General features: G+C 45.0%; 2 protein-coding genes and 1 non-coding gene across 18 annotated transcripts in view; 1 reads left to right on the top strand and 2 right to left on the bottom strand.

Moving 5' to 3' along the window:
• Positions 1-51,417: 51,417 nt before the first annotated feature.
• LOC144502433 (SH2 domain-containing protein 3C-like) lies at positions 51,418-223,752 on the top strand. Of its 3 annotated transcripts, none has more exons than XM_078226334.1 (14): positions 51,418-51,715; positions 61,437-61,541; positions 71,706-71,786; positions 117,211-117,889; positions 152,072-152,111; positions 200,440-200,568; positions 205,642-206,090; positions 207,085-207,209; positions 207,686-208,347; positions 211,348-211,463; positions 214,156-214,327; positions 217,932-218,043; positions 219,276-219,482; positions 221,040-223,752. In XM_078226334.1, exons 2-14 carry the CDS (start codon positions 61,499-61,501, stop codon positions 221,213-221,215), a joined length of 2,991 nt encoding a protein of 996 aa, XP_078082460.1. In that variant the 5' UTR covers positions 51,418-51,715; positions 61,437-61,498; the 3' UTR covers positions 221,216-223,752. The 3 variants fall into 3 exon arrangements, with proteins under 3 accessions (XP_078082460.1, XP_078082461.1, XP_078082462.1); XM_078226335.1 differs by lacking the exon at positions 51,418-51,715 and adding an exon at positions 59,974-60,006; XM_078226336.1 differs by lacking the exons at positions 51,418-51,715; positions 61,437-61,541; positions 71,706-71,786; positions 117,211-117,889 and adding an exon at positions 131,565-131,748.
• Positions 70,715-70,788, bottom strand: trnan-guu (transfer RNA asparagine (anticodon GUU)). The gene has a single exon. It is a non-coding gene; the product is annotated as a tRNA-Asn (tRNA).
• Positions 223,753-253,655: 29,903 nt separating the features above from the next.
• fnbp1b (formin binding protein 1b) overlaps positions 253,656-286,781 on the bottom strand; it is a 253,838-nt gene continuing 220,712 nt past the window's right edge. For 4 of the 14 annotated variants that reach the window (XM_078226346.1, XM_078226350.1, XM_078226352.1 and 1 more), the window contains 3 exons: positions 278,785-278,924; positions 277,751-277,909; positions 261,069-264,425 (listed from right to left, as the gene is read on the bottom strand). In XM_078226346.1, coding sequence (XP_078082472.1) covers positions 264,418-264,425; positions 277,751-277,909; positions 278,785-278,924 — 307 coding nt within the window. In that variant the 3' untranslated portion in view covers positions 261,069-264,417. Of the gene's footprint in view, positions 254,250-261,068; positions 264,426-277,730; positions 277,910-278,784; positions 278,928-286,781 lie in introns of those variants that run through there. The other 10 variants (XM_078226351.1, XM_078226340.1, XM_078226343.1 and 7 more) reach the window with 4 other exon arrangements.

Below are 286,781 nucleotides of genomic sequence, written 5' to 3'. Positions count from 1 at the left end.
ATTAACCCTTAAATTACCCACATAAAACAAGAGGATACCCCAGATTCAAGTATACTACCCGTAAAGATGGCTTGGTTAAACTGCAGGCCCGATTCTCTGAGTCCCTCTGGTCTGTCGTCACGAAGGTGAGTCTCGATGGCCGCTTCTTCCTTCCTTCCTTCTCTGGTCAGTCTTCCGAATGGTCACGGCTGTCTCCCCTGTCGAGTCTTCGCTCCAGTGTGCCTCTAAGTGTGTCCCTTTATCCCCAGCCTGCTTGCCTTTCCAGAAACTTCTCTGGCTTCCGGCCAATGAGGTCCCAGGAGGGGGTTCCGATACCCAGTGGGTTTCTTGATGTCTGCCTGACAGGACACCAGGGTCCGCCCCCCAGGTGTCCATCTCCATGTTGTTGAACTTGTTATCAGGTAAGGTTTCTACAGGATCTCTTGGTGACAGAAAGTCTGGCCCGATCTGGGCTTCTAACAATAGACCGATGCATTTCAATGAGGTGCCATGATCTCCTGCTAAGTCTCAAGTAGAGTGTAACGACCTTTGATGGGTGGTTGATGGGTCAGGCCCAGACACATTTGTGTATTGTACAACTGGCCTGCCTGCGGTTTGACTGTGTTTGATTTCAATGTGCCCAATTCTTTAATTTAGGATATCCAATTTTATCAGCCTTAAAACTAGGCCCTGTTTATATCACCACAAGTTTTTATCTGTAGCTTTAACTCAGAAGCAGTGATAAACATTCTACAGCCTCAATAATTCACGGACGCTTGCTTCACCCGAGCCCCAGAGTCTGGCACTGCAATTTTCCCATCAATTTTCTTCTAACTTAAAACGAGAAGAAAATCGTCAGATAATGTCAGGTTACAAATGGGCGACACGCTGGCACGCTGCTGCCTCACAGCGCCGGGGTCCCGGGTTCGATTCCCGGCTCAGTCTGTGTGGAGTTTGCACGTCCTCCCCGTGCCTGCGTGGGTTTCCTTCCGGTGCTCCGGTTTCCTCCCACACTCCAAAGATGCGCGGGTTAGGTGAATTGGCCATGCTAAATTGCCCCTTAATGTCCAAAGATGTGTGGGTTAGGTGGATTAGCGGGGTAAATAACTGGGGTTAGGAGCTGGGTAAGGTGCATTATCGAAGAGCCGGCGCAAACCTGATGGGCTGAATGGCCTCTTGCTGCAGTGTAGCGATTCCATGGAGCTATGAAGTGTTTGAATGAACGCAGCTAAGGTGATGATACCACGTTGCTAAGGATCATATGAATAATAGTATCATAAAACACTATCTCAAGAAGAGGATTCTGATATTGAAAGCAGCTAACAGACAGAAAACATCACAATGGAAGCAGATAATACTCATGCACTGACCATAATGCTGCATATCCTCTCACTCTCACTCTCCGTAAAGAACATTATTATTCCAGTCATCATCAGTTACATGCTGGAACATCGATTATGGGAAAATTATTTTTTGAATAAATGTTACTTGCACATTTTTTAAAATTAATTCTATGGGATGTGGGTGTCGCTGGCTAGGCCAGCATTTATTGCCCATCCCTAATTGCTCTTGAGAAGGTGGTGGCGAGCTACCTTCTTACACTGCTAAAGTGTAGGTACGCCCACGCTGCTGTTAGGGAGGGAGTTCCAGGATTTTGACCCAGCGACAGTGAAGGAACAGCAGAGTATAGTATAAATAGCATTGTTTCAATTTGTTAAACAAACAATTCTACAATTTTCATTATCTTGCCTTAGTCAAGCATGAGTCAAGTATTGCATTTTTAAACTTCAGATATTTATACTAAGAACTGAGACCTCGTACAATCACTACAATGTAGAAGGTGGCCATTTGGCCCCATCGAGCCAGCACCAACAACAATCCCACCAGGCCCTATCCCCATAACCCCACGCATTTAACAGGCTAATCCCCCTGACACTAAGGGGCAATTTAGCATGGCCAACCAACCTAACCCGCACATGTGTGGACTGTGGGAAGAAACTGGAGCTTCCGGAGGAAACCCACGCAGACACGGGGAGAACGTGCAGACTCCGCGCAGGCAGTATGGAGTCCCGAGGCTGGGATTGAACTCAGGTCCCTGGCGCTGTGAGGCAGCAATGCGAACCACTGTGCCATTGTGCCGCCCTCATGAATGCAATGTTGTCTATTTCACAAATTTAAACCACTCAAGTTTCTGTCTGTTTAGCTTGTAAAGTTCTGAGCCACTTGATTAGATCCTTGTCATTCTACACATAACTCACATCGATCCTGCAAATAAATTGCTGCCTTAACATCAATTCTATTTGTTATTTAAATCAATCTATCTATCTATCTATCTATCTGTCTGTCTGTCTGTCTGTCTGTCTGTCTGTCTGTCTGTCTGTCTGTCTGTCTGTCTGTCTGTCTATCTATCTATCTATCTATCTATCTATCTATCTATCTATCTATCTATCTATCTATAACAAGTTATGGTCATTGTGTGTTCAAAGCTATTTAAACAAGTGGCCTTGGGAGATGGTGGCCTAGTGGTAATGTTGCTGGACTAGTCATTCAGAGGCTCAGCCTGTTGCTGTGAGGACATGGGTTCAAATCCCACTGCGCCAGCTGGTATAATATAAAGCTAGTTTCAGTGATGGTGTCCATGAAGCTATCATTGACTAATGTCCTTTAGGGAAGGAAATCTGCCGAATGTATTCACCAGGTGGCTAGATATAGCACTTAGGGCGAGCGGGATCAAAGGTTATGGGGAGAAAGCAGGATTAGGCTGTTGAGTTTGGACGATCAGCCATGATCGTGATGAATGGCGGAGCAGGCTCGAAGGGCCAACTGGCCTCCTACTGCTCCTATCTTCGATGTTTCTATGTCCTTACCCGGTCTGGCCTACATGTGACTCCAGAGCCACAGCAATGTGGCTGACTCTCAACTGCCCTCTGAAATGGCCGAGCAAGCCACTTAGTCCAAGGGCAATTAGGGATGGGCAACAAATGCCAGGCTTGCCAGCGATGCCCACATCCCATGAAAAAATGATCGAAGATTAGCAAATAATCCAGAATTCCCAGCTTCTAATCTGGAATGGGTGACGGCACAACAATGAAAACAAATGCAATTCAAGTTTAATTTAATCCTCCTTGGGCAACAGTGTTGTTTTACAGCAAACAGGGTGTGAATCCTGCACAATGAGATGATTTTTTAAAATTTGGTACAAATCTCATCCCACAAATAGGAAGTCAGACAGCTTATGCAGAAGATAGAATGTTCTCCTCATCTCCCACCATAACTGTAGCAGAAGAATAGCAGAAATGGCAACACACCGGAAACTCATAATGCTGCATTTGTGGAAGTGGTGAGGTTCGAAACGATTGACAGGGAAAGTGAGCGCTGAGGGCAGGAAGTGTATTTCCTACATTGACATCTGGGTTTGTGCCTCCTGATGTAAATCTTCAGTTTTGGACACTTGGGGGATGAAATTCCTCCTGGGTTGATGGTGCAAAATGGGCAGAATCGTTTGGGCCACCCATTATAAACCAGCCCGATATTGGGTTCCACTGGTAGACATTGCTGTGATGCCTGGTGTGCATTAATGCCGCAAATAAACCTCTAATATCCCTTTATTTGGTCAACTTGATGCTATTTTGGGAATTACTGTCATTCTCACCTTCAAGCAAAAATAATTCTCCACCACAGAAAGTAGTTGAGGCCAAAAAAGTGACTTCAAGAAGAAATTAGATATAGCTCTTGGGGCTAAAGGGATCAAGAGATATGGCGGGGGGGGGGGGGGGGGGGGGGAAGGGAAGAGATCAGGATATTGAATTTGATGATCAGTCATGATCAAAATGAATGGCAGAGCAGGTTTGAAGGGCTGAATGGCCTACTCCTGCTTCTAGTTTCTATGTTTCTATCTTTCTATTACTGCTTGCTACATTAAAAAAAATCATTCTCATTTCCCTTGATCAAAGTCTTAAGATCTGTTTTCTTAAGTCCTTGCGCATCAGCTAATGGGAACTTCGGATGATGGCATCATTTGGGAATTCTGTATCGTTGGAGAGACAATGGGAGGGCTGGGGGCAATGGGGGAAAGTAATTAAAACAAAGCTGTATTTTCCATCCCTGTTGTATTGATGTTGCAGTAAGAAGTCTCACAACACCAGGTTAAAGTCCAACAGGTTTATTTGGTAGCAAATACCATAAGCTTTCGGAGCGCTGCCCCTTCGTCAGATGGAGTGGATATCTGTTCTCCAACAGTGCACAGAGACACAGAAATCAAGTTACAGAATACTAATTAGAATGCTGCTACAGACGGAGAGAGGAATGAAGATTGGTCCCTGCTGTCGCTCGAAGAGCCGAATGGCCTACTGCTGCTTCTAGTTTCTATGTTTCTAAAAACACAGATAGTTACACGGCCTCCAATGCAACTTTACGGATCAAACTTAAGATAAGTGGGTTAAGTCCTGCTGTGAAGAGAAATATTGAGCGAGATGCTGAACTTGCAATTGTGCCACCAGCAGTAATGTCCTCAGCATTCTTTTCAATCTGTTCGGGTTCATTTTCATGCACTGTGGGTAAAAAGCATCGCACGCTACAATCATTGGCAGAAGTCTAAAGTTCACAAGAAGCGAGAACAAATACAGGGAGTTACATTCTGTACTGCGGAGGGGAGCCTGACTCTCGTGTGGAGCTTGAACTCCATCATAGCCTCATTGATGTGATCTTTCACATTTTCTCATGCTCCGACACAGATGGAGAGGATTCTTTCCCAGCTTCTGCAGAATAACAAAAGGACTTCTACAATGTGCGTGAAACAGACTGAAAGCAGCTATTAGAGTTACTGGCCATAATCAGCCTCTGTGCCACTCACTAAAACTGGCCAAGTTTTTTAAAAAATTCAATCTTGGGTCAGCGTAAGGTCAGCATTTATCTCCCATCCCTGTTTGAGAAGGTAGTGTTGAGCTACCTTCTTAAACCACTGCAGTGGTTGTGATTGCACGAGAGAGAGTGCAGAGGAGATTCACCCGGATGTTGACTGGGCTGGAGCATTTCAGGTATTATGCTGAAATGGGGCGGCGCGGTGACACAGTGGTTAGCACTGCTGCCTCACAGCGTCAGGTTCAATTCCCGGCTTGGTTCACTGTCTGTGTGGAGTTTGCACATTCTCCCCGTGCAAGAATGGGTTGCATTTTTGGGCGGGTTTCCTCCGGGTGCTCCGGTTTCCTCTCACAGTCCAAAGATGTGCGGGTTAGGTGGATTGGCCGTGCTAAATTGCCAGGGGGACTAGCTCGGGTAAATGCATGGGGTTATGGGGATAGGGCCTGGGTGGGATTGTGGTCGGTGCAGACTCGATGGGCCGAATGGCCTCCTTCTGCACTGTGGGGATTCTATGGTTTTATGAAGAGAGACTGGTTAGGCTGGGGTTGTTTCCCTGAGAACAGAGAAGGCTGAGGGGAGACCTGACTGAGATGTACAAAATTATGAAGGACATTGACAGAGTGGTTAGGAAGAAACTTTTCCCCTTAGTAGAGGGGTCAACAATCAGGGGTCATAGATTTAAGGTAAGGGGCAGGAGATTTAGAGGGGGTTTGGGGAAAACCTTTTCACCCAGATAGTGGTGGGAATCTGGAACTCACTGCCTGAAAGGGTGCTAGAGGCGGAACCCTCTCAACATTTAAGAAGCATTTAGATGAACACTAAAACACCATAGCATACAACAAGACTACAGACCAAGTGCTGGGAAATGAAATTAGAATAGATAGATGCTTGGTGGCCAGTACAGATATGATAGGCTGAAGGGCCTCTTTTTGTGCTGTTATGACTCCATGTGGTGTCGGTACACCCACAGTACTTTCATCAGTAGCAGTTTAATACAACTGAGTGGCTTGCTAAGCTATTTCAGAGGGCAATTAAGAGTCAACCACATTGCTGTGGGTCTGGAGAGTGGCCAGACCGGATAAGGACGGCAGATTTCCTACCCTGAAGAACGTTAGTGAACTCTGGTAGCTTCATGATCATTATCAATGAAGTAGCATTTTATTCCAAATTTATTAATTGAATTTAAATTCCCCCAGCTGCTGTGATGGGAATTGAACCCATGTCTTAGGATCACAGTGGTCGGCACTGCTGCCTCACAGCACCAGACACCCCGGTTCAATTCCGGCCTTGGGTGACTGTGTGGAGTTTGCACGTTCTCCCCATGTCCGCATGGGTTTCCTCACACAGTCCAAGGATTTGTAGGTTAGGTGGATTGGCCGTGGTAAGTGTGCAGGGTTGGGGGGATAGGGCAGGGGAGAGGGCCTGAGTAAGATACTCTTTCAGAAAGTTGGTGCAGACATGGTGGGCCGAATGGCCTCCTTCTGCACTGTAGGGATTCTGTGATTGTTAGTCCAGTGAGATAATTAGCCATATTCCATGAAGGACCATAGGTATATCTCTCTGTTAGAGAGAGAGAGAGGTTATACTGCATGAGGAGCCCCACTCTGCATCGAGTATGAGACAAGGTGAGGAGGGAGCCCTCCATGAGGACTGTACCACAACTGGTATGGGGACTGTTGACATCATTCGGTACCACATCTGGCTAACTGAGCTAACCGACCCCCATGTTAGTACAGTAGGAACATCACAATGCTGCTGACCCCTTAGTCTGCATCATTCAGCACAACCCATCAACAATCCATCCTTCAAATTCCCTGCCCAGTGAAGCAGTTGAGGCTATCTCGTTGAATGTTTTTAAGGCAAAGATAGATAAATTTTTGAACACTAAAGGAATGAAGGGTTATGGTGAGCGGGCGGGTAAGTGGAGCTGAGTCCACAGCCATGATCTTACTCAATGGTGGAGCAGGCTTGAGGGGCCAAATGGCCTACTCCTGCTCCTAGTTCTTATGTTCTTATGTTCTTATGAATCAGCACAAGAGGAGCCCTTCAGCCCTGTGCTATCTCTTTGATGGAGCTGTCCAGTATCGTCCCAACTTTCTCCCACAACCGCAAATTAGTTCTCTTTGAATCTAATTTCTGAAGTTCCTGTTTCCACAACATCCCCATTCTTTTGCCAATAATTTTAAATCTATGACCTGTGGTATTGACCCTCTTCCCAGTTTCTCCCGGCTTCTGCTATCAAAACCCCCTCAAAAACTGTACTTTCTAGTTTATTTCTCAATTCTGTAAAAGTGGTGGAAGAAATGTTCAAATAGAATCAGTTCGCACCCGGGGACATTCACTCTATCTGAATGAAAGTAGCTGTAACTAAGCCACTTGGCATCAGACAATCTCTTGGTGGAATAGAAAAAAAAAGAAAGGCTTGCATTTATATAGCGCCTTGTGCCACCATGGGGTTCCTCAAACTGATTTACCAGCAATGGATTATTTCCGAAATGTGGCAGCCAATTTGCGCACAGCAAGATCTCACAACCAACAATGTGATAATGACCAGATATTCTGATTTTTCTGATGTTGATTGAGGGATAAATATTCCCAGAACACTGGAGATAATTCCAGTGGGGGGGTGGCACGGTGGCACAGTGGTTAGCACTGCTGCCTCACTGCGCCAGGGACCTGGGTTCGATTCCTGGCTTGGGTCACTGTCTGAGTGGAGTTTGCACATTCTCCCCGTGTCTGTGTGGGTTTCCTCTGCGTGCTCCGGTTTCCTGTCACGTCCAAAGATGTGCAGGTTAGGTTGACTGGCCATGCTCAATTGTCCCTGAGTGTCAAGGAGATTAGCAGGGTAAATACATGGTGTTACGGGGATTGGGCTTGGGTGGGCTTGTTATCAGTGCAGGCTTGATGAGCCGAATGGCCTCCTTCTGCACTGTAGAGATGCAAAGATTCTACTATTTAAATAGGGAGAGACTGTGGAACTCTGGGGTACAGAGGGATCTGGGTGTCCTGGTACATGAATCACAAGAGGATGATATGCAGTCACAGCAAGTGATTAGGAAGGCATATGGATTGTTGGCTTTTATTGCAATGAAGATGGAGTACAAAAGACATGTTGCTGCAGGTGTACAGGGCCTTTGTGAGACCACGGCCAAAATCTTCCTGTCTCGTCCGCCATGGGAACTGTGGAAGGCGAGACTGAAAACTCAGTAGACCGTTGAAAGGTCTGTTGAGCTTGGGCAGGAGTTCCTGGTCTTGAGAAGCGCAAGGCCGGAGAATCCTGCTGCGCATCTAGGTTACTGCGTACAGTTTTTGTCTCCTTACATAAGAAAGGATCTAATTGCATTCGAAGTAACTCTGAGAAGCTTCACTCGACTGATTTCGGGGATGAAGTGGTTACCTTACGAGGACAGGCTGGGCCGGTACCCATTGGAGTTTAGAAGAATGAGAGGTGATCTTATTGAAAGATGGAGGATCTTGAGAGGACTATGACAGGATATTTCCCTTTACAGGGGAGTTTAGAATGAGGGAACCCAACTTAAAAATTAATCGCCACTTAAGACTGAGATGAAAAGAATATTTTCCCCTCAGGGCATGTGGAATTCACATTCATTTGTGGGACATGGGCGTCGCTGGCTGGACCAGCATTTATTGCCCATCCCTAATTGCCCTTGGAGGACAGTTGAGAGTCAACCGCATTTGCTATGACTCTGGAGTCACATGTAGGCCAGACCAGGTAAGGATGGCAGATTTCCTTCCCTGGAGGACATTAATGAACCAGATGGGTTTTTCCAACAATCGACAATGGCTTCATGGTCATCAGTAGATTCTTAATTCCAGATTTTTAAAATTGAATTCAAATTCCACCATCTGCCGTGGCGGGATTCGAACCTGGGTCCTCCAAAACATTAGCTGAGTTTCTGGATTAATAGCCTAGCGCTAGTAGCACTAGGCCATGGCCTCCCCAGAGAGCAGTGGAAGCTGGGTCACTTAATACATTCAAAGTTGAGTGAGACAGATTTTTGATCGACAGGGGAGTCAGGGGTTATTGGGGTCAGACAGGAAAGTGAAAATGAGGCCAGGATCAGAGCTCTCATGATCTTAAGGAATTGCACAGCAGGCTCGAGGGGCTGAAGGGCCTACTGGAGGGGCTGAATGGCCTACTGGAGGGGCTGAAGGGCCTACTGGAGGGGCTGAAGGGCCTACTGGAGGGGCTGAATGGCCTACTGGAGGGGCTGAAGGGCCTACTGGAGGGGCTGAATGGCCTACTGGAGGGGCTGAATGGCCTACTGGAGGGGCTGAATGGCCTACTGGAGGGGCTGAATGGCCTACTGGAGGGGCTGGAGGGGCTGAAGGGCCTACTGGAGGGGCTGAATGGCCTACTGGAGGGGCTGAAGGGCCTACTGGAGGGGCTGAATGGCCTACTGGAGGGGCTGAAGGGCCTACTGGAGGGGCTGAAGGGCCTACTGGAGGGGCTGAATGGCCTACTGGAGGGGCTGAATGGCCTACTGGAGGGGCTGAAGGGCCTACTGGAGGGGCTGAAGGGCCTACTGGAGGGGCTGAATGGCCTACTGGAGGGGCTGAAGGGCCTACTGGAGGGGCTGAATGGCCTACTGGAGGGGCTGAATGGCCTACTGGAGGGGCTGAAGGGCCTACTGGAGGGGCTGAATGGCCTACTGGAGGGGCTGAATGGCCTACTGGAGGGGCTGAAGGGCCTACTGGAGGGGCTGAATGGCCTACTGGAGGGGCTGAATGGCCTACTGGAGGGGCTGAAGGGCCTACTGGAGGGGCTGAAGGGCCTACTGGAGGGGCTGAAGGGCCTACTGGAGGGGCTGAATGGCCTACTGGAGGGGCTGAATGGCCTACTCCTGCTCCTGGATAACGAAGGAAATAAAGGAGAGTATTAAAATAAAAACAGCTGCGTACAGAGTGGCCAAAAATAGTGGAGAAACAAGTGATTGGGAAAAATTTAAGAAACAACAAAGAGAGACTAAGAAAGCGATAAAGAAAGGAAGGATAGACTATGAAGCTAGGCTAGCAATTAATATAAAAAATGATAGTAAAAGTTTTTATAAATATATAAAAAGGAATAGAGTGGCTAGAGTGAATGTTGGACCCTTGGAGGACGAGAGGGGGGAGTTAATAGTGGGAAATGAGGATATGGCTGAGTCTTTAAATAAGTTTTTTGTGTCGGTCTTCACGGTGGAGGACACAAATAGTTTGCCAAATATTAACGATAGAGGGTTGGCAGCAGGAGAAATACTTAATACAATTAATGTTACCAGAGAGGCAGTGCTGGGTAGACTAATGGGACTGAAGGTGGATAAGTCCCCGGGTCCGGATGGAATGCATCCCAGGGTATTGAAAGAAATGTCAGAGGTAATAGTGGATGCGTTAGTGATTATTTATCAAAACTCGTTGCATTCTGGGGTAGTGCCGGTTGATTGGAAAACGGCTAATGTTACGCCGCTGTTTAAAAAAGGAAGGAGACAAAAGGCGGGTAACTATAGGCCGGTCAGCTTAACGTCTGTAGTAGGGAAAATGCTGGAATCCATTATTAAAGAGGAGATAGCAGGGCATCTGGATAGAAATGGTTCGATCAATCAGACGCAGCATGGATTCATGAGGGGAAAGTCGTGCTTGACGAACATGTTGGATTTTTATGAAGATGTGACTAGGGCGGTTGATGGAGGAGAACCGGTGGATGCGGTGTTTTTGGATTTCCAAAAGGCGTTTGATAAGGTGCCCCATAAAAGGCTACTGAAGAAGATTAGGGCACACGGAGTTGGGGGTAGTGTGTTAAAGTGGATTGGGGACTGGCTATCCGACAGGAAGCAAAGAGTCGGAATAAATGGGTGTTTTTCCGGTTGGAGGAAGGTAACTAGTGGCGTGCCACAGGGATCGGTACTCGGGCCGCAACTATTTACCATTTATATAGATGATCTGGAGGAGGGGACGGAGTGTAGGGTAACGAAGTTTGCAGACGACACAAAGATAAGTGGAAAAGTGAATCGTGTGGAAGACGGAGAAGATCTGCAGAGAGATTTGGACAGGCTGAGTGAGTGGGCGAGGATATGGCAAATGGAGTGTAACGTTGAGAAATGCGAGGTTATACACTTTGGAGGAAATAATAACAAATGGGATTACTATCTCAATGGAAACAAATTAAAACATGCTACCGTGCAAAGGGACCTGGGGGTCCTTGTGCATGAGACGCAAAAGCCCAGTCTGCAGGTACAACAGGTGATCAAGAAGGCAAATGGGATGTTGGCCTATATTGCGAAGGGGATAGAATATAAAAGCAGGGATGTCTTGATGCACCTGTACAGGGCATTGGTGAGGCCGCAGCTGGAATACTGTGTGCAGTATTGGTCCCCTTATATGAGGAAGGATATATTGGCATTGGAGGGAGTGCAGAGAAGGTTCACCAGGTTGATACCGGAGATGAGGGGTTTGGATTATGAGGAGAGGCTGAGGAGATTGGGTTTGTACTCGTTGGAGTTTAGAAGGATGAGGGGGGATCTTATGGAGACTTATAAGATAATGCGGGGGCTGGATAGGGTGGAGGCGGAGAGATTCTTTCCACTTAGTAAGGAAGTTAAAACTAGAGGACACAGCCTCAAAATAAAGGGGGGTCGGTTTAAGACAGAGTTGAGGAGGAACTTCTTCTCCCAGAGGGTGGTGAATCTCTGGAATTCTCTGCCCACTGAGGTGGTGGAGGCTACCTCGCTGAATATGTTTAAAGCGCGGATGGACGGATTCCTGATCGGTAAGGGAATTAAGGGTTATGGGGATCAGGCGGGTAAGTGGTACTGATCCACGTCAGATCAGCCATGATCTTATTGAATGGCGGGGCAGGCTCGAGGGGCTAGATGGCCTACTCCTGCTCCTATTTCTTATGTTCTTATGTTCTTATGCTCCTAGTTCTAGTTACCTCAGTGACAGTGCAGCACTGCAGTGTCAGCTTTGACTTTTGCTCTCAAGCTCTTGTCCCCGAAACCTGTGATTCAGAGGTGAGAGTTCTGCCAACTGATCCGTGGTAGATGCTGGTTTTTAGCAGACGGCTGTCCCTAAACACTTTGAGGTCAAGTGTCACGTTTTTAAAAAAATCCCGTAACTCATCAAAACCATTAGTTCCTCTTAAAACATCCTTGCATCAAGCAGGAGCAGTGTCTAATCGATTGTTTCTAATAGCTTTCAGTACCGCTTCCCAACTGATCTGACTCGTTCAGATCAATAATCTGCAATCCCGGAGTGGTGGGGGGGCGGAGTTTCTCTTCTCGGCTGAAAGCTGAAATGTTTCTTGTCAGTTTAAAAGCAGAGAGGCGTCATTTCTGCCGGTGCATCACCCAAGTGGCCACCCTTAATGTTTGAGTGTTAAAGTGAACTGTCAGCAGCTTATTTCACCGGGCATCACAGCGGGCTCGATTCTGTTCATATCCCACACTCGCTTTCTAGAAGGCACCGATAATGGACAAACTAAAACCAGGGACCGTTTGTTACAGAAATTTCAAATACGAAGGCTGTTCACACCGGCAGGATTTTCCCATCCCGCTGCAGTGAGTGAACGGAGATTTGTCCGGCCGTCAAATTCTCTGACTTCGCTGCAGTGGGAGCGTGGCGTGAACGGATGGTAAGATCGCGCCTAAAGGTAGATACTGAGGTAAGAGTTGAATTGGAACATATCTATTAAATTATTAATAGATATTAAATTTGGCTCTTAAAATGTCCGGTCATTAAAGAGCTAACAACGATGCCAATCCAATTTATATTTACATAGCACAATCGGGGGCAGCACAGTGGCACCGTGGTTAGCACTGCTGCCTCACAGCACCAGGGGCCCGGGTTCAAATCTGGCCTTGGATGACTGTCCGTGTGGAGTCTGCACGTTCTCCCTGTGTCTCGTGTGGGTTTCCTCCAGATTCTCCAGTTTCCTCCCACACTCCAAAGATGTGTGGGTGAGGTGGATTGGCCGGGTTAAAATTGCCCCTTAGTGTCAAAAGTTGTGTAGGTTATGCTGATTGGCCATGCTCAATTTCCCCATAGTGTCCCGAGATGTTAGGTCAGGGAGAATTAGCCATGGTAAATATGCAGGGTTACAGGGATAGGGCCTAGATAAGATGCTCTGTCGAAGAGTTGGTGCAGATTCGATGGGCCGAATGACCTCCTTCTGCACTGTAGGGATTCTAAGATAAACCTGCATTTATATAGTGCCTTTCACATCCTCAGCATGTCCCAAAGCAGCCAATGATTAGTATCATTGACATGTAGTCGCTTCTTTATAAGTATGAGACACTAACGCTGAGACTCTATGGGCCCGATTTTACCATTTTGATTCTAAGTGCTAGGCGGACTTGAAATTGGCAGTGTTTCAGATCTGACTTTTAGACCCGTTCTCAGGCGCCCCCATACGCACTCTGCCTGAAAAAATATCAGCGATTTTGAATCGTGCTGCACAAGCCTGTGGGCGGGGTTTAACACACCCAAAATCCTGCAGCTCCAATCGGCACCTCCAACCGCGCAATCGGGAGAAAAACGCCCCCCTGCCACATGGCTCCTGGGCTGGTAATGCCTCCCCCTGGCCCCCACAGATATTGCCCACCCCCACAACATTACTGACCTCCTTATCCCCCCACCCCCCTGCTACCCAGACTGATCGCGGCCCCCTGCCCCCATTTCCCCCCCATCGATCACACACAGGGTGGCAGCAGACCCTCCGTTTCCCCCCCTTTGATCACACGCAGAGTGGCAGCGGACCGCCCCCTTCCCCTCCGTCCCTGCCCCCTCTGTCCACCCACTAGAGAGCCATCTGACCCGCCTCCCTCCCCCCCACCAGAGAGCCATCTGACCCGCCTCCCTCCCCCACCCCCCCCACCAGAGAGCCATCTGACCCGCCTCCCTCCCCCACCCCCCCCCACTAGAGAGCCATCAGACCCGCCTCCCTCCCCCACCCCCCTCCACCAGAGAACCATCTGACCACCCCCTCCCAACCGATGAGTCAGCGAGCCGCCGGAAACTCGGAACTTATCTTCTCAGAAGCTGGCGTGCCTGAATCGGACCTTTGCCGACCATGTCAGTTTCGTGCCAAAACTGGACGGGTGAACGTGGTGGTAAAGGGGGAAGTGCCGGTAAGTTTGGGCGTGCAGCCCATTAAGTCAATTTAAATGCATGCACGGTCCCAACGGCAGCCATTTTCAGTCCTTGGTAAATGGGGAATGGGCACGGAAGCAGCAGCGGATCGCGCGACTCACCTCACGCCCAACTTTACCAAGTTTTCGCACCCAAAAACGGGCGCAACTTGATGGTAAAATCGGGCCCTATGGGGCGATGCACAGACAGGATCTTGAGTACCCCAACTAGTTCTAATTACGAGCAGACATTCCAATGCGAGGGATGCAAAGATGATCAGTGAGACTGATTTAATACGTTAGAAGACTGAGCTAAGAGAAAGACCTCTCAGCAATTTGAAAAATATGCCTGCACATCATTGTGGTGAACCACTGTAGTTGTCTGTTTATGTGAGAGTTTATGTGATATGCCTGGACACGCCCCTGCTGCCTCAATCCGGGGCTCCGCCCTCCTCGGGGTATAAAGGTGGCTGCTCTCCGCCCCTTTTGCCTCAGTTCGGGTTAGCTATCGGTTTTGGAGTGCTCCAGTTCTTTGTTAATAAAAGCCTGTTGTTTTGCAACATCGAGTCTTTGCGTAATCAAAGATGCATCAATCATTAGATTTAAATGAGGCAGAGGAATCATGAGCAAAAGGATGTCAACTTTTACAGTTAGTCCTTGACTCACCAGCACTGGGGCAATGGGCCAAATGGACTCCATCAGAGTTGTAAACCTTCAAGATTTTTATTAATGTGGGAGTTTTGTATTCTTCAATTTGCCTACGTGAGGGTCCTCTTCCGATAACAAGAACAAGGGGGTTTGCAGAGTAACTTCATTGCAGCGTTAATGTGAACCTACTTTAAACTTTAAAACATGTGAAAACGGAACTGGAGTAGTTTGGCCCTTCGAATCTATTCTGCCCTTTTTAACAAGGACATGATTAATCTTTTACCTCGACCTCTCACTCACCCCATCCCTTCATTCCCGTGGTACTCAGAATTCCAGCGACCTTTGTCCTGGGTGCACTTGATGACTGAGTACCGAAAGGGCGAGAGAAATTCCAAATATTCACAATCCTTTGAGTGAAGAAATCTCTTTGCATCTCAGTCCTAAATGGCCAATCGCTTAATCTGAGAATGTATTCCAGAGGAAACATTTCCTTGGCCCGTTTCCCTGATATATTTTATATGTTTCCATTAGGTCATAGAATCTCTACAGTACAGAAGAGGCCATTTGGTCCATCGAGTCTGCACCAACAACAATCCCACCCTATCCCCGTAACCCCACGTATTTACCCTGTTAATCCCCCTGACACTAAGGGGCAATTTATCATTGCCAATCCACCTAACCCGTACATCTTTGGACTGTGGCAGGAAACTGGAGCACCCAGAAAAAACCCACGCAGACCCAGGGAAAACTTGCAAACTCCTCACAGTTACTCAAGACCGGAATTGAACCCAGGCCCTGTGAGGCAGCAGTGAGAACCACGGTGCCACCTTGCCGCCCCGAATCATTTCTCATTCTTCTTAAGTCCAGTGAATACAAGCATAGTCCACTCAATCTCTCCTCGTCCGACAATCCCCTCATCTCAGGAACCTGTCTAATGAACCTTCATTGAGCTCTCTCTAGGGCGAGACATAATGACGTCTCTCTTCTTGGTAAATCAACAATCACCCAAAATCCTTCAGCTAGAGAATGGACAACACATACCTCACTGGGGAAGAGCTGTAAGTTGGCATTATACGGTCACACAAATAGGAGGAAGTGGTTCCGCCCCGAACACATATCTACCGCTGCCACATTCCCACACATCACTGAGTCACAGGGGAAGAAGTCTCGAACAGATGTGGTCTGACTGTGTGTCTTGGTTTGGTATATACTCAGTCTATAAACGGTTGTGAAAAATCCTGAAGACCATCTGTAAAATAGTAATAAGCAACCAGGTTGTGAGCCACACTGAACCCCTGAACCATCCAAAGCAATAGCCCAGTCCAGAATCATGTCTACTTTGTGAAGGCTGCAGTACTTCAGGTGGCCACAAGGTGGTGGCCAATGACTGGAAACAGCGTCTCCAACCTCATGGTTAAAAAAAGCAACATCTTTGAGTCGTACAGTGCAGAAAAGGCCCTTTGGCCCATCGAGTCTGCACCGGCAGTTATTACCACCAAAGGCGCGCTAACCCTATTTTCCTGCACTTGTCCCATATCCTTGAATGTTATGATATTTCAAGTGGTTCATCCAAATATTTTTTAAAGGTAGTCAGGTTTCCGGCCTCCACCATCTTCCCAGGCCGCGCCTTCCAGATTCCCAACACCCTCTGAGTGAATTTTGTTTTCTCAAACCCCCTCTGAATCTCCTGCCCCTCACTCTAAAACTATGTCTCTCGCATCTGACTCCTCAACTAAGGGGAGGAACTGCCCCCTACTCACCCTGTCCATACCCCTCACAATCTTATACACCTCACGGCACGGTGGCACAGTGGTTAGCACTGTTAGGAATGGGTTAACAGACCTTCCAATTAAGTCCTAATTTGCTGTCAATTATTCAATAAAAGTCACTGATATATAAAGGGGCCACAGGTGGCACTGGGGTGGTTGGTGGAGAATTGTGTGCGGAGTTGGATCAAAGAAATAAAGATATTTTATGAAGAAGCAGAACTTGAGTCTCCTTTACTCTACACCAACTGTGAGGCTCAAAGAAGCACTGCTGCCTCACAGCGTCAGGGACCCAGGTTCAATTCTGGCCTCGGGTCAGTGTCTGTTCATGCTAATCTGACCCTAGTGTCAAGGGGACTAGCAGGGTAAATATGTGGGGTTATGGGAATCGGGCCTGGGTGGGATTGTGGTTGGTGCAAACTCGATGGGCTGAATGGCCTCCTTCTGCACTGTAGGGATTTGATGATTCTCTGATTCCGTGTTGAGGGATGTGGGGTGCTCATTTTCATTACTGAACCGTGAGGTTCTCTGGTTTGCTCTATCCTCTGCAAAGGGCCTGAATGTGAAACCTACCCCCTGCAAACCAGTGTAAAAAGGAAATGAGTTTTCTAACCAACTTGTGGAAGTGATCATTATAAAATACTGATGCTGCTGTGTTCCCTGGTAGTTTATTCAGGTAGGACGGGGTCTCTGTTTTAATTCTGGACACAAAACTGAGTGCTGGGGGAGGGGTAATGTTAACCTGAAATGGAATTTTCCCAGCCTTCAGGGAGGGCCTCGGAGGAGGGAATGCTAACAAATTGACTTGGGAAGGTGGTGGGTACAATGTTCACTGTCCTCCCACTATCATGGCACCTTGCAGCGATGGGCAAGGTGGCCCATGGCTCTCCCGGCTATTGGGCAGCTAAAAGTTCTTCCCACCTCCCTTGGGATACAATTCAGCCCACTGAGTCTGCACTGACTCGCTGACAGAGCATCTTACCCAGGCCCTATCCCCATAACCCCATACATTTACCATGGCGAATTCATCTAACCTACACATCCTTTAATGCTCAGGGAGAATTTAGCATAGCCAATCTACCTAACTTGTGGGTAGAAACCCACGTAGACACGGGGAGAACGCGCAAACTCCATACAGACAGTGACCCGAGGCTGGAATTAAGCCTGGGTCCCTGGCGCTGTGAGGCAGCGGTGCTAACCACTGTGGCGGCTCCACTGTGCAGAGAGACCTCCTGGCTGTTTAGGGGTGAGGTTTATGGCGGAGGTGAAGGTGGGGAGGCTCATATTGCCTGCCCCACCATTGCAAAAGTTGTTTGTGTCACACTGCAGTAATAACCATGCTGTATCAGCCTGAACAAACAGACAGAGGGACTTTTGCCCCTCAGTGGGTGGACGCCTGTCTGCAAGAGCTGCTAGCCAATCTGAATGAATCACAGCATTGTTACGGTATAGAAGACCATTCAGCCCATCGTGTCTGCACCTGCCCTCCAAATGATCATTATGACTTTAATTTTGGGGAAATTAGTAGAGTAAATGTGTGGGGTTAGGGCGATGGGAGGGAGGAGCCTGCGCTTTCAGAGAGTCAGTGGAGACTCAATGGGCCGAATGGCCTCCTTCTGCGCTGTAGGAATTCTGTGGATTCGATAGAAGAAGATTTAAGGTCAGGCGACTAAAAGCTTGGTCAAGAATTCCCAGCAGGTTTGAAGGCTTGGCTGTAAGGTGAGACACGAGACAGAGACACAGAGAGGGAGAGAATTCCAGAGCTTGGGCCTGAATGTCCGGGGAACTCGAGAGACCAAAATTAGAGGAACGGAGGGATCTCGGAGGGTTGTGGGGCTGGTGGAGATTACAGAGATGGGGAAGGGCAAGGCCACAAAGGGATTTGAAAACAGATGAAGATAATTTTAAAATCTAGACATTGCTTGGCTGTGAGCATATATAGGTCAGCAAGTACAGGGGTGATAAGGGAACAGGACTTTTTTTCAAGTTTATTTATTAGTTTCACAACTAGGCTTACATTGATATTACAATGAAGTTACTGTGAAAATCCCCCTAGTCGCCACACTCTAGCGCCTGTTCGGGTACACTGAGGGAGAATTTAGCACGGCCAATGCATCTAACCAGCACAGTCTTTCAGCATGACTGTGGGAGGAAACCTGAGCACCCGGAGGAAACCCATGCAGGCATGGGGAGAACGTGCAGACTCCGCACTGAGAGTGACCCAAGCCAGGAAACAAACCCAGGTCCCTGGCGCTGTGAGGCACTGCCACCATGCCACCTTGCAATAAGTTAAGGAACTAGTCAGGGAAAATGTTACAGCAGTGCTCAGGCAGGACAGAGGGCTTGTCTACCGAGGCCATATGGGTGGAGCTGAGAAACAGGAAAGGTATGACCACATTAATGGGGTTGTATTATAGGCCACCCAATCGTCAGCAAGAATTGGAGGAGCAAATCTGCAGAGAGATAGCAGACAACTGCAGGAAACATAAAGTTGTGATAGTAGGGGATTTTAATTTTCCACATATAGATTGGGACTCCCAAACTGTTAAAGATCTAGACGGGTTAGAGTTTGTAAAATGTGTTCAGGAAAATTTTCTAAATCAATATATAAAGGTACCAACTAGAGAGGATGCAATATTAGATCCCCTATTAGGAAACGAGTTAGGACAAGTGACGGAAGTATGTGTAGGGGAACACTTTGGTTCCAGTGATCATAACGCCATTAGTTTCAACTTGATCATTGATAAAGATAGATCTGGTCCTCGGGTTGAGGTTCTAAACTGGAAAAAGGCCAAATTTGAGGAAATGAGAAAGGATCTAAAAAGCGTGGATTGGGACGGCTGTTCTCTGGCAAGGATGTGATTGGTAAGTGGGAGGCCTTCAAAGGAGAAATTTTGAGAGTGCAGAGTTTGTATGTTCCTGTCAGGATTAAAGGCAAAGTGAGTAAGAATAAGGAACCTTGGTTCTCGGGGGATATTGGAACTCTGATAAAGAAGAAGAGAGAGATGTATGACATGTATAGGCAACAGGGAGCAAATAAGATGCTTGAGGAGTATAAAAAGTGCAAGAAACTACTTAAGAAAGAAATCAGGAGGGCTAAAAGAAGACATGAGGTTGCTTTGGCAGACAAGGTGAAGGATAATCCTAAGAGCTTCTACAGGTATATTAAGAGCAAAAGGATAGTAAGGGATAAAATTGGTCCTCTTGAAGATCAGAGTGGTCGGCTATGTATGGAACCAAAAGAAATGGGGGAGATATTAAATGGGTTTTTTGCATCCGTATTTACTAAGGAAACTGGCATGGAGTCTATGGAAATAAGGCAAACACGTAGGGAGGTCATGGAACCTTTACAGATTAAAGGGGAGGAGGTGCTTGCTGTCTTGAGGCAAATCAGAGTAGATAAATCCCCAGGATCGGACAGGGTATTCCCTTGGACCTTGAAGGAGACTAGTGTTGAAATTGCAGGGGCCCTGGCAGATATATTTAAAATGTTGGTATCCACGAGTGAGGTGCCGGATGATTGGAGGATAGCTCATGTTGTTCCATTGTTTAAAAAAGGCTCAAAAGGTAATGCGGGAAATTATAGGCCGGTAAGTTTGACTTCAGTAGTAGGTAAATTATTGGAAGGAGTACTAAGAGATAGGATCTACAAATATTTGGATAGACAGGGACTTATTAGGGAGAGTCAACATGGCTTTGTGCGCGGTGGGTCATGTTTAACCAATCTATTAGAGTTTTTCGAGGAGGTTACCAGGAAAGTGGATGAAGGGAAGGCAGTGGATGTTGTCTACATGGATTTCAGTAAGGCCTTTGACAAGGTCCCACATGGGAGGTTAGTTAGGAAGGTTCAGTCGCTAGGTATACATGGAGAGGTAGTAAATTGGATTAGACATTGGCTCAATGGAAGAACTGACCTGCGCTCGCCTGACCTGACCTGTGCAGAACTGACCACTCACCTGAAGAAGGGGCTTAGAGCTCCGAAAGCTTGTGTGGCTTTTGCTACCAAATAAACCTGTTGGACTTTAACCTGGTGTTGTTAAACTTCTTTCAATGGAAGAAGCCAGAGAGTGGTTGTGGAGGATTGCTTCTCTGAGTGGAGGCCTGTGACTAGTGGTGTGCCACAGGGATCAGTGCTGGGTCCATTGTTGTTTATCATCTATATCAATGATCTGGATGATAATGTGATAAATTGGATCAGCAAATTTGCTGATGATACAAAGATTGGAGGTGTAGTGGACAGTGAGGAAGGTTTTCAAAGCTTGCAGAGGGATTTGGACCAGCTAGAAAAATGGGCTGAAAAATGGCAGATGGAGTTTAATGCAGACAAGTGTGAGGTATTGCACTTTGGAAGGACAAACCAAGGTAGAACATACAAGGTAAATGGTAGGTCACTGAAGAGCGCAGTAGAACAGAGGGATCTGGGAATACAGATACATAATTCCCTAAAAGTGGCGTCACAGGTAGATAGGGTCGTAAAGAGTGCTTTTGGTACATTGGCCTTTATAAATCAAAGTATTGAGTATAAGAGTTGGAATGTTATGGTGAGGTTGTATAAGACATTGGTGAGGCTGAATTTAGAGTATTGTGTGCAGTTTTGGTCATCTAATTACAGGAAGGATATTAATAAGGTTGAAAGAGTGCAGAGAAGGTTTACAAGGATGTTGCCGGGACTTGAGAAACTGAGTTACAGAGAAAGGTTGAATAGGTTAGGACTTTATTCCCTGGAGCGCAGAAGAATGAGGGGAGATTTGATAGAGGTGTATAAAATTATGATGAGTATAGATAGAGTGAATGCAAGCAGGCTTTTTTCACTGAGGCTAGGGGAGAAAAAAAACTAGAGGACATGGGTTAAGGGTGAAGGGGGAAAAGTTTAAAGGGAATATTAGGGGGGGCTTCTTCACACAGAGAGTGGTGGGAGTTTGGAATGGCTGCCAGATGAAGTGGTGAATGCGGGCTCACTTTTAACATTTAAGAAAAACTTGGACAGGTACATGGATGAGAGGGGTGTAGAGGGATATGGTCCAGGTGCAGGTCAGTGGGACTAGGCAGAAAAATGGTTCGGCATAGCCAAGAAGGGCCAAAAGGCCTGTTTCTGTGCTGTAATGTTCTATGGTTCTATGGTTCTAGTAGTACTGTTATCTACATATATCTAAAACTGTGATGTGGAGTTGCCAGCGTTGGACTGGGCTAGGCACTGTAAGTAGTCTCACAACACCAGCTTAAAGTCCAACAGGTTTATTTGATAGCACGAGCTTTCGGAGCGTTGCCCCTTCATCAGGTGAGTGTGTGACGCTCACCTGATGAAAACTGTGTGACACTTATATACATACTAGACTTACTACAATCCCGTTATATAGTATATATAATGTAATTCCTTTCTTAGAAACGTATTGTAATATTACACAGTCATTGCTGACACACTTGGGGTGTAACATTAACATAAGCAGCCTGACAGGAAGTTGATAGGAAATTCCTAATCCACTCACTCTGACTCTCCATGAACACCAGTTATTAAAAACCTCTGACCAACTCAATGCTGCGAGTTTCCAGTCAGCGCTGCTTAATTTACAATTATTCTCTTTGTTTTATCTTTCCTATGATGACCCATCCCTGTCACCACCCATCCCTGTCACCACCCATCCCTGTCACCACCCATCCCTGTCACCACCCATCCCTGTCACCACCCAGCACACTGTGGCCACACTGCGTTCACTATCTACAGGGTGCACTGCAGCAATTCACCAGGCTGACTTTGACAGCGAATCCCGGACGGGATGCGTCCTGCCAGCAATGTGGCCAAGTGGCCCACGGCCTGAACAGCTAGGCCGGATACAGAACAGAACAGCAGCCTCCACAGCCAGGCCTGATGGGGATTCGGACAGGCCAAGTCTAAACACAGACACAGGTCAGAGGTGAACAAGGGCAAGCCTGGATTTGTCCCGGAAGCTGGGCTCGACCCTGGCCAAATAAGGACAGTGATTTGCACATTTGCCAGTATCGAGCAGTCAGCACCTCAGTCACCAAGTATGGAAAGAGCTACGTAGACCCCGGGTGGGCACCGAGGGTGCTCCTGGAGTCTTCCATATATGGAATCAGCAATCCCATTGGGTGCTGCGACCCCGCCCGGTAACCTCATTGGCTGGAAGCCAGAGAATCTTCCAGAAGGGCATAAAGAGACGAGGAGATAAGAAGAGACACCTGGAGGCCACCCCCAGCGAAGACCCGACCACCTAGCGATGACGGAAGAGGGTGTGCGAGACCCATCTTCGTGAAGAAGACCCTGAGTTCAGAGGCAAGTTCATCAGAGTCAGCAGAGCTCAGTGAAGACGGAGAGTGGTGCCCAGCAGAGCAGCCTGGCCAAGTTCACCAACACGGTTGTTGATAGAAAATTCCTAATCCACTCACTTTGACTGGAGTATTGGGAGTCTCAGACAGACAGTACTGTGTGCCCATAAGTTCTGTTAAGAGTTAAGAGTTTTTTGCTGAATGGAGTTTTGATAATAGGGTTCTTTAATAAAATTGGGCTGAACCATGAATCAACTCATCCTTTGGTTGTGTAATCATAGAATCCCTACAGTGCAGAAGGAGGCCATTCAGCCTATCAGGTCTGCACCACCAACAATCCCACCCAGGCCCTATCCCCGTAACCTCACAAATTTACCCCGCTAATCCCTCTAGCCTACCCATCCCGGGACACTAAGGGGCAATTTAGCATGGCCAATGCACCTAATCCGCACATCTTTGGAGTGTGGGAGGAAACCGGAGCATCCGGAGGGAACCCACGCAGACGCAAAGAGAACGTACAGACTCCGCATAGATGGTGACCCAAGCCGGGAATTGAACCCGGGTCCCTGGAGCTGTGAGGCAGCAGTGCTAACCACTGCGCCATCCATTTTAATGAGTAAGAGCACTGGGTAAACGGGTTTTAGTGTAAAAGGGTCAAAATGTCCAACGTCAGAGACAACAGCAAGAGCAGTGACATCATGGGAACGGCATCACCTCCAAATTCCCCTTCAAGACACACCATCCTGAACTGCCTGTCACTGGGATTTTCCAGTTCTGCCTGTCACTGGGGTTTTCCAGCTCCACCTGTCACTGGGATTTTCCAGCCCTGTCTGTCGCTGGGATATTATAGTCCCACCCTCCGCTGGGATCATCTGGTCCCACTGAAAGTCAATGGACCTTTGGCTGGGCCACTGAATTTCCCGTGGTGCGTCTCGCCACAGCTGATCCTAAAAACCCCGGCCATATAGTCATAAGGGCACTGAAGGAGGCCATTCAGCCCATTGAGTCTAAGGTGGACTCATGAGATTCAGTGCCAGCCATTAATTGATTACCTTTAGAGATACCTTGTGGAATTTTCCCGCCCCTCTTGCCACAGGAATCGTAGCAGGCTGGAGATCCATTGACCTCGGGCGGAATTGTCTGGCCTTCGGGCAAGTGCAGCCGGAAAATCCCACCCATCGTGTCGCCCGTTCCTCAGGCAAATCCCCCCTAACACTGATTGTGTAAACAATTCCAAACACCATGACGACAAACCGCAAACACTGATCACATTTATTGTCCATCTCTAACTGTCACAGGCCTTTCTATAGAGCAATTTATATTTGAAATGGGGCAGCGGGTTGGGCTGCTGCAGTTGGCATCAAGAATCAGCTTGGCACTGACGTCACATTGTAGGCCAGAGAGGGTAAGTGTTACTTTAAGAAGGGACAGTGTTGATCCAATTGGGTCTTGGTGCCATCTTGCTCCTGCCAGCTGTACACATTTATGGGATTTGTTGGATTTGAACCCACACCCTCTGTGTGACGAGGTCCATAACCGTCACGCTATCAATCTCTCAGTCGCTGACGGAGTATTGCACTGCTCCAGGGTGGCGAACATGCATTCCCGAGTTCAGAATGAAGGATTGAAGAAAGATTATATCTGCTCCAATCCTGTCTTCAGACAGGCCCTAGAACAGGCTCCCTCCCCCCTCCCTGGGTCTACACGCAATTTTAAACACACGCCATAAAGAGGAGAGAAACAAATGGTTTCTAAAACACGCACACACGCACACACACGCATGTGCACACACACCCAAACACACACACACATGTGCACACCCAAACACACACACACATGCGCACATACACATGCACACACACATCCCCTAACACACACGCACACACATGCACACACACAAGCACATGTGCACACACACCCAAACACGTATATGTACACACGCACATGTGCACACACACACAGCCAAACACACACATATGTACACGTGCACACACACACCCAAACACACATACACATGCAAACACACACACAAAAATACACATTCACAAATGCACACATGCAAAAACACATGTGCACACACACAAAAACATGCACACACACATGCAAACACACATGCACATGTGCACACACACACCCATGATGCAAAAACATACACACGCACACATGCAAATTCACATGCTTAAACATATACATACACACACTTGCACACACAAACACACACACATGCAGACACATACACACAAACACACGCACAAATATACACATGCAAACACAAACACACACATGCAAACACACACTCATATGCAAACACACATATACACACATGTACACACATGTACATGCATGCACACACACACACACACACACACACACAGTAGGAGCTGTTAACAGACTGAAGTTGTGTGGTGAGAAAGCCTGTGATTTTCGACCAGAGTTTGGGTGAAAGGTCAGTCTTAACAAGGTTTGTTATCAGTGGACTTGTCCAATTTCCAACCCCATCGGCATCATCTGAAGCTGCTGACAAGAGACAGGCACATTGCACCAACTGCTGTTTTGTGGTGGGTAAAATCGTGTTAACAACCTTCCCTCATTCACACTCAGGAATACTGAATACTCTCTTTTCACATCAATAGGACATGGAGTGAGAATTCCCACCAGCCTCTCCTGATTTTCCACTCTGACTTTGGTGGGAATTCTGAGTTAAAATTATACCGTTTTCCCAGGGTTTCTATCAATCTCTCAGAGGAGCTTTCACAGTCATTCCAGAAGATTGTATTTTTGTGCTCGAGCGTGTTCCTGGATGTGTCTTCATATGTGTAAATGTCAATCTACACATGTGCATGCATTTGTGTGCATGTGTGTATACACACAACCCTATTACTGTGTGCATTTTTGTGCTTTTGTCTGTGCATGTATGTATGCATGTGCATGCATTAGTGTGTGTTTATGTGCATGCATGTGTGTGTACATGTATGTGCATGTATGTGTGTATGTATGTGTGTGTATGTCTGTGTATGCCTGTGTGTGTGCATACATGTGTGTGCTCGTATGTGTGTATGTATGCATGTGCCTGTGCGTGTGTCTGTATGCATGTCTGTATGTATGTATGCATGTGTATGTGTGTGTCTACATGTGTGTATGTATGTGTATGTGCGTGCATGGACATGCAGCAGGCATGCCAACTTTGAATTGTTTTGTAGGTTAGCTGCACCTGACATTTACCAGAGTTTACCAGCTAATCACTGCCCCACTATCTACACCCAGCGCCTCGGCACAAACAGCTCCAGTTCCTTCACCAGTTTTCTCTTCAACTTCCAACTCCTACTCCTTTGTCCAGCCCTGTGCAAACCCCTGCGCTGGCAAAGTGGATCTGTTAAAGGGCCCTGTCCCCAGCAAGTCACACTCCTTCGCCCAAACCTAGATATGGCTCCCAACCTGCACCAGGTTCCCCTTAGTACAGGGATCAATGACCAGGGGGCATTGATTTAAGATCAGGGGCAGGAGGTTTAGAGGAGATTTGAGGAAAAACTTTTCCCCCAGAGGGTGGTGGGAATCTGGCACTCCCCACTGCCTGAAAAGGCGGTAGAGGGGGGAACGCTCATAACAGTTAGGAAGCATTTAGATGAGCTCTTGAAACACCAGAGCACACAGGGCCATGGGCCAAGTGCTGGAAACTGGCTTTAGGAGACATAGATACTTGGATGGATGGATGGACAGATGGATGGACAGACGGAAGAACGGATTGGATGAATGGATGGGAGAATGGATGGGTGGATGGATGGACGGACGGAGCGAGGGAGGGATGAATGGTGAGATGGATGGATGGAGGGGGGGATGGATTGTGGGACGCACAGAGGTATGGATGGATGGCCAACACAGAAATGATGGGCCTAAGAGCCTCTTTCTGTGCTGTAAAACCCTATGACTCTCTGAGAACTCGGGCCTCCTGGTGGCTTTGAGTAAAATAAAACCCGGGTGTTCGAGCCTCACCTCAGTGTTCACTCTACATGTGTAAACTTAACCCTAGGAAGCAATGGCTATTGGCAGACCATGCGGTACAGAGGAGCAGTGGGTGGGTCAGTGGGAGGGGGGGGTGGATCCCGTCCTGCTCTCAAGTGGGTGGGCTTACTGGATGGTGACTGAGGAGGGGCAGCTCGTACTGTCCATTTGCTTCCTGACCCCGGCTAAAAAATACCTTTTTAAAAATCGCTGCGACAGGTTGTCTAATTTGTTCCATTCGAGTGGTTTCAATAACCTCAAATTGGGATGTCAACCGTACACTGGACACATGCCCCCGACTGCTGCCAGGTCTGTTTATCAGGTAATACCGGCCAAAACAGATTGAGAGATGAGGAGTGCTTGAGAATCTGGAGGGGGAATAAATAAATATTATCCCTTTCAGGACAAGGGAAGGTAAAATAAAGCTTAAAGAAGCTGCCATACAGTTTGGTGAATATTTGCTCCAGTACCAAGTCCGATTCCTGATCCATGCTAGTTTAACTGATCTGATCACAAGTCCCCGTGGGGACACTGGGTGAAGCTCAGGCTTTGACGATTCCTCTGTAGTTGGACAGGTCACCATTCACCTGCTGTTCCAGGTGACATATGAGGAATGGTTGACTTATTGAAGCTACCAGAGGATAACACAATGCAAGAGAGTGATCCGGGTTAGAAGCAGTCCAGAGGGACAGAATACAAAAGATACAGCATCTTCTACAAGGCAGGACAGACAGACACACAGAAACATACACACAGAGACACACAGGCGCACACGCACGCACACACACATAGAGTACCATACACATATACGCACACACACACAAAGTACCATACACACACACACATATAGGCGCACATGCATGCACACACACCCACACACACACAGAGAACCATACACACACACAAATGACCATACACACACACATGCACACGCACGCATACACACAGAAGCATACACACACACAGAAACATATGCACGTGCAGACACATCTCACCATGGCACCTGAGGTCAGCCCATGGTGGATACTGGGTGAGTTTTGGCATGGACGGTGTAAGGATAAAGGGTGGTGCGTGGCACTAAGATGGCATGGGGATGTAAAGGGCTAGTGGGAAGAATAGGATCATGGTGGCATTGAGGGGATAAGGTTGTTTAGGGGTGGGTAGAGGGGCATTGGGTTGGGATTGAGAGAATGAGGGTCCATGGGGGGTGGGTAGAAGGGCATTGAATGTCATGGAAGGTATAGGGGGCCATGGGGATGGGCAGAGGGGCATAAGATGGCATGAGTTGACATGGATTGGGTATGGGGAGTGGGGGGGGGGGCTGTTTTTGGTTATGTTGTGTTTATTATAACTGGGACTAAGTCCCAGATCTCAGAGGGGGGCTCTTTAACCAGCTGGCTGACCTTGTGGCTGACTCCGAATTCTGTCCAGAGTTGGCAAGCCTGACTCCCGTCAGCACATGCTCCCCCAGAATGAAAATCCAAAGATTTGGGGCACTTTCTCCCTTGACCTCCTGGGGGACCTCAATGGCCTCTTTTCAGTCCAGCGAGATTGGCCGCCTGTTCCCCGTTAGTGGGGAGCTGTTATAAACCCTGCTGGAGCCCCACCCCCGGTGGGAGTGGGAAAGTGGGGGGCAGACGTTAGCGGACCCGGAGACTCCAGTCCCGGGCCCACTAATGATATTGAAATGCCAATTTGCATATTGAAATCAGCTCCGCGCCGGGAAGCGGCTGCTTACTCTAACAATTATCCCTGAGGTGAGCGGAGACCATGATGCCCAGTGGGAAGCCCGCGAAGCGGCCTCCGCTGATGTCTCCCGGCCCATTGCACTGCCAGAGCAGCACAGCAGGCTGGGAGAATCGCCCCCCAGATGTGTTGTTTGACCAGGTACCAGTGTAAGTCAGCGGTGATAGTTGAATGGGACTTGCTGTGAGTTAGATATAGAGTTTCAGATTACCTCAAGTTGATAGAGGGTAGACTGTGGGAGACACTCAGGTTTGCATTGGAACAGGTGAGTCTAGAGGCAACAGAGGCATGAATGAGGGTTTCAGTGGCTGATCAGCTGAGACCGGGGTGAACTTGGATAATGTTGCGAGGGTGGAAAGAGGCAGCCTGAGAGATGGCATGAATATGAGGTCGTCCCAGAGGAGTATAGGATGGATTTTACAAATATTGCTTTATGCATGGGGCCCAGTAACATCTGTTCACATCTGTGATTCCAGTGTTGTGCTCTGGAAGTAAAATCCATCTTTTCATTGTACCCGCCGCATCAACCGGTTCTCCAGTTTGCTCATTTATAATTGACGTAGAAACTCTTTCAATAGAGAGCACCGCCCACTCCCCCTCCCCCAACAGGAAGAGATCGGCTGAGTTCTGTGCAATTGGATTCCAAGAAACACTCTTGTATCTCACCCTGCCAGTAGATGCTTATCTGCATATTTCAATTCTTCACAAAGTGGCAAACCTCAAATGCAGATCTGGTGCTTTTTACTGCCACGTATAAAGGTTAAAGTTAACATTTCGAGACCACACGTTAACTACACAATTTAATCTTTGCAGTCACTCTTCGGCTCCTCCCATGGACCGTTCATCAATCGCTGATCGTTGTAAATACTTATAAATTCTTGTTTGTTCTAGGGTTGTGAATGTAGCCCAATCCATCACGCCAAGCAGCCTTCCATCCATTGGCTCTGTCTACACTTCCCGCTGCCTTGGTGAAGCGGCCAGCATAATTAGCCAGCACCCCGGACATTCTCTCTTCCACCTTCTTCCGTCGGGAAAAAGATACAAAAGTCTGAGGTCACGTACCAACCGACTCAAGAACAGCTTCTTCCCTGCTGCCATCAGACTTTTGAATGGATCTACCTTGCATTAAGTTGATCTTTCTCTACATCCTAGCTATGACTGTAACACTAGATGTGTTACAGTCATAGCTAGGATAGCTAGTCCAAAGATGTGCGGGTTAGGTTGATTGGCCAGGTTAAAAATTGCCCCTTAGAGTCCTGGGATGCGTAGATTAGTGGGATTAGCGGGTAAATATGTGGGGGTAGGGCCTGGGTGGGATTGTGGTCGGTGCAGACTCGATGGGCCGAATGGCCTCCTTCTGCACTGTAGGGTTTCTATGATTTCTATGACTACATTCTGCACCCTCTCCTTTCCTTCTCCCTTGTGTACACTATTAACGGTATGTTTTGTCTGTATAGCGCGCAAGAAACAATACTTTTCATTGTATCCCAATACTTGGGCAGCACGGTAGCACAGCGGTTAGCACTGCTGCCTCACAGCAGCAGGGACCTGGGTTAAATTCCCGCCTTGGGTCACTGTCTGTGTGGAGTTTGCACATTCTCCCCATGTCTGTGTGGGTTTCCTCCGGGTGCTCCGATTTCCTTCCACAGTCCAAAGATGTGCGGGTTAGGTGAATTGGCCAAGATAAATTGCCCCTTAATGTGAGAGGGATCAGGAGGGTAAATACATGAGGTTACGGGGATAGGACCTGGGTGGGATTGTGGTCAGTGCAGGCTCTATGGGCCAAAATGGCCTCCTTCTACACTGTAAGGATTCTATGATTCTATGTGACAATATCAAATCAAATATCCTTTCCTCCTGTATGATTGATTAATTTTTCCCCCCTGTTCTTGATTTTCCCTGACTGATGGAAGATTCTGGTTAGTTGGCTTCCCCTCTGTCCACCCTCTTTGCTTCTATTCTTGGCTCATTATATTAGAGCATCATATAGTCACAGGAAGAATGCTTTTGCCCTTTGGCAGCGACACAGTGAAGGTAAATTAACTACCCGGAACTTGAATTATGAAGAAAATGGGACTTTGAAAAAGAGTCGGATTAAAGGCAGCCTGAAATTTTCAAGACGGTAACCAGGATTAAGAAAGTTCAATTAAGTTGAAGGATTCAAATTGCGAGGGTCGAATTCAGATTCTTAGGAGAAGGAAGGCTCATAAAAGGAGTTGTCAGAGAAAACTAACAAAGAGCAAATTGCTTCAGGTGCTTCTGGTGAGATAAGGAATTGAAGATTCAAGGTTAGGCACTAGGTGGAGTTCAGCTATTAAATCATAGAATCACTACAGTGCAGAGGGGGGCCATTTGGCCCATTGGGCCTCGCCTATCCCTGTAGCCCCGCACATTTACTATGGTTAATCCACCTAACTGACACATCTTGGGGCAGTTTAACATGGCCCATCCACCCAACCTGCACATAGATAGAAGATAGAAGATAGAAGATTGATCCACTGGAGCAAGCTGAGAGGGGTGATTGAAAAGCAGCAGTGCTGGTAAGAGATTAATTGGATTAATTGAATTGTTTATTTATTTAATTAGTCAGCTAGTGTGTGTATTTTTTTGGCCTTTACTTTAACAGCAGTTTTTCAAGTTTAAAGTGAAAACTAGAAGTGGGCAGCAAAGGAGTCTGGGAAGGGTTTTTATTTTAACTTTAAAAGTCAGTTACCTGGGAGGTTCCCCCTCATTGATCCACTGGAGCAAGCTGAGAGGGGTGATTGAAAAGCAGCAGTGCTGGTAAGAGATTAATTGGATTAATTGAATTGTTTATTTATTTAATTAGTCAGCTAGTGTGTGTATTTTTTTGGCCTTTACTTTAACAGCAGTTTTTCAAGTTTAAAGTGAAAACTAGAAGTGGGCAGCAAAGGAGTCTGGGAAGGGTTTTTATTTTAACTTTAAAAGTCAGTTACCTGGGAGGTTCCCCCTCATTGATCCACTGGAGCAAGCTGAGAGGGGTGATTGAAAAGCAGCAGTGCTGGTAAGAGATTAATTGGATTAATTGAATTGTTTATTTATTTAATTAGTCAGCTAGTGTGTGTATTTTTTTGGCCTTTACTTTAACAGCAGTTTTTCAAGTTTAAAGTGAAAACTAGAAGTGGGCAGCAAAGGAGTCTGGGAAGGGTTTTTATTTTAACTTTAAAAGTCAGTTACCTGGGAGGTTCCCCCTCATTGATCCACTGGAGCAAGCTGAGAGGGGTGATTGAAAAGCAGCAGTGCTGGTAAGAGATTAATTGGATTAATTGAATTGTTTATTTATTTAATTAGTCAGCTAGTGTGTGTATTTTTTTGGCCTTTACTTTAACAGCAGTTTTTCAAGTTTAAAGTGAAAACTAGAAGTGGGCAGCAAAGGAGTCTGGGAAGGGTTTTTATTTTAACTTTAAAAGTCAGTTACCTGGGAGGTTCCCCCTCATTGATCCACTGGAGCAAGCTGAGAGGGGTGATTGAAAAGCAGCAGTGCTGGTAAGAGATTAATTGGATTAATTGAATTGTTTATTTATTTAATTAGTCAGCTAGTGTGTGTATTTTTTTGGCCTTTACTTTAACAGCAGTTTTTCAAGTTTAAAGTGAAAACTAGAAGTGGGCAGCAAAGGAGTCTGGGAAGGGTTTTTATTTTAACTTTAAAAGTCAGTTACCTGGGAGGTTCCCCCTCATTGATCCACTGGAGCAAGCTGAGAGGGGTGATTGAAAAGCAGCAGTGCTGGTAAGAGATTAATTGGATTAATTGAATTGTTTATTTATTTAATTAGTCAGCTAGTGTGTGTATTTTTTTGGCCTTTACTTTAACAGCAGTTTTTCAAGTTTAAAGTGAAAACTAGAAGTGGGCAGCAAAGGAGTCTGGGAAGGGTTTTTATTTTAACTTTAAAAGTCAGTTACCTGGGAGGTTCCCCCTCATTGATCCACTGGAGCAAGCTGAGAGGGGTGATTGAAAAGCAGCAGTGCTGGTAAGAGATTAATTGGATTAATTGAATTGTTTATTTATTTAATTAGTCAGCTAGTGTGTGTATTTTTTTGGCCTTTACTTTAACAGCAGTTTTTCAAGTTTAAAGTGAAAACTAGAAGTGGGCAGCAAAGGAGTCTGGGAAGGGTTTTTATTTTAACTTTAAAAGTCAGTTACCTGGGAGGTTCCCCCTCATTGATCCACTGGAGCAAGCTGAGAGGGGTGATTGAAAAGCAGCAGTGCTGGTAAGAGATTAATTGGATTAATTGAATTGTTTATTTATTTAATTAGTCAGCTAGTGTGTGTATTTTTTTGGCCTTTACTTTAACAGCAGTTTTTCAAGTTTAAAGTGAAAACTAGAAGTGGGCAGCAAAGGAGTCTGGGAAGGGTTTTTATTTTAACTTTAAAAGTCAGTTACCTGGGAGGTTCCCCCTCATTGATCCACTGGAGCAAGCTGAGAGGGGTGATTGAAAAGCAGCAGTGCTGGTAAGAGATTAATTGGATTAATTGAATTGTTTATTTATTTAATTAGTCAGCTAGTGTGTGTATTTTTTTGGCCTTTACTTTAACAGCAGTTTTTCAAGTTTAAAGTGAAAACTAGAAGTGGGCAGCAAAGGAGTCTGGGAAGGGTTTTTATTTTAACTTTAAAAGTCAGTTACCTGGGAGGTTCCCCCTCATTGATCCACTGGAGCAAGCTGAGAGGGGTGATTGAAAAGCAGCAGTGCTGGTAAGAGATTAATTGGATTAATTGAATTGTTTATTTATTTAATTAGTCAGCTAGTGTGTGTATTTTTTTGGCCTTTACTTTAACAGCAGTTTTTCAAGTTTAAAGTGAAAACTAGAAGTGGGCAGCAAAGGAGTCTGGGAAGGGTTTTTATTTTAACTTTAAAAGTCAGTTACCTGGGAGGTTCCCCCTCATTGATCCACTGGAGCAAGCTGAGAGGGGTGATTGAAAAGCAGCAGTGCTGGTAAGAGATTAATTGGATTAATTGAATTGTTTATTTATTTAATTAGTCAGCTAGTGTGTGTATTTTTTTGGCCTTTACTTTAACAGCAGTTTTTCAAGTTTAAAGTGAAAACTAGAAGTGGGCAGCAAAGGAGTCTGGGAAGGGTTTTTATTTTAACTTTAAAAGTCAGTTACCTGGGAGGTTCCCCCTCATTGATCCACTGGAGCAAGCTGAGAGGGGTGATTGAAAAGCAGCAGTGCTGGTAAGAGATTAATTGGATTAATTGAATTGTTTATTTATTTAATTAGTCAGCTAGTGTGTGTATTTTTTTGGCCTTTACTTTAACAGCAGTTTTTCAAGTTTAAAGTGAAAACTAGAAGTGGGCAGCAAAGGAGTCTGGGAAGGGTTTTTATTTTAACTTTAAAAGTCAGTTACCTGGGAGGTTCCCCCTCATTGATCCACTGGAGCAAGCTGAGAGGGGTGATTGAAAAGCAGCAGTGCTGGTAAGAGATTAATTGGATTAATTGAATTGTTTATTTATTTAATTAGTCAGCTAGTGTGTGTATTTTTTTGGCCTTTACTTTAACAGCAGTTTTTCAAGTTTAAAGTGAAAACTAGAAGTGGGCAGCAAAGGAGTCTGGGAAGGGTTTTTATTTTAACTTTAAAAGTCAGTTACCTGGGTGGTTCCCCCTCAGTAGTAGTTTTTTTTTTCTCTCGGGCCCCTAGCCCTATAAATTGGTGCAGAGGAGATACCCGATCCTCTACACTGGTAGAGGATCCCACCCTTCCATCCTCCTCTAACCTAATTATAAGTGTGGGGAAGTTTTTTGTTTTCTTTTTTTCTTGCTGGTAATGGCTTCAGGGATGGCAGTTCAGGCAGTATGCTGCATCTCCTGTGGGATGTATGTGGTGAGGAAATCCAGTAGTGTTTCAGGAGATTTTAGTTGTAAGAAGTGCATTAGATTGCAGCTTCTGGAGGAGCGTGTAAAGGAGCTGGAGGGGGAGGTAGAGGAACTCCGCATAATTCGGGAGGCGGAGGTGGAAGTTGATAGGAGTTATAGAGAAATAGTAACTCCTAGAAATGAGGCTTGGGTCAATGCCAGGAGGAGGGGTAAGAAGCAATCGGGAAGACAATCCCCTGGGGCGGTTCCCCTCCATAATAGGTTTTCGGTGCTGGAGGCTACAGTTGAGGAGGAATCAACTGAGCATAGAGAGCAGATCTCTGGGGGTGAGCCGAGTGAGAAAGCTCAGGTGGTTAGGGGCTGTAAAAGACTGGGCCTTGTGATTGGGGACTCCACAATTAAGGGGACAGATAGGAGGGTCGGAACTAAAGGTAGGGACTCAGGGTTGGTGTGTTGCCTACCAGGGGCTGGGGTCCGGGATGTGTCTGACAGGGTATTCAGGACTCTTAGGGGGGAGGGAGATAAACCACAAGTTATTGTACATGTGGGGACACACGACATAGGGAGGATAGGGGAAGGGGATATTAGGCAGGGATTTATGGAGTTGGGGTGGAAACTAAAGGCCAAGACTGACAGAGTGGTTATCTCTGGACTCTTGCCTGTACCACGGGATAGTTTAGAGAGGAATAGGGAGAGGGAAGGTTTGAATTCATGGCTGAGGGGATGGTGCAGGAGGGAGGGGTTCAGGTACTTAAGCAATTGGGGCTCGTACTGGGGAAGGTGTGACCTCTATGAGAAGGATGGTCTACACCTTAATCAGAAGGGGACCAATATCCTGGGGGGTAAATTTGCTAAGGCCATGCAGGGAGGTTTAAACTGATTCGGGGGGGGGGAGGGATCCTGAGTAGTGGGGCTGAAAGTGAGGGATGCATGGATGGGGACTGCAATGCACGGCATTGCAGAGGTGGGGTGGAGCAGGGTTTGAAATGTGTATACTTCAATGCCAGGAGTATTCGCAATAAAGTGGGTGAACTTGCAGCGTGGATCAGTACCTGGGACTTCGATGTTGTGGCTATTTCAGAGACATGGATAGAGCAGGGGCAGGAATGGATGCTGCAGGTCCCGGGGTTCAAATGTTTTAGTCGAAGTAGGGAAGGAGGTAGAAGAGGGGGAGGGGTAGCATTATTGGTCAGAGATTGTATCACAGTGTCAGAGAGGAGGTTTGATGAGGACTTATCTGTTGAGGTAGTATGGGCGGAGATTAGAAATAGGAGAGGAGAGGTCACCCTGTTGGGAGTCTTTTATAGACCTCCTAAAAGTTCTAGAGAGGTTGAGGAAAGGATTGCGGAGTCAATCCTGCTTAGGAGTGAAAGTAATAGGGCAATTGTTATGGGGGATTTTAACTTGACTAATATTGACTGGAATTGTTATAGCTCTAGCTCGTTAGAGGGGTCAGTTTTTGTTCAAAGCGTGCAGGAAGGTTTTTTGACTCAGTATGTAGACAGGCCAACTAGAGGTGAGGCTATATTGGATCTGGTGCTGGGAAATGAGCCAGACCAGGTGCTAGACTTGGAAGTTGGTGTGCATTTTGGTGATAGTGACCACAATTCGGTTACGTTCACCTTAGTGATGGAAAGGGATAGGCATGAACCTCGGGCCAGTGGTTTTAGCTGGGGGAAGGGTAATTATGAGGCTATTAGGAGAGAATTAGGAAACATAGGTTGGACTAGGAGATTACAGGGACTGGGAACGTCCGACATGTGGAGTTTTTTCAAGGAGCAGCTACTGCGAGTCTGTGATAGGTATGTCCCTGTCAGGCAAGGAGGAATTGGTAGGGCTAGGGAACCGTGGTGCACCAAAAAAGTTTCTTTGTTGGTTAAAAAGAAAAAGGAGGCTTATGTTCGGATGAGACGTGAGCACTCGGGTAGTGCACTAGAAAGCTTTAGATTGGCTAAGAGGGAGTTGAAGAGCGAGCTTAGAAGGGCTAAAAGGGGACATGAGAAGACTTTGGCGGATAGGGTTAAAGAGAATCCTAAGGCGTTCTATAGGTATGTCAAGAACAGAAGGTTGGTTAGGGCAAGTTTAGGGCCAGTTATAGATGGCAGAGGGAAGTTATGTGTGGAACCGGAGGAGATTGGTGAAGCATTGAACCAATATTTCTCTTCGGTGTTCACGCAAGGGGACATGAATATAGCTGAGGAGGACACTGGGTTGCAGGGGAGTAGAATAGACAGTATTACAGTTGATAAGGAGGATGTGCAGGATATTCTGGAGGGTCTGAAAATAGATAAATCCCCTGGTCCGGATGGGATTTATCCAAGGATTCTCTGGGAGGCAAGAGAAGTGATTGCAGAGCCTCTGGCTCTGATCTTCAGGTCGTCGTTGGCCTCTGGTATAGTACCAGAAGATTGGAGGTTAGCGAATGTTGTCCCATTGTTTAAGAAGGGGAACAGAGACTTCCCCGGGAATTATAGACCGGTGAGTCTCACTTCTGTTGTCGGCAAGATGTTGGAAAAAATTATAAGGGATAGGATTTATAGTTATTTGGAGAGTAATGAATTGATAGGTGATAGTCAGCATGGTTTTGTGGCAGGTAGGTCGTGCCTTACTAACCTTATTGAGTTTTTTGAGAAAGTGACCAAGGAGGTGGATGGGGGCAAGGCAGTGGACGTGGTATATATGGATTTTAGTAAGGCGTTTGATAAGGTTCACCATGGTAGGCTTCTGCAGAAAATGCAGATGTATGGGATTGGGGGTGATCTAGGAAATTGGATCAGGAATTGGCTAGCGGATAGGAAACAGAGGGTGGTGGTTGATAGTAAATATTCATCATGGAGTGCGGTTACAAGTGGTGTACCTCAGGGATCTGTTTTGGGGCCACTGCTGTTTGTAATATTTATTAATGATCTGGATGAGGGTATAGTTGGGTGGATTAGCAAATTTGCTGATGACACCAAAGTCGGTGGTGTGGTAGACAGTGAGGAAGGGTGTCGTAGTTTGCAGGAAGACTTAGACAGGTTGCAAAGTTGGGCCGAGAGGTGGCGGATGGAGTTTAATGCGGAGAAGTGTGAGGTAATTCACTTTGGTAGGAATAACAGATGTGTTGAGTATAGGGCTAACGGGAGGACTTTGAATAGTGTGGAGGAGCAGAGGGATCTAGGTGTATGTGTGCATAGATCCCTGAAAGTTGGGAATCAAGTAGATAAGGTTGTTAAGAAGGCATATGGTGTCTTGGCGTTTATTGGTAGGGGGATTGAATTTAGGAGTCGTAGCGTTATGTTGCAACTGTACACAACTCTGGTGCGGCCGCACTTGGAGTACTGTGTGCAGTTCTGGTCCCCACATTACAGGAAGGATGTGGAGGCTTTGGAGAGGGTGCAGAGGAGGTTTACCAGGATGTTGCCTGGTATGGAGGGGAGATCCTATGAGGAGAGGCTGAGGGATTTGGGATTGTTTTCGCTGGAAAGGCAGCGGCTAAGAGGGGATCTTATTGAAACATATAAGATGATTAGAGGTTTAGATAGGGTGGATAGTGATAGCCTTTTTCCTCTGATGGAGAAATCCAGCACGAGGGGGCATGGCTTTAAATTGAGGGGGGGTAGTTATAGAACCGATGTCAGGGGTAGGTTCTTTACCCAGAGGGTGGTGAGGGATTGGAATGCCCTGCCAGCATCAGTAGTAAATGCGCCTAGTTTGGGGGCGTTTAAGAGATCCGTAGATAGGTTCATGGACGAAAAGAAATTGGTTTAGGTTGGAGGGTCTCAGTTTTTTTTTAACTGGTCGGTGCAACATCGTGGGCCGAAGGGCCTGTTCTGCGCTGTAATGTTCTATGTTCTATGTTCTAGAAACCCTACAGTGCAGAAGGAGGCCATTCGGCCCATCGAGTCTGCACCGACCACAATCCCACCCAGGCCCTACCCCCACATATTTTATCTGCTAATCCCTCTTAACCTACGCATCTCAGGGGCAATTTTTTTTTTTAACCTGGCCAATCAACCTAAGCCGCACATCTTTGGACTGTGGGAGGAAACTGGAGCACCCGGAGGAAACCCACGCAGACACGAGGAGAATGTGCAAACTCCACACAGACAGTGACCCGAGCCGGGAATCGAACCCGGGACCCTGGAGCTGTGAAGCAGCAGTGCTAACCACTGTGCTACCATGCCGCCCTATCTTTGGATTGTGGGAGGAAACCGGAGCACCCGGAGGAAACCCGGGGAGAATGTGCAGACTCCGCACAGACAGGGACCCAAGGTGGGAATTGAACCCAGGTGCCTGGCACTGCAAGGCAGCAGTGCTAACTACTGTGCCACGGTGAGACCGGTGCAGGAGGGAAAGTGGGTCCAACGGCTCTCTGCTTGAGATCAGTGAGGGGGAAGGGGGGTCCGCTGCCACTCTGCCTGTGATCAGTGGGGGGAAGGGTGGGTCTGCTGCCACTCTGCCTGAGATCTGTGGGGGAAGGAGGGGAGGGGGCCACGGTCGGTCTGGTTGGCGGGAGTGTGGGGGGTAAGGGGTTCAGTAATGTTGTGGGGGTGGGACAATGTCTGTGGGGGAGGCATTATCTGGCCCGGAAGGGATGTGGCAGGGGAGCAGCATTCTATCTTTTTTTCTGCGCGTGCGCAATTGAAGGCTCCGATTGGAGCTGCAGGGTTTCAGGTGCGTTAAGCCCCGCCCACAGGCTTGTGCAGCGCGATCCGGACTCGCTGATATTTTTTCAGGCAGAGTGCGTATGGGGGCACCTGAGGACGGGTCGAAAAGTCGAATCTGAAACACTCCCAGTTTCAAGTCCGCCCAGCATTTTGAATCAAAATGGTAAAATAGGACCCACAGTCTCTGGGAATTGAAATAGGAGCTTAGATGTTGGAGATTGACTGTTGAAGTTGGTTTGCCGAAAACCCAAAATACTTTTAGTTTTCCTTAAAATATAAATAGAAGCAAAAAAAAACTCATGACCCATGATCTCCCAGTCCAGCTGGGAGCTCTGGTGCGTACCAGGGGCATTGTCCAATGCTGGGTGCTGGGGACAACCAAGTTACATCTTTGGCCATTTGGCTTCCGGCCAAGCAGTTCTTTTCCTTTCAACAACCTCTAACCCTCCACAAAATCCTTCCAAGAGTTTCATATACGTGTGCATGGAGGAGATCCAGATGTAACAACTTAAAGTTGCAGTTTCTCAATTTTAAGAACTGACAGTGCAGAGGAGATTTACCAGAATGGTTACAGGAATGAGGGACGTTAGGCAGAAGGTTAGGTTGGGAGAAGCTGGGGTTGTTCTCTTTGAGGCAAAGGAGATTGAAGGGACTTTTGATTGAGGTGTACAAGTCTTTAGATAGAGGGAAACAACAAAAAGCTCTTCCCAATTAGCTGATGATACAAGAACTAGAGGTCACAGATTTAAAGTTTTGAGCAAGAGAGAGACAGTGGGGAGATGTGAGCAAGAAATTATTATCCAATGGCTGGTGATGACCTGGAACTCACAGCCTACGAGGATTGTGGAAGTGGAGACAATCAATGATTTCAAAAAGAAATCGATTGCCACTTGAGGGAAATAAACTTGCAGAGCTAGTAGAACCAGCTGGGACTGCTTGGATTGCTCTTTAGAAAGCTGGCATGAATTCAATTGGCTGAATGGCCTCCCTCTGTGCCATAATGACTCTATGACTCTGGAATAAAATTCCCCCCACCCTCCCCAATTGCTTCTCCTTTCACCAACGTCCCCAACTAGGCCACCTGCTGGGGTACAATTCCAAAGACACAGGTACCATAGAACCATAGAAAATTACAGCTCACAAACAGGCCTTTTGGCCCTTCTTGTCTGTGCCTAACCATTTTTTGCCTAGTCCCACTGACCTGCACTTGGACCATATCCCTCCACACCCCTCTCATCCATGAACCCGTCCAAGTTTTTCTTAAATGTTAAAAGTGACCCCGCATTTGCCACTTTATCCGGCAGCTCATTCCACACTCCCACCACTCTCTGAGTGAAGAAGCCCCCCCCTAATATTCCCTTTAAACTTTTCTCCTTTCGCCCTTAACCCATGCCCTCTGGTTTTTTTCTCCCCTAGCCTCAGCGGAAAAAGCCTGCTTGCATTCACTCTATCTATACCCATCAAAATCTTATACACCTCTATCAAATCTCCCCTCATTCTTCTACGCTCCAGGGAATAAAGTCCCAACCTATTCAATCTCTCTCTGTAACTCAGCTTCTCAAGTCCCGGCAACATCCTTCTGAACCTTCTCTGCACTCTTTTAACCTTATTTACATCCTTCCTGTAACTAGGTGACCAAAACTGTACACAATACTCCAAATTCGGCCTCACCAATGCCTTATATAACCTTACCATAACACTCCAACTTTTATACTCAATACTCCGATTTATAAAGGCCAATGTACCAAAGGCACTCTTTACTACCCTATCCACCTGTGACGTCACTTTTAGGGAATTCTGTACCTGTATTCCCAGATCCCTCTGTTCAACTGCACTCTTCAGAGTCCTACCATTTACCCTGTACGTTCTTCTTTGGTTTGTCCTTCCAAAGTGCAATATCTCACACTTGTCTGCGTTAAATTCCATTTGCCATTTTTCAGCCCATTTTTCTAGTTGGTCCAAATCCCTCTGCAAGCTTTGAAAACCTTCCTCACTGTCCACTACACCTCCAGTCTTTGTATCATCAGCAAACTTGCTGATCCAATTTACCACATTATCATCCAGATCATTGATATAGATGACAAACAACAATGGACCCAACACCGATCCCTGCGGCACACCACTAGTCACAGGCCTCCACTCAGAGAAGCAATTCTCCACAACCACTCTCTGGCTTCTTCCATTGAGCCAGTGTCTAATCCAATTTACTACCTCCCCATGTATACCTAGCAACTGAACCTTCCTAACTAACCTCCCATGAGGGACCTTGTCAAAGGCCTTGCTGAAATCCAGGTAGACAACATCCACCACCTTCCCTTCATCCACTTTCCTGGTAACCTCCTCGAAAAACTCTAATAGATTGGTCAAACATGACCTACCACGCACAAAGCCATGTTGACTCTCCCTAATAAGTCCCTGTCTATCCAAATATTTGTAGATCCTATCACTTATCACACCTTCCAATAACTTGCCCACCACCGATGTCAAACTTACTGGCCTATAATTTCCCGGATTTCTTTTGGAACCTTTTTTAAACAACGGAACAACATGAGCCACCCTCCAATCATCCGGCACCTCCCCCGTGAATACTGACATTTTAAATATGTCTGCCAGGGCCCCTGCAAGTTCAACACTAGCTTCCCTCAAGGTCCGTGGGAATACCCTGTCCGGTCCTAGGGATTTATCCACTCTGATTTGCCTCAAGACAGCGAGCACCTCCTCCCCTTTAATCTGTAAAGGTTCCATGACCTCCCTACCAGTTTGCCCTATTTCCGTAGACTCCATGCCCGTTTCCTCAGTAAATACGGATGCAAAAAAACCATTTAGTATCTCCCCCATCTCTTTTGGTTCCATACACAGTCTACCACTCTGGTCTTCAAGAGGACCAATTTTATCCCTCACTATCCTTTTGCTCCTAACATACCTATAGAAGCTCTTTGGATTTTCCTTCACTCTGTCCGCCAAAGCAACCTCATGTCTTCTTTTAGCCCTCCTGATTTCCCTCTTAAGTAACTTCTTGCACTTTTTATACTCCTCGAGCATCTGATCTGTTCCTTGCTGCCTGTACATTTCATACAACTCTCTCTTCCTCTTAACCAGTGTTACAATCTCCCTCGAGAACCAAGGTTCCTTATTCCTATTTACTTTGCCTTTAATTCTGACAGGAACATACAAACTCTGCACTCTCAAAATTTCTCCTTTGAAGGCCTCCCACTTTCCATTTACATCCTTACCAGAGAACAGCCTGTGCCAATCCACACTTCCCAGATCCCTTCTCATTTCATCAAATTTGGCCTTTTTCCAGTTCAGAACTTCAACCCGAGGACCAGATCTATCCTTATCCACGATCAGGTTGAAACTAATGGCATTATGATCACTGGATCCAAAGTGTTCCCTCACACTCACATCCATCACCTGCCCTAACTCATTTCCCAATAGGAGATCCAATATCGCATCCTCTCTAGTTGGCACCTCTATATACTGATGTAGAAAATTCTCCTGAACGCATTTTACAAACTCTACCCCGTCTAAACCTTTAACAGTATGCGAGTCCCAATCTATATGTGGAAAATTAAAATCCCCTACTATCACAACTTTGTGTTTCTTGCAGTTGTCAGCTATCTCTCCGCTGATTTGCTCCTCCAATTCTCGCTGACTATTGGGTGGTCTATAATACAACCCCATTAATGTGGTCATACCTTTCCTGTTTCTCAGCTCCACCCATAGGGCCTCTGTAGACAAGCTCCCTAATCTATCCTGCCTGAGTACCGCTGTAACATTTTCCCTGACCAACAATGCCACCCCCCCACCTTTTATCCCTCTGCCTCTATCCCGCCTGAAACATTGGAACCCTGGAACATTGAGCTGCCAGTCCTGCCCCTCCTGTAGCCAAGTTTCACTAATGGCTATAATGTCATATTTCCATGTGTCTATCCACGCCATGTGTCTATCCACGCCATGTATAATCCCTGATTTACTTTGAGCTGTCTGGTCTCTGGTGGTTGAGGTGCCACAGATGAAAACATACCTTAGAATAATTAGTGCCATAAGGATAGGAGGGAGAAAGGGGAGATGTACAACAATTTAGGAAATGCTGACATTTGCCTCCTACAGCACCTTCCAAACCCACAGCCTCTACCACCTAGAAGGACAAGAGCAGCAGATACATGGGAATACCAGCATCTGCAAGTTCCCCTCCAAGTCACACAACATCCTGACTTGGAAATGTATCACTGTTCTTTCACTGTCACTGGGTCAAAATCCTGGAACTCCCTCCTAACAACACCATGGGTGTACTAAGTTTTAAAGTTTATTTATTAGTTTCACAAGTAGGCTTAAATGACACTGCAATGAAGTTACTGTGAAAATCCCCAAACTGCCACACTCCGGCGCCTGTTCGGGTACACTGAGGGAGAATTTCACATGGCCAGTGCACCTAACCAGTACATCTTTCGGACTGTGGGAGGAAACCAGAGCACCCGGAGGAAACCCACGAAGACTTGGGGAGAATGTGCAGACTCTGCCAAGACAGTGACCCAAGCCAGGAATCGAACCTGGGGCCCTGGCACTGTGAGGCAGCAGTGCTAACCATTGTGCCACCATGCCGCCCTACACCACATGGACTGCAGCGATTCAAGAAGGCGGCGGCTCACCATCTTCTCAAAGGCAATTACGGATGGGCAATAAATTTTGGCCTTGTCAGCGATAACCTCATCCCGATGAAGAAAAATGAACTTCCCATCAATTTCATTATTAAAGGTACGTTATTTAATGCTCGAAATGACAGAGTGGTGATTCAGTTGTGGCTGGAGGATGGGTGAAGGGCCCTTTAAATTGGCATTCGGAGTAGCTTCACATTATTTAGCTGTGGAATGTGCATGGGTAAATATTTAGATAGAAAGTAAGAATGCAGATACCTTATCAGTATGTATCAGATCTGGCAGAAATGCCAAGATTGCAGAGTCCTGTGTGATAGCTCAGGGAAGAGGAGACATGGCTGAGATTGAATTAAGTAGGTTCTGCAGCAGGTTCCTTCCCTTACAGCAACACAGTACGTGACTGAAGAATAAGTTTCACATTTTCAAGAAAGATTGAACAAACTGGGGCGCATCAAGATCAGAGAAATATTGAAACATAGAAGATAAGAGCAGGAGGAGGCCATTTGGCCCTTCGAGCCTGCTCCGCCATTCATCATGGTCGTGGCTGATCATCCAACTCAATAGCCCAATCCTGCTTTCTCCCCGTAACCTTTGATCCCACTGTCCCCAAGTGCTGGGACTGAGAGGTGAACTGCTGGAGATATTTAAGATTATGAACGGGATTTTACGGCCTTGCTCAGGCGAGACTGGAAATTCCCGCCCAAGGTCAATGGAGATTTCCATTGTCGGACCCTCACCTGCGTCGATTCCGTGGTGGGCGAGGTGGTAGAGTTCTGGCCTATGAAAGGGTTTGCCAGTGTAGATATGGAGCACTTCAAGAAGTTTCACCATCACCTTTTGGATAGCAATTAGAAATGTGTAATAAAACCCGGCTAAGTTAACAGCACCTGTGTACCATGAACCCATAAATATCTGAGACAAAATACTGGTGTATCAGGCGATTCAGTGGTTAGCACTGCTGGCACGGTGGCACAGTGATAAGCACCGCTGCCTCATAGTGCCAGGGACCTGGGTTCAATTCTGGCCTTGGGTCATTGCCTGTGTGGAGTTTGCACGTTCTCCCCGTGTCTGCGTGGGTTTCCTCCGGGTGTTCCGGTTTCCTCCCACAGTCCAAAGATGTACAGGTTAGGTGGATTGGCCATGCTAAATTGCCCCTTAGTGTTCAAAGATGTGTAGGTTTGGGGGATTAGCAGGGTAAGTAGGTGGGGTTATGGTGATAGGGCTCTGTGGGAGAGTCAGTGCACACTCAAAGAGCCAAATGGCCTCCTTCTGCACTGCAGAGATTCTTTGACAATGGCAACATGACAGGTAAGACTCTTCCTGTTCCAACAATGACTATAACTGGAGTGGCTGATACAGATGCAGTGAGTGAGAGGGAGAGGGAGCAGTCCAATAGGAAGGCAGGGGGGAAATGAAACCAGAAAGAGTCATCATAAGCTGTTCTCATGTTCTCCATGAGAGCCCCCCCCCCCGCAACCCCCCCACCCCAGCCAATCGAGGTCATTAACAGCAGCCAGCTCTCTGTCAGCCCAGTTCAATTTTCTTGCAACGTACAAAGTTCAGATTGCCCCCCTGGTACAACTCAGTGCCAGATTTGGGAGTTATCAATGTACAAAATAACTTACGGGGGAGGGATGTGGTGGGTTTGTCCCCTTTAAGGGGTGATCTGCTGAGAGGATCGCATGATCCTAGTGATCAATCAGGGACCAGGATCACCCTAACAAGCGCGGCCTTCTGTATCCGTTCAATCCTGGAAGCTGACTGGCAGCCATGAGGTTGCAAGCCTCTGCATTATAGTTATTATGTAAATAATGTTATTTACCTAACTGGTGAACAAGAGTTATTACAGATATAGTTGAGAAGAAACATTGTCTTAAAGCTGAAACAACGTGCATAATTAGCTAAAAGCCAACGGGCTAATTCTTATTTTATTTATAGAATAGGATCATAGAATCCGTACAGTACAGAAAGAGGCCATTTGGCCCATCTGCAGTGACTCTTTGACGGAGATCCTAGCTAGGCCCCATCCCCATAACCCCATGTATTTACCCCACTAATCCCCTAACCCACACATCTTTGCACACTAAGGGGCCATTTAGCATGGCCAATCAACCTGACCTGCACATCTTTGGACTGTGGGAGGAAACCAGAGCACCCACTTCATTATTGACAAGTTACGGACCAATTGGCTATTTTTCTAACAATTGGCTAAGGTGGGCTTTTAATATTTGAAGGTCCTGAGAAGCCATTTTGGGTAAAGACGGGTAGAGACAGAGAAAGGCAGAGAGAGATGTGAAGAGAGATGTAAAGAGAAAGATGTGGGTAGCGAGAGGGAGATAAGGATGTTTATGAGAGACAGAGGCATGGAAGAAGAGAGGTGGAGGGAGAGACATGTCGATGGAAAGGTGCTGAGAACTGTCTTTGAGGGTTTTCAATGTTGCCACTTCACATCCTGCCTGGAAGGATGGTGAGAAGTCTAAAGAAGGTAAGCTTTCTCCTCTTACTGTTAATTACTGCTAATTGCTATTCATTAATACTTTGCTTTTTATCTTTCTGACTTGTTGCCTTTTTAATGGTTAATAAACTTTCTGACCTCATCATTTAAAGTGTTCTTTCTTGCCATATGGTTAAGTCATGAGCACCTAATGCGATTTGCGACTGGGGGGGGGTTATTGCAAACAAGTGAACCCCATAAACCTTAGTAGGTAAATAAGGAAACACTTTGTTTTTATGCATTTGTGGGACATGGGCATCACTGGCTGGATGGCATTTATTGCCCATCCCTAGTTTTGCCCTTGGAGGGCAGTTGAGCATTTGCTATGGCTCTGGAGTCACATGTAGGCCAGACCAGGTAAGGATGGAAGATTTCCTTCCCTAAAGGGCATTAGTGAACCAGATGGGTTTTTCTGACAATGGTTTCATGGTCATCAGTAGATTCTAAATTCCAGATTTCTTTGTTGAATTTAAATTCCACCATCTGCCGTGACGGGATTTGAACCCGGGTCCCCAGAATGTTAGCTGAGTTTCTGGATTAATAGTCTAGCAATAATACCGTTAGGCCATTGCCTCCCCCATTATAATGCTCCTTAAAAGGCCAGCTCAATGGAATTCAGCACCCCCTTCACATTAAAGTCCCCACCAGTGATAAATGTGTTGAGATAGATTTATTTCACGATTAACAATGAGTTGTCGCTGCATTGTCTTCTCTGGGGATCATCTGTAAATACCAGCCAGGGTGGTGGCAGTGCAGGTTGCATTGAGGTTGATCAAGGGAGAGAGAGGAAGGTTTTGCAAGGGAGGGGGGACCCAGTAGATGGGCAGTGGAAGAGAGAGTGCAGTCAAGGTGCTCTTTAAATATGGCACCTGGACCTTTGACTCCCATGAGGTAACAGCGGGGGTGACAACTTCCTGGCACCCCAACCTGCTGCTGGATGCCCACCTCCAGGCAGTTGATCTGCCCCCCCCCCCCATCATACTCTTCAACTCCCACCCACACAATCACTCCCCGCACCGATACCCCCACTGTAGCCCCCCAACTCCCCACCGATAGCCCAAACATCCCCCCCCCGCCCCACCTCAGGAAACTGGAAGGTGACAGAAAAATTCGAATCAGTCTCCTTGACTTCCTTTTAAGAAGGTTCTTAATGAGTAGAGCTGACTGCCCACCTTGCTGGGGAGGGCAGCCCTTCTGGCCCCTGAACCAAAATTTGCTAAGGTGGCTGACAACAGAAACGGAGTCAGGAAAATGGCATTCCAGTCAGTTCCAGAAATTTCAGACCCTGTCCCACCACTGTTCCCAATGTTGGTGCAAATCCTGCCCCGGTTTTTGAACATTGAGTGAGGGTAGGATCAAAGATGGCAGAGAAGCCCACGGTTGAATATCTTGGCCACATTCATTTCTTCCATCAGCGATAAGCAAAGACCAGTTGGGGAAGGGATGCAAGAGGGAGATGCTTATCCTTACAATGGATAAGGGACAGAGGATATTAAGTTGGCCTTTTTCTACACCCTAGCTGTGACTGCAACACTATATTCTATAACCAAAAGAGAAAATGCTAGAAAATCTCAGACAATAAAGAAATAAAAGGTAGAGAACAGTAAAAAATGAAATAAAATGAAAACAAAGGGGTCGAGGTGGGGTAGAGCAAATCATCTGAATTTGTTGAATTCGATGTTGAGACTGGAAGGCTGTAAAGTGCCCAGCTGGAAGATGAGATGCTGTTCCTCCAGTTTGCATTGAGCTTCACTGGAACATTGCAGCAAGCCAAGGACAGACATGTGGGCATGGGAGCAGGATCGTGTGTTAAAATGGCAAGCAACCGGAAGGTCAGGGTCCTGATTGCGCACAGACCGAAGGTGCTCAGCAAAGCGATCACCCAGTCTATGCTTGGTCTCTCCGATATAGAGGAGACCACATTGGGAGCAGCGAATGCAGTAGATCAAATTGAAAGAGGTGCAAGTGAAACGCTGCTTAACTTGGAATGAGTGTTTTGGGCCTCATATATAGGATATACTATATTCTATGTATAAGGAGAGGCTGGATTGACTGGGACTTTTTTCCTTGGAGCGTAGGAGGCTTAGGGGTGATCTTATAGAGGTCTATAAAATAATGAGGGGCATAGATCAGCTAGATAGTCAATATCTTTTCCCAAAGATAGGGGAGTCTAAAACTAGAGGGCATAGGTTTAAGGTCAGAGGGGAGAGATTAAAAAAAGTGTCCAGAGGGGCAATGTTTTCACACAGAGGGTGGTGAGTGCCTGGAACAAGCTGCCAGAGGTAGTAGTAGAGGTGGGGACAATTTTGTCTTTTAAAAAGCGTTTAGACAGTTACATGAGTAGGATGGGTATAGAGGGATATGGGCCAAACGCGGGCATTTGGGATAGTTTAGTTGTTAAAAAAAAGGGCAGAAAGGACAAGTTGGGCCGAAGGGCCTGTTTCCATGCTGTAAACCTTTATGACTCTATGACACCCTCTCCTTTCCTTCTCCCCTTTGTACTCTATGAATGGTATGTTTTGTCTGTATAGTGCACAAGAAACAATACTTTTCACTGTATACATGTGACAATAATAAATCAAATCAAATCAAATCAATGGTACCCAGAGGGAAAAAGGGGGAATTCTGGATTAGGGAATGGAACCATAGCACAGAAGGAGGCCATTCAAACCATTGTGTTTGCAATGGGAAAAGAAAATAAAATCTGGAGCTTTTAGTTCCAACCTGTAAGCAACTGAGGTTGCTTGGGGCAATTAGTGGGCAGAAGCATGGATTAATTAGCGATGTGGAACCCCAGGTAAATCCTAATTACCATATTTTATTCAGCATGCAGTCATGTAAATTAGCATAAGCAGAGCATGGGGATTGAACTGTGCAGTTAGACATTTCCATCACAGATGTGCAATATTCAGGCGACAATTACCTGGAGCTAATAATCTCGAGAAAGAATATTAATGAATAAGTGGAAGATGTATAGCAATTTAAATTGTTAAACTCAACTCCTTAACTACTAGCTCAGGTACAGACTGATGATTTGCCTGATGGATCAGGGGTTTTTACTGAGTGAAGAATGGAGTTATAAATAGCAAAATGGCTCCAAGCTTGATCATCGGTTTGTGCTGAATTAGCTAATCAGTTGAGATATTACAAATAATCTCAGTGCCCCAGGGGCTCTAAGCAGGAAATCAGCCAGCCATTCCCATTTTGGATCACTACTCGGGATTTGACTTGATTTATTATTGTCACATGTATTAGTATACAGTGAAAAGTATTGTTTCTTGCGCGCTATACAAAGCATACTGTACATAGAGAAAGAAAGGAGAGGGTGCAGAATGTAGTGTTACAGTCATAGCTAGGGTGTAGAGAAAGATCAACTGAATGCAAGGTAGGTCCATTCAAAAGTCTGACAGCAGCAGGGAAGAAGCTGTCCTTGAGTCGGTTGGTACGTGTCCTCAGACTTTTGTATCTTTTTCTCGACAGAAGAAGGTGGAGGAGAGTATGTCCAGGGTGCCTAGGGTCCTTGATTACGCTGGCTGCTTTTCCAAGGCAGCAGGAAGTGTAGACAGTGTCAATGGACGGGAGGCTGGTTTGTGTGATGGACTGGGCTTCATTCACAACACTTTGTAGTTTTTTGCGGTCTTGGGCAGAGCAAGAGCCATACCAAGCAATTTATATCTGGTAAGGAGAAAAGTTAAAGGAAAATGACAAAAAAACCCAGTCTTTTTGATGGTTTTTCTGCAGGGTCGCACACAGCAGAGTGCTGGAGATTAATCTTCAATTGCTGGAAACTCCAGGCCAACCCTGGAGGGTTAGCAACCCTCGCTAAGATAGGGAACATCATCAAAATCTTTCTCCTGATTATTATCTGGTGATTGCTGCTACAAGGTCTATACAAGGACAGCAGCAGTCTGAGCTGTGGTGATCCTCATGGCCAAAAAACCCACTGTCCAAACTCAAACACAGAAAATAGCCACTTGCATGCTGTATTAAAGGGCATTCTGTGTCCATGCAATCATATTGTAGCTGGAAGCAGCATTCATTTGTCCACTTCCAAATCTCGTTTTCTATCTTCCACCCCTCCCTTCCCCACCGAACTAGGGCCATCTGCCACATGTCTCAGGTTGTCCTTTTACAATCTGTATCTTTGTTCTGCCAGTTACACATTCTGATCTATAATGGACGCTATTAGCACCATTCTCGGCCTTTAACACCACCATTTACATTCCCTTTGTCTTTTTCTCTATGACATCTTGGTCAATTATACAACCCCATTTCCCCCCCCAACCCCCTCCCCCCGCCCCCCCACCCCCACCCACCCTTACAGTATAAATCTCATCCTATTTTCTTTGTCTTCAGCTCTGACGAAGGGTAACCCTGACACGAAACGTTGGCTCTATTCTCTCTCCACAGATGCTGTCAGACCTGCTAAGATTTTCCAGCATTTTCTGTTTTTGTCAGGAGCACAGTTGGAGCCAAAAAGAAATTATAAGAGAAATCTCAAGCAGTCCAATTCTGAATGCATCAGGACAACATGTTGAGAAGGCATTAGGAATGTAGTATATTCCAAATTGTGGCTTTCCCCATTTCTGGTGTGGCTGACCTTGTTTGTGGAATCTTTCGGCCCTGTGTATTTAGGGCAGGTAGTCATGGTAACCCATGGGAGCTCAGGCCTACCAGGTCACTAGAAAGAACAGACATTAGAAACCTTTGTTAATCTTCAAATAAATCACAAATGTAGAAGAAACAGGCTTCCAAAAATGCTTGCTTATTTGAGACTTTGGCAGAGAATTGTTCCCTTCACCAGCCCTGCCTTTCCAGCATTTTTGTCCAATTTCTAGAGCTTGCAGTTGTCATTTTATTTGCGATTGAGAGCTGGAAACAAGAGTCAATCTTTATTGTCAGTTCCGATTGTTTCTACATCAGTACCTTGAGGGGCAGGCCTGTCTGCACGGACCCACAACTTAGGATCCTCAGACCAAGAGATAAAGTGAAAAACACATTCCAAAATAAAAACACTGGCTTAAAGGCAGGAAGCACTGGGAAAGCAGAGCAGGTAAATGAGCACTTTCATGAGAAAAAGACAGATTAACGTTTGAAGCCAGATCCCTCATCACACAGGCCTGAACTTTTAACTAGCTCCGATTTTATAATCTCCTAGCAAGTTCTTTTCTTGGAATAAAGAGGTCAATTCAGCAGAGAATTGAGCATCCAACAATTCCCTCCCCCTCCCTTCCTGACACAGACACACTACAGTACAGTACACAATTACGGTTCATATCTGATTGGCTGAATGGTCAGTTGCTTTAAAAATGTTGGTCCCTCCTTTATCCCCAACAAGTTTCTACTGTGTGAGCAGTGTTCGGCTCCAGCCCAGGCTTGTTTCCCCTCTGACTGCCCCATTCTATCTGCCTCCCCTCGGCATTCTTCTCATCACTTAACCTTTGCCTCTTGCGATGTCCAGAGTTCCTGCAGAGCAGCAACTGAGGCCCGGCTTGTCCAGGAGCGAGACAAAGCACCCACTGTCCAGATCTGCCTGAGATACTCCAGCCACTGACTATTAAACAGCACAGAGAGTTTCCAAGCAGGGAGAGAGGTCTGATTACAGCAGCAGCATCGGAGAGATCCGCTCCACACCTGGGACATCAACTTGCGACCAACAGGCATTTCAAAAGCAGGTGATCTTCAATTGTTACTTTTAAACAAGCAAAGGACTCCCTTGATTTTAATTGTTCTTCCTTAACACAAAGATATAAGTTTAAAGTTTGGTTTGCTTGTCCTGTTCTAAGCAAGTTTAACCCTTACTAGTTGGCAGGGACATGATTCATAATTGTGTAAGGAACAGATTTGGACACAATCTGTGTTGATAATAACGGCAGAGAGAATTTGCTTCAAAGTATCTGAAAAAGGCAATTTGAATTAATTATTTCTAATTAAGAGACCAAAAGCGTCTCCTAATTTAATTTATCCCAATCATTTTTAGCACTTCCAATTTTCTTCCCTCATTCTCGATGTGGTTGTCTCTACTTTACTTTCAACGGCATTGGCACCAAAGAATGGCCACTTGGGTGAGGTGCCAGGACGCGTCTGGTGCCACAGTGCTGTACCCCTGGCAGTAGTCAGTGCCCCCAGCAAAAGAGAGGGGATGGGAGCAGAAACAATGCATGGAGCAGAAAGGAAAATGTTGGACTGTTTTCACCGGTCACTGTGGCCTAATGGACACCCTGTGGCGACAGATGTCCCTGGGGTTTGTCACAGACTCATTCTTGTTTTGTTTTAACATAGACACAAATACTGGTTGGAGGAAGAGAATGCAGACTGGGGCTCACTGCTTTAAGAGTTGTGTTCGCGTGCAGCTTTATATTGGATTTATTATTTGGCGGATACTGGACTGCTATTTAGCTTAAGTGCCGCTCGTTGCTGGATGTTCGACTCAGTTGTAAGAATTCAGTGAGCTCATACATTTCACTGTTTAATGAAAAACTGCTGTTCCACAAACAATACCTCCCGTCCTTAAAGGAACACTCACACCGTTGAAAAACAAGACCGCTGGGGTGTATGTTACAAATATAATAGTTAGGAACAGGATTTAGCACTGAGGGTCCACTAGCCCTTTATTAAAGACCTCAACATCCGCTAATCTTCTTTCTTTGAGAAACACATTGGGCGCGATCTTACCAGATGTTCACCCCATTTTCCCGCCGGATAGAGTGGACGTGGGGAAGATGTTTCCCATTCGTAGGCGAGACTAGGATCCAAGGTAGCAGCCTCAGAATAGAGGGCCGACGCTTTAGAACCGAGATGAGGAGGAATTTCTTCAGCCAGAGGGTGGTGAATCTATGGAATTCATTGCCACAGAAGGCTGTGGAGGCCAAGTCATTGAGTGTATTTAAGACAAAGATAAATAGGTTCTTAATTGGTAAGGGGATCACAGGTTACGGGGAAAAGGCAGGAGAATGGGGTTGAGAAACTTATCAGCCATGATTGAATGGGCCGAATGGCCTAATTCTGCTCCTATATTGTACGGTCTTATGCAGTGAAGTTGGAGAATTTGGCGCCAAGCCAAAGCTCGGATCACTGAAGCAGGATGGGAAAATCCCACCAGCGTGAACAGGCAGAAATTTCCGGCCGTTCAGTTTACTTTAGACGTTATTTGCTAACCTATTCCACAAGTGCATTCCCCTTCTGAAGCCACAAAGTAATCTGGTTCCTCTTCTTCCTCCTAACTTTCCAAATTTTAACTCTGGTATTGAAACCTTCACAATCTTGAAAGTTTCAATTTGATCTCCTCAAAGTCTTCTCTCTCTTGCAATTTACATTTCGAATATGTATTCAATTTCTTTGCTCACCTCTGCAGTTTCCAAGGCAACGGTATTCCTGCGAATATAAAATTCCCAGATTTGCTTATAGTACTCAAGGCAGCTAATAAACAGAAACAGAGAACGCTGGAAAAAGACTCAGCAGGTCTGGCAGCGTCTGTGGAGAGAAAAGCAGAGTTAACGACATTGAGTTTGTATAATTCTTCTTCAGAGCTATAGAGAGGGAGAAATGTTTAAGAGGGGGTGGAGCAGGTGGAGTTCAATTTCCCTGACCTTCCATTTTGTTCCACATGAAGGGGCAATTCTCCACAATCTGACAGTTCCCAGGTTGCCTCTACTCTCCTTTTATTAGAACATTGGCCTGAATATCATGCTCCCACACCACTTTCTCCCTCAAGCCATTAACTCTTGTTTCTCTCACCATAGATGCAGCCAGACCTGCTGAGTTTCTCCAACATTTTCTGTTTTTATTTCAGATTTCCAGCATCTGCAGCATTTTGCTGTTATTGTAGGACTCAAGGCATATTGGGTGTCCACAGATTTCATCTCGTCAGTCTTGAAACTCTATATCATAGAATCCCTACAGTAAAAAAGGATGCCATTCGGCCCATCGAGCCTGCACCGACAACAATCCCACCCTGGCCCTATTCCCGTAACCCCACATATTTACCCTGCTAATCCCCCTGACACTAAGCGTCAATTTTATCATGGCCAATCAACCCATCCCGCACATCTCTGGAGTGTGGGAGGAAACCCACGCAAACACGGGGAGAATGTGCAAACTCCACACACACAGTGACCCAAGGCCGGAATTAAACCCGGGACCCTGGCGCTGTGAGGCAGCAGTGTTAACCATTGTGCCACCATGCTACCCATATACCCCTTATATAATTAGTGTAGTGGTAACACGGTTAATTTTCAGACAGGGTGTTGCAGTTATGAGGTTTTTCCCTTTATTACAAGTGATGAGACTTCTAAAGTACTTAATTGGTTGGGAAACATTTTATGTCCTAACATCCTGAAAAGCACTGTCTAAATGCAAGTCTCGGAACAGAGAAGCTTGAGAGGTTATCAAGATACTGAGAAGTTTTGATAATGTTAGTAAGAAAAATAAACTATTCGCTATGGTTTTAGAGGGTCAATAACTAAAGGTCATAAATTTAAAATCATTGGCAAAAAATCTAAAAGGCTGATGAGGAGAATCTTTTTTTTCACTCCGAGAGCAAGAGGAGGTAGTGGCATAGCGGTATTGTCACTGGGCTAGTAATCCAAACACCCAGGATAATGCTCTACAGAGCCGGGTTCGAATCCCACCAAGCAGAGGTATAATCTGAATTCAAATAAAAAAATTTGTAAGGGCAGTTAGGAATAGCCAACAAATACTGGCCCAGCCAACCACACCTACATCCAATGAATAAATAAATGTTATCAGGATCAGGAATGTTCTACCTGAAAATGTGGTGGAAGCTAATTCCATAAATCACTTGAAAAGGATATTGGCAAGTGAGAAACTTAAAGCAGAGAATGTTAAAGAAACAACGCAGGTATTCCAGTTTCTCTGGTTCAGTGAAAGCTTTGCCTTGTGAAGCCAGAAGGAAGACATTTTGGTGTGAGTGTGTAGGGGGTATGTGTTATTGAATTGATTTATTATTGTCACATGTATTGGGTCACAGTGAAAAGTATTTCTTGAGCTATACAGACAAGACATACCGTTCATAGAGTACCTAGCGGAGAAGGAAATGATAGGGTGTAGAATTGGCACTGCAAACAGGGAGGCAGTGGCGCATTGGTATTGTCTCTGGACTAGTAATCCAGAGACGCAAGGTAATGCACTGGGGACCGGGGTTTGAAAGCCACCATAGACAGATAGTGAAATTTGAATTCAATAAAAATATGGGATTAATAATCTAATGATGACCATGAAACCATTGTCGATTGTCATTTTAAAAAATCATCTGACTCACTGATGTCCCTTTAGGGAAGGAAATCTGCCGTCCTTACCTGTTCTGGCCTACATGTGACTCCAGATCTACAGCAATGTGGTTGGCACTCAAATGCCCTCAGGGATGGGCAATAAATGCCGGCCTAGCCACCGACACCCAAATCCCATGAACGAATAAAAAAAAATGGAGGCCTAGTGTCTTTCTGCAATTTGAATAGAAAACCTAGAGTAATGCGACCACTCTCACATTGGGTTCCAAGCAGCATTGGTGGAAGCCTTTGGAAAGGATGTCTCTCAACTGATAACTCAACCGCTGCCCACAAAAATCTAATTATGCTTCAAGCACTACAGTTAGCTCTTGTCACTTTCATTTTTCCTGGTTCATACATTTATGTAATTTATGTAATCGCGAGCTTTCGGAATGCTGCTCTTTCATCAGGTGAGTCAGATAAAGGAGCAGCGCTCCGAAAGCTCGCCATTCCAAGTAAACCTGTTAGACTTTAACCTGGTGTTGTGAGACTTCTCCACTTTTAAAACACTGACCTGAATTGCAGTTTCCCCCACCAGTGGGTTGTGACAGCTGTGGGGGGGGGGGTGTCCTCGCTGTGATCTGATACTGGGGTAGGCAAGGTTTCAGATGGGCCACTCGCCCATGCCCCAGTTGAGGCCATTAAGTGACTATTTCAGGGCTATTTCTCAGCCAGTCTCAATTTTTAGGCTGGCAGGAGGATTTACCTGATCTGGGGGCAGCCTAAAAATGAATGGGCTCAGGCCTCGGAAGGGAAGGGGGTGGGGTGTGGGGCACCTCCATCACAAGCCCACTTCTGACTTTGGGCTAGTCTTCCCTTCCCCCGCTTGGTCTCTCCCCTGACACGCCAATGGTCCACTTTTCGCTCCCCCGGGCTTCCTTAACTTCCCCGTCCTGGGATCTCGTAAACTTACCTTGCCGCCCAGTCCCGGGATTTAGGTTCAGGCATCTTCCTGAAGTTTCTGTTCTGTCCACTCCAGCTCATTGCTGCAGGGACTGGAGAATTGGCAGCCATTCAGATCGGTTCCTGGGTGAGGGGCAAAAGTCCCGGGTGAGGGGCAAAAGTCCCCCGCCTGCAGTCAACTGACGCTCACTCAAGTGTGCAACGTCAATGGAGGCCGTCAGACTCACCCACCTGAGTAAGGTCAAGGGTCTTATTGCTGCTTATTAAATAGTTAAGTAATGAGGTCTGAACATCTCATAGAGATGTGATGCTGCTTCTGATAAAAGGGGGGAAACCCCACCACCCAAAACCTTCAGGCCACTGGGTGGAATTTTATGAACGAGTGAGAAAACGGGAGAGTTTCAGACTCGCTTTTTGTGTGTGAGTTGGAAAATGCAATCTTATGGCACTTAGTGTAAAAAAAAAGTGCCAGGATGCGATTCTTGCCAGCAGGCAGGGGGCGTAGAGCCTTAGCTTGCCAGTGAAGCCGGCTGCTGAGCTCTAGGGACACGATTGCACAGGCGCCCCGATCTCCCAATGTACCAGGAGATCTCCTGCCGCACCCCCACGCCCCACGGGCATCGGGGACCCCCCATCGGGAACCCCCATGGATTTGTCCCCTCCCCACAGAGTTTCCTCCCTCCCTCCCTCGATTGCAAATCGCTCCCTCCATGCAGAATTCCCTCCTTTCCTTCCCGATTTCAGATTGTCTCTCCCCCCAGCAGAGTTCTCACTTGTTGAGCGGCCTCCCAGCAGAGTTCCCCTTCTCTCCCGCCCCGGCAGAGTTCCCCGCTTGTCTCCCCCCTCCCCCCATGTCATGGCTCCACCCTCTGGCTCCATCCCACTCTGGGTCCTACCCCACTGTAGCTCCACCCTCTTGGCACTGCCTGGCACAGTTGTGGTGCTCGGTGGGCAGTGCCAGGGTGCCAGGCTGGGTGACCCTGCCCCTGACCACCCAGGGGACTCCAATGGCCTCCGATCCCCCGGTGAAGCCATCACGCCTGGTCCCCATTGATGGGGACCATATGTGATTCTGGTCTGGGGGAACCTTGGCTGGCGAGGTGGTACAGATGAGTAAGCCCGGACAATAGTGTCTGGCCTCGTTAATGACATGCAAAGTTATTAATATTTAAATCAGCTTAGTGGTCTTCTGGGGAAGCTGATTTTGCCGGCAAAACCAGGCCGGTAAGATCAGAAAACAGGGCAACAACCTGATTTTTTGCCTCCCGACCAATCTTACCACTTCGCCTCGCCTCACAGAAAGTTGGGCGTGACGAGGTTGTAAGATCGCGGCCATTGCATTTCCAAATAACATTTCTACTCTATGAGCGCTTTGATTGTGCTGAACTATTGCAAATATAAAGGATCAGCTCACTATGGTGTTTGTGGGATCTTTCTTTGTGCAAATTGGCTGCCACCTTTCTTTCCCTTACAACAGTGACCTCACTTCAAAAACGTTTAATTGTCTCTAATACTGCTTTGAGGTATCCTGAATGTGGACGGTGCTATATAAATATACACAGACCTCTCCCCATGCTCTACTGTAGGATTTTGTTTTTAATGAATGCGCATTCCAGATATTTTCCTGCTTTGTGACAGAGCTCTGTAATATTTTAACTGAACTCTGTCATCACAGCTGGCTTTCTGGGTGGCTTCTTTTGTATATTTAAGTCAGGGGTTGTTGTTCCTGTGGCGAGAAAAGAAAGCAATGGGAACATGTCCCCTTAGGGACCAGAATTGAGTTCTCAGGCCTGTTCAATTTGCCCTCTGATTCCCTGAAGACCTTCAGTTAGCTCATGAGGGTTGTCATGCCAGTCCATTACTAATCTGAAGTGTCCATTTGTGGTCCTGCTAATTAATTCTGAGAATGTGGATTGTGATCATACTGTCTGCCAGAGGCCTGTCATCTTGTTCCCCTGTAGTGAACCCTTAGACAGGGAGAGGGGTGACTGTTCGATTCCCAGTTTAGGTGACTATGCGGAGTCTGCACCTTCTCCCCGTGTCTGCGTGGGTTTCCTCCGGGTGCTCTGGTTTCCTCCCACAGTCCGGAAGACGTGCTGATTAGGTGCGTTGGCCATGCTGAATTCTCCCTCAGTGTTACCCGAACAGGCGCCGGAGTGTGGCGACTAGGGGATTTTCATCGTAACTTCATTGCAGTGTTAATGTAAGCCTACTTGTGACTAATAACTAAACTTAAACTTAACTTCTTGGACTGTTGGACATGTGTGTTCAAGGTTGCCTTTAAAGCTCCCCTAAATAGCTCAGGTGGCCAGACATCAGGTTTTGTACCAGATAGTCTGGTTTTTAGCCAATCTGGCCATCGTCAGGTGTTGGAAGGCTTCACATTCAATATTTTGACCCTTAGTCCACTTAACGTAGTAAAGTAGCAGCACAGTGGTTAGCACTGCTGCCTCATAGCGCCAGGGACCCTGGTTCGATTCCGGCCTCAGGTGACTGTCTGTGTGGAGTCTGCACGTTCTTCTCGTGTCTGGGTGGGTTTCCTCCCAAGGATGGGCAGGTTAGGTGGATTGGCCATGCTAAATTGTCCATTAGTGTCCCAAGATGTCTTGGCTAGATGGATTAGCCATGGTGAATTTTTTTTATTCATTCGTGGGACATGGGCATCACTGGTTGGCTAGCATTTATTGCCCATCCCTAGTTGCCCTTGCGAAGGTGGTGGTGAGCTGCCTTCTTGAAACACTGCAGTCCATGTGCTGTGGGTTGATGTACAATGCTATTAAGGAGGGAATTCCAGGATTTTGACCCAGCGACTGCGAAGGAACGGCGATATATTTCCAAGTCAGGACGGTGAGTGGCTTGGAGAGGAACTTGCATGTTCCCAGGTATCTGCTGCCCTTGTCCTTCTAGATCATAGAATCTCTACAGTGCGGAAGGAGGCCATTTGGCCCATCGAGTCTGCATCGACCACAGATGGAAGTGGTCATGGCTTCTGAATCAGGCATGGTCTGTTTGTTGTGTTGCTGTGCTGTTTGTGATAAAATGAATATCAGGTGCTGTGTAGAACAGGCGGTTGATTCAATATTCCTGGTTTTGCTCTGATTTGAACTGTATTTGGGCCGCAGAGCAGTTGGGACAATATTGAAGGTTGCTGAGGCCATGTGGAGTAAATTACATTTCAGTTTGTGATCGGTCTGTTGCCTGCGCCCATGTCCTTCAGTGGGCAGGGTTAATGTGTGAATGTTATTTCATAGACTTATGCCGAGAATGAACATGGATCGATTTACATTCAGTTACTCTGAAAAGTGTATAAACTGTGTGGGTAGAAAGCTGACCTCAGTGTTGTGTAAATGGTGAGTCCTCACATTTCCCACATTCAGTGAACAATTTTAACTTTTTATTTATACTTTCATTCGCAGCAGCTGTCTGTTCAACTTTGTGTCACTGATGGCACCGAGCTCCATAACCTCAATTCAAAAAACATTCAGTAAAGCAGCTATTCCTAAAAGCAGGAGCTTGGAATTGGAATGAACTTGCTGCTTTTATTAACATGGGATTCTGAAAGCAAGCAGCGTGTAACTCCTCCTGCCCCCTCCCAGTGAGAAATACCATGATGACAACTCCACACTCCCACTCTTCAATCTCTTCCTATTCATGCTGGAGTTCTCAACTCCAGTTGAAGATATCCTGGAATTTTGATCACAATGGAATTCTGATCCCATGCCATCTGATTACACATCACTTCATCACAATTTACCTTTTTTATTTACCTTATTAAGGTATTTACCTTATCGCTGCATTTGAGTATCTCTGTAGTATTTTGCACCATCAACATTCTGGAAATTACCAAAAGAGAAAACGCTGGAAAATCTCAGCAGGTCTGGCAGCATCTGTAAGGAGAGAAAAGAGCTGACGTTTTGCTTCCAGATGACCCTTTGTCAAAGCTAAAAGTCATAGAAAGTGGGAGATATTTATACTGCAGGGTGAGGGAATGAAAGATGAGTCATAGCCACAGAAACCAGGGGAAAAGGTTGCTAATGGCTGTCCACAGAGAGAATAAAGGGTGTGAATGGCCAAACGGCAGAGAAGCTAAAATGAGAGGGTAAACTGTGACAGATGAAGATGTTGGGGGGGAGGGGGAATGGATGGGACTGAGGTAAAATTTAGAAAAGGGGAAGCAAAGAGGGAGAAAATGCTGCCAGACCTGCTGAGATTTTCCAGCATTTTCTCTTTTGGTTTCAGATTCCAGCATCCGCAGTAATTTGCTTTCATCCTGGAAGTTACCACTGACAAACCACTGACTCACCTGATGAAGGAGCAGCGCTCCGAAAGCTCATGATTCCAAATAAACCTGTTGGACTTTAACCTGGTGTTGTGAGAGTTCTTACTGTGTCCATCCCAGTCCAACGCCGGCATCTCCACCTCAAAAATTAACTGAACCATCCACATAATACAATGGCTACCAAAGCAGGTCAGAGGCTAGGAACCCTGCAGTGAGTAGTTCACCTCCTGACTCACCAAAGCCTGTCCACCATCTACAAGGTGCTAGTCAGGAGTGTGATGGAATGCTGCCCAAATCCCTGGATGAGTGCAGCTCCAACAAGATTCAAAAAAACTTGACACCATTCGTGCCTGCGTGGGTTTCCTCCGGGTGCTCAGGTTTCCTCCCACACTCCAAAGGTGTGCGGGTTAGGTGGATTAGCCATGCTAAATTGCCCCTTAGTGTCAGGGGGACTAGCTAGGGTAAATACGTGAGGTTACGGGGATAGGGCCTGGGTGGGATTGTTGTCAGTGCAGGCTTGATGGGCCGAATGGCCTCCTTCTGCACTGTAGGGTTCTATGATTCTGTGATTCTATGATTTCAGAACTAAACAGGGGAGTGAGTAGGGGGACTACTGTGGCGAGAAACTTAAAGGGTGAAGTTCTCCTGGGATATGGGAGACTCTCAGGAGGGTTGGCTATCTTAATTCACTTCATTGGACAGAATTCAGATGAAGCAAAACTCATGATATGGAGCTTGAGTGGATCAGAGTCAATGCATGGCATATTGTCATTCCATTGATGGAGTTCATGGCACCGTATTCTCGAGCTATATTGGCGCTATTTACTGTGAGAAAATTGTGCAGTTCGTGTGTTAATCATAATATTGAAAACTTTCCTTCTTTTGTGAGAAGCTAATGGAAACCTGTTCACTCTGTTCCCTTTGCAGGCTACTTTTATTGCCAAGTTATTGAGTTCTGATATCTAAGAAACGGACAACATCCCTCAGCCATGTCCAGCATCCACATTTACTCCAAATGTGAGAAATACCGAGGTAAGCAATCACCAACCAGCCCTTAACATGTTTCCCAACAAAATAGGATCCTGGTAATGGGGATCAGAAGTATTCACGGTCTAGGTTAATATATAATGTACCAAATCTGTTGCGGTATGAGATTTAAATCCCATTCCGAGCTCAGTAAATTGAAGCCACTGGTGGGATGTAAATCACAGATTTTCTTAATGTGTTCTCCATCTCTAGTGACATCAGACAGCAGCTATAATGAAATGAAATCTGAACAGCACCAGACATGACTAACAATACATTAGGTTCCCACACACACACTTCCAAAAAGAGAGTTCAGGGAGTCGTTTTTTTTTTCTAAATTTATCACTGTAAACATCTCTGAGCTTTGGATGGAGGAGTTAAGAATAATCTGGAGACTGGATCATTCAAGACTTTAAGTATCGTGTGTCATTTGCGTGAGCAGAATTTTATTAATTCATCCGTGGGACATGGGCGTCGCTGACTGGCCAGCATTTATTACCCATCCCTAGTTGTCCTTGTTCAGAGGGCAGTTGAGAATAAACCACATTGCTGTGGTCCTGGAGTCACATGTAGGCCAGGTAAGGACAGCAGATTTCCTTCCCCAAAGGATATTAGTGAACCAGATGGGATTTTCCGACAATCGACAATGGTTTCATGGTCATCATTAGATTCTTAATTCCAGATTTTTTTTATTGAATTCAAATTTCACTACCTGCCGTGGCGGGATTTGAACCCGGGTCCGCAGAACATTAGCTGAGTTTCTGGATTAATAGTCTAGCGATAATGCCACTAGGCCATCGCCTCCCCTAAACACACACTGGTACACATTCGGCATTGAAATAGAGGAAATGGACCACCTGGTATTGCAATCTTATACTAACCTAGGGAGCCCGAGAGTCAATCACATGAGGTGAAACTTAGTTATGGCTCCAGTCCAATCTTCACTTTTTTTAACCGACATATTTGGTGATGATTATTTGCTAGGCCACATCCTGTGCCAACCCCTGTTGGGGCAACTCAATGGCAGGGTGAGGACCCTAAAACAGTGTCACACCCCTCAAAAACATTAGCTTTTGTTTTAAGGCTTTAAAATTTATTTATCAATGTCACAAGTAGGCTTACAATAACATTGCAATGAAGGTACTGTGAAAATCCCCTAGTCGCCTCACTCCGGCACCTGTTCGGGTACACTGAGGGAGAATTTAGCATGGCCAATGCACCCTAACCAGCATGTCTTTCCAACTGTGGGAGGAAACCCGAGCACCCGGAGAAAACCCACACAGACACGGGGAGAAGGTGCAGACTCCGCACAGACTGTGACCCAAGCTGGGAATCGAACCCATATCTTTGGCGCTGTGAGGCAGCAGTGCTAACCACTGTGCTGGCCCAGGACATTCTAAGGTTGTCAACCAGGTGATATATTTATTTCAGGCTGTTCACTTTTGCTTGTTTGCTTAACTGGGCTGTTACAGAGTTCAGCCCCGCACAAAGGTGGTGGCGGATAGCAGTTCATCTGACCTACACCAAAGCACAGAGGAAACCCATAAAACTCATCAATGACAACATCTAGTGAGGAATTTGCTGGCTGTCATTGGCCAGGGAGCAGTGAGCGAGGATTCAAGACTCCGAGCCACCCGAATAAAGATTGTTTTTTTCCACATGGGACAAAAGCTCACTACTGCATCCCAGACTGAGAACAACGGGGGAGGAATTTCAAACTGGACAAGGGGGGAGGAATTTCACTAGACAAGGGGGGAGGAATTTCAAACTGGACAAGGTTCCCTGCTATTTCCTCCTCCTTCGTTCCTGGGTCGCTTCACAGAAGCACAAATTAACACAGCACGGAAGGAGGCCATTCGACCCATTGTGCCTCTGCTGGCTCTTTGGGACTGTTATCAAATTAATTCTCTCTGCCCTTTCTCCAAGGCTTTGTCATTTGTGTTCCTGCAACTATTTATCCAATTTGCCTTTGAATATCAAGACTCACTCTGCTTCCACTGCCCTTCAAGCAAGTGAGATCCAGATCACACAAACACCCTGCGTGAAAAGTCTTTCCTCATGTTGCCTCTGATTCCTACGCCAATTGCTTTAAATCTTTATCCTCTGGTTACTGCCCCATCTGCCACTGGAAGCTGCTTCTCTTTATTTACTCAGTTGCACACATGTTATTAATTAATTCCAGCTTCAGGGCTCTGTCCTTCCTCATGCTTGTCGGGTGCTGTAATGAAATACAAAAACTTTTAAAGGAGCATCAACATTTGCTCACAAAGAGCAGAGCATGAGATAGCGCTCTTTAAAAAGAGAAACTGAGAGAGTTCCACCCTCATGGGGTGGGAGTTTAGTACGCACCACTCGGGGTGGTACTGAGGCAGTCAGTTCAGGAGGGTCATGGCTTCATTCCCAATTGGTAATGCATGAGTCAGTCTCAGCTTCTGATGACAGTAATTGAAAAGATAGAGGTCGGGTAGTGTAGGCGGAGTGGAAATTAGCCATGGGTCTGACTCTTGATTATTATCCCGTAATCCCAGGAGAAACTGCGTGTGCTTAGGGCCCTCGCTGAATCGACAATACACTATATATTCGAATATCTTGTGGATATTCGTCACCTCGGGAAATACGACATGGATGATTGTTCGTTCAAACCGCGGCCTTTAGGATATGGTAAAACAATCACTTTCTCATGATTCCTCAATGCAAAACATCAACAATGTGTTTATCCAATATTGCTTGGGTAGCCTGATAGATATATATATTTGAGACTGACTGACAGAGAGATTGTACCAATACAGCCAACGAGACAAGGGCAGACACAATAGTACCATGTTCATAGAATCATAGCATCCCCACAGTTCAGAAGAGGCTATTTGGCCCATCGAGTATGCACCAACTATCTGATAGAGTACCTTACCCAGTCCTCTTCCCCGCCCTATCCCTGTAAGCCCACAAATTTACCATGGCTAATCCATCTATCCTACACTTCTTGGGACACTAAGGGGCAATTTAGCATGGTCAATCCACCTAACCTACACATCTTTGTACAGTGGGAGGAAACTGGAGCACCCAGAGGAAACCCACGCAGACATGGGGAGAATGTGCAAACTCCACACAGTCACCCAAGGCTGGAATCGAACTCGGGTCCCTGGAGCTGTGAGGCTGCAGTGCTAACCACTGTGCCACTGTACCCCACCCCCGTGGCCACAAAACCTAAGATCCATAACCCTGCATGGGTTATTATCAACAACAACAACTTGCATTATACGAAAGGTTTTCATTTATATAGTGCCTTCCATGACCTTAGGATGTCCCAAAGTGCTTTACAGCCACTGAAGTACTTTGGAAGTGTCGTTACTGGTGTTATGTTGTAAGCACTTTTCCCAAAGTAAAATGTCCCAATGTGCTTCATAGGAGTGATTATCAAACTAAATTTGACATACTTAGCCAGGAAAACAGGTGACCAAACCTAGCTCAACGAGTTTGGAGAGGGAAGCAGCGAGGTATAGGGAGAGAGTTCCAGATCTTAGGGCCTAGGCAGATGAAGGTAAGGTCACCAGTAATGAAAAACTGAAAATTAGGGATGAACAAAGCTGGAAGGTACATTGGGGGGGAAGGTGGGATCAGGATCTTGAATTTGATGATTACCCACGATCATGGTGAATGGCAGAACAGGCTCGAAGGGCCGAATGGCCTACTCCTGCTTCTATGTTTCTAGAATTGAAGGAGTGCAGAAATCTCAAAGGCTTGTAAGTTTGGAGGGGAGTCATTGTTGGCAACAGAAGCTCTTGGAGTGTCACTGGAGCAGGACCAATTCTTCAGGACAATGTGTGGGATTGATTCTGGAATCAATCTTTGAGGATCTGAAATGCAGACACGTTGAGCAATTATACAACCTCCCTTCCCGGTGATGTTTAAACATCACTCTCCCTGTCAGAGCCCAACTACTGATGGCTCAGGCCATGCAAATATCCTGGGTGTGGCAACACTGCTTCCTTCTGCTTTCACATAATGTGGGTAAAGGCTGGGTTCTCGGAGAGACAGTTGTTCACGGGAAAGGAAACACTTTCAACCCCATGCGATTAAGCTGACTGGACAGAAGTAGTGAGCGGTTTGGCCACAAAACTCCAAAGTTGCCCTCAGTGAGGGAGTATTTCCATGTTTCTCCAGGCTTGTAAGAGTGGGGTGGGCAGGAGGGCCAGTGGCAGGGGAGAGGGACAACACTCAACATCTCACAAGGCAAATGGCGGACTTGGGGCAGAGCTAGGGGTGGGGAATTCTTTGGATCAAGCTCAGGCCCCCAATGGAGACTTGATGGAAATTTGATATATCAGCGTCAGCTGAAACTCTGAGACACCCTGGCTCCTGTTTCATGTGTAACGATAGACATCTTCTTCAGTGTCTGTCAGTGAGAAGCTTTATTGAACTGACCTAAGATGGCAGCCTACAGTGAGCTTGTCTCATGGCAGAAAGAAATGACTATGGCAAGCCAGATCTGACATTTAATACAGTTGCAAAACCTGAACATCCCCCTTTGTCTATTAAACAAAATATAGTAAGAAGTCTCACAACACCAGGTTAAAGCCCAACAGGTTTATTTTGTATCACAAGCTTTCGGAGGGTTGCTTCTTCATCAGGTGAGTAACCACTCACCTGGTGAAGGAGCAGCGCTCTGAAAGCTTGTGATACAAAATAAACCTGTTGGACTTTAACCTGATGTTGTGAGACTTCTTACTGTGTCCACCCCAGTTCAACGCCGGCATCTCCACATCAAACAAAAGATATGAACAGCCCCTTTTTTCTAGCGGCCAAAAGACACATTTGCATGCACAATCCTGTGTGACTGTGAGTTACCCAGGTTACCCACTATACACCACCGTTCCCATGCAACAACTACTGTTTATAGTAGTCAGTCCCTGCACATGTATTGCACACATCTTTAAATCATGCAGATATCTCCGCGGTACAAGTGTGGATTGACATTGACAGTTCATCTGAATGATATTTCTTGTCCGGAGAGTGTTTCTGTCTCTCTGGAGTCTTTTGTTTCCTGCTGTCTGTTTTTTTTCTGTTGCTCTCTCTCTGTGATTGTTTGTTGTTCTTTCTCTGTTGGCATATTTACCAGTAGACTTTCTCCAGCTGAGATGAGTGGCTATTGCGTCCCATCTATGATTTGGAACTCTAGATTATCTTTCTTACCATTGCATTGAGCTTTCAAACTAATTTCGCCTCTGGATATGAGTATTGTGCCACAATAGAGCCTCAACCTCAGTTTTGAGGGTTTCATTTTCGAATCGCCATATTGATCCACTTTGCAAAGGTCTATGAAAGTCATGATGTTGGATGACACACCAGTGTCTATCTGACATTTCCTGTTTGCTTGACACTCTCCCTCTGCAGTCCTCATTGTAACAGTCACAAAGCATTCATCACCTATAGATTTGATGAAACCATTCTGTAGTCTCGTGTGTAGTTCAGCATCAGACTCCTGTGCTGATACCTCTCCAGTGGCCACCTGTAGAGGCGTATTTTGATTTTGTGCACTTGTGTGCAAAATGATTCTGCTTCTTGCAGTTAAAACACTTTTTTTTTGCTGGGAAATCATTCTTTTCCTTTGCGTGCTATGCTACTCAGTACCTGCATCCCACCCTTTGTCTGAGAATACTTCTAGACTGTCTCTGGTTCGATTCCCAGCCTCGGGTCACTGTCTATGTGGAGTTTGTACATTCTCCCCGTGTCTGCGTGGGTTTCCTCCGGGTGCTCCGGTTTCCTCCCACAGTCCAAAGATATGCAGGTTTGGTGAATTGGTCATGATAAATTCTCCCTCAGTGTATCCGAACAGGCGCCAGACTGTGGCAACTAGGGGATTTTCACAGTAACCTCATTGCAGTGTTAATGTAAGCCTACTTGTGACTAATAAATAAAACTAATGTATCTTTTGTTCTGCTCTGCCACATGTGTGCTCTATCCGACACTTCATAACGTCTGCATTTTGACACATATCTATCGCTTTCTTTAGCATCAGTTTATCATCTTTCAATAGTCTTGTTTTTAATTGAAGTGTCTCTCACACTGAAGACCAATTTATCCCCGGAAAGTAAAAAATAGTAAAACAGGTAAATAAGAATACTGATCTTATATACTTTAAAATGGAACACCAGTGAAATGGATAAATAAGAATACTGGTCCAAATTATTTTTTGTTCTGGGTCTTTAATCAGGTAATCTTTTAGCTGTCCTAATTCACATGATTCTGCAAGCTGCATTACTGCCACGTATTATTCAATGGTCTTGTTTTCACCATGAACTCTAATGTTGAAAACATAGCATTCATATGTAATGTTCACTCAGGTTCCAAAACATTCATTTAAAGCTTTCAAGCCCTCTGCCATCTGCTTTCTTTGTTCATTGGTTAGATTTAGGGCGATATACAATTTTCAGAGCATGTTTAACATAGGAGGACAGCAGTTTTCGTCAGTGTCTGTCTCAATGAGAGGTTATGTTAAATAGATCTAAGGTGGCAGCCTGCAGTGAGCTTGCCTCATGACAGAGTCACATGGACGGCAGTCAGATCAGACATGTAGTACTGTTGCATTTCAAAATACAAACAGCCTCAAGAAAGGCACATTTGGACATCAGCAAAAAGATGCAAAACTGCCAGGGCCCTTTGGAACTCTGAAGAGAATCGCATTTGAAAACAATAATTTCTGGATCCATTGTTTCCTGGCAGTTAATGTGAGTGGCGAGAGTCAGGGCTTGAATAACTTCTCTCCTCCAAGTTCCTTCTCCCCCATTTTTTTCCACCTATCGTAAGGATCTCACTTCTCATTTACAGGCTGTTTCCTCATGTCTTTTCTTTAGCTGATTATTCTATGTAGCTGGTGCTCTACTGTGTAGCAAACACAATGTCCTACTGTATGAGAACTGCTATCGAATCATGCTGGAATCTATATGGAACACTATAGTGCATGACACTGGGGCACTAACATACAAAGCTGTGGCCGTCTAGATCAGTCCCCCAGCTTGACAAGTATCCCAAGGTGCTTCATTACAAAACAAAGCGTGACACCAAGCCACATAAGAAGTTATTAGATCAGATTACCAAAAACTCAGTCAAAGAGGTCAGTTTTAAGGTGTCATAAAGGAGAAATGTGATGCAGAAAGGAGAAGAGGTGTAGGGAGTGTGGTGAGCCATTGTTGGTTACCACCAGGAGTGCTGAGCCATGGTTTGGCCAGCACTATGAGTCTGTAGATATGTTACTGTTGGGGTTAGGGTTGGGCTGTTCTACCTGTTAATATAGTCCTATGGTACACCCCAGTTGGCTCCGCCTTCCGGGAGAGGTATAAAGGTCTCTGCTCTGCCTGGTGACCCTTTAGTCTGGGATTGTATATTGTATATAGTAGCTCCGTTATTGTTGACAATAAAAGCCTTTATTTCCCGGGTACATCCAGCCTCCCGTGTGATTTATCACGCATCAGGGAGGGAATTCCAGAACTTGGGGCCTTGGCAACTGAAGGTACGGCCACCAATAGTGGAAGTGTTAAAATTGGGGATGTGTGAGTGGCGGGAAATAAAGGAGTGCAGAGATATTTTGAGGGTTGTGGGACTGGAGGAGATCTTGGAGCTAGGGAGGAGCAAAGCCATGCTGGGATTTGAAAACAACAATGAAAATGGCAAAGATAAGGGGCGAGATTCTCCGGCCTCCCAGCCACGTTTTTCCCGTCGGCAGGAGGTGGTGCAGTATTTGCTCGCGGCAGGATTCTCTGGGAATTCCCATTGGCGTCACCCCACGTTGGTGGGGAAACCTGCAGGCGGGGCTGGGTTGCCGGCAGGACTAGAGAATCCCACTGGCATGAACGGCCGGAGAATTCCGGCCAAGATGTTGTTTGACTAGGAAGGTCAGCATACACAGAGGTGAATGGGACTTGGGACAGTAAGGAGGGTAACAATTTCTAGAGAATATTCCTCCACCGCACCCTCACCCCTTCATTAGAGCAACAGTGACAGGGACAAGGGCTGCCCTTGTCCCTGTCACTGTTGCTCTAATGAAGGGGTGAGGGTGCGGTGGAGGAATATTCTCTAGAAATTGTTACCCTCCTTACTGTCCCAAGTCCCATTCACCTCTGTGTATGCTGCCTTGAATTTGAATTCAATAAAAATCTAGCATTAAAAGTCTGATGGTGACCATGAAACCATTGTCGTCAAAACCCATTCACGAATGTCCTTTAGGGAAGGAAATCTGCCATCCTTACCCAGTGTGGCCTACAGGTGACTCCAAAGCCACAGCAATGTGGTTGACTCTCAGAGGCCCTCTGAAATGGAGGACAGTTAGGGATGGGCAATAAATGCTGGCCCAGCCAGCGATGCTCACATCCCGTAAATGAATAAATTAAAAACAAACTCCCACCAAGCTTTGTCCCAACCCCAAAACACCATGCTGTTCACTATTTTTTCATTTCCAATTGGATCGGGATGCGCCTGCAAGGCTGATTGTGCAAGGCAACCATTGGCTGGAGCACTGGGGACGGGGAGGGTGGAGGTGGGAGGCCACATGGAGAAAACCTCCAGCAATATATCCGAGCAAAGTTAGCAACGTCACCCTAACCAGTTCCAGTAAGAACTGAATCAGGTGTTTCCACGGTTGTCTCACTTTGTGCGAGTGATCGAACATTTTCTGGCCTTTCTTCTCTCTTTCACATTTAACCACAGTCTTGGTGTTAACAGACAAACCGGTATCAATGAACAACACAGGTGATTTGGTCATTATCACATTGCTGTCAGTGGGATCCTGCTGTGTGCAAATTGGATGCGGCATTGCCTATATTACAGCAGTGGCTACAGGAGTGCAAGAATTTAACATTCTCCAGATAAAATTTATTTATTGGTGTCACAAGTCGGTTTACATTAACACTGCAATGAACTTACTGTGACGATCCCCTAGTCACCACACTCCGGCGCCTGTCCGAGTACACTGAGGGAGAATTTAGCATAGCCAATGCACCTCACCCGCATATCTTTGGACTGTGGGAAGAAACTGGAACACCCAGAGGAACCCCACACAGACATGGAGAGAACATGCAAACTCCACACAGACAGTGACCCAAGCCAGGAATCGAACCCAGGTCCCTGGCGCTGTGAAGCAGCAGTGCTAACCACTGTGCCACCATCTGCCCTGAAGTGAAAAGCTCTGTCCCTGGGCGGTCTCGAACCACCAACCTTTCTGTTAACAGCCAAACGTGCTGACCAATTGCACCACAGAGACTGGGGTATGAGATGGAGTATGAAATAAAGAGAAATTTATATGAAATATGAAGTATCAAATTCACTGTGTTAAGATGCCAGTAACCAAACACAAATTGCTACTCCAATGGAACAACCTTGATGCCAAATTGGCACAAGTGGCCACGATTGGGAAATACAATAGGGCTTGCCCGCCTGAGGAATAGAGATGGAGCAGGGATGGTTTTATTTTGTAACATGTCCATACTTTACCTGGTTTAAAGGCAACATTGCCTGCTGTCTTTGTGTGTTAACAACATTATAAACATTGCAAATTCCCCTCTTACATTCACTACTTCTAAGAAAACTGTAAAAGTGATTTAAAATAATGTTTCTTTAACAATATTGTGAGAAATAAAAAGTGGAAGAAATATTCCCTCCACATTTATAATATCATTAACATACACTGATCAGAGCAACTCTTCCCTCGAGAGTATCTGACGCTGATATAGAAGGTAAAACGTAGAATATTTACCCTTTACCGCAACAAGCGCTAACATTTATAAAACGCAGGGTACCGTCTCCAATGGGTTAAAGGGAAATTCCTCAGAGAAATGAAATGAATACAGATGTCTTGGCTAACTGTCAGAGAGAAACTATTAGCTCCCTTACTGCATCTTACTAGTAAAAGAAAAACAGAAGATAGAATCTAGGTAACAGATGAAACCGAGGGTTCAGAAAAGAGTCAGTAAACATGACATTTAAGATGCTCCTAGATGTAAAAAGCGACCTTGTCACTTGCGAAGGCTGCCCGAGCGTTTGACAGCTCTCAGGAAGTGACTGTGCGATGATTCTATGCAATAGGCAGAAGGGGAGCTGCTGCTAATGCAATGGAGATGTTGTAAAAGTATGGAGGCTTCTGGCTGACATAGAAAGTCTTTATTTTTCTCTTCCTAACAGTGCACCTACCGTCTTTCACTGCCTTTCCAAATGAGAGGGAACCTCTAACAACAGGAGCCACCATGAGTTTGAAAAAACTAAGTAAGTGTCAATCATTGATTTCACTGTGGGCTGAGAGAAGTAAATTTGTCCTGTACAGATAAATATCTTTGTGCTCTGACACATTGCACTGTCAGATGGTTTAAAGGGCAAGATTTAAAATGGAAATATGCCTATGGAGTGTAACTATTGCTAATTCTTCCAATCTTCAAGCTGATTTTTGATCCTTTGAGACCTGTGCCTAGCATTGCGAGAGTAATGTTTATGTGTGTACGTTAGAGTGCAGTATATGTGTGAGTGTGTGCGTGTGTTAGAGTGGGGTCCATGTGTGTGTTACAATGGGGTCCATGTGTGTGTGTGTGTGTGTGTGTGTTGGAGTGGGGCCTGTGTGTGTGTGTAAGACTGGGGTCCGCGTGTGTTAAAGTAAGGTCCATGTGGGTGTGTTAAAGTGGGGTCCACATGTGTATATGTGTTAAAGTGGGGTCCATGTGTGCGTCTGTGTGTGTGTGTGTTAGAGTGGGGTCTGAGTGTGTGTGTGTTAGAGTGGGGTCTGAGTATGTGTGTATGTGTTTGTGTGTGTGTGTGTGTGTTAGAGTGGGGTCTGAGTGTGTGTGTGTTAGAGTGGGGTCTGAGTGTGTGTGTGTTAGAGTGGGGTCTGAGTATGTGTGTATGTGTTTGTGTGTGTGTGTGTTAGAGAGGGATTTGTGTGTGTTAGAGTGGGGTCCATGTGTGTGTGTTAGACTGGAGTCTCTGTGTGTGTTTATGTTTTTGTTAGAGTGGCGTCTGTGGGTGCGTGTGGGTGTGCATTAGAGTAAGATTGGTGTGTGTTTGTGTATATGTTAGAGTGGGGGGGTTGTTGTGAATGTAGGATATGGGTGTATTTGGGGGATAGCACTATTTTAGGGGTGGTGTGTGTGCATGTGTGGGGATACAGGAGGGTGTTGTGAGTTTGGAATATGGGTGTATTTGCGGAGGTTACAGTATTTTATGAGTGTTGTGTGTGTGGGTATGGGAGGGTGTTGTGAGTGTGGGATATGGGTGTATTTGGGGAAATTGCAGTATTTTGGGAATGGTGTGTGCGTGGGTACAGGAGGGTGTGGTGAGTTTGGAATATGGGTGTATTAGGGGAGGTTACAGTATTCTGGGAGTGGTGTGTGTGGGGATACGGGAGGGTCTTGTGAGTTTGGAATATGGGTGTATTGCAGAGGTTACAGTATTTATGAGCGTTGTGTGTGTGGGTACGGGAGGGTGTTGTGAGTGTGAGATATGGGTGTATTTGCGGAGGTTACAGTATTTTATGAGTGTTGTGTGTGTGGGTACGGGAGGGTGTTGTGAGTGTGAGATATGGGTGTATTTGCGGAGGTTACAGTATTCTAGGAGTGGTGTGTTTTTGAAAAAATGTGCTGCTTGAAAAACAATCTCTGACATCACTGAAATATTTGGCAACACCCCCCTACAGTGTAAACCGAGATCCCAACTCCTCAGAATTATAGTCAGATAAATCAGCTTGAACACTATGAAGGAAGAAAGTAAAATTCTAAATATCGCCTTAAATTTGGGGTACTATTTCATGGGTTTAACAAACCTGAGCGCTGCACAACACTGTTTCCCCGTTATTGGCAGAGGGCATGGTTTAAACTCTTGCTGGTACTCCTGACACAAGCTGAGTGAAAAAGGGAGGATATAGGAATTGAAATAAGTTTTATAACACATGGATAATCAACTGAGGCTGTTTCTTAATATTTTCCAGTAAATGCCTGGCAGCGTTTAATCAATCTGCCTTCATCATCAGGGAGTGTTGCAATGCGAGAAGTGAATATAGAGACATTGAAAACTGAGAGAATGATTAGACACAGTTTGGAGAGGTGGGATTCTTAATTAGAGTTAATCACATCCTCCTCCCCTGGCTGGTACTGTTATGTAGTCAAGGCCGTTAAATTCTCCACAATAATAAGTCCAAAGATGTGCGGGTTAGGTTGATTGGCCAGATTAAAAATTGCCCCTTAGAGTCCTGAGATGCGTAGGTTAGTGGGATTAGCGGGTAAATATGTGGGGGTAGGGCCTGGGTGGGATTGTGGTCGGTGCAGACTCGATGGGCCGAATGGCCTCCTTCTGCACTGTAGGGTTTCTATGATTTCTATGAATCCTAACTGCACTTCAGTCAACAGAAAGCACCTGGCAAAGAAAGGGTTAAACTACGTGCTTCTCATTTGTTCCAGTTAAGGATTCCACTGGGATTCTCAATAGGTCAAAATAACAACAACAACCTACATTCATATGTCACCATTAATGCAGCAAAAGGTCCCCACAGATCTCGGTTGAGAGACAGGCACCTATTTGAAAGAGAGTTTGCTGATCTCGTTTGGACAGAGGTGATTATGGGGTGATTTATGGAGGTGCTTCAAACAGTGAAGCCATGCGACGGAGATACACACAGATTATTACCGGTGGTTGAGGCATCTGGGCCGAGGGGCCATAGATCTAACATTAAGTGTGAGAGGTTTAGGACTGAGAGGAGGACTGACCTTTTTACACAGAAGCTGTGGAATGCACAGCCAGAATCAGTGAGTGAAGCAGGGATCGTTTCAATATTTAAGATTAGGAATTGCTGCATAGTCAGTCAAGTGAATAAAAGGACATGGGGACAGGATAACAACCACCGCCTGTGCGGAGGATAAATCCCAGCACAGATTGTTGGGCTGAGTGGCCTGTTTCTGGCGTCATTTCAATGTAATTCAATGTAACGTTAACTTTCATGGTTCCATGCAGTCACTTAAATAACAGATGAACGGTTGACATTCTTATTCAGTGCATTAGAATCATAGAATCCCTAAAGTGCAGTAGGAGGCCATTCGGCCCATTGAGTCTGCACCAACCACAATCCCACCCAGGTCCTATTCCCATAACTCAATGCATTTACCCTAGCTAGTTCCTCTGACACTAAGGGGCAATTTAACATGGCCAATCCACCTAATCCGCGCATCTTTGGACTGTGGGAGGAAACCGGAGTATCCAGAGGAAACCCACGAAGACAAGTGGAGAATGCAAACTTCACAGAGACAGTGATCCAAGCCGGGAATCGAAGCCGGGTCCCCGGCGCTGTGAGGCAGCAACGCTAACCACTGTGCCGCCCCAAAGGATTGAGAGTATCCAACGTGAACAGTGCACTAATATGTGAAAGAACTAATGCAGAATCATCTAGACTGCACTGGAAGGTTCATTAAGCTCTGGATCGTAAATGTATACTGCATGCTCCAGATGCCGAGGGAGAGATTTATACCCATTGGACAAGCAGCATGTTAACAAGAGCCACGGCTTAAAATCAGTCTGGCCCAATTCCCACAGCAGCTGGGAAGTTTCCATCACATCTCACTCCAAACTCCACCTGGAGTCAAAATCGGGGCTTGAGAGGGGCAACAAAGGGTAAATGTTGACTCTGTGTAAGTGGGTGGGTTTTGAATGAGTTCGATTCTCGCCCAGTGTTGTTGTATCAGCTTCACCAATCTCTGGTGACTGCTTGAAACCAATATCGAACCCCAAGAGATTGAAATTGGGAATCTGAAGGATGCTTGGATGTAACTGGTCTCCACAGAAATCCGAGTTGTGAAATTGTTGATGTACTGTGAACATTATCTTTTATATCCTTTGTAAAGAAATAATGGGGCGTGCGGGGAGGATGTGCAGGAGGGGACAGGAGGGTGCCGGAGTGGGGGGGAACTCGTACTGCACCATGTTAACTGTACAGCAGTACTTTCCCTCAGAGCAGTGCCAGTTTGGTGGGATATTGAGCAGAAACCCATGTGATACATTCTCAAGACTGTTGCTCTGCACAGCTCACTACAGAATGTTGCGTGCATTCTCTTCAATGATCTATTCCTCCCCACTGCCACCTGGGCCAGCCTGGAAAGAGACCAGAAGCCAAGGAAAAAATAATAATGACCTTATACAAAAAATGGCCTGCAGCATCAGGGCAGAATGTCGATACTTCACTGATCCATTCTGAATTTTATTGGCAGCCAATGCATCTTGGGTAGCATTGTCTTTCTGTGGCATCTGATTGATTGGCCAACTGCTCATTGTCTATTTGGACAATTGTTCAGATGTAAAGTTGATTGGGCGTAAATTGTTCCATTCAGTTCTTTTCATTCTCATTGCAAAACTCATCATTGCCTCTTTCCAGTGATAACCCGTCGCACATCGAGGAAACAAACATTTCTACTATTGCCCCTTCGCGTCAGGGGGATTAGCAGGGTAAATACGTGGGGTTACAGGGATAGGGCCTGGATGGGGTTGTTGTCGATGCAGTCTCGATAGGTCGAATGGCCTCCTTCTGCGCTGTAGGGTTCTATGATTCTATGACTATTGGAATGTAGCAGCATTAGCTACAGGAGTAGGCCATTCAACCCCTCTATCCTGCTTCACCTTACAATTGGATTAGGACTGATTGGCTCCTCAACTCAATTTACCACATCCCGTGAAAACTTTACCTCATGTAAATCTTTGAATCTCAGCCTTGAAGCTTCAGTTGAACCAGTATCCACTCCCTTCTGGAGCAAGAGTTCTAGCTTTCTTTCATAGAGCACTTTCATAGAATCCCTAGAGTGCAGAAGGAGGCCATTTGGCCCATCAATCCCGCACCGACAACAATCCCACCCAAGCCCAATCCCACATATTTACCCCACGAATCTCCCTGATGCTAAGTGACAAGTGAGCATGGCCAATCAACCTAACCCATACACCTTTGGACTGTGGGAGGAAACTGCAGCACCCGGAGGAAACCCACGCAGACATGGGATGAACGTGCAGACTCCACACAGGACAGTGATCCGAGGCTGGAATTGAACCCGGTCCCTGGCGCTGTGAGGCAGCAGTGCTAACCACTGTGCCACCGTGCCACTCTACTTTGTTTGGAAAACATGCTTCCCGAATTTGCTCGTGAGTGGCCTCGTTCCAATATTCTGCCCCCTTGTTTTGGATTCCACCACCAGAGGAAATAGTTTCTCTGTATCTACCCTGAACGTCTCGATCTGAACACCCCTAAACTGTAAACGCACTCAAAAAGGCAGCAAGGGGCACAAAATGCCACCAAAACTTCACAAGCGTATTGCTGGAACATCCTTTTGAAAAGAGTTGTAAAACACTTTTTGGCTGGGATCAACTCTTATGGGAGGACAGAGACAATGTTTTACGTGAATTATGGTGGTTCCTGAGCTCTTGGAACCATTCTATCAAAGGAGAAAACTCAATTAATGCTGATAAGCCTTGGGGGTGGAATCTTGTAGAGACTGTGGGGGTTCGGCGTCAACAACAACTGAAAAGTCAACACCAGCCCCTCGTCACCTCTTTTAAGAAAAGACCCATGCATCTTCTTCCATTCAGGCACTTGATAGGTCAGCAGTGGGCATTTCCCAGGTACAAGGACCCTGGGGGGCGGGGGGTGGGGGGGGAGGGAGTCTCACCTACCAAGAGGTGCTGGCCAATCAGAGACTGGCAGATCTGTGACTGGCAATGCCATGGGGGAAGGAAGACATTTGGCCATCAGGTTGATGCTGATTCGCTGTGGAACCAAGTTGCCAGTCTCATTCTCTGCTCCATCTCCATTGCCCTCCAAGTTAATTTCCTTCAAGCGCCTATCCAATTTCCTTTTCAAATATATACTGCATCGTCTCTGCTTCTATTAATCCCCTTGGCAGCGAGTTCCACGCTGTGTGATTTCAAGAAGAAATTTGAAATAGCTCTTGGGGCTAAAGGGATCAAGGGATATGGGGGTGAAGGGAGGAATCAGGATATTGAGTTTGATGATCAGCTTCGATCAAAATGAATGGTGGAGCAGACCTGAAGGGCTGAGTGGCCGACTCTGCTTCTATGTTCTATGTTTCTTGAACTGTTTGCTACATAAAAAAATTCTTTCTCATATCCCTTGACCAAAATCTGTTTTCTTAAGTCCTTATGCATCAACTAATGGGAACTTCGGGTGATGGCGTTATTTGGGAATTCTGTGTCGTTGGAGAGAGGGCTGGGGGAACTGGGGAAAAGTAATTAAAACAAAGCTGTATTTTGCATCCCTGTTGTATCGAGATTGCTACAGATGGGGAGAGAAATGAACATTGGTCCCTGCTGTCAAAATTCCGGATGTGAAGTCATCTGGTCTGGGACAGTGGCCAGACTGGCTAAAAGCTGACAGTCTGGGACAAAACGGGCCGCACTCCTGTTCATGGGCCAAGGGACAGCGTGGGGTTTGAATTTCCGAAAATTCCATTGAGGTTTGCCCAGAACCCTTTGTAAATATCTTCCACACATGCCCAATCAGGTGATTCCTGCACTGGCTCCTGATCAGGAAAAATATTGTCCGCTTTAAAACTCTGTCCAGCTTCCCAGGGAAGCTGAGTAAGTGCTTCTTAGTCCCAGCAACGTGGCTAGATTTTCCATCAAAACCACCTAAGGAAAGAATTACTTTCATCTGCAGAAATTCAAGAAGGCAGCTTCACCACCACTTTCTCAGCGGCATTTCGGGTGGGCAGTAAATGCTGGCCTTGCCAGCAATGCCCATATTCCATGAATGAATAACAAAAAAGGTGTAGGTGGAACTCGCTGCCTGTGAGGGAGACAGAAGCAGATGCAATGAATAATTTCAAAAGGAAATTGGATGGGCACTGGAGGGAATTGAACTTGCAGATATGGGGACAGGGCCGGGGTTTGGGACTGATTGAATTGTTCGACAGACAGGGGAGTTGATGGGCAGAAAGGCCTCTTTCTCCGAGGCCAATGGAGAATTCCGTTCTGCGAGCCTCGCCCACCCCGATTCCAGGGCGGGCGAGGTGGTAAGATTCTGGTGTGTGACTCGCTGCGTCATCAAAGGGGAGGTGAAATTGGGCTTGGGAGGGTGAGCTGGGGAGATCAGAAGTGGCATTTTGCATTTGCTTTGCATTCTGACTGACATCCAACTTCATCCAGTAATCCTCTCATCACCGAGTGGATGCCGGCCAGTTCTCTATCCTTTATCTTTGATATTTTTTAGTGGGTTAATATGACTTTGAAAGTGTAAATGAAAAACTAATTTAATTGCAAAGGGGAAAAGAATACACATGATACATCCTCCACTCAATTGTGAATTTTACAGTTTAATTGCTGCAGAGCTCTGAAGGGATAGTACCTGGGGAAGATCTCTTGCTGATCTCACTATAGAGATAATTAAGTATATAGAGGCAACTGGTTTGAGGCTGGAACTTTGTTCCTGGTAGCCGCTGAGATTGTCAGATATCTGTCAAGGAAGATTGTCAGATATCTGTCAAGAGCAAGGAACCCTGCAGTCAATAGATGTTACACCTTATCTTCTGAATAGGAACATTCTAGTATTGTAACAAGAAATGTGAAGAGATCCACTTTAATTACCTTTACCTATTATACCCAGAGTGACTTCACCTGCATCACATTGTCCCAGGCCCTAATCCTTGGCTGAATTTTCTGGCCCTTCCTATCGGTGGGGTCTTCTGGTCCCATTAATGGCGACCCATTCTCCCCCCACCCCCTTCACCCCCATTGTGGGTTCCCTGGTGGCGTGACTGGCAAACAACGCAAAGCAAAGTTGACATTGGCGGGAGAGGAAGGGTAGCATGGTGGCACAGTGGTTAGCACTGCTGCCTCACAGCTCCAGGAACCTGGGTTCGATTCCCAGCTTGGGTCACTGTCTGTGTGGAATTTGCACATTCTCCCCGTGTTTGTGTGGGTTTCCTCCGGGTGCTCCGGTTTCCTCCCACAGTCCAAAGATATGCGGGTTAGGTTGATTGGACATGCTAAATTAACCCTTAGTGTCTCGGGATGTGATAGGTTAGAGGGATTAGTAGGGTAACTAAGTGGGGATAGGGCCTGGGTAGGATTGTTGTTGGTGCAGACTCGATGGGCTGAATGGTCTCCTTCTGCACTGTAGGGATTCTAGGTTTCTGTGGTTTCTATCTTGCCATTGGCCAATGGCGAATTGCCTCTATCACTGGAACACACTCCGTGAGATTGGTGCGGAGTTGTCTATAGTGGAAAGGCAGATCTGGAATACAGATTTATCCACTCAGTTTTGGTATCTCAAAGAAGATAATATGACTCTTTAGGTAAGGGAACTGTCTACAAGGTGCAGGCCAATAGACCAGAACCAGCATCATTCCACACTAACAGTGTTTGATAAGATTGTATAACTTGTTGCCATTTTAATGGATGGAAAATCATGGGCAGTGTGCCTCATGGTGAGCGAGGCTTCAAACTGGCAATGCTAGCTCAGCAAAACAACCCGGCTGGGTACATCTGCAGTTTAACTTCCAACAGGGTCACATTGCACTGCATCTTCAGGTCACCTTGACTTTAGACAACCGCTTAAAATGATGCTCGACTGCTTGTTAGACTCATCTCCTGATGTCTGTTTCCATGGAAACAAAAATAGGGAGCAGTGTTTAACGAGTTGTCTAATCGATAGCGGCCACTTTCCTCTATTGCCTCAGGTCAAAATCACCCCTCACTGTGTTCACATCTTCTCATGTGTCAGGCGGTTTCGGGTTGGTTTTTCCGACAATTCTAGGCCACGTTGTGAAAAGTGATCTCTAAAAACATAGGAAAGATTTTGCAATCCAGTGTAATAAAAATGGAACTTAACTCCCAATCATTCACACAGGCCATAGAACAATTTCAGAGTTGTTTTTGAGCAGTTGGCTGCTTACTGAGTCACCGTTTTGTTTTTAAGCAGACCAGGATTATGTAGAAACATAGAAACTAGAAGCAGGAGTAGGCCATTCAGCCCTTCGGGCCTGCTCCACCATTCATTTTGATCATGGCTGATCATTGAATTCAATATTCTGATTCCCCCTTCCTGCCAGATCCCTTGATCCCTTTAGTCCCAAGAGCTATTTCTAATTTCTTCTTGAAATCAGATAAAATTTTGGCCTCAACTACTTTCTGTGGTAGTGAATTCTACACATTCGTCACCCTCGAGGTGAAGGAATTTCTCCTCACCTCAGTTCTAAAAGGTTTACCCTTATCCTCAAACTATGACCCCTAGTTCTGGACTCCCCCACCATTGGGAACATTCTTTCTGAATCTACCCTGTCTAATCCTGTTAGAATTTTATAAGTTTCTATGAGATCCCCTCTCACTCTTCTAAACATCAGTGAATATAATCCACTGAATAAAATTGTTGGTGCGTTTTCTAGGTTGGCACCACAGGAACATCCCTATCACTGTCCCAGCCAAGGCCAACTCATGGAGCACGTGGCAACAATGAACCATTCCCATCCGGATGGCTCCATTACATCATTCACATGTGAATCAAAGCAGTGTCAACAAATCCGGTGACCGGGGACTGTGGGCAGGATTTTCCCATGGGATTTGGGACCCTGACATTAGATGGAGGTTCTGAGCCTGCACCTGCCACGGGAGCCAGAACAGTGGAGCTCTTTTTCCAAAGGCAGTCTCCTGATTGGCTGTCTTCACGCTCCCCGTCCAATTAAGGACAGTGGATTATTTTCTTCAAAGATTTATTTTGATTTGGTTTATTTATTATTGTCACATGTATTGGTAAACAGTGAAAAGTATCGTTTCTTGTGCGCTATACAGGCAAAGTATACCATTCATAGAGTACATAGGGGAGAAGGAAAGGAGAGGATGCAGAATATAGTGTTACAGTCATAGCTAGGATGTAGAGAAAGATCAACTTAATATATGGTAGGTCCATTCAAAAGTCTGATGGCATCAGGGAAGAAACTGTTCATGAGTTGGTTGGTACGTGATCTTAGATTTTGGGCCCGATTTTACCATCACGTTGCGCCCATTTTCAGGCACGAAAACTTAGTAAAGTCGGGCGTGAGGCAAGTAGCGTGATCCGCGCCCGTCTCCGCGCCGGTTCCCCCTTTACCAAGGCCTGAAAATGGCCGCAATCGGGACTGCACCCATAATGTGCGCGACAGCCATTTAAATGCATTTGCATGCATTTAAATTGACTTAATGGGCTGCACGCCCAACCTTACCGGCACTTCCCCCTTTACCACCGCTTTCGCCCATCCAGAATCAGCACGAAACAGACATGCTCCATAGAAGTCCGATTCGAGCGCTCCAGTTAGTGAGGAGGTAGGTGCCCAGCATCCGACGGCTCTCCGCTTGAGATTGGTGGAGGGGAAAGTGGGTCCGCTGCCACTCTGCCTGAAATCAGTGGGGGGGGGAAAAAGGGGGTCTGCTGCCACTCTTCCTGAGATCGGTGGAGGCGGAAGGGGGGGGGGGGTCCACTGCCACTCTGCCTGAGATCGGTGGGGGGGGAAGAGGGGTCCACTGCCACTCTGCCTGAGATCAGTGGGGGGGGAAGGGGGGAGGAGGCTGCGATCGGTCTGGGTGGCGGGGTGAGGGGGGATAAGGGGGTCAGTAATGTTGTGGGGGTGGAGCAATGTCTGTGGGGACCAGGGGGAGGCAGTATCCAGCCCAGGAGGGATGTGACAGGGGAACAGCATTCTCTCATTTTTTTTCTGCGCATGCGCAGTTGGAGGCTCCGATTGGAGCTGCAGGATTTCGGGTGTGTTAAGCCCCGCCCACAGGCTTCTGTAGCGTGATTCAGAATCGCTGATATTTCTGCAGGCAGAGTACGTATGGGGGCGCCCGAGAACGGGTCTAAAAGTCGGATCTGAAACACTCCCAGTTTCAAGCCCGCCCATCACTTAGAATCAAAATGGTAAAATAGGGCCCTTTGTATCTTTTTCCCGACGGGCTGCGTGGGGTCCTTGATTATGCTGGCTGCTTTTCTAAGACAGTGGGAAGTGTCGACGGAGTCAATGGACGGGAAGCTGGTTCGTGTGATGGACTGAGCTACGTTCACAACCCTTTGTAGTTTTTTGCAGTCGTGGTCAGAGCAGGCGCCGTACCTGTGATACGTTCGGAAAGATTGTTTTAGTTAACAAAGGGGAGCTTCATTTTGTTTTGACGACGCTCTTGTGAAATGCCTTGGGTCATTTTACAATGTTAAATGTGCTATATAAATGCAATTTGTAGTTGTTGTTTACGTACAGTGCTAACGTGCAGACATCAGGGGAAGGTTTGCAAAGACACTTCCACAGCAACAAGCAATCTTTCAGTAAATGAGAAGCATTCATTTTGAGACTTGTTTTCTTTCCCTTCTGTATGTGATATGAGAAAGATGGATTGCATCGGATATGTGATACCAGAGAAGGGTTTTGTGTTCGGTGGCTTTAGTGTCTCTTTAAATAGCTCCCATCCATATTCCGCCAGTAGTCCACAGCCTTTCATTCATATCAGGAAAGGAAAGTTCCACAGCCCACACAACTGATGCAGGGTTGGAGAGGAAATTCACAGATATTTCTATCAATGGAATTTTCATTTCCTCCCCAGGACCAGGTCCTACACATTCCATTCCATTAAAGGCAGTCTCGCCATCAGGGTCCTCACATAAAGGGTTTTTTTTTTACTTAATTTGCCCCAGGTTTGCTTTTTATTATTAAACTCTTGAACATGTTAAAACCTTCTATAAAGTGATCCACTGCACAGTTGGTTAGTGCTGGAGCTTGTTTCTTCTAATTTCATGGGATGTGGGCATCACCGGCAAGGCCAGCATTTGTTGCCCATTCCTAATTGCCCTTAGGGCTTGTTAGGCCATCTCAGAGGGCAGCGAAGAGTCAACCACATTGCTGTGGATCTGAAATCACATGGAGATGACAGAAGGTTTTCCAGACTGATACCTAGAATGGGAGCGTTTTCTTACAAAGAAAGTTGGACAGGTTAGGCCTGTATCCGCGGGAGTTTAGAAGGGTAAGAGGTGATTTGATTGAAATATATAATATCCTGAAGGTGTTTGACAGGGTAGCTGTGGAAAGGATGTTTCCTCTCGTGGAAGAATCTAGAACTAGGAGTCACAGTTTAAAAATAAGGGGTCATCTATTTAAAATGGAGATGAGGTGAAATTCTTTCTGTCAGAGGGTTGTGAGTCTCTGGAACTCTCTTCCTGAAAAGGCGCTGGAAGCAGAGTGCTTCAATATTATTAAGGCAGTGATGGAAGAGTCTTGGTAAGCAAAGGGGGCAATAGGTTATCGGGGTTGAGGGGAATGTAGATTTGAGGTTACTATCAGATCAGCCATAATCTTATTAAATGGTGGACCAGGTTTGAGGGGCTGAATGGCCTACTCCTGCTCCTTATTCGTATGCTTATAGGCCAGACTGGGTAAGAACAGCAGATTTCCTTCCCTAAAGAACATCAGTGAACTAGATGGAGTTTTACAACAATCAATGATAGTTGCCATGGTCACCATTTCTCAGACTAGCTTTACCTTCCAGATTTATTAATTTAAATCTAAATTTCACCAGTGGTTGTGAGCACTGTCACTTTGTGGATGATGACTCATTATTGTTGTGTATCCAATTTGCAATATAAAAGAGTATGGGTGGAATTTTCCCGTCCCGCCTGCCACGGGAATCGGAACGGGCGGGAAAGAATCATGCAAAGGTCCGTTGACCTCGGGCGGGATTATCCGGCATTGAAGCGAGCGGAGCCGGAAAATTCCACACTATGTATGGCTGAGGTAATAACAACTTGCATTTGTATAGCACCCTTTAACATAACGAAACGCCCCTTGTGCTTCATAGGAGCATTACAAAACAGCAAGACACATGTGGCAATATTAGTTCTGACGATGAAAGGTTTGGTCAAAGCAGTAGGTTTTAAGGAATGTCCTAAAGGAGGAGAGGAGGGGAGAGGCGTAGGGAAGGAATTCCATAGCTTGGGGCCGAGTTAAGTCAAGGCACGGTAAGGAGCGGTAAGCCAAGAGGTGATAGGGCGGGAAGAACTTAAAATAATTACAATCACTACTGAAAGGGGAACTGAGAAATCTATTCGAACTAAAGATGGACAAGTTCTCTGGACCTAACGGCTTGCACCCTAAGGTCTTAAAATAAGTGGCTGCTGAGACAGCAAATGCATTGGTTGTGATCTTTTAAAATTCCTTAGCTTCTGGAATGGTCCCATCAGAATGGAAAATGGTAAATATAACTCCGCGATTCAAGAAAGCTGGGAGACAGAAAGCAGGAAACTACAGGCCAGTTCGTGTAACACCAGCCATAGGAAAAACGTTAGAAACTGTTATTAAAGAGATTGTAGCTGGTTACCTCAAAACTCTTCATGCAGTTGGGTAGAGTCAACATGGATCACAAAACGTTAGCCTCCAGGTGCAGCGAGTAGGAAGGCAAATGGAAAATAGGGAACATTTGTAGAATCCAATAGAATCCCGATAGTGCAAAAGGAGGCCATTCGGCCCATTAAGTCAGCACCAACTCTCTGACAGAGCATCTTACTTGGGCCCTATCCCCGTAACCCCACATATATACCCCACTAATCCCTCTAACCAACACATCTTGAGACACGAAGGGGCAATTTAGCATGGCCAATCCACCTACCCTGCACATCTTTGGACTGTGGGAGGAAACCGGAGCACATGGAGGAAACCCACGCAGACACGGGGAGAATGTGCAAACTCCACACAGACAGTGACCCAAGGCTGGAATTAAACTCGGGTCCCTGGTGCTGTGGGGCAGCAGTGCCACCGTTCTGCCCTGCATTTTCTACAACTGTACAGGGTGTTGGTGAGACTGCATATGGAGTGCTGTGTACAGTTTAGGTCTCCTTACTTAAGAAGGGTATAATTACATTGGAAACTGTTCACTCGACTGATTTCTGGGATGAAGGGTTGATCTTATGAGGAAAGGTTGGGCTTGTATCCATTGGAGTTTGGTACTCTTTTAAAACATAGGAGATCCTGAGGGAACTTGAGAGGGTGAATGCCGAGAGGGTGTTTCCCCCTTTGGGAGAGACTAGAACTAGGGGACATTGTTTTAAAATAAGAAGTTTCCCATTTCAGACAGAGATGAGTGGAATTTGTTTCTCACAGAGGGTTGCTAGTCACGCCCAGACAGCAGTGGAGGCAGAATCATTGAATGTTTTTAAGGCTGATTTAGAAAGATCCTTGAGCGAAAGGAATAGAGCGGTACCAGCAAGGTGGAGTTGAGGTCACAATCAGATCAGCCATGATCTTAACAAATCTTTATCAATCTGCCAGCTGCAGATGCATCTGTCCATGACAGTATTGGTAAGAGTGACCACCGCACATTCCTTGTGGAGACGAAGTCCCGCCTTCACATTGAGGATAACCTCCATCATGTTGTGTGGCACTATCATCGTGCTAAATGGGACAGACTTCAAACCGATCTAGCAACTCAAGACTGGGCATCCATGAGGTGCTGTGGGCCATCAACTGCAGCGGAACTGTACTCCAGCACAATCTGTAACTTCATGGCCAGGCATATCCCCCACTCAACCATTACCATCAAGCCAGGGGATCAACCCTGGTTCAATGGAGAGTGCAGGAGGGCATGCCAGGGGCAGCACCAGGCACACCTAAAAATGAGGTGTCACCCTGGTGAAGCTACCAAACAGGACTACTTGCATGCCAAATGGCAAAAATAGCAAGTGATAGACAGAGCTAAGCGATCCCACAACCAACGGATCAGATCTAAGCTCTGCAGTCCTGCTACATCCAGTCGAGAATGGTGGTGGGCAATTAAACAACTCACTGGAGGAAGAAGCTCCACAAATATCCCCATCCTCAATGATGGAGGAGCCCAGCACATCGGTGCAAAAGATAAGGCTGAAGTATTCGCAACAATCTTCAGCCAGAAGTGCCGAGTGGATGATCCATCTCAACCTCCTCCAGTGGTCCCCAGCATCTCAGGTGCCAGTCTCCAGCCAATTTGATTCACTCCACGTGATATCAAGAAATGGTTGGAGGCACTGGATACTGCAAAGGCAATGGGCCCTGATAACATTCCGGCAATAGTACTGAAGACTTGTGCTCCAAAACTTGCCGCTCCCCTAGCCAAGCTCTTCCAGTACAGTTACAACACTGGCATCTACCCAACAACGTGGAAAATTGCCCAGGTATGTCCTGTGCACAAAAAAAGCAGGACAAACTCCAACCCGGCCAATTACCACCCAATCAGTCTACTCTTGATCATCAGTAAAGTGATGGAAGGGGTCATCAACAGCACTATCAAGCAGCACCTGCTCAGCAATAACCCACTCAGTGACGCCCAGTTTGGGTTTCGTCATGGTCACTCAGCTCCTGACCTCATTACAGTCTTGGTTCAAACATGGACAAAAGAGCTGAATTCCAGAGTTGAGGTGAGAATGACAGCCCTTGACATCAAGGCTGCTTTCAACCGAGTGTGGCATCAAGGAGCCCAAACAAAACTGGAATCAATGGGTATCAGGGGGCAAACTCTCCGCTGGTTGGAGTCATACCTGGTACATAGGAAATGATGGTGGTTGTGGATTGTCAGTCATCTCAGCTCCACGACATCTCTGCAGGAGTCGCTCAGGGTAGTGTCCCAGACCCAACAATCTTCAGCTGCTTCATCAATAACCTTCCCTCCATCATAAGGTCAGAAGTGGGGATGTTCGCTGATGATTGCACAATGTTCAGCATCATTCGTAACTCCTCAGATATTGAAGCAGTCCATGTTCAAATGCAACAAGATCTGAACAATATCCAGGCTTGGGCTGGCAAGTGGCAAATAACATTCGTGCCACACAAATGCCAGGCAATGACCATCACCAATAAAAGACACTCTAACCACCACCCCTAACATTCAATGGTGTAACCATCACTGAATCCCCCACTGTCAATATCCTTGGGGTTACCATTGACCATGTTGGAGGGAAGGTCATTGCTGAAGCAGCTGAAGATTGTTGGGCCCAGAAACTCAACTGGACTCACCACATAAACACAGTGGCTACAAGAGTAGGTCAAAGGCTCGGAATACTGTGGCAAGTAACTCACCTCCTCACTCCCCAGAGCTTATCCACCATCTACAAGGCACAAGTCAGGAGTGTGATGGAATACTTCCCGCTTGCCTGGATGGGTGCAGCTCCAACAACACTCAAGACGCTTGACACCATCCAGGACAAAGCAGCCCGCTTGATTGGCACCACATCTACAAACATTCAATCCCTCCACCACCGACGCTCAGTAGCAGCAGTGTGTACTATCTACAAGATGCACTGCAGCAATTCACCAAAGGTCCTTAGACAGCACCTTCCAAACCTACAACCACTTCCATCTAGAAGGACAAGGGCAGCAGATAAATGGGAACGCCACCACCTGCAAGTTCCCCTCTAAGTCACTCACCATCCTGACTTGGAAATATTTTGCCATTCCTTCACAGTCGCTGGGTCAGAATCCTGAAATTCCCTCCCTAACGGCATTGTGGGTCAACCCACAGAACATGGACTGCAGCGATTCAAGAAGGCAGCTCACCACCACTTTCTCAAGGGCAACTAGAGATGAGCAATAAATGCTGGCCAGCCAATGATGCCCATGTCCCACGAATGGATTTTTAAAAAGGCGGAGCAGGCCCCTGGGGCCGAATGGCCTACTCTCACCTCTAATTTGTATGTTCATTTGTATGTTCATTTGACTAAAATTGAGGATGCTCAAGAAGCCAAAATTAGACAATTGCAAAGATCTGCGGGCGTCACATTAGCACAGTGGTTAGCGCTGCTGCCTCTAAGGACAGCGCCAAGGACCCAGATTCGATTCCGGCCTTGGGTCTGTATGTGTGGAGTTTGCACATTTTCCCTGTGTCTGCGTGGGTTTCCTCAGCTTTCCTCCGCTTTCCTCCCATCGTCCAAAGATGTGCAGGTTAGGTGGCTTCATAGAATCCCTACAGTGCAGAAGGAGGCCATTCGGCCCATCGAGTCTGCACCGACCACAATCCCACCCAGGCCCTACCCCCACATATTTACCCGCTAATCCCTCTAACCTACGCATCTCAGGACTCTAAGGGGCAATTTTTAACCTGGCCAATCAACCTAACCCACACATCTTTGGACTGTGGGAGGAAACCGGAGCACCCGGAGGAAACCCATGCAGACACAAGGAGAATGTGCAAACTCCACACAGACAGTGACCCGAGCCGGGAATCGAACCTGGGACCCTGGAGCTGTGAAGCAGCAGTGCTAACCACTGTGCTACCGTGCCGCCCGATAATTGGCCATGCTAAATTGCCCCTTTGTGTCCCAAGATGTGTAAGTTAGAGGGATTCATGGGGTAAATACTTGGGGTTATGGGGATAGGGCCTGGGTGGGATTGTTGTCGATGCAGATTCGATGGGCTGAATCGATGGGCGGCACGGTAGCACAGTGGTTAGCAGATTCGATGGGCGGCACGGTAGCACAGTGGTTAGCACTGCTGCTTCAATGGGCGGTTAGCAGTGGTTAGCAGATTCGATGGGCGGCACGGTAGCACAGTGGTTAGCACTGCTGCTTCACAGCTCCAGGGTCCCGTGTTCGATTCCCGGCTCAGGTCACTGTCTGTGTGGAGTTTGCACATTCTCCTCGTGTCTGCGTGGGTTTCCTCTGGGTGCTCCGGTTTCCTCCCACAGTCCAAAGATGTGCGGGTTAGGTTGATTGGCCAGGTTAAAAATTGCCCCTTAGAGTCCTGGGATATGTAGGTTAGAGGGATTAGCGGGTAAAATATGTGGGGGTAGGGCCTGGGTGGGATTGTGGTCGGTGCAGACTCGATGGGCCGAATGGCCTCCTTCTGCACTGTAGGGTTTCTATGATATTCTATGGTATGCTCGGGGATCGAGACTAACTGTGAGTTAAGACATGGGCAGCTGATTTTTGAATCACCTCAATTTTACGGAGGACAGATTGTGGGAGACCAGTCTGGAGTGTGGTAGAATGATTAAATCTGAAGGTAGCGAAGGCATGAACCACAGTGAGACAAAATCAGCAGAGGGAATATGAACAAACTGAAGTGAATGAAACATACACAATGCTGCTTCAGGTTTGCATCTGTGTGCAGGGTTACCAACTCTCCAGGATTGCCCAGGAGTTTCCAGGGCTTAAAGAAAAATGTAGGCATCGTACGGGAATTTAAAAAAAGGTTCTCTTTGGACACTTCAGTTTATGAGTTATAAACAATATTGTAGATGGGGCAAACAACAAATAGTTTGACTGACAATCCGGGATCGGCCAATCAAATGGTGTTTGTGTTCTAGTTGAGTTGGGAAGGTGGTGTTCTCTGACGACATGTCGGGTGGAGAGTTTGAGTTGGAAATGAGGTGCTGAAACCTCCAGCAATAAATCCAACCAGAGTTGGCAACTTCACCTGGGTGAAAGCCAGTTGCAGAGAAGCATTGGCAGAAGCCATGAGCACAGGCCAACTACTCAACTCCCTCTACATGCCTTTAAAAGGAGCCTCACCCTTCGCAAAAATAAAATTAAGCACCAGAAATATTTTATAAATTGGTAACATTCTGCACACCCAAATAATCACTGCAGATGATGTGATGTAGGGAGGTACTGGAGAGGAAGCTAAAATGTCGCTGTTTGCTATGTGGAAGGCGTTGGCTTTCTACTTGTATCTAAATATAGCACGGAAAATGTGAATGCAAAAGGCCATTGTACACAAGACATGGCCATCCCTCAGGCCATTGTATACAGGATATGACCAGCCCTCAGGCCATTGTACACAAGACATGACCAGCCCTCTGGCCATTGTACACAGGACATTTCCAGCCCTCTGGCCATTGTACACAAGACATGGCCATCCCTCACGCCATTGTATACAGGATATGACCAGCCCTCAGGCCATTGTACACAGGACATGTCCAGCCCTCAGGCCATTGTACACAAGACATGACCAGCCCTCTGGCCATTGTACACAGGACATGTCCAGCCCTCAGGCCATTGCACACAGGACATGATCAGTCCTCTAGCCATTGTACACAAGACATGACCAGCCCTCTGGCCATTGTACACAAGACATGACCAGCCCTCTGGCCATTGTACACAGGACATGTCCAGCCCTCTGGCCATTGTACACAGCACATGTCCAGCCCTCAGGCCATTGTACACAGGACATGATCAGTCCTCTGGACATTGTACACAAGACATGACCAGCCCTCTGGCCATTGTACACAGGACATGTCCAGCCTCAGGCCATTGTACACAGGACATGTCCAGCCCTCTGGCCATTGTACACAGGACATGTCCAGCCCTCAGGCCATTGTACACAGGACATGATCAGTCCTCTGGCCATTGTACACAAGACATGACCAGCCCTCTGGCCATTGTACACAGGACATGTCCAGCCTCAGGCCATTGTACACAGGACATGTCCAGCCCTCTAGCCATTGTACACAGGACATGTCCAGCCTCAGGCCATTGTACACAAGACATGACCAGCTCTCTGGCCATTGTACACAGGACATGTCCAGCTTCAGGCCATTGTACACAGGACATGTCCAGCCCTCTGGCCATTGTACACAGGATGTGTCCAGTCCTCAGTGCAGCTCATCACTTCTCCAGCGTTGATTAAAACACAGAAAGTCCATCATTTTCTTGGTTTTTAGGATGATATATGACACAAGAAAATGAGACGACCTGGGTTTGTGTACACGGTTTATCCTGCACCACACACTCCCAAAATCAGGGAAAGTGCTGAGCGAGCACGGAAACATCACCTCAGCAAGAGGAGAGTAACAGGGTCGCCCTGGGGACTCCAGCACAGAGCTGAGTTGTAGAGCTGGGACCAGAGCAAAATAATTGCAGATGTTTATCAGGATGGTTTGGGGAAAAGGGGATAAATGGACAATAATTCAGGTAACAGATTGAGAATTCATTTTGTTCAAGGTTAAGTGGTATTAATTGTAAGGGAAACCTATATATTGAGATTAAATAATACAGCCAAGAATTGAAATCTTGGCTTCAGTTTCACCCACTGTGTATCTCCCAATGTGCCTCAGTGGGTCATAGACCTGACTCTGAGTTAATGTTTATGGGCTCAGGGTCCCACATGGGACTTGACCACATAAACTTTGGAACCAAGTCAGTGCTGCACAGTCAGATGTGCCACCTTTCGGGTGAGACACTGAACTGAGGCTTCATCTGCCTTCTTTGGTGGATGTCAAAGAGGGATGGGGGTCGTGAGGTGAATTGAGGTGATGGCATTGTGGTAATATCACTGGGCTGGTAATCCAGCGGCCCTGGGGACATGGGTTCAAATCCCACCAAGGTAGCTGGTAGACTTTAAGTTTAATTAATAAATCTGGAATTTAAAGACTAGGCTGAAATTTTACTGCCCCACCTGCCATGGGAATCGGAGCGGGCGAGGGGAGGACAATGGGAAGATCCGTTGACCTCGTTGACCAGGGCAGGATTTCACAGTTTCGGGACGAGTGAGGGCGTAAAATCAATCCCCTTGTCTCAGTAATGGTGACCATCAAATCATTGTCGACTGTTGTTTTTTAAAATTCATTTGTGGGACATGGGCGTCGCTGGCTGGCCAGCATTTATTGTCCATCCCTAGTTGCCCTTGAGAAGGTGGTGGTGAGCTGCCTTCTTGAATGTAAGTAAAACCCATCGGGTCTCTAATGTTCTTTACAGAAGGAAATCTGCCGTCCTTACCTGGTCTGGCCTACACATGACTCCAGATCCCACAACAATGTGGCTGATTCTCAACTGCCTCTGAAATGGCCTAGCAAACTACTCAGTTATTTCAAAATGTTACAAAGTCTAAAGGGATGATACTGGACAGATCAACTGGCATTGACCTCGGCACCAGAAACAACAATAGCAAACCCAGCCCTGTCAACCTTATAGAGTCTTCCTTACTGACACCTGGGGACCTATGTCAAAATTAGGAGAGCAACATTCTGTCATACTCACAGAATCATACCTTACAATGTCCCAGACATCACCGTCACTATTCCTGGCAATGTCCTATCATCCTGGAAGGACAGACCCAGCAGAGGTGGCGGACGGCACGGTGGTATACAGTCGGGAGTGAGCTGCCCTGGGAGTCCTCAACATTGACTCTGGGCCCCATGATGTCTGTGGCATCAGGTTAAACCTGGGCAAGGAAACCTCCTGTTGATTACAACATATCTCCCATCCCCATCCCAACAGAGCTGATGAAGAAGTCGCCCTCCTTGTTGAACACCATGTTGTGTGTCACTAACACCGCACTAAATGAGATAGATTTTGAATAGATCTAGCTGCTCAAGACTGGGCATCCATGAGGCGCTGTGGGCCATCAGCAGCAGAATTATATTCGACCACAATCTGTAACCAGCTATTTCCCCACTCTACCATTACTATCAAACCTGGTTCAATGGAGGGCATTACATCAGACATCAGGCTTACCGAAAAATGAGATATCAACCTGGTGAAGCTACAACACAGGACTATTTGAGAATTAGAAGCAGAAGGGGATAGACCGAGGTAATTGATCCCACAACCAACAGATCCGATCGAAGTTCTGCAGTCCTGCTACATCTAGTCATGAATGGTGATGGACAATTAAACAACTCACTGGAGGAAGAGGTTCCACAAACATCCCCATCCTCAATGGTGGGAGATCCGAGCGCATCAGTGCAAAAGAGAAGACTGAAGCATTTGCAATCACCTTCAATCAGTGGAAGATCAGAGTGGATGATCCATCTCGGCCTCCTCCTGAGGTCCCCAGCATAAGACCACAAGACATAGGAGCAGAATTAGGCCACTTGGCCCATCATAAATGTCAGTCTTCAGCCAATTCGATTCATTCCATGTAATATCAAGAAATGGCTGAATGCACAGGATGCTGCAAAGGCAATGGGCCCTGATAATATTCTAGCAATAAGCCATATGCTCCAGAACTAGCCACATCTCTAGCCAAGCTGTTCCAGTACAACTACAACACTAGCATCTATCTGGCAATGTGGAAAATTGCCCAGATTGTCCCTTACACAAAAAGCAGGACAAATCACAAAAGCAGGACAGAGATAGATAGGTTCTTGATTAATAAGGGGATCAGGGGTTATGGGGAAAAGGCAGGAGAATGGGGATGAGAAAAATATCAGCCATGATTGAATGGTGGAGCAGACTCGATGGGCCGAGTGGCCTAATTCTGCTCCTATGTCTTATGGTCTTAATCCAACCCAGCTAATTATCCCTCATCAGTTATCCCTCGATCAACAGCAAAGTGATGGAAATGGGTGTTGACAGCACTATCAAGGGGCACTTACACAACAATAACTTGCTCATGCATGCTTAGTTTGGGTTCCACCAGGATTGTTCAGCTCCTGATCTCATAATAGCATGGTCTAAACACGGGCAAAAGAGCTAAAGTCAAGAGAGTTGCCCTTGACATCAAGGCAATGTTTGACCGAGTGTGACATCAAGGAGCCTTAGCACAACAGGACTCAATGGGAATTGAGGGAAAGCTCTCCATTGGCTGGAGTCATATTTACCACAAAGGAAGATGGTTGTGATTGTTGAAGATCAGTCATCTCAGTCTGAGAGCATCACTACAGTTCCTCAGGGTAATGTCTTAGGCTAATTTTCAGCTGCTTCATCAATTACCTTTCCTCCATCATAAGGTTGCATAATATTCAGTACCATTTGCAATTCCTCACTTACTGAAGCACTCGGTGTCCACATGCAGCAAGATCTGGACAACGTTCAGCCTTGCACTGATAAATAGCAAGTTACCTTTGTGCCATTAAATGCCAGGCAGCAAGCATCTCCAACAAGAGAGAATCTAACCATCTCCTCTAGACATTCAATGACATTAACATCTATGAATTCTCCACTAGTAAGATCCTGAGGGTTACTATTGACCAGAAACTGAACTGGACCATATAAATACTGTGGCTACAAGAGCAGGTCAAAGGCTGGGAAATTTGTTAGTAACTCACCTCCTGACTCCCCAAAAGCCTGTTCATCATCTACAAGGCACAAGTCAAGAATGTAATGGAATATTCTCTACTTGCCTGGATGAATACAGCTCCAGCAACACTCAAGAAGCTCGACACCATCCAGGACAAAATAGCTTGCTTGATTGGCACCCCATCCACGACTTAAACATTCAGTCCCTCCACCACAGATGCCAAGTGGCAGCAGTGTGGACCATCTACAAGATGCACTGCAGCAACTTGCTTAGGCTCCTTTGACAACACCTTCCAAACCTGCAACCTTTGCTACCTAGAAGGATAAGGGCAGCAGATACCTGGAAACACCACCACCTGCAAGTTCCCCTCCAAGTCGCACACCCCATGCTGACCCTAGAAATATATCACCATCCCTTCACCGTCACTAGGTTAAAGTCCTGGAATTCCCTCTCTAACAGCACAGTGGATGTACCTACACCACATGGACTGCAGCGGTTCAAGAAGGCGGCTCACCACTACCTTCTCAAGGGCAATTAGGGATGGGCAATAAATGCTGGCCAAGTCAGCGACACCCACATCCCATGGACAAATACAAAACCATGAGAGGTCCTAGGGCACTATTATTAAGACGAACGGGGTGGGGAGAGGAGTTATCTGCGGTGTGCTAATCAATACCTATCTCTCAGTCAACACCACAAAGCAGAATTTCATTGTTGTTTTTGGGAACTTGCCACACTTCCTACAACAGTGACTACATTTCAAAAACACTGCATTGGCTGTTCTGTGCTTTGGGATATCTGGGCCTGAATTCATGGTGTTTGGTGTGATAGATGCTAAATAAATGCCAGTTATTTTTTAATGTTCTGATCTCAGTTGGGATAGGAGTAATGGTTGGTTGGTTGGTTGTTGAGTAAGCCTCGATGCCGCTGGCCTAGAGAGGGAAGAAGAATTGAGCCCTGGTTCCTGTTCTTGATCATTACCCAACAACTACTGTGGAAGGTGCCGGAATGTGAGCTTCAGCTGAGGATTGTGCTTAGCTGCAAAGACCTTCCCACCAACATGTAGGGCAAGATTCTCCGGCCTCTCAGCCGCGTGTTTCCCGCCGTCGGGAGGTGGCGCCTGTTTGCTAGTTACATCTCTGGTCCCGCTGCTGTCAATGGGAATTCCCATTGACTTCACCCCACGCTCGCGGGAAACCCACAGGCAGGGGTGCGCTGCCGGCGGGACCGGAGAATCCCGCCAGTGTGAACTGCCGAAGAATTCCGGCCGTAATGTCCAGGGTCACACAGAATGGCCACTGGGGAGGAAGGCTGTCTCAGTGAGAAACACTCCAAGCTCTTCAACCTGAAGGCTGTGGGACCAAACCCACAGAACCTTAGCTGACATGTCAGTGCAGTACTGAGGGAGGGCTAAACTGTTGTAGGTGCTAAATTTTGAATGAGATGTTAAACTAAGGCCTCATCTACTCTTCCAATTGGACAGCACCATTTTGAAGAAGGGCAAGGGTGTTCACCCTGGTGTCCGTGCCAATATTTATCCCTCAGCCAACAGCTACAAACTACTTGTTCATTAACACATTATTGTTTCTGGGTTATACTGTGTGGCCACTTCCAATTGACCCTTGGCTGCTTTCCCTGCTCCCCATGGCAACTGCCCATCGCACCCCTTGGCTGCTTCCCCTCCCGCCCCACAGCCGCTGCCTCTACTGCCCGATTACTGCTGCCTATCTTGCTCTGTCGTCCACTCTCTTCCTCACTTTTACCCTGGCCTGGATCTTTGAGGACTTACATTCCTGTTGTTTCCAGCTTGACCAATCAGAGGCCGGCTTCTCACTGTTTGATAGCTCATAGGCTCACTAGTGAGCCAATGAGCAGCTAATGCAGGAAGGTACTAGCCATTGATTGGACAAGCAGCTCTATACATTTTATCTCAGCCTGGCCTGCCATCTGGATTTTTCCAATGGAACGCCAGTTCTGTGGAGCCCGGTTTGGGAAACCCTGCCTGCTATGCCCTTACAGAAGCCTTGTTTCTCTCAGCTGCCTCCCCCATACTGGAATCCAAAAGCACAAAACGGAATTGGGCAGGTTTACTACTGACCAATATTGTTACAAGCTTTCAGCAATCTCCGGAAACCACACAAACATCTGGCAACGCTGTGTGTGAAAGTTAGTTCTGTCACCACGTCTTGGCAGCTATTCTGTTGCGACATCCATCGTCATGAGTTTTGGGTAGGGCAGGGTTAAGTTCAGGACAGGGAAAGACGAAGGCAGAGGGTGAGTGCTGGTGGCAAAAGAAAAAATAATTCCAATATCATTTTGAATCAGTTTCGATTCCCTCACTTATGAGATCTGAATGAGCCAAGTACTTGGATACGCCCGCCAATGGATATTCATAGAAACCCTACAGTGCAGAAGGAAGCCATTCGGCCCATCGAGTCTGCACCAACAATACCTAGGCTCTATCCTGTAACCCCACATATTACATCACTAATCCCTCTAACCTACGCATCCCGGGATGTGCAGGTTACGTGGATTGGCCATGCTAAATTGCCCCTTAGAATCCCAAGAAATGTAGGTTAGGGGGATTAGTGGGGTAAATACATGTGGTTACGGGGATAGGGCAGGGGAGAGAGCCTGGGTAAAATGCTCTGTCAGAAAAGTCGATGCAGACTCAATGGGCCGAATGACTTCCTTCTGCACTGTAAGGATTCTATGACTCTATGATATAATATCAGGTTGCTGTTTCTGGCACCTCACTGTGAGCAAAGTGGCTCTCACTATTCCAAAATTACAACAGTGACCATCCTTCAAAAGTACTCCCATGGCTGTAGTGTACTTCACGATGTCCTGAGCACTCTTTTGATCAGTTGCCCTTTACGGAGAGTCAGCAGCTTTGGTGGGGAGAGGGTGAAGTTAACAGTTTCAGTGCTAAATTTACATTTATGTGTTCAAAAAGCATTTGCATGCGACGGAAGTCTGAAAAACAGACATTCCCTTTGAGCACAGAATCTGTTTTGTGCTGATGGGTGAAGCAGCTTCCTGTCAGTGATACAAATAGCCTCCCCTTAAAAAGGGCTGATTTATAAGCTGCAAAACACAGGCTAATTTCTGAGCTTGACAAAAGAGAGAGCATTGGAAACAGACTGGTGTTGTTCGAAGACGGGAGGCTCAGATGCAAGCTCTTGCGCGGGAAGAGAATTGATAGCATCTCCCTCAGTGCTCTGTCTGTGCACGCTTACATCGAAACAATGCACAGCATCCAGCTGCTGCGAGGCCTCTCGGAGATAGCGTTCTAACCCGTATTGCTTAAATCTGGTGCAGAGCATTCATGGCCTTTGCAACATTTAATCGTGCACACCCCCCACACCCCAGCTCCCTTCTCTGCCCCAACCCGTTTCACCAAATCTTCAGTGCAAATCGAATTTCTCGTCAGATAAATGCACAGGAATCGCTTTAAAGCCACCACATCCCATTTTCTGTAGCCAACCGGAGCTGTTATGAGTGTACAATATGGGCCCACAGCCAGGATGCGGTAGTGCCTTGTCAGGTCGAGGCTCGTGTGGTTAGAAGGTGGAGGTAGCACTTCAACATGTTTTTCTTTTATTGAACAAAATTGGCTCATTTAATTAAATTCTGACATGAGCTCAGGATGTCCAAAAGTGCTTTACAGCCAATGAAGTACGTTTGAAGGGCGGCACGGTAGCACAGTGGTTAGCACTGCTGCTTCACAGCTCCAGGGACCTGGGTTCGATTCCCGGCTTGGGTCACTGTCTGTGTGGAGTTTGCACATTCTCCTCGTGTCTGCGTGGGTTTCCCCCGGGTGCTCCGGTTTCCTCCCACAGTCCAAAGATGTGTGGGTTAGGTTGATTGGCCATGCTAAAAATTGCCCCTTAGTGTCCTGAGATGTGTAGGTGAGAGGGATTAGTGGGTAAATATGTAGGGATATGGGGGGTAGGGCCTGGGTGGGATTGTGGTCGGTGCAGACTCGATGGGCCGAATGGCCTCCTTCTGCACTGTAGGGTTTCTATGATTTCTATGAAGTGTAGTCATTGTTGTGATGTTGGAAAAGTGGCAGTCAATTTGTACACAGCAAGCTCCCACAAACAGCAATGCCATGACCAGATCATCTGGCTCTGTGATGTTGATTGATGGATAAATATTGGTCAGGACAGCAGCGGTAACTTTCCTGCTCTACTATGAAATAGATGGTGTTAATATCTTGTCAAGATGCTTTGTCAAGGTTTGTTAATCACCTTGGGCTGGATTTTATGGCCTTGCCACGTAGTGGGTGGGGCTGGAAAATGCAGCAAACCATTCAATAAACCAATGATTTTGTTGGCGGCACAGTGGCACAGTGGTTAGCACAACTGTCTCACAGGCCAGGGACCCGGGTTCAATTCCAGCCTCGGGTGATTGCCTGTGTGGACTTTGCACATTCTCCCCGTGTCTGTGTGAGTTTCCTTCGGGTGCTCTGGTTTCCTCCCACAGTCCAAAGATGTGAGGGTTTGGTAGATTGGCCATGTTAATTGCCCCTTAGGATGTGTAGGTTAGGTTGATTAGCCACTGAAAATGTGCAGGGTTACGGGGATAGGGCTATTTCGGAGAGTTGGTGCAGACTCGATGGGCTGAATGGCCTTTTTCTGCACTGTAGAGATTCTATTCAAGGATTTCAGCAGGAGTGGAAAATTTCACTCACTGTTACAGTTAAGACAAACAGGTGGTGGGTGTTAATTGTCTTTGAGCACATATAAATTGGGGATAGCTGGGACATTGAGTTGTGTGGGAGGAGAGATGTGACACTGAATGTGTCAATAACCACTTTCAATAAAGAAACATTCTGCATCTTGGTTTCTGCCTCACCAACTGGCGTGGATTCTTCTAACAATGGTCTTACCTGAAAGACCAACACCTTCTCAGGACAACAGATGCCCATGTCCTGAGAAAATAAGTGGAAAGCAGATGCTGGGAGTAGGTTGCGATGGGCAGTCATGCATTTTACCAGATGCCTACCTCTCGCTTGCACTCTTGGCCTGGGAACGTGTGGAATGCCTGGCGCAGAATCCATGTACCTTCACGGGATTAATGCTGTTAAAAAATACATTTCTCTTAACTGAGGGAGGATGTCGAGGATATTGGGAGGGAGGAAATCAACGGGGAAATCAGTAAGAACAACATTCAAAAGAGAAGCAGGGCGGCCCGGTGGCACAGTGGTTAGCACAGCTGCCTCACAGGGACTGGGGTTCAATTCCTGGTTTGGGTCACTGTCTGTGCGGAGTCTGCATGTTCTCCCCGTGTCTGCGTGGGTTTCCTCCGGGTGCTCCAGTTTCCTCCCACAGTCCAAAGATGTGCTGGTTAGGGTGCATTGGCCATGGTAAATTCTCCCTCAGTGTACCCGAACAGGCGCCGGAGTGTGGCAACTAGGGGATTTTCATAGTAACTTCATTGCAGTGTTAATATAAGCCGACTTGTGACACCAGTAAATAAACTCAAATGAGGTCAACTGTTTATTTTTAAGGCACAGCAGGCATTTTGTAGGAAAAGAAAAAAACAAGAGATACTAAAAAAGGAACCTAAAAACAGCCACACTATTTCTGATACAGCAGAACTAGATAGAGTCTTGTATGCAAATAAATTTGTGATTGAATTCAAATCTGGTAAGATATATGGACAGATGTGGTGGAATGTGTATTTCAGCTGCCTAAATTGCAAATGTACATTCAGATCCCAATTAAACATTAAAAAAAACAAAACTACAGAGATTGAGAAAGAAAATCAGAAATAGGCAGACCAAGGAAAAGATAGAAAGAGACAGGCAGATGAAATGAGGCAGATACAACGACCGAGGTATCAGAGAGAGAAATAGACAGAAAAATAGACAGAAAGTGAACAAAAACAAAGGAGAGGGAGAGATAAGCGTAGAAACAGACAGAGAATAACCAAGAGATAAAAAATCAGAAAAAGGACGAGATCGAGGTTAATAGCAAAGGATTGATGCATGATTGAGATTCATTGAATCATAAAATCCCTACAGTGCAGAAGGAGCCATTTGGTCCATCGAGCCTGTATTGACAACAATCCCACCCAGACCCTATCCCCATAACCCCATGTATTTACCCCGCTATGTCCCCTGACATTTAGCATGGTCACTCAACCTAATCCACACATCTTTGGACGGTGGAAGGAAACCGGAGCGCCCAGAGGAAACCCACGCAGACACGGGGAGAATGTGCAAACTCCACCTGAGGCCGGAATTGAACCCAGGTCCCTGGCGCTGTGAGGCAGCAGTGCTAACCACTGTGCCACCGTGCCACCCACAGATTAAAATCTGTTTACTCCACTCTGGTAAGAAGTCTCACAACACCAGGTTAAAGTCCATTCTGCACAGTGATATGTTATTCCAGCTTTCTGCTGGTCTCTGAACTCAATCTTTATTATCTTTAATTTATAATGAGTATCAAAAGAAGACGTGGACCTGCTGTTACTGTCCAGTCAGACCCCTATGTGATTGTCACTCCTGCATGAACCTGGTCATCAAGACTCAGTGGGAGACCAGCTCCACCCAGTGGTTCAGTGGGTAAATACGCTACTCAGTGTGGTACGATGTTGGGTCGGGCTGGGTAGAGCAGAGAGTGAATCGGAAACTTGTTTTTTTCACTCCACCTTGATTTATTTTCCATTTGACTTCAATTCACTGTCACCTACAATTTAATGCCTCAGTAGGTTAACAGTTGGGGTGGCAGCAGGACTGAGAAAAATGATCTATCTTTCCATACAATCCCAACAGTGCAGAGGAGGCCATTTGACCCATCGAGTCTGCAGCAACTCTCTGAAAGAGAACTCTACCTGGGCCCACTCCCTGACCCTATCCCCGTAATCCTGCACATTGATCATGGCAAATCCATCTAACCTGCATATCTTTGGACGCTAAGGGGCAACTTAACATGGCCAATCCACCTAACCTGCGCATCTTTGGAGTGTGGGAGGAAACCCATGCAGACACGGGGAGAACATGCAAACTCCACACAGACAGTCACCCAAGGGTGGAATTGAACACGCGTCTCTGACACTGCGAGGCAGCAGCACTAACCACTGTGCCACCGTGCCACTACTTTTACCCAGTGATATCCGTTGAGGCCAGTCCTTACCAGGTGAGATCAGTTCAGTGAACACAGACTGGGGATCACACTTATTTCTTCCTCCAGCCTAGTTAGAGAAAAAGATCTTAATTTAAATGTGGGATGCTGATTTAAAAACGCAAAAGAACTTGCGAATATATCATGACCACATGTGCCGAAAATCTCCGTCCTCGATCCCGGCTGGGATTCTCCGGTGCTGCTGAAAGTGAATGGAGTTTTGACTGGAACACCAAATTCTCCGGCCTCACTTGCAGTGGGACGGCCACGGGTGAGAATGGAGAACCCCACCCATGATGTTCCAAAGTGCTTTACAGCCAATCATGTGTCATTTTGAAGTGTAGCTGTAGGAAACGGAGCAACAAGTTGCACACAGCAAGATCCCACCAAGAGCAATGTGATAATGAGCAGATCATTGACTTTAGTGATGTTGTTTGAGGGATAAGTATTGGCCAGGAAACCAGGGAAGATCCTCATGCTCTTCCTGGAAATGCAGCCAGGAGATCTTTTACATTCACCTGAGAGGCAGGTGGGTGGCCTTGCTTCAATGTCTCATCTCAAAGATGGCACCTCTGACAGTGACATCTCTGACAGTACAGCATCCCTCAGTGGCAGCATACATAGAAACATAGAAAATAAAAGGAGTAGGCCATTCGGCCCTTCAAGCCTGCTCCACCATTCATTTTAATCATGGCTGCCCATCAAATTTAATATCCAGATCATCTCTTCCCCACATATCCTTTAATCCCTTTAGCTCCAAGAGCTGCATCCAATTTGTTCTTGAAATCACACAACATTTTGGCCTCAACTACTTTCTGTGGTAGTGAATTCCACAGATTCACCACTCTGAAGAAATTTCTCCTCACCTCAGTCCTGAAAGGTTAATCCCTTATCTTCAAACTATGATCCCTAGTTCTGGACTCCCCCGCTATCGAGAACATTTTTTCTGAATGTACCCTGTCTAATCCTGTTCAAATTCTGTAAGTTTTTACGAGATCCCCTCTCACTCTTCTAAACTCCAGTGAATATATTCCTGATTTAGACCCGCCATCCCAGGAATCAGCCTGGTAAACCTTCTCTGAACTCCCTCTTTAGGAAGAACATCCGTCCTCAGATAAGGAGACCAAAATTGTGCACAATACTCTGGGTGTAGCCTCACCAACATGATAACATCATTAGAGTCAAACTTGAATTGGGTTCCAGGGTTTGATACTGTGAGAGAACTGAATTAGTGAGCACAGCAGAAGTCAAAACTTCGCCCAGTCACTTAGTAACCACACCCAGCTAGTTTCCCTGAAATATAAACTGCATGCCAAACATTTGACCAAAAATAGTCAAAGGGAAACCAGTGAGAAGAAAATGTTAACTATGATGTTTGTCATTTTTTTGATATATATACATAGATGTGCGTTGGCGGCAGGGGAGAAAGTAACATTTGAACCTTTGACATGCCATTGGTTGGGTTTCATAATTCCTGGGCGATGGTTCAGTGTGAGGTAGCATGCTGTTTGTAAACGTGGTGAAGTATGTCGCTGGAATGTATTTGCAGCTGTTTTGCAAGCCAGGAAATGTATTTCTGGTGATTATCTTGCTGAGGACAGCTGGTGCCCAGGGCATGAAGAAACAGAGAGAGAGATCAGCTAGATGGTGTTTGCCCCTTGGGTTTTCGCAGCTCTCTGAGCCCCGCACTCAATATTTGCAATCAAATTCCACCTCGCTTACATTCTGATGTGATTCAGACAGCGAGGAACGTTCTCCAGCTGCAGTAGGCCACGCTTCATATTGAGATTTACAATATAAAATTCATTTCAAATCTTTCCTTTGTAGGTCACGGACTCATTTTTAACATGGTCATGTGTATACATGCAGTTACATATACTGTGTGATATAAGATTCTCGGGCCTCCCAGACACATGTTTTCGGGCGGTGGTATGTGGCGTACTGTTCGCTCGCTTCTCTGGTCTTGCTGCTGTCAATGGGATTTCCCACAGAGATCACCCCACCCTGTCGTGAAACCTACGGGTGAGGGTGCGCTGCTGGCAAGACCAGAGAATTCCCCTGGCATGAACGGCTGGAGAACTCTGGCCAAGGCCCTACCTTCCCAACCTTGCCCCTTGCCTGATGTGTGGTGATCCTCGGGTTAAATCACCGCCACTCAGCTCTCCCCATTGAAGGGAGAGCGCCCTATGGTCATCCGGGATTATGGCAACTTTACCTCTACTGCTACACAAGATAATGGAATGTTGTACCCAGTAACACGTGTGTGTTGTTATTATAATAACCTATGGGACTCTTATATGTCCAGTAACATACAATGTAATATCCATTATATACAGGAGTTTTATATAACTTTCAGTAGCATGAGCGCTAATGCTGAGGAACACAATCGCTGGAATGTTACGGTTGTTCACGCCAGCGGGATTTTCCCATCCCGCTGCAGTAAACGGAGATTTGGCTGGGCGCCAAATACTCCAACCCTGATGTAGTGGGGGTGTGGCGTGAACAGCTGGTAAGAACGCACCCAATTTGTCTCATATATTAAGAGTAAACTCCTTTTAGTTCAGTATTTTAAATTTAAATTTGTTAAATTCACTGTTTAGCCGTAAACACCCTTTTTATATTGCTAGCCATATTGTGTCATTCAAACTGGTGAATAAAAAGAATAAAAGGAAATCTTGCATTTCTGTTACACCATTCACAACCAAAGGATGACCTCGGTTTAATGTTTCATTCAAAAGTTGGCACCTCCATCAGAGAAGCACTCCCTCTGTACTGCACTGGAGTGGCAAGCTAGATTTTGATGCAGGAGTTGAACCCACACTTTCTGACTTAGAGACAAGTGTGTTACCAACTGAGCCACAGTCGACACAACAATGCACTTACTTATAATTCAATTTATTCAGTGCAGGGTATGACTTTACGTTATCAGGCCATACTATAGTGGAGTGCTAAAGTCAGCAACACACCTACCACCCATCCAATTTACTTGGTATAAAAAGAAGTGCAATATACATATTCATCCCAAAATGTGTGGTTGTAATTTCTACAAAAAATGTTGTAAGTCAAACTCCAAAGATCATAGAATCATAGAATCCCTACAGTGCAAAAGGAGGCCATTCAGCCCATCGAGCCTGCACCGACAACAATCCCGCCCAGGCCCTATCCCCATAACCCCATTTATTTATCCTGCTAATCCCCCTGACACCAAGGGGCAATTTAGCATGACCAATCAACCTAATGTGGCAAAGCGGCACAGTAGATGGTTAGCACTGCTGCCTCACAGCGCCAGGGACCTGGGCTCAATTCCTGGCTTGGGTCACTGTCTGTGTGGAGTTTGTACATTCTCCCTGGGTCTGCGTGGCTTTTCTTTGGGTGCTCTGGTTTCCTCCCACAGTCCAAAGGTCTGTAGGTTAGGTGGATTGGCCGTGCTAAATTGCATCTTAGTGTCAGGGGGATGAGCTAGGGTAAATGCATGGGTTATGGGGATAGGGCCTGGGTGGGATTGTAGTCAGTGCAAACTCGATGGGCCGAATGGCCTCCGGCTGCACTGTAGGATTCTAACCAGCACATCTCTGGACTGTGGGAGGAAACCGGAGCACCTGAAGGAAACCCATGTAGACACGAGGAGAATGTGCAAACTCCTCACAGACTGTCACCCGAAACTGGAGTTGAACCCGGATCCCTGGCACTGTGAGGCAGCAGTGCTAACCACTGTGCCACCATGCTGTGCAGGTTAGGTGGACTCGCCATGCTAAATTGACCATTAGTGTCAATTTGCATTAGCAGGGTAAATGGGGAGGCAGTGGCGTAGTGCTATTGTCACTGGGCCAGTAATCCAGAGAACCAGAATCTATCAACCTCTGCCGTGAACATAGAACAGTACAGCACAGAACAGGCCCTTCGGCCCACGATGTTGTGCCGAGCTTTATCTGAAACCAAGATCAAGCTATCCCACTCCCTATCATCCTGGTGTGCTCCATGTGTCTATCCAATAACCGCTTAAATGTTCCTAAAGTGTCTGACTCCACTATCACTGCAGGCAGTCCATTCCACACCCCAACCACTCTCTGCGTAAAGAACCTACCTCTGATATCCTTCCTATATCTCCCACCACGAACCCTATAGTTATGCCCCCTTGTAATAGCTCCATCCACCCGAGGAAATAGTCTTTGAACATATTCAGTAACTGTGCCTCCACTGCCCTTGGGGTAGAGAATACCAAAGATTTGCCATCCTCTGACTGAAGAAATTCCTCCTCATCTCGGTTCTAAATGACCTAGCCTCTTATTCTGTGACCCCTGGTTCGAGACCCTCCCCAGCCAGGAGAAACATCTTTACTGCATCTACCGTGTTGAGTCCTGTAGGAATTGTGTATGCTTCAATGAGATCACCTCTCATTCTTCTAAACTCTAACGAATACAGGCCTAGTCTCCTCAATCATTCCTCACAGGACAATCCAGTCATCCCCTGGATTAGGCTGCTCTTACAAATGATTGGTGAAAGAAGCAATGTTGACATGAAGAAAAACTTATTTTTATGCAGGGAGTGAATCAGATCTGAATGCACTGCTTGAGAGTGTGGTAGAGGCAACTTCAATCATAACTCTCACTGGAGAACCGGATAACTCAGGGAAAGAAATTTGTAGGGGAAAAGGTGATGGAGCGGACTGGCTGAGTGTTTCTTTCAGAGAGCCAGCATGGGACATGACAGGCTGAATGGCCTCCATCTGGGCTGAAACCATTTCTACACAGTTGGTGACTACACTTTCAAAAGTACTTAATTGGCTGTAAAGGGCTTTAAGACATCACAAGAGCATCAAAGGTGCTATCGAAATGTAGGTCTTTCTGTTTTTTATCATTTTAACCTATCACGAGAAAATATGCGACAATATCCAGGAGTAATTTGCCATCAATTCTTCCTTCCCCTGGTGGGTAAAAGTATTCTCATCCTCCTGTGTCCACAGATGTTTGACTGCTGCTCACAGGGGACCCTGCCAGGGTTAATGAGAACAGGCTGGGAAAGCTCCAACCTTGTCACTGAATCCTGCACAAAAAAATGTAGATTTCCATGCAGCCTTACAACTTTAACCTCAAAGCCACTGAGGAGCCCGTGATTAGAAGCAAACACAACATCGTTCCCAAACTACATCATTTCTATTAAACAGGGGTCCCAGAGACTGATTGTTATTTTAAGATGTCATTAAGTCATTGCATAGACCACTAAACTGTACCAGGCATCTCATAATCAACCACATGCTTGTTCGGAATGTGATCCAGAAATAGCTGAGAGCGTTTGAATACTCCAGGCTCCCAAACAACTGAACTCTCAGACCCTGGGAACTTCTCAACTTTCTCTTCTCCCCCTCAACTATAGACGGTTCTCACTGGCTAATTAATACATCCCCTGACCTCCCTCTAGCCCCGAGTGGCGTGTCAGAATCTCAAATACACAGAGGACATCACAGCTGCCAATAAAACCTCACCATTGCTTTTTTGGAAATTTAATGAGGGATGGAAATTTCAGAAGTGATTTGGGGGTTGGGGCGGATGGGGGGTGGCCGGGGGGGTGTGGGGGGGGGGGGGGGGGGGGGATACGGGGGTTTGGCGCTGTCGTTTGCCTTTGTGGTTCCCGGGCTAAGGAGGGGCGAAAGGTCAACTTCGGGCTCCCTACTCTTGAGGGTGAGCCAGTGACCCTCTGCAGGGCAAGATGGCCGGGCACCTTCCACATTTAAACAGCTGGCCCGGCCTTGCTTGAATAAAAGCAAAATAATGCAGATGCTGGAAACCTGAAATAAAAAAAGAAACAGGAAATGCTGGATAAACTCAGCAGGTCTGGCAGCCTCTGTGGAGAAAGAAACAGAGTTGACGTTTCAAGTCCATATGTGTGGGGCGGCAAGGTGGCACAGTGGTTGGCACTGCTGCCTCGCAGCTCCAGGGACCTGGGTTTGATTCTCTGCTTGGGTCACTGTCTGTGTGGAGTCTGTACGTTCTCCTGGTATCTGCGTGGGTTTCCTCCGGGCGCTCCGGTTTCCTCTCACAGTCCAAAGATGTGCGGATTGGGTTGATTGGCCACACTAAATTTCCTCTTAGTGTCCAAGGATGTGTATGTTAGAGGGATTAGCAGGGTAAATACGTGGGGTTTAAGGAAAAAGGACTGAGTGGGGTTGTTGTCAGTGCAGACTCGATGGGCCAAATGGCCACCTTCTGCACTGTAGGGTTTCTATGATTCTATTACTCTTCTTCAGCAGAAGGGTCAATGGACTCGGGACATGGATGGGATTCTCCAGCCTCCCAGCCGTGTGTTTCTCAGCGATGGGAGGCGGCGTGCCGTTCACTGACGGCAGAATTTTCCAGTCCCGCTGCTCACAATGGAATTTCCCACTGATCCCACCCCACCGGAAAACCCGCAGCAGGGATGTGCTGCCAACAGGGCCAGAGAAACAGCTGGGGAAGACAGGCCGTTACCTCAGTTTCTCTCTCTACAGAAGCTGCCAGGCTGGGCTGAGTTTTTCCAGCATTTTCTGTTTTTAATTAAGGCTGGTTTTGCTGTTCAGGCAAAGAATGATCACTTGAGGGGAAGATGTTGGAAACCAGTGAAAGCCCGCAGAACTCTTACCCCACTGCGTGCTGTCGGCTATTAAATTGCGCTTGCAAACAGTAGGTTAGCAACCGGTGCTGGGGATTCTGCCTCGCAATGTGAACAGACTGAATTCTATGTTGGAATGTAACCAATGATAACATTAGATCTGTTTTAGTGTGGCCAATGGTAACAAGCGGTAAGGGTCAGCTGACCCAGCAAACTATGTAACCAATGACAAAATGATGTGGTAATCAGCTGACTCAGTATAAATAAGAATCTGTTGGGAATTGAGGGAGCTTGGAATGGCCCAGGGTGATGCCTCAAGTGTTGGAGTAATGAAGTATTGTTATTAAACCTTTTTCTTTGATTTATAAGTTGGAGTAAGTTTTGTTTTGTTTTATTGCCTACACCTAAAGAGTTCCTTCTGGAGGATCAACATTCTATAGCACTGGCACCCCCAGCACACTGCAGAACTACCCCCATTTAAAGAGTAAGAAGTCTTACAACACCAAGTTAAAGTCCAACAAGTTTATTTGGAATCATGAGCTTTCGGAGCGCTGCTCCTTCATCAGGGGAGTCACTCTCACCTGCTGTGGGTCTGGAGTCACACTTTAATACTTTAACCTGGTGTTGTGAGACTTCTTACTGTGCTTACCCCAGTCCAACGCCGGCAACTCCACTCCTTTTAAAGAGGCTGCAGAAAATGGAAAGGCCATTGATAACAGGGTCACTTCGCTTTGGACTTTTGCTTTTTATAACATTAAAATTAGGTTGGAAATGTACAAAATTACACGATATACCTTCCACTCTCCCTCAACAGATTGTTCCAGGTCATAGTTTCTGGACTTGAGATCTGCTGTTACTGGGCAAAACGGTGACAGCTTGAGATTGATATTATTTTAAAATTCAATTTATTTATTATTCTGAGGGGTCCAGACTCACTGGGGATGGACTGCTACAGATCCTGTAAGGGATAAAACCACAGGCAGATCTGGAGAGACTGTTCAACAAGCAACTTAAGGGGCCCCAGTGTTAAAGGGACAGCTCTGTCTGAAATGAGTTTCATTAACAAGGAAGGAACTCATTCGTTCAAAACACTCCTCAATTTTTATTTTGGAATCAACTTTCTTTAAAAAAACAAGTTCCGTCATTTTTAAAAGTTTATTCTTTCACACGATGTGGGCATCGCTGGCTGGGCTGGCATTTGTTGCCCATTCCTAATTGCCCATTGAACTGAGTGGCTTGCTCGGTCATTTCAGAGGGCAGTTAAGAGTCAACCACATTGCTGTGGGTCTGGAGTCACATGTAGGCCAGACCAAGTATGGATGGCAAATTTACTAAAGGGCATTAGCGAACCAGATTGGTTTTTAGGATAATTGATGATGGTTTCATCGTTACTGAGACTAGTTTTCAATTCCAGATTTTATTAATTGGGTTTAAATTTCACCAGCTGCGGTGGTGGGATTTGAACCCGTGTCCCCCAGAGAATTAGCCTGGGCCTCTGCATTGCTAGTCCAGTGACATTAAATCATCTTCCCCCATTTACTTAAGGATTGTCCTGGGTTTTGCTTGGGGCAGAGGGGGAGGGGGCCAGTTGATGGTGAACCCTCAGTGGTTGCTGTCATTCTCCCTCTGATACTAATACTAACATCAGAAGGCCAGGCCAGGTACGTGCAGGTTAGTGTGGAAATCATGGGGTTGCAGTCTGTCACTCAGGGTGAGGGTGTAACTCTGACACAGACGGTGCGATGGTCTTCCCATCCCCCCCACATCACCGTCTGAAACCCCTTCAAAAGTTACACCTTGTTCAATCATGTGCAACTGGGATTTTATGGGAGATGTAATTAATAAAATTTGACGAACAACAAAATTGGCTCTAAGAAAGATATATTTACAATCATGGAGGACTTTTAAATAATTAATTAGCAGATGTTTTAAATGCCCTTTATATAGTAATTTTAAAAATGTTTTTCTCATTTTAGCTTCCACCTTTATCCCATGTGCAAATCTCAATTGTTAATTTGCTCTATATAAAAATTTCGGAAAATGATTGTATTTTCATGCTTTTAGTTTCCTGTTTGGGGGGGAAGGTGGTAGGGGAGGGCTCTTTTAAATTTAATTAATGTGATTGGCTGCTCGGACAGCCTGATGCCAGCCCCACGCTAGGAATTCTCCATAAAGCGCACCGCAGTCAGCAAGATCGCTCGTGAGTATCATCGGGAAAATGCAAGAAGGTCCTGTTTACATTATTCTTTTTCACGGGGTGTGGGCGTCGCTGGCTGGGCGGCACTTGTTGCCATCCCTAATTGCCCTTGAACTGAGTGGCTTGCGAGGCTTCAGAGGAGCGGTTAAGAGTCAACCACATTGCTGTGGGTCTGGAGTCAACACGTTGGCCAGACTGGGCAAGAATGGCAGATTTCCTTCCCTAAAGCAACCAGATGGGTTTTTCCAACAACAGATGACAGTTGTCATGGTCACCTTTACTATATCCCAGATTTTATGAATTGAATTTGAATTCCACCAGCTGCCATCGTTGGATTTGAACCCATGTCAGTAACTCGCCTGGACCTCTGGATTATTAGTCCAGTGAAAAAACTGCTTGCTCCCCCACCATTTGGATTGACTACATGCTAATGTATGGGGACCTGCTGAAGGAGGTGACTGAAGGAAGATTAGAGAGGGGGAAATAAGAGAATGATGATGTTAGACAATTTTAAATTGAAAATGGGAGGCTGTTAGGAGCAGCCGAAGCTGAAAGTGCAAGGTGAAGTGTGGAAAAATGAAAGATCTGCCCTTTGATCACTACTGCAATCTGTTACAATATCACTGCACTGTGATAGAGGTGAAATTTTCATCAAGGAAGGAGGGATCAAGGGATGTGGGGAGGAGGGGGGATCAGGAGATCAGCCATGATCAAAATGAATGGCGGAGCTGGCTCGAAGGGCTGAATGGCCTACTCCTGCTTCTAGTTTCTATGACTGACCGCAAACTCTGGGCCATTATCACTTTGAGCGATAATGTAATGGGGTGTTATGGAATGATCTGACGATCGTACACCTATCTCAGTTTTCAGTTCATAGAATCCTACAGTGCAGACAGAGGCCATTCAGCCCATCGGGGGGGACGTGCAGACTCCGCACAGACAGTGACCCAAGCTGGGAATTGAACCCTGGTCCCTGTCGCTGTGAGGCAGCAGTGCCAACCACCGTGCCATCCCTGACTTCAATGGGAATGTAAATCGGAAGGGTGCGTATTGAGCAGATAGTCTGATATGATGCCCAGTGTTGAAATAAAACATCGCCCATGTCCTTCCAGTAAAGAGAGCAGAGAGCAATAAATAGCGAGAAGCTGCATGGGTTTTTCTGCCTCTGTAGTACTGAGGTGCTAAGGAGAAATTGTAGCACCCTCATCGCCACTCGGGCTGAGGTTAGCAAAGTTCAGATACTGCCATCGGCTAGGTGTGGTTCCTCGCCCTGTTTTGCAGTTGAGCTGCTCAAAGCCACTGAAAAGAAGATAACTTTCGGTATGGCCAAAAAGATCCCCTGTGGATCCAATTTCTCTTACAATTATTTCCAAACTACAAATTTATTTATTTTACTGTAGCGCTGCTTCATTTACTGGGTACTGCTCCTTGAAGCATGCATGAGTTGATATGTCTGCTCCAGATGATGAGCTCACTTATACATTCTCAAGATGCAGGTGTCACGCTGACACAGTGGTCAGCATTGCTGCCTCACAGCGCCAGGGACCCGGGTTCAATTCCAGCCTTGGGTGACAGTGTGGAGTTTGCACATTCTCCCCGTGTTTGCGTGGGTTTCCTCTGGTTTCCTCCCACACTCCAAAGATGTGCAGGTTAAGTGGATTGGCCATGATAAATTGTCCCAAGATGTATAGGTTAGGGGGATTAGCGGGGTAAATTTGATTTGATTTATCATTGTCACATGTATTAACATACAGTGAAAAGTATTGTTTCTTGCGCACTATACAGACAAAACATACCGTTCATAGAGAAGGAAACGAGAGAGTGCAGAATGTAGTGTTACAGTCATAGCTAGGGTGTAGAGAAAGATCAACTTAATGTAAGGTAAGTCCATTCAAAAGTCTGACAGCAGCAAGGAAGAAGCTGTTCTTGAGTCGGTTGGTACGTGACCTCAGACTTTTGTATCTTTTTCCCGAAGGAAGAAGGCGGAAGAGAGAATGTCCGGGGTGTGTGGGGTCCTTAATTATGCTGGCTGCTCTGGCAAGGCAGCGGGAAGTGTAGACAGAGTCAATGGAGGCTGCTTTAAGTGATGGATTGGGCTACATTCACGACCTTTTGTAGTTCCTTGCGGTCTTGGGCAGAGCAGGAGCCATACCAAGCTGTGATACAACCAGAAAGAATGCTTCCTATGGTGCATCTGTAAAAGTTGGTGAGCGTCGAAGCTGACATGCCAAATTTCCTTAGTCTTCTGAGAAATATGTGGGGGCACAGGGACAGGGCCTGGGTAAGATACTCTGTCGGAGAGTGGGGGCAGACTCGATGGGATGAATGGCTTCCTTCTGCACTATAGAGATTCTATGAGGTAATTTGAACTGTTCCAGGCGTGATAGGATCGGCAGGCAAGCAATGCAATTGCCATTCTCTGACCAGCCACAAGGAGGGTCAAGTGAGTCAAAGAAACATATTTCAATAAAACATTAAAAAAATATGCAGCAGATGTTTCAGCATCTGAAAAGAGATTAAAGAGGCCATTCATCTGTAACTTAAATGTGAAACACATTTCCCCCTTTTGTCTGTTAACAGGCCCTTATTGAACTTTTCAATTTTTATTAGCAGTAAGATACCGTTAGAAGATTAGCACGAGATTTCTTGTTACGAGTTTTGTTCCTGTGTTGAGTTTTATGGACTGAGTGTTCTGCTGCTGTGGAACGCTTGCCTGCTGACACAGGTTTAGATTGTGGCTTCTCCCGCTTCCCTCCCCCCTCCAATGGCAACTCTTCATGGATGGATCTAGTGACGTGGGAGGGAGCTGAGCCTCAGCAACTCATTATACTGAACCGAACCATTTCCCCCTCCATGAACAGCTCAGCGGCACGGTGGCACAGTGGTTAGCACTGCTGCCTCACAGCGCCAGGGATGTGGGTTCAATTCCAGCCTTGAGTCACTGTCTATGTGGAGTTTGTATGTTTTACCCGTGTCTGCGTGGGTTTCCTTCGGGTGCTCCGGTTTCCTCCTACAGTCCAAAGATGTGCGGGCTAGGTGGACTGGCCATGCTAAATTGTCCCTTAGTGTCCCAAGATGTCCCAATAAATTAGATGGATTAGCCATGGGAAATGTGTGGGGTTACAGGGATAGTTCAGGGGAAGAGGGCTTGTGTCAGATACTCTGTCAGAGATTCAGTGCAGACTTGATGGGCTAAATGGCCTCTTCTGCACTGTCGGAACTCTATGAGCATATCAGAGTTCAAACACTTGCGGAACTAATGGACAAGTTCCCTCCAAGGTTCTATATTCTTTTACTATACATGTATCTTTTAAATCTTTTGGGGATGTGGGCTGCACTGGCAAGGCAGCTTTTATTACCCATCCTGAGGTGTTCTGAGAATGCATGATTCAACCGCACTGTGTCAGACTGGAGTCCTGGGTAGGACAGACCAGTTAGCAACTCATGTTCTGAAGAACATTAGTTATGCAAGTTGGATTTGGTTACAACATCCAGAAGCTTTCGTTTTCTGATGCTTGTCCACATCTTGTCGGATTTTTATTGAACTCAATTTAAGAAAAGGCCATTCATCTTTTAGTTCAGGTTAAATTAAGATTGAGGACAAAGACCTTTGGGTTTCAAGGCAATGGGATGAACATGGGAACACCTTGACATGGTGAACTACTGCTTGCTTGTTCAGTGCCATTAACGTTAGGCTACAATACTCCAAATCTGTACTGGGTTCCTTGTGGTGCGTTTGCTTCCCATACCAGTTAGGCTGCTAACGTTCTGGGATATCTTATGATCCTTCAGATAGACGTTTTCTAGACAAAGGAGTCAAAGGTTATGGGGGGTAGATGGGAATGGAGTTGAGATCATAACCAGAGCAGCCGTGATTATCAAATGCAGAGCATTCTCAAAAGGCTGAAATGATTTACTCCTGATTCCTACATTCCTAAATCAGAGCTCATAACTGAAAATTCCTAACTAAACATTTAGGAATATATTCCATTGTTTACCTTTTAGCCCACAAGTTTCCCCACTTTTTCCTCTGATATAACAATAACTACACTTTAAAAGTACTTGACTCGCTGTAAAGCACTTTGAGACCATCTCGAGAAGCTATATAAATGCAAATCTTTCTGTCGTTTTGCCTAAGAGACTGAAGTCTCACACAGTAGTAGCCAAAGACATTTGCCACATTGCTACAGGAAATCCTGGAGATAAGTCACCAGTGAATATCTTGACCTGTGTTAAGCAGGAATTGAGGACGAACATTCAAACACTGGGGTGTAGCTCGTGCTTCAGAGGAGCAGTGCCTACCCGGGGAGCTTTGGAGAAAGATGTTCTTGTTTGCAGAGGAGAGATATGACTTGTCAGTGGCATCCCAGTAAAATCCCACCCTCAGACATGACCTGCAGATGAGGACACCAACCTTCCAGCTTCATATTCTTGGGATGACAGGTCTGTCATAGGAGGAGAGACGAGGTCGGTTAGGATTATATTCACTGGAGTTTAGAAGAGTGAGAGGGGATCTCATAGAAACTTGGAAAATTCTAACAGGGTTAGAGAGGGTAGATTCTGAAAGAATGTTCCCAATGGTGGGGGAGTCCTGAACTAGGGTCAGAGTTTGAGGATTAGGGGTAAACCTTTTAGGACTGAGGTGAGGAGAAATTTCTTCACCCAAAGGGTGGTGAATGTGTGGAATTTGCTACCACAGAATGTAGTTGAGGCCGAAACATTGTCTGATTTCAAGAAGAAATTAGATATAGCTCTTGGGGTTAAAAGGATATGGGGGGGAAGGGGGGAATCAGGATATTGAATTTGATGATCAGCCATGATCAAAATGAATGGCGAAGCAGGCTCGAAGGGCCGAATGGCCTACTCCTGCTTCTAGTTTCTATGTTTCTATAGACTACCGCCAAAATTCTATCGCCTCGCCCGCCATGGAATCAGAGCGGGTGAGGGGTGGACAACAGAAATGCCCGTTGACCTCAGTCGGGAATTTTCGGTCTTGTTCGAGCAAGGCCGTAAAATCCCACCCCAAATGTTTCCTCTTATTGGGCAATCTCGAACAAGAGGTCACAGGTGTAGGTCGAGAGGCGGTAGATTAAAAACTGAGATGAGGAGGAACTACGTCTCGCAGAGGGTGGTGAATTTGTGGAACTCGCTGCCCCATAGCGCGGTGGAGTCTGAATCATTGCATGGTTTCAAGAAGGACATAGATATGAAAAAAGGGATGTGGGGAACAGGTGGGGAGGTGGATTTGAGACCAGGGAGAGATCAGCCATGATCTGATGGAATGGCGGAGCAGGCTCGAAGGGCTGAATTTGCCTCCTTCTGCTCCTAATTCCTATGTTCCTAATTCCTATGTTTCTATGTTCATCCCATTGCCTTGATACCCAAAGCTCTTTGTCCTCAATCTTACTTTAGCCTGAACTAAAAGGTGAAATGTTAAAGCGATACCAGCTTCAAATGAGATCAGAGACTGGAAGAAATGCACATTCCCTCTCTCAATCCCACACCCCTCAAGCTGAGGAGTGAGCACAGAATAGACTTTGAACAAAAATATTTCTTTTGATGAATATGTGGTTGGGAAAGACATGAACAGACTCAGCTGATCAAACTCTTTATGGGTCATGATAGTTCCTCTAGCTGCTGAAGTGGGGCCTGGAGAATGTTAGTGGTAGACAAGATTTAATAATGTAAGCCCGGAATGGATGAGTATTACAGAGTAATCCAAAGACAAAACACTGAAAACCTGAAATCAGAACAGAAAATGTTGGACGTACCCTCAACAGGTCTGGAAAATCTGTGGAGTGAGAAACACAGGCTGAGATTTTCCAGATTCGCCAGGGTGGGACCCTGGCAGCGGATGCGGCAAGCCATTCAAATGTCCGTTGATTTCAATGGGACTGGAAGATTCCATTCAGAGTAAATGTTAATCATAGAAACCCTACAGTGCAGAAGGAGGCCATTCGGCCCATTGAGTCTGCACCAACCACAATCCCACCCAGGCCCTACCCCTACATATTTACCCGCTAATCCCTCTAACCTACGCATTTTAGGATTCTAAGGGGAAATTTTTACCCTGGCCAATCAACCTAACCCACACATCTTTGGATTGTGGGAGGAAACCGGAGCACCCGGAGGAAACCCACGCAGACACGAGGAGAACGTGCAAACTCCACACAGACAGTGACCCGAGCCGGGAATCGAACCCGGGACCCTGGAGCTGTGAAGCAGCAGTGCTAACCACTGTGCTACCGTGCCGCCACGGTAGGCTAAATGGTTAATGTCCTTATGTCAGGAGCCTGAAATGTTTGTCCCTCCACAGATGCTGCCAGACCTGCAGAGTATTTCCAGCATTTTCTGTTTGGTTTTTGAATATTATAGGGGGTTCAGTTGGCTGTCTTTGGGAGGAGGGATCAGGAAGTATTTATATCAGATAGAATTAGATAAGATATCCAACATGGAAACTTGCCAGTTGGCCCAAGTGATCTGTGCCACTGTTCATGTTTCACATAATCCTCCTCCAAAAACACTTCACCTCAACATATCCTGTCATTCTTTTCCCTCTTGTATATTTATCTAGCAGTGAAGTACTTTCAAAGTCTAGTTACTGCAGTAATGTAGGAAACCCAGCAGCCAACAACAAACTCCCAAAAACAGCAAAAACGAAATGGCCAGATTATCTGTTTTTAGGTGTTGGTTAAATATTGGCCACCTATACACTGGCTGAGGAAGGAGCAGGATTGATAGGCTAAATGGTTGTCTCTATATTTTCTTTGTTTTTTTTAATTAAGTGTCTTTTATTCTTTTTGTTTCAGAGTTCTTTAAGTTTAAGGGTTTTGGCAGTTTGACCAGCATTCCACGCAGTCTGTCATTGCGACGTGCTTCAGGTAGTTCAATTGATGAGAAGAAGAAACAGTTGAAAGAAAAGAACCTGGGCCTCCAGATTCACCAGGAGGTGAGTCTGGAAACAGTAGATGATTTGGAAACAATACCACGCAGCCCCAGCTATGCCCATTCAAGCGAAATGTACACCTACCTCGGTACAATGCCACGTCGCAACTCTAACAGGGCGCAGAAACCAGTCAAAACTCTCAGTACGTCAGATGGAAAGGCTATGGGGAGGGATAGACTGGGGCCTCTGCCACCAGTGCCAAACAGTGACCAGAATGAGCCATCAGAAATGCCTGCACCGACTGAGTCAGACAAGGAAGCCAAACCGGCTCAGGGAGGTCCGAGTCCCGGTTGTTCAAAGCCAATGTTCTCTGATTCTAAGCCAGAAACGTCAGCCTCCACGAACTCCTCAACGGCACTTCAAAATAAGAGTGACGAGTCCAAACCAATGGAACCGCAACTCACGGATATCCCAAGAAAATTAAATGAGCCAGAATATGAAGATGGTCAGATCAAAGCTCTTTCTGCTAAAGATGAGGCCGAACAGCTTCATCCAACAACATCTGAAACTGTCAATGGCCAAAGTGAGCTGATCGATGACAGGTATGATCTTCCAGTTAATGTCTACTCCTTCTTCTACACTCCATTTTGCACAATTAGTCTCAGAAATAACAAGAACATTGCTCTTTAACCATTTCAAATCTCTCTGATAAAACCCAACAGTTGCTTTGTTCCCTTTTTGTTGTGCATCACATCATCATTATGAGAAAGAGTTAAACTGAATCAGGACTTAATAAAAAGAGAGGCCTAGCGATAACTGCTGAGGCCTGTTGTTCTGGAGTAGCTATGTTTGATTTCTGTCCTTAGTTTGACAAATTAGTCATCAAAGAGTGCTACCCACTGAGCCACAGATAACACACTGCACCCAATCAGGTTAGGAACTGTATGCTTTGTGGAGTATGTCATCACCTCAATCTGTAGCTGTAACACCCGATCTCCTTCTCACCAGATAATTATAATTTACAGAATACTGAGAGGCCCAGATAGAGTGGACGTGGAGAGGATGTTTCCACTAGTGGGAGAGACTAGAACTCTAGGACACAATCTCAGAGTGAAGGGATGCTCCTTTAAAACTGAGATGAGGAGGAATTTCTTCAGCCAGAGGGTGGTGAATCTGTGGAACTCATTGCCACAGAGGGCTGTGGAGGCCAGGTCATTGAGTGTCTTTAAGACAGAGATAGATAGGCTCTTGATCAATAAGGGGATCAAGGGTTACGGGGAGAATGGGGATGAGAATCATATCAGCCATGATTGAATGGCGGAGCAGGCTTGATGGGCCGAATGGCCTAATTCTGCCGCGCTATCTTCTGGTCTTATAATCAGCTCCTTTTTGAATAAGTTCAGTAACACAGCTATCCTCATTGGTCATTCTCATTCACATATCCTTCACTCTGTGGAACGGACAATCCAGGATGGTTTTAATCGGATCCAATAATTGAGACTAGATTTGTTTAATGGAGCCCCTCCTAGTTTCTCCTCACGAGAGAGGCACTGAATCTCACCTTTGATTGATCGGTATATCCTTACCTTTTTGATCCAATCAGGAGTTAAAGGCTCTCCAGCTTTTGGAATCTATCTCACTTCCAGTTTGATGAAACCGTGCTTTTCCTGGTGACATGGGAATCTGTCTCCAAAGTGCAGCTCTTTGTTACAATGCATGTATTAAATTACATTCAGCGAAGGGAAAGGAGCAGAATCTCCAGCCAGGGTTCAAAAGGAGCACTGGGCTGGCATGACTTCTTTTCTTTATTCTTTCATGGAATGTGGGTGTCGTTGGCAAGGCCAGCATTTGTTGCCCATCCCTAATCGCTCTTGAACTGAGATGCTTGCTCGGCCATTTGAGAGAGCAGCTGAGAGTCAATCAATCACATTGCTATTGGTCTGGAGAGACATCTAGGCCAGACCGGAGAAGGATGGCAGATTTCCTTCCCTAAAGGAAGTGAACTGGTGGGTTTTTATGACAAACAATGGTAGTCATATGGCCATCATCACTGAGACTAACTTTCAATTCCACATTTTTGAATTGAATTGGAGGGGGTGATTTAACCTGAGGATCACCACACCTCTTGTGAGGGGCAAGGCTGAATAACCTCAGCCGGTACGTGAATTGAACCTGTGCTGTTGGCGTGCTCTACATCACAAACCAGTCATCCAGAAAAATAGTTGTGTCGAGCCTCAATGAGACCTCACCTGGACCTTTGTGCACAGTTTTGGTCACTTTATATACTTGCCATAGAAGGAGTTTAACAGAGTGATCCCTGGGATTGAAACATCGAAAATAGCAGCAAGAGTAGGCCATTCGGCTCTTTGAGCCTGTCCCACCATTCAATACGTTCATGACTGATCCTCTATCTCAACCCCATAGGCCCGCTCTCCCCATACCCCTTGACACCTTTAGAGTCTAGAAATCTATTTCCTTCTTAAATATATTCAGTGACTTGTCCTCCACAGCCTTCTGTGGTAGAGCATTCCATAGGTTCACCACGCTCCGAGTGAAAAAGATTCTCCTCATCTCAGTCCGAAATCATAGAATCCTTTAGTACAGAAGGAGGCCGTTCAGCCCATCGAGTCTGCACTGACCTCAATCCCACCCAGGCCCTATCCCCATAACCCCATGCATTTACCGTAGCTCGTCCCCCTGACACTAAGGGGCAATTCAGAACATAGAACATAGAAAAAAATACAGCACAAACAGGCCCTTTGGCCCACAAGTTGCGCCGGTCATGTCCCTACCTATCTAGGCTTATATATAGGCTTACCGATAACCCTCAATCCTATTAAGTCCCATGTACTCATCCAGAAGTCTCTTAAAAGACCCTATCGCGTTTGCCTCCACCACCACTGATGGCAGCCGATTCCACTCACCCACCACCCTGAGTGAAAAACTTACCCCTGACATCTCCTCTGTACCTACTCCCCAGCACCTTAAACCTGTGTCCGCTCGTAGCAGTCATTTCAGCCCTGGGAAAAAGCCTCCAGGAATCCACCCGATCTATACCTCTCAACATCTTGTACACCTCTATCAGGTCACTTCTCATCCTTCGTCTCTCCAAGGAGATCTCCCTCAGCCTATCCTCATAAGGCATGCCAACCAATCCAGGCAACATCCTTGTAAATCTTCTCTGCACCCTTTCAATCATTTCCTCATCCCTCCTGTAATGAGGCGACCAGAACTGAGCACAGTACTCCAAGTGGGGTCTGACGAGGGTCTTTTAAAGCTGCATCATTATCTCCTGACTCCTAAACTCAATCCCTTGATTAATGAAGGACAGCGCACCATACACCTTCTTAACCACCTCCTCTACCTGCGAGGCCGATTTAAGAGTCCTATTGACCCGGACCCCAAGGTCCTTCTGATCCTCTACACTGCTAAGAGTCTTACCCTTGATATTATACTCCTACATCCCATTTGACCTGCCAAAATGGACCACTACACATTTATCCGGGTTGAAGTCCATCTGCCACTTCCCTGCCCAGTCTTGCATCCTATCCATGTCACGCTGCAGCTTCTGACATCCCTCCAACCTATCCACAACATCACCAACCTTCGTGTCGTCGGCAAACTTACCAACCCATCCCTCCACTTCCTCATCCAGGTCATTTATGAAAATGACAAACATCAAGGGTCCCAGAACAGATCCCTGGGGCACTCCACTGGTGACTGACCTCCATTCAGAAAAAGACCGTCTACAACCACTCTCTGCCTTCTATAGCAAGCCAGTTCTGAATCCACAAGGCAACAGCCCTTGGATCCCATGCCCTCTCACTTTCTCGAGAAGTCATGCATGGGTGCCCTTATCGAATGCCTTGCTGAAGTCCATGTAAACCACATCTACCGCTTTTCCTTCGTCAATTTGTTTAGTCACATTTTCAAAGAACTCCACCAGGCTCGTAAGGCCTTTGACAAAGCAGTGCTGACTACTTTTGAGCATACTAAACTTCTCTAAATGTTCATAAATCCTGTCCCTCAGGATCTTCTCCATCAACTTACCAACCACTGAAGTTAGACTCACCGGTCGGTAATTTCCTGGGCTATCCCTATTCCCTTTCTTGAATATAGAAACCACATCCGCAATCCTCCAATCCTCCGGAACCTCTCCCGTCTCCATCGACGACGCAAAGATCATCGCCAGAGGCTCTGCAATCTCTTCCCTCGCCTCCCACAGTAACCTGGGGTACATCCCATCCGGTCCCGGCAACTTATCTATCTTGATGCTATTCAAAATTTCCAATACATCCTCTTTCTTAATGTCCACATACTCAATCTTTTCAGTCCACCTCAATCCTGTAGTACAACCACCCAGGTCTTTTTCCACTGTGAATACTGAGGTAAAATATTCATTAAACACCTCTGCTATTTCTTCCGGTTCTGTACAGACTTTCTCACCTTCACCTTTTATAGGTCCTATTCCTTCACATCTCATCCTTTTACTCTTCACATATTTATAGAACGCCTTAGGGTTCTCCTTAGTCTTACCTGCCAAGGCCTTCTCATGACCCCTTCTGGCTCTCCTAATTTCTTTCTTAAGTCCCTTCCTACAAGCCATATACTCATCTAGATCCCTATCATCGCCTAGCTCTCTGAACTTTTTGTACGCTTTCCTTTTCTTTCTCACTAGGTTCAGCGCAGCTTTCGTGCACCACGGTTCCTGTAACCTACCAACACCTCCCTGTCTCATCGGAATGTTGTCATGCAGAACTCCAGACAAACATTCCTTGAAAATCTGCAACCTTACTTCAGTACTTTTCCTCGAGAAAGCCTCCTTCCAATTTACGCCTCTAATCTCCTGCCTGATGGCTTCATATTTCCCCTTTCTCCAGATAAACACTTTCCTAACTTGCCTGATCCTATCTCTCTCCAATGCATGGCCAGTCCACCTAACCCGCACATCTTTGGACTGTGGGAGAAAACCGGAGCACCTGGAGGAAACCCACGCAGACACGGGGAGAATGTACAAACTCCACACACACAGTGACCCAAGCCAGGAATTGCGCTGGGAGGCAGCAGTGCTAACCACTGTGCGACTGTGCCACCCCAGCTAACCACTGTGCCACTGTGCCGCCCAGTGGCCTACTCCGTATCCTGAGACTGGCCCCTTGTTCTAGACCCTCTAGCCAGAGGAAACAACATCCCTGTATCCAGTCTTTCCAGCCCTGTCAGAATTTTATATGCTTCAATGAGATCCCCTCTCATTCTTCTACATTCCAGTGGATACTGGCCCAATTGACAAATCTCTCCTTGTACGACAGTCTTGCCATCCCTGGGTTGGCGGGATTGTCTGATGAGGAGAGATTGAGGAGAGTGAGTCTGTGTTCCCTAGAGTGCCAAAGAATGAGGGGTGACCTCATTGAAACTTACAAAATTCTTACAGGACGTGACAGGGTGGATGTGGATAATACAGTGAGTCTAAAACCAGGGGATATTGGGCAGGATTTTACGGCCTTGCTCGTCCCAAAACCATAAAATCCCACCCGAGGTCAACGGGCCTTTCCATGGTCTGCCCGTCGCCTGCTCCGATTCCCATGGCGGGCAGGATGGTAAAATTCTTACCATTATCTCAGGATTAGGGGTGGACCATTTAAGAGTGTGATGAGGAGGAATTTCTTCACTCAAGGGTGGTGAATCTTTGGAATTCTCTACCCCAGAGGGTTGTGGAAGCTCAATCATTGAGCATGTTCATGACAGGAATCGATAGATCTCTGGAGACTGATGACATCAAGGAGGTAGTGGGGAAAGTGGCATTGATGAACCATAATCTAATTGAATGGTGGAGCAGGCTTAATGGGCTGAATGGCCTCCTCCTGTTCCTATGATAGGAAGGTCCCAACTTCAATTTGTACAATGTTCACTGATGGTAACTGGGGTAGTGACTGGGATTCTCCAATTGACAGCTGAGTTCTGGGTGGCCTGGCAGCACAGTAGTTAGCACTACTGCCTCACAGCGCCAGGGACCGGGTTCGATTCCAGCCTTGGGTCACTGTCTGTGTGGAGTCTGCACATTCTCCCCGGTGCTCCGGGTGCTCCGGTTTCCTCCCACACTCCAAAGATGTGCGGGTTAGGTGGATTGGCCATGAACAATGTGCAGGATGATGGGGATAGGGCAGGGATTTGGGCCTAGGTAGGGTGCTCTTTTTGGAGGGTCGGTGCAGACTCGATGGGCCGAATGGCCTCTTCTGCACTGTTGGAATTCTATGATTCATATCGAATGGTGGAGTAAGCGATGGTCTATGTCGGACCACCCAGATGCAGTAAAGTAATTCAAAGGGTGCTTCAATAACAAACATTTTTAAAAATGTATTAAAAATGTAGCCAGGTGGGGAGATGGGGGGGCGGGGGGGGGGGGGGGGGGGGGGGGGGGGGGGGGGCGGGGGTGGGTGGGTGGGTGGTGGTGGTGGTGGTGGTGGGTTGGGAGGGGGGCACAATCTTTCTGTAGGAAGAAATTAGCTGTACCACAATCCAGGCACACAGGGAAAACATGTAGACTTGCCCAAAGTGCTGGCACCCTCGCCCACCGCTCGGTGCCTGGCACCAGGCTGCTGATCTGCCCCCTTGTCACATCGAGAAGGGAGGCTGAGTGGAAGATCCTTCACCAAGGCTCTCAGTGAGCCTTATTGCTTGCTAACACCCGGAGTGGGTGACCTTCCTAGGCTGAACCTGTCTCCTCCAAAATGTCCAGTGTGCCTTATAACTGACCCACCACACTGCGTGGACCCCATGCTCACCTCCATTCCTGCTTTCAGGGGTTCCAGGGTGGGGAGGGCTGCAAACATTTATTCCTCTGTTTCTGCGTCCTATCCGGGGACCCTTAGAACATAGAACATAGAACATTACAGCGCAGTACAGGCCCTTCGGCCCTCGATGTTGCCCCGACCAGTGAAACCAATCTAAAGCCCCTCTAATCTACACTATTCCAATGTCATCCATATGTTTATCCAATAACCATTTGAATGCTCTTAATGTTGATGAGTCCACCACTGCTGCAGGCAGGGCATTCCACGCCCTTACTACTCTCTGAGTAAAGAACCTACCTCTAACATCTGTCCTATATCTCTCACCCCTCAATTTAAAGCTATGTCCCCTCGTGCTAGCCATCACCATCCGAGGAAAAAGGCTCTCTCTATCCACCCTATCTAATCCTCTGATCATCTTGTATGCCTCTATTAAGTCACCTCTTAACCTTCTTCTCTCTAACGAAAACAACCTCAAGTTTCTCAGCCTTTCCTCATACGATCTTCCCACCATACCAGGCAACATCCTGGTAAATCTCCTCTGCACCCTTTCCAATGCTTCCACATCTTTCCTATAATGCGGCGACCAAAACTGTACGCAATACTCCAAGTGCGGCCGCACCAGAGTTTTGTACAGTCGCAGCATGACCTCCTAGCTCCGAAACTCAATCCCTCTATCAATCAAAGCTAACACACTAGACGTCTTCTTACCAACCCTATCAACCTGGGTGCCAACTTTCAGGGATCAATGCACATGGACACCCAGATCCCTCTGTTCATCCACATTACCAAGTATCTTACCATTAGCCCAGTACTCCTTCCAAAGTGAATCACCTCACACTTTTCTGCATTAAACTCCATTTGCCACCTCTCAGCCCAGCTCTGCAGCTTATCTATGTCCCTCTGTAACCTGCCACTTCCCTCCGCACTGTCTACGACTCCAGCGACTTTAGTGTCATCCGCAAATTTACTAATCCATCCTTCTACGCCCTCATCCAGGTCATTAATAAAAGTGACAAACAGCAGTGGCCCCAAAACAGATCCTTGCCGCACACCACTAGTAACTGAACTCCAGGATGAATATTTCCCATCAACCACCACTCTCTGTTTTCTTACAGCTAGCCAATTCCTGATCCAAACCACTAAATCACCCTCAATCCCATGTGTCCGTATTTTCTGCAAAAGCTTACCATGGGGAACCTTATCAAACGCTTTGCTGAAATCCATATACACCACATCAACCGCTTTACCCTCATCCACCTCTTTGGTCACCTTCTCAAAGAACTCAATAAGGTTTGTGAGGCACGACCTACCCTTCACAAAACCGTGCTGACTATCCCTAATCAAATTATTCCTTTCTAGGTGATTATAAATCCTATCTCTTATAATCCTTTCCAAAACTTTGCCCACAGCAGAAGTAAGGCTCACCGGTCTATAATTACCAGGGTTGTCCCTACTCCCCTTCTTGAACAAGGGGACAACATTTGCTATCCTCCAGTCTTCTGGCACTGTTCCTGTAGTCAATGACCAACACAAAGATCAAAGCCAAAGGCTCTGCAATCTCCTCTCTAGCCTCCCAGAGAATCCTAGGATAAATCCCATCCGGCCCAGGGGACTTATCTATTTTTACTCTTTCCAGAATTGCTAACACCTCCTCCTTATGGACCTCAATCCCGTCCAGTCCAACAGCCTGCACCTCAGTACTTCCCTCGACAACACTGTCCCTCTCCTGTATGAATACCGACGAAAAATATTCATTTAGTGCCTCTCCTATCTCTTCAGACTCCACGCATAACTTCCCACTACTGTCCTTTCTGGCCCTAATCTTACCCTAGTCATTCTTTTACTCCTGACATACCTATAGAAAGCTTTAGGGTTTTCCTTGATCCTACCTGCCAAAGACTTCTCATGTCCCCTCCTGGCTCTTCTTAACTCTTTCTTTAGGTCCTTCCTGGCTAACTTGTAACTCTCAAGTGCCCTAACTGAGCCTTCACGTCTCATCTTAACATAAGTCTCCTTCTTCCTCTTCACAAGAGATTCAACCTCCTTAGTAAACCTTGTCGTGAGTATGAACATTGAGTGAGCACAAGGCTGGGCTGGACCAAGACCTCACTCCCAAAAATTGCCACTGCCCCCTCCCCATGAAATTCTCCCACTCTGAGACTCAGTGCGGTGGTGGGCAGCTCCAGCACCACCTGGCCGGCCGACCGGAATGGCGGGATCCCTCATCGGATTCTGCACTTGGAACCTCATTAATTATGCACAAGTGAGTTCCCCTCCCACTCTCCTGAGCTGGAAGTTGGATTTGGTTTGCCAGCTCCCAGCTGATGGGTTCGAGGGTCCCGTTGACATATTTAAACCCCAGCACACTCATATCCCTCTCTCCAGCCCACTGTCCTCACCAGACCCTGCAGGGTATCAGCAGCCACGAGGGAAAAGGATAGCAGCCTCAATAGGAAGCCTGTTCCTCCATTCCCCCTTTGATTCCATCACTGTGAGGCACCCAGGCCCCACTTGGACCCCTACCCACCACATCTGGAGCCTCTGTGTATCCTCTTCCAGTAAACGATGTGGTAGAAATCATAGAAACCCTACAGTGCAGAAGGAGGCCATTTGGCCCATCGAGTCTGCACCGACCACAATCCCACCCAGGCCCTACCCCACATATTTACCCACTAATCCCTCTAACCTACGCATCTCAGGACTCTAAGGGGCAATTTTTAACCTGGCCAATCAACCTAACCCACACATCTTTGGACTGTGGGAGGCAACCGGAGCACCCGGAGGAAACCCACGCAGACACGAGGAGAACGTGCAAACTCCACACAGACAGTGACCCAAGCTGGGAATCGAACCCAGGACCCTGGAGCTGTGAAGCAGCAGTGCTAACCACTGTGCTACTGTGCCGCCCGAGACCATTCCGGTAGCCCTTTGGCCCCCTGGTTTGTGAGTTTTTCATGCAGCCTTGTCCGCATCCAGCTTCCCTCTCCTCGGTCTTCCCTCTGCCCTCCATCCACTTCCTTGCCCCTTGGCCTGCCAGCTTGAGCCCTCTCTCTTCCCCCCCATCACCCCCCCACCACCCCCCCCCCCCCCCCCAACCGGCCTCTCACACAGCCCTCATCCACATTGCCCCCCTTTTCTTCATCAGGCCACCCCCGCCCTCACCTCACACTCCATCCCGGGTCGAACTTCATAGCTTTGTTGCAGTAGCTGTGTGAATCCCGCAGCACAATGTTGTACAGATAGACCCTGGTGTGTGGCACGATGGGTAAGGAGACCCTTGTACTCCCTAACTTCAGATGCAGTACTGATCTGACTCAGTGACACAGGAGGGTCCAGCAACTCGGTGCTGTCCAGGTAGACACTGGTGTGTGGCTGAGAGGAAAGGAGAGACTCCTGTACTCCCTAACCCCAGGCACAGTACTGATCCGACTCGGTGGCACAGGAGAGTCCATGGGTCCAGCAGCACGGTGCTGTCCATGACGACCAGCTCGGCATGGAGATGGAGGCAGGAACCAGTCTGCCCCGGCAGAGTGGTGAACAGCTCATCAGGAGCAGCATGGCGCTATGGCAGAAAGTTGCTGCACTTCCCCCAAAGTCTCTGGCGAACTGAGGACTGCCTTGTGCGCGTCGCTCATTAGCAATCGGGTTTGATGCTGATGTAAATTCCCACTGGCGTGACGCAAGAATGGAAGACCTGACGGGATACCAGCGGGGCAGCTGTTTTAATGAGGATTTAAATTAATGTAAATTAGTACAAATGGAGTTTGTGCCACTTGCCAGTGGGAAGAGAGACCCACCATTAACCCGCCATTAGGAAAATTGCAACATGATTCTATACCAGCAGATTTCTGACTTCTTGCTTCCCGTCAGTCACTGCGCCTGCCTGCCACCTAATTCCCCACCCCCCCCCCCCTCCCCCCCTCCCCGTATCCTGGCTGGGAAAATTCCACCCCAGACTGATTATCTGCTGATATTCAATAAGCATGCAACACCAGAATGAGAGTGGGCCATTTAACCCCTCCAGTCCGATCTGTCATTTACTTAAGCCATGGAAGGCCTTAACTCCATCCGGACATCTTGGTTCAGTCACCTTTGCCGAAATGAAATCTATCGATCTCGGTTCCGAAATATTTTGTCGATCCCCAGTTTCAACAGATTTTAGGGGAGGGCGTTGCAGATTTCCACTGCCTCACTGGGGGACACAGCAGAAAGGGTGAGGGACTCAGACCTTCAGGAATGGAAAGGTGGGGTGGGATGGGAAGAGCACAAATGGACTGAGAAAACAGTAAGAAGGAAAACAAGGCATTGGGAATGGGAGCAAGTAGCTTACTGCCTCTGGGCCATGTGTGTGTGTGTGCCTGTGTGTGTGTGCAGTGTGCACATTTGGTGCTTGAGTCAGCATTAACCTTAAAGCATTCTAAAAAAGCAGAATTACTCATTTTTCCTTAACTGAAGTGAAACTGCTGACCACGTGGAATTCTTTTGTGTAAAATAAATGTTTGCCAAAGTCTTCTTGGAGCGTATCCTTTGTGGTTGGTTGCCTGCATCCAGACTGCGTCCCATGCTGAACTTCTCAATCTTAACTGTTGCAAAAAATGATAAAGAGCTCAGAGCAAATTCAAAACTGGTCAGATCAGAAAATGTAAAGAGGGGCAGCACGGTGGCACAGTGGTTAGCACTGCTGCCTCACAGCGCCAGGGACCTGGGTTCAATTCCTGGCTTGGGTCACTGTCTGCGCAGAGTCTGCACGTTCTCCCCGTATCTGCGTGGGTTTCCTCCGGGTGCTCTGGTTTCCTCCCACAGTCCAAAAGACGTGCTAGTTAGGTGCATTGGCCATGCTAAATTCTCCCTCAGTGTACCCGAACAGGCGCCGGAGTGTGGCGATTGGGGGATTTTCACAGTAACTTCATTGCAGTATTAATGTAAGTCTACAGTGACACTAATAAATAAACTTCAAAACAGGAAATATAATGACTTTAATGAGGTCCACGATGTGGCCCTCTTAGAATACGAGCTCCCAGATTGGAGAGGCGATGGCCTGGTGGTATCGCTAGACAACCCATTCACCAGAAACTCAGCCAGTGTTCTTGGGTTTGAATCCCACCATGGCAGATGGCAGAATTCGAATTCAGGAAAAACAAATCTGGAATTAAAAATCTACTGATGATCATGAAACCATTGTTGATTGTCGGAAAAAACCATCTGGTTCACGAATGTCCTTTAGGGAAGGAAATCTGCCGTCCTTACCTGTTCTGGCCTACATGTGACTCCAGAGCCGTAGCAATGTGGTTGACTCTCAACTGCCCTCTAATGGCAACTAGGAATGGGCAATAAATTCTGGCCAGCCAGTGACGCCTATGTCCCACGAATGAATAAATAAAAGATTAAGGCAGTAATGGGTTGTTAATCAGGGAGGCCTGCATGTGTACATAGTGTGAAGTGTCAAGGTTACTGGCACTCTGGGTTTATACTCTGTACGAGGAAGTGCCTGTCTGAGTGTTGCTTACTATGTAAATAAATCTAAATTTGGTGAAGGAACACTGGCCTCAGAGGAGTTATTTCAGAAATGATTTATGAGGATTACTTCCAGGGATGAGGGATATGGATGGATTGGAGAAGCAGGTCTCCTTGGAGAGAAGAAGGCTGAGAGGAGGGTTGATCGAGGTGTTCAAATTCACCAGGGACAGAGTAGATAGGGAAGAAACTGGTCCCATTGGCCACTAGGTTGAAAAACGAGACAACTGAAGATGTCTTGAGGAAAAACTATTTTAGGCAGCGAGTGGTTTTGATCTGGAATGCACTGCCTGAGAACGTGGTGGAGACAGATACAAATGTGGTTTTTAAAAGGGAATTGGACAATTATTTAAAGAGAGGTTTTATTAAGACGGAATCAGTGTCTGTGTGAGACTCTTGCTGTCCAGAGCTGAGTGCCTTAATAGTTGCTGAGTAGAGGAACTGTGGAAATAAAAATTTCTGCTGTCATTGCTGATATTGTAGCAAAGACAAATTTATTGCAATGAATCCAAACGTTGATGTGGTTTTCTTTAGATTTGTTTTCCTAATTACCTCTCCTGAAGGTGCTGTCTGCTCTAGGGATGAGTAAGTTGAGTAAACTAAGCCTAAATTCCCTAGAATTTAAAAGAATAAGAGTTGTATATAATTTTTAAGAGGTTTGGCAGGCTAGATGCTGAGGGGATGTTTCCCTGATTGGGGGCTCTAGAACTAGGAGTGACAGCCTCAGAACAAAGGGGCAGCTTGGGACTAAGATGTGGAGAAATGTCTTCACTCCAAGGGTTGTGAACCTTTGGAATTCGCTACCCCAGGGAGCTCTGTCACTGAATGTAGTGAAGACAGAGATCAACAGACTTTTGATCACTAAAGGAGTCCAGGAATATAAGAACATAAGAACTAGGAGAAGGAGTAGGCCTTCTGGCTCCTCGAGCCTGTACCGCTATTCAATAAGATCATGGCTGATCTTTTCGTGGACTCAGCTCCACTTACCCGCCCGCTCACCATAACTCTTAATTCCTTTACTGATCAAAAATATATCTATCCCTGCTTAAAAACATTCAATGAGGTAGCCTCAACTGCTTCACTGGGCAGGGAATTCCACAGATTCACAACCCTTTGTGTGAAGAAGTTCCTCCTCAATTCAGTCCTAAATCTGCTCCCCCTTATTTTGATGGGTAGGTGGAGCTGGGGTAGATGATCAACCATGTCCTATTGAACAGCACAGTGGGGGCTTGAAGGGCTGAATGGTCTAGCCCTGCTCCTAATTCATGTTCTAATGGTTCACACAGGCAATGATAGGCTGTCTGTAACACCACCACCACCACCCCCAACCCCACAGTCAAGCCCAATGCAGCCCTCCCCTGAGAACGGTCTAGCTTTTGTGTAGCTGTCAGGAATCAAGGAAAGATCCAAATTAGAAACTTCCCCATTGAAGTGAACTTTCAATCAAATCGAGGAAAATGTGTTCTTGAAACTTGAGGACAACGAGGGAGCAATTCAAAAATCCAATTAACATTAATCATACTTTAAAAAAAACATTAATTGTAAGTTAACAAAAGTGAATGTTGTGTTCCACAGACATTAAACAGGCAAAAAAAAACCAAGTAGATTTAACACACAGTCTGAGCTTACAACCCTTTTCACCAGCACGGCAGAAAAACAGGGATAATGTGTGAGAAAGTGACTGCAGGAAAGGGATTTCTACCAACAAGACAGAGTATTCATTCACTGTGTGCAGAGACTCGAGGTTTTAGCACAATCCTGTAATCCCATTCACAAGTTCAAACTCCTGAATATTGTGCCTCTTTCAGTAATCTTATCAAATCCACTTACGAAAACTCTCGCTACCCAGGCAAAAATGGGATTAAGTCCCTGCCCTCTCAGTTGGCTGGGATTGGTACATTCCATTAGTAGTTCTTTCCTCTCTCTCTCTCGCTCTCTAAACCATTCCCCCTCCCCAACCCGAGAGTGTTTTGTTGAGATTGGATCAGCCTCTGTGTGAGACTGTCAGTCAGTCTCTTACTGTTGAGAGCCGAGTGCTATAATAGTTCCTCAGCACAAACCAGAGCTACTCATCCCCCTCTCCGTGGCATAGTGGGGGGAAGCGAGTGAGGACAGATGACCGAATTAGCCAGTGGGGGCTGGACCATGGGTCTGAGGTAGGTCTGCTGTGTTTTTGGTTTCTTTACCCCCCCTCCTCTCGGCCATTCTCCCAGGTTCAGTGAAGTTAACCTAATCCAGCTGTTGCTTTGAAAGAATTCTGTAGTTTCGGAGGGGAGTGGAATGTGGGGCTCACCGTGGAGACAGGCTTTCATTTTAGGGACCCTTTCTGCTGCTTTCTCTCTTGCTGCTGAAACGATTCGAAACATTGCTGCAAATGGACCACTACTGTGGCTCTAAGCACTGAAACTGCCAAATCTGCTTAAGCTGCTGAAAGTCTTGAGCTTCCTGAGTGTTGCGGAGATAGATAAAAGAACAGGTCCCGGTGAGCACTGAACTTTCAGCAGACGAGGGAAAGTCAAAGACAGGATGTCAAAAAGTTAGATAGATTGTCAGAGAGAGGTGAGAAAGTCAAAGGCTACCAACAAGTGAGGCAGTGTGCACAAAATACAGAGCAAAATAAAGCAGATACTCAAAGGAGTTATAAAGATTTGATTTATTATTGTCACATGTATTAACACACATTGAAAAGTATTGTTTCTTGCACGCTATACAGACAAAGCATACCGTACATAGAGAAGGAAACGAGAGCGTACAGAATGTAGTGTTACAGTCATAGCTAGGGTGCAGAGAAAGATCCATTTAATTCAAGGTAGGTCCATTCAAAAGTCTGACGGCAGCAGGGAAGAAAGTGTTCTTGAGTCGGTTGGTACGTGACCTCAGACTTTTGCATCTTTTTCCTGGCAGAAGAAGGTGGAAGAGAGAATGTCCGGGGCGCGTGGAGGTCCTTGATTATATTGGCTGCTTTGCCGAGGCAATGGGAAGTGTAGACAGAAGCACTGGATAGGAGGCTGGTTTGGGATTGAGACTGAAAGAGGGTGCAGGCAGAGAGAGAGGGAGAATACAAGAGGCAGAATCATGGAAGAGAGAAAGCCAAAGAGGGAAAATTGAAGAGAGAAATTTGAAAAAGTTTAAAAGAAAGATATATAGAGGCAGAGAGAGAATGAAGAGACCATTCACTCCTTTAGACTGCTTTTGGTTGAATTTAATTAGCAACAATTTGGATTCAGTACTTTTGTAACTATCAATTGCTCTAGATCATTCTCGTCTCCTCCCACTATTAACAGTTCATGAGACAGTTCCCATTATTCGGCTGCCTGATAGTCCCCATTAACAGGCTACCTGACAATTTTCTCTTGTTCTCGCTCTCTCTCACGTTCAAGAAGAGAATGCACCATGTGGCACTCAGACAGCGCCAGCTTTGATCCCAGTCTCTGCTCAGGTTGCCCAGTTTTAGTTGGAGACACCAGGATTGGTCCCTGGGTTGAGGATGGGTCATATCGGTCAAGGTTCCAGTTCCTGATCGATGTTTTGTGACTCCTGTTGAACATCAGATGAGGATGAGAAGAGCTTAAGTGAGAGGCTTCCCCCCTCCCCCTCACCCTATCGGCTGAAGCATTTTGTCATAATGACTGCCTTGAGTCAGCTGAGTAAGGTTTCAAAGGACATTGGTTAGCACTGCTGCCTCAGGTTCGATTCCAGCCTCGGGTGACCGTCTGAGTGGAGTTTGCACATTTTCCCCATGTCTGCGTGGGTTTCCTCCGGGTGCTCCGGTTTCCTCCCACAGTCCAAACATGTGTAGGTTAGGCGGATTGGCTATGCTAAATTGCCCCTTACTGTGTAAAGATGTGTAGGTTAGGGCGGAATTAGTGAGGTAAATATGTAGTAGGGCCTGGTTAAGATGTTTTGTTGAAGAATCGGTGTAGACTCAATGGCCTCCTTCTGCACAATAGGGATTCTATGCCATCTGGTACCTATGGAATTGTATAACTCGGGGGTGGGGGGGGGGGTGGAATTGACACATTCCTTTAAAATTACAACTCGGTAACATTATTTGAAAAAGAAAACAAAGGTGGTTCTACAAAAGAATTGTGGTAGAAATCGTGTCTGCAACAACAACTTGCCTGTAACATTGTACAGCTGCACCAAGGTGCTTCATAGGAGTGTTTATCAGAAAAATGTGAACCACAATAAAGCAATATTCGAACTCGATCAAAGGGCTACGCAGGTTTCAAAGAGCAACTCAGGAAGAGGAGAGAGTGCTTTAGGGAGGGGATTCCACAGTTTGGGGTTCAGGCCCGCTGAAGGCACAGCCCCCAAAGGTGAAGCGATTTGAACTCGAGATTGTCAAGAGGCCAGAATTAGAGGAGTGCAGGTGATGTCGGGTGGGTTTGTAGGGCTGGAGGAAATAGGGAGGAGCAACAGCATTGCCAGTTTATTGTCACACCAGTGGTCAGTCTGGCAACACTGGGCGTTTTATGGGCAGCACAGTGGCACAGTGGTTAGCACGGCTGCCTCACAGCACCAAGGACCCGGGTTCAATTCCCAGCTTGGGTCACTGTCCGCACGTTCTCTCCATGTCTGCGTGGGTTTCCTCCGGATGCTCTGATTTCCTCCCACAGTCTGAAAGACATGCTGGTTAGATGCATTGACCCGAACAAGCGCCGGAGTGTGGCGACTAGGGGATTTTCACAGTAACATCATCGCAGTGTTAATGTAAACCTACTTGTGACACTAATAAATAAACTTTAACTTTGGAGTCTGGTTCTGGGGACAGCCTGAAAACCCCTTCAAATAATAAATGTCCATTGCTTCGGTACAAAGGACACTTCACGGTGCACTCTATACAAGTCAACAATTTATAAAGGAAGTCAGTCAGATACTTGGAACTTGTCACGAGAGGATTTCCCTTTTACTGTTTGACTTTGGAATGATTTGTGCACCATTTCCCTCAACATTTCACTCATCTGCTTTCCTTTGTCACTTCTTGGAATTTTTTTAATTCTTTCATAAGATGTGGACGTCACTGGCTGGGCTGGCATTTATTGCCCATCCCTAATTGCCCTTGAACCGAGTGGTTTGCTCGGCCATTTCAGAGAGTCAGTAAAGAGTCAACCACATTGCTGTGGGTCTGGATTCACATGTAGGCCAGACCGGGTAAGGATGGCAGATTCCCTTCCCGAAAGGACATGAGTGAACTGGATGGGTTTCTACGACAATCTACAATGGTTTCAAGGTCACCATTACTGCTACTAGCCTTATATTCCATGATGCTGTGGTGGGATTTGAACCCATGTCCCCAGAGATTTTGCCTGGGCTTCTGATTACTAGTCCCGTGACATTACTGTTATGCCACCGTCTCCCCCTAAATTGTATCTGTAATTTAAAATTTCTGATATGAAACAGATCCTTGCGGGAGGTAAGTGAGCAGAGTTGAGACATCAGGTCGGTGTGGGAGATCAAATATCTCTCAAGTAGGCTCGAGAAGACAATAAGTAAAAAATCAGACAGAGCACATTCGTGCATTTCCTTCCTCGTTTTCTCTCAAGAGTGGCTCGTTTGAGGATTCTAGGAAACTGTGTCACAGATAGACTGTAAGGAAGAGGGGGAAATGCACAAAGAATGCTGGAGATACCCAGCAAATCAGGCAGTGTCTGTCAGCGATAGAAATGAATGTAAGAATGTGGGGAAAGGAACATTCAGTTTCCCTGGCGCCTCAGTTTCAAACAATACTAGTCAGAAAGTTCTCTATTCCACATTCAGTGAGCAGTAAGGAAGCCAATCTCAGCCAGGATAATGGGTATAAGCGGTACAATTGGCCTAATATATATCAGCCTTTCCCACACATATCAGGAGTCTATCTGCTGTAAGGTCAGCAGAGCCAAGCTTCACCCTGTCCTGTTTGACTATGCATAAAGTGGTGGAAGCTGCCAGTCCCATGGAGTGAGTGTTTCCAGGTACTTTGACATGGAAGCTGGCCCTCTGGAAGGTCTCCCAGGAGGCGGGCAGCCAATTCGCATAAACAACTGGCCACTTGTGATCTGACTGGCAATGCCTCAACGTTCCTCCTGGTGGTGGACAGGTCTCCCCCATTGAGGGCTTGGCCTGGCTGGCGGTTGGTGGCAGTTCGCCAGAAATTGGACTGAGGGACCTGCGAGGGCTCCAACACTCATCACTCTCATCAGAGCTACTGCCATCAGTGGGCACAGCTGAAGACACCAGTCATTGTGTCGAGGGATTTGCCCTCCACGTAGGTGGTGTGACAGCTGTGGCAGAGAGTTTTAAAATTGATGTCCATCCTCTTTAGAGATTGAAATGACTTCGTGTTCCCCCTTGGACAGTGACAGTACCCGTCTTTACAATCCCTAATTGGATGGTGGACCCAGGAGCATCCTCTCAATTGGCTGCCTCTGGGAAGATTTCCGAGTGGGGTCAGAACCCGGGAATAGTCCCAACTCTCATTCATAACCTAAGGCAGAAAATTTCTAAGAGCAGTAGATAGCAACTGGGACTCTTCCCTCCGGAGTCTATTCAGTTATCAAAGTCTTCACAGTAAAGTGTGATTATTGATTCTTGGGATGTGGTATCATTGGCAAGGTTGGCATTTACTGCCCGTCCCTAACGACTGTGTGTGCCCTGCTGGACCACATCAGAGGGCAGTTTGGAGTCAACCACATTAGTGTGGGACTGGAGTCACACAGAGGCCAAAACTGGATAATCATAGAATTCCTACAGTGCAGAAGGAAGCTATTTGGCCCATCAAGCCTGCATCAACAATGGGGATAGGGCCCACCCAGGCCCTATCCCCATAACCCCATGTATTTACCCTAGCTAGTCCCCCTGACAGTAATGGACAATTTATCATGGCCAATCCACCTAACCTGCACATCTTTGGACTGTGGGAGGAAACTGGAGCACCCGGAGGAAACCCACGCAGACACGGGGAGAATGTGCAAACTCCGCACAGACAGTGACCCAGGCTGGGAATCGAACCTGGGTCCCTGGCGCTGTGAGGCAGCAGTGCTGCCAAAGATGGCAGATTTCCTTCCCTAAAGAGCATTAGTGAACCTGCAGTGTTTTGTACAATAGTCTGACAGCTATGTGGTCACATTCACTGATTAGATAGAATCCATTAAGAACTAAAAAACTAACATACATCATGTCGATAAATGCCCTCTTTACAGTGGGATTCACTGAATAGGAATCGGGGACAAGAATCTTTGTCTGGTTACTCTCCTCTCTAAAGGTCGAATGCAGGTCTGTTCAGATTTTTATGGCCATTATCCTGACAGAGGTAATTTCACTCAACTCAACCCAGGTATTAACATTGAGGCTGCCTGGTCAATACAGGCCGAATTCTGAGACACTGGCAAAGCACATTTCATATTGAGTGTGGTCCTGATAACTGCAGCACACTGACCTCATCACAAACATATTCATTTCTAAATCTGGTGAAACAAATTGTCTCTCACTCAGTGGACTGTTAAACTGGCCTCCCACCCCCCATTACTCTGCCTGAAACCAGATGTTCCAAACAACAATGAAAGGGTTGATGTTGTCTGGAGAGCAGAGAGAGTGACACTGCCTCACGGGTTGTCTCTGTAATATTGGGGAAGTTCGCCTTGTGATGTTTCGAGAGAAGCCGCAGGAATTAAAGTGGGAAAATGTGTTCATCCTCAGCATGTCTGTCACTGCGCAGAGTGAAGTTTCACTCTGAGTGAAGGAGTTCATTTGTTAGAAACAAACTGCGGCTGACTTCAATCCTGGTTCGTCAACTAGAACAGATTTGGAAAGCAGTAAGCGCAGTTTTCATAATGTACATTTATCTGAAAGAATCACTGTGAACTTGGTCTGATTCCACTCCCCGGTCCCACCTGCAATCCGGCTAAGATCAGTTAACGCTGAGCCAAGACTGAACCCGTCAGCTTTCAGCATTCCAAAGGGACCATTCCCTCCCGGCCCACCCCTCAAACACCCCATCCCCTTCTCACAGCAGCTTTCCATGCAAATACAGGTGGCACAGTGGTTAGCACTGCTGCCTCACAGCGCCAGGGACCCGGGTTCAATTCCTGGCTTGGGTCACTGTCTGTGTGGAGTCTGCGCGTTCTCCCCGTGTCTGTGTGGGTTTCCTCCGGGTGCTCCGGTTTCCTCCCACAGTGCGAAAGATGTGCTGGTTAGGCGCATTGGCCATGCTAAATTCTCTCTCAGTGTACCCAAACAGGCACCGGAGTGTGGCAACTAGCGGGTTTTCACAATTACTTCATTTTTCGACTAGGTACTTTACAGACTTCCAGAATCAACATTGAATTCAACAATTTCAAACTATAAACTCTGTTCCTATTTTGTTTCCTTTTCTTTGCATATTTCAGTTTTCTCTTATCTTCACTTTCAGACTGTAGACGCCTGCTTTTGCCACACCTTTAGTTTCCTTATTTCTTTTCTTGCCCCATCACCGTTCTCTTTGGCCCTGGAAGACATTCTGTCATTCAATCTCTCCTGCCTTCCACCCTGTCACTTGACCCAGCCACCCCTTGCTCAAGACCTATGACAGTTCTCATGAAAAGTCCACGCCTGAAATGTGAACTCTGTTTCTCTCTCCACAGATGCTGCTGGACCTGCTGAGTATTTCCAACCTTTTTCTGTTTTGATTTTATATTAGTGAAAATGACCTCTTTCCTGTGTACGGTTATCGTAATCTTGTTTCACACCCGTTGGTTTGAACTCTCCCCCAACCGGCAGGCACGGACATTGGGACCATTTCTGGATTCCAGCCTTGCTGCTGTTTGGGGTCCCATCCAAGTTAATGATAAATGATCAATTAATATTCCACCAGCGCCATCATAGAATCTCTACAGTATAGAAGGAGGCCATTCAGCCCATCAAGTCTGCACTGACTCTCTGACAGAGCATCTTTTCCAGGCCCACCACCCACCCTATCCCCATAAACCCGCATATTTATGCCACTAATCCCTCTAACCTACACATCTTTGGACACTAAGGGGCAATTTAGCATGGCCAATCCACCTAACCTGCACACCTTTGGACACTAAGAGGAAATTTAGCATGGCTAATCCACTTAACCGGCATATCTTTGGATTGTGGGACGAAACCAGAGGAAATCTATGCAGACACAGGGAGAACACGCAAACTCCACACTGTCAGTCATGGTTGGAATTGAACCCGGTCCCTGGTGCTGTGAGGCAGCAGTGATAACCACTGTGCTGCCCCATCATGTCCAACTAGTATGGGTGGGTGGGTTCTGGGGGAGGGGGGCGGGAATGCCCTTGTGCAATGGCATTGGGCAACCCTCACTGTGAGACCAGGGGGAGCATTGCTGAGAGACTGGCAGGTAGACATTGCAGCCAATCTCATTATCAGTGAAGGGGATGGAGTGTAAAATGCACCTGGCCATCGGATGTACACCCATTCCCAGGTTTCATCATTCTGGGATGAGGCTGTGATGTGGGCAGCAGACTTGCCAATTGCTGCCACCGAGCTCGCCAACATTCGCAAAAATAACAATGCTCCAACTTCCCTCTGTGAAGCCGGCTCCTCTCACCTGCCGAGGGAGCGGACACGGCTGGAGGGAGAGTGAGTGGAGGGTCCTCTCACCTGCCGAGGGAGCGGACACCGCTGGAGGGAGAGTGAGTGGAGGGTCCTCTCACCTGCCGAGGGAGCGGACACCGCTGGAGGGAGAGTGAGTGGAGGGGGCCGTCTTTTGTTTGCAAAGTTTCATGTGTGTCCCTAGATAGGGGTGTGTAGCCCTTTTGCCTGAATTGGATACTCACCGCTGTGTGTTGACAGCCTCTGCCACTGGGAGCTTGTCTTCAGGAAACACACTCAGAGGTGGGAAGATGTTGTTGATCCTGTGCATGCTGTTCCAAATCTTCCACACTCCTCCACAACACCCACCACCTCCAAAGCTGCCCCTGTGTCTGGGGAATTTCAGCCCTTTGTTTTGTTTCGGTTTACTTTTTCGAGTTGAGGGGCATGAATGCTGGAGAACAGAACATTTTGAGTTTCAGGCACTCTGCATCAGTAATAATCTCTCACAATTAGATGAAAACTATAACTCCTTCTACCCTATCCTTCAGAGAATCTGCCCCTGCGCTAACAGTGTGACAGATTCCATTTCCCACACCAGCTGTATTGGTCTGTCTGGTAGGAAATGGATTTTCTCCTCACACTTCAATCTGTGGACAATGTACCTGGCGAGTTAAGATCAGATTCTAAACTTATTCTACATGGGACAAAAACGGAAAATGCTGTAAAGTCTCAGCAGTCTGACAGCATCTGTGGAGAGAGAATAAAGCCAACGTTTCAAGTGTGGATGATCCTTTGGCAGTGTGGAGCGGAGCTCTGACAAAGGGTCATCCAGACCTTTTATTAAATTCATTCGTGGGACATGGGCATCGCTGACTGGTCAGCATTTAATGCCCGTCCCTGGTTGCCCTTGAGAAGATGGTGATGAGCTGCCTCCTTGAATCGCTGCAGTCCATGTTCTGTGGGTTGACCCACAATGCCGTTAGGGAAGGAATTCCAGGATTTTGACCCAAACATTGGTTCTATTCTCTCTCCACAAATACTGTCAGATCTGCTGAGATTTTCCAGCATTTCCTGTTTTTGTTTCAGATTCCAGCATCCACAGTATGTTGCTTTTATTCTACATGGGATCCTGGCTGAGCGAACCTTCACTTAGGACTGGACATGAACCCAGGTGGAAGAGGGCATAGGTCACTGACTAGCCCACTGGGCCACGAGGCTCCCCTCTCTCACACTGTCCTTGTCTTCCACACTGGTGGCAACTTATTCACTTCATACCCGAGGAGTCACATTCGCATGTTTATCATGATCTGGAAAGTTGTTGAGAGGCCCGTATAGTGTAGATGTCAGAAACCATTTCAACACTTGAGTGATTGGTTGCGTAAGACAGGGAGATGAAAACCTTACATAAAGAGTGAAAGAAAGAGCTTGCATTTAACTAGCACCTTCACAGCCTCAGAACAACTCACTGCATTTCATAGTCAAATTATGTCGTTTTAAAATGCAGTGTTGTGATGCAGGAAATGCGGCAGTCAGTTTGTGCACAGCAAGCTCCCACAAATAGCCAATGTGATGATGACCAGGTAAACTGTTGAAATGACAGTTGAGAGATAAATGTTGACAGAACACGCACTCTTCCTCAAATAGTGTCACGGGGCTGTTTTACATCCATCTGAACAAGCAGACAATGCAGCACTCCCTCAGTACTGGACTGTAGCATTATGCGTTTAAATCTCTCGGGAGCAGGGCATGAACTGATGCTCTTTTAGCTTGGAGGCGATGGTCTCCCAGCTACCTTAACCTTAAAGTAGTTGGGCAGCATGGTGGCACAGTGGTTAGCACTGCCACCTCACCTGCGCCAGGGAACCAGTTCGATTCCAGCCTTGGGTGACTGCCTGTGTGGAGTTTGAAAATTCTCCCTGCGTCTGCGTGGGTTTGCTCCGGGTGCTCAAGTTTCCTCCCACAGTCCACACTTGTGCAGGCTAAGTGGATTGGCCATGCTAAGTTTCCCCTTATTGTCCAAAGGGATTAGTGGAGTAAATATGAGGTGTTATGGGAATACAGCCTAAGTAAAATGCCCTGTTGGGGAGTTGGTGCGGACTCGATGGGCTGAATGGCCTCCTCCTGTACTGTAGGGATTCTATGATTCTAGTTAGTTGCACTGAGGGTATTAAACGGTGGGTTAAGATGAAATGGATCTCTCATCTATGTTTATTTGTGAGGTTGTTCACCATTTGATGATGAAATATGCCTGCTGTGATGGTACCTTTTACAAATTTGAGAATATTGTGTGTTAAGAGGCTTCCTGAGGTACAGCAACATCCCAGGGGATGCTCCACTATGCAGTGAGACAGGGTGGGAGGGATATAGTTTAAGCACTGTGATGAATTTACTGTCGTGCTCTCCTAACAACATACTAAGTAGCATCCCCCCACCTCCCCCCGCCCACGCCTGCCCACAGCCCCTCAATATGAAGCAGGGCAGAGGAAGCTAGCGGCCTTGCTGACCCTGTCACACAGCGATGCCCCTAGGGTCTGGTTTAGTGCAGGAACCGTCTATCTCCTTTGTGGAGAAAGGGAGGGGAGTTGGGGGAAAATAACAAAGGAATGAACAAAATAAGTAAACGGGTGGTTATTTAGGTTTGATTGTAGTAATCTGTTGTCATGGAGACCATTCCAGAGGAAACATATCTCACTGGGTGATTGATGGTGGAACTAATCCAGAGTCAACAAGGGGACTGTTGGAGAGAGAGTGAGTGCTGCATCAGCTTGAAGCAGACTGGTTCGTACATCTGATAACCTCCCTGAAGAAATATCCCAAATTAACGCCAAGGGATCCTGCACCATAATCTTTCACATTTAGCTTGCAATATTTTGCAATAGTTGAGTAGTTTAAATGCACCCATCATGCGCTTGTAGTACTGAGCCGTATATCACGGTAAGGCCTTGGCATTCTGTGCCCCTCCTGGCCAGAATTATCCGCTTTGAGGCATGGTGGCAGCTGGAGGAAAATGCCTCTGGATTGCTTATTAAAAGAATCAGGCCTGATTCCTGTTCCTGCTCTTGCTGGAAGTTTTATGTAAAATTGTCTGTGTATTTCACTGAGGAGAATGGTAACTCTTTGTATAGCCAACTGACATCCATTGTACAAAGTACTATATGGCTTCCACTGACTCAGTAAGATTCAACATCTTCAGAAACGAGAAGGTCTGCAATTTCAGTATCCTGACTTGTACTAATAGGGAGGCGATGGTCTAGAGGTTTTATCATGAGACTATTAATCCAGAAACTCAGCTAATGTTCTGGGAAACCGGGTTCGAATCCCGTCACAGCAGTGGCGGAATTTGAACTCAACAAAAAAAATCTGGAATTAAGAATCCACTGATGACCGTGAAATCATTGTCAATTGTCGGATAAAACCATTTGGTTTAATCATGTCCTTTAGGGAAGGAAATCTGCTGTAATTTCCTGGTCTGGCCTACATGTGACTCCAGAGCCACAGCAATGTGGTTGACTCTCAACTGCTCTTTGAAATGGCTTAGCAAGCCACTAAGTTCAAGGGCAACTAGGGATGGGTAATAAATACTGGCCAGCCAGTGATTCCCATGTCCCATGAATGAATTTTTAAAAATGTTTCTTTTAGAAGCTCTGTTATGTTATTCACCCTATTGGCTCAGTTGGTAGTCCCTCTGAGTCATAAGGTTAAGGGTTCAAATCCAACACAAGATTTTTGAGCACAGATTCTAGGCTGACATTTCAGTGCAATGCTGAGGGAGCTCTTCACTGCACTACTGGGAGTTCTGAGTTTCGAATGAGGTGTTAAACTGAGGCCCCATCAGCCCTCTTGGGTGGGTGTAAAAGATCCCATGGCGCTATGTCAAAGAAGAGCAGAGGAATCATCCCTGGTGTTCTGGCCAATATTTTAACCTCCAATCAACATCATTAAAAAAAACCTGGTCGTGATCACATTTTGTGTGGGAGCTTGCTGTGTGCAAATTGGCTGCCACGCCTCTCCTACACCATAACAGCGACGACACCTCAGAGGTACCTCATTGGCTGCAAAGTGTTTCAAGACATTCTGCATTTGTTTTTTCTTATTCATTCATGGGATGTGGGTGTTGCTGGCTAGGCCAGCATTTATTGCCATCCCTAATTGGCCTTGAGAAGGTGGTGTTGCCTTCTTGAAACATTGCAGTCCATGTGGTGTAGATACATCCACAATGCTGTTAAGGAGGGAATGCCAGGATTTTGACCCAGTGACAGTGAAGGAACGGTGATATGTTTCCAAGTCAGGATGGTGTGTGGCTTGGAGAGGAACGTCCAGGTGGAGGTGTACCCCAGATATCTGCTGCCCTTGTCCTTCGAGATGGTAGAGGTTGCAGGTTTGGAAGATACTGTCTAAGGAGCCTTAATGAATTCTTGCAGTGCATCTTGTAGATGGTCCACCCTGCTGCCACTGTGTGTTGGTGGTGTTGAGTTTCTTGAGTGTTGTTAGAGCTGCACTCATTCAGGCAAGTGGAGAGTTTCCCATCACACTCCTGACTTGTGCCTTGTAGATGGTGGACAGGTTTTGGGGACTCAGGAGGTGAGTTACTCGCCGCAGTATTCCAAGCCTTTGACCTGCTTTTGGGCAGCCAGAATATTTATATGGCTGGTCCAGTTCAGTTTCTGGCAAACCACCAGGATGTTGGTAGTGAAGGGTGCTACATAAATGCAAATCTATTTTAATGCAGTATCTATTCAAGGAGGTGGCGGTTTTAAAAGGTGCAGTGTGCAGAACGTGTGCTCCTTGTGAAGTACTGGCCCAGCTCACTGGCTTCTCAGATGCTCCTGTGAACAGCTGCTTACGGATCTGTAACCTGAGATACCCTGTACAACAACAGATTGATCAACTGCCTGCATTCCTGACACTCAGCAGCCCTATACCCTCAACACTTCTCGAAATATCTTTCAGCAAATTGCCACCCCTGGAGGGCTAATCACTCACTCTTCACATTCTGGCAATCAACAGATTCTCCTTTCAAAGTTCCCGTGTTTAATTTAGCGTTAATATTCTGTTACTGTAAGATTCATTCGCTTCTCTCTTTGTGCATTACTGCAGTCTCATAGATAATATGATAAAATAAAGAATGTGACAATCATTATCAACAGAATAGTCCATTTCAAGAGGAGGAGATTATGAAACTGTGTGGGTTGGACTCTTGCAGTGGTTTACTGGATACACTGGGCGATAAAGTCATATAAATCACAATGGTCACAAGTTCAGCTCTGAGGAAGAGTCATGTCGGACTTGAAACGTTGGCTCTATTGTCTCTCCACAGAGATAAAGGCAAAATACTGTGGATGCTGGAATCTGAAACAAAAACAGAAAATGCTGGAAAATCTCAGCAGGTCTGACAGCATCTGTGGAGAGATAATAGAGCCAACGTTTTGAGTCTGGGTGACCCTTGAGGGTCAAGACATCCAATGTCTTTTTAAGAGCCCTTCAGGGTCATGGTGGCACAGTGGTTAGGACTGCTGCCTCACAACACCGGGGACCTGGGTTCGATTCCCAGCTTGGGTCACTCTCTGTCCGGAGTTTGCACATTCTCCCCGTGTCTGCGTGGGTTTCCTCCAGGTGCTCCGGTTTCCTCCCACAGTCCAAAGACATGCTGGTTAGGTGCATTGGTTATGTTAAATTCTCCCTCAGTGTACCCGAACAGCTGCCGGAGTGTGGCGACTAGGGGATCTTCACAGTAACTTTATTACAGTGTGAATGTAAACCTACTTGTGACTAATAAACTTTAATAAATAAGGGTCACCCAGACTTGAGACATTGGCTCTATTCTCACTCCACAGATGCCATCAGACCTGCAGAGATTTTCCAGCACTTTCTGTTTTCATTTCAGTTCCTCTGTTTAATTGATCTCAGATTGGAAGGCCCTGGGGGGCACCAAAAATAGCCTGAGAGCCCTGGGGTTTAACAAGGGAAAAATTATCCAGTATTCCTGATCCTGACTGTTGATCCCAGTTCAAAGGCTTGTTCACGTGTGTGCATGTGTGGGTGTCCATGCGAGTGTACACATTGAAAAGGAATGGCTTTTGGTTTATGTTTCATCCGAGTGTGCACACTCATTGCCCACACACACTGAGAAGGTTCACTCGTGGGCCACACTTTGGCAAGGTAGCAAACAGCAGTCTTTGAAGCCGTGATGTGAGTTAGTGCCTTCAGGCAAACAGGGAGATAAAGCTCCATGTTCCGTATTAAATAAAAGATGACTGAAAGTAAGATGAGCTAACCGCAGTTAATTAATAGCATCATTACACAACCATTCATTGTTGCACAGCTACTATGTTTTATATCATGTTAATGTCTTGTTAATAGCCACTTTATCTCTTGGTAATTGCTTTTAATTGCTTCTTCATATTCCCCCCCACCCCACTTTAAATCAAAACATTACCCACAATGGGAAAGGAAGCAGACTGTGAAACATTAACTCTTTTCCTGACGCAGTTTACCGCACCAAAGCACTCACTATTGGAAAACGGTCTTTGTGTTGTTTGTTTGTCTCAGTGTATTCGCCTCCTCTCCTGAAAAGGCAATATGTTGGGACATGGTTCATTTACATGCTGCCCATCCTCTTGGACATGGGAATGTGAGCCTACAGAATGAATCTTGTCGAGCTTTTCATTCTTGAGAGGCATCGCAACCAAATTTGTCCTGTCTTCACTGGGCTGCGTAGGGAAGACACTATTCACAGGAATCCCTGGGCAATGGACTAAGAATGGGGAAACTCTGAGTCATTTGCCCAATGTAACTATTGGATTGAACCATCCAGTTCACTAGAATGTCCTTTAGGGAAGGAAATCATAGAATCCTTACAGTGCAGAAGGAAGCCATTAAGTACATCGAGCCTGCACCGATAACAATCCCACCCAGGCCCTATTCCCATAAGCCCACATATTTACCCTGCTAATCCCCCTAACACTAAGGGCAATTTAATACGGCCAGTCAACCTAACCCGCACATCTTCGGAGAGTGGGAGGAATCTGGAGCCTCTTTACAGGTTTTCAGACTCTGTCATCTGTACCCTACATGTGACTCCGGACCCCACAGCAATGTGGCTGACTCTTAACTGCCCTCTGAAATGGCCTGGAATGCCACTCACATGTCAAAAAAGCAACCACCAACTTCTCGGGGACAACTTGGAATGGGGACTAAATACTAGCTTTGGCTGTAATGTACCCAGGTGACTGTTGCACAGTGTTCAGAGAGGATCTGACTACAAAGCGTGTGACTGAGAGAAAATTGGATAATGAGTACAGTAGAATGCATAATATAAGTTTAAGTTTATTCATTAGTGTCACAAGTAGGCTTACATTAACACTGCAATGAAGTTACTGTGAGAAATCCCCATGTCGCCACACTCTGGCACCCTGTTCAGGTACACTGAGGGAGAATTTAGCACGGCCAATGCATCTAACCAGCATGTCTTTCGGACTGTGGGAGGAAACCGGAGCATCCGGAAGAAACCCATGCAGACACGGGGAAAACATGCAGACTCTGCAGAGACAGTGATCCAAGCAGGGAATCGAAGCTGGGTCCCTGGCAATGTGAGGCAGCAGTGCTAACCATTGTGCCACCGTGCCGCCCCTAAAGAGGCAAAGGAGGATGGGTAAGAAGAATGGCAAAGGAGGATGGGTAGCCCTGGTCGTAAAGAATGACAGAAGAACATTAGTGAAAAAGGATTTGGGCTCAAAAGATTCTAAATTGGTTAGCAACATCGACTGGTTGGGCCTTTTTTGTGACTTACGTAATTTTTTAATGCATCCACCGTATCTGAGAGCAGCTAACTCAGTCCAGACCTGGGACTGAACCTGCCACATAGGTCCCAGGTGTAGTCCATCCTGTATGACTCCATTCTAAAGTGGGATGTACATTTAGCAACGTGGCTACTGCAACAGCTTTTTCACACTGCAACAGTGTGTTTTCACTTTAATTTATGCCAATGATTATGTTTTCCTGCCGAATTCCTCCTGGTTAATTTGTATTTAGTTGCTGAAAACATGCTGCACGGGTGAATTTTATAAACTGACCCCAATAATAAACAAAGGGTTTGCAACACTGGGTAATATTAATACACAAAGTCTGAAAGCTAAAGCTGACTCGTGGCAGGTGCTGAATGGGTTAAAATGGTGAGCATTCCCAGACCCGTGTCCGATGCAGGCTGAAAGGAGACACATGTCCAGATCGCTGGTTCCTGACTTTAAGAGGCTCTGTCATTTTGAGTGTAGCAGACGCAGATGTTGTTCCACTAAAATGATCTTGTACATCCTCTTGAGGGAAGCTTTTGCTGCTCGCTGCGCACTAACTGGACAACATGGCTGAGGTATTTGGGGAGTAAACGAAGAATGTCTATAATTGAAAGCTTTTGTGTAATAGTGCACATCACAGCAAAATCGCTACATCAAACTCAGAAGGTCATGTATGCAACATTAAAACCATCCATCATATTTTGCCACGTGTCTTAAATAGACCACAGTCTGTCTGCTGACCCAGTGCTGACGTGTTCAAGGGCAGAATAAGATTACCGTCCACCGATCACTTTGCCAATCAGGAACCAGCTGTATAGAAACATTGGGCAGGATTTTGCAGCCTCATTCATCCCAAAACCGTAAAATCCTGCCCGAGGTCAACGGACCTTCCTGTGTTCCATCCCTCACCCGCTCCAATTCCCGTGGCGGGCAGGACGGTAAAATTCTGACCACTGAACCAATCAAATTAGTCACACAGCCTTTACAAACACTTCCCCTGTCCAGCTAAAAGTAACATTTATTTAACAACAAAACCTAAAAATTATACTAACCAATAACATCATTGAAGTTACTCATTGAATTAGTCACTCAATGTGACTAACATTAGTGAGAAAGGATCTGTGCTCAGAAGATCCTAAATTGGTGAAAACAGAAGGGGCTATTGCAGTGGCCATGCTGCTAAATGTACATCCCAGAATCACCTGCATAAAGTTTCCCGGGCACCACAATTTGCCACATGTGATAGCCATTTCTAGATGATAGCTAAGGAATAAGTGCTATCAAAAATTTAGTTTTGATTTATTATTGTTACATGTATTAGTAATCAGTGAAAAGTATTGTTTCTTGTGCACCGTACAATAAAGCACACTGTTCGTAGAGAAGGAAAGGAGAGGGTACGGAATGTAGTACTACAGTCATAACTAGGGTGCAGAGAAAGATCAACTTAATATAAGGTAGGTCCATTCAAAAGTCAGATGGCAACAGGAAGAAGCTGTTCTTGAGTCAGCTGGTATGTGTCCTCAGACTTTTGTATCTTTTTCCTGACGAAAGAAGGCGGAAGAGTTGAGGAGGAACTTCTTCTCCCAGAGGGTGGTGAATCTCTGGAATTCTCTGCCCACTGAGGTGGTGGAGGCTACCTCGCTGAATATGTTTAAAGCGCGGATGGATGGATTCCTGATCGGTAAGGGAATTAAGGGTTATGGGGATCAGGCGGGTAAGTGGTACTGATCCACGTCAGATCAGCCATGATCTTATTGAATGGCGGGGCAGGCTCGAGGGGCTAGATGGCCTACTCCTGCTCCTATTTCTTATGTTCTTATGTTCTTATGTTCTAAGAGAGAATGTCTGGGATGTGTGGGGTTCTTGATTATGCTGGCTGCTTTTCAGAGGCAGCGGGAAGTGTCCTCTTTTTAGGCGAAGTGTAGACAGGGTCAATGGATGGGGGGCTGGTTTGCGTGATGGACTGGGCTTCGTTCATGACCCTTTGTAGTTTCTTGCAGTCTTGATCAGAGCAGGAGCCATACCAAGCTGTGATACATCTAGAATTCCTAGGAAATTACTAATTCCTAGGAAATTTCAACCTGTCAAAAAAACATTTCCCACTTATTTCTGCCGATGTGTCAGTGCCTTTCGAAGGGACAAACAGAAAGGTCCCGGGAGTTGCAATGGGTTTTTCCTCCCCCAAACTTTTTTATTTCCTCTGATAAAGGTCTTGCTGTGTTAGGGCTTCATGAGCACTGACCATTCCCCAGGCATCTCACCTGGTGGGCTACACTTCACCTTCCTGCCCTTGCACAATTGCAGGCAGTTTCCAATGGGAGGCACTGGCTATGATGGGGGAAGTGGAGTGGCGGGGAGCCCGTCTACCTACTGGCCTCTGGAGAACTGAGGCCAACTGTAGCTTGCTAACTCTGCAAGGAGCAGGGATGAATTCTGGGAGCTTCTTTGTCCATAGTGCTCAGCTACTCGGTAGGTGGGGAGATGGCACTGGGCTCAGAAGAAGCTGTGTCAGGCCGACGTGTGTTTTAGGTCAGCTAAAACTGGATAATATTTCTTCCCCCAGTGAGCGACTTTGTCCAGTGAAGAGACAGGCACACACACACACACACACACACACACACACACTGTCACAAGTGAGCTGTTTGTTCTGATATTACAAGGCCTCTGATATTACCGTAAAGAGGCAGTTGTGAAAATTCCATTCGGTATCCACTACGTAAGCAATTGGAGGTAGTTTGCACTGAGATAGTTCTCGGTGATTCAAGCCTTGGATTTCTGGGCCAATGTTTTGATCCATATACATCTCTGAAGCAGATGTGGTGTTGTTGCTGATCCCATCATTATTCATACCTCAGGGCTGACACCTTATAGGCATCGCCAAGTTCTGCACACATGAGGACGGCCTCAACCGGGATCTTGGGTTCATGTCACACTATCTGTAACCCCCATGACTTGCCTGGGCTTGCAAAATCTCACTAACTGTCCTGGCTGGAGACAATTCACACCTCTTTAACCTGTGCTTAACTCTCTCTCCACTCACATTGTCTGTACTTGTAAAGACTTGATTACCTGTAAAGACTCGCATTCCAACCATTATCTTGTAAATTGAGTTTGTGTCTATATACGCCCTATTTGTGAACCCAACTCTCCACTCACCTGATGAAGGAGCAGTGCTCCGAAAGCTCGTGTTACCAAATAAACCTGTTGGACTTTAACCTGGTATTGTGAGACTTCTTACTGTGCTTACCCCAGTCCAACGCCAGCATCTCCACACTGTATAGAATAACATTGAATCCACCTTACAGAAGCAGGCCATTCGGTCCAACTGATCTATGCTGTTGTTTATGTTCTACACGAGCCTCCTTCGACCCCCTCTTCATCTTACCCTCTCAACATATCCTTTTACTCCTTTCTCCCTCGTGTACATACCTAGCTTCCCTTTAAATGCATCCATGCTAACCACTTAGTCCTTGTGGTACCAGATCCCACATTTTAATCATTCATTTTGGGTATTGAGGTTTATCCCAAATTCCCTTTCGGATTTATTAATGCCTGTCTTATATTTATGACCTGTGCTTTTGGTCCCCCCCACAAGAAGAAGTCGTCTACCGGTTCAAACCCCTGCATCATTTTGAAAACTTCTGTTAGGATACTGTTAGCATCCTGTGGGACTGCCTGCAAGAAAGCAATACTCCTTTAAAGGCTGGAATCCCCTTCACTGGAAGATGAAATGACTAATCAAGCCAGGAAGTTTGGGAGGAAACCGTTCTGTCCAAACGTCAAACCCAGATTCCGTTCCCAGATCAATGTGCAACACAAGAGTTTGAATAGCCGGAAGTTTGATTGTAACCCCCTGGTGAATTACTAATCACAAGGCCTCCCCTGCCTGTGGATTTACAAAAAGAAAATAAGTGTTAAGTCGTTGAGTTTGTATCTTGATTCATTGTGGAGTTAGTGTCCCAGTTGTTTCCAAGAACAATGTGTATCATCTCATTCAGGAGAACAGCCAAGTCTGGAACAATTCCCAGTCCCTGCCCAAGTTCAGGATTTTAGCTCAACGAATATTTTTAAAACCAAGAAAGCAAGATGAAAGGCAAAGAAATATCATATTGAATACAAAATAAATCAAAAACCTAATGTCCTTTAGGGAAGGAAATCTGCCGTCCTTACCTGGTCTTTACCTGGTTACCTAAATGTGACTGCAGAGTCACAGCAATGTAGTTGACTCTCAACTGTCCTCCAAGGGCAACTAGGGATGGGCAATAAATGCTGGCCCAGCCAGCGACGCCCATGTCCCATGAATGAATTAAAAAGAATAACATTGAGAAAGAGGCCAGTTGAGAATTGTCATGTTTGGGTTCTAAAGTCTGTAGATGTAGGGTGGAGGGATGGCTGAGCAATGTGAAGAGTTCCAGGGTTGTTGAGGTTGGTGAATACATGAGTTGTGGTAGGTGACTCTGCACTAAATTTTAAATTCAACATCGTGAAGAATTATTTAATGGAACGAGACAGCAAAATGGAAGTGCAATGAATTAAACTTTGGGTGCTTATATGATTTAAGGGAGTGCTGTGTGACAGAGATAGATCGTTTCTTGATTAATAAGGGGATCAGGGGTTATGGGGAAAAGGCAGGAGAATGGGGGTGAGAAAAATATCAGCCATGATTGAATGGCAGAGCAGACTCAATGGGCTGAGTGGCCTAATTCTGCTCCTATGTCTTATGGTCTTATGAGTGAGCTGATCAAATCCAAGATTATGGGAACATTGGATTCTCTGAGAGGGTCAGAACAGAATAAATGTTGATAGTATTTATCCTTTAGTTTTCTCCTTTTCCACAATGATCCCTCTCCTATGGATTTCCCAAGCCCAGGGGGCAGGTGGATGACCTATTCACAAGGCCTCTGCCTCCTGCTTTCAATGGAAAACTGGGGCGAGCACACGAGAAGAGGGAATAGGAAGAAATACTGAAAGGCTGAGATGACGTAGATGGAATGGGTGGAGATTAGTGTGAAGCATAAACACCAACACAGAATAGTTGGTTCTCCAATTTACTGAGTCATCTTCCTCTGCCTGTGGCATCATAGCCATCTGCCTTATTCCCCACTGTGCTTAAATAATTTATCTTCCCTTCTCTTTCTCTCTACAGTAACCTGCAGAACATGGATTCCAAGTCAGAATATGTGAAGGTAAGAGCAGCTTGTCTTTCCTAAAGGACCTCCATCTTCCACAGAATTAACATTTACATTACAGACAAATAGAGGCTGGCCATTGATTGTTTTGTAACTTTTAGTGACCAATCCCCCTGACCCTATTGAGCGAACATTCCCATCTGGGGAGCTTTCCCCTGTATCTGCTTCAACCCATTAATGACTCAAACAAGAAATCTAGACGTTAGCCCAGTGGTGGAACCTTCCCCTGTCCGGGACTGAGCCGTCAGAGCAGAAGGCCCTAGATTCTCTTACTCAGCAATGTCTGTTGAGATCATTTATCTCAGCTGTGCTGTGTTACTCGGGGCAGCTGCAGGAGCACTAGAATTGGCCTCAGTGCCATGGGCTGGGGAGGGATGAAGATCAGCCAAAGCCCGTGATCCAGACCATCATCCGATGACTTCAGTGGCCCTTCCTGGAAGGTACACAGCACTCCAGCACAAGTCAGTGCTTTCCGGAGAAAAGATTGGCAGAAAGACTTAAAACAAAACACTTGCAAAGCAGTTTTCTGTAAATGTGGAAGAGGGTTAGTTAGCGAGCTGGCTAGAGAGTGGTGCAGAATAACACCAACAGCGCAGGTTCAGTTCACTACATGAAGTGAGAGAGTTGGCAAGTGGTTATTATTTAGTGTTGTCAAGCACTGAAAGTCTATATGAGCTTTTATTGTGTGTTCTATAATCACCAGTCTGCTCTAGTTCTGCTGTTCCCAAGTAGTGCATTCTCCCCGTGTCTGCGTGAGTTTCCTCCGGGTGCTCCGGTTTTCCTCCCACAGTCCAAAGATGTGCGGGTTAGGTTGATTGGCCATGCTAAATTGATCCTAGTGTCAGGGGGATTAGCAGGGTAAATATTTGGGATTACAGGAATAGGGCCCGAGTGGGATTGTGGTCAGTGCAGACTCGTTGGGCCAAATGGCCTCCTTGTGCACTGTAGGGATTCTATGATTCTATGTCTGTCAGCAATGGCTCCTACAGTAAGATGAATGTAGGCAATGGTCATATTCACACGATGTAATTAGCTCCAATATCCAGGCTGCATCACTAGTTCTTTGTTTGTTAATTTAGTTACAGTTAATGGAAGGCGTAACATTCTATTTAGTGTGGGGTTTATTGTGTACGGACCTCTGTCTTATTATCCCACTCCGAAGGACAGCATGATGAACCATGAACAGGAGATTGACAAAGATAGACTAAATAAGCGAGAGACAAAGAAAGAGAAAAACAGATGGAGAAAGTGAGAGAGACAGGGAGGTGTGTGCTACCGACCCACCTACAAACACACACCCACACAGCATTCTGGCCAAGGGAAAGCAAGGAAGATAAAGAGGTGGATCTGTGATCATTGAGGATAATTACAGCAGGAGCCATTATTAATACCTCCCCAGCACAGACTACAATCTGTTCACACTGACGGCTCAATGCTCACTATTATTTAAAAGAGGAAGTCGATCCTGTTTATAGAAGAGTAAACATTAGTAAGCTGCAACAGAATCCTCTACCCCTTGACCCGAGCCAGGTTTAACCACTCTCTGGATTAATCTGGTGTGTAACATTGCCAGCTGTCTCATCACAAGAATGTCACCGTGGCACATCCTTTCGCCTGCTGACATCATGATGGGGACTGGTTACCAGTAAACAGATCTCAGCAAAAAACTCTCTTAATCAAACAGTCTGCCCAATGCAGACCTATGCAGAGTCTCAATCTTCATCAATTAGAGCTAGTCCTCAAACAACCAACTGAATTATAATGTCACCGAGAGTGTAAGATATTTAACAAACTGGATGAATGGGTGAGAAATATTAATTCTGTAGCTTCCCCTATCATAGAATTATCGAATGATACAGCACAGAAGGAGTCCATTTGGCCCATCAGGCTTGTGCCGGCTCTTTAGTAGAGCTATCCAATTAATTCCACTTCTCCGACCCCCACCCGGCCCATAGCCCTGTTGTTTTGCCGATCACCAGGTAGCTGTTTCTCTTTATTTACTTTATTAAAACCATTCATGATTTTGAACACCTCAGTTAAATCTCCCCCTAATCTCTCCTCCAACCAGGAGAGCAACCCCAGCCTATCTAGTCTCCCCCAATGTAACTGAAGTCCCTCATCCCAGGTACCATTCTGCACATTGGTTAGTGCTGCTGCCTCACTGTGCCAGGGTCCCGGGTTCGATTCCCGGCTTGGGTCACAGTCTGTGCGGAGTCTGCACACTCTCCCCGTGTCTGCATGGGTTTGTGCTCCGGTTTCCTACCACAGTCTGAAAGACGTGCTGGTTAGGTGCATTGGCCATGCTAAATTCTCCCTCAGTGTACCCGAAGAGGTGCCGGAGTGTGGTGACTAGGGGATTTTCACAGCAACTTCATTGCAGTGTTAATGTAAGCCTACTTGTGACACTAATAAATAAACTTTAAACTTTAAATCTCTTCTGCACCCTCTCCAAAGCTATAAAATCCTTCCTAAAGTACAGTGCCCAGAATTGAATTCACTACTGAGGCAAAACCATTATTTTTATAAAGATTTAACAACTCATGATGTGACATTGTTTCTTCAAGAAGCTTGTTAGCTCAAATATGAATTTCCAAGTAGAACTTGAGACATTAAATCAAGTTTTGAACAAATTCTATTTCCAATATGCTTTCGATATTTTTACCAGATATAAGACTGAGCTCACCTAAACCATGACTATTGCACCAATTTGTTCTTATTGAGCGATCCGGGGGAAGGAGCAAAGCCCCACTGTGCAGGATATCACCAAGGTTGCTAAGAGTAGGAGAGAGGATGAGATAGATCAAGAAGGAGTGATTAAGGTGACTCCAATGTTGGGCTTAAAGCCTGTAAGGTTCTAGGTGGACCAGTGCAGGGAAGTGAGGTGTTCCACTGTTTTCCATTAGGGGCAGTCCATCTTGCATTTAATAATGATGAGTTTGCAGGGTGCAGGGGGAAGAACATTCGGATGCTGCACTTGCTGCTGAGGAGGAACAAGAGAGGAAAGTTAGAGAAGTACTGATAACTCTGGATATAAGTAGATCAGAGAGAGAGACAGGAAGGAGGATTAATGGGACCCACTGATTTGGGAATTCAATGGCTAGAAGTGGCTGAAGAGGGTTCTGAATCATGGGAGCAAAAATACTAGACCGAAATCTTGGTTCTGCATCACGCCAAGCTCTGAACAAGAGAGAGCTTTGTGTTAAACATTGTGAAACCATTGGGATTTGCTTCGCTCTTTCTTATTTCCCTCCTTAACCCTAAGAATGAAGCCATCCTTTGCCATTCTTTCTGTTGTGAGATAAAGGGAAAAAGAAGAGAGGCTTTTGTACGGGTTTCCCAGCAAGGGAAACATGAAGGGTTTGAATGAACTCAGCACACAGTTGGTGATTGTTAGCACTCTGTCGCTTTCTGGCTGTCAACACTGAGGGAATGTAATGATCTGAAAGACATTTGCTTAAAAGGGCAGTATTGTGGTTAGTCCACAAGAAATCCTGGCCAAGCAAAGTTTACACTCAGTTCCCAAATGTAAACAAGTTTGACACAAAGCACAAAGGGTCTCTGCCCCGGGTTCACTGAACAGTTTATTTCTACCAAAGAATTTGAATTGGAATTTTCCTGATGAGGAGATCGGGCTATTTGAAATCTAGACTAAGCCAATCTAGAGGATATCCGATACAGCAGAAATCATTCCAATTTGTGTAAAGATCATGGCCATAAGCAGAACAATGGACCGATAATGGGTAAATAAAGGCAACAATTAAAACCAACCAGGGCACCAATTCCTCACCACCAGTCAGTGGTCTCACTCAGAAAGTAAGTGGGTGGAGGACAGGTTTGGTTTAGACACAGGGTTGATGACCCCCCAGGCAAGTGGTCTATGTACAACAACAGCACACATCTCCTTGTGTCTTTAACACAGTGAAACAACCCAAGGTTCTTCACATGAGCATTATCAGAAGAAAAGCTGACACTGAATGCCATAAGGGAATAAGAGGACACTGGGCTAAAAGCTTTGTCAAAGAAGTAGGTTTTGACAAGCGTTAGAAGAGGAGTGAGGGTTCAGGAGTGAAATCCAGAGCTTAGAGCCTGGGTGGCTGAAGACATGGACACCCATGGTGGAGTGAAATAAGCGGGGAATGAACAGGTGCTGCATGTAACAAAAAGGTTCACTTGGCTGAAATATTGGAGGGCAGTCAGTTCCTGTGTGAATCTATGCCAGAAAGAGTTGCCGTTTTCAGCAATGGGGGAAGGAACAAATAGGGAATCAAAACAAAAGAAAATGTTAACGATAAATGGGGTCTCACTTGTAATCTCAATGTTGGTCTGCTGTGTTAGATGGAGGCGGGGAGGCAATCAGTACTCGTGTAAATGTTTGCTCTGGGCTCCTGTTGTTTCAATGGCACTGGGTCTATTTTGTGTTTCCTTATCTCAGCCTAATAAACTTTATGAGCTGTATAGTGTGGGACTAATGAAGTGTGGAGCATTTGACAGGACCATTGTCCCCCCCACCTCTCCCACAGTCGCTTACAGGTTGTTGTTGAATTTTACACCTTACAAGTGAACTTCTGGCCTTGGACAATAAACACACGGGTAATGACCAGGACTGAGGCTGGGAGGTGGCAAGGGGGAGGGATGTCATTGGCGACTGTGGTTGATTCATAAGAGGATCCAAAAGGCTTAGAATGTGGGCATCTCCTGCTTTTACAATTTTCAGATAGGGTAAAAGGATTTTGACCATATCCAATTTGTGCGGCTTGGGAAAGATTTGCTCTGGGTATTATGTGGAACAAAATTGTAAAATGTACGCCTACACAAACATGATGTACAAAAGTGTTCCTGATGTTTGTGAAGCATGAGAATCAGAATTAAAAGACAAGGGGGCCTGTCTAGTAGAACACTAGGTGCAAAGCTGCAGGATTTAGTGGCTTCTGTGTCTGATGTATTCAACAGGATTACTGAGTATGTTTTGTGTAATCATTGGGCTGCTAAGAGTTGAGGTAGTGGGAGATGGGATGCTTCCCCTTACATTCTTCACCTTGGCTAGAGGGGACAGTTGTGAATTTGAAAGTCCTTTTCATTAATTGCGTAGAGCCATAAAGCAAAATAAAAGATCCGACATCTCAGGAAGTGAGCAGAAGGTACCTGCAGGAACCTTGGTAAAATTAAAAGTTTTAGTGAACTGATGTTATCTGGGCAATTTAACTTTTAAAAATTATTTCCAGCAGTGTATATTTAACAAAGTCAATTTAATTAATTTGATCTCAAACTAACACATCAGCATTCCATCATATATTGGCAGGGTGGCACAATGGTTAGTACTGCTGCCTCACAGCGCCAGGAACCTGGATTCGATTCCTGGCTTGGGTCACTGTCTGTGTGGAGTTTGCATGTTCTCCCTGTGTCTGCGTGGGTTTCCTCCGGGTGCTCCGGTTTCCTCCCATGGTCCAAAGATGCACAGGTTAGGTTGATTGGCCATGCTAGACTGTCTCAGTGTCAGGGGGACTAGCAAGATAAATATGTGGGGTGATGGGAATAGGGCCTGGGTGGGATTGTGGTTGGTGCAGGCTCGATGGGCCGAATGGCTTTCTGCACTGTAGGGGTTCTATGATATCAAGTGTTGTGCCATCGCAACCTATTACTGCAAAATGTCTGCGGTGAACTGTTCTGCAATATCATAAAATCCCTACAGGGCAGAAGAGGCCATTCGGCCCATCAAGTCTGCACTACTCTCCGACAGAGTGTCTTACCCAGGCCCTCTCCTCTGCCCTATCCCCATAACCCAATACATTCACCATGGCTAATCCATCTAACCTACACATCTTTGTGGACACTAAGGGGCAATTTAGCATGGCCAATCCACCTCACCTGCACATCTTTAGAGAGTGGGAGGAAACCAGAACACCCGGAGGAAACCCACGCAGACACAGGGAAAATGTGTAGACTCCGCACCCAAGGCAATCACCCAAGGCTGGAATCAAACCCGGGTCTCTGGCACTGTGAGGCAGCATTGCTAACTACTGTGCCACTCCTATATTTTTAATGCAACATCTTTAATGAAGATGGGTTAGGACCATGATTGAGGTGTTCAAGATTATGAGGGGCATGGACAGGGTGGATAGAGAACAGCTGTTCGCCTTAGTTGAAGGGTCAGTTATGAGGGGACACAAGTTAAAAGTGAGGGGTGGGAGGTTTAGGGGAGATTTGAAGAAAACCATTTTTACTCAGAGGGTGGTGACGGTCTGGAATGCGCTGCCTGGGAGGGTGGTGGAGGCGGGATGCCTCACATCCTTTAAAATTACCTGGATGAGTACTTGGCACATCATAACATTCAAGGCTATGGGCCAAGTGCTGGCAAGTGGGATTGGGTGGACAGGTCAGGGCCGTTCGTGCGTCGGTGCAAACTTGATGGGCTGAAGGGCCTCTTCTGCACTGTAGGATTCTGTGATTCTGACCAAATTAAAGAATATAGCTCCCTTAAAAAGGAACAATATCCCATCAAATTGTACTGCAAATGATCCCAACAATTCTAAAGGGAGAACACAGTATACTCATTCTACCTCGCAGTTGCCCTTTGTTGGTGGGCATTCTGGGGACCTGCAATATTTTGTATAATAGACCAACCCCAAACTTTACTCTGCAATCTCCAGTAACATCATTAATAAGGGGTGTTCATGGACATGAAGTGACAATGTTTCACAATCTGATAACCTCTTCTAGGCTGCATCTATTATCAATCTGCAGAAAGCACTGGAGTTGCTAAATGACACTTCTTATATTTTGAGTGTCTGATTGGGTTGTGGATACTATGTACAGAAAGAACGTGCATTTATATAGCATCTTTCATGACCTCTGGATGTCCCAAAGTGCTTTCCAGCCAATGAATGTGTCCCTGTTCTAATGCACATGTTCAGCAACCTGAGTTCTGATTGGGAGGAAGGTCCTTTCGCGCTTGGAGTGGGATATTTCTTTGGCATCTGGGATATAAGTGTCATTGAGAGCTTGGGCTGTAACACCAACAGCCATCTGACTTTCAATGCTTTAACTGTAAAATGAAACTGGGCAGTGAAAAATATTTACACCTTCAGATCCTCTCCCTCTGCTACTGGTGACGGATGGTGGAAATCCTGCTTCGGTCTGAACATTTTTTAATGATCTTGGACCTGTTTCGGGGGTGATATCATTGTTTCCTGTTGGGAGATTGGTTGCTCTCAGTCTATTTCCCTGCTGGGAGTGCTACAACTCGTGGTGCTCATGTCCGATTGAGGTGGGGACGAAGGGGAAATGAACACGATGAGTAGGAACACTGTGTGCAGAGGAGGGATGCACATGACATTTCAGAGGAAGCCTGCGTAGCGACATTCACTGTATCTCGGTGACCCAGCAGCTTCTCAAGCTTGTTACGTTAGCCTGATTGGATTGTCAGCTTTTTCCCATATCCCATCACCATCATAATGAAGGCGGACAGTTTGCAATCTCTTTCACTGATGTGTTCCTCCCCCTCCCTTTTATCCAGCCAGCTGCAAGCTCAGATTGCTATCAATTTGTTGCTCTATTAAAGGGGAGGGTAGTTCTTGGTCAGAGCAGCCATTTGGCTTTTAAATCAATTTCTCCCTTGGTGGCATTGAACCTACCCTACTGCCAGGGGATATCACGGCGTGTTATGCCTACCCATTAATACCCATATCTGTAACAGAAATGACCAGCTATGGTTCTGGCCAATGAGAAATCTCCTCTTTTGGAACAAAAACAGGCTGGCAGATGCAATGACATCATTAATACAGAGCAGTGCCTTCATCAACCAGAATGTTGATGAATTTTTTGGATATATCACAAGCACAGTGCCTCGTACTTGCAATGACACTGAAACAAAAGGAGGCAGAGACCAGGTGAGGCAGACTGAGGCAGAGGCAGGGTGAGGCAGAGACTGGGTGAGGCAGAGACTGGGTGAGGCAGAGACTGGGTGAGCCAGAGTGAGGGGGAGGCAGGGTGAGGGGGAGGCAGATGAGGGGGAGGCAGGGTGAGGGGGAGGCAGGGTGAGGTGGAGGCAAAGTGAGGGGGAGGCAGGGTGAGGTGGAGGCAGGGTGAGGGGGAAGCAGGGTGAGGCGGAGGCAGAGTGAGGGGGAGGCAGGGTGAGGGGGAGGCAGAGTAAGGGGGAGGCAGGGTGTGACGGAGGAAGAGTGAGGGGGAGGCAGGGTGAGGCGGAGGCAGAGTGAGGGGGAGGCAGGGTGTGACGGAGGAAGAGTGAGGGGGAGGCAGGGTGAGGGGGAGGCAGGGTGAGAGGGAGGCAGGGTGAGGGGGAGGCAGAGTGAGGCGGAGGCAGAGTGAGGGGGAGGCAGGGTGAGGGGGAGGCAGGGTGAGGGGGAGGCAGGGTGAGGGGGAGGCAAAGTGAGGGGGAGGCAGAGTGAGGGGGAGGTAGGGTGAGGGGGAGGCAAAGTGAGGGGGAGGCAAAGTGAGGGGGAGGCAGGGTGAGGGGGAGGCAGAGTAAGGGGGAGGCAGGGTGTGACGGAGGAAGAGTGAGGGGGAGGCAGGGTGAGGCAGAGGCAGAGTGAGGGGGAGGCAGGGTGTGACGGAGGAAGAGTGAGGGGGAGGCAGGGTGAGGGGGAGGCAGGGTGAGAGGGAGGCAGGGTGAGGGGGAGGCAGAGTGAGGCGGAGGCAGAGTGAGGCGGAGGCAGAGTGAGGGGGAGGCAGGGTGAGGGGGAGGCAGGGTGAGGGGGAGGCAGGGTGAGGGGGAGGCAGAGTGAGGGGGAGGCAGAGTGAGGGGGAGGTAGGGTGAGGGGGAGGCAAAGTGAGGGGGAGGCAGGGTGAGGGGGAGGCAGAGTGAGGGGGAGGCAGGGACAGAGTGAGGGGGAGGCAGGGTGAGGCGGAGGCAGGGTGAGGGGGAAGCAGAATGAGGGGGAGGCAAAGTGAGGCGGAGGCAGGGTGAGGCGGAGGCAGAGTGAGGCGGAGGCAGAGTGAGGGGGAGGCAGAGTGAGGGGGAGGCAGGGACAGAGTGAGGGGGAGGCAGAGTGAGGGGGGGACAGGGTGAGGGGGAGGCAGGGACAGAGTGAGGGGGAGGCAGAGTGAGGGGGAGGCAGGGACAGAGTGAGGGGGAGGCAGGGACAGAGTGAGGGGGAGGCAGAGTGAGGCGGAGGCAGAGTGAGGCGGAGGCAGAGTGAGGGGGAGGCAGGGTGAGGGGGAGGCAGAGTGAGGGGGAGGCAAAGTGAGGGGGAGGCAGCACTGGGTGAGGCAGAGGCTGGTTGAGGGTCGGCAGACACATGGCAACATCTCCACCTGCAGGTTCCCTTCCAAATCACACACCGTCCTGACTTGGAAATGTCCCTTCATTGTCATTGGGTCAAAATCCTGAAAGCCCCTTCCCTACAGCTCTAACTACAGCACATGGACTGCAGCAGGTAAAGGAAGCAGCTCGCTTCTCCAGGAAGATTAGGGATTGGTGTCAAATGCTAGCCTGGTGAATGATGCTTAGATCCCATGAAATCATTTTTTAAAACGCAATTAGCAAACAAAACCTCCTGTTCTGTTTCCTCAGTCATGCTACCTCAAGTTTAACTAGACAAAATGGTTATGATTGAGACATTCCAAGCTTAGGAGAGTTGCCACTTTCCCACGATGGTGATCTTAATATATTAGAGCTGAAACAACTTGGAGTAAGAGAGGCAGAAAGGACCAAAAGCAGAAAGAACCCTCTCCCTTTCTTTCAATTTTAATTACATGCTGTTTCCTGCTCTCGCCACTAGTGGTCCCTCTAGGCCAATCCAAAGCTGCACCTGAATTTATGCCAATTGGGTTCAAGCTACATGTTTCTACCTGGATCTGTGTAAAACCTATTGATCATCATTCATGCCTAAACCATTGCAATCAAGGAAATTTTAGTCTATTGTCTCCCCATTTGGCTCCTCCCAGTAACGTACTTGGGACCCGGGCTCAATTCCTGGCTTGGGTCACTGTCTGTGTGGAGTTTGCACGTTCTCCCCGTGTCTGCGTGGGTTTCCTCCAGGTGCTGTGGTGCCCTCCCACAAGGTTGTGCAGGTTAGGTGGATTGGCTATGCTAAATTGCCCCTTAGTGTCCCAAGATGTGTAGGTTAGGGGAATTAGCCGGGTAAATATGTGGGGGGATGGGGCCGGGGTTGGATGATCTGTTGGAGATTTGATTTGATTCGATTTATTATTGTCACATGTATTAGTATACAGTGAAAAGTATTGTTTCCTGCACGTTATACAGACAAGCCATAGAGAAGGAAAGGAGAGAGTGCAGAATGTAGTGTTACAGCCATAGTTAGGATGTAGAGAAAAATCAAGGTAGGTCCATTCAAATGTCTGGTGGCAGCAGGGAAGAAGCTGTTCTTGAGTCGGTTGGTACATGACCTCAGACTCTGGTATCTTTTTCCTGACGGAAGAAGGTGGAAGAGAATGTGCCCAGGGTCTGGTACTCCGGTTTCCTCCCACAGTCCAAAGACGTGTGGGTTAGGTGGATTGGCCATGCTAAATTGCCCCTTAGTGTCAGGAGAGTTATCGTGGTAAAATACGTGTTCGGGGGAATGGGCCTGGGTGGGACTGTTGTCGGTGCAGGCTCGATGGCTCGAATTGCCTCTTTCTGCATTGTAGGGATTTGATGATTCTATGAAAATGACGGGGAAAAGTGGCACAGTGGTCAAAAAGAGCACTCCCGCTCCAGCCCCCCAAAAATAATTGCAAAATAATAAGAGTGAGGACCATTATCAGCTCTGAGTGGTAAAGATGTACAATTAAGTATGGTTCCCAGGTGGCAGCTGGCATAATGAGCACTGAAATTTGTCACTGAAAGAGTCACATATAAATGTAACTCCCAGGCTCTGCGTGGGTGACAGGATACCCCTTTGAATTCAAAAACACCTGAATTTTGCCGATTAAGGAGCAAGTTCCTCCAGGCACAGGCTGCATTATCAATAAACCCTGCAAACGGAATCACAATTCCACGCCAGAGCACATAGTAATGAAAAAAAAATCCCTTACGAAGCAATAGTGTCAACATCTCTCAGGTCGGCTGGGTCGATAGTGAGAAACGAGTTACTCCGGCTGGTTAATTAATATTACAAACACAATCAGAATGCAGCAGGAACGCAGATTATCTCAGTAAATGAGTCTCGCATAACACAGATGTGCTGACTCCATCTCCACATCCCTGTCCAAGTGGCAATACTTGCTGGTGCAGTGGGTTAGACGCGGGCCAGTTACCTCTGGGACCTCAGCATGAATCCAGCTCAATGGAAAGGATACGAGACTTTCCTAATTGCTGGCTGCAGTGTGCTTGGGTTGATCCCAACCCAATGTTTGGCCATGGCCACACAGAGGAAAGCTGGCAGTAAGTGGCAGTCTGGCCCAACCCCCCGGGGACGTCTGTTGTAGGAAATTGAGCGTGCCGCATTAATGCTTTATGAGGTGCTGGCCTGATGTTGGGAACACTGTTGGAGCAGCATAGTGGGAACCTGAATCTGACCTGAGTTAGAACTGACTTGGGCAGTGCTTGATGCAGTTCTGCATAAAATAAATACAATATGTACCAATTAGTTGTTAACCATGTGTTTAATGCCATTCTGGGCACTTCAGATGCCCATTTTTCAGCTTCCACTGCTGGTTTATCTGAAGTGTTTTTAATGAGCAAACTGACTGTCACCCTTTTCACCATCACCGTGCTTGATAGCACTTCACAGTTGCAATTCCTTAATAAATCACAGAATCCTTACAGTGCAGAAGGAAGCCATTCGGCCCATTGAGTCGGCACCAACTCTCCGACAGAGAGCCCAGATTCCCTGCCCTATCCTTGTAACCCTTCACATTTACCCCACTAATCCCCCTAACCTACACACCTTTGGACACTAAGGGGCAATTTAGCATGGCCAATCCACCTAACCCGCACACCTTTGGACTGTGAGAGGAAACCGGAGCACCTGGAGGAAACCCACGTCGACACGGGGAGAATGTGTAGACTCCACACAGTCACCCAAGGCTGGAATCGAACACGGATCTCTGGTGCTGTGAGGCAGCATTGCTAACCACTGTGCCAATGTGCCACCATGCCGTCCATAAAATAAATTCATCGTTTGAAGCATACTTTCCTCCTGCTATTTTCCACTTCAAAATACAAGTAGACATCAATAAACTTGCAAATGGGTGTTTAATTGGCAAATGAATGCCAAGATAGATATGTGTGAGGTTATTTGATCGAAATCATAAATGGACCGCTCGCTCCTTGGATAATAAATCTAAATGGGGTAGACATTCACAGATCAGTAAAAGAAGTGATGGGTAAGAAGACAATTTAAAACCAAGAACTGGGGTTCATTTCCTCAGGGATGGAATTGAAAAGGAGTGACGTTAAACTCGTATGGAACCTTGGTTACGCTGCACTTGGGGTTTTATGAACAATTCTGATCTCCGTATTGTAATAATGGATATGGAGGGACTGGAGGGGTGCAAAAAAGATCAATGCGTGAATTGAGAGGTTACGACTATCAGGAGATTGAATGGGTTTGGATGGGTGCATAAATAGGGAGGGAATAGAGGATATGGACCGAGTAAGGGCAGGAGGTTCTTTTTAGCATAGATAGGGCATCATGATTAGCACGGGCTTGGAGGGCCGAAGAGCCTGTTCCTGTGCTGTACTTTTCTTTGTTCTTTGTGGGCTTGGGTTCTTCCTCTTAGGGAACGGGGATGACCTGTTAGGCGTGTTTCAGATAATGAAAGTGTTTAATAGAGTAGATTAGAGAAGATGTGAGGGAGTCCAAATATACAGATTATGAATTTGCTCATGTTCATTGAATCCCTACAGTGCAGAAGGAGGCCATTCGGCCCATCGAGTCATTAAAAAAAAGAATTAGCAAAACATCCTACAATCAGAGATGCCACATTATGATTGTTCCCCCAAATAATCTGTTATAAAGATATAGGGAGGAAGCAGAATCCTCTAAAAAAAAACAATTCTGAGAGGAGGGGGAGTAACAATCAAAAATAATTAGTAAAGGGAGGGAGGAGTCTCCCTGCAGTGGTGTAATATCTCCATCAGTCCAGGAATAATAGACCTCATTGTAACCTTATTATTTCTATTGTACCTGAGGCCTAAGGCTGTAGCAGTTTAGCTCCAGTACTCCTAAATTGAACATGGCGTCTTGAATAGGGCTCCAATTGGCATTCAATGTGACTTTAATTGCAGAGATTAGGGACTCGACACAACAATGATTTAGGACTCTAGGGAGAGCGAACACATGGGGGCGGGGGCACATGACTCGCTCCTTTATCCTACTCTGCACATAGCTTGTACTTGAATTCAATTATTTAAATCCCTTTCAACTCTGAACAGTCTGCTCATCTATTTTCTAATGCACTGCTATCAAACGAGGACCTCTCTCACCCAATTGAACACAAGGATTTTTTTTTGCCTCAGCTACATCAGGCTTTTTGTGGTTCTGCGGACAGAGAACTTGCTGAACAAACTGAACAGAAGAAAAAAAGAGAATTTTTTTTTTGCTAACCATGACACATTTGCTGGTGCATCAGTCAGATATGGCAGTGTCGCTGGGAACCATTAACCCTTTCAGCTGCTTCAATTTGCATTTACATCAGCCTTGTGTAAACCTTGACTTGGTGGGTAGCACTTGCACTGCGGGTTCAGTCCAGAGACTGATTTCATTTGTTATTGTCACATGTATTGGGATACAGTGAAAAGTATTGTTTCTTGCACGCTATACAAACAGAACATACCGTTCATAGAGTACATAGGGGAGAAGGAAAGGAGAGGGTGCAGAATAGAATCATAGAATCTATATGGTGAAGGATGAGGCCATTCGGCCCATCAAGCCTGCACCAACAACAATCCTACCCAGGCACTATCCCCGTAACCCCACATATTTACCCTGATTGTCCCCCTGACACTAAGGCAATTTAGCATGGCCAATCAACTTAACTCGCACATCTTTGGACTGTGGGAGGAAACCGGAGCACCCGGAGGAAACCCACGCAGACACGGGGAGAAAGTACAAACTCCACATGGGCAGTGACCCGAAACCAGAGTTGAACCTGGGTCCCTGGTGCTGTGAAGCAGCAGTGCTAACCACTGTGCTACTGTACCACCGTGTTGCCCAAATATAGTGTTACAGTCATAGCTTAGGTGTAGAGAAAGATCAGCTCAATATATGGTAGGCCCATTCTAAGTCTGATGGCAGCAGGGAAGAAGCTGTTCTTGAGACTTGAGCACAAAATCCAGGCTAATGCTCTCGGTGCAGTGCTGAGGGGGTGTTGCACTGTCAGAGGGCGGCTTTTGGATCAGACATTATCTGCTCTCTCTGATGGACATGAGGAATCCCATGACTCTATTCAAAGAATAAACAGAGAGTCAAAGAAAACAATATTTATCCCTCAAGCAACCTCACTAAAAAAGATTTAGGATATTTGGTCATTATCTCAATAATGTTTGTGGGAGCTTGCAGTGTACAAATTGGTTGCCATATTACCTATACAATATTACTACAGTGACTAAATTTTAAAAGTTCTTTGCTGTCTGGGCTGCAGTGTTCTTTGCTGCAGTGCTGGGCTGAGAGGTGGCAAATGGAGTTCAATGCGGAAAAGTGTGAGGTGATTCACTTTGGAAGGAGTAACAGGATTACAGAGTACTGGGCTAATGGTAAGATACTTGGTAGTGTGGATGAACAGAGAGATCTCGGTGTCCATGTGCATAGATCCCTGAAAGTTGGCACCCAGGTTGATAGGGTTGTTAAGAAGGCATACGGAGTGTTAGCTTTTATTGGTAGAGGGATTGAGTTTCGGAGCCAGGAGGTCATGTTGCAGCTGTACAAAACTCTGGTGCGGCCGCACTTGGAGTACTGCGTACAGTTCTGGTCACCGCATTATAGGAAGGATGTGGATGCATTGGAAAAGGTGCAGAGGAGATTTACTAGGATGTTGCCTGGTATGATGGGAAGGTCTTATGAGGAAAGGCTGAGGGACTTGAGGTTGTTTTCGTTAGAGAGAAGAAGGTTAAGAGGTGACTTAATAGAGGCATACAGGATGATCAGAGGATTAGATAGGGTGGATAGTGAGAGCCTTTTTCCTCGGATGGTGATAGCTAGCACAAGGGGACATAGCTTTAAATTGAGGGGTGAGAGATATAGGACAGATGTCAGAGGTGGGGTCTTCACTCAGAGAGTGGTAAGGGCGTGGAATGCCCTGCCTGCAGCGGTAGTGGACTCGCCAACATTAAGGGCATTTAAATGGTCATTGGATAAACATATGGATGATATTGGAATAGTGTAGGTTAGATGGGCTTTAGATTGGTTTCACTGGTCGGCGCAACATCGAGGGCCGAAGGGCCTGTACTGCACTGTAATGTTCTATGTTCTATGTCTGGAAAATGCTTTAGGATGTCCTTGTTATACTCTGGAAAGTCAGGTAGTGAGGGATAGAACTGAAGCCAATCTTTACATACTTTCATAAGCATTTATTTACAGAGTTACACATTACAAGCATGCAGCTCCTCACCCAGCTAATTAGTTTCCATCTGTTCCTTTTTTATAGGAGTGAATCCCTAGCACCTGCATACAATTTAATATAAATAACATTCAATTAACAGTCCTGAGGTTGGAAAAGGCACCATATATACTTACGTCGAAACAATATTTTTCTTCCGTCGTCTTGAAGCCACTGATTTGTTCTGCGGTTCACTTTCGTGACATTGGCAGCTCATTGGTACCTCACCACCCAACTATCCTTCATGGATAAATCTAAACTGTGGGAGTTTCACAACTAGTTCCCACCCAGTAAAAAAAAACACAGACTTGCATTTATATAGCACCTTCTGCGACCTCAGGACCTTCTGCAGCACTTTACATCCAATGAAGAATTTTAAAAGTGTGGTCAATGTAGGAAACACAGCAGCCACTTTACATGCAGTAAGCTCCCACAGCAATGTGATAATGGCCAGATGATGTGTTGTTAGTAATGTTGGTTGAGGGATAAATTTTGGTCAGAAATCTGGGCAGAATCTCCCTCCTCTTCATTGAAATAATAACTGGGAACAGTTTCCACCCATCAGACAGCACCCTAATAGTTCATCCAAAAGACAATACTTACGACAATGTGCCATCCTGTTGTAATCTAGGCTGATACTTCAGCACAATTCTGTGTTCAATTCACATGTCAATGACAGGGATCACTGGATAGTGATCAAGAAACCCTTGCTGATTATCCCATCTCTAAGCCAGAGAAACTCAGGCTTGCTGTAGCATTGCTACTGTAGTTCTGGCCAGGATCGTTATTGATGGGCAGCACGGTGGCACAGTGGTTAGCACCGCTGCCTCACAGCGCCAGGGACCTGGGTTCGATTCCTGGCTTGGGTCACTGTCTGTGCGGAGTCTGCACGTTCTCCCCGTGTCTGTGGGGGTTTCCTCCGGGTGCTCCGGTTTCCTCCTTCAAAAACATGCTGGTCAGGTGCATTTGCCATGCTAAATTCTCCCTCAGTGTACCCGAACAGGCGCCGGAGTGTGGCGACTAGGGGATTTTCACAGTAACTTCATTGCAGTGTTAATGTAAGCCTACTTGTGACAATAATAAATAAACTTAAACTAAATTCCTTTTTACTGTTATACCAAATACCTCTGTCCCAGCAGACCGCAGCAGGCAATGCTAAGCTTCATGTTTTTAATCTTTTGTTTAGCGCAGTGAATTGTGGTTCTGGGGAATACTGTCCTAAGGGAGACACCGAGCCAAGATTAGCTGCTCCAACACAGAACGTAGGGGGAAAAATATCAGTGATACACCAAGGGCCCTTGCGCACTTCTAGTGAAAAGTGACTGAGATTTCATTGCTTATTCTCAGGCTGACACAAAATATTGTTTAGAAAAATTATATATACATCAAAATCATTTGTCCACACTTACTATAATTATATTATTTATCTAACTATTTAAATCCCCCCCATGCGCATTCTCTCCCTCCATCACTGCTGATGGTTGAGAGGCTGAGACAGATTTATTCCCCCTCCCTATCTGTTCTCAGTGATCAAATCGCCCTGTGAATGTTAGAGAACGATTATGATCTAGTTTAAAAGAATGGGATAATGGAACAATCATTGAATTGCATTCTGCAACACAGTCCTGCAGAGCAACGAATTAAACCACATAAAGGCCAGATAGGACTCCTTATGGACGCTGATGTATAGATCCATCCCGCTAAGGAGCTGGTCAGTATTAAACTGTGGTATGGTTAATATCTTTCAAATCAATTCAACATGGTCAACAATTAACTCCCCCCCACCCCCCACCCCCTCAGTCTAACAGGCTGTCTTTATAATGCTGCCAAGTAATGGATTGTATACACAAACAGAAAATGCTGGTAAAACTCAGCAGGTCTGACAGCATCTGTGGAGAGGGAATACAGCCAACGTTTTGAGTCTTGATGACGCTTCGTCAGCTCTGACAAAGGGTCATCCAGACTCGAAACTTTAACTTTATTCTCTCTCCATGGATGCTGTCAGACCTGCTGAGTTTTACCAGCATTTTCTGTTTTTGTTTCAGATTCCAGCATCCGCAGTATTTTGCCTTTATCTTAATGGATCTTATAGCTGACAGTGGTTAGCACTGCTGCCCCATAGCGCCAGGGACCCGGGTTCGATTCCCGGCTTGGATTACTGTCTGTCTGAAGTCTGCACGTTCTCCCCGTGTCTGCGTGGGTTTCCTCCAGGTGCACAGGTTTCCTCCCACAGTCCAATAGACGTGCTGGTTAGGTTCACTGGCCATGCTAAATTCTCCCTCAGTGTACCCAAACAGGTGCCGGAGTGTGGCGACTAGGGGATTTTCACAGTAACTTCATTGCAGTGTTAATGTAAGCTTACTTGTCACACTAATAAATAAACTTAACTTAGCTTTCTGAAAAACAGACTGTATGCTAAACCACACCCCTCCTCTCCAGCTAGAGGCTTAGCAGATTGAAGAGTGACTATCAGACCCAGACAGACCAGAAGACTCCCAAGTCTAACCCTCCAAAGCTGTACGTTCATCTGGCTGATCGGAGACAGCAGTACAGAAAGGGTTGCCAATTCTTCAGGATTGCCCTGGACTCCCCGGGAATTAAAGATTAATCACTGCTGTGAGCAACCCAGGAGGAAAATCATTGAGGGAATTTTTGAATTTATCTTTTTAAAACATTGTGTGTGTTTTTGTTCTTTTTATTAATCACTTTCCTTTGCTGGCGGCAAAAACATTGGCAGCAGCATAAACGGTGGTTTTTAACGGGGTGGTTGGGGGGCGGGGGGGTCATGTGATCAAACCTATAGGGATACATCTGACCAGAGTTGGCAACTCCAGGTAAGGGCGTTACAATGGGTGTATGGAAATATCAGGGTTCCTCTCTTGAGACTCCTGTCTAGGAAATAGCAAGGAAAGGATCATGCGCAAATGCAAGCCCTGGTTCACACAAAGCAGTGAGGCACCTGTAAACAAATGAATTCAAATCTTCCTCCTTACTCCACCCTTAATTTTGAGAGCCTGTAATGTAAGCATTGGTCTCATTGCTATCGATGGCTCAGGGACTGTTTACTCCCTCCATATCCTTTCATATCGGATTTCAGCCCATAAAGGAAGTAAACCTTTTGACCTTACCCAGGCTGGCCTATACGTGACTCCAGGCCCACACCAACATGGTTGATTCTTAAATGCCATTTGAAGTGGCCTAGCAAGCCACTTATATCAAACCATTCCAACAACATCTCAGAGCAACCAGGGGTGGATGATAAATGCCAGCCTTACTAGCTACAACCCAAGAATATATAACAAGATTCTCTGGAGTGTGTCGGTGCTGTTGACTCAGATAAGCTCTGTCCTTAATACTGCCTGCAGGCGAATGCTGCTAAGGCCAGTTGCTCACAACATACCTACAAATTGTACAGTATTCAAAATTACCAGGGTGAATTCAATCCTTCTTCCTCTATCAGCAACGCCATGGGTGGGTTGGGTATATGCTTTGTTACAATACTGCTGCTAGAGTCTCTTTTTCTTCCACTTGCTTTCTGCTTCACTACCTTTGTGATCTAAAGGACTGGTCGAGATTAATTCCTGACTGGTAGAAAAATCCACTGACCATGAAGCAGCTTTTTTATACTAAAACCCACTAGGCTACCAGCCTCTATAACAGATATAGAACCTATTGTATATATAGATCCAATTAATGGCCTGAAGAAGAAGAAGGTACGGTGGCACAGTGGTTAGCATTGCTGCCCCACAGCGCCAGGGACCCGGGTTCGATTCCTGGCTTGGGTCACTGTCTGTGCGGAGTCTGCATGTTCTCCCCTTGTCTGCGTGGGTTTCCTCCAGGTGCTCCCGCAGCCTGAAATACATGCTAGTTGGGTGCATTGACCATGCTAAATTCTCCCTCAGTGTACCCGAACAGGCGCCGGAGTGTGGCGACTAGGAGATTTTCACAGTAACTTCATTGCAGTGTTAATGTCAGCCTACTTGTGACAATAATAAATAAACTTTAAAAAAGACAAAGCTTGTAGCAGGAAAAGGGAGAGAAGAGCGTAGAAAAATATATATGCAGCTGAAAATATTGCCTTTCTATCCAAAGACAACATGAGTGATGACCGAATGTATCGGTACGTTCCTTGGGATTGATGTGATTGTTGAGAAAATGACACTCATTTCTCATCCCTCAGAAACAGAAAAAAGTTTGCCAAAAGTCCTGCCCGAGGTAAATGCCTAATTTAAATGTCTCATTGTTAAACGCGTATCTATTATCCTCAATGGACGGTTTCGCGAATGATCTCATGGTCTGAAACAGCCCACCTGCCTCCACTGTCTTCATCTGACATCATCCAAGAGAAACAATTCACATGGAATCAAAAGGAGAAACACTATCATTGGCAATACGAACAAAGAGGCATCATCAACGTACTGAACCGACTGTTTTACATGCAAGGGACCCCAATAGGTGTCAACATTTGGAATGTACTGCTGTTAAGTTGCTTACTTTTCTTTTGACAAAAGCTGTAAGGAACAACTAACTCGTGGTTGTAATACCACGACTTAATTGAAGGTTTCAGATCACAGCAAAAACTGACATGTTAGTATTGGCATCATATGACACAGGTTCAAACTCACCTAAAGCAATCTATTATTACCAATAATATAAATAGTTATATGCATAGGAATTGCCATTGGGGACAGCTGTGATTGACAGGGTCTTGCCACTGAATTATTTGATCTTAATAGAAGTGTTATTGGATGTGACTTTATGATATGCTGCATGGAAACTCTGTATATATTATGAGGACAATAGCAAACAGTGTAAAGAATATGGAAAAACACACTCGCACCCAGTCTGGCTTCCACATGGCTGTTGGGACTTGTGGAAACTAAGCAAGCTGGCCAGTAGTGGAAACTCTCACTTCTCTGATTCCATGTGCATTGTTGCTATTGGATGATGTCAAATGAAGACAGTGGAAGCAGCTGGGGTTTCTTTTATTATTCACATGTCGGCTTACATTAACACTGCAATGAATTTACTGTGAAAATCCCCTTGTCATCACACTCCAGCGCCTGTTCGGGTACACTGAGGGACAATTTAGCACGGCCAATTCACCTAACGTGCACGTCTTTGGACTGTGGGAGGAAACCGGAGCACCCAGAGGAAACCCACGCAGACACGGGGAGAATGTGCAAACTCCACACAGACAGTGACCCAAGTCGGGAATCGAACCTGGGTCCCTGGCGCTGTGAGGCAGCCGTGCTAACCACTGTGCCACATGTTTCAGACCATGAGATCATTCGCGAAACCGTCCATTGAGGATAATAGATACGCGTTTAACAATGAGACATTTAAATTAGGCATTTACCTCGGGCAGGACTTTTGGCAAACTTTTTTCTGTTTCTGAGGGATGAGAAATGAGTGTCATTTTCTCAACAATCATATCAATCCCAAGGAACGTACCGATACATTCGGTCATTACTCATGTTATTACAATTTGTCTTTAGACAGAAAGGCAATATTTTCAGCTGGATATATATTTCTCTGCGCACTGTCCTCTCTTTTCCTGCTGAAAATGTTGATTTCTTCTCCAGGCCATAAGGTCTATGTATATAATAGGTTCTATATCTGTTATAGAGGCTGGTAGCCTAGTGGGTTTTAGTATAAAAACGCTGCTTCATGGGCAGTGGATTTTTCTACCAGTCAGGAATCAATCTTGGCCAGTCCTTCAGACCTTCACAAAGGCAGTGAAGCAGAAAGCAAGTGGAAGGAGCAAAGACTCTGGCAGAAGTACTGTAATACCCTGCCCACACCTTTCATTGCTGATAGAGGAAGCAGGATTGAATCCACCTTCTAAGGGTACGGAAGGAAATGCAATTAATGCAGCTCACACGCACAAACAAAATAATCAAAACATATCTATCTCAAAGAAGAATAACAGCACTCTGAATCTATTAAAGAGGGACCTACATTTGTATAGCACTTTTCACATCCCCAGGACATCCTAAAACATGTCACAGCTCATGAATTGATTTTCATTACGTAGGTCAACACGACAGCCAGATTTTACATAAAAGATCTCACAAACAGCGGTGAGATAACCTGTCTTTATGGTGTTGATTGAGGGAGAAACGCCTCTTCTTCTTCTTTCAAACTGTCATGGGATCTTTTCCATCCACCTGAACAGGCAGACAGAGTCTCAGTTTAATGTCTCATGCACAAATCAGCCCTTCCAACAATGTTGCACTCCTTCAGGACTACACTGAAATGTCAAGCTAGTTTATATGTTCAAGTCCTGAGGTGACGTTTGAACCTGGAACCTTCTGGCTTTGAAATGAGAGTGCAGCTACAGAGACAGGATAACATTTAACCTTCTTTTTTTCTGTGGAGCAATAGTGTGATCCTGTGTGTATTACAGAGGAAGAGATTATCTCTATACATTATAAGTAAGTATTGTACTCTGTGTATTATAAAGGAATAGGGCCACCAGCCTGTAACTATAATAGGTGAATAGCACTATCTTGCATACCTATTAATCAGCAATATAGCATCCTGTTTATATATAATGCCACGAGAGGAATTTAGCCTGTACATATTAGAGGCATCGCGCAACCTCTGTATATGCATTATAGAAAAATAGCACAAGCTTGAATTTTTGTATTCATTCACAGGCGATGGGTATCACTAGCAAGGCTAGCATTTATCGTCCATCCCTAATTGCCCTTGACAAGATGAACTGCTGCAGACCATGTAGTGTAGATGTGCTGTTAGGGATGGAGTTCCAGGAATTTGAACAAACGACTGTGAAAGAACGGCAATATATTTCCAAATCAGGGTGGTGTGTGACTGAAAGGGGGAACTTGCAGGTGCCGCTGCTACCTTTGTCCTTCTAAATAGTAGCGGTTGCAGGCTTGGGAGTTGTTGTCAAAGGTACCTTGGTGAATTGCCATGATGTATCTCGTAGATGGTACACATTGCTTTTCCACTTTGTCAAATAAAAGGGGATTAGTAATTGAAGGAACCAGAATAAATGTGATGTTTCCTCCACACACGGTAGCACAATGGTTAGCACTGCTGTCTCACGGTGCCAGGGACCCGGCTTTGATTCCCGGCTTGGGTCACTGTCTGTGCGGAGTCTGCATGTTCTCCGCGTGTCTGCATGGGTTTCCTTCGGGTGTTCCGGTTTCCTTCCACAGTTTGAAAGATGTGCTGGTTAGATGCATTGGCCATGCTAAATTCTACCTCAATGTACCCGAACAGGTGCCAAAGTGTGGCGACTAGGGGATTTTCACAGTAACTTCATTGCAGTGTTAATGTAAGCCTACTTGTGACACTAATAAATAAACTAAACTGTCTGAATATATAATAAAGGAATAGTCCACTGTGCGTATATTGTATAGAGAATAGTACATTCCATTTATATTAGAGAATTGCACACCCTGGACATATTATAGAGAATATCACACCCTGGATATATTATAGAGAATATCACACCCTGGATATATTATAGAGAATATCACACCCTGGATATATTAAAGAGAATATCACACCCTGGATATATTATGGTGTGGAGATGCCGGCGTTGGACTGGGGTGGGCGCATTAAGAAGTCTCACAACACGAGGTTAAAGTCCAACAGCTTTATTTGGAATCACGCGCTTTCGGGACGCTGCTATGAAGGGGCAGCACTCCAAAAGCTCGTGATTCCAAATAAACCTGTTGGACTTTAACCTGGTGTTGTGAGACTTCTTACTGAATATATTATAGAGAATATCACACTCTGGATATATTATTGAGAAGACCACACCTTGGATATATTATAGAGAATATCACACCTTGGATAGATTATAGAGAATATCACACCTTGGATAGATTATAGAGAATATCACACCGCGGATATATTACAGGGAATATCACACTCTGGATATATTATAGAGATCACACCATGGATATATTATTTGCTGGTATAAGAAGCTGTGTTTAGAGATAGTTGAGTTGCTTTAATTTGCCTCAGTGGTCCACAGTTAGATATTGGGAAACATCAGCAAGTATCCCTCCCTCTGGAGCTCTATCCAGTAATTCCCGATGTGTGCTGATGAGCTTGGCAGAATGGAAAGGCGATTTCAGTTTCGGGCCAGGTGTGTGTAGAGGGGAGGGGGCGGGAGGGAGTAGTGTCTTCAGGTGGTGAGGTTTGGACGGAGGTTACAACCAGGGTTCCTTAGTACATAAGAACATAAGAAATAGGAGCAGGAGTAGGCCATCTAGCCCCTTGAGCCTGCCCCGCCATTCAATAAGATCATGGCTGATCTGAAGTGGATCAGTTCCACTTACCTGCCTGATCCCCATAACCCCTAATTCCCTTACCGATCAGGAATCCATCTATCCGTGATTTAAACATATTCAACGAGGTAGCCTCCACCACTTCAGTGGGCAGAGAATTCCAGAGATTCACCACCCTCTGAGAGAAGAAGTTCCTCCTCAACTCTGTCCTAAACTGACCCCCCTTTATTTTGAGGCTGTGCCCTCTAGTTCTAGCTTCCTTTCTAAGTGAAAAGAATCTCTCCACCTCTACCCTATCCAGCCCCTTCATTATCTTATAGGTCTCTATAAGATCCCCCCTCAGCCTTCTAAATTCCAATGAGTACAAACCCAATCTGCTCAGTCTCTCCTCATAATCAACATCCCTCATCTCTGGTATCAACCTGGTGAACCTTCTCTGCACTCCCTCTAAGGCCAATATATCCTTCCGCAAATAAGGGGACCAATACTGCACACAGTATTCCAGCTGCGGCCTCACCAATGCCCTGTACAGATGCAGCAAGACATCTCTGCTTTTATATTCTATCCCCTTTGCGATATAGGCCAACATCCCATTTGCCTTCTTGATCACCTGTTGCACCTGCAGACTGGGTTTTTGCGTCTCATGCACAAGGACCCCCAGGTCCCTTTGCACAGTAGCATGTTGTAATTTTTTTCCATTTAGATAATAATACAATTTGCTATTATTTCCTTCAAAGTGAATAACCTCGCATTTGTTAACGTTATACTCCATCTGCCAGATCCTTGCCCACTCACTCAGCCTGTCCAAATCTCTCTGCAGACCTTCTACGCCCTCCACACGATTCACTTTTCCACTTATCTTTGTGTCGTCTGCAAACTTTGTTACCCTACACTCAGTCCCCTCCTCCAGATCGTCTATATAAATGGTAAATAGTTGAGGCCCCAGTACCGATCCCTGTGGCACGCCACTAGTTACCATCTGCCAACCAGAAAAGCACCCATTTATTCCGACTCTCTGCTTCCTGTCGGATAGCCAATCCCCAATCCACGCTAACACCCTACCCCCAATTCCATGTGACCCAAGCTTCTTCAGCAACCTTTTGTGAGGCACCTTATCAAACGCCTTTTGGAAATCCAAAAACACCGCATCCACCGGTTCCCCTCCGTCAACCGCACTAGTCACATCTTCATAAAAATCCAACAAGTTCGTCAAGCACGTCTTTCCCCTCATGAAGCCATGCTGCATCTGCCTAATCAAACCATTCCTATCCAGATGGCCTGCTATTTCTTCTTTAATGATGGATTCCAGCATTTTCCCAACTACAGACGTTAAGCTAACCGGCCTGTAGTTACCCGCCTTTTATCTATATCCTTTTTTAAACAGCGGCGTAACATTAGCCATTTTCCAATCCACCGGCACTACCCCAGAATCCAACGAATTTTGATAAATAACCACTAACGCATCCGCTATTACCTCGGACATTTCTTTCAGTACCCTGGGATGCATTCCATCCGGGCCCGAGGACTTGTCTACCTTCAGTCCCGTTAGTCTACCAAGCACTGCCTCCCTGGTAACATTAATTGTATTGAGTACCTCTCCTTCTACCAACCCTCTATCGTTAATATTCGGTAAACTATTTGTGTCTTCCACCGTGACACAAAAAACTTATTTAAAGTTTCAGCCATTTCCTCATTTCCCACTATTAAATCCTCCCTCTCGTCCTCCAAGGGTCCAACATTCACTCTTGCCACTCTATTCCCTTTTATATATTTGTAAAAGCTTTTACTATCATTTTTTATATTTAGAGCTCGCCTAGCTTCATAACCTATCTTTCCTTTCTTTATCGCTTTCTTAGTCGTTCTTTGTTGTTTCTTAAAGTTTTCCCATTCTTCCGATTCTCCACTATTTTTGGCCACTCTGTACGCATCGGTCTTTAATTTAATACTCTCCTTAATTTCCTTCGTTATCCACGGCTGGTTATCCCTTTTCTTACAGTCCTTCTTTATCACCGGAATATATTGTTGCTGAGTACTGAAAAGGATCTCCTTAAAAATCCTCCACTGTTCCTCAGCTGTCCTACCTACCAGTCCACCTTAGCCAATTCAGCCCTCATCCTATCGTACTTCCCTCTGTTCAAACAGTAAGAACGCCAAGAGGAAAGTAGCAGTGCTGGGGAGGAGGGATGGAGACTGCTGTGTTAGCACAGAGTCAGGCTGCCTTTAATCTTTGCAGTAATTAAAAGCCTGTCTGAGCGACTCGCTACTCAATCACTGAAGCTGCAACCAGCTTCATTCAGCGTGTGGAGCCCTGGACTGGGGCTGGCTGTCCGGCCAAGAAGCGGTGGTTCCAGATTCTGTCCTTTACCCTTTTTTTTTGCTGCTCCTCTTTCCACACATGTGAGAACCGGTTGCTTCAATAAGGAGTGTCCAGAAGAGAGAGAGAGGACTCCGGGCTTCAAGCTATTGATTAAGTGTCGGATGGAGGTGACCAGGGGCTTTTGATTTGCATTTCTTTGGAAGTGGTGTTGGGGGGGTGGAGGTTTGAGGTGGTCTCACTCCATTCCCCCCTCCCACCCCAGCAGCATTGCTAGTTCTCCCATCAATTCCCGCCGACTCTGATTGAATTTTCATGAGCTGGGAGGCAGTGCTGGCAGCTCCCGACACTCATTGGTGAATCAGTGAGTGAGACACAAGCTGGCAGCAGGAGAGAGGCGAGCACAGGGAGGGAGTTCTCGCTGCTCCTGTGCCCAGCGCCGGCACTCTTCCCAGACCCTTCAATCCCACCCATGTGTACCTCAACCCCGCAGCGTCAGGCGGTAATTCAAGGTGAGGGTGTGGGAGGAACCCGCACCAGCTCAGAGTAAGACACTGGATTACAGTCATTTATAAAGACATCTTTTGGAAGAAGAGAGGATGACTGACAAGTGCAGCTTGTGGAGCGCGATCTCAGCGGCGGCTTGCTGCTTTTACCGAGGCTCCTTCATGCAAGTTCAGGTAAGGATGGCATCTTGGATTAAAGAAGGAAACCCCTGTTTGCCTCTAGTTGCTATCCCTGCACCGAGGCGATGCTGAACCTCAGCATACACACACACACTGCGCCGTCACCCTGCAGCTTGCTACTTTAGTTTATGAATGGGATTTTTCTGGTAGTAAACACCGTTTGCCTTTCCTACCGGGGAAGGAAGGGGGGAATGCTGAGATTCCTGGAGTAATCCTACTGGATTGCCAACATGTCTTTGGACAGGTTTACTGTTCAAACCCGTTCAGACATATTCCCGAATGAAAGGCAGGAACAAGGATTTGTCCTGGAAGATTATAGTTGATGGAGCTAGAGTGAGGGTCCCAGTTGATGGTGTGTGGTGCCAATAGATCCAAACATCTACACATGGTCAGATACAGATTTAGGGAAAGAGATGACATAGTCAGAAAGAAAGGGGGAGAGGTCCACACACAAAGGTGATACATCTATAACATAAATATCAGACACAAGGCACACACACACTAATCGGAGAGTTGACGATTGGGTAAAAGATAGAGGAATGAAAGATGCAGAGACAGATCCAGAGAGAAATCCAGACAGAATCAGACAGAGAGGGAGGGAGGGGTGAGGGAGCACACTGATGCACAAATAGAGGATGGAAGGAGGGGTGTCAGTTACACAAACACAGAGACCCCCGGAGAAACACCTATAGACACAGTCAGACATATAGATATAAGGACTCAGGGACAGGTGTGCTGACTCAATGTTAACATGAACGCACAGAATGAGTGTTCTGAGTGTGAATTCTTTGTGCTGACGATCTTCATAACCATTTCATGAACTAGGTGATGTAATGCAGTTACTCTCCCTCCCTTCGTGTCCGTATTGGGTCGTGCTGGAATTTGAAATATCAGCCCCGGATATGCACACAGTTTGTTAACACTCCGAGATGTTTGCAGGTTCCGTTCAGTTCTTTGCCATAGGCAGCCGCCAGGTCGGTATGTGTGCAATAATTGATCTGCACTCAATGATTAAACACTTCTCACACGGGGCTGAGCTGCTGGTATGATGCACGGCGCTTTCAATATTGTCGCAAGCGAGTGGGCGGCGGGCAAGGTTTGCACCGAATAGTTAAATATGTTAAGATGGAGGGACAATGAATTTGTAAGTACCCCCCTCTCTCTGGGTCTGTCTCTGCATCTTTCATTCCCCCATTCTGAAGATTGGTCCTGTCGATATGGAAGGGGAAAGGGGACAGACGCCATCCCTCACTGCAGGGCATCATCCCATAGGCACTCTGATGTACTGAAGTCACCCTGCAGTTCGTCTAGGGAGAGGGAATAGCGTTGTGGTAATGTAATCTAAAGGCCCAAGGCTAATGCTCTGGGGGTCAAATCCCACGACAGCTGATGGAATTTCAATTCAAAATTAATAAATATAAATGGTGGCCGTGGCAACGACCATCTGGTTCACTAATGTACTTTAGGGAAGGAAATCTGCCGTCTTTATCCGGTCTGTCCTATATGTGACTCCAGAGCCACAGCAATGTAGATCTTAACTGCCCTCTGAAATGGCGAGACACTCAGTTCAAGGGCAACTGGGAATGGGCAGCAAATGCTGAACTTGCCGGTGACATTCACATGCCATGAAAGAACTAAAAAGTATTTGCCAGTTGCAGGCAAACTCATAGATATACACACACACAGAAAGATACCCATACAAATAGACGCACACAGACATATTCACAGACACCCACACATATACACTGATACACACGTAGATACAGACACAGACACATAGACACACACACATAGACAGACACAGCTGGGGAAGTGCAATGAAAAGGGCAACAGCCTTTAAAGAGGGGAAAATGGGACACTGAAATCTCTAGATGGTGAAATAACTTCTGCTGTGTAACGGAACCATCCAGATTTAACTCCCGTGTTGAGTTAACTCTTCTCCGCCCAGTCCTTCTGGACCAAAGGAGAAAGTCCACCCAGAGTTCGTGCTTCCGATTGCGCCGGAGAATGATATTGATGAGGCCGGAGTCGAGTTTGTCAGTGACGCCTTCCCCTGTCAAATACTCAGCCAGCTCTCACCTTAGGCTCAGAAACCGAGAGTGACCAATAAGAAGTCTAACAACACCAGGTTATAGTCCAACCATAGTGACCAATAAAGCAGAGGGATCCCGGAACCATCAAGTCACCATCGCACTCAGCAGGGGAAAGGAGTCTGAAGCAATGTCCAATGCAGACCTTGTGGTGTCTGGAGTGGATGTTATGTGAAGAGGAAGCTGTAAGGAGAATGTTACGTGGACAAAAACAGAAAATGTTGGAAAATCTCAGCAGCTGTGAAGGGAGAATACAGCTAATGTTTCGAGTCTGGATGACCCTTTGTCAGAGTGTTATGTAGAGTTAGACTATTTGCCGGGGTGTTACAGAGTGATTGAAGCGTGTTCCTTCTCCAAGAATAAGATAAAATAACCTGTTTAATATGGAACAGTTATTCAGCCAGTCGGTGTGAGGGAGGTAGATTAAGGGGCACTATTGTACACATATAGAGTGCTGACCTGTGTCCTATCAGCCACGCCACCACCCCCCCCCCCCCCCCCCCCAACACACACACAAAGGACTGAGAGTGGGGTTTGGGCTCAAAGCTTCAGAACAATGCTGTGTTCCATTCTTGGGATTATTTTGCCAATCTCCCCACATCGCGCCCCTCTCCCTCTGCCCGTATCCCAGACAGCTCTGAGGAAGGGTAATCCAGACTCTATTCTCTCTCCACAGATGCTGTCAGACTTGCTGAGATTTTCCAGCATTTTCTGTTTTTGTTTCAGATTCCAGCTTCCGCGATACTTTGCTTGTGTCCCAGAAAGTAATCTGGGTGGCTGTGGTATGTTTCCATGGAATCCCTACAGTGCAGAAAGAGGCCTTTTGGCCCATCGAGTCTGCACTGACTCTCTGACAGAGCATCCCACTCAGGCCCTCCCCTCCACCCTATCTCCCTAACCCTATGCATTTACTATGGCTAATCCACCTAACCTATACATAGCTGGACTCTAAGGGGGCAATTTACCCTAACCTGCACCCCCGTGGCTTTCCCGGGATGTCCCTCTTTAGGGGCACAGTGGTTAGCACTGCTGCCTCACAGCTCCAGGGACCTGGGTTCGATTCCCGGCTTGGGTCACTTCTGTGTGGAGTTTGCACGTTCTCCCCGTGTCAGCGTGGGTTTCCTCCCACCGTCCAAAGATGTGCGGGTTAGGTGCATTGGCCATGCTAAATTGTCCCTTAGTGTCCCGGGGTGCATAGGTTAGAAGGATTAGCGGGGTAAATATGTGGGTTTACGGGGATAGGGCCTGGGTGGGATTGTGGTCGGTGCAGACTTGATGGGCCGAATGGTCTCCTTCTGTACAGTAGGGATTCTATGATTATTGATGTCAGTACTGATTGTGTCAGCCAGCTGGTTTAGTTGATGGTAGCTCATCCAACTTGCACTTGATACACTTTCTAGCAGGGGTCAGCAGAGGGAGATCGCAAATGGGATCCGGAGTGGCTCCCCACACCCCCTTCTCTCTAACCCATGAGCAGTAATACCCTGTTATCCATTACCACCGCCCCCCCCCCCCCCCCCGATATATGATCAAGGCGCTCGAGATAGATCAGGAATTGAAGATGGCATTTCCGTGCAGTGGAAATGATTCGGTTTCACACCGGCTGACTCACGGGGGAAGGGGTCGGTGAAGATAAGCATAAACATATTTTCAATCACCTTTCTAAATGTCTTTATACATTTGCAACACAAAGCGCTTCTCCCCGTGTTAACATTCTCTGATTTATTGCTCAGACCTTGAAACTCAGGTGCAGGAGCCCCATGGCTCACTTTGCCAAGGTTGGAACAGGCAGAGTCTGCACAGACACACAAATAAACACTGCCCCTCACCGCCTCTGTCAGCCAACCTTGTCTTACACCACCTCGGGTCGACCTTTGCCCACTCACCTTGACTCACAACACAAGCCGCGGAGTGCACGTTTCCAAGAGCTGCGCGAGTGAAGATAGACCAAACACTGCTGGGTGAACTCAAATTTTATCGACAGAGTGAAGAAACAAAAGGCATCTGCAGTCTATTGAAAATTGGTGTCCACAGAAACATTAACCAAATCTAACATTTCAAATCCATCCACAATTCATTTGAAATATTAGTGGCGGGGGTAGGGGCAGAATTTAATTTAGTTTTGTCCCAGACATTCAGCCATTGACGGTCCCGGTGCAGGAAAGCTTCCAACCAGCTGCCGGAACATGATTATGTTCTTGGTTTGTTGGCTGTTTGAAACGTGCTTGGGGGGGATTGGGAACAGCAGGCCAGTGACTTCATGCCATTTCTATCCCATCCCCATGCCGCACTGTCAGGCTGGGGGAAAATGATTTTCAAAAAGTAACAGTAAAGGAACTGTCTCTTTTCAAACAGTTATATAGTCAAGAAATTGCGGTTTGCAATTTCAGTTTAGTACATTCATGGAAAATCCCTTTGTCTCTTTTCACAGGCGCACAAAACCGTTTATAGGTTAGAATCTTTGCTGAAGTGGCAAATGGAGGAATGGCAAATAACACGCTCAGCCTTTGCCCCTTCATCAGTGACAGTAATTTCTAATCTAATATCGCTGGAAAACCTTCAACCATTCGGCTGCAGAACAGTGAAAAAAATGTCTGAAGTCATAAAAAGCAATAACATGAGGAATTCTGCCATTTGCACCAAAGAGGTCGGATTGGTGAATTTCTCGACACTCAGTTTAATTATTTCCCTTCTACAATCACTGAAGGAAAGGCTAAAAGATTAGCTTGCTCAGATCGAGGATTTTTTTTATTATTAAAGCCCGGCCAGTAATGATGAACTGGAATGTGCTGCCTGAAAGGGTGTCAGAAGCAGATTTAACAGTAACTTTCAAAAGGAAATTGGATAAATACTTAATGGGGAGAAAATTGCAGGGCTATTGGGAAGAGCAGGGGAGGAGGACTAATTGGGTAGCTCTTCAAAGAGCTGGCAAGGGCTGGGCGGGCCGAATGGCCCCTTTTTTGTACTGAGAGCTTTTAGGGTGGTATGACCTCCCTCCCATTTTTTTCCACCCCCTCTTGTGGTGAAGTCCCTCTGTCCCAGTGATTCCCCACTTTCGTTAATCCCTACATTAGTATGTGTCACACCGCAACCTCTGAAGGTTGGTGCCTTTTTAATGCACCTTTGACATGAAACTGGGCCCATGCACCAATTCAAACATAGGGGTTTAAATGTTGGATATAATCAGTCCCCCGGGCCGCCTGCCTTTGTCTTGTTGTTGTTGCAGACATTCTTTATGTGTATAAGCTAGCCGGGGGGAATCAGAGGCAGGGAGAGCACGCTTGCTGCTGGAATGACATTTCAGCTCAGAACAAGCAGCTGTGCTGGGCTCTCTCTCTTGGCCAATGAGAGCCTTTCCTTTGTGGGAAACGGTGACATCATTTCTGGCCAATCACAGCGCTCTTTGATGACATCCAGAGAAGAAAGGAGCCGCTGACAGAGAGAGAATCCTTAACCCTTTCAGAACCAGGCTTTCATCCACCATGTCCAGCCCCGCAACATGCTTTTTTTTTCTAGATTCCATATATTCTTTCTCTACACCCTAGCTGTGACTGCAAAACTATAGAATCATAAAATCCCTACAGTGCAGGAGGTAACCGAGCCTGCACCGATAACAATCTCACCCAGGCCCTACATATACAAACCCATGTATTTACCCTAGCTAGTCCCCTAACACTAAGGGGCAATTTAGCATGGCCAGTCCGCCTAACCTGCACATCGTTGGACTGTGGGAGGAAACCAGAGCACCCGGAGGAAACCCATGCAGACATGGATAGAACATGTAAACTCCACACAGACAGTGACCCAAGGTCGGAATCGAACCCAGATCCCTGGAGCTGTGAGGCAGCAGTGCTAACCACTGTGCCACCCAATATATTCTGCACCCTCTCTTTTCCTTCTCCCCATGTACTCTATGAACTGTATGCTTTGTCTGTATAGCGCACAAGAAATAATATTGTACACTGTAACACACTGTGTCCCAATACATGTGACAATAATAAATCAAATCAAATACTTCAGTTCAGCAAATACCCTTCCAGTGTCTAGTTCAAGTTGTTCCCCCCACACCCCTCCTCCTACTTTTGACATGTGAAATCAATAGTGAGTATTGGCAAGCTAACTGACTGCCTGGGGCATCACATTTAAAGCCTGTTTTATAGGCAGGACCGCATGTATAGCGTAGTCAGTAAACCTGAAGTGAGTACAGACTGGAAACTAATCAAATATTTCAGATAGATTCTACAGAATATTGGATTACAGCTATTTGAACCCCACTCCCTTGAAGTCATTCCAGGATTATTTTTAAACAGTTACAGTTACTAAATTCTGAGGGGATATGATATAAACATCCTCGGGGTTAACGTTGACCAGAAACTGAACTGGACTAGCCATATAAAGATTCCGGCTACTAGGCAAAAGCAAAATACTGTGGATGCTGCAATCTAAAATAGAAACTGAAAATGCTGGAAAGTCTCAGCAGGTCTGACAGCATCTATGGAGAGAAAATAGAGCCAACGTGACGAACATGTTGGATTTTTATGAAGATGTGACTAGGGCGGTTGATGGAGGAGAACCGGTGGATGCGGTGTTTTTGGATTTCCAAAAGGCGTTTGATAAGGTGCCCCATAAAAGGCTGCTGAAGAAGATTAGGGCACACGGAGTTGGGGGTAGTGTGTTAAAGTGGATTGGGGACTGGCTATCCGACAGGAAGCAAAGAGTCGGAATAAATGGGTGTTTTTCCGGTTGGAGGAAGGTAACTAGTGGCGTGTCGCAGGGATCGGTACTCGGGCCGCAACTATTTACCATTTATATAGATGATCTGGAGGAGGGGACGGAGTGTAGGGTAACGAAGTTTGCAGACGACACAAAGATAAGTGGAAAAGTGAATCGTATGGAGGACGGAGAAGATCTGCAGAGAGATTTGGACAGGCTGAGTGAGTGGGCGAGGATATGGCAAATGGAGTATAACGTTGATAAATGCGAGGTTATACACTTTGGAGGAAATAATAACAAATGGGATTACTATCTCAATGGAAACAAATTAAAACATGCTACCGTGCAAAGGGACCTGGGGGTCCTTGTGCATGAGACGCAAAAGCCCAGTCTGCAGGTACAACAGGTGATCAAGAAGGCAAATGGGATGTTGGCCTATATCGCGAGGGGGATAGAATATAAAAGCAGGGATGTCTTGATGCACCTGTACAGGGCATTGGTGAGGCCGCAGCTGGAATACTGTGTGCAGTATTGGTCCCCTTATATGAGGAAGGATATATTGGCATTGGAGGGAGTGCAGAGAAGGTTCACCAGGTTGATACCGGAGATGAGGGGTTTGGATTATGAGGAGAGGCTGAGGAGATTGGGTTTGTACTCGTTGGAGTTTAGAAGGATGAGGGGGGATCTTATGGAGACTTATAAGATAATGCGGGGGCTGGATAGGGTGGAGGCGGAGAGATTCTTTCCACTTAGTAAGGAAGTTAAAACTAGAGGACACAGCCTCAAAATAAAGGGGGGTCGGTTTAAGACAGAGTTGAGGAGGAACTTCTTCTCCCAGAGGGTGGTGAATCTCTGGAATTCTCTGCCCACTGAGGTGGTGGAGGCTACCTCGCTGAATATGTTTAAAGCGCGGATGGACGGATTCCTGATCGGTAAGGGAATTAAGGGTTATGGGGATCAGGCGGGTAAGTGGTACTGATCCACGTCAGATCAGCCATGATCTTATTGAATGGCGGGGCAGGCTCGAGGGGCTAGATGGCCTACTCCTGCTCCTATTTCTTATGTTCTTATGTTTCAAGTCAGACTCTCTGCACAGATGCTGTCAGACCTGCTGAGATTTTCCAGCATTATGTGTATTTGACTCTGGCTACAAGAGCAGGTCAGAGGCTCAAACCCTGCAGTGATTAACTCACCTCCTGACTCCTCAACGCCTGTCAATCAAAGCACAACTCAGGAGTGTGATGCAATCCTCTCCACTTGTCTAACATTCACTTCATCCACCACTAATGCACAGTGTGTACCATCTATCTACACGATGCACTGCAGGAACTCAAGTTGAGACGAAGGCCTGTTTCCATGCTGTAAACCTCCATGACTCTGTAACTCATCAAGGCTCCTTCGACTGCACCTTCAAAACCCATGACTGCTAATTCCAGAAGGACAAGGGTAGCAGACACATGGGAACACCACCACCTGGAAGTTGCCTTCCAACCCACTCACCATCCTGACTTGGAAATACATTACTACTCCTTCACTGTCACTGGGTCAAAATCCTGGCCCTTCCTCCCTAACTTACACCACATGGACTGCAGCGGTTCAAGAAGGAAGCTCGCTGCCACATTCTGAAGGGCAATTAGAGATGGGCAATAAATGGTGGCCTAGCCAGAGATGCCCACATCTGAAGAATGAATTAAAAATATTTGCTTTAGGGACTGTTATTTTAAGCCGGACAGAGACTGCTAGTGCAATGCTGCCAGTCTACGCATACCCGCTCAATGCTGAATTTGAGTTTGGACTGGATGATTAATTGCTGTTCCATCAGGGCTGCAGGTTTATGAAGAAATTATGCACAGTTCATTACGGAGAAATTCAGTATCCCAGACATGTTGCATTTGGTTAATCGTCCTTGCCAATTTTTATGGCAGTTTTCAGCTGGCAACTCAAGCGGTGAAGAGATTGTAGTTGCAAGCTCACTGGATCTCGGGCATTACTGTAACATAAATGAATGGAAATCATGCCCTCTGTTGGGAACAGTTCATTCAGAGCTCTCCACTGGTGAATGGAACTGGCTGGCAGGGGGTGCCAGTTACCTATTATACAGCCGTGTGGCCATCCATAGTTGCAATGTGGTTTCCACCTCATTGGCTGTGGAGACCATTCCCCCAATCTACCCTCGCCACTTTTTCGGGCAGTGCATTTCAGATATACCAACACAATCTCCAATGACACTCACTTTAGGTCCTATGCACTGAAAAGTGTTGGCTTTGGCACAGTTGTAGCCTTCTCACCTCTTAGGATCTGGGAACCCGAATCCCACCACCGTAGATGGCGAAGTTTGAATTCAATTCAATAAAAATCTGAAATTAAAGGTCTAATGGTGGCCATGAAACCATTGTCGAATGTTGTAAAAACCCATACTGTTCACTAATGTCCCTTATCTGGTCTGGCCTACATGTGACACCAGATCCACAGCAACATGGTTGACTTTCAAATGCCTTCTGAACTGGGAAGGCAATTAGGGACGGGCAATATATGTGACACTCATATCTTGTAAATGAATTAAAAGACAACAGTGACCATATTTCAAAAGTATGCCATTGGTTGTAAAGCAGATGTGCAAAAGGTACTATGTAAATGCAAACTTTTCCTGTTCTGAGGGTGGGCTAAGGAGATGGATGGCTAAAGCTTTTCTGAAACCAGCTATAGAGAGGCAGAAAACTTATTGCTGTGCGTGATTTAGTTCTGCAGTTTTTCCCTCTAATTGAAATGGGAAAAAGCCTGTTTTCAGCTCAGCAAATCTCTCCATCCTCCTTCTATAAAACAAATGCAATTAGAATTAATTTAGGGTGGGGGGGCGCAGGGGTGGGATTCTGTCATAAAATGTAATTGGATCCGGTCTCTGATCCTATTAGCTGCTCCATCTCAGGGTGGTCAGGGTCGGGGGCAGCATCAGAATGTCACAGCCAGGGAAAACTAGGATTGTCAGCTGTTTCCCTGTTGCTGCCTGTGTCAATAATAATCTGCCTAGGTTGCAACAGAGCAAGATTCACTCTGGGAGATGTGTAAAAGCTGTTTGCATTGGTTAGAACTGGTCAAAACCTTCATTTCAGGCAGCGAAGTGACTGAGGGAAGTCAAACAGAAGCCATCCTTTTATAAGTGAAATTTCCTTTTGAGTAGATTATTTTCATTTTTGTGAATTTGAAGGGCTGAACTGAGCTTGTAGATCTGAGATTTCACATTGCCCAGTTCCTATAAGTGACAGGGTTCCAAGTCTGGAAATTTCTTCTTTGCGTCATTCTGTGATGTAAACAAAATGCAATAATCGCTTTAGAGCCTTATTACAAGTTGAATGAATTCAGCTCTGTTGGTACCTTATGATCAGAGTAGGGTTTATTGGGCATGTTATAACTGAGAGACCTGCAGCAATGGTGAGAATCTTGCTCTGTTGCATTGTTCAAACTATTCACTCAGGGAGCTCACAGTCATGTGTTTCACAACCTGAACTATAGGAGGTAAAAATGCCTGAGAGTCTAGTTCCACTGGCTGCGTGAATGAATGCCTTTTCTGAGGAAAGATGCTTTGCTGCAGCACAATTTTTCGGACATTGGTAGCTCTCAGGTCCTTCTTCCATGTGGGAGATTTTAATGTTGGATAGGCCAAGTATATTAACATGCTGTCCAGTGGAGCATTAGCTAATCCCAACCTTGTCTTCACCTAAAGTCCAGGAACATAGGAACAGAAGGAGGAGTCAGTCCCCTGAGCTTGTTCCACCATCCAATGACATCATGGCTGACCTGAGATCTTAATCCACTTACCAACTTCAGCCATATTCCATAATATATTTGGTAAACAAAACAAACTCTTACCAATAACATATTTAAAATGAACAAGTAACTGACCCAGTATCAATTACCATTTGTGTAAGATTTCCAAATTCTACCACCAATTGTGTGTGGAAATGTTGCCTAACTTACTCCTAAAAGGTCTGGTTCTACCTTTTAGGCAAAGTCCTCTATTTTATTTTTATTTATTCGTTCATGGGATGTGGGTGTCACTGGCTGGCACAGCATTTATTGTCTATCCCTGCGGGCATTCAGGAGTCAGTCACATTGCTGTGCGTCTGGAGTCACAAATAAAGATGGCAGATTTCTTTCCCTAAATGACATTAGTGAACCAGATGGGCTTTTACGACAATCGACAATGGATACATGGTCATCAGTAGACTTCTTAAATTCTGGATTTTTATTGAATTCAAATTTCACCATCTGCCGTGGTGGGATTCAAACCCAGGTCCCTGGGTCTTTGGATTACTAGTCCAACATTAATACCACTATGCCACTACCTCCTGGAGATCCCACAACAAGTTTCCACCAATAAGTCACTGGATAGCAATCTGAAGCAGAAATGCACTCTTCCTTATTACAGCACCGCCTCCCCCACACCTTTCTTAAACCAGGAAGTTGTGGCTAACAAACACTTTCACTGCCTCTCTGGCTAAAACCAGCACAGACTGGAGATCAAATAAGCATCTTCCTGCACATTGGTCAGTGTATTTTCTCGCTATTATAGCAGCGGTATAGTCTTTGGCTTTTGTATATTTCTGTGTTCCTGCCTCTGCAATTTTCAGGGATTGTCATTTACTCAGGTTATTTGCCTGTAGTTTGGAAGTTGCTGATTGTTGGGTAAGGTAGATTCATGATTTAATTAAGAGTTATCAGGTCAATTGTTCATTAAATAGAAACACATACGGTGGCAAAAGTGATACATCGAAACGCAATGTGTAAATCACACTCCCAAACTACTTCTGCATATTTCATAGACTGCAGTTGATTGTGAGGTTACTATGGTAACTGCATCCTTCATCACCCTTGGCTCAAAACCTGGTAATTTTAGATGCAGGGATGTACGCTTTTGTCTCAAATCATTGAGTCAAATGTGATTTTATTGCTGAATATCATTAATATTCTAAAGGCAGGAGAGTGTAATCACTCTGGGGAGAGGGGGCTTTATGTGGGTAGATGGTCAGTAGACAGACTGAAGGCTGGTTTTGAATGAAGAGGCCAAATTATTAACCTGCAAGATTTAAATTAAAACATGATTTTGAGCCAAATGGGCACATCATGGATTATTTAAAAGGCAGAAAGTACCAGAGTGAAGTGGAGAGGTGGTCATAAATAAAAGAATAGGGCTGCTTACTACTCAGTGGGTGAGTCAGGAATGACGCAACAAAAACAGTTCCTGTAAACTCCCTCCACAAGCAGCAATGCCAAGATACATACTTTGTTAACAATTTATTGGTTTTGCACTATTGATTGAAATGTGAATTACTGGAATGGAAGGACAAGATGAGGATTTTTTTTTAATTCATTGTAATACAAATTGCAAGTGTTGGAAATGTATTCTCGCTGCCTGCGCTGTGTTAGACATTAAAGGGGTCAAGGGTATGGGGAGAGAACAAGAATATGATGTTGAGATTGAGGGTCAGCCATGATCACATTGAATGGCGGAGCAGGTTCGATGGGCCTAATGACCTACTATTTTCTATCTTTCTATGTGTTCTATCTGACCATTTCTCATGTTACTGGCACCCAATGTTCTTGCTTTCCATCCTCCAGGGTTACTGCGCCCACCTCTCGGTGTTGCTCCCCCCGCCCCCCCCCCCCCCCCCCGCCCCCCAACCCCCCCACTGCAACCTAGATTAATTATAAATTACAAACCTGTGGCAGGTTTTACAAGAAAATGTCAAATAGTGGCGAGGGAGATGATAATGTTTTGCCCTATACAATGATTAGAAGGAAGTTACAGTGCAGGTGAAGGGCGGCTAGAGTTAATGAGTGGAAAGTGGTGGTTGGGAGCTCTCGATAGTAGTGACATAATCTTGCATTGTCAAATATCCCCACTATGTGAGGCTCACACATGAATAATAGTTGATTGGCTGACGAATCAGAAGATTACTAATACTAAAAAAAAAGCCTATCCTTTGACCTTATCCCGGCTTGCTACTTGCTCTGGGGCATGGATCATACTACCTACATAAGATCGTAAGAAATAAGAGCCATTTAGCCCATCGAGCCTGCTCCATCATTTAATAAGATCATCACTAATCTGAATGTGACCTGTCCACCATAACACATGGCTCCTTTGTTGATCAAAAATCTGTCTAACTTTGCCTTGAATATATTCAATGCTCCAGCCTCCACTGCTCTCTGTGAAACAGAATTCCAAAGACTAACAACTCTTTGGGAGCAAAAATTTCTCTTCATTTCCATCTTATTTAGGAGACCCCTTTTTTAATTCCCCTATTTATAGGTTCCCCCCACGAGAAGAAACATCCTCCAAGGATCTACCCCTCAGAATCCAAAATGTTTCAATAACATCTTCTTATTTTTCTAAACTCCAATGAATATATCGGCCCAACCTGGTCAACATTACCTCATAAGACAACCAATTCATCCCGAGAATCAGCCTAGTGAATCTTCTCTGAATTTCTTCCAATCCAAGTTCCTTATGTAAGGAGACCAGAACTGTACATTGTATTCCAGGCGCAGTTTCACCAATGCCCTGTACAGTTGTAACAAGACCTTATTACTTTTACACTCCATCCTCCTTGCAATAAAGGCCAACATTTCATTTGCCTTCCTAATTATTTGCTCGTTACATCTTCAAAGAACTCTAATAAATTTGTCAAATACAATTTCTCTTTCACAAATCATGTTGGCTCTGCCTGATTTAAGATGATTTTCTAAATGTCCTGCCATCACCTCCTCAATTATGGATTCTAGCATCTTCCTAATGACAGATTTTAGATTAACTGGCCTATAGTTTCTGGTTTTTTGTCTCCTTTGTTTCTTGAATAGTAGTGTCACATTTGCAGCATTCCAATTCAATGGGACCTTTCCAGAATCTGTGGAATTTTGTAAGATTACAAACATTAGCACTGCTGCCTCACAGTGCCAGGGGTCCAGGTTCAATTCCGGCTTTGAGTGACCATGTGGAGTTTGCATGTTGTCCCCATGTCTGCGTGGGTTTCCTCCCACAGTCCAAAGATGTGCAGTTTAGGTGGATTGGCTATGCTAAATTGTCCCTTAGTGTCAAGGGACTAGCAGGATAAATACGTGGGATTGCTGTCAGTGCAGGCTCGATGGGCCGAATAGCCTCCTGTGCTGGGTGGCACAGTGGTTAGCACTGCTGCCTCACAGTAGTAGGGACCCGGGTTCAATTCCCGGCTTGGGTGTGTGAAGTTTGCACGTTCTCCCCTTGTCTGTGTGGGTTTCTTCCAGGTGCTCCAGTTTCCTCCCACCGTCCAAAGATGTGCTGACTAAGTGCATTGGCCATACTAAATTCTCCCTCAGTGTATCCGAACAGGCACAGGCACCGGAGTGTGGCCACTAGGGGATTTCACAGTAACTACATTGCAGTGTAAATGTGAGCCTACTTGTGACCCAAATAAGGAAACTAAACTTTAAACTGCAGGGATTCTATGATTCTATTACTGTGGCCACTTCCTTTAAGATGCTAGGTGGCAGGCCATCAGATCCAGGATGCTCATTGTCAGCTTTAGTTCTATTTAGTCTTTCTAGTACTGTTTCTCTAGTGATTGTGATTATTTTAAGTTCCTCTCTCTCTCGTATGCCCCTGCTTTCCTGCTGTTCTGGGGATGCTTTTTGTGTCTTCTACTGTGAAGAGAGATAGAAAATACCTGTTCTGAGTTTCTGCCATTTTCTTGTTTCCCATCTTTACCCAATCTCAGCCTCTCTCTAAGGGACCAATGCTCACGTTTGCTACTCTTTTCCTTTTTTCCAATACTTGTAAATGCTTTTACTTTTTGTTTTCCTATTTCTTGCTAGTTTTCTCTTGTATTACCAATTTCTCGCTGTTATTTTTTAAAGTAATCCTTTACCAGTTTCTAATGTTTTCCCAATCTTCCAGCACGTTTTCCACCAAGATACCAGACACAATGTTATTTTTAACACTGCAATTTTTTAAAAGTGAGAATGTAATAGAACTAGATTTCTTCCTGTGAAACTGAAGGTTATCTTCAGCTTTCCAGAGATGTTGAGTCCCACGCCTGCCCTTTTATAAAAGATGCTGATGATGTAGAATTGGCCCTCTCTGCTCTGTGTGTGTGCAGGGCCAGCAGGTGCAATGTAAATGCTGGAAATCTCCAGGGACAGATTGCGTTACAGCAACTTCCTGCCACTGTCGATATTTCTCACTCTATGTGTGCATATCTCTCTCTCTCACACACACGTAACCGGGTCTATTTCCACCACCTGCAGCAAGTCCATCAGTTTCTATAATTTAGTGAATTTTTTGCAAAGCAGAAGTCACAACTTGCTCCTACCTCGTCCGACTCCTGCCCCTCTCTAATTTATTGAAGCAGCCGAGGCTTTAGAGCCTTTGCTTTTTGCCTGGCATCTGTGGGTCGCTGCATTGTATTGGGGATGGTGGAGGTGAGGTGTGTGCAAAGGGAGGGATGTTGCCTGCTGAAGGCTTGCGGTAAAACGCATTGTGAAGAGGCGCAAGTGAGCCAGACATTACCTCATCCTCCTGCAACCTCCCAGGCACAGAGAGGGGGAGGGGAAAGAGCCGCATGAATCCAGCCTGCGTCAGGTGCCTGAGTGTTAATAAAAGCTCATCTTATTCATTCAACTTGATTAATATTCAGTGCAGCAACAAACACAAAGAATATGCTTTTTAAAGCATTTGTAGCAGCTCTTGGCTCCTTTTTCCCTCCTCTTAATTTATACTGTATCTCTCTTAAAATATTCCTTAGATATTGCTGCTGTCAAGATGAAAAAGGAGCAAAGTAAATATAGCCACATACTGATGGATTGCGCTTGTTGTATTTAAAATATGCCTTACTTGCTAAATGGCACAATTTTTAAGGTGACTAATGGCCCCGATTGCTATCTTACGAGGGGGGGGGGGGGGGGACGTTGGATGCAGGGCGGATGGTTTTAAATTTCACATGAACTCATTGCCACTGCACCATGGGCATTATTTACCACTCTTGCCCACCACTACTCGGTCTGATCTCCTAATTCTTCCTCCCAGAAATGGACTAACCTTCCTGATAGAGAGAGCTCGATTTTTAGGGATCCCGTTTGATGAAACGTCGGGTGCTGACAATACAGCGCGGCAGAATCTTTCATGGGAGGGGACAGGATGGTGGGGGGTCTTTGAAAATCTCCCAGCTCCGTGACTAGTCCATCCCGTTCCTCCCCCTCTTCAAACTCTGCTCAGACCCAGTAAGAAGTTTAACAACACCAGGTTAAAGTCCAACAGGTTTATTTGGTAGCAAAAGCCACACAAGCTTTCGAGGCTCTGAGCCCCTTCTTCAGGTGAGTATTTGTCACTAATGACAAATCAGCTGCCTTAGATCGAACCCCGCATAACAAATGATACATTCAACAGACCCAGTAAGACATTGCTGAGTTCTCTGTCCCTCCCCATTGGATCCTTCTGTCTTCTTTGACGCTGTTCTACACTCCCAGCAAACCTCCCCACCCCCAAGCTGTCTATTTGTCATTCTCTCTCTCTGGTCTTCTTCCACTTGGCCAACATTCACCCCTCCAGCAACATAACTATCCGGGGATTATCTCATTATTGTTTGCGGGGACCCTGCTGTGTGCAAATTGGCTGCTGCATTTCCCTAAAACTGTGACCACACTTCAATAGTGCCTAATTGGCTGTAAAATATTATGGGACATCCTGATGTGGAAATGCCGGTGTTGGACTGGGGTGGGCACAGTATGAAGCCTCACAACATCAGGTTAAAGTCCAACAGGTTTATTTGGTATCACGAGCTTTCGAAGTGCCGCTCCTTCATCAGACTCACCTGATGAAGGAGCAGCACTCCGAAAGCTTGTGATACCAAATAAACCTGTTGGACTTTAACCTGGTGCTGTGAGACTTCTTACTGGGACATCCTGAGATTTTCAAAAGGTGCGATATAAATGCAAGTTCCTTCGCTATGTACCATCTCCGTCATGCTGCGCAAGGATGTTTGCTTGCTGTCAAAGGAACGTTTGTGGAATATGTGGGGCGCGAGTGAGAGGACAACATTCCTCCGTACCCTTAGCTGAGGCAGGCACTGTTCCCACTTCCCATATGTTACCAGCAGCTCTGAATTAGGACTGTATTTTATATGGTAATGAATGGCTGAATTGAAAGGACTCATCATTATCTGGGACATGCAATTATCAGGCATTGACTGCTGTTTTGTCTTCTCCCTGATCTTGAAGAGGAAAGGAAGGAGCTAACTGATAAACAATTAATTAGAGTTTACAATTAAAACTCCAGGAACATTAAAAAAAACTGCTTAAATGTGTTACTGAGGTCAAGGGGATGGGTTTTATTAGCCAGAAAACATTAGATGCTGATCAGTTCAAACTGCACCATTCAGAATGGGTCATCATTTAATTTGTTGGTTGGGGATCAAGGGTCACAGTTCAGCCCTGTTGTACAGACTCTCTGTATTTGTCACTAATGACAAATCAGCTGCCTTAGATCGAACCCCGCATAACAAATGATACATTCAACAGGCCAAATACAGGTCTGGTTTCCAGCTGCTCAACATTGTAAAGTGTGATACAAATGCCCCAGTAAAACGAAGACAATACCCCCTTTTTCCCACAGAGGTGCTTTGCCCAAGTCAAGGAACTGCTTCTGTTTGCCCAGTTTATGCTGATACCAGTTTTACATTAATCTTGCACAGTGCTTAGCTGTGGTAAGACAGCCTGTACAGGATGAAATATCGATTCTTCATGTCCACCCTTCCAGAGTAGGAGAGTTGAGCCTCAGGTTCCACAAGTGTGTAGCTGTCTGTTATTGTAGTACTTTAAAGAAATGTTCTTAGACGGGAAGTAAATGCAGCATTTTCTTGCCCTCTGCTAATTGCCCCTGAACTTTGTGGCTTGCTAAGTCATTTCGAGACACAGGCTTGTGCCGCCAGGTTACCCCAAGCTCACCTTGCACATGGAGCCAAATGAGATATTAGGACAGCTGACCATAAGTTTGGTCAAAGAGGTCACTTTTAAGCAGCATCTGAAAAGAGGAAATGGAGGTTTTGGAAATGAATTCCAGGGCTTTGGGCCTTGATGGCTAAAGGCACAACCACCAATAGTGGGATGAAGGAAGTGGAGGATGCACAAGAGGTCAGAGTTGGAGGAATGTAGAATTCTTGAAGAGTTGTGGAGCTGGAAGGGATGAGGATAGAGAGGATTGAACACGAGAATGAGAATTTTAAAATTGCATTGGCTGCTTTGACGTTAATTCAGGATGTCCTATATTTCACAATGTATATAGTCTAATTTCAGAGTGTATTTTTAAAATTCTGGATCTGATTCTGGCGTAAAAGCAGTTGTCTGCACAGTCATTGTGTGATGACATTTATACTGGAGGATTAGACTTACCAGGCCAATGTATCTTAAATCAGATTTCCCACCTTGCCCCACATTTTGCCCATTTTGCCTTCTCCTCTCTTTGTATCTGAAACGGAAGAAGGTGCAGGGTGGGGAATGCCACTAAGTGAATATCTCATTCAGAGAGCTGGCGCAGACACAGTGGGCTGAATGGCCTCCTTCTGTGCTGTAACAATTATGTGATTGTGTGAAGTGTCATTCATGCTGGTTGAACAGCTGTAGTAAATCTGGAAGCAGTACCTGATGGGGCTCTGGAGTGGAGTGGCATTGCCTCCTCTAGGGATATGGCTTTGCCTCATCGCTGACTACACTACAAATTGATGTGAAGTGAAAAGCATTGAGTTGCTGCAATCGTCGTAGCTTCAGTACCTCTACCTGTCTCTGCCCCACTTTGCTCCTTGCTTTTTTACTTCTCTTTACGTATCACTGTTTCTCTCCTCACTTCAATGGTTTCTCTTGTTCTCCGTCATTCATTCATTCAGCATTTCCTTCATTTGTGTATCCTTCTTCCCTCATTTCACCCTATTCTCTCTCTCTCTTTCCCAGTAAACCCCAGGTCTGAACGCTAACTGGATCGTGATGATTAAATCTCACCCATCTCACGGGAATCACAACCAGCAAAAGAGTAGGGTAAAAATAAAACATTACATCACCAGCTGACCTGAATCTGCACCACAGGCAGTGTATTTGCAGTCACAGCAGTGGAATACATCATACTCATTCAACAGAATCAAAAGCAACCAAACTCTCCTGAGCCAGCTAGTAAATCAGAAGCCAGCAGGAGAATGAGATCAGAAAACAGCTAATGCCATCGCCATCAGCACTGATGAGTTAAATGCAAGGAAATTTTGACTCATTACATTTATATGAGCTTCCTGATACACCATACCCCTGCTTGTATAACACAATCCTCAGTGTAACACCGTCTGATATACCACTCTCCCTCTGATAGAACACAGCCTGCTTCACAACACTGAATCACCACACTCCCTTTATAGAACAGATCCAGCCCCTTCTATAGCACCGATACAACACACTCCCTCTATTTTTTTTAAAAGTTTATTTATTCGTGTCACAACTTGGCTTAAAATCACAACTTGCAATGAAGTTACTGTGAAAATACCCTAGTCGCCACACTCCGGCACCTGTTCGGGTACACTGAGGGAGAATTTAGCATGGCCAAAGCACCTAACCAGCACATCTTTGGATTATAGGAGAAAACCGGAGCACCCGGAGGAAACCCGTGCAGAAACAGGGAGAATGTGCAGACTTGCACAGACAGTGACCCAAGCCGAGAATTGAACCCGGATCCTTGGCGCTGTGAGGCAGCAGTGCTAACCACTGTGCCACCCAACCCTCTCCACAACACTAATATACCATACTCTCCTCATTAACAAACCAAGCCCTAAACTCCAAACACCACGAACAATTAGAGCCTTTCAGCACACTTCCCCCATCCTCACATCTTTATAGCTAATTAAAGCGACTCAAAGTAAATTTTAAATAATGTTTCAGATTTGCTCACAGCAGGATCCTGAAGATTAGGCTTCAATTCCTGGAGATTCCAGGAAAATCTGGAGCATTGGCAACAGCAGTGCTGTGACCGTCAGGCACCATGGTAGTGTGTGTTGGCGGGGGGGGCGGCAGTAGGTTGGTATGATTTTGCAATAAGGCATTTATTTTTCACTCCATGTGGCAGAATTGTCATGGCTTTCCTTGTCCACATTTGTCTTCCAATTTCACTTTGTTTTAAAAAGAATTAGCCTTTGATCTGCCTCTTGGTCAGGGAGTAAATACAGCATGCGGTCCATGCAGAGCAGCAAACCTGCTTGCATCCTCTCTGTGCTAAATGATCTGAGCTCAGTGTAGCTGGTGGTCCTGCAGGCTGCAGTTGGTTGAAATCCTTCCTATTCCCGACCATGGTCCAGCAGCCCCTGGTTGGAAATTGGGTATGTGGATGTTTAGGAAAATAACGATGCCCAGTGGAGATACCTCCTGGTTGAATAGGTTCTATGAGGACTGGGACCCCAAACAATGAAAATGTACTTTAGCACAAGGGGAAATGGTATTCCACTGATTTTATTGGCCAGAATTTTGTGTTCCTGCCCCGGATGCGTTCTGAGGGGGGCAGTGGGGGGAGCACGAAATTGAATGGATAGTATTCCCTCCAGGTTCTCACCCAGCCCAATCTCGCAGCGATTTTACGCTGTGGCGGGCAGAGCCTGGGAACGGAAAGTTCACTCTTGCCCCAACTGAAGCTCTAAAGTGGCCAATTAATGACTACTTAAGGACTGTCTCCCACCCAGCCTCATTATTTAGGCCTGCGGGTGGATGACATCTTGGGAGGGAATCCTGGTAACGGTCAAGCTTGGACAGGAAAGGGGCTTTCTCGGTTCCATCAGAAGCCCCCCCCCCCCCCCCCCCCCCCAAGGTCTGGTGACCTCCAAACTTCCTTCCACCCCCGATTGCCCTTCATGCACCTCCCCCCATCCCCCACACTGCACCCAAGGCCTGTGTACATTGGCACCAAGGCTTTTGAAGTCAGAGGGGATATGTTCCGAGCCCCTGCCATTCTAAAAATTCAGGCCATTCTCTCTCTTCAGATTCGTAAGAATCCAATGCCATTCTACGAAAAGCAAGGGAGTTCTCTCTGGTGTTCTAACCAACGGTTATCACTCAACCAACATCATTAAAACAAATAGTTTGGTCATTATCTCATTGCTGTTTGTGCAACCTTGTTGTGTGCAAATTGGCTGCCATTACATCAATGACTGCACTTCAAAAGTACTTTGTTGACTGTGAATCACTCTGAGGGAGGGTGTGTTCTGAGAGATGGACTGGATCTATTAGACTGTACTTTGTGAAGAACAGTAAAACTAGAGAGATCTGTAGACAGTTCTTTGCTTGAAACCAACACAATTCGCCAAAGCGACTTCCATTTGCAGTACCATTAGTAACTACAAAAGTAGAAAAATAAGGTTGTTAGACTGGCTACTCAGTGTGTAACTAAACAATTCCTCAACTGGTTTCAAGACATCAACCTACTTGGGAATCCCTCAACATCTGGGGTACATGGGAGCCAAAATGGCCAATGAGTGACATCCATCCAGTTTAGGAGACTGTGTCAAAGCAGGTGCCCACAAACTTTGAAAGATTCAGAAATTTTTAAGACTGGTTGGTAGAATCTGGTGAACCGGACAGGTACTATGGATCAGAAATGGGTGATAGGCATTAAAAGCAAATTACAGACAATAAACAAACAGAACTTAATTCAAAGGCTGCCAATTATTGATTCCACTAATGTTCAGTTTCTCTTGTTTCCTGCAGTTTTCAAAAGACAAATACATCTTGGATTCCAGCCCTGAGAAACTGCACAAAGAGTTGGAGGAAGAACTGAAACTGAGTAGCACAGACCTACGGAGTCACGCCTGGTACCATGGGCGCATCCCACGGGAGGTAAAGCATTTTTGGAGAAATGGCATTTAAAATTATTTCTCTATTAATGAAACAACGGAATTGTAAGCCTTGTATTTTAAGTTAGATCACAGGCTATGTTGGAGACTATTATATCAGAGAGTATATGTGTTGGAGATTATTATATCAAGGGGTGTTAAGATGCCAAAGATGACAGCCAAAAATAGCAGAACTCTTAGTTTTGGTGAATGTCAGAAGGTTAGATTACAACAGTAATTGGCTTTTTAATTTTAACAATTAGACGTCAAATTCTTTTGGGTAGCTCTGAAATTCATGGGTGGTTAAGTGTTGTTTGCTTGTGTTCATTGGGAATTTGCTTTACATTGTGGCACTCACCCACACTGCTGCAATAAAAACATTTGAAAACCCCCCTTTTGTCCTGGATATTTACATGGCAAGTGCTGATCAAGTGGAAACGGCCTTTTTCAGACTAAACCGCTTTTCTAATTCTGTCAAAGAATCTTGATTCTTAAATTCAGGATTGTTCCACATGAGAGTTTGATTTGAAGTCCATATTTTACTTTCCCCTCCTATTTGTTCACACGTTCTTCAGGATGTGTGTCTGGATTTTGTGCTCAGGCCAGGCTGAGTAACATTGATTGTCCAATTTCCACATTATTACATTGGGTGAGGTACCAGAGCAAAGCTTCAGCACGAGCCTTCAACAGAAGATGCATGGAAATTGGGAAAGGGCAGTGCCATTAAAAAAAAAAGAATCTGCTTCTCTTTCTCACTGGCTTCACAAAATAAATTTTATACATGGAAATGTCTGAGTGCGATCTGACAACATTTAAATAGCAAAAAGTAATATCAGCAAGTGTAAAATACTGGATTGTTCACTTATAAAGTCGAAACCAACATTGTAAATTCAAAACGGTGTCAATTTATAAATGTTGTAAGTGCTGTTCGTTGTAACTCGAATGTCGTAAAGTTAAAAGTTTATTCATTAGTCACAAGTAAGGTTTACATTAACACTGCAATGAAGTTACTGTGAAATTCCCCTAGTCACCACACTCCGGCGCCTGTTTGGGTCAATGCACCGAACCAGCACGTATTTCAGACTGTGGGAGGGAACTGGAGCAGCCAGAGGAAACCCACGCAGACACAGGGAAAACGTGCAAACTCCACACACAGTGACCCAAGCCGGGAATCGAACCTGGGTCCCTGGCGCTGTGAGGTAGCAGTGCTAACCACTGTGCCACCGCGTAACAAGTTCAAACATTCATACGTGCGCACTGATGTTCTGCGCCGCCTGTCTCCTTGACTCAAGATGATCAGTTGTTGTTCCGATGTATTTTTACCTGACGAAGTTTTGTGTTCCAAACTTTTTCTTAAAGTTTATATTTTATAATATTAATTGATTGCTATATTACTTTTTTATAATTGATTGAGTACAAAATTCTGGGTTATTTTGGTGAAAATAGGGCATCAGGAACCAATCCCCAATTTATAACATTGTTCTTAGGGGCAAATCAGTTTCGACCCATGACATTTTGACTTGAGACATGGTTTTCAGGAAACAATTGTGTTGTAAGTCTGAGGATTGTCCGTATTATACATAGGGAGGTATGAAAGGAAAGAATCAAAGGAATGGAAGGACTGAAAGAAGGCTTGCATTTATGTGGCACTTTTCGTGACCACTATATATCTCAAAGTGCTTTATGGCTAATGAAGTACTTTTTTAAGTGCAGTAACTGTGGTAATATAGGGTTGTGTAGCTAAAGTGATGTTGAAATAACTGTAGCTGAAAGAGACTTTGGAATCTTGGTATATTTGGCACTCAACATGACTAACCAATGCAAACCAGCAATCAACAAAGTCAATAGAACAATGAATTATATCACCAACACAGAGGTGGATATATAAATATACCAGTTAGGAGCAGGGGTAAGCCATTTGGCCCCTTGAGCCTGCTCAGCCATACAATAAGATCATGGTTGATCTGATTGTGGCCTCAGTGCCATTATCCTGCCCACCCACTATATATCCTTTGATCACCTTATTAGCCAAGAATCCATCTACCTCAGTCTTGAAAATATTCATTGTAAGTTTTGCCCAGACTCTATAGTGCTCTGGTCAAATTTCAATTTGACCAATTTTACTGAGTTCTAATCACTGAGACACAAGGAAAAACCATCAAGTGTTGGAGGAGTGGTGAAGGAAGGTTACACGGCTGATCCTGAATGTCAGGGGTCTTAAATCAAGTGGAAAGACTGGCGGTTCTTTGGCCTTTCAACCTCAAAAGGTAGCATTTGAGTGGTGACCTCAGAGATAATTATAAGATTATTCAGGGAATGATAATGGTAAAGTTGTAAAATTAAGTTAAGTTTGACAATATGATAATGGGATACAGTTTAAAGGAGTAAAAGCAAAAATGATATCAAGAACAATAAAGATGGTTTCGTTCAGACACAAGGACTTTCATTACGTAGAATGAAGTTTCAGCTAGAACAGTACAGGTGAAAATTTAGAATTATTGAAGGAGCAATTGGGATATTGCAATAAAGGAATGTTAGGGTCTTTACAGGTGGTTTAAGGTGGACAAAATGTCATCACCATCTGTAATTATTTTGTGATATGTAAGAATGCTGCACAGGTTTATAACTTCTGACCACAATTTTATAATACCAGTAAATAGATTACGACCTCTTGAGGAAGGGGATAGAAAAACATTTCAGAATTCTGACATTTATACACACTAACTCCTCTATTTAGTTCTTGTTCACTAAAGCCCCATGATTCAGTCAGTGTTTTCAAGGTGTTCAGTAGAGCATTTGACAAGAAAAAAGAAAATCCAGCTACCGGAAATGAATCTGGTTCAAAAACAAATTGACATGTCAAGGTGATAGCTCCCCTGAGTATTACCATGAATATGAATTGAGTGATCGAGGGAGATAGTCACCTAAAAGACAGGTAAACAAGTGCAATACATCTTCTGCTTTCCCTCTGTAGGAAAATGGTTTGACATTTTTACTGCTGTATGCATTACGGACATAAATATACGGCACAGAGTGGCGAGGGTGAGGCGCAGCTGACAGCCAAACACAGTCGACAGCTTCTCAGTATCTTCAACCCTAATGTTCCATCTCTGCCTCTTATAGTTTTCTTTTTCGTGAATTTTGTGTCCAGCCAGAGTAAGGTGCAAAAATAGATGCGGCACAATTTCTTTTCAGGTAGCCTGGGTTAGTGACGAGCCTGGCAGATCGGCTTTGCAAAGCACCTTCTACTCTGCTCCAATAACATGTCACAGTCTCAACCACCTACCGCACCATTCTGGCATTGTCCCATTTCCCGTCCAGAAAGACTACAAATCCACTTTCTGGTGAGAGGTTGCTGGACAGTTATCAGGATCAGAAACACTGGCTGCTTTCCCCTACCCCCTCACCCATGGATGTTAATTATGGCCAATGGTAGCACAGCACAAACTGCAAATGAAATCTGGAATCTCCTTGGTTTGTCTGGCCATATGGAGGGATCCACCAGTCCACCAATGGAGTCCATGTTGAGATATTGGCTGTTAGAACTTATAAAGTAATGAGTGAAGTTAGAAACTGGAAACTCTAAATTCTCTACCCCACCCCCAACAAGAAGCTGTTGAAGCTAATTGAAAATTTCAAAACTGAGATTTTTGACTAGGAAAGGATATTGAAGGATAGTTTTAAAGTTTGTTTACTAGTGTCACAAGTAGGCTTACATTCACAATGCAATGTAGTCACTGTGAAAATCCCCTAGTCTCCACACTCCGGCACCTGTTCAGGTACACTGAGGGAGAGTTTAGCATGGCCAATGCACCTAACGAGCATGTCTTACGGACTGTGAGAGGAAACTGGAGCACCCGGAGGAAACCTACGCAGACACTGGAGAATGTGCAGACTCCGCACAGACAGTGATCCAAGCTGGGAATTGAATCTGGATCCCTGGCGCTGGGGACAGCAGTGCTAACCACTGTACCACTGTGCTGCCTCGATATAAGAACATAAGAACATAAGAAATAGGAGCAGGAGTAGGCCATCTAGCCCCTCGAGCCTGCCCCGCCATTCAATAAGATCATGGCTGATCTGACGTGGATCAGTACCACTTACCCGCCTGATCCCCATAACCCTTAATTCCCTTACCGCTCAGGAATCCATCCATCCGCGCTTTAAACATATTCAGCGAGGTAGCCTCCACCACCTCAGTGGGCAGAGAATTCCAGAGATTCACCACCCTCTGGGAGAAGAAGTTCCTCCTCAACTCTGTCTTAAACCGACCCCCCTTTATTTTGAGGCTGTGTCCTCTAGTTTTAACTTCCTTACTAAGTGGAAAGAATCTCTCCGCCTCCACCCTATCCAGCCCCCGCATTATCTTATAAGTCTCCATAAGATCCCCCCTCATCCTTCTAAACTCCAACGAGTACAAACCCAATCTCCTCAGCCTCTCCTCATAATCCAAACCCCTCATCTCCGGTATCAACCTGGTGAACCTTCTCTGCACTCCCTCCAATGCCAATATATCCTTCCTCATATAAGGGGACCAATACTGCACACAGTATTCCAGCTGCGGCCTCACCAATGCCCTGTACAGGTGCATCAAGACATCCCTGCTTTTATATTCTATCCCCCTCGCAATATAGGCCAACATCCCATTTGCCTTCTTGATCACCTGTTGTACCTGCAGACTGGGCTTTTGCGTCTCATGCACAAGGACCCCCAGGTCCCTTTGCACGGTAGCATGTTTTGATTTGTTTCCATTGAGATAGTAATCCCATTTGTTATTATTTCCTCCAAAGTGTATAACCTCGCATTTATCAACGTTATACTCCATTTGCCATATCCTCGCCCACTCACTCAGCCTGTCCAAATCTCTCTGCAGATCTTCTCCGTCCTCCACACGATTCACTTTTCCACTTATCTTTGTGTCGTGGAACCATGGAAATATGGAACCATGGCAGGTAGATAGGCAAGATGATAACAATTCAACAATGATCCAATCAAATTATGTAACAGGGTGTTGGGAGTTAATCCTGTTCTTATATTCCTGGACTCTTTTTGATAAACATCAGCTTTTGTTTTTCAGGTTTCTGAGAACCTGGTGCAGAAGAACGGGGAATTCCTCATTCGCGACTCACTCACGTGTGTCGGTGATTATGTGCTGACCTGCCGATGGCGAAATGAGCCTCTTCATTTCAAAATCAACAAGGTGATGATCAAACCCAATGAGACTTACACCCGCATCCAATATCTGTTTGAGCGTGAGAGCTTCGACAACATCCCTGCCCTGGTCAGGTTTTACATCGGGAACCGCAAGCCCGTCTCTGAGCAGAGTGGCGCAGTCATCTACACTCCAATCAACCGCACCCTTCCACTCCGCTACCTGGAGGCCAGCTATGGACTGTCCAATGGGAAGCACAGCATGACCCATCCTCCAACCAACCAGAAAGGTGGATACATCAAGAGGCGGAGTGTGACTATGACGGATGGTCTGACATCTGACAAGATTATCCGAAGTGACAGCTGTGGCAACAGGTAAACATTTGGAATTTTGGAATCCAGAAAAGTAGCCTGTTTCCCCTCCTGAGAAAACAAGGATCAGATCATTAGACATAGTTCCTGTCACAGGGATTCTCTGCGTGTATGCCTGTATGTTAGCCAAGGGCAGGAATAGGTTCAGTTGTAATTCCTCCAACTTCCTCCATGATCAACTTGCCTTATTGCCCAATAGACACTTGGTTGAGGTTCTGAACCATGACAAACACTAATGGAAATGTATCCCACCATAAAACTGTGCTTTCAGAAGACAAAGTGAGACATAATGTGGGCAACTTTTATTAAAATGAACCATATTTTAAGGTATCCCACTTGATGGAATTGGGACCTGAAAATGATGGCAAGACAATTACTCAGCACGCCCCTGCCCATCACCATGACAGCAAACGTTTCCCCAGGCCTACATCTGGGCTGTTTGAGCCATTCTTTATAGTCAGGCTGTGAGCGCACTTTAAAATGCAAATTGAGGGCCTCTGCTATATATAGGGCCTCAATTATCATACATGGAATGAGTTAGATGGAGGGCATCCCACTCTGACCGAGGAGGACCTTTGTTTGTGGGTCAGAGAGGGGCAGGAGTGTCCTCAGTGCTGTCTGAAAACCAGCCAGGCCTGCTGCCTACCATCCTGGATACCCCACCCTTAGAGAGCAGGATTCCCACCCTATTCTTGCGATGCACACGCTGAAGGGGCTGCCTGTTATTGTGCTGGTTTGAAGCTATTTGGCTGCCTCATTAGATCTTTATCCTCAGCCCGCTGTCCTGGTGCTAATGAGACTCGCTTAAATGGACCAGGCCTCAGGCCAGAATTACAGGCTGGCAAATTACTGTTGCTCGTAGTCCAGATCCACTGGGGGTGGAACATTCACCCTCGTGTTATGACGCATCAGAGTACGTTGTAGCCTCTCATCAGTTAAAAAGTTAGTGAGTAAACAAAAGAGCTTTTATTCACCAGTTCTCATTGTCTTTTGTCAGCATTCCGTCACCACACCAGAAGGAAACAATCCGGAATTTTGCTCTCAGTATGGATCAAATCAAGGATATTCACCACGGAATGTCTCCAGTGAATGAGATTCCCTTGTCTCCAGAATATAGCACAAGTAAGTGGAATGTCGACAATATTGTGCAGGGTCTCTTGGATCAAATTCTGAACCTACGTTAATCATCATTTAAAAATCAGTAATATTCTGCAGGATAGAATGTAGAATCTTTGAGAGTTTATTTTTAATTGCTGGAAAGTGCATGTGTTTGTGGATTTGAGATGATCTCAGGCCCAGGCTTGAGCTCATACTCTAGCTCAATTTCAGTTTCAAGCCCAGGCTCTGGCTCAACCTCAGGCCGAGTTCCAAGTTCAGGCCCGGCCCTGGTCAGGGCTGTAATCACCTCCATAGTCAAAAAACTTCACTGTCTGTGCATGAGGAATCGACACTGGCAATGGGAATCGACCAAGGTCTCATGGAACTGCAGCCCAGCACTAATGGGCCAAGGCCATCAAAAGGAGACAGTGGGAGAGGAACAGTGAGGTTTGGGAATTAGAATACTTGCATTAACGTTTTTTGTAACGTCTTCTCTGCAGGCTTGAAGCACAAAAGCCAATTAGGTCGAGTGGCCAGGATGACACCATCATCACCAGTGCTGCAGCGGTCCAGTGAGCCACAGCTTAGCCCATCGATCAGCAATAGACTGTGTCAGGACTCTAACAGGGAAGGCCCCCCACAGGCCTCGAGTGGGCCTCACAGTACCAGCACACATTCTACTCCGTTGCATGGCTCTTTACAGTTGGCCCAGAGAAAGGCATCGGAGAACTTGAGAGAGTCAGAACACACCCATTACTGTGAGTTGCGACCCTCATCACCTATTGACTGGGAGAGGCAGCAGCTGGAACTAGCCCTCAAACAAAGCCAAATGATAGCAAAGAGCTATGTGGAGCGGTTGAAAGTTGAGGAAAATCCCAACATCTCCAGTTGGCAATCTGAGACGAACTTCGGGATCCTGGAGACAGAAACGTACCTCAGTCAAATACCAACTTGTGCGAAAGAGGAGGGGCTGAAGCGCCACTCATTCACAGCCCCAGTCATTGAACTGGTGTCTTCCTTCAAGCTGCATGGATACCAGTCAGCACTTATTCCCCTGGAGAACAAGCCTCTCGAGATGACTGTGCTAAAGAAAGTCAAGGAGCTGTTGGCTGAGGAGGATCCCAAAACAACAGCCAAGCACATCACAAAAGTAGATTGCACGGTGAGAAACTCGGAGTGCTGGTTGATTCTCCCCAGTTGTATCTTCAATTTTGTGTTGTGGAATTAACATTCTTTTCTTTTCAGCAACATCTCACCCAGAGTAACACAGCTGGGTGCCACAAGATCTTCATTCACATAATACCTTTCATGTCCTAAGGTTGTTCCAAAGATGTCTCAAGGCCAATGAATAACTTTGGAAGTGTATGGTCACTATTGTTCTGTATATGGCAGCTGATTTAGGCACAGTAAAGTCTCACAAACAACAATTAAATTAATAACTAATTGGATATAGTTATTTTTTGGTTGAGGGATAGATTTTGGACAGGACATCCAGGAATACTTCTTTGAATAGTGCCAGGGGTTCTTCTACATTGATCTGAATAGGTCAACAGAGTTTACAATCCCCTCCAAAAGTCAGTGGGGGCGATTTTACCAGCTCGCCCTGACCATTGATGGACAGGGCAAGCTGGTAAGATCGCACAAGAGCTGAAAAATCAGGTTTACGCCTGATTTCTCACCTCTTGTGCTCTTACCGGCACTGGATATCTGGCGCATTGAGCCTTTTGCCGATTTCCGTTCGAGAGGCTGAATAAATAATTTCAATTTATTTTAAACGGCACTTACGTGGATTTAACGTAATGACACACTTGGCCGGGCTCATTTGCATTTGTAGCATCGCCAGGAGAGGTTCTCTTCAGCGAGGATCACGTATGGCCCCATTCTTGTGATGGTATCGCCAGTAGAACCGGAGACCATTGAGGCCTCCTGGGGAGGTCGAGGGCAGGGTGGGGGTGCTCCTTGGGCAGTGCCAGCCTGGCACTCTGACTGCATTACAATCGGCGGGGGGGGGGGGGGGGGGGAGGGGCCCACTGCGACTCTGCATCACGATCAGTGGGAGGGTAGAGATGCAGGCCTGCTGCGACTCTGCATCACGATCGGTGAGCGGGGAAGGGAGGGAAACTACGGTGATTGATCTGGGCAGCGGGGGGGGGGGGAAGAGGGGATATTTCCGGGTGCTGTAGGGCTCGAGATCATCCGTGGACCCCCCACAGTATCTGCGGGGGAGGGGGGTGCTGGGCTGAGGCCAGCTACAGCTACAGTAGGGGCGGCACGGTAGCACAGTGGTTAGCACTGCTGCTTCACAGCTCCAGGGACCTGGGTTCGATTTCCGGCTTGGGTCACTGTGTGTGTGGAGTTTGCACATTCTCCTCGTGTCTGCGTGGGTTTCCTCCGGGTGCTCCGGTTTCCTCCCACAGTCCAAAGATGTGCGGGTTAGGTTGATTGGCCATTCTAAATTGCCCTTAGTGTCCTGAGAGGTGTAGGTTAGAGGGATTAGTGGGTAAATATGTAGGGATATGGGGCTAGGGCCTGGGTGGGATTGTGGTCGGTGCAGACGCAATGGGCTGAATGGCCTCTTTCTGTACTGTAGGCTATGATTTCTACAGTAGCAGAGGCCTGACAGATCTTTCTCTGATGTGGAGATGCCGGCGTTGGACTGGGGTAAACACAGTAAGAAGTTTAACAACACCAGGTTAAATCCAACAAGTTTATTTGGTAGCAAAAGCCACTAGATCTTTCTCTCTCAGACCTGTCAGCCCTCTACTGGTTGCAATTGTGCATGTGCAGACACAGAGGTCTGCACATGTGCAAAAAGCTCTCTCTGCTGATACAGCAGGCTGGCGATTTAAGCCCCGCCCACTCCATCTAATGGCTAGAAACGGTCTAGCCCATTTTTAAAAATAAGTGCATAAGGTTGAGATTTTGGACTTGCCCAAAAAACGGATCTGAAATGCTCCCATTTTTACGCTAGCTCGGCACTTAGAATTTTTCTCGTAAAATTCCACCCAGTGCCTTCAAAAATGCAACACTACCCAAGTGCACTGCATTGAACTGTAAGCCTAGGTTGCACATCAAAATCCATAATGGGCCTTGAACCCACATCTCTGCTACCAGTGATCAAAGGGCGGCACGGTAGCACAGTGGTTAGCACTGCTGCTTCACAGCTCCAGGGTCCCAGGTTCGATTCCCGGCTCGGGTCACTGTCTGTGTGGAGTTTGCACATTCTCCTCGTGTCTGCGTGGGTTTTCTCCGGGTGCTCCGGTTTCCTCCCACAGTCCAAAGATGTGCGGGTTAGGTTGATTGGCCAGGTTAGAGGGATTAGCGGGTAAATATGTGGGGGTAGGGCCTGGGTGGGATTGTGGTCGGTGCAGACTCGATGGGCCGAATGGCCTCCTTCTGCACTGTAGGGTTTCTATGATTTCTATGATTCTAAAGTGAGATTGTAAGGGCCTGGAACGGTGCAGATTCGATCGACTGTCAGTGCTGTTAGTTAAGCTCACCAGGATTTAGATGCTGACTTGATGTCCCTGATCTAGGGAAGGTACAACTCAGCCAGGTATCCTGGTTGTAATTGTTATCTCAACACTCAAACTGCTGCTGAGTGGATGTCTGATACATATCTGGTAGGATCTGGTTCAACTGTGATGCCACCCATAGTTGAATAGAATGCTGACACGCACTACTCAGGCCTACATATGAAGGATGGCCACTTGGATGGGATGCCAGAGGGTAGCTGAGCCAGTGACAGGTACACTAGTCAAGAGTTAGCAAGCTTGACAAAGGAAATGGAAGATGTTAAATTTGCTTTATTTATCTTAAAGCAAATGTTGTTGACATGTTCCCAGCCGTTCCAAAATCTAATTTCAATATAGTTGTTGGGACAATAGTGATGCTATTCCTTTAAACTAAAGTTAAAATCTTTAGCTGTGTTTGAAGACTAATGTGGATCACAGATATTTATCACGTTTGCTTTGAGAGACAAATGTGTGCCCCTAACCGTTAATCGAGACTCCTGATGTTTCACACTTGCCAGAATAACTGCAGAGATGCTGTTTGATAAACAGATCAATATTCAGTGGGTGAATGCGATGCCTGTTATTTGTGGCCCTGTAATTGCTGAGAGTGCAAGTTGATTAATCTCCTTTATATCCCGTCCACACAGGTTGCTAGGATACTGGCTGTTTCCAAGGAACTGCAGAAGCAGATGGGAGTGAGCTCAGGGCTGGAGTTACTCACTCTTCCCCACGGGCACCAGCTCCGACTCGACTTACTGGAACGGTGAGAGAAGCAGAGAGTCGTGATGCAAACCACGTTCTGTGTTCTTGGCTGTGTCACAGCTCATTTTCTTTAAAACAGAACAACTCATAGCAACAGCTCCTTAAAAGTCTGGCATCAATTCGTAAAATATCCACTGAATTCATTGGGACATTGTCACTATATTTGAACGGACCTGTTTGCTTGCACTCAATCAGATAGTGTATCCACTGCGGCACACATTTACAAACTGAGTTAACATTTCAGTTCTTTACTTTTCTTTCCTGGGGGGAGGAGATGTGATCACTTTCTTCCTCCCGCTTCTGAAGATGCTTTTCCTCTGCATCCAAGAGCTCTTTTTTTTCATCAGTGAGGGTCAACAAGCTTTTCCTCAATAAGGGGGTATCACAGGATGGAGTCACTGGATAGCAATCTGGAGTGGGACAATTGCTGATTACTTTTTTCCCCCTTCCACAGCCAAGAAAGTAAAGACCAATTTTGACAATTCAGTATTTTGGTCACGACCACCATCCGCCTCAGGCTGGGGTCTGAACTCTGAAACCACCTGCTTCGGTGGGGCTCAGTACCACAGCAAGCAGTGCATTTGCCATTGGAAGTACACTTGGGAGTTCCATGTTGTTGCCTTCCCCACAGAGCTTAGACTGCCAGGAGGCAGAGGCTGGAGACCAGCTAACACTCGTCTCCATTGTCAAATCCCTAATTTCACAAAAACCTCAACATCTGGGTCAGGTGGGTAGGTGGGGGGCGGGGGGGTTCAGCTCAACAAAGGAAAAGCACACGCAGGTGTGTCAGGATGAGTACCTTCGCTCTGCTCTCCCACTTACAACACAGCCAAGCTGAGGTCAGTTACATTCCCTCAAGTTGGAAGGGAAACAGGGTGAATCCTCCACCCATTCCTTCCTCCAGCTGCTCGCATATGGACCAGTGAAAGGTTTGAGACTGGCATGATCACAATCTCTCATGGGGGATGCAGTCATGGGAGCAGTGTGTGCTCCTCCTAATGTGAGGAATGATGCTTTACTGTACATCACAACATATCCTGCAAGCGAGTTGTTGCACTTGGATTGGAAGCTACATCCAGGCCACAGTAGTGTGAATATGTACTTGTTATATTCTGCACAGCGAGTGGCCAATTTTGTACAAGCTGTCGTGGCATTTGGAAGCTCAAATCTCTCACTATCACTTGCAATAATTATTTCCATTGTTTTCAATGATAAAATCATTCACTAATTTTACCTCTGAGCATTTTAACTTTAAATTAAACTTTAAACAAGTTTAACATAGACTCTAGATGCTGTGGACTCTGTTAAACTTACTGGGGTTGAAGATAAATCTTTGCTTTGCTAGCAGGTAAAATCTGTTCTATCAGATTTGTTTAAAATAACAGATGATAATGTGAATGACATTCATCTTTTGAACTCGGAGGGGCCGGTTTAACTCACACAAACCCTTTCATTCAGAGTTAAAATCTGGCCTCAGAGTCTGGAACTGAATTGAAGTGACTGAATGAGATTGGCTAATGGGGGAATGAGAGAGAGAAAGATAGATGAGGAAGGAGGAATGTTAGAATAGGTGACATGTATATTATTTTACAAAACATACTTAGCCAAGTCGTTTCTCATATAAAGAATAATTATCAACTGCGAGGAGGGAATTCCAACAGAATTCTGACAATCAATCACAGGAGAAAATGTTCTTGAAGAGCAGCTCGGAGTAATGTTATTTACTGAATGAATTAGTCTGGGGTTCAAAGTAGAGACAGTAAGAGTTTTAACAACACCAGGTTAAAGTCCAACAGGTTTATTTGGTAGCAAATACCATTAGCTTTCGGAGCGCTGCTCCTTCGTCAGATGGAGATGGAATGGTATTTGCTACCAAATAAACCTGTTGGACTTTAACCTGGTGTTGTTAAAACTCTTACTCTGTTTACCCCAGTCCAACGCCGGCATCTCCACGTTCAAAGTAGAGTGCAGCTCTCAGGGCTCTGAGAAAGCTCTGCCATACACTTTGACGGTCAGTTCTGATGAAAGGTCATCAACCTGAAATATTGGGTGGAATAATAGAGGGGGGGCGGGGTGCAGGTGGCTCACCCACTCCCCCCCCCCCCCCCTCACCCTGGAAATAATGGAGCCACCATGCTCCACGTTGACCCACCCCTCAGCTGTCTAGCTCTGTGGTGTGGATTAACAAGGGCCGAGTGGGACTTGCGCCCCTCACAGTGGAGGAAGACCCACCCTCTGGAGCTGCCAGCCAGTTAGGGAGGGAGCAGGGAGGACAAAATGGGCGGGGAGGTATCCTGTGATTGGCATAGGACAGCCTACAGAGTGCGACCACCCCCTCCTCATTCCTTCTTGACCTTTAAACAAAGTATGGCTGCCCTCTTCAGCCGGTCAAACATTTTACATCATGGTCAGCATGTTATCAGGGTCAATTGACCCTTGACTACTCATTTAAATGGGGTGGGCAGTGTCTCCCCTCCCCCCTCCCCCCCCCCCCCCCGATGTATTATGGGGGTGAGCAGGAAGGTGGTGGGATGGACACTGCTCGCCTGTTCTACGTGTCTCCCCCCCATACCTCACAACACGTGTGCCGGGAACATGCAAATTTCAGCCGGTTAACTTGGTTTCTCTCTGCCAAATGACTCGCTGCTTGTTCCCAGCATTTTGTTTTAACTTTTTTTTGGCTCTTTTTGTAGGTTCAATACCATGTCGATCATGATGGCAGTGGACATTCTGGGCTGCACTGGCAGTACAGAGGAGAGGGCAGCTCTCCTACACAAAACTATACAGCTGGCTGCTGAACTGAAGAGCAACATGGGGAATATGTTTGGCTTTGCTGCTGTGATGAAGGCGTTGGAAATGCCTCAGGTGGGTGCTGGAAAGAGAGAGATGATTTCCTTTAAAGGTTTCTTATCTTTCATTTATTCACCGATCGGTGTGTATAAAACTCCCTGAGCCAAAGACTGGCTGGGAAGTCTCCTCCTAACCCTCTCCAAATCTGCTCTCAGCACCTGGGTGAGCTAAGGTGGTTTGTTTAAAGTTTATTTATTAGTGTCACAAATAAGGCTTACATTAACACTGCAATGAAGTTACTGTGAAAATCTCCTAGTCGCCACACTCTGGCACCTGTTCGGCTACACTGAGGGAGAATTTAACATGGCCAATACACCTAACCAGCACGTCTTTCAGACTGTGGGAGGAAACTGGAACACTTGGAGGAAACCCACACAGACACAGGGTGAATGTGCAGACTCCGCACAGACAGTGTCCCAAGCGGGGAATCGAACCCGGGTCCTTGGCGCTGTGAGACAGCAGTGCTAACCACTGTGCCAATGTGCCGTGTTGAACACCAAGTACGATTTCCTTCACCTATGCCTGCACTGGAGGTTTAACAAAAATCACCAGAAGAGGGTGGTGTGTGGAAGTGGAGTTCCGCTCTGCTTCAATCCACTTGCCTCTATGTTTCAATATTACCAATTACCACTGGCAAAGCTTTGATTTCTTTTGTCCTATAAATGGGTTTAGGTCACGTTCAAAAGCTCCATGCCATGGAAAGGTAGTGTTTATGTTGGTCAAACATGGCATTTACACACTAGAAACACCCATGTTGGCAAAACGTCAACCACAGCCTTTAAGTATTTTACAGCTGGTGCATAATGCAGCTACAGGCTTTTAGATGTCCCATTAATATCTTCATTCAGCAGTGCCGATCCTGTATTGATCTGAACTCAATTAACAGGAAATATGAGACACATCCAGTAAATGTGCATTGTTGCATCCCCATGTTATTTACAGATGGCATTGCTCCAAAATTGTAGCAGTTCTTTCTGTTTATGTTAAGTGTCGCTGTTGGCTTCTTTCTTACTAGTCAGGGTACACACAGGGTTAAAAAAGATAATGCAGTTTTTTGTTTTGTTACACATCAGACCCAGAGTTAAACAACTAGCTGATTTTAGAGACCAGGTGACTTACATGTGCGAATTGTGCTGTGTACTTATTTGCCTGATCCTTTGTAGTCAAAGTGTGATCACTGTTAGATGTCAGTTGGATTGTTTCGGGAATCATTTGTTCCATTTAGCTCAGATACAAGTATCCCATGGCCCTTTTTATGGGACTAATCTATCTCCAATGGCATTGCTCACAATAATTCTAATTCACTATTTTATAATAGCAGTGTTTTGAGAAATATCAGGACGACTGAGTTACAGCAGCTCAATAAATCCAATTCCATTTCCGATAAACAGCATTTAGGGAGTACCCGGTTCTCTGAGGATTAATTTTCATGACTTTGTCCATTATTCTTGGAAAACCCTTAGATTCAGAGGGTCATAGATTCTTACAGCATAAAACAAAACTGCCTGCAGCAGTTCTTGAAAAGACTGTCCAATTTTAGTTCTGTATCGCAGATCTTTTCTCCGTAATCCTGCAAATGAATCCTCTTTTGAGTCCATGTCCAATTGCATTTTGTAAGTGACTTTGGAATCTGATTCGACCACATTTTTAAGTTCCTGATCTGAATAACCCTCTCTTTATAGGGTCATAGAGGTTTACAGCATGGAAACAGGCCCTTTGGCCCAACTTGTCCATGCCGTCCTTTTTTAAAACCCCTAAACTAATCCCATTTAGCCCATTTCCCTCTGTACCCATCGTACCCATGTAACTATCTAAATGCTTTTTAAAAGACAAAATTGTGCCCACCTCTACTACTACCTCTGGCAGCTTGTTCCAGACACTCACCACCCTCTGTGAAAAATTTGCCCCTCTGGACACTTTTGTATCTCTCCCCTTAAACCTATGCCCTCTAGTTTTGAAGAGGTTTCTTCACATTTCCCCTCCACTTCTTTTGCTAATTATTTAACATCAATGAAATTGTAATTTGGTAGTACAGTACTTGAGTATTGATGAAAAAGAGATGTGCTGTCAAAGCTTTTCATCTTGCATTCATCATATCTGTAGCTTCTAGAATGTGTAGGTAAATTAAATTGGATTTAAGATTTATCGGTTGGGCTTGCAGTGTGGCTCACCTGCGCATGCGGGTGAGCTGTCCATTGCAGACAGAAGGAGCATGTACATATATTACATCTTTTGCAATTGAACAAAAGCTTGGGGGCAGCCATTCCCTGATTCATTTCCCATGGCAATGCCTTGACCAGAGTTGGCCTGCTTGGTTTGAATTTAAACAAAAACTTGGCAGTTAACGGTTCGCTGGAACATTCTCCATGGCAACGTCACTATCAATCAGAGTCTACTTGCCAACCAATCAGCACTCTCTTCTCATGCAGTATAAATTATTTTGTTTACAATTGGTATTGTTGTGTCTGTCCTGATGAGTACAAGACAAAATGTTTTGACCGCACATCTCTTTTTTTAAGCAACCATCAATGAAGCTGTTATCAGCCCACTTGCCAGAGGAAACAGTTTCTCCCTTCTCTTTCTGTTCATAATTTTTAAAACCTCTGTCAGGTCTCCACCTGTTCTCCTTTGAGCAGAGATTAATCCCAACTTCTTCATTCTCTCTCTAACCAAATGCCCTCATAAACATCATCCTGCTAAACCTCCTCCTTACCCACTCTGGGGGCTTTTCATCCTCCCTAAACTTTGGTGTCCAGAATCGTGCATACTATTCCAGCTGAGGTCTAACCAGTGACTTGTAATGGTTTACCATGACTTCCTTGCTTTTGTATTCATGGCCCCTATTTACAAAACCAAGTCTCCATATGCTTTCTTAGCATCTTATCACCTTGTTCCGCCACCTGTAAGGATTTGTGAATATGCAAGTTGTTTCCACTGCTCTTGCACTCCTTCCAAAATAGTTCCATTCAGATTAGAATACATATCCCAAAGTGCATCACATCAGACTTAACCCCATTAAATTGCATCAGTCAAGTGTCTATCCACTTCACCAGTCTCTCTTTGTCCTCCTGGAGTCTGTTCCTATCCTGTTCATTACAAGTTGTATATCGTCTGCAAACTTCTTAACTGTACTCACAATGCCCAAGTGCAAATCATTTATTTACAACAAAGAATGCAATAGTCCGAATATCGATCCCTGGGTGGCTGCATTGCACACTTGCCTCCAGTTAAACAAACGTCAGTACACCACCACTCTCTGCCTCCTATCCCTTAGCTAATTTTGGACCCAAGCTGACACCTTCCCTTTAATACTATGTGCTTCTATTTTCTGAATAAATCTGTTATGCGGTGCTTTGTCAAATGCCTTTTGGAAGTAAATGCAACACCGACTGCACCACCATCATCAATCATTTCTGTTACTTAATCAAAAAACCCAATCAGAGGGGGAAAAAAAAGCAGTCGGGTTTAATTACCCTCTTCCCTGACACAAGGACTCATTGTAAAGATGAATATTGCAGTTTGACTGCAGGTTGCCCACGCGTGGTGTCATTCATTTTTATCTAATCCGTTACCTTCCAGTTGCAGCTCCTATTTACTTTGGGCTTTTCCCGTTTTGTAGATTTCAAGGCTCGAGCAGACGTGGATGGCTCTTCGCCAGCGTCACACGGAGGGAGCGATTCTCTACGAGAAGAAACTGAAGCCCTTCATGAAAAACATGAATGAAGGAAGAGGTAACTGACCTTTTATCCAGCCAGTACAGATTTTTCCTTTTAGTTTTTCCTCCCGTTCTTTGGCCAGGATTTTCAGGGCCCTATGGAGTGGCAGGAAGGCTGGCAAAATGGCACAGAAAGGCATGGGGAGGGGGGCATACACACACATAGCCAGATGCCTTCCTGCCTCCATGCCATTTTGTACAGCAGCAGGAAAGCTGGCAGATTGGCACGCTTGCCAGGAGGCCAACTGAACCACTTAAGTGATCAGTTAAGGGCCTGTACCCATCTCCAGGAGAGGGGCCCTCCTTTATGGACAGTCCTTGGCTCATATTCCTCTGGTGCCAAATGACCTCTCTTGAGGCAACAGAACCGCCAGCACCACACAAACTCCCCCCTAGGGTTGCCAACTTCCTGGAGGCTTCCTTACATAACTTCCTGTCTCCAACTGCCTCAAACAGCTTTGTTCCTCGCGCACCATGTCTTTACATCCCTGTGAATTCTCTCCGGGGTATTGCTTTCAGTAATGTTCTGGAGATCAATCTTCAATCCTGGGGACTCTTGTGCATTCCTGGAGAGTTGGCACTTCTAGATCTGCAACCCACCACCAAACAATCAACAGGGTCTGGCTGCCTGGTCCCAGTGACCCCCAACCCCATCTGTCATTGAGGCTGGTGGGCCATTGAGACACCCTCTCCCTGCAGCCTCAGTAATGGCCACCGTTGCCAGTGGCACTGGTGAGCTGCCAGCCCTCTGATTGGGCTGGCAGCTCCTGAGCAAAAGGTCGCTGTCCTTAATTGCTTTTGGCCCGAGTGGCAGGATTTCTGCCCTGTTCATAAAATTCAGCCCATCATAACTGATAGAATGTATCTTAACAATAACAAGAGAGTATCATAGAAGGAAACCTTCACAAATGAGCCACGTAGACAGTCAGCTGGAGAAGGGGCTCAGAGGTAGAGGGATAGAGTGAGTATAGGGGTGAGAGGATCAAATGCATCATAGTTCATCTTCATAGTGAGGATATTTTGAGAGACACAAGGCCAGGATGAATAAAGAAAATGAATATTTTGGGGCTTTGCTTCAATTCTCTGTCAGTATTGAGGCAGGATATTCCCTCAGAAGTAGGTTAGAGATTCTGATGGCTGAGCAGCTGGTTTTTGGAAGCAACAGAATATTCTCATTCTGTGCTTCACATTCTTATTCCTTCAGCTATTTCAGTGTTTTCACTGAAAAAAAAACTCTCTACCTTTCAGAGGTATCCCCGCTGACCAACACGGCCTTTCCTCATGTGGTTCCTCTCATCACTCTGCTTGAACGTAACGTGGTGAATACTGACAACCTGGAGGCATGGGAGATCAGTGAAAGTGGTGTCGAGGTAGTTATGTCACATCTGGAGGCCGCAAGGACGATTGCACATCATGGGGGCCTGTACAGAACAAATGCTGAACTGAAACTACAAGGTAAGAACTCTTCTCTTTCTACTTTTTACCTGATTAAACAGCAATCTTACCTGCCGTTAATGCCATGCTCCCGCTGCAGTAAAGGTGGAGAATTTGGCGACCAGTCAAATCTTCGTTCACTGTAGCAGGATGGGAAAATCCCACCGGCATGAAGTGATAAGATTCCAGAGATCTTTCATTAATTTCTCCACTTCTCCACCTTTTCAAATGGTGAGGAATCATGTTCTCATCTTCTCCATCTCCCTCCATTCCCCACTGTGCCAAATTCATTTTTTGAGTAAAGTTTGAAAATAACAGGCTTGATCACTGAGATATTCCAGTCTAGACAATCCAGCAGGAGTCACTGACAGGAACCCAAACTGAATTTGGTTTCCCCACCTTAATCCAGAAATCCTGAAGCCATCCACTGTGAGTCTGACTGAAGTGAGCTAATATGGCACAGAGCAGGGATTGAAACAGAGACCTCTCTTATCTGTATTTACCACACTCAGCACCAGTTTAAATACTTCATTCTAATGCAGTGTACAGTGGACTTTCTATTGATAAGATATTGTTCCAAAGAGAAAATTAAAGGACAGGCAACTGCACCATGGTATAGGAGATTGTGCAGTTTCTCCTGAGCATATCCCGAAGTGGTGTACTTGTGCACTAGCAGGAACAGCAAGAGGGTATACACTGAGAAGATATAGTTACCTTGTCATAGATAAGGAAAGAAACCTTCATCGACGGGTTACCTACCCATCCCTCTTACCAGCTGCTCACAAAGCAGAATTGTGAGGCCCCTGCAGTAAGTTGCTTGTCTAGGCACTGGTTTAGGGAATAGTGCAAGGTGTAGGGAGGCTTGAAACCAAGAGAACTTGAGTGTTATTACAATTCTGTAAGCACATTGTCAGTACATTGTACTTTCTCCTCTGAGACACTGTTTGGATTCAGTCCAGACAGATGGGTTGAATGCTGATGGTGAAGCTCATTGTTCTTGGTGGACAAGTCCACAACACAGTGTGTGTGTAATTCAGCACAAATTGCTGCAAAGATCAATTTCATTCAGAAAGGTTATATGGGTGACTGATGCAGGAAATGGAAGTATTGCATGGGGGGTGGTGCAGTAAAATATGTTAAGTTGAGGTTGGTGCAGAATGTAGAGGGAATTTTACACTGCATCTTATGGAATCAAGTAATGATGCAGCACAGAAACACCATCCTGGCATTGTACCTGTGGAGGTTATGCAATTATTCTATCATGCCTTTTCCTTATAGCCCTGCAAAATCTTCACCTTCATTATATAATTCAATTTTGAAAGTTACTATCGAATCTGCTGCCACCACTCTTCCAAGCAGCACATTCTAGTTCTCAACTTGCTGTGTGAAGAACAGTTCCTCATTTACAATCTAGGAATAGCTCATTCGAGTGCTCAGTGCCTACAATAGGAGCAAAAGACAGCAATATCTCATAGTAACCTGGGGGTCAAGATGTTTGTGGCATTCCTCACTTTGCTGAACAGAATATATTTTCTTCACAGAAAGCTCTAAGGTGTGACACTTTGTTTCCCTCCTCAGGATTTCAGGAAAATGAACAAGTTCTTGAAATCTTCAAGACAGAGTTTCAGATGCGATTGCTGTGGGGGAGCCGAGGAGCTGAAGGCAACCAAGTCGAGCGATATGAAAAATTTGACAAGGTCTTAAGCGCACTTTCAAACAAGCTGGAGCCTCCAGTCCGTCACAGTGAATTGTAGCTCGAAGGAAAGAAAAATCCACAAAGATTCTTAAAAATTGTAGTACAAGATTGGTTAAAGGGAACAATCACTGAACAGGAACTTCCTAGTTTTGTATTATTTTTGCTTCTATTGTTTAAAAAAAAAGTTTGATTGACAGAGCACTATCTTAATAATGCTACGTGTGATTCACAAGTGACTGTGCACAGAATCACAAAGAAACAGGAAGACATGGGAGTGGATTCCAAATTACAGTTAACTTTTTTTTGGCCTATTGTAAATATCTCGGACTCATTCTTCTCATTTTTGAGTTTAAGGAGTTTTGAAAAATGCCAAGTGCCAGCAGATAAAGTCACCATCCACTTTGTACAGATGAGGGAAAATCCATGGTTCGATCCTTGATCTGTGTCAAGTGAGCTTACCTCAGCCAGGTGAGCGACGAGGGACTCCAAAAAATATCAGCTGCAATTGTTATCCAGTGACCCTTCCTGGAAAGTGCATCCGCAGAGAAGATTGGGTTCAACTATGGTCAGTTGAGAGAAATAAACTTGAAGAGCCGTGGGGATTGAGTCAGGAATGGGACTGATTGACTCATCGTTTGTTCTCCAGAATAAACCAATGAGCTCCGTCTGTCTCATGACGCCTTTAAGAAGCCAATCGTCTGTCAGCATAAACTTTCTATACTTAATATGAATGACAGTAATGTAGTTGAGGCCTGCCGGCACCTTTGGAACCGCACCCCAGCAAATCCTTCAGGAAGAGGGAAGAAAACTGAGGATGAAATAAAGCTCCTGTCAACAGCAATATTTTGAAAATGATTCCTAAGTAAAGACTTTCAGAAAATGACCACAACCAGGGTGATTAGCACTTTCTGCAAAAAGAACCAAAAACATTGTCCAATGTACAACAACAATCTGTATTTAACTATCCCCCTAAATGTAGAAAATCCTGCATTTAAAGTCAAAGCAAACTCCCCAGAAAAATCAGTGCTGAGTTATCAAGACTTGACGAGATATCTCAGAAAATCAAATAAATCATAAAAAGATCAGCACTCCAATGAGTGAGACAATGTGGGGAATTAGCGAGTTTCTGTTTGGATTGTTGCCCTTGAAATGACAATGTCTGATTGTCAATGTAAAGTTATTGTATAGTAAAGTTTTATTTCCCCGCTCTAAGATAACATTGGTGTAAAGTAGCATGTCCAGAGAGCCACCTTGTGTAAATACATCCTCACTACTATATTGGTGGGAGGGATGATTCACCATTGATCAACGTGCCTTGTGGCTGGTTGACTAAATAGTACATTAATAACATGATGAGCAGATGCCAGTGCAGCTAAGGTGGACAGTGTGTGAGAGGGTTCTTCTTTGGAGGGAATGCTAGTAGGGAATAGCATTATTGACTACACAGTGAGGGCAACCCAGAAGGACACAGGACATTTATCAAAGATAAGTGGCTTATTGAGCAGTGCCGGAGTATCCATTTAGGAACCTGCCAAATATTCTGTTCCCAATCACCATCTATTGACGAGGTGAGACTGGGAGTAGGATGCTCCCCAGAAGCCTGCTGATCCTCTCTATCTGGGCTCACTGGAATGAAGTATCAGAAAGTAAGCAGAGCATGTGGAACTGTATCCTAGCACAGGAGAGAAAACTGGGGAAGGGGGAAAACTGAGTAACTGTACTTTGATTAGTTTTCTCCCAGGAAACTAACCTTCCTCTCAGTCTCTGTGACACTCCTGTACATCAAACTTTCTCTCGCTGAAGAACAGTGAAATTGCTCGCAGTAAATGTTTAGTTTAGACTCATATTTCTGTATTAAAAAATGATGCAGAACTTGGTTTCAAAATATTGTATTATAGGTCCATTTGAATACATTAATCCTGTACATAAGTACATGAGGAAACATGCAGTATATCCTAAAGCCAAAGCCGCTGAGTTGTGTGTAGACCTTGAGTGCTGATCTCCATTACAATAACATTCATCGTTTTCTCAGGGCTGGGCTTTTGGAGTGTACAGTCCGATTCAGTTTCTGAAACAGCTGCTGTTGAAACTGAAACACTTCCCAATTCACATACACCAAAATAAAAACAGAATGTTCTTCACCTGGGCACTTACCAAGTGGAGTGGTATAATATCATGCGGCTGAAAACACAACGATACAAAATTTAACTAAATTATAGTGCTAAATAACAGACCTTAAGCAACAATTCTGCAGTTCCCAGGACAGGAGTGTACCTCATGTGCAGTCAGAGTCCTAACAATGTGGTAGTATTTTAGCTCTTTCCACATTGTACCACAAACTCCTTCAGTGTTCTTGTCTTCTGCTTTACAATTATGGCACAGTGTAAATACAGAGAGATGTATATATGAATTCTATGTCCTCGCATTAAAAAATCAAAGCCCTGTTTGTTGTAGAGTATAATCCTGGATGTTCATGAACGTATTAATAGGTTTGTGTAAGCCAAAACAAGTAATTGTGTGTGATTTCTGGAACTCAATGGTGCAAATGAAATAATTTTTTTAATGTACATGTGAATTAAAAGTTGAAAAAAGAAACATTACAAGTACTGAAATATGAGAAAAAATTATGGCTTACAGTTTTGATGTGTAAACAATATATTCTTTAAAAGGTGACTAAAGCTCTTGCAATATCCCAGTGGGTTAACTGCACAACCTAGTGTGGTCCGAACCATATTGAATATGGCCTGTGCTGTGTTAGCTGATCTCGAAGCACTGAGTACTCTGGGAACAATGTCCATTTAACACAACAAATTTAGTACGGTCAATTGAGGCAGAGTGCAAAGGGAGTGGAGAGTTCCTGTGGAATCTATACCCCAGCATGAGGTTCTGTCTTCAGGAGAGGAGAGATAAAAAAAAACACAGTGGCACAATGGCTAGCACTGCAGTCTCTCAGTGCCAGGGACCCAGATTCAATTCCGGCCTCGGGTCACTATCTGTGTAGAGTTTGCACATTCTCCCCATGTCAGCGTGGGTTTCCTCTGGGTGCCCTGGTTTCCTCCCACAGTACAAAGATGTGTGGGTGAGATGGATTGACCATGCTAAATTACCTCTTAGTGTCAGGGGGATTAGCAAGGTAAATATATGGGGTTACAGGGATAGGGTCTGGGTGGGACTGTTGTTGGCACAGGCTCAATGGGCCAAATGGGCTCCTTCTGCACTGTTTGGATTGTATGATAAAAAAGAATAGGGAGTGACAGTGGAAATCTTTGAATAACAATTACAATTATGTGGCAATTCAACAGAGTATACTTCTCCTTTAAATACATCTGTTGTCACTTTTGATCAATGTTATTGTCTTCACATAAACTAACCCATGGAAGCTATATGGAACTGCCTTTAATACATCTCTCACTCTTGGAGTTATCTGGCAGAACATCAAACACATTGCAGACTGAGCACACTGGTTATGGAATTCAAAGGCTATGTGCATACAGGGTACACTAATCTTCAACCTGTTGACAATGTTTGAGGAACGGGGGAGCTTCACTTGACTGGATGTCTGCAGGCGCTTGTGCTAATCAAAGTGACGGATGTTAACGTTGAGGAATAGAGCTTCCATCCTAGGAATCAAGCGTCAGCATCGGGCACTCGCCGGTCACGTAGACAACAGGTCAGCTTCAGAGTGAAACTTCCCTTATTCTGCTCCAACAATGCTTTAACCCTCAATCTCCGGTCATTCACTCACTCACCCCCCCACCCCACCCATATGTAATATTTCCATTTCCCACACTACCACATCTCTTGAGATGAGCAATTTTGGTAGCAGTTGGAGCAGACTTGTGCAGAATGGTGGAAACAGAGGAATTTCATACTGCAATTTAAGTCTTTGATTAAAAAAGTTAAAATAAAATTAATCTGTGATAGAACCTTAAGATCAGGCCAGGTCAGGCACATGATGCAAGTCATATATTTTATATTCATAGCCTTCCAGCCCTTTCAGAATAGATTGTTAACTAGACAGTGTAAGAATTACGTTGCATTATCCAAAAAAGACAACAGCCTAGTTTCAAGAGCTGACTGACAGTATTCTGATGAATGGGAGAGTTGGAATGTGCGACATCTGGTTTCAATGTGCTTCTAAACGAAAAACACAATACTTAAAAATACTTCAATACCAGCATCATTGCTGACTGAGTTAAATCAAATAAACAGTCAGCTCCCTCGAGAGCTGGTGAGAATGAGCTGAAGCAGGATCCACTGCCACATATTCAGATGTTGGACAAATGTTGAAACCTATAAATACAAACACTGATTACGATTCTTCTTCCTCATGAAGTTGGTGACTAATGTTTTGGCTGCACGGGCAATGGCCACCCTTAGGTACCTCACCGGACAACCTTGTTTGAAGTGTGAACGCAGACAGAGAGGGTAGGTGGTTAAGTGGGGCCGGAGGGGCATCATGATGGAGCACAAACTTGATGCTGCCCTCAGCCAACGCATGCATCTTTTTCGATAGAGGTAATCAGATAATGCAAATGAGTGGAATTCTTAGTTGATTTTCCCTGCCCTTCGCCACATCACCCCACCCCAGCTTAGAGGCATAGTCATATTTTGGAGTTTTTGCTCCAACTCAGAATCACCCGTCAGTCGTCTTTACTTACTCAATATCTAAGTAAATGATAGAATGAGCCATGGTGAGGTATTTCTCTATATGTTGGGTTACTGAAATACATCAAGTGCCACTAAGTGATTATCCTCTCTGCCTATACTCTTAACTTACCAAACTGAGAGTAAACCCTGAACTGCAAGTGGTTCCAGTCACATGAGGACAGTGAGTGAACAGTAAAGTTTATGAAACAGTGAAGCATTTATATCTCTACTCAGCTGGATATATGAAGTGGTAATCACGCCACTCCTATTCTCTTTAAATATTGACTTTAAAACATGATTTCACTTTCCGTGTTAGGGAACATGTCACAACTTCAAAACTTCATTCCATAAGTCAGCACAAAGTTGGTAACACAGAGCTCTTTCCTGGCTGGGATGGAAATCTGACAGTGACTTTCCCACCAAAATCTCCCATAAAATACCATCTCAACAGCACAAAGTTACACAGATCCAGAAGACATTAAACAAACACATCTTTCATAATTACATCAGAAAAAGAACCATCCACAGACGCTGCAGTGCTATAATGGACCCGAATTGCCTTTCACCCCTGTCTTACCTGTTGCCAGTACAGCACTTAGAATGGTTTGTGTGCCATTCCCCATATGCTGAGTTCCCAGCATTGGTCACGTTACTGAGGAAGCAGAGTGCTGAATTATGGACAGTTGTTTTCACGAGATATGAGGAAAATCAGAGAGTGAAAGTGATTTCCTTAAACTGACTGATTTTGCTTGCTACAACTGCAAAGTGGCATTGGAAGAAGCCCAAGAGTTAGGTTGGCCTGACCATCCACTGCAAAATGATGGAACACAACATTGAATGATGACAAAGGCGGCAAGATTTAAAAAAAGAGCAATTGAAATAAATGAAACCCAACGTCAAAAAATGAGTTGTGCTAACTGTGGCTTATGGGGAGAAGCTAGGTAGATTATCACAAGATAAATTGTTGTGACAGGTGCAGTCACTACATCTGTCAGTTCTTCTGGGAGTGCTAGTTTGTGGTAAAATCATTAAAGGAAGGTTTGCGTTAAAGAGGCAGTGTTGCTAACTCGGATGGCCTGTCAGGTTTGCTTCCAGGCACCAATCTGTCATAAAGTCTGTCCCATTAATTGGAAGGTGAGGTAGAGTAAAACAGAGGGTAGTCAAAATATTGATGATGTTTTCTTTCCTTCAATTTTCAGTCATTTTTCCTCCCCTGAAGATTCCTTGGGCATAGTTCTGTGGGTATTAATGCCCTCTGGCATTTTATCTAAATGGTCAATTTCAACTTGTGGCCAAGGTAACAGGGCCCATTTTGTTTTTTTGGCCAGTTGTTTAAACAGGCGATATTAATTTGACTAGTCCTTTAAACATCTCTCCCCCATTTCACCAGTTTGAACGGAAATTAAACATAGGAGTGACGTTTAGCAGGTGGGCCAGTCAAAATCATCCACTTTACTCCCTGGTTCAAAGTCAGTTACTGCCAGTGGGTACTGACAGGTTACAAACTCATCAATTCAGAGCCTGATTCTGTCTGTCCATGCCCAACACCCTCATGTGTACTTTGCAGCAGAAGTCATCAGAAAATGGTCAGGAGTGGGAATGCTGGATGATTATTTTTCTGCCCCCAGCACAGCTGCGTGTTGTAGCACCCACTATTGCTAATAACAAACGTGTCAGTGAAAAATATGCATCACTGCACTATTGTCTGAGGTTTGCTATCTGAGAAACAGACCTGCAGTTTGAATCTTGCTGTCGGTCACTTCTACAATAGGCAGTGAACCATTAGGGAATCCCTGACATTTATATGTAACTCTTTAGTACAACACCTAGAAAAGACTGAATTAAATTCCAGGAAAATCTGATGATTGGTCATCGACCGGAAACTCTGGGCCGGATTCTCTGCTCCCGCTGCAGCGAATGGAAAAACTCAGCTTCCCTCTGCATTGATCTACTCAGTATTTCCAGCATTGTTGTTTTTATTGCAGCTTTCCAACATCTCTGCAGTATTTTGCTTTTGTTTTATTTTTACTAGTGAGTTAAACTCCAGTAATTAGGTTACTTTGGAAAATAAATCAAATTTGAAATTGAGTTTCCTTGCATCAACAGCAATCCCATGAATTAGAAACACAGATTCAATGGTTGGTGCTGGAAACCTATCATTTCAAATTTTACTTTTTAAATAACTGTGTTGTCTTTCAAGTCAGATATTTCATTATTCAGACTTAGTCAGAGACCCGAGATGGCTGCCCTCAGATTGAAGCTAATTAGATCTTTCACTGACACAGGTCTATTTCTAGAGCTGATTAAAACATACTCCAGACATTAAACAAATATAAGCGTACAAAATAATCTTTAAAATGACTCATGGTTGGGTTCTGATGGTGCAACTTGCTTTATTAAAGCAGCACTGGACAATTGATGTGCTGTTTATATCTCCATTCTTTCTTTCCCTGCATAAGCTTCACTTCTGTTTTTTTTTACAGTAATCCATCTTTCTTCTCTCCCTGTACAGTCTCTTCTTTTTGCAGTATTTTACCCTCTGATGTTACCTATTTCTCACAGTGCCATTCCTATCTCACAGCAGCCTTGCCATAAACGTTGATGGGCACACTAAACAGTTCAGATATCTATACTAAGCTCCATTATTGCTATCAGCACTTATTGACTATTCAGATACATAGGAACTAGATTAAGAAGCTGATTCCATGTAAGTTAATAGCGTAATGAGAACTGCCTGCAGAATGACAATAGCACAAGGAGACTTTAATACCTATTCTTCAGCCCATATCTATACAGCAGTCCACAAAGGAATTCAGCAGCTGTACCTTCTTATTTGTTTAACATATACAATGACCTGCCTAATTTGCATGAAGTGATCCCACCTCAGCAGATGCCTGCCCTGCTGTTAGTCTCATCTGTCACAGAGACAGGTATCAGCATGACAATGGTGATGCCCCTCTGTCCGCAGCTGCCAAAGGGATTCCGAAAGAAAATAACTGTGTGGTGGAATTACTTGAGATCCAACTGTGTCCTCCCACCAGCTCCACATTAAGGCAATTTATTGCAGTGCATTATGTGAGAGGGGGAGGGGTGGAAGACATATTTTTGTCTACTCTAGTCAGGATGATTCTTTTTCTGCCTCCAGCACAGCTGCATGTTGTAGCACCCACTATTGCTAATAAAAAAGTCAGTGAAAAATATGTGTCGCTGCACTGTTGACTGAAGTTATCTATCTCAGCACAGCCCTGCAGTTTGAACGAGAGCCTTCTTGCTATTGGTCAATTCTACAATGGGTACTGAACCACTGGGAAACCTCAGACATTTAATATTTGACATTTTAGTGGAACAGCTAGAAAGGACTGAATTAAATTCTATGAAAATCTGATGAAAAGTCACTGGCCTAAAACCTTTGCCAAAACCTCTGACCTCACCCGCAGCTGGGATTTTTCAGTGCCGCTGCAGTGAGTGAAGTTTTGGCTGAGCGCCAAGTTCTCCATTCTGGAAGCAGGGGCGGAGTGATCGAGATCGGTGAATCCTGCCCGTTAACTCAGTCTCTCTACATAGATACTGCCAGACCTGCTGAGTATTTCCAGCATTTTCTGTTTTTAATTCAGCTTTCCAGCATCTGCAGTATTTTGGCTTTGGTTTGGTTTTACCTACGAGCCAGACTAAGATTGTTACCACCACAACAGATGCAAACAACATTTAAAGCTGCTCTTATACAGGCACAGTGGGTAAATACACCATATGCTGCAATACCACACAGCAATAACAAGTGAACACCATCATCTCCAAGTTGCACAACATCTTGACTTGGACAAATGTTGGTATCCCTTTAGAGTCACTATCAAAATCTTGAAATGAAGCCATTCCTTTATCATGACAGCATTCAAATCCTGAAATTACCTACCAAACTCCAGCACAGAATGCCATCACCACCAGAATGAAGCAAAAAACCTGGCTATCGTAGCAGGACAAGGGGACCCACCAACATCTTCACACAACACCAAGAATAGGCAATAAATGTCAGCTTTCCCCACAACCTAAGAATAAAATAAAAAACAGACCAGGTGGGTTTCCAAGTTCAATCCCTGACCGTGCTGTTCGGGGATTTCAATTGGGATGGTACTGAGTGCCACACTGCTGGCAAATATTCATTTTGAATTTGAGTTAAGAATTCAGCTGGTGCAACAAGCATTTAAATAATCTCAATTCTAAGTCTTTTGATAGGAAACAGCAATTCTAGTGTATGGTATTAAAATCCTATCAGTTGTCACATTGGTAACATCGAAGCTCCAAACATGCTTCCTCTTCTCTGTAATTACATTGCGTTCATCCTCTAACTCAGATTTCTAGCACTTTCCAATTGTAGAACTTTTCACCTCCTTCAGTCTCCTTCTTTCTCCTACAAAGTCACTCCTTTTCAACATTTAAACCTGGAGTAACCAAACCACTACTTCTTTCTTAAATCAATCTCCTAAAATTGGCTGTCCAGCACTACAGGCTTCATAGAGGTTCCATAACATTTAAAAAGTTGGCCAAATTTATCAATGCCAAAACAAGCGATTCATGAAGTGTGCAGCCAAGGTATATTGAAATTGAGACACCGGAGGACCATGTTAAAGTGGTCCTCAGGTCTCATCACCATAACTAATCGGGCAACTCGATAATCTGGGTCTTTTGAATTTTCAATCGCCTTAATATGGAGACAGAAAGAGCATGCCTGCTCGTTCTGGCTGCGCGGAGGCATGTTAAAAGAAAATGTCTCCAGTTGTCTCTATGAGCACCAACACAAGCTGAAACTACGTCCACACATTTGTGGAATGGGTCCAGAAATGGGGGTAAGGGCTTCATTTCAATATTGAAAGGTGGCCTATGCTGATTTTAGGCAGCAGCCATGTCCCTAAATAAAGACTCTGTTAATTCTAGCAGTCGTCCAGCTATTCCAATGCTAAATTTGCCATCATTGAGCTCATGTTACTCTTGTTGAATTTAGGCCCTCAGTGCTTTATTTATTAGGAAGTCTCTTATTGAGCAGTTTTACTATTTTTGGAACTTGGCAAAGAGCTTTCAATGAGATTAGTCACTTCAATGAGGACAAATTGTAACAGAAATCTTTAGCCAATGCTTAAGAACCTTTACCCACATTCTACAGACTAAATCAGTCAAGTGTTTCATTGTTTTACTAGCAACCCCACCCACTATATTTATTCTAATTGCACTCGTGTAACTCCTGTTGTACTAGAAAGAGCCTCTCTAGTTACTGTGAAGAGCTTTAACCAGTATAGCTCACTGATGCAACAAATTTCATTCATTCCAGATCCTCTATCTGAGGAAGGTGAGAGGAAAAGAACAGAGGTAATCAAGCTGAATGCTTCTTTGAGGGATCATTGAGCTGGGCACAAAGATATCTTTTCTTCAAAAGTCTTGGAAAAGGGATGTATACTAGTGCTCATGAAGAAAAATGGGTTAAAATGTTTTTATCTCTGATAGATTGTAGTGTTGAACGCAGTACTGAATGCCACTTAATCTTCACGTTGAAATTCTGTCCAAGGAATCCATATATCTGTACTGTTCTGAAGACAGAATTTCACCGTGAAACTGGTTTGAAAAGTGGTGGCTTCTTTGAGTTTTATAACCATGTCTTGAAGTTTATTTATTTTTGCTGTTTTGAAAAGACTTTTAACAGAGCAGTCTTCATAACTCGGAGTAAATGAATAGCTGATATGATACAGAGCCATACAAACAGCAAGGGCCTCTTAGTCACTGGGCTAGGAAAGGGAAAAATCAGTCACAATTCCTGATCACTATCCAGTGATCCCTGAAAGCATGTGTGTGAATGATTTGACAAGGGCTGTGGTGTCCTCAGTGGTGGAATAACCTACTGTAAGCAATGCAGCTACTTGGACAAGGGAAAGGAGTGCAACTGCATCATGTAACTGTATTCCAGCAAGCATCTGTGGCTCCAAGAGAGATGAGGAGAAGAAAAGAACTTACCTCCTTACTTGAGTCATAGTTCCAAAGGGCTTTCCTTTACATTCAGTGTATTATCTAAGTAGCAGGGGCTGTCTTACAATGGCTTTTGCCTCTGTTGTATATGGTGCTTTACTTCAGGCAACAATGAAGCGGATGCCTGTATGATGCAGTGACTCACTGCAACACCATCTGTCCAGTGCAGCTGCAGTTTAAAGGTCTGAGGTCTGTTGAAGAGTAATGCATCAAGTCTAACATGTCAGTGGGTCTCTCAGTGAGACGTCCTGTGAGAGCAGTAACAAATGAATAAAACAATCTCAAAGCAGCAAACGCATTTAGGCTCTGCATGCCGGTAGTATTCCACTGGTGACTACCTGCTATCTTTAGCAAACTGTGGCAAAATTTCACACAATACTTAAAAGTTTCACTAACAGAAAATCAATTATGATTCTAGCTTCCAATTTTTTTTTCTTTCCCATTTCCTCTCCTCGCTTCTCCAGAGATTGGGTCCTTACTGAGATTGGGCTCCAGTCACTCTCTGGGTGCCTACTTTTAAGCTACAGCAGTGAGTTAAGCAAATTACTTGATTGCCAGCAAGTATTATAGGAACAGCTGTAAGCCATTCAGCCCCTCATACCTGCGCCACCATTCAATTTGATCCTATTCGATTGGCACCTCAACGTCCCTACCCATCTTGGCACAAAACTCCTTCACTGACAAATATCTATCTCAGCCTTGAAAGATCCAATTGTTCTCCAGCCTATTGGAGGAAAGTGTTTCAGATTTCTATTATCCTTTACAAGGGAAATCCGAAAGTCTTTTAGTACTCAAGTTCTGATTTTAAGGTTATGTCCCCTTGTCAAGAGGAATAGTTTCACTGGATCTACCTCACGGAATCCTTTTAACATTTTAAACAATCCTTGCTTGTCTATAATCCATTAAAGCTGAGCAAGATGTGCAGCCAAGCCATGACATTCCCAGGATATTAACCAGGATAGTAAACTCTCCCTGATTTTCAATTTCCTAGCCCAGGGACACCCAAGGCCAGCTGTATAGCAGTGTTGCCGCCCTGGCTGAAAGCAGCCAATTCTCAGTCCTGTGTTGAACTATTGGCCACAGGGCAGCCATGTTTCTCTTACCTTTCCAGCTTTTATGCTGAAAGTGCTTCCCACAGCCTTTATTGTGTCAGCTGTTTGGTGTTAGTTTTATTACACATTCCTGCTCTAATAAATCATCATTAGCAACATGCAGAAAGTCATGTTCTAGCTTAGAAATGAAATTGGTTATTTTCCCCATTTCCTGCCAGACTCTCTTTTGTGATGAGGAAGGAGAAAACGATCAGCTCCAGGTCTGTTTCCGCCTCCAGAGTGACAATGAGGATGTAGAGTGAGGACAAGGCAAAGTTCAACGCTGATATCTCCCAACAACATTCGATTTGTCTGCCAACATTCACCATCCAAACTGAGACACAGGGTGGAACATAATGCCTGTTCCACTGGTGAGTTAGCTGGCGATGGTCATTTAATTGAGTGGGAAACTAGTGCATGGGGAGCCCGCTGTCTTCCTGTCTCCACCTCGAATAATTCTGTGGTGGGATAACCCATGGACAGCCTTTCTGCCCCATTATCAATTGAGGCCCTTAACTGGGCAATTGGTGACCACTTACATGACTCATCTCACCACCATTGGTATTAACCAGCAGGGAGCATGACAAAAGCAAAAAGTGCCTGATTGAGGGACCTTTGAGGGAAGGGGGTTTGGGTAAGGAGGGCACAGAGCCACCACCTTGCCCTTGATGCAGGATGCAGAACGCCCCCCGCCATTACTCATCCCTGTCCTGAGATCCAGTGATGATACTACACCCCCCCCCCCCGCCCCAACCATTACTCATCCCTGTCCTGAGATCCAGTGATGATACTAGGTCTCAGGTGGGTGTTGTAACAGTAACAGACGCCTCTCCTGTGGCGCTGCCATTTAATAGACCCCTCTGATTGGCCAACAAATCTTGGCAGGTGGGACTTCCAGCCCTAGGGTGTTTGATCCCATGGAACCCCCCCCGCCTCCCCAGCTATGTGCAAGCCTTCCTTAACAGTCGCATCATGGGGCTCTTGCTGGCTCTCCAGCCAGTGGGTGAGAACCCTGTTGCCTCCATTAAATACCATCTACAAAGAATGATTTGAAACATTTAAAACAGTTACTTTTCTTTCAATACTGACTTCCATTGACAAATTCCTGGGCTTTTATGAGTTGGTGATTCAGTACAAAACAATTGCTACCACTTCTCACCACCAGAATTAGGCCTGCTTCCAATGGACGCACAGTCCAACGCCGGTATCTCCACATCCAATGGATGTGGAGATAAGCAAATGTCACACTAGTCTTGCAGTCATGTGAGGAATATGTCCAATAGTGGCACTGACCTGACCCACACCAGAAAAATGGATTTGACTTTCAATAGCCAACCTTTGGAAGGAAAATAATTTAAGTTAAGTTGTTACTGCACCTCCAAGGACAGTGTAATATTGAACTGGCAAAGGACTGTACTAAAAGGTTCATATTTTGACAGTTTAAATATTCAACCATGGCAGTTTGGGAATTTAAATTTAGTTTATAAAGTCAGGAGATAAAAAAGCTCATCTGTCAGTAAAAGTGAGCATGAAGCTGTCAGATTGTTGTTAAAAACCCCAACATGTTTTTGAGGAAGCCTGTTGTCCTTACCCGGTCTGGCAGCACATCACCACGGTTCTACAGCAACGTGGTTGACTCTTTATTGCCCTCAGATATTGCTCACAGATGGCTAACAAGAACAACAAAAATTAAGGTGTTAATCTTCCCAATCTTAAACTGAAAAATACCAGCAAGTTCAGAAGCAGGAAAGAATTTAAAAAGTGAATAACCCAAATGAATACATTGTGCTGCTGCCAATCATTGACCTATCTTCAGTAACATGGAATAAAATCTTTTGCTGAATTGCTCCCTCACATGTTAGTGAGGTTGAAGATGGATTTGTTTCGTAGTTTTGCATGCTCCTAATTGCCAAAGCTTAGGTTTATACCCTCATTTCCTCTAATGAGCCAGTTAGTATTACGGTTTTGTTAGTCTCTTGCTTCTTTTCTTAAGGCTTAATAATGTTCAAAACAAAAACTGATGTTTGCTATTTTTTTCCAAACCAGCCCTCGTGTCTCGAGCTCAATCCCCCTCTTCCCCACCCTGACTTTTTTTTTGTTGAATTGATTGGCAAAAGAATCAAAGGCAACATAAGGAAAATCTCTTTTACACAGTAAGTGTGTATGATCTGGAATGCACTGCTTCAAAGTGTGGTGGAGACAGATGCAATAATGGCTTTTAAAAGGGAATCGTAAAAGTACCTGAAGGAAAACGAAATGCAGGGCTACAGGGAGAGAGCTGCGGAGTAAGGCTAAGTAAATTGATTTTGCAAAAAGGGCATGGGCTGATTAGTTACATCACCAAGAAAATCAATCTATAATTGTGATAAACAAAAGCTGAAAATTGATTTTAAGGGCTTTAAAAATGACAGCTGGGTGAGGTAACAGAGAAATACCAGCACTCAGTGAACCATATTCCTTGAAAAAGTCCCTGCTTATGGTATAAAAATACCTCAACGGCAACATTATATATTAATTTGTCCTTCCGGGGTAATTTCCTTTAAAATATTTTGATGCAGTACATGAAATTGTACTTAATCTGGCAGGTCAGCACAATGAATGCTGTGAAATAAGAGGTGATGCCAGAGCAAGATCGGGAGGGAGCAGTGTGAATTAGTTGTTCACATCTTGTAACTTTACAGCCATGTTACATTTCATAAAAACACTTTATAGACCAACACAAATACAGAAAATAGCTTGGGAGTTAAACACTGCAATAAAAAAAATGCCTTAGAACATTTTGTTTCCTTCCTCTACTGTAATTTCATCAGTACTTTGCAATAGAGCGCAAAACCTTCTCCCTCACTGTTCAATCTCACCATCTCCTCGTGCTTTTCTAACCACAAATAGTTCCTATAATAGAGAAAACGAGCAAAGTTTTGCAACACATATTATGGGGCAAATTTTCCCGTCCCGCCCGTCACGGGAATCGGAGCGGGCGAGGGGCAGATCACGGAAAGGTCATTTGACCTCGGACAGGATTTTCCGGTTTCGGGGCGATTGCAGCAGGAAAATCCCACCAATAAGGTTCACAATGTGATCTTGAGATTCAAAGAACTTTATTTTCCTGACTTAGATTACCACCATGGATATTAGTTCGTGTAATTCTGCAGCAGGTCAATGCTGCTATCTGCTGGTAGTAACAAGTTACTGCCACAACAACTCATTGCACCAGCCAACCATTCTTTTTATTTGCAAAGCAATTGTCACGTTAAATGACCCTCCTTTCATTTTGTAAAAATCTGTGAACAGGCAGAAACCATTCTGAAGAGAGAGGGTGAACAGCCAGAGATCGTGGTACATATTGGTACTAATGACATAAGTGGGAAGAGTGATGAGGTCCTGCAGCAGCAGTTTAGGGAGTTAGGTAGAAAGTTAAAGCAGGACCTCTTGGGTTGTAATCTCAGGATTACTCCCTGTGCCACGTGCCAGTGAGGCTAGGAATAGGAAGACAGTGCAGCTCAACACATGGCTAAACAGCTGGTGTAGGAAGGAGGGTTTCAGATATCTGGACCATTGGGGTCTTTTCCGGGGCAAGTGGGACCTGTACAAGAAGGACGGGTTGCATCTAAACTGGAAAGGCATAAATATTCTGGCCGGGAGGTTTGCTAGTGTCACACGGGAGGATTTAAACTAGTTTGGCAGGGGGGTGGGTACCAAAGCAAAGGTGAATTGACTGAAGGGGAACCAGAAAGTAGGGCCAGTAAGACTCCGAGAAAGAGCAGGCAGCGTGTGGTTGCTAATCAAAGGGGATCTGGTGGACTGAAGTGCATTTGTTTCAATGTGAGAAGTGTTACAGGAAAGGCAGATGAACTTAGAGCTTGGATTAGTACTTGGAACTATGATGTTGTATTAACAGACTTGGTTAAGGGAAGGACAGGATTGGCAGTTTAACATTCCAGGATACAGATGTTTCATGTGGGATAGAGGGGGATGTAAAAGGGGTGGGGGAGTTGCACTATTGGTTAAGGAGAATAAGACAACTGTACTGCGGGAGGACACCTTGGAGGGGTCATACAGCGAGGCAATATGGGCAGAGCTCAGGAATAGGAAGGGTGTAGTCACAACGTTAGGGGTTTACTATAGGCCGCCCAACAGCCAGCGGGAGAAAGAGGAACAGATATGTAGACAGATTTTGGCAAGGTGTACAAGTAATAGGGTTGTTGTGGTGGGAGATTTTAACTTCCCCTATATTGACTGGGACTCACTTAGTGCTGGGGCGTGGATGGGACAGAGTTTGTAAGGAGCATCCAGGAAGGCTTCTTGAAACATTATGTAGATAGTTCAACTAGGGAAGGGACCATACTGGACCTGGTATTGGGGAATGAGCCTGGCCAGGTGGTTGGCGTTTCAGTAAGGAAGCAGTTCGGGAACAGTGACCACAATTCAGTAAGGTACTAAAGAAAAGTGTAGTCCTCAAGTTAAGGTGCTAAACTGGGGGAAGGCTAATTACAACAATATCAGACAGGAACTGAAGAATGTAGATTGGAGGCAGATGTTTGAGGGTAAATCAACATCTAGCATGTGGGAGGCTTTCAAGTGCAAGCTGATAGGGATTCAGGACCGGCACATTCCTGAAAGGATTAAGGATAAGTATGGCAAGTTTTGGGAACCTTGGATAACGAGAGATAATTGTGAGCCGAGTCAAAGAGAAAAAGGAAGCATTTGTCAAGGCTAGGCGGCTGGGAACACACGAAGCAAGTGTGGAATACAAGGAAAGTAGAAAGAAACTTAAGCAAGGAGTAAGAAGGGCTAAAAGGGGTCACAAAAAATCATTGGCCAGCAGGATTAAGGAAAATCCCAAGGCTTCATATATAAAGAGCAAGGGGGTAACCAGGGAGAGGATTGGCCTACTCAAGGACAGGGGAAGGAATCCATGCATGGAGCCAGAGGAAATGGGCGAGTGTTTTGTGTCAGTATTCACCAAAGAGAAGGACTTGGTGGATGATGAGTCTGGGAAAGGATGTGTAGATAGTTTGAGTCATGTTGAGATCAAAAAGGAGGAGGCATTAGGGTTCTTGAGAAACATTAAGGTAGACAAGTCCGCAGGCCTGAGGGATATATCCCAAAATACTGAGAGAGACAAGGGAGGAAACTGCTTGGGCCTTGAGATAAATCTTTGTATCCTCACTGGCTACAGGGGAGGTCCCAGAGGATTGGAAAATAGCCAAAGTTGTTCCTTTGTTTAAGAAGGGTAGCAAGAATAACTAGAGGCCGGTGAGCCTGATGTCAGTAGTAGGGAAATTTTTGGAGAGGATCCTTTGAGACAGAATTTACTCCCACTTGGAAATAAGTGGACGTATTAGCGAGAGGCAACATGGTTTTGTGAAGGGGAGGTCATGTCTCACTAACTTGATTGAGTTTTTCGAGGAAGTGACGAAGATGATTGATGAGGGTAGGGCAGTGGATGTTGTCTACATGGACTTCAGTAAGGCCTTTGACAAGGTCCCTCATGGCAGACTGGTGCAGAAGGTGAAGTCGTATGGGATCAGAGATCATAGACAAGTGACGTTCCTCAGGGATGAGTGCTGGGACCTTTGCTGTTTGTAATATATATATATATATATATATATATGATCTGGAGGAAAATGTAACTGGTTTGATTAGTAAGTTTGCGGATGACACAAAGGTTGGTGGATTTGCGGATAGTGATGAGGACCATCAGAGGGTACAGCAGGATATAGATCAGTTGGAGGCTTGGGCGGAGAGATGGCAGATGGAGTTTAATCCGGACAAATGTGAGGTAATGTATTTTGGAAGGTCTAATACAGATAGGAAATGTACAGTAAATGGCAGAACCCTTAAGAGTATTGATAGGCAGAGGGATCTGGGTGTACAGGTACACAGGTCACTGAAAGTGGCAATGCAGGTGGAGAAGGTTGTCAAGAAGGCTTGCTTTCATCGGCTGGGACATTGAGTTTAAAAATTGACAAGTCATGTGGCAGCTTTATAGAACCTTAGTCAGGCCGCACTTGGAATATAGTGTTCAATTCTGGTCGCCACACTACCAGAAGGATGTGGAGGCTTTGGAGAGGGTACAGAAAAGATTTACCAGAATGTTGCCTGGTATGGAGGGCATTAGCTATGAGGAGAGGTTGGAGAAACTTGGTTTGTTCTCACTGGAACGACAGAGGTTGAGGGGGTGACCTGATAGAAGTCTACAAGATTATGAGGGGCATGGACAGAGTGGATAGTCAGAAGCTTTTTCCCAGGGTGCAAGAGTCAATTACTAGGGGGCATAGGTTTAAGGTGCGAGGGGCAAGTTTTAAAAGAGATGTACGAGGTAGATTTTTTACACAGAGAGTGGTGGGTGCCTGGAACTCGTTGCCGGGGGAGGTAGTGGAAGCAGATACGATAGTGAGTTTTAAGGGGCGTCTGGACAAATACATGAATAGGATGGGAATAGAGGGATCTGGTGCCCGGAAGAGTGGGGGGTTTTAGTTCAATCGGACAGCATGGTTGGTGCAGGCTTGGAGGGCCGAAAGGTCTGTTCCTGTGCTGTAATTTTCTTTGTTCACTAAACACTGAAGGTAAAAAGTTATCTGGATGAGAGCCAACTCTGCATAGTCTGATGTTAGACCAAAGCCACACTGAACTTGGGGGAAAAAAACAATACTGGTAAAACAAAGTATTTAATGAGAGTACTGGAACAAAAGCAGCACAATTTTTTTATTCTTTCATGGGATGGTGGCATTGCTGGCAAGGCCAGGATTTGTTTCCCATTCCTAGCTGCCCTTGGGAAGGTGGTGTTGAACTGCTTTCTTGAACAAATGCAATCCATCTGGATTGGTACACTTACAATGCTGTTGGGAAGGGATTTCCAGGACTTTGATCCATTGGCAGCACGGGAATAGATATAGGCCACGATTTTCTGGCGCAGATCACACCAATTTTGGGAAAATTGCACCAAGCACCAAATGATTTGCGAACTTCCCAGTCCCTTTCCTCTGGTGCAAACTGGACCTCACCCAGAAAGGACGTGAGGCTGATTAGGAGGTTGACTTGATTTTAATCTCATTAACGTGTTTGGCATGTGATTCCCCCCAAACCTCCCAAAACATTCCCACCCCTGGAGGGGGAAGTCACACGGGCGCAAATCACTACTGGTCACTTAAAATGTGGACCATGTGCCATGGAATCCAAGGGTGAATGAGGAGGTGAGTATCACTCAGCACTAACCCCAGGGTGCAGAAGGGCAAGTCAGCCACTGCCATAGTGCAGGGTGGCATGGGGGGCTTTCATGGATGCAGGAGCTTGGGTGGTTTGGGTTGGACTGGAGGTCCAGTAATGTCTAATCACCTGAAATTTAGAAGAGTTTTTTCAGTCTTCAGTCTGAACTGCATGTCATTCACGGAAGCTACTTTGCACCATACATCCAGGTAGGTGCACTCACTCACTGCAAGGGTCTGTCAATGAGGACCTTCTCACAGCCACTCTTCTTCTCTACATGAGCACCAGAGCTCTGAGCCCAATCTGCCACATACTGCTGCCAATGGCCTGGGGTTTCAGGAGTCCTTATCTGGGTGGGAGGGACTCCCACAACAGAAACCTGTCAGCCCTAGGGGGTGGTTGTATGTCACTCAGAAACAGAAGGTGGGACAGATATTGTGAGGGTGAGGGAGGGGGCTAACATCTGACTGCTCGTTGGCCTTTAAGGCACAGTTCATGCACTGACTGCCCAGTCCCTTGAATATGATAGCATGACAGCGGTAAAATTGAGAGATGTGCAATTCTGACTATCCATGGTGCATGCAGGTGTGGCCCTTTTCTGCCTCTGGAAGTAGTGGCACCTTCTCACAATCCAGCGAGTTATACCGATCCAGACAATTGACCATCATTATCTAACCTTCACCACTCTCAGCTGCCTCAGTTTCCAAATCAGGGTCAGGTCAGAAACCTCCATTATCAGGTGTTTAAAGTTGGAGGCTGGCCATCCAGAAGGGCAGCTTTGTGCCTCACACCAGCGGCCACGCAACTGCACAGGGAGGTGCAGGAGACATCATGCCGAATCATGTGAAGAGAGGATATAGACGTGTGGGAGGCCATTGGCGTCTGAGGGAGCATGGGCAGTGCCCGTGACTGCTGAGGTAAAGGTCCGCAGCCAGTTGGGGGTGATGGATGACACTGGAGACGGTGTAGGGTTGTCGGCTTCCAGAATCATGAGGACAAGGGGTGATGGGAAGGATAGAGGGGCGCGGGATGGACAAACATACCGACTGTCTCTCTCTCTCCTTTTCCCATCCCATCCACAACAACCATGAATGATCGGATTGAGCCAGCAGAGCTGACAGTCATCCTCATTACTGCTGTGGCGGCTGACAGACTTCGCCACCTGTGGCAAGGCCAACCCAGGCTGCAGGCTGCACTAGAACAATAGAGGGCCGCTGTTCAGGGTCAGGGGCCGGCTGCCAACTGGCTTGAGAAGAGGGCCAGAGGGCATCGGAGGAGATGACCCTGGCTGTACAGGGCTCTCTCATCCTACAATGAGCTGCCAGACACCATGTGCCGCGAAAGACTCAGCCTGAGCAAGGAGACAGTGCGACACCTGTGTCATGACATCACAGACCTGGCATCTCGTGGAGGAGGACACCCACTCCCAGTGGCCGTGAAGGTGATGGCAGCCCTGAACTTTTTCGCCACTGGATCTTTCCTGGGCTAGAGCAGGGTCTTGCATGGCACCTCTCAGGCATCAGCCTACAACTGCATCCAGGTGGTCATGGATGCTTTGTATGCCTGTGCATCCCACTACATCTATTTTGACCAGCTATATTGAGCCCATGCTGCCACCCGATCTGTCATTGGCATGCTCAAGATGCGGTTCCACTGCCTGGACTGCTCTGACAGTGCTCTTCAGTACAGCTCTCAGATGGGTCCCCTGCATCATGGTGGTCTGTTGTGCCCTCCACAACCTAGTGTAGCAGCGGGGTGACATTCTGGAGGAGGAGGAGCAGTGTTGGATTCCTGAGGAGACGACAGACCAGGAGGGAGTGGAGTTTTAAAAGGGCTCTCAACTACATAGTTTCTCATTGAATCGCAAAGCACTTCACATACAACTAAATATTTTTAAAGTGACTGACTTGTTATATAGACAAACATAAAAATTTTTTGCAACAGTAAGATTCCGCAAACAGCAACAAGAATGTGTTTAGATCACAATGGTTGAGGGCGGGATGTTGGCTCAGACACCCAAAAAGCTCTCTGAACCTCTTCAAATAGTGCCACAGCATCTTTAACATTCACATTAACTATAGAAAGTTTACACCTCAGCCTATGGTCAAAACAATGCATGATTCTCTCAGTATTGCAGTAAGGGGTAAACCTAAATTTTATTTTAAGCCCTGAAGAGGAATTGAACCCGGGATCTTCGATGGCAGACATATTACTGAGCAGTTTTGACTATCCCATTATAAAAAGGATATCTGAGCAATGATTAAGATGTATTGCAGATTTACCGAAACAGGAGTCACTCAGGTGTCATTTATGGTAACAGCAGCAAAGTCTTATCCTCATTTCACATAATAGGAGCATGCACTACCTGTACTTGAATCCTCTGATGGCCAAAGTAGCGGCTGGGGCCAGTCGATGACTTTGCCTCCATTAAGCAATTGATTTTGACTGATGGTAGAGGGGAGATTATGTAGCAACCTTTCTGCCAGCATTTAGATACTGGGGCCTCGTGTGCTTCCTTTATCTGAAACCATTTGGTTATCCATCCTGCTAATCTGTGAGCACAGAGGTGCTGGCCCAGCAGAATGGAGGTGATTGGGGTAAATTTGCATGAGCCTGGTGGTATTTTGCTAGACAGCAGCATGTGCCAGGCAGCTGGCCTTTCCCCTGTTTGGTGGTATGTAGGAGGTGAAACCAGGAACTCCAGCAATGCAGCCAGGAGCTGTGCCCTCCCGATACCAAACTATAGGAGTTACACCTCTGGCCCTTGAAGCTTTTGGAACACAGGGGATGCCAGCCATCCTGTCATACTGGCTCTCAGGGTGCACCTAGGCAAACTGCTCGGAAAAAGAAAAAACATGTTCAGGTGGCCAAGGGAGCATAGAGTTGAATAATGTTATAGTAAATGTGAACACGTACTCATTTCATATTCAAGTTATTCATGGAGTTTACACTGATATTAGAACAGTGGCAAAGCTTTATGTTCAATTATTACAATCAGATGATTTGGACTTGCAGAGATATGCAAGATCTTGAAAGATTAGAAATTCATGAGCAGGTAGAGGAAAGAAAAAATAATGGCAGCCATGGCAAAGATAAGCAGTGTTAAACAGATAAGAACACTTCAGTGATGAACTGAGTTCTACATCCATTGCAACTGTCACTGAAGAGTCCTCGTATTGCAACTCTACTGCACAATATCCAGCCTCCAATGCAGCCAACGCCACCAGTTCAGGAATCTTTCAGTACAGGCATTTTTGGATAGAAAAGCCACGTAGGGCACAGCAAGCTTCTACAATGCAGGATATATAATTAGAATCAGATTACGGATTCTTTAATCCACTGTCACAGCAGTTAAAGTGACTTTTTAAGAACCCAATATTTCTATCACTACTTTGGTAGATATGTACCTCATAGAATCCCTCGTGCAGACGGAGGCCATTGGTAGCACTCCTTAGTTGCTGCTCTTGTAACTGTTGGGATTGGGTGAGGGTTGGGGGGGCACGGAGGAAAAGAGATCAAGAATCATTTTCCATGGCAGATTGGTTATGTCTGGATTCCCACAAGTCATCGGTTCACTTGACTTTTTACAAGGAGCTCAAGGATGCCAGAATTCCTGATGGGCAAAGGCATCATTGCATTTTTTTCTATATTATCACACACAAGCTGGACATTTTGAGTAACATCCTTTTATATTACGAAAATTGAGTAGGGATAACTTTCATAATTTTCACAGCCACAGGTAGCACAGAACAGCTGACACAACTCTCCTACTGCCTTTTTGATCGATCACACTCTTCTCACATAGAGCTTCTCACTGAAATCTTCCAGGGATCTTCACAGTTTGCTAATTCTTTGGGGGAGGGGCATTATTCTGTCGGGAACATTCTCCACACATGCTGTTTCACTCTGATTACCTCCATCAGATATTGCTGAGCCGCCTCCTCCATTACAATGGCAAACTAAGGGATGCCCACAGGGAATCTCACACTTGGTATCCAGAATCTCTTACTGTGGGTAAGGACAATACTTTCTGCGGTCTTTCAGGCTATCAGAGACATGCACAGCTTATGCCTAGGTAGAAAGGAAAAATATCATTGAAAAAAACCTGGCTATATCTCCAGTAATCAATGCTTACATTTCCTTTAGGCTCCAAAGTAAAATCTCAGTCATTACTGGCACCAAGTACATATCATTTAAATAATTCTGAAATCACACTAGCACTCAGGTGTGAGGTTAGGGAGCACTTTCTCTACGAAAACGATAGTGGAAACTTGGAACTCTGTCTTCCAAAAAGCTATCGAGACTAGGTGGTTTGAGAAATCAAAATTGAGATTGGTGGATATTTGTTACAGTAAGAAGTCTCACAACACCAGGTTAAAGTCCAACAGGTTTATTTGGTAGCTCAAGCCACTAGCTTTCAGAGCGCTGCTCCTTCATCAGGTAAGTGGGAGTTCTGTTCACAAACAGGGCATATAAAGACACAAACTCAATTTACAAAATAATGGTTGGAATGCGAGTCTTTACAAGTAATCAACTCTTAAAGGTACAGACAATGTGAGTGGAGAGAGGGTTAAGCACAGGTTAAAGAGATGTGTATTGTCTCCAGACAGAGCAGTTAGTGAGATTTTGCAAGCCCAGGCAAGTCATGGGGGTTACAGATAGCGTGACATGAACCCAAGATCCCGGTTGAGGCTGTCCTCATGTGTGCGGAACTTGGCTATCAGTCTCTGCTCAGCAACCCTGCATTGTCATGTAGGCTGCCTTGGAGAACGCTTACCCAAAGATCAGAGGCCGAATGCCCGTGACCACTGAAGTGTTCCCCAACAGGAAGAGAACACTCTTGCCTGGTGCTTGTCGAGCGGTGTTCATTCATCCGTTGTCGTAGCGTCTGCATGGTCTTCCCAATGTACCATGCCTCGGGACATCCTTTCCTGCAGCGTATCAGGTAGACAATGTTGGTCGAGTTGCAAGAGTATGTACCGTGTACCTGGTAGATGGTGTTCTCACATTAGATGATGGCATCCGTGTCGATGTTCCGGCATGTCTTCCAGAGGTTGCTGTGGCAGGGTTGTGTGGTGTCGTGGTCACTGTTCTCCTGAAGGCTGGGTAGTTTGCTGCGGACAATGGTCTGTTTGAGGTTGTGCGGTTGTTTGAAGGCAAGAAGTGGGGGTGTGGGGATGGCTTTGGCAAGATGTTCGTCTTAATCAATGACATGTTGAAGGCTCTGGAGAAGATGTCGTAGCTTCTTCGCTCCGGGGAAGTACTGGATGACGAACGGTACTCTGTCCGCCGTGTCCCGTGTTTGTCTTCTGAGGAGGTCGGTGTGGTTTTTCGCTGTGGCGCATCGGAACTGTCGATCGATGAGTCAAGCGCCATATCCTGTTCTTATGAGGGCATCTTTCAGCGTCTGGGGGTGTCTGTTGCGATCCTCCTCATCTGAGCGTATCCTGTGTATACGGAGGGCTTGCCATAGGGATGGCTTCTTTAACGTGTTTAGGGTGGAAACTGAAGAAGTGGAGCATCGTGAGGTTATCCGTGGGCTTGCGGTACAGTGAAATGCTGAGGTGACCGTCCTTGATGAAGATGCGTGTGTCCAGGAAAGCAACCAATTCTGGAGAGTAGTCCATGGTGAGTCTGATGGGATGGAACTTGTTGATGTCACCATATAGTTGTTTCAGTGATTGTTCACCATGAGTCCAAAGGAAGAAAATGTCATCGATGTATCTAGTATATAGCATCGGTTGAAGGTCCTGTGCGGTGAAGAGGTCTTGTTCAAACTTGTGCATGAAGATGTTGGCATATTGAGGTACGAATTTGGTCCCCATGGCTATTCCGTGTGTCTGGATGAAGGACTGGTTGTTGAAGGTGAAGACATTGTGGTCCAGGATGAAGCGGATGAGTTGTAAAATTGCATCTGGAAACTGGCAGTTGTCAGCGTTGAGTACTGAGGCAGTTGCAGCAATGCCTTCGTCGTGGGGGATGCTGGTTAGAGTGCCGAGACATCCATTGTGATGAGGAGTGCTCCTGGTTCAACTGCTCCATGTGTGCTGAGTTTCTATAGGAAGTCCGTAGTGTCGGGACAAAAGCCGGGGGGTTCTTTGACATCTTCTCCGGAGCCTTCAACATGTCATTGATGAAGACGAACATCTCGCCAAGGCCATCCCCCACTTCTTGCCTTCAAACAACCGCACAACCTCAGACCATTGTACGCAGCAAACTACCCAGCCTTCAGGAGAACAGTGACCACGACACCACACAACCCTGCCACAGCAACCTCTGCAAGACGTGCCGGATCATCGACACGGATGCCATCACCTCACGTGAGAACACCATCCACCAGGTACATGGTACATACTCTTGCAACTCGGCCAACGTTGTCTACCTGATACGCTGCAGGAAAGGATGTCCCGAGGCATGGTACATTGGGAAGACCATGCAGATGCTACAATGGATGAATGAACACCGCTTGACAATCACCAGGCAAGAGTGTTCTCTTCCTGTTGGGGAACACTTCAGCGGTCACGGGCATTCGGCCTCTGATCTTCGGGTAAGCGTTCTCCAAGGCGGCCTTCACGACACACGACAGCGCAAGGTCGCCAAGTTCTGCACACGAGGACGGCCTCAACCGGGATCTTGAGTTCATGTCTCACTATCTGTAACCCCCACGACTTGTCTGGCCTTGCAAAATCTCACTAACTGTTCTGTCTGGAGACAATACACATCTCTTTAACTTGTGCTTAACACTCTCTCCACTCACATTGCCTATACCTGTAAAGACTTGATTACCTGTAAAGACTCGCATTCCAACCATTATTTTGTAAATTGAGTTTGTGTCTTTATATGCCCTGTTTGTCAACAGAACTCCCACTTACCTGACGAAGAAGCAGCGCTCCGAAAGCTAGCGGCTTTTGCTACCAAATAAACCTGTTGGACTTTAACCTGGTGTTGTGAGACTTTTTACTGTGTTTACCCCAGTCCAACGCCGGCATCTCCACATCAGGATATTTGTTAGACAAGGGTATATAGAAACACTGAACCAAGATGGGTAAATGGACTAATGATACAAATCAGCCTTCATGTAACCAAATTGCGAAACAGGCTTAAGGGGCTGAATGGTTTATTAACATATGCTGTACTTTATTAAAGGACTCCAAATCAGAGTGGATTTGTTTCTGGACACTATTTCTGAACTCATATATTCCATGGGGTCCTGGATAGGATCATTCCCATCAGAATTTTGCCCTTTTAAAGCAACAACTTAATTTGTGATCTTCTTCAAGATCCCAAATGATTCATCCACTGATTCTCCATGCGATACATGGATATATTTAAACTAGGGCCTACAGCATTGGCATGCTGAAATTACACAAGTGAAAATATGTAAATTTTGCTGAAGAGTTACCATTCACAGCATTCAGACTGGGTGTAACAACAGAGAAAGAATTCTCAAAGTCAATGCCATGTTTGTTAGAGGCTGCCATGATGCCTTTGCCCTCAGGAATTCTGGCCTCGTGGACTTTTGGCATGCCGATGTTATGGGCCCTCTTTTAAGTGCAATTAATAGTTTAAAAACAGTTATGCCTGTTTACATAAAGGTTTGGAATATGGTATGCTCTTCAAATACATGAAGAATTAATGAACATACATTTATAACGTGTCTTAACTGACTTCAGGATGTCCCAAAGGGTTTTGCAGCCAATGAAACTTCTTAATGAATTATATAGGAAGTGTGGCAGTCAATTTGTGAACAAGCAAGTTCCACTCACAGTAATAACATATACGAGATAAATCAGATCATCTGTTTTAGAGATTTTCGTTGAGGAATAAATACAGGCCAGCACACCAGAACTCCCCTAGCTTCTTCAAATAATGCAGTCATCACAAAAATACTGGATAGTTGGGGAATAATTGGACAGAGATGTCACATGTTTGGATGGTGGGTGTGAGCAATTTTGTGAGGATGAGTTGTAGAAAGGCAAGCTAAACTATGTGAAGAAAATATTGCCATAGAATAGTGTTGTAATCTGGATATCTTTTGTTATTTAAACTTCACTGGTTTATACTTAAATACTCAGGAGTGCACCTTTGGCTGACTCTTCATGTGGGTCAAAAGGTGGAAGCAGTTTCAACCTTTGCTCTGTCATCATAGTGAGTAACTGGAGACAGGAGCTCCAGATCAGTAATCTGAGTTGGCACTTAGAGGATATACCTGTGTATTTATGGATGTAGGGATCCACCCTCATTGTATGAGTTGTGGGAGTCCATAAAAACCTGACAACCATATAGGACTAAGCACTGCAGCAGCTGGTATAAAAGTATTTACATTCAGAAAGGAGCATTGTGACCTGCCAGTTTATTGACCAACATGGTCTCAGGAATGGTTCAGTTGTTAGCACTCTCATCTCAAAGTCAGAAGTTTGTGGGTTGAAGTCCCATTCCAGGGCTTGAGGACATAAACCAAGCATAACACCCGAGTGGAGTGCTGCACTGTTGGAGGTACAATCTTTTGGGATGAGGTGTTAAACCGAGGTCTCATATGCCTTTACAGGTGGACATAAAAGATCCCATAGCACTATTTCAAAGAATAGGGAATAGAGTTGATGTCCTGGTCAATATTTATTCCTCAATCAACAAAATCACCAGATAATCTTTTTTTGTTATCAAATTGCTTGCCATTTATTGAAGCTTGCTGTGCATTATTTAGCTGCCAATTATCCTGCAAAAGTGAATGCACTTCAAAAGTATTTCATGGACTATAAAATACTTTGGGATGTCCTTTGTCCATGAAAGTCACTATATTAATGCAAGTCTTTATGACAATTTTTTCTACTATTTCACTTCCCTCCAAAGGATAGGTGCCAAGATATGAAAAACAAATCAAATGCACAAGCAGAATGGGTGGTGTCACATCTTTGTGCTTCCTAACAGATCTCTGGTGGAATTGCTCACATTAGGTCAAAGGTCGAACTATTTTATTGTAGTAATAAATTATTAGCACCATGATAAATGAGACAAATTCTGCTTTTAATGCGTAGTATTCAGAAATTTCTCGCAGTGCTGTGGAGATCACTCTTTGCCATGTGAATTTTACTGTGAAAACTAGGAGTGGTATTATTCTATTTTCCTGAATTGATACGAATTAGAGGCAGGAGTAAGCTATTAGTTTGATTTTTATCCTTCAACTTATGCTCACTGACCTACATTAGCTCCCAATCAGTCAACACGTTGATTTTAAAATCGTCTGCCTGTGTACAAATTGCTTCATGGTCTTGTCCCTCTTCATCATTGTAACCTCCCATAATCCTCAATCTTTGCTCTTCTCCAATACTGGCCTTTTCTCCAATTTGCATCCTTCCACCATATCTTCAGTTACCCAGGTCCTAAGTTCTGAAAATTCCTCTGCAATTGCCTACCAACTGTTCCCCCTCCAAAATCTCCCTGCTTCTCTCCTCTCAGTTGCCCCTTACAGTCTACCTCTCAACTGTTCTAATATCTCTTGACATAATTTTGTGTCAAATTTCATCTCAAGTTACACCTGCTCTATAAATGCAAGCATCTCGCAGGCAATATGCGGCAAATCAAACTTAGCAGGAATTGAGACTTTGTTGTGTAATTTTCAAACAGCTATGGAGTTGATGGGCTTTGATAGCACTGTAGAAAGTGAATCTACAGTTTGGTAGCACTGGAGGTGTAATATAATGTTTGATCAATAGGGTAGATCTTACAGTAGGAGCGGTGTAGTGTGGTGTAGAATCAATAGAAATTACAGCAAGTGCAGGATCAAAAGGTTTGGAGATGTTTGAGAATATGCCAATTCGAAGGGTACTAAAGGGCCGAGGGAGGGTAAAGGACAGCAGTAGAAAAAGGAAGGATACAAGTCCCATGACCACTGATTAAGGAGGCACCAGAATGTGTTGGTGTTAGAGCAGAAAGTCCTGGAGTTTGGAACTAGAGAAAGGAAATAGTATTGGAAACAAGTTGGGTCAGGCAGGACAGGAAAGGGGGCTCCCAGCATTAGGAAACAGGGTGATGCATAGAGAAGGAAGCCCTGGTGTTATGGAGCATGTAGAGGATTTATCAGTGCATTGGGTGGATATTTCCAGTGTCTGTAAGAGTCCAGAAATTCTGGAGAGAGATGTCCCTCGGAACCAAGAATATTAAGGATGACATGGTCTGGCAATGCAACATCTGAAAGTTATGAAGGGGACGAGAGCCCTGGATGAATCTAAACTAATTCAGCTGAACTGTATCAGACCATTATACAACTCCAAACTAAAGTCATAAACTGTGAACCCAGTTCCTGGTCTGAAACTGATTTTAAGCTGAAAAATCGATAACACTGTATTCTATAACCAAAGGTGTAATTAATTACCATGTTTTCAATTTAACAGTATATGTATAATTATGATCTTAAAGATAAAGATTTATAAAGAAACAGTGTTATTTAACTGTTCTGCTTAAGTGAAATGTTTTCAAAATTAAATGTTCACCTTTGAAGAAAATTCTCTACATGCTAAGCTTTCTAGGACAAATTGAAAAATACATATTTCATAACTACTGCTATTTCTTCAATGGTAGCCTTTGTTTCTTTAAACTTAAGATGGTTATGTTTAGAAATACTTCATTAAAAGCCTACTTAGATTAAAATCAGTGTTTATTCAAATTATTTTCAAAAGCACAAAAAATGAAAAATTAGCATATACAAAGGCACCATTTGACTGATCCATTAGTAAACATTGGGTAAATCAAATTGGAATCTAAACTCAATGGCTGCAAAGTTGTGTAATAAGCACAATCTCTTTGTGCATCTCTCTCCTAAAATTGACATATGGAACATGATATTCAATAAGATCTGAAAACTGGCACAGGGATCGTGATGCTTCATTAATTCACTCCTAATGTTTCCGATGCAGGCAGCATGCAAATGTTGTGCTGTCTGCTCATTTTAAATAGTTGCAACTTGCAACCAGTTATAAATGTGCTAGTGAGTGGCTGCACACTTGCGCAGGGGCTGAAAACAGAGAAGTTAGCATGAGTTCAAGCCAACCTGCACTACTTAAAGCCAGTGGCATATCTTAAAGGGAAAGCACAATTTGTTTGGAGCAGGTGTTGGATGTCATTGTAAATGTGAATTTGACCTGGAAAAGACACAAGAATGGTACAATATAGAAGGCTCCAGATTTTCCAACACTGAACTGGAGGTCTTGGTGCAGGAGGTAGAGAAGAGGTGCCATTTATACACAGGAATTCCGACTCCCTCCAGGATTCTAGCTCCACGAACCAAGATGCAGTGCTGCAAGAAGTTCAATGACCTCAACATGAATGGTTGAGATCAGTGAATATAACTAAAAATGCCATATCCTACCAACTGTATCCCGCATTTATAGAATCACCTCACCCTCACACACTCAGCACTGTTTCAAACCTCACACCTATAACTCATCATTTGCATACATTGCCAGCTGTTCAACTATGACAGCCACATCAGATCACACTCACTGACATGCCTCTCTTTCTGAAAGACATTGCACAATCAGATGCAGCAGCACCTAACTGGCAGGGGATAGAAACAGTTTGTAAGTTTTATCATATTATTTTGTAATATATCATTTTAATAACTATTTTATATATTACAGATCTATTTTTTAGTTATTGAAAAAAGGTAAATATTCCTCCCATCCCCAAAGTTATTTTGATTTACTCAATTAGTTCATAGGTTCCGCAGCATGAGAGATACCAGTCCTCATGTATTATCAAGAACAACTGAAGGCACTGGATACAGTAGAGCCCTAACAACATTGTGGCTGTCGTACTGGAGACTTGTGCTCCAGAATTAGACCCACCCCTAGCCAAGCCAATGCAGTTACTACAATGACATCTACCTGTCAGTGTGTAGTTTCCCGGGTATGCCTTATGCACAAAAATCAGGACAAATCAAATCCAGTCAACTACTGCCCCATCAGCCTACTCTCATCAAATCATCAGCTGGTGGAAGATGTTGTCAACAGTGCTATTAAGTAGCACTTAGTCAGCAATTACCTGATCGCTAATGTTCAATTTGGGTTCCACCAGGGCCACTGGGCTCCAGACGTGATTACAGCCTTGGTCCAAACCTAGACAAGAAGAACTGAATTCCAAAGGTGAGGTATAAGTGACAACCCTTGACATCAAGGCAGCATTTGACTGAATGTGGCATCAAGGCGCACTACAATATTGAAGTCAATGGGAATCAGAGGAAGGCTCTCCTGTGGTTAGTGTCATAATTAGCGCAAATACAGATGGTTGTGATTGTTGAAGGCCATTCATCACAGCCCCAAGATATCTCAGCAAGAGTTCCTGAAACTAGCCCACCCAACTTCAGTTGCTTCATAAATGGTGTAGGTTTGCTCATGATTCCAGTATTCAGTACCATTTGCATCTCCCCAGATAATGAAGCAACCTATGTCCACAGGCACCAAGATCGGATAACATTCAAGTTTGGGCTGCTTATTGCTAAGCAATATTGGCATTGCATGATGCGAGGCAACAATCATCTACAATAGAGAATCTAAACATCTCTCCTTGACATTCAATGGCATTAACATTGCTGAATACCCCACTATCAACATCCTGGGGATTTCCACTGATCAGAAACTTAACTAGTGATATAAAGATTGTGGCTACAAAATCAAAATACAGGTCAGAGACTGTGTGGTGAGGAACCCACCTACTTCTCAAAGCCAATCCACCATGTACAAAGCACAAATCATGAGTGTGATGAAGTATTCTCCACTTACCTGGATGAGTGCAGCTCGACTAACACTCAAGAAGCTCGACAACATCTTGGACAAAGGTCACTTGACTGGCACCCCATCCTCCATCTTCAACATTCACTCCCTCCACCACCAGCACAGTGGCAGCAGTTTGTTCCATCAACAAAATGCACTGCAAGAACTCACCAAGGTTCCTTCAACAGCACATTCAAAAATCGCAACCTCCAACACTGAGAAGGACAAGGGCAGCAGGTGCATGGATTGCAGTGGTTGAAGAAAGTGTTGGAAGGTGAGGCAATTAGCTTTGCTGAACACCCCACTATCAACATCCTGGGGATTTCCATTGATCAGAAACTTAACTAGACTAATGATATAAAGTTTGTGGCTACAAAAGCAGGTCAGAGACTGGGAATTTTGTAGTGAATAACTCACCCACTTCCCAAAGCCTATCTATGGATGGGTATCAAATGCTGGCCTTACTCACGATGTTCCTATTCAATGAACAAATAAAAAAGGTCATTTAGGATTATTTGGCTTAATTAAACCTTAGTAATTTTGCTTTTCTCTTTTCCAGTAGTTTTCTTGCTTGAACATTTCCTACTTTAGTTCATTTTACTGTGAGCCAGTCAACTAAAAATATTACAGGTAGTATGAGCTAAATGCAAGACTTGCATTTTTACGTGCAAGAATAGATTGGGGCTGGCTGTGGAATGATATTTTTCATTTCAAGTAGTTTTATCGACAGCTACTAAGTCAACAGCAGGAAATAAAGTCCACACATTCAATCTTCACATTTTCAAAGTAGCTGTTTAATTAAGCTTTTCATTTGTTTTGTTTCAAGCGAGGAGTTGTTCATTTAAACTGTTAGAAAGGGAAATCAAGTTGCATTTATGATGGTATTTACTCTTTTCATGTTTGGCAAAATTCACTGAGTAATTAAAATAAAAACCTGTTAAATCACAAGCTGAAGTACAAGCTTTCTATTGTCACAGAATGAAACAAGTAAATATTTTGTAATTTTATTTCCATGGAGGGTTGCTGATTTCTTAACTTTAAGTTTTGCTCCTTTCTTCTGGACACAAAAATGCTCTTTGATCTTTTATTGCCGCTTTGGTCTTGTTCCTTCTACTTGAGTTGATTGCTGCTAAGTAGCGATGATACAATTCTTTAAGCAAGTATTCAGAGTAAACTGTGTATAATCTTGATATCTGTAGTTACACAAGTCCACTCCTAATCAATCACATCAGGTCATGTGCTGTGTCCTACTAAGAGTGCTCAAAAGGGTACAGAGCAGTAGGTTTGCCAACTTTCGGCAAGTTCAAAGCCAAATGAGGATGACAACATGAGTTCAATGGCTTTTGCTCTCATTCAAGATTTGTTGCTGAGGATGAAAATCATTGACAACCTTAAAACACCTTCAAATCTTAAAACACAGAAGTGTGTAGGAAAGAAGAGATTTCAATTTATTATTGCTTCTTTAGATTTTTAGCGAGCAATTTTAATTGGGGAACAGGTGGAATGTTGATTTTACACTCTGCTCAATGGGGACAATAACCTCACCCACCATTCAAGAAACTGCCTGGATTGGGGACAATCTTGGTTTCATAATTCGCCAAATTTTACTCTCTATTGAAGTCAACAAGTAATATTACATGGAATGTAAAATCAGGATTCCACCTGATCTAATGGGTTTCCCACCAGGTGAGTTAGGTTGAATTTGCCCCTTGGTGGCTAGTTGGAATACAGAAATTTCTAGACAGCTTATTTCAAAACCAGACAGGTGACAAAGGCAACGAGGCAGTGCTTTGTAAAACAATTAATATTTCAAATACAGTTTACTTTTTTTGCAAAAAATATATCTATAATTGTTTTGTTTTGTTAAGTGTACTTTACCTGCCCGTGTAAATGTATTTTCTTTACATTCTTTATTAACTCTGTCTCCCTGCTGTCACAAGGGTGAACGTATGAACAGAGGAGCACATTGGGATGTTGACCAACATCTAACTCTATCAAAGATCACTAACACTCAGATTCTCCGTTTAATAGGTCCAGTAAGAATTGGTGATTTTTCAGGTGATATTCCTGCATTATTGCGTACATTTTTTGAATCCTTTTCAATAATATCCACTTTCCACCAAATGCCTTATTTTAAAAATATATGATTTTTTTTCCTCATTGCAATTTTAATAAAATACAATTTGAGTTTACATGTGGCCTTGTGTATTTGCAATGTTACAATGCTTTACTCACACTGCCACTACTTGCTCTGCACCCCACGCAATGAAGTGCAACGACTTCAGCGCACTCATTGAATTGGCCCCTTCTACATGGACAGTTTGCTCCGTTCACTAATATAAAAACTGGTAAGTTTAGTCAATGAGACAAAAACGTGCCCCAGGACATATTTGTTTTAGGGGTGTATGGACCAATCCCAAATTGGGCACATGCAAAACATGATAAGGGTACCTATAAAAGAGATAGGTGGTTCATTTTCTATATGTTGTATCAACAAAAGAAAGAAAATTATTGTAAGAAAATGCTCAAATCAAGTCAAATGTGAACTTCAATGCACCTAATTTCCACCCCACCATTCAATGTTTTTCTACTGTTTTGTTCCTTGGCAGAACTTGAGGAACAATTGCACTGAGTTTTGCTGTAAAAATTGCATCAACAGGAGGGACAACCAGTTTTGATTAAATATTTGTCTGCTTTCTTATTCAGATATAAATCACCATTTCCCATTTTTATTTCAGATTTCTAGCATTTGTGGATACCAATACCATGTTTTACATGTGGGGTGTGTGTGTGTGGGGGGAGGTCTTCAACATCATTCCCCAAAATGTAAAAACAGCACAGCATTTACAGTTGTATAAACTGGAACATTCATGTTGGCACATTATACAGGGTAAAATCTTTATAAAAACAAAATTAACTCAGTGCTCAGAAACGAGGCATAACAAAAGTGCACAATTATATTTATATATATAAAATTTTTAAAAAGCCATGTTTAAGGCTCTAATTGGTTATTTCTGGAGGTCAAAAGTGGCTGAGAAGAAAGTTACACTATTAAAACACAAATAAAAACTTCATGTATAAGCAACAAATATTCGTAATCTTTGACCAAAAAAAGATATAACTTTTAAAACCAGTTGCTTTTCCATCAAATTGCTCTAAAATATTTACACAATAAAAGGGACTAAAAGACAGTGAGATCATAATCATAACATTCCTATTTTTGGCTCATGTTGTATGGTACATAACAAGAATTTTTAGGCAACAAACAAACTGAGGATGGATTCCTCAAGTTACCATGACGTTGCTGTGAGGAAGCACAAAATGAATGGACTTCTGATGCCAGTTAATGCACATGCTAAAATAGGATCCTTGATTTCATCAGTAAAATAACAGCAGTCATCTCTAAAACATTCTAATTGCTACTACTCCTCAAATACCACAGTCTATCATGAATATTACAAATATTCACAAACTTTGTCTGACAATAATGTACTCCGCATCAAGAATTACTTTGTGAAACTCATTTTTAACAATTAGCTATTAATTTAGTCTCCTTAAATGTGAAACTTGAATTTCAAATTTTCCCAATAGAATGATAAAACTTGAAGGCCTTTAATTTTATAGTGCATTCTAAAAATAGTTGATATTGTAGCAGTTTGTGAAGAGCAGTTTTCTGTAAACTTGAGCTGGCAGCTAATGGACTCAATCTTCAATACTTGCCACCTTTCCTAGGTTTTTGCATGTTAAGTTTTGTAAAATATTAAAAGCTCTGTTCTAGTTGGACATTGCTAAAGGTCTGATGATCTATCGATCATTTTATAGCCCATAATGACCACCCACACCCATAATGCGTCAATAAACAATCAAGTAATATATTGTGACACATTATGAGCGGGTCATTGCTTATTTCATATTAAATTGGTAGATTCTGGACAAAAGATTGAAGGGGCCATCTTATCCTAGATCAAAGGGGCAGTTGCTGTCTATTGCGAAATGTTTTATCTTGTTAGTTGAACCATTAGATTAAACATGGGGTAACTGGAATGTGCTATGCAATTGGACTTGTAAAATATTTTGAACAGGTTAAATGGTGTCTCCCTATTTATGTGTATTCATACTATTGTTAGTGGTATTTTTTGTTTCTGAATGTATTCTTAAATTCCACTGGAAATTTGACTTTAAATTAACTGAATGGTCACAGACAGGACTCAGGACTAGCTAGCACTGGAATCCTTGAGAGTTCTGATGACAAACCAAACAGAAGGCTTACTTTAACTCACCTCTTGGGGTGAGGTGGTTTTGACATGTTAGACCACTTTTGGTACAATGTGAAATAGGATATAAACAACTGAATTTGCCAAAGACAAACTTTTGAAGAAACTTTCTTCAAATAGATACAAATTTGTTCTTAAAATAGGTGACTGATTATAGACATTTTTAAAAATTGGTCATGCATTAAGTGTTGTTTCCTGGTTGTGCATTAATCATAAACAAAATATGTGTGACCATCATCTATAAAATAAGAAAATTCTCATACATGTTTAATTAATAGAAATCAAGTGAATGCAGTGTAATTAAATCCAGTAAGTATTTGAACACAATTTGACTTAATTTTAATTCTTGGATCACCCATCTCTGTAAAGACAAGTTACAGAAAAAAAGTTTCCAGATTAAAAATGATAAAGTTCATTTATGGGAAGTGTTATAGAATCAGTTCAGGAAAATGACAATGGTTGACGGAAGTAAAAAGACAAGCAAAACAAAAACACATGATTCACTTGTGAGAAATGGAAGCTGCAGAAGACTGAGACCCCAAACAAATTTAGCAAAAACCAACTCAGTAAATAGTTCTGTACTGTTGGGTGTATAATTGGAAAAAAATATGAAATTACCTCAGTCATTTTTTTAAACATCTAGGAAACAGTAATTGGCAGTATAAGAGGGCAGATGGGAATTCTAATACAGCTTCTGCAGTAATCTGAGAAATGTAAATAATTGTCCAAAATACAGACTGTAAGAGCTTTAACTGGCTGCAGAAAACCTAAATACCAACCATTTACTGGCTAGTTGACATTTTAAATATTCAGTCACTGTCACAAATCAAGTGCTGTCTCCTTCATAAAATTACCTTTGACAATTAAACTTGCATCTCTCTTTTGAGAGTGGAAATTAATTACAAGTACAACATGGCAGGCATTTTTTAAAAATTCCAATGTATAAGTACCTGCACGTTAATTTTCAGAGTCAGAAAGATTCCACAAATCTTTATCATTTCCAACAGCTCCAATTTTTGCCAGTAGGAGAAAGACAGCAAGTTATGATTCATAAAGGAGGAAAACCCAAATGCAACCAATCACCATCTGAATTCAGAGCTCATTTCAAACAGATCCCATTTTGGCTCTTCCACGGGTCCTAACCCACAGCGTGGAGTCACAAATTGATGGAGTAGACATAAATACTCTCAAAGGGTGGATAAGATCTGCATAGCTGTCACGATCTGAATTGCTTTGCTCTTTAAACTTATGCAGTTTCAATAGAGCTTTGCTCACATTTCCCCAAGGGCTATTATAAAGTCATTATGAATGTTTGGTTGAGTTTCAAAAGCTCAAATCATCTCAGCAGGGGTTTCTGATCCACAGTTCGTTTGACAGCTGATTTGCCTATTAAAGGAAAAGGGATGCTTGGTTTGTTTATTTTTATGAGAGATTGACTACTTGAGGAGATTTAAAAGCTTTGAATGGATTTTATGAATGGGAGAGTTTTCACCATCAAATGTGTAGGAGTGAGAGGTGCATTATATTTTTCATCTCCACTGTGTCCCACCCCCGCCACCATCTCCCCGGGTCCCACTCCTCCCAATCCCAGAATGAAAATCATGTGTTTCCTTTTTACTGAGGTGTGGACTGATGAGATGGGAAAGTTCAATTCGAACTACCCACCATGGTTGTCAAAATTCAGCCCAAGATCCCAATTACAAGGTGATGTGAGGGAAAAAATGCAACTGGTGAATCTAACAGGGAAGTAACTACACTGCTAGATTAAAACACAGGATTCGACTTGTTCTAGGAAAGATTGCAAGTATAGACTCTGGGGGAGGAACGATGTGCAAACAAGTGTACAATGCAAAGTGAAAAGCCATTCATAGTGATAGTCAGCACACCATAAAGCAATGCATTTTTTCATCCACTTTCATTTTGGTTATCACATCCCACAATGAAATGTGTTAATTTGTTTGGGTCCAATTCCATGATCCAATGGGTGCATGGCAGCTTCATTTTCAGTAATGAATCTGAATTGCTTTATATGGCTCCCAAATCTATTTTCTGATAAATAACATCAGAGTTTGTTTGGAGGAAAACCAATGTTTCGCCCCACTCAAGGGCACAGTGTGTAAGAGCTGATGATGTCACTGTCACACAATGCATTCCTCCACCACTCTGACCTTCAAATAAAGCTCTCAGGTGATTCAGAGAACCTTATGTACAGAGCACCCAATTGTGTAGAGAACAATACATTAGCAGGAGATCTTCAACTCTGCAAGTGGCAATGCCTTTTGTATCATTTCCAACTGAATTAGAAAAATTTACTGGTTTTTGAACAGTTGTTAAAGGTCATGCAGCTGCGCTTACACATTTCTATGTGATTGGGATAGACGAAAACCAAAGCTGAAAAGCACAGATCACAGCAAACACAAAAATAAGCGCTGAGCCCATCCAGAGCCGAGTCAGCCAGAGAAATAATAAAAAAAATCAGCATTTCATTGCAGCATTTTAAAAAAACAATAGTTACAAATAATGACTCCTATGTAATAGAAAACATTCCGGTAATTAGAACTCACATTTATCTCTTCAGCTGTTCATATGCATTATTTCTTTCAGAGTGTTCATTAGGATTTTGTGCTGCTTTTTGTGTTTCATTCTATCTGATGTCATTGCAGGCTACATTTGTGTTTCAATCCTCATTTTGCTGGCTGTGCTTTAAAACTACTACTCAATATTTTGCTAATATTGTTGCCTGAATCTATTTTCATTTTATTCAGCTGCATTTAACACTCAACTGATGAGTCTATTGTAGATTTGCAACCAATTTACAACGGCATTTTTTCCATTATCCACCAACAAAGAGCTAGCAAACAGTGAAACAAATCAAATTTATTGAAAGTGATCTCAGAAATCTCAATAGAGGAAATCTGATGGTCGTTTTCTTCCAATCAACTTAGTTCTATAGAAGCTAACCTTCAGTTTTATTCACCAATCACTATCATTCTTCCACAAATAAACTCCATTATGCTTACTAATTCCACCTCCAATTTCCATCTACTCTTAACCCTAGCCCATCTATTGAAGCTCTTGTTGTTAAGAGTTAAATACTCAAGTACCTTTGATAAACAGCACAAAATGCACACTTAATAACCTAACGTCAAGGTACAACATGCTGATTGTAAAAGCTGGTAAATAAAATGTATCCAAGGAAAGAGGCTACAACATGTTAGGCCATGGGTTTTATGTATAACCAAAAAAAAAGGCAAATGAAGGTGGTGTGGGGCACCTCCTGGATAAATGCCATTCACTTTCATATAAAGAAGGTGCTTCTCACTATCTCCAGGCACTGTTTCCATCCAACAGTTCATGACTGTTTAAACTCCAATCATTTTTACCCCAAGTTCCTTATCCCTGCTACACTATTATAAGGTCAACCACCCTTTGCACAGGAATTGGAGAAAGATGGGAAAGGAGAAAAAAAATCACAAGATTGATGGCACTGCTTAGGGACATATTGAACAAGTTTTCTCACTCAACCCTCACAGGGTATATAGGAAGTGTGTGGGGGCACGAAGGAATGGGGATCTGTTTTATGATTTTATGATGTTTGCAATTAATGATGCTTTGCTGCATGTAGTGGCCTTCACTACATTGTTTACTGTGTTACCAAAGCCCCTTTTTCAATGATTATATTGTTTTACACTTTCCCTTCACTTCATTGCATCACAGAAAAATGTAACAATTCTTCTCTATGGTTTTACATGAGAACGAAAAGACACATAGAATCATAGAAACCCTACAGTGCAGAAGGAGGCCATTCGGCCCATCGAGTCTGCACCGACCACAATCCCACCCAGGCCCTACCCCCACATATTTACCCGCTAATCCCTCTAACCTACACATCCCAGGACTCTAAGGGGCAATTTTTAACCTGGCCAATCAACCTAACCCGCACATCTTTGGACTGTGGGAGGAAACCGGAGCACCCGGAGGAAACCCACGCAGACACGAGGAGAATGTGCAAACTCCACACAGACAGTGACCCGAGCCGGGAATCGAACCCGGGACCCTGGAGCTGTGCTAACCACTGTGCTACCATGCCGCCCTATATTTTAAATAATGTTGACTGATGCAGTATAATGTTTGCTGAAGTCCCATTAAACAAATTATCATCAAGGATGAGAGATTCAAACTCAGTTTAGTTTAACTTGATATGATGCGACTAACACCACTCTTCCTGGACCACTGAACTCAAATGCAAAATGGAGCATGTTAATATGCAGAGGTGATTGCTAAGAAAATCTAGTGCTAGTCTGGTCCAAATTCAATTTACCTAATTCTCTTCTTTTTTACAAAGGACCAGCAGAGCAAATTATAATCTTCACATTAAGTTGGAGATTTCAACCATAAGTTGTGGCCTCTTCTGAAGATAAATATTCTTCACCAAGCCTTAACTATCTTATACTCATAGGCTCCAGTTTCTCCCCATCATCCTGATACCGTCCCTTGGTGCTGAATGTAGCTATCCATCCAAAAAAATTGCAATGACATCAAACAGAAGAATTGAAATCAACACACATCCATTAAAGAATAAACCAGATTTCAGACCAGAAACAATAAATCTTCATGATTGGTAATTAAAATACACATTCGGAAGGAGTAAGACAAAAGCTTGTGCAACACAAAATGAAGCTGTGCTTTTGCTGTTAAATAAGTCAATGAGGTATTTGTTTTTTGCAACTGTTGTATATATAATACTGATACAAACACAGGGTTTCAGCTGAATTTGAAAAAAACTCTCCACAGTGAAAATATACTTCAGTAATTTTAATTAATTTTTTTACACTAACCGATTTGGAACTATAATTGAGAGCAGCTTTTTTGTGTAGCTTAATTAACCTTGATAACTGAATAGATAATAGAACTATTGATCAAATCATTACGTGTCCAAGAAATTCAGAACCGTCAATTTGCTTGCTAAAATCTATACCTTAATTGTAGCTTTTTACTGTAATATGGTCATCATCAGTGGTGATTAGTAGCAGCAAACAGGTCAACCTAACTCTGATCATCCCATGGCATCTGATAATGGAAAAAGGCCAACTGCAATTGCCAGGCATTACGCTGTGTTTGTCAATTTAACACCTGCCATTGGTACATGCAATGAAATTATCTGAACAATTTGAGGATTTTTTCTTTGGCAAATTTAACATAAATCTCTAGGGACTGCAAATAGACTGCCTGGGAGTGCATGGACATGCATTCACACAGAGATATCTCCTCCAAAAAGTGAGTTTTCAATCTCAGCCATTCCCTTACAGAAAGAAACTGAATGGATATCAAACACATCTCTACTGGAGGGGGAAACGTATTTTTTGCTGCTCTTGGTGGTTACTTACAGAATACAACTGGCATAGGCCGGAGAGCAGGCTGCCTAAGTGACCTCATGTGGAATAGTACAAAGTTCATAGTAGTAGGTCATATAATTCACCCTACCTCCCTTTACCAATGGTCAGTTAATTTTGCTGCGGCATCATGCTACAGCTGCTGTTCACTGCTGTCCCTTAACCGTATGGTATATTAAACCATCGCTTAAAACTGTGGCCCTTTAAAAGAACATTAAATGATAATCTAGAATAGGACAGCAAAATTGAAAAGTAAAATAAAAATCCCCGCTGGAAGCCATTTTACGTATTACAATCATTTATTTCCCAGTATCTCTCTTTTGCTGGCTCTATGTGCACTATGAATGTAAACCATTAGCTTTCTTGCCTTTGTACTATTTCCTGATGTTTTGAAGTGGAGAAAGTAGTCACAAACAGCTGAAACCCTATTATTAAATATTTTAGCAGACAATAGCTTGGTGGCGGCTTCAGGAAATGTAGCTACCATTCAGCAGAAACTCCCAACAAATACACAAGTAAACATGCAAGAAAAACAAAATAAGAAGTGTCACATGTCCAGCAAGTCTACACCATTTAGCCAATAAAACAAAAACAAAGAAAAATGTGCTGTTGAGTCCCAAGCAGTGACCCTCATAAGGTGGGCACAGGTAGAGCAACAGGGCGAGCATGCAGGTCAGAAAAAGTAGACTGAAGTTTGATATTGGGCAGTGCTAGAAACAAAATAATAATAAATGATGTGATGGTAACAGAGAAATCTACCACATACCAGATGTATGTACTACACGACCACAAATGAATTTAGCAAGATTAATGAGTCTAATTTCAATTTGGCAATTGAAACCAACACAACTGTGAATCAACCATATCTGCAGTAGATACAAAGATTTCATATCATGATATCTAGTTAAGTGGCTATAATTAAATAAATATGGCTCTAAACCTCTGGCATTTTATTTGAATAAAATTACTGGGCACAATTTGAGGGTGTTATATGACCTTAATAGATGTTTTTTGGCTGGGAGTGCATGGAAATGAAGAAGTATAAAATAAATAATTAAAATAGTATGAAAGTTATTTATAAAAACCTCAGCAAAACTGAGGGGAATGGATGAAATGTCACTCCTTTTCTCTAAATGGTGAGTTACAGAATGAATTGTTAGCAGCGCCCACACCTTTCACACGGTTTAATCTGCTAGGAACCACACATTGCATTTCCAATGTAAGTTAGCACAGGGACAAAAGGTGATGTATGAAATGCCCTCAAGGTTTCTGAAGCCACATACATGCAGCATTTAGGTTACATAGATACTGTGAACACAGAAATGCTCTGTGGTGACTCTGGAAGGTTCCTTAACTTGCTATAAAGCAGGACAAAACAGATTTGAAAGGATCAACCTATGTAATTTCACTTCAATTCCCCCTCTTCCTGCCCCCACCTCAAGAAATACCTTTAACCTGGCTCTAAAGTCAATCTTAGGGACAACACAACCACACAGTTACTGCTGTGGTCTTGGAGTACGTGTACTCTGGTAAGTGGATTTCAAAATTCAATTTTTTTTTTTGTTTCTTATATTTTTAAAAATGGGAAGCAAATTCAACATTGGCATGCATCAGAAAACTGCTTTTGTTTTTAACATGGAAAAGTAGCCAGGTTAATTAGAGCAATGGATGGCATGCCGTAAAGTAAATAGCAAGCACTTGCACCTTTTGTTCATAGAATTTTTTCCCCTTTCTTCTTTTGCTTTTGATCATTAAAAACCAAACCAGGCCAATAATCCAGCTAAACTTCCATTTTTAAAATTGTTAAGCAGAAGAATGTGTCCTTGCATACCAGCTCGCCCCGTGATTCATGGACCAGCACACCACCTTAGGTACCTAGAGTCCAGAGAGGTAGAAAGGGATACATGTTAGCAACATGATAGAGTAAGTTAGAAATAATCGAGAAATCATACAGGTGATGCAACTTTGAACAAGACCATGTAATATATATTTTTAAAGATACAAAAATGGATGAACCTGCGTCCATCTGGAAGCCTCTAGGACTTTTTGCATGGTTCTCAAAAGCTTAAATAAATTTGAGGCAATGAAGGTCAAACAGAGAAAGCTAGGAATCTGAAATCACAATCATAAAAAATCCTAGAAATAAACAACAAGTCAGCCAGCAGAGAACTGAAAGAGAAGAAACATCAATACTTCTGATGAAATAAATTCAAATTCAATCAAAGAAGATCATGCAGACATTCTCAGTATGCTACCCTGAAAACAATTAGCATTTATGCTACTGACCATTTAATGGTAAATTCTAACTCCAAAAATGGGCAGGTCTAGGAAGAGACTAAAATACAGTGCGGCCCCATTATAACGCGATGGTTGGGGGGTCGTGCTAAATTTTAGCGGGAAAAAAAGGGTCCAATGATTCATCGCGTTATATCCGAATTCGTGCTAAATCGGGTCGCGTTAAATCGGGGTTCCACTGTATTAAAAATCTGAATCTCGGCTCCAACTTGCCCATTTCTGCCTTTAATGCAGCGGGGCAGACAGCCTATCAGCTCCTGGGAAGCGGATCGGAATTTCAAATATCATTATGAGGCAGTGCGCCTCTTTTATGTGCACCAACTTGAACTCACCTCTGGATGGTTGTGTTCTGGCAGTTGCAAGAATGTGAGGATTGTGTGATCCTGGAGAACCTCCTGCGACTGGACCCCAACTCTTATGATTGCCAAAAAAAGCATATTTGTATTGTTTGCAGAGAACAGACCCATGTGTGTTGCCTCTGGCAAGTGTGAATGAGCTCAACCTTAAATTGGTTATTGGTGTAGCTATTAGTGCACTCAGGATTGTTCAGCAGGTGTTGCCCAATAGTGGAATCACATTTAAATGTGGAATCACCTAAATGCACATAGTATACGGAACTAGGTAAATGAGCTGGAAGCACACATTGTAATTGGAGGGTACAATGTTTTGGGCATCACAGAGATGTGGCTGCAAGGGGATCAGAGGTGTGATCTGAATATCGAAGGATATGTGTTCTATCAAAAGGGCAGACAGATGGGTAGAGGAGGTGCGGTCACCCTGTTGATAAGAAACAAAATTTAATTTTTAGCAAGAAGTGGTATAGGATCGGACGACGTAGAATCTGTGTGGGTAGAGTTGAGGAATCACAAAGGGAAAAATACCCGATGGAGTTATGTACAGGCCCCCTAGCAGTAGTTAGGATGTCGGACAGAAAATAAATCAGGAGATAGAAAAGGCATATAAGAAAGGCAATATTACAGTAATCATGGGGGATTTCAATATGCAGGTGGACTGGGAAAATCAAGTTGGGAGCAGACCCCAAGATGAAGAATTTGTGGAATGTCTACGGGATGGGTTTTTTGGAGCAGCTTGTGCTAGAGCCCACTAGGGAACAGGCACTTCTGGATCTGGTGATGAGTAATGAGGCAGACTTGATCAGGGAACTTAAGGTGAAGGCACCCCTAGGGGGGGCAGTGACCACAATATTATAGAATTCACCTTGCAATTTGAGAGGGAGACATTGGAATTGGATATAGCGGTGCTACAACTGAGCAAAGAAAACTACAAGGCCATGAGGGAAGAGCTGGCCAGATTTGATTGGAAAGGGAGCCTAGCAGGAAAGGCTGTGGAACAACACTTGCAGGAGTTTTTGGGGACAATTCAGAAAGCACAACATAAGTTCATTCCAAGGAAAAGGAAGCATGTTAAGGGGAGGATGAGGCAACCATAGCTGACAAGGGAAGTCAGGGATAGCATAAAAGCAAAGGAAAGAGCATACCGAGGCGAGGAATAGTGGGATGCCAGAGGATTGGGAAGCCTTTAAAAGCAAACAGAGAACAATTTTAAAAAAACAATAAGAGTGGAGTACATGAAATATGAGGGTAAGCTAGCTAGTAATATAAAAGAAGATTGCAAGAGTTTTTTTAAAGATATATAAAAGGTAAGAGAGGCAAGAATGGACATTGGACCGCTGGAAGATGAGGCTGGAGAAGTAGTAATGGGGGGACAAAGAAATGGCAGAGGAACTGAATGGGTACTTCACGGTGGAAGACACCAGTAACATGCCAGAACTTCAAGAGAGTCAGGGGGCAGAGGTAAATGTAGTGGCCATTACTGAGGAGAAGGTGTTAGGGAAGTCTGAAGGTAGGTAAATCACCTGAACCAGATGGACTACACACCAGGGTTCTGAAGGAGATAGTTGAGGTGATTGTGGAGGCATTGGTGCTGATCTTTCAGGAATCACTGGAGTCAGGGAAAGTCCCAGAGGACTGGAAAAAGGCTAATGTAATACCCGATTAAGAAGGGAGGGAGGCAGATGATGGGAAATTATAGGCCAGTTAGCCTGACCTCGGTCATGGGTAAGATCTTGGAGTCCATTATTAAGGATGAAATTGCGGAGTACTTGGAAATGCATGGTAAAATAGGGCTGAGTCAGCACGGCTTCATCAAAGGGAGGTCATGTCTGACAAATCTGTTAGAATTCTTTGAGGAGATATCGAAGAAGTTAGACAAAGGACAGCCAGTGGACGTGATTTATTTGGATTTCTAGAAAGCTTTTGACAAGATGCCTTACAGGAGGCTGTTAATAAGCTAAGAGCCAATGGTGTTAGGGGCGAGGTACTGGCATGGATAGAAGATTGGCTGACAGACAGACGGCAGAGAGTGGGGATAAGGGGGTCCTTTTCAGGATGACAACTGGTGACTAGTGGTGTTCCACAGGGGTCAGTGTTGGGCCCACAACTTTTCACTATATACATTAATGATCTGGAAGATGGAACTGAGGGCGTGGTTGCTAAATCTGCAAATAATACAAAGATATGAAGAGGGACAGTAGTGATGAGGAAGTGGGGAAGCTGCAGAATGACTTGGACAGGCTAGGAGAGTGGGCAAAGAAGTGGCAGATGGAATACAATGTGGGAAAATGTGAGGTTATGCACTTTGGTAGGGAGAATAGAGGCATAGACTATTTTCTAAATGGGGAAGAGCTTCGGAAATCTGAAGCACAAAGGGACTTCTTGGGAGTCCTGCTTCAGGACTCTCTTAAGGTTAACATGCAGGTTCAGTTGGCAGTTAGGAAGGCAAATTGAATATTAGCATTCATTTCTAGAGGGCTAGAATACAAGAGCAGGGATGTACTGCTGAGGCTGCACAAGGCTCTGGTCAGACCCCATTTGTAATATTGTCAGCAGTTTTGGGTCCCATACCTAAGGAAGGATGTGCTGGCCTTGGCGGAATCCAGAGGAGGTTCACAAGAATGATCCCAGGAAATAAGGGTTTGTCATATGAGGGGCGGTTGACGAGTCTGAGTCTATACTCGATGGAGTTTAGAAGGATAAGGGGGGATCCAATTGAAACTTACAAATACTGAGAGGCCCAGATAGAGTGGATGTGGAGAGGATGTTTCCACTAGTGGGAGAGACTAGAACTCGAGGGCACAACTTCAGAGTGAAAGGACATTCCTTTAAAACTGAGATGAGAAGGAATTTCTTCAGCCAGAGGGTGGTGAATCTGTGGAACTCATTGCCACAGAGGGCTGTGGAGGCCAGGTCACTGAGTGTCTTTAAGACAGAGACAGATAGGTTCTTGATCAATAAGGAGATCAAGGGTTATGGGGAGAGGGCAGGAGAATGGGGATGAGAATCATATCAGCCATGATTGAATGGCGGAGCAGACTCGATGAGCTGAATGGCATAATTCTGCTCCTATATTTTATGGTTTTAACAGACATTTTGTTTTGGGTTTGGCAAGCACTGGCTGGTTGAGTACGTTCTATACACTGCCTATTACAAAACAGCAAAAGAATATACTGTTTGATTCAATCAACCAATTACATTCATATGCATGGTTCTGTTCTCTACAAACAAAACAAATATGTTCCAAGTCTTGTGCCTTCTTTGAATTACCCAGGAGTTTGGGGAGCCTATAGTTTCCCCTGTGCTTTCTCCATGCCACCTCGGCCAATCAGAGTTGACTGGCCAGCCAATCAGCACCCTTTTCTCCTGGAGTATAAATTGTGATCATTTGAAATTTAGCATTCTTGTCTTGCACCCATCAGGACAAATGCAAGTGTTGGCAACATATCTCCATTTTCAGGAATATTCAAACTGTGATATTACACTGATGTATTTTTGTGGGAATGACAGTGTATCCACACAGACACAGAAGAATGAAAGGTCCTAACTAGAATTTAAATTGTCCACTAGATGCATAGAAATATTTCTAAATTTGATTAGACTGATAGATTCACTATAAACTCATGATCTGAACTTAAATATACAGTGGAAATCTTCAACCAATAGAACAGATTAAGGAAACGGTGGTTTCAAATGTAGTGTGAAGATTTATCAAAATAGATACAATCAGGGGCTCCTATCAAAAAATATTTAAACTTGTAGGGCGCAATTTTACATCGGCTGGATTTTCCACTCTCACCTAAGGCGATGGATCATTGAATGGCTCGACATATTTTCCTGCCCCATCCCCTCTGTGACAGGGCCATAAAATAAAGCCCTTAGTCCAAAAACATTGACAGATGCATTGAAATGCCCAGTGGTGATTTGGTTTCTATTCCTTTGGGAAAGACACGGACCTCATAACCCACTATATATGTTCTATTGGTTCTGAAATCCAATATATAACCTTGCTGGACATTCTGTTTTAACAATGGAAGACTGGTCTGAAGGATATATCTTCTAACAGCTGTAAACACAATCAGTGTTGTTGCCTCATAAAATAAGTTGTAGCCCCAAAATGACAAGCAAGCTTAAATGATTTTCTTTTTAATGAACATTAGAACGTATTTTAAATCAGAACTAACAATAAAAAAGAGCCATCAGCTTAAGAAAAATGATGCTTCAAAGTATGATGCTTCCAATTTTGGACAATAAACTCCAAAAACATACATGATGGAAATGATTTACAGCAGTAAATGCTTTTTTAAAAAAAATGTCTTGAATTTGCAACCTATGCACAGATTTTTCTAAAATTTATGACAATTAGAACATAAAAATGTTACTTTTTTCCAGAAAATCAAATAACCATTATTTTGAAAAATAACTGATTACAAATGAATAAATGTTTCTCGGCAATTAAATGCTGGCAGATTTTTGTAAACTGTTCTTATTAATTCTGTACAAACTATAATTTATGACCATGGTTACAAGCAGAACAATTTGCAGTATTTGAGTGAGAACTATTATTTTCTCAAGTATATTCCATGAAGGCACAAACATAGATCAGTTTCCACCCCAAATAAGCAAGCTATTTTAATAACATAAATTAAATTCAAATACAGTTATGATAGCAATGAGAGATGTGATGCAGGTATAACCTGCCACTCTGCTGAGCTACATCTCAGTTATGCAGTTGAGGGGAGATATCCAACAGGGGCCCCTGAGCCTTCCAGTAGGCAAGTGGAGGACATTGATAGGTTGCTCTAATACTGATAGAAATTTGAAAGCAAGTTTCCTGCATGTCCTCTTGGTTGCAGGACATGCAAGGTCGGGGAATAAAATAGATGCAGGTGGAATGAAGCATTACTTTTAAGTACATGAAATCCCAACACCATCAAACTTTCCTGATAGAAAAGGCAAAAGGGAACCCTTTGTCACTCTCGTTAAAACATAATTCTTAACTTGTACTACAGCATGGTAAATGCAGAGGATTTTCTGTGACCACTCCTTCAAAGGCTTCAGGCACTGACTTGCAATCTGAAACTTTACAAACTTGATACTTTGAAAACAAACACCATTCTAAGCAACAAAGCAAATGATTAATCTTTTGCTACTTATATACATTTTTCCATATACATGTATAAAAACTGCACTATCTGACCTTTCCATTGCCTGTTATTTCAAAACAAAGAATGCAGCTATTTACTCAACTAATTACTCATTTGTGGAATGGAAACTAGAAAATTCAAGTTCAGCAAACTAGGAATTTTCCCCACAGCCTATAAAACCTACTCCATATTCAATAAGACCAGGGTTGTATGGTTATCCTGTTAGATCAGGTTTTAATTTGTCTAACATTTCCTGAGCAATTTACTACGCAGGTAAGCAAATCAGAACTGTCTGAAGCCTCTGACTAACTCAGAGTTGGAAACTTGTTGGAGGGCCCTGGGAAGCAGCGAAATTGCCCATCGGAAATTCAAGTTTCCTGGACAATTCTGGTGGAGTCATTGCATTGGGACATCCGAGGAATTGGGAAGTGTTTCTCGAGATGTATGTCCCATTTCCGATATCCAGAGACTAGATCTGTGCCAATGACTCATTCCACATATCTGTATATGACATCCCTTTTATCCCAGGAATTAGTGAACCACTGCTGCAATTAAACATTAACACTGGATTGGCAAGATTATGACATAGAGTACTTTAGCCTTTAACATACCATAATACCAGACTACTGAAAAATAACAATCTCAAAAAAAGTTGGCTGTGAGTGCACAATTTCTGCATAGTTAAAAGGTTCAATTTTTCAGATATAAATTGTAACCTTTACGTACCTAACAAAGCACTTTTGCTATAAAACGTTAACCCCAATGCTTGCTGTGCTGAAATACTGATCAACCTTTGCCTGGATTGTTGTCTTCTACACAACACATGCTAGAAGAATAATATAGCGAACAGGCAACGTGCATATGAAGTTATACAAAAATATGCATTAACAAAAATGAAGTCTCCAGAATCAAATCTGTGACTGAGATCAGTTAGGCTATACATCAAGATTAGGTAAGCTCAGACACAAATTAAATCAAATATTATCCGTCAAAATAATAAACTCTGCACTTCCAGCTGAAGGTCAGAATTTATATCGAGGGTTTGGCGTGATGGGATAATTTCAAATTAGTGACATGAAAGCAAAATACTGCAGATAATACTGGCAATAAAAATGAAAGTCGGCAGGTCTGGCAGCATCTGAAAAGGAACAAAATTAACCTTCCAGGTTTGTGACCTTTCATCAGAAAATTCTCTTGAAAAGTCATAGACCTGAAACATTATCTAAATCCCAGCCCTCTGGAAATGCGCTTGGAACAAGACGTCTGACAAAGTGGTGGCAAAAAAGGACATGCTGCCACGGATATCACAGGCGGCAGGAACACAAACAGCACAGCCGCTGCTGACTGCAGGCAAGCAGCTAACTAAACCAATTAATTGGTTACTTATCAGCCACTTCCTGACCCTGTAGGTTCCCTCCATGGCTCATGGGGTGGACCTCCTTGTGGTTCTGTCTGCCCCAGCAGCTACAATGCTTTGGTGGAGTGTGCACCACAACATCCTGATCATCGAGGCCTGGCTCAGACACAGTAAAAAGGGAAAAAACCCTTGCTTTCATGTGCAGTTTAGCATGGAAGCGCCCTTTCCTGCTTCATGCAGCTTCAGCAGTGCTACTGCTGCGACAGCTCTTGAAGAGGGCCACTATCCTCCATTGGACATTGGTCCTGGTGGCGGTGGCATGTCGCCCAGGGACCCAGAATCGGAGGCTTCAGACAGTTTCTGCTCATCTGTCCATTGATGCTGCCAGGCTGCTAAAATTTCTAGCCTTTTTTCATATTATTGGCATTTTTGATTTATTTATTTGTTCACAGGATGTGGACATAGCTGACTAGCATTTACTTTCCATCCCTAATTGCCCTTGGGAAGACGATGGTGATCCACAGTCTTGGACGTCAGACTGTGTAACAAACAAGGGGTCAAACCTCCTAGACTGTTACTCAGGGCTGATTATACTTCAGACTGTTGGATCAAATTGGGTTCTTTATTCTGCTTATGCCATAATTCTGGCCTGTAAATAGGAATAAAATCTGGAATAATTTTTAAGATAATCAAAAAGGTCATTTACTGACACGTTTTTGTGAATTGTAATTCTTGCTCAGGATCAAGCACAAATTGTTTCTCTAGCCTACATGTTGTTCTGTTGTGGAGAACTCCAATATAGTCACAGGATGCAACTGGTATGGAGCTGTGTGCTCGGGTAACAATAATTACATCAAAAAATAGTTGTATTCTACTTGAAACAGAAACCGAAAATGCTGGAAAATCTCAGCATCAGAGGGGAGAGAAGAGAGCCAATGTTTCGAGTCTAGATGACCCTTTGTCAGAGCTGAGAGCAATGAGAATCAGTGGAGATTTATACTATGAGGGTGGGGGTGGAGGGGGGTGGAACGGGACAAAGGGAATGTAAATGAGGATACAGAAGGCTGAGAAGGTTCTAAAGGAGTCCATTAAGTGATCAGAATGTGTGAATGGCAGAACAGAGGTGCAGATTGTTAAAGGACTGTCTGAGGAATGTGGCAGTTGTCCTGAATGAAGGGGGAGAGGGGCAAGGGCGAGAGCTGGAATGGAAAATGGAAAAACGGAGGTGAGAAAGAAGAATGATAAAATGGGTGAATAAGATGCAACAAAATGAAATAAAATAAAATAAATGGAAATGGGGTGAAGGTGGAGGAGAGAGTTCATGCTCTGAAGTTGTTGAACTCAATCCAGAAGGCTGTAAAGTGCCCAATTGGAAGATGAGGTGCTGTTCCTCCAGTTTGCTAGAACATTGGGGTTTGCGAGAACATTGCAAAAACATAGAACATAGAACAGTACAGCACAGAACAGGCCCTTCGGCCCACGATGTTGTGCCGAGCTTTATCTGAAACCAAGATCAAGCTATCCCACTCCCTATCATCCTGGTGTGCTCCATGTGCCTATCCAATAACCGCTTAAATGTTCCTAAAGTGTCTGACTCCACTATCACTGCAGGCAGTCCATTCCACACCCCAACCACTCTCTGTGTAAAGAACCTACCTCTGATATCCTTCCTATATCTCCCACCACGAACCCTATAGTTATGCCCCCTTGTAATAGCTCCATCCACCGAGGAAATAGTCTTTGAACGTTCACTCTATCTATCCCCTTCATCATTTTATAAACCTCTATTAAGTCTCCCCTCAGCCTCCTCCGCTCCAGAGAGAACAGCCCTAGCTCCCTCAACCTTTCCTCATAAGACCCACCCTCCAAACCAGGCAGCATCCTGGTAAATCTCCTCTGCACTCTTTCCAGCGCTTCCACATCCTTCTTATAGTGAGGTGGCCAGAACTGCACACAATATTCCAAATGTGGTCTCACCAAGGTCCTGTACAGTTGCAGCATAACCCCACGGCTCTTAAACTCCAGCCCCCTGTTAATAAAAGCTAACACACTATAGGCCTTCTTCACAGCTCTATCCACTTGAGTGGCAACCTTTAAAGATCTGTGGATATGGACCCCAAGATCTCTCTGTTCCTCCAGTCTTCAGAACCCTACCTTTGACCCTGTAATCCACATTTAAATTAGTCCTACCAAAATGAATCACCTCACATTTATCAGGGTTAAACTCCATTTGCCATTTTTCAGCTCAGCTTTGCATCCTATCTATGTCTCTTTGCAGCCTACAACAGCCCTCCACCTCATCCACTACTCCACCAATCTTGGTGTCATCAGCAAATTTACTGATCCACCCTTCAGCCCCCTCCTCTAAGTCATTAATAAAAATCACAAAGAGCAGAGAATTCTCTTTGCTATCAGCTCTGACGAAGTGTCATCTAGACTTGAAACGTTACCTCTATTCTCTCCCCACAGATGCTGTCAGACCTGCTGAGATTTTCCAGCATTTTCTGTTTTTGTTTCAGATTCCAGCATCTGCAGTATTTTGCTTTTATCTCAAGTGTATTCTACTTGACCTAGCTACTGATCAATTCTTCATTGATATACAGTAAAGAATATGTAAAGTCCTTCATTGAACCGAAAACCGATTAACATTATATTTATACCAAAAAAGCATTGCTTTCAAAATGGTTTTGTTCAAACACAATTCTAAAGCTTAATGCAACAAAGCAAAGCATTGCACTAAACAGATAGCTTTTGCTTCACAAATTCAACCATTGGTAAATTGATGGATAGTGAAAAGGGCTTTCAAGCTTTTAGATATATTGGCTACGATTCTCCCAAATTGGGGTTAAATGCTAGATGTTAGTAGCAAACATCAGGTGGGATTCTCCCATCTGACTAATACTAATTTATACATTGCAGACAACCTGCTAGCCAGTCCCACTGTTCCGAGACTGGGCAGCTATTTTTAATTGGTGCCCAAGATCTACGATTGTTTACCAGCATCCCTCCCCAAACAATGAAATTGTGCTCCCCCACACTGTCTAAGGGAGCACCACCAACTTCTCACCAAAAGGGGGACATCCTCCCTCCTCACCTAGAGCTAACAGATAGCCTTCCCCTCGCCTAAACACCACGCAAGCATGAGTGCGCCCAGACCTGAACCCCACCCAAGCTCCCCTTTCCCCTTAGACCCCCACTCAGGCTCCCCCACTTCAAGCTATAATGAATGAAAAAGCTTTGATCGGTCAACTTCAAAAAGCCTTCAGTTACAGCCTCAGCTGTGAATGCATCTGCAGTAGTTTCATTGACTTTATCCGTAAGCTAAGGTTGACTGACAGTCTGTGGCTTCTGCTTTGTAAAACAGGAAGTGAGACCAGTTTGGGAGTCGGAGGGGGGGCGAAGTGGGGGCTCACCCTCTGCCTGTGTGGTGTGGGGGTTGAGAATAACCCACTTTGCTGAGGGGGTTGGTGGTGCCCCCGGTCCTTTGGGATTCAACACGTCAGTTGCAAAACTGTGAAGACCTGCAGTAAAACCTGCCCAATGTGAATCCAGCTGGAGGGATGGCTACAAGGAGGGAGGCCATTGAGGGAGGCAGCCTACAAGCCTGCCAAGGACATGGTAAAGAGGCTATTTGAATATTTATTGGAGTCCTGCCTTCTCTGACCAGGAGCATAATTGCGGACAGCGGGCAGGGCTGGAGGCATTGTGTTGACTTTGGTGCTAAATCCGTATTTGTGCTGACATTCGATTATTTGGGCCATCACAATCCGTAATCTGAGCAAGCAGGCCCGGAAAATCCCACCCCATTATGTGGTTCCATGCTACAGAAGTATCTCTGGAAAAGTCTCCATACAATTAACAAATCTCTGCTAGTATAGCACTCTCATTCAGAAGAATGACAGCTTCCACATGTCAGACTTGGGTGTGCAAAGTAGTTGCATTCAATACTCTTGACTCATACCTGCCATCCAACCTGATTAGATTTTCTTAAACCCAGAGCAAAGTCGATGAACAATTTAAACAGCAATATCTATTTAAAAATAAACATTTAAAAACTGGTGCAAACAAAGCTGCTGACTGACATGTACCTGGTTTGCCAAATGGACAATAATTGTTATTACCCTTGGCAACCATCAAAAGAGTCAAATTTAAAAATATAACCTAACAGTTGTTAAATAAATGATCAAGTAATAAGGATGTCAATATTGTAATACAGTGGAACCAACTGAAATGCATAAGTTATGCAATGAGTGCCATATTTTAAAAAGGAAACACTACCATAATATTAGACAAAGATATGCGATTCATTCGGTTACTTAACAGCAAAATCCTTGATATAGAATTTAATGCTGGATGCAACTTGATTGTGGAGAAATCGAATCTGCAGCACTGGCATTTTTGTAAATGATATTTGTCCAATGTAATCAATGACAGTTTCCCAATTAAATGGCCCCCCCACAGTGGTCGTCCCAAAGTGCGCTAGAGTCAATGAAATACTTTGAAATGTTGGCCTCGATTCTCCCAAAAGTGCTGAATTGGCGGGAAAACTGATCTAAATTCTGACTGTTTTGTCAGTTAAGCTTCTCACCCGAATCTCCACACTCTGTGCACTGAAGAGGTCCCAGTCGTGATGGCCAGCTCAATTGCTGGCCAGCCCGGGACCGCCACAGTGCTGCCCCTCCAGCCACCCCCCCCCCCCCCCCCCCCCTCCCAAAACAATAATTCCCGGGCCAGCCCTGAACACCCCCAGCAGTGGCAATCCCACTCATCCCCTCACCCCGACAGACCCCCCCTCCCGGAGGCACACCATCCCCAGCCCGCTCCAATCGCTGCCCTCCCTCCATCCCAGACCGATCCTGTCTGCAGAGTAGCAGCAGGACCCCCCACCGATCACCCCAGGCCCCGCCCCCTTGGCAATGCCCCATGCCCTATAGGCAGTACCAAGGTGTCCCCTGTGCATGGGCACTTTTCCCCTTGGGCAGTGCCAGGGAGCACAAGCTGGCCTTGCCAGGGTGCCCATGCCCAGGGGGCACCCCACTCGCTGCCCGACCCCCTGGGGGGTCCCCGAGTGCCCCCCCCCTTCATTCTGGCGGGGTCTCCCACTAGTTCCTCGAACGTAGGGAGCTAGTGTAAACCTTGCCGGAATAAAGTACTCCTGGTGAGGTGGGAGATTCAATCGGGACCTGAAAGTTCCCGATAATGAACTGCCAAACATATTTAAAATACATTTTAAAAAGATTCAAAGTACTTACCTGCCTTCCCGCTGGTTTCCAGCGTGGTCTGACCGGCGACTGTTCGCCAGCTCTGGGAGATGCACATGCGTTCCCGACGCATGCGCAAATCCCGGTACAAGGCCGGCGACGCACATCTCCCACCTTGACCCCCAGAAAAGTTGCGGGTCACGATGGGAGAATCACGGCCGTAGTTATTGTTGCAATATAGGACAATGTCAACAAGGAAACAGAAAGAAGGTAATGATACCTTCATTGAAAACTATTAAGACTACAAATAGGATTTCCCTGCAGTGCAGCTGTGTCCAGCTTGGGAGTAAGTCGAGGATTCTATTGGTGAGTAAACAATTATAATTGAGTTTTGATAAATAAAATTGAGAAGCAATTTACTGAGAGTAAAATATGCATACAAATTAGAACATAATTATGAACTTAATTGTTTTGAGCAATTTTTAAACTTTTAACTGTAAGTGATTTTAATTTTCAAACTTAATAAAAAAGGTGAATGTATGTGTGGTCATGGACAATGGGGATGTTAGGTTTCACAAAAACACTAACTCCAATATTGGTATTGATATCACTGTGTGCCAAAATGTAATCGCACTGATCAGAAAACAATTAACATCCCATGTTCTCCCTCTCCGCTCGACAATATGTTAAAATATTTGTTTATATAGTGCACGATAATGCAGTCACATGACCACACCGTGTATTGCACTTAGTAGCATTTTCCTATCTGTGTGTAACACAGCATGTGGCCTTGTCGGACAAAACTTTCACCTAGAGTTTTCTTAAAACTAGATGTAAGTCATTGCACCTTTGGTATTTCTGTCCAAATATACTTCCACATAGGATGTTGGAACGTATCCTTCCTCATCCTCACTCCGTCGGACTCTTGTCCAACCGTCTCCTTTATCTTCCTCAATCACGCTCAATGTTTCTCCTTCCGCCATTGCTATTGTTCCTTCATTTTGACCTGAATTGAAACAAGTTGCACAAATCAGATCAGATAATAAACACAGACAGATTTAGGGAAAAACTCCTTTCCCGTTTCTTTCATATGTCATGTACCTCTTAATCTACAATTTGGGACAGGAGAACATTTTTCTGGAGAACTTGTAGATTAGTTATTTTCATCATGAGGGAAACTTGTATCCAGTTGCTGTTTTTTAAAATCTTAATGACCCCTGAAATGTTTCAGTTAAGAGACTTGAAAAGATTCAGGCTGATATCCTCCATCATATGCATCATTTCATGGTTGAGCTGCAGCTGTCTCAGCTTTGCCAAACTTCGATATTGTTCAGTAACTATTTGAGTACAGAGCTGTTTTCAGGTCAACTCTTCTGATGATTTGCCCTCTACTCAGTGACTGCTCCACAAACCCAAGGTTGTGGGAAGTAAACCTGGACCCTTTTGCTCAGTGGCACACTGTTCTGCTCTTTAATCCCTTCTGCCTTTGCTGTCAACTATCACTGGAAAACAATCATACCAGAACCATCTCCATCTCAAAAAAGCTCAAATGCAGATGCTCCCCCGCTCCCTTTCTCTCGGTGATTGCACAATTTACCACCACACCTAGCTAAAAGAGAACCTTCTCTCACAGTTCAGCTACATGGGAATGATCCAGTGTGAGATAGAAGGGAGTGAATTATTTGATTCATTCTACTTTTTGGGGCAGCACCTCATCTCCATTTTGGTCCTAGCCTCAACAAGTGCATGGGAGGCCAGTGAATTTACTGTGTGGGGAATTGCAGGAGAAATTCTAGCACTCTAAAGCACATTTTGGTGGATCTCCAGGAATAAAATAAAATTCCAAACGATTTCTCGGCAGTAGTTTTCTCTGCAGTATACCTTCGAAAGCATACATGGCTTTGCATGTGCCAATTGCTGTCAGTACTTCTTCATCATCAAACTCATCATCAAATTCGTTCTGTGCTGCAACTTTTAACTGAGGATCCTGGTTCTGTTCTTCGGTGTAACTACCATCAGGGCTGCTCAAGAAAGAAATATACACAGTAACTATAGAACAGCATTACCCAAAACAGAAGCAGATGTGCCGGCAACAGTTGCAAAAGGCAAAAGACAATTGATGCAGTAAAGCAATGCAATGTCACATAACATGATATTGATTCATTGCATCACGACCATAAATATTTTTCTGTAGCACAACAGTTAATGAACAAAAGAAATACTTATTCTAAATAAGTGAATAATTTTATTTTAAAAATATATTGCAAGTAATGCAGTGCAGCACAACATGTCACTTTGAACTTCACAACCACCTACACTTGTCACCTGTGCAGAAGTGCTGCTCTGACGAAGGGTCATCCAGATTCGAAACGTTGGCTCTATGAGGAATTAAGGGAATTAGAGGTTATAGGGATCAGGCGGGTAAGTGGAACTGATCCACTTCAGATCAGCCATGATCTTATTGAATGGCAGGGCATGCTCGAGGGGCTAGATGGCCTACTCCTGCTCCTATTTCTTATGTTCTTCCTATGTTCTTATGTTCTCTTTCCACAGATGCTGTCACACCTGCTGAGATTTTCCAGCATTTTCCGTTTTTGTTTCAGAAGTGCAGCCCGACTGTTGCAACTATACATCATGAGCACTGGAGCCCGTCAAAGTTTGACATGAACTGTATGTATAGTTATTGGCTGGAATTCTCCAACCTCAACATGGATTCTTCGGTCCCGCTGCAGTGAACGGAGATTTGGTGCAGTGCCAAATTCTCCATTCTCGTTGGCAGTAGTAGTGGGGTGTCCGAGACAGGAGAATTCTGGCCATTATTTTTAGAGTGGAAAGCACAAATTATCTGGTAAGGTCAAGTTGCCATAGTTCCAGATGACCATAGGCTACTCTCACCCCTTTGAGTGGTGATTTAACCTGAAGATCACCACACCTCAGTCAAGGTGCAAGGTTGAGAAGAAGAATTTCATGAATAACATCAGCCAGCATGGGAATTAAACCCACGTTATCAGCATCACTCTGCGTCACAAGCGATCCAAGCTATCCAAGTCCCCACTCAACAAATGATCCTATCTGGGCATGACTGGATTTCTAATGCTAGAGCCAAGAAAATGTATTTATCAATAGCGTTACCTTTTTTTAACATTTAAGAAATGCATCAAAACTTGGTCGGGTTGTGTCTATTGAAACAATCAACCAATCATTTATTCTATATGTTTAGTTAGTAGAGGGAAAAAAAAACTTTTAGAATTGGTTTTCACTTGGAGCCAGTTTTTTTTCCAACTTTGCTCCTGAATTCAAAATGGAGTGAAAAATCGTGGGCGGGTAAAAAGAAAAATTAAACAGTAAGGTCCAAATAAAATTTTTAAAAACTTAAAAGATAAACTAAGAGAATAAGGAGAAGGGAAGGAAAACAAAGCAAGCACAGCAGTCATTTAAATATTATTTAAAATTGCTTCAATGGTAGAAAATTAACACATTATTAAACCTATACCAGGATGTAGATTACCACCACGACCACCAGAGTTGACTTATTACTGTATTATTGGTGTATTCCAGCACAATTTGAAAACATATTCCAAACCAATGACCAAAATGCCTGGAATTCCTTGCCAAAGTTTTAAGAGTTTAAATAATTGCCTACAGATCCGAACTCCACCAACATCTGCTGGCATAATAGATTCTGACAGGAAAACATCTTCAGGGTGCCAATGTTTGGGAACAAATGCTATGCCATGCTTTCAAAATACTAATTTTGGTGAGATAACAGGAGTGTTTTATTTTAACAAAATATTGAAAGCAGTGTGCAAGGAGTGAGTACAGGAAATGATTAATTAAAGAGTTTAGGTGATGACATAAACATAGGAGCAGTAGTCCATTCAGCCCCTGAGCCTGTCCTTCCCCCATTCAATTCGATCATGGTTGATCTGTTCCTCAACTTTATTTACGTGCCTTCACTCCACAATACCTTTACCTCATAAAAATCTATTAATTTCAGTTTTGAAAATTTAATTGACCTAGCCTCAACAGGTTTTTGAGGGGAAACATAAAAACATAGAAAATAGTTACAGGAATAGGCCATTGGGCCCTTCGAGCCTGTAACCATTCAATATGATCATGCACTTTCAGTATCCCACTCCCACTTTCTCTCCATACCCGCTGATCCCTTTAGCCACAAGGGCCACATCCAGCTCCCTCTTGAACATATTTAACGATCTGGTCCCAACAGCTTTCTGTGGAATTCCACAGTTTCACAACTGAGTGAAGAAGTTTTTTCTCATTTCAGTCCTGAACAGCTTACCCCTTATTCTTAGACTGTGACCCCTAGTTCTGCACTTCCTCAACATCGGGATCATTCTTCCCGCATCTAGCCTGTCCAGTCCCATCAGAATTTTATATGTTTCTATGAGATCCCCTCTCATTCTTCTAAATTCCAGTGAGTACAAGCCCAGTAGATCCAATCTCTCTTCATATGTCAGTCCTGCCATTCCAGGAATCAGTCTGGTGAACCTACGCTGGGCTCCCTCAAGAACAAGAACGTCCTTCATCAGACTAGGAGACCAAACCTGCACATAATACTTAAGGTGTGGCCTCACCAAAGCCCTGTAGAACTGCAGCAAGACATTCTTACTCCAGTACTCAAATCCTCTTGCTATGAAGGCCAGCAAGCCATTAGCTTTCCTCACATCCTGCTGAACCTGCATGTCAGCCTTCAGTAACTGTCCTACCATGACACCCAGGTCACATTGCACTTCCCTTTTCCGAAACTGCCACCATTCAGATAATAATCTTCCTTCCTGTTTTTGCCACCAAAGTGGATAACCTCACATTTATCCACATTATATTGCATTTACCAAGTATTTGCCCACTCAGCCAGTCTGTCCAAGTCACCCTACAGCCTCTTAACATCCTCCTCACAGCACACACTGCCACCCAGCTTAGTGTCATCTGCAAATTTGGAGATTTTACATTCAATTCCTTTGTCCAAACCATTAATGTATATTGTGACTAGCTGGGGTCCCAGCACTGAACCCTGCGGTACTCCATTAGTCACTGTCTGCCACTCTGAAAAGGACAAGTTACACCTGAACTGGAGGGGGCTAACATCCTGGCGGGGAGATTTGCGAGAGCCACTCAGGAGGTTTAAATTAGTTTGGCAGGAGGGTGGGATCCAAAGCAGTAGGGAGGTAGAAGAGAAGGTTGAGGACAACACAGAAGTTAAAGAGAGCACATTAAGTAGTAAAAGCAGTGTCCGCAATCCTAGTGCCAGACAAATTAAGCAAAAGCAAGACAGAGAGCAAGGGAAATCCAGATTAAACTCCATTTATTTCAATACAAGAGGCCTGACAGGCAAGACAGATGAACTCAGAGCATGGATGGGTACATGGGACTGGGATATTATAGCAATTACTGAAACATGGCTAAGGGAAGGACAGGACTGGCAGCTCAATGTTCCAGGTTACAGATGCTATTGGAGAGATAGAACCGGAGGCAAGAGAGGAGGGGGTGTTGCACTTTTGATCAGTACATCACAGCAGCACTGAGAGGGGATATATCTGAGGGTTCGGCCACTGAGTCTATATGGGCAGAACTGAGAAATAAGAAGGGGGAAATCACTTTGATAGGGTTGTACTATAGGCCCCCAAAATAGTCAGCAGGAAATTGAGGAGCAAATATGCAAGGAGATTACAGATAGCTCCAAGAAAAATAGGGTGGTAATGGCAAGGGATGTTAACTTTCCCAACATTTACTGGGACAGCCATAGTAATAGAGAGTTGGATGGAGAAAAATTTGTTGAGTGTATTCAGGAGGAATTTCTCATTCAATATGTGGATGGGCCAACTAGAGAGGGGTCTAAACTTGACCTCCTCTTGGGAAATAAGGAAGGGCAGGTGACAGAAGTGTTAGTAAGGGATCACTTTGGGACCAGTGACCATAATTCTATTAGTTTTAAGATAGCTATGGAGAATGATAGGTCTGGCCCAAAAGTAAAAATTCTAAATTGGGGCAAGGCCAATTTTGATGGGATCAGGCAGAAACTTTCAAAACTTAATTGGGGGAGTCTTTGGGAAGGCAAAGGGAAGTCCGGTAAATGGGACGCTTTCAAAAGTGTGTTAACCAGGATTCAGGGGAAGCACATTCCTCTTAGAGTGAAGGGCAAGGCTGGCAGAAGTAGGAAACCCTGGATGACTCAGGATATTGAGGCCCTGATCAAGAAGAAGAAGGAGGCACAAGACATGCATAGGCAGCTAGGATCAAGTGAATCCCTTGAAGAGTTTTGGGGTGTAGGAGTGGAGTTAAGAGAGAAATCAGGAGGGCAAAAAGGGGACACGAGATTGTTTTGGCAGATAAGGCAAAGGAGAATCCAAAGAGCTTCTACAAATACATAAAGGGCAAAAAAGTAACAAGGAAGAGAGTAGGGCCTCTTAAGGATCAACAAGTTCATCTATGTGCGGATCCACAAGAGATGGGTGAGATCCCAAATGAATATTTCTCATCAGTATTTACTGTTGAGAAAAGCATGGATGTTCGGGAACTTGGGGAAATAAATAATGATATCTTGAGAAGTGTACATATTACACAGGAGGTGGTGCTGGATATCTTAAAGCACATTAAGGTAGATAAATCCCCGGGACCTGATGAAATGTATCCCAGGACATTGTGGGAGGCTTGGGAGGAAATTGCGGGTCCCCTAGCAGAAATATTTGAATCATCGACAGTCACAAGTGAGATGTCTGAAGATTGGAGAATGGCAAATGTTGTGCCTTTGTTTAAAAAGGGCTGCAGGGAAAAGCCTGGGAATTACAGGCCAGTGAGCCTCACATCTGTGGTGGGTAAGTTGTTGGAAGGTATTTTGTGAGGCAGGATCAACTGGCATTTAGAGACACAAGGACTGATTACGGACAGTCAGCATGGCTTTGTGAGTGGAAAATCATGTCTCACAAATTTGATTGAGTTTTTTGAAGGGGTAACCAAGAAGGTAGATGAGGGCAGTACAGTTGATGTTGTCTACATGGACTTTAGCAAGGCCTTTGACAAGGTACCGCATGGTAGGTTGTTGCATCAGGTTAAATCTCACAGGATCCAGGGTGAGGTAGCTTAATGGATACAAAATTGGCTGGATGATAAAAGCCAGAGGGTGGTTGTAGAGGGTTGTTTTTCAAACTGGAGGCCTGTGACAAGTGGCGTGCCTCGGGGATTAGTGCTGGGTCCACTGTTATTTGTCATTTACATTAATGATTTGGATGAGAATATAGGAGACTTGGTTAATAAGTTTGCAGATGACACCAAGATTGGTGGCATAGTGGACAGTGAAGAAAGTTATCTCGGATTGCAACGGGATCTTGATCAATTGGGCCAGTGGGCTGACGAATGGCAGATGGAGTTTAATTTAGATAAATGCGAGGTGATGCATTTTGGTAGATTGAACCAGGGCAGGACTTACTCAGTTAATGGTAGGGCGTTGGGGAGAGTTACAGAACAAAGAGATCTAGGGGTGCAGGTTCATAGCTCCTTGAAAGTGGAATCACAGGTGGACAGAGTGGTGAAGAAGGCGTTCAGCATGCTTGGTTTCTTTGGTCAGAACATTGAATACGGGAGTTGGGACGTCTTGTTGAAGTTGTACAAGACATTGGTAAGGCCACACTTGGAATACTGTGTACAGTTCTGGCCACCCTATTATAGAAAGGATATTATTAAACTAGAAAGAGTGCAGAAAGGATTTACTAGGATGCTACCGGGACTTGATGGTTTGAGTTATAAGGAGAGGCTGGATAGACTGGGACTTTTTTCTCTGGAGCGTAGAAGGCTGAGGGATGATCTTATAGAGGTCTATAAAATAATGAGGGACATAGATCAGCTAGATGGTCAATATCTGTTCCCAAAGGTAGGGGAGTCTAAAACTAGAGGGCATAGGTTTAAGGTGAGAGGGGAGAGATACAAAAGTGTCCAGAGGGGCAATTTTTTCACACAGAGGGTGAGTGTCTGGAACAAGTTGCCAGAGGTAGTAGTAGAGGCGGGTACAATTTTGTCTTTTAAAAAGCATTTAGACAGTTACATGGATATAGAGGGATATGGGCCAAATGCGGGCAATTGGGACTAGCTTCGGGGTTTTAAAAAAAAGGGCGGCATGGACAAATTGGGCCAAAGGGCCTGTTTCCATGCTGTAAACCTCTATGACCCATTTATTGCCACTCTCTGCTTATGTCTGCCAGCCAGTTCTCTATTCACGTCAATACATGTTCAATGTTCAAAATCTCCTGCAGCCTTCAGTGGTTGACATCTATTGATCACTCCTGTGATTCGGTTATTTCAACTGAATTCAATTCATTCTCTATTTGGATGCATACAATGGTGCAATACTACATGCTACAGTAGACATTATAATCGAAAAAATGCCAAGATTGCTCCATGAAATCGATGATTCCTAATTTGTCCATTAAAGAGTTAAGGTATGACTATTAAGAGTTCAGAATTTAATTTTCAGCCACTAACTGGAAATCAATAATGGGAACGCCAAATCCACAATTTACCCTGTCTATAGTTATTCCTTTCAGATGTTGAGCAACTTGCTGTACATCAATAGCACTGCTATTTTATTTCAGATTTCCAGCAATTGCAATTCTTACTTCACCAATAATTCAAAACAATTGGTCGGGGGTTGGGAACCAGAATGTAACATTACAAAGGGAAAATAAGGTGCACAAATGACAGGAGACAAATAGCACTGGAGTAAATAATAAAGCACGGCATGGGTCAGTGTAAGAGGAATTACAGTCATTCTAATTTAGGTTTAGAGCGAATGTATGTGAACTCAGTATGGTAAATAAGGTTGGTGAGCTGTAGATGCAGATAGACATCAAGAAGTATTATGCTGAGATACTAATGGCGATCTGGCTCAAACGGATTGTTGAATTGGGTACTAAATATAGTTGGTTACGCTGTGCTCACAAAAGATATGGAAGGAAAAATGGAGGAAGGATAATGGTATTGACTAGGAGATTATTAGTGCTGGACGGAAAAGGGGTATTCTTTGCGGGGGAGAGATCAAGGAAAGAATCTATTTGGTTGGAAACAATTGAGGTACCATTACCAGATGTATTCTGTGGCTACCAACAAATGGGAAAAATACAGAGAAACAAATTTGCAAGGCAATTACAGAGAGGTGCAAAAATATAAAGTAGCTCTTATGGGGACTTTAGTTAGCCTAATACAAACTAGGATTCTAATAAAAGGAGAGGGGGAAAGAGTTTTGGAAAAGTGTGTTCAGGAGACTTTTCTGGATCAGCATGGAAGGATTGAAGTATTACTGGATCTGGTTCGAGAGAATGAGGTGGTTTAAGTGAATCAACTGGCAATCGAGGAACATTTAATGGATCATAGGATCATAAAGTTTAGTTTAGCTATGGAAAAGGACAAGGAGTAATCCAGGGTAACGTAATTAATCTTACAGAAATGTGGTTGACTCTTAAAATGCCTTCTGAAATGGCCCAGCAAGCCACTCAGTTGTTTCAAGTTGCTACAATATCCAAAAATTGATAAAGGAGGTATTAGAATAGAAACAGGACTGGATAAGATGCATCTGAGGATACCGGGGGCAGCAATAACCTTTCAATTTTCGTTCAAAACAGGGGTGGTGCCAGAGGGCTGGAGAATTGGAAAACCTACACCCCTGTTCAAAAAAGTCAGGAATAAAAGCTCAGCAATCAAAGGCCAGTCAGTATAATCAAATTAGTGGGGAAACTTCAACACAGGACAAAATTAAAAGTCACTTGGACAAATATGGATTAATTAAGGAAAGTCAGCATGGACTTGTCAAAGGTAAATTGTGCCTTGATAACGTAACAGAAAGTAATGCGGTTGATGTGGTGTATATGGAC

Source organism: Mustelus asterias, chromosome 13 (assembly GCF_964213995.1).
Source record: "Mustelus asterias chromosome 13, sMusAst1.hap1.1, whole genome shotgun sequence".
Classification (NCBI taxonomy): domain Eukaryota; kingdom Metazoa; phylum Chordata; class Chondrichthyes; order Carcharhiniformes; family Triakidae; genus Mustelus; species Mustelus asterias.
Note: the sequence above shows the minus strand (reverse complement) of the source record. Positions and strands in the feature narration are given on the sequence as shown.

What these genes read in the sequence shown, in the direction of transcription:
- LOC144502433 (XM_078226334.1), top strand. Translation starts at nt 61,499, where the DNA reads ATGTCCAGCATCCACATTTACTCCAAATGTGAGAAATACCGAG. An exon ending in ATGGGCGCATCCCACGGGAG is followed by an intron (nt 200,569 to 205,641) that starts GTAAAGCATTTT and finishes TTTGTTTTTCAG; the next exon opens with GTTTCTGAGAACCTGGTGCA. An exon ending in TCACAAAAGTAGATTGCACG is followed by an intron (nt 208,348 to 211,347) that starts GTGAGAAACTCG and finishes CCGTCCACACAG; the next exon opens with GTTGCTAGGATACTGGCTGT.